This window comes from Balaenoptera musculus, chromosome 6, assembly GCF_009873245.2.
Source record: "Balaenoptera musculus isolate JJ_BM4_2016_0621 chromosome 6, mBalMus1.pri.v3, whole genome shotgun sequence".
Taxonomy (NCBI): Eukaryota; Metazoa; Chordata; class Mammalia; order Artiodactyla; family Balaenopteridae; genus Balaenoptera; species Balaenoptera musculus.
Window position 1 is genome coordinate 71171224 of NC_045790.1, and position 223227 is coordinate 71394450.

A 223227-nucleotide genomic window follows, 5' to 3' on the forward strand; every position below is an offset into this window, starting at 1 on the left:
GGCTATTTACTGTAGCTGAAGCATGGGATACTTAGTGAGGAGGTAGAGGTGTCTAGCTTAAAGAAGACGGGTCACAATTGTAGAGGCCTTATATGCCACAGGAAGGAGTTTGACATTATCCCAGTTGAAGGAATGAGAGGAAACACGAAAATGAACAGTTACAGAGCACACACTGTGTGCCAGACTGTTGCTAGTTACTTAGTGTGAATTCTCTTCATCTTCATGAGAGCCCCAGGATGTAGATATCATTAGCCCACTTTACATATGAAGAAACCAAGAGACTCAGAAAGAAAGAGTGAATTTTCTAAGGCCACACAGCTAGTAACCATCACAACTATAATACAAACCCAGGACTATCTAGATTTAAATATATGCTCTTTCCAAAATACCTCACTGTCACCATATTTTTGAAAAACATAAAAGCATATGACAATCCTAAAATGTAGATTTTCATCCAAATTGCATGCAGGAGTCAGGAGGACCAATATGAAGGTTACTGCAATGATCCAGGCGAGCAACAATGGTACTAAAGATGGTGAGATGTGATCCTGTTCTGAATATATTTTGTAGGTAGAGCTGAGAGGATTTGTGAATAAATTGGATATGGAGTGAAAGAAACAAGAACAATCAAGGATGGCTCCAAAATTGGGGGCCTTAGCAACCAAAAGTTTGCACTGCATTAACTGAGATGGGAGAGATTGTGGGAGAAGTAGATTTGGGGGAACATCAGGTGCTCAGGTATTAAATCAACTGAGATGTCTGCTAGACTTCAAGTCTACCAGCCAATGCCAAGCAAGCACGTGGACATAAGGAACTGATATTCCAGGGAATTTTTGTTTAAATGTGTGTGTGTGTGTGTGTGTGTGTGTTCCTTTTATATAAATGGGATCACACTTCACATACTGTCTTAACAACACAGATTTGCTTATAGATACAAAATGAATGAATGAAGCAATCAATCAGTGTACACTTACAAAGAGAGATGTCTGGATGAAGTTTTAATAATAGGGCTCTCTAAGTGGTAAGATAGTGTGTGGCATGTATTTTGGGTTCTTCACTGCATTTTTTCAATATTTTTACAGTGAGCATTGGATTGTCCTTCCAAATACAGTAACACGATTTTCAAAGGATGTTAGAGGAAATTTATTTTACATATAATAAATCCCAAAAGTGAATATGTCCTCTAACACAGAAAGTATACAATAACTACACCTTAGCACTTGTCTTCTGTTTCACACAAAGAGCTAAAATGAGTATGTACTGACATGAGTTTTAAACATTATGAATAACTCAATTTCACGTCATTTTGACTGGACCAGATGCCCTTTTGTATACTGATGATACTAGTTGAGCTCGAGCCTGTCTGTGGAGTAGGAGTATATGTGTATTTTATATGTAAGCTTATACAAATACGTGTGTCTGCAACCTGTATTAGGACTTGGCAGGTGCCTTCCGCACCAGTGCTATAAGACTCCTTGCAAAAGAACCCTGCCTTTTAATGAGTTTACCATTTAAAAAAAAATGGGACACTGCCTGGTCCCACAGTGTTAAATGAAAATAACATTCAGAGTTGAGTTAATCTGATTGCATAGGATCTATTTTCCCCCTTGCTGCAAATCAGAGCAGTTTTCAGCTAACAAGAATGGGTGCCCTACTTGAATGGGCAGGGGTACTTCTGCTAGTCAGAGCGGCATTTAGCATGGCATTGCCATCATTACATCCCCAGGTTCGAGGCAATGAAACTCCAGGAGCGGCAAAGTCAAATCAGTTCAATTGTCTGATTGTTCATACTCATAAAGTGGGGAAGCTGGCAGGGGTCCGGCATAAAACTTGGAGTTCTGCACTGGAGCTCCTTTAAGGTAATTCATTGCCCTCTGCAGTAGCTTAAATCAGAAGGGCCAGCACAGTCACAGTAAATGCAGTTCCCCACACTGCTTGAGAGCAATATCGCAGATAGCCGGCTGCTATGCCAGATGTCAAAGGTGCACTAAAAGCACTTGTTTTTGATCTACCCCATTCCCGAGAAGTACAATGGATGGGCCTTTAAGCACTGCCATAAAAAAAGATTGTGATTAATGAAGCAGCACAACTTAATAAACCAAGTTGACTCCCGCTTCCTTCTCCTAGGCGTTTTCACTGTCCACAAAGCAGTTCTTTTACTTAGCAGCAGGGACATGTAAAATGTTAATCATCAATCTGTGGGCCATTAAAGAAGTTGCTTTCCCTTTCTCAACTTGAAAACCAAGGGGGAAAGATAATAGGTTTGGTTAACAGAGCCATTCACATAATGGAGATGTGCGGAGGAAAGCTTTGATAAGAGTCAGCGCGGGAGCCTTGAGCACTAATCCATCCTGCTCTCTGGGACCAGGAGTTCAGAGCCTAGCTGAGGCTGGGAGGCTCAGGATGGAGACTGGGGGGAATGTCTTGATCTGGCTGGACCAACAGGAGGTTACTGCACCTGAGTGAGGCCCAAAATAAGATGAGAAGGCATGGAAGCTTTCTGTGCCAGAAGGGCTGGACAAGGGCTGTAGGTATTGCCTGACCTTATCTGGCCTTTTTCCTCACAGAACAGAGGACCACAGCAGCCTTCCCAGGTAGGCAATGGCTGTGTTCCCTCCACCAGGTAAACTCTGGGTCATCCTCCATGACCAATAGAACCGTCCCTTGCCCAGAGAGCAACAGAGTTTTCAGCTAATTCACCAAAACCCAATGAAATACTTTCTTTGCTGGAGTCAAAGGTACATCAGTCAGAGATACACAACTTAAAATTTTACCCATGATTTAGGAATTGCTTTGGCAGGGGCAGGAGTCAGAGACACAGGGATCGGGCACATGGTCCACAAATGTTTGATACAGTCAATCAGTTAATTTTGGCAGGAAAAAGAAAAACTACTGGAAGACGGTATCAGGACATTTTGAAATGTCCACGGTTAGGAAAGGTGATGCTAAAATTAAGAACAGTTCGCTGCATCTCTTTTCACTCCTTTAGGGAAACTCTTGGTCTTGTCTTGCCTTGGTAAAGAAAGCTTAGACTGCAGGCCTGAGGAGATGCCTCCTGCTCCTAGAGACAGTGTGTGCCTGATGACCCCAATGAGAGGAGGGCCGAGAACCCATGGCATTTTGAGAAACTCTATCTGGTCAGCAAAGTGCTATTTCCCTGCTAGAACCTTTACCTTTCAGATTGAGAAACTTCCATCAGCCATATCACAGATAATAATGATATTATTGGTGATATGAAGTGAATTTGGAAGGTATGAGCAATTAGAGCCCTTCCCAAAAAACCCTTAGAGCCAATTCTACTGATTGTAATCACTCACCGAACTCTTAAGTTCCTGTGGGCAGGGTCTACATCATAGTCAGTGTTCTAAGGCCAAGCAGGTTATACTCAGTGGACGATTAATAAATGTCTGCTGAATTAATTAATTAACCCAGAATTCATTACGTTTAAAGCATTTCCTAACTTCCCTAGCCTGCATAATAAAACTCATTTGCTAAAATTACATGAAAGGCTTTTATCAAATTTACCCATTTTTCTCAGCTTTATTTCATGCTACCTCCTACTTTATCCCAATATGTGCCCTAGAAACTAGCTATACAACTATTCACCATTCCCCAAACATCTCTCCCAGCTGCTGTTCCCTCCACCAGGTAAACTCTGTCATTCTCTGTGAAGCCTTCCCTTCCCTCTTGAGAAAGGGAGTCCCTCTTTCACTGGAATTCAAAAGCATTTTGCAAATGCCTCAAGTTTAGCTTCTGGTGCAGTGAGGTTGTTTTACATGTCTGCCTTCTCACGGACCTGTGAGTACTCACCTTCCTAATCATGGCAAACACTAGGCACTTAGTGAGTCTTAGTTAAGTCAATAAATCAATGACTGAACCAGTCAAGTAATGGAGCAGGCACTGGGGATTTACCCCAAAATCACATGTTCTGTCTAGTGCACCTATGCTCTGTCAGCCATGGCTCTAGGGGCCTGAGAAATGAAAAGATCATAAATGTTCACAATAGTACTCTAAAAATGTCCTCAATTTTAAAATTTGATAAAGTGAAATATTTCATGAACATGTTTCAATTTCCCACCCACTGCCCTTCAAGAAATGGTCCAAGATGACCCTTAAAAAGCATTTTCAAGCTTATGACTCCAAGCTTTAAAGTCAGAGCACTGCTTAAGGTCTTCTAGTTTGTGGGAAAAGTATATGATAATTAACTCTCTTCATAAAATTTAGTTAATTTCCCATCTCTTATGTATATCCAAGTTTTCCACCTCCATCTTAGCTCTTGCCACAATGAAAATTTACCGTGATCATGGCCATTCAGTGTAGGAAATTAATTAACATTCTCCACAGGACCCTCATTTGTATAGTATATTAATAGGCTCCTTATGTAAATTTCTACTCTTACCTCACTGCTTATATGCCTGCTAGCTGGTTGTATGCAATTTAGAAATGAGGGCAAGAAATTTTTGATTTCACGTGATGCCGCTTAGAGGGATGGTGAGAAGGGAAATGGATGGAGGTCAAGCAGTGAGAGGAAAGTCACAATGGACATATTTTATAGCTGTCACTAAACTAACAGTACAATAAAGCCAACTCTCATTCCAAGTAGATTTTACTTTTTGTGTCCAATAGATTTTGCCATTATAAGTAAATTATGGGAAAACAAAAGGGAATATATCTGATGATATTGTGAAGATGCCTGGTGCAAGAAGATATGGAGTGTTAGTCAAAAGTGTTCCATGTCGGGGCTTCCCTGGTGGCGCGGTGGTTGAGAGTCTGCCTGCCAATGCAGGGAACACGGGTTCGAGCCCTGGTCTGGGAGGATCCCACATGCCGCGGAGCAACTAGGCCCGTGAGCCACAATTACTGAGCCTGTGCGTCTGGAGCCTGTGCTCCGCAACAAGAGAGGCCGCGATAATGAGAGGCCCGCGCACCGCGATGAGGAGTGGCCCCCACTTGCCGCAGCTAGAGAAAGCTCTCGCACAGAAACGAAGACCCAACACAGCCATAAATAAATAAATAAATTAATTAATTAATTTAAAAAAAAAAGTGTTCCATGTCCTAAATAAGGAGAACTTCGTATTAAACATTTCTGTAGAAAGAAAAAAACCCACTCTCCAAAGCCCTACCAAAGAACACTCCACCTTCCAGAGCCACACTCAGTCAAGTGAAAAATTGGACCAGAATAAATAATCCTTAATTTGACACATTTTGTTAGCTGTCCATCAAACCCCTTTCTCTCTTTTTCTTGGATGCACTGCTACACTGCAGTTCCTAGCCTCTTTTGCAGGTAGGCAGGACTGTGTGATTGAGTTCTAGCTGATGGGATGTGAACAAAAGGATGTGTGCCACTTCTAGGGCTGACCCATATTACCTTCCCTGTGTTCTCTTCCCTTTCATGTCATTTTCCCCTTGGTGCCCGTCTGTTAAAGATGATAGAACCACTTGTCAGCCTGGGTCCCAGAAAGACTGTGTGGAGCAGAGAACTCAACCACTTGCCACAGCCTGTCCTGGAATGTTAAGTGAGAAATAAATGTCTATTGTGTCAAGTCATCACATTTTTGTTCCTATTTACTGATGTTGCCCAGTCTCCCCTAATACAGAACCATTTCAATGCTAGCATTCTAGGATCAATGTCATGAACTATTAGCCTTTTGTTTGAAAAGAGAAGCAGATGGGGGAGGTTATGCATGTGTGGGGGCAGATGGTATAAGGGCAATCTCTGTACCTTTTGTTCAGTTTTGCTGTGAACCTAAAATTGGTCATTTAAAAAAGTCTATTTTTTAAAAAGAGAGAAGCATCTCCAGCTCCACCAATCCTGGGTGGGAAACTGTTTTGGTGATGAAATAAGAATATCTTAAATAATAATGATTAACAACTTCCCAGCATGACTATTGTGTGCCAGACACTGCACTAAGTGTTCCATGTACATTATCTCTAATTCTCAGACTACTCCTGCTTGGTAGACATTAGGTTACAGAGATGAATTTGCTCTACAACATTTAGGTACAAGAAATGGCACATTACCTTATTCTCCTAAATCTAGAGAGAAGTCCGCTCTCTGCAAAAGGATAAAAGAGTTAGTCTCAGTCATATTTCGGGATTCCAAAATGTGCAAGAACAAAAGCAGTTCACTGGGTGCTTGAAAAACAGAGAAGGGCTTCTAACCTTGGCCATCAGGCCCACAGGCCCATGGGATCCATTCACAGGCAGGTGGCTCCATTTGACCCATGACTAGCATGGACATGTATTGTTCCCTGTGACTTCGCAGGCCATAGCTCTTAGTCAGTCCTCATATCCATGAACTGGCCCTTCACAAGCCCTACGCCTCTTACGCAAAACACCATCATCTTCCCTGACTCCAGGAGCGAGTCTCTCTTCTCTTCTCAGGGTAGGCTTCCTCTGCCTCATCAGCTCCAAGTTCCAGCCCCCATCAATTTTCCAGATGTCTTGGTGAGAGGCTGTCATATTGGGACCTGCAACTTATGCAGTAAGCCATTACGGTCCTGAGGCAAGGGCATCCACCTACCTTCTTGGGATGGAGAATAGCAAGAAGAAAGATAAGTCGGTATATTAACAGATCATTGTACCATATTCATATGATAAGCTGGGTTCAGAGAGGTTAATCAAGTTGCCCAAGGTAACAAATTATTCAGTGGCAGAGTTTCAGTTCAAACCTAAGTCCACCTGGTTTCAGGGTTTAGAGAATTTTCTACTATTCCATGAAGCCCCTTCTGGGACAATTCAAGGCATGCCACAGGCCTAAGTGGCCTTTTATGACAATAGGAAATAATCACAAACCATCCTAAATAAAATGAAATATCTGAAAGACTCATTGAAATCCAAGTCTTACAGAGTCTTTTCACTGAAATCTCAACAGTTGCCCAAGCCTGGTATTCAAATAGCTACTTTCTGCTTATACAAACACACACATTATATACACACATACATACAAATAAGCAAAGTGAAATATTAAAATCATTAGTCATTAGTTTGCAATATCATTTTGCAACTAGAATTCTAAAATCAGATATCTAATGAATTATCCTTTGAAAAGCATAGACGAGTAAATCTTATTTGACCCATCTGATGACAGCCTTATAAAGATTTCCTAGTTAAAAACTTATTCACACACAGAAACATCTGAATATTTTTTAAGAAAACAGAGAAGAAGTTTAATACAACAAGAGAACATTATTTGCCTTAACTCAAATCCAGTCATTATTAAGAAAAATGGTGATGACTTAGAAGGCCTGAGTTCTAGTCCCTCCTCGGACAATATAGTTATATTAACTTTGAGTGAAACACAATCTCTTTAAATCTCATTATTTTCATCTATTCTTTTAGTTCTCTCTGTCTTTTTTTTTCTAATTCTACCTTTCTGGAAAAATAGGTACCTCACTTAGGTAAAATTAATGATGTTTCTTGGTTCATATTTGCAGCTAGTGTAGTATAAAAAAATGTAACAGAAATAGGAAGTCAGAGAAAGGAAAATGAAGAGAGAAGAAGAAAGGAAGCAAGGAAGCATGGAAGGAAGCAAAGAAGAGAGGGAGGGAGGGAAGATGGTGAGAAAAACAATTCTCATTATCATCCATATTTCTCAAGGCTGGTCACTTTCAGTTCTTTGGAATCAGTCTGGAATATTGCAGACTTTGGGTATTCCACTCCCACTGGAAGGCCCATACCTCTGGAGAAGATGGGATGAAACAGGATGTCTTAGCCTGACACCATTAAATATGTGATTTATCTAACTCTGTTCTGATTCCACGCACTTCATGCAACCCTTTGATTATAATCCAGCTTCCAAGGCCTCCAGGAACACAGTGTGATGGTCAGACTGATAAAGGTTTTGTAGTTTGCATAGATTCTATTTTTCACTATAAACTGATAAACTGGAATGTCACTAGATGCTATCAAATAGTTAGCTGTTGTATTGACCAACAAATATCTAATTTTTTAGGAAGACATAAAAAGAGGACAGAAATGCAAGTGGAAACAGAAAAATTCATTGGTAGACACAGTGCCAGACTCAAAAGAACCCACTCATCATCTTGCACTTACCTTCTGATGATGTCAAGAGGGAGTGGCTCTACCATGGACTCACACTCTATAAATGGATACTTACTGTGCAGCAAAGATTTCCTTGACAATGACATGTACAGAGAGGACACAAGGTAACATTCCACAAACGCCAGTTTGGATTTTCTCATCCAGTGGCCTAAGTTAGGTCTGACTTCCAAATCTGTGTTTCAAACCATCATAGGGATTCACGCTCTAGTAATTCTAAGTGTGCTGGTTAGTATTGCCTAGCCATCTATGTCATTGATTTGATTGAGCTTTAAATCCTGGCTCCTCCTTGGGTAGCTGGCTTAATTAAGTTGCCTAACGTATAAGCAGCCTTTTCAAATCTTTGTAATGGGCATTTAGCACAATGCCTAAAACATCATGAGTGCTCAACACACATTGCCTGTAATAATAATAATATTAAAAAGTTATCATTATAATCATTATCATTGCTGGGCAATGACAAATCAGTATACTGTAAACTCCTTATTTGTTTTGGAGAGCCTTGAAGACAGAAATGGATCTTATCTCATAGGTCTAACCTTAGGGTCAGGACATAACACATGGTAAAGCTCAATGAGTATTTCTTAAATAGGATATATAAGGAAGTTGTACAAAACTAAGGACTACACTGTACGTCATCACCATACCTCTCTTCCAATCCCCAGAAAGCCCTTTAAGCAGTAGGCAAACATCCCATGTCATGAAGCCCAGCCCATGTTTGTTTTCCTCTGTAACACTCAGGTGATCTCCAGAACACATCACTCTCTACTCTCTCAGTAAAATAATTCACCAGTCCTGCCACCATCCGTGATATTCTCTATCCTCTCCCACAGCAGATACATGCAACCAACGGTCATTCCTCCTCCTCCTCTCCGTTGTTGTTGCCAGCATCTCTGCTCCCCAAGGCCCTTTCTACAAAATTCCAGGGGCAAGTAGGGAATTCCATGGCAACACACTGTAACAGTTTTCTGGGACTGCCATAACAAAGCAGCACAGACTGGATGACTTAAACAAGAGAAATTTCTTTCCTCCAGTTCTGGAAGCTGGGAGTCCAAGATGTCAGTGTGTCTGGTTTCGTCCGAAGCCTCTCTCCTTGGCTTGGAGATGGCTGCATTCTCTCGGTCTTCACATGATCATCACTTTCAGTGTGTCTGTGTCCTAATCTCTTCTTCTTATAAGGATATCAGTAATATTGAATCGGGGCCCACCCTAATGACCTGATTTAAGCTTAATTACCTCTGTAAATACCTTATTTCCAAATACAATCATATTCCGAGGTACTGGGAGTTAGGATTTCAACACGATTCAGCCCATAACACACACCAAGGATTTCTTTTGGTTACCAAAGCATCCTGAAGTTCTGTGACTTCTTACTGGTAACCAATATGATATACAGAAAAAGATTCATTAGAAGCCAAAGTGCAATCACATGACACCCATGATGATCCCCCCAAATCCCTCCAGTGAAAGGCAGTTATTATGTCCACATTTGGACAGTCATTAGCCAAAGGGTTTCTACCCTAACAATTGTAAGGACTTTCTGACTAATATAGCAGGTGGAATTTCTAAAGGTTCAAAATGAAAACAAAAAATAAACAAACGAAAACCACTAAGGGAAGATGAGAATTCTAAAGGAAGTTAGTTACTAAAAGACACTGGCAAGCCATAGGCAGAATTTTCTTATTATTAAACAGCCCTACACTGACAAAATCTAAATCAGCATTAATTAAGTTTTTTTGTAAAACATCAACCTTTACAAATATCAAGATTCTAAACCTGCTCTTTTTTCATTCCTAAAAAGATCACCAAAGATGGTGTCAGATTTGGGCTTTACCTATCCTGGAAGGCTTTCTTCGGGCAGAAGGTGGCAAAAGACATTAGCTGTGTAAACCTAAATCCATCAATAGACAAAATAAGTAGGAGACACTGTAAAATGGTGAACATCCTGATTTTGAACTACTTTAATTAAGTTTCAAAACAAAAAGGGGGCAATGAGCTTTTTCCCCTTGGAAAAAGAGAAACAGCAGAAACCACTTTTGTGTTTATACTGAAACAAGTCCACTGAGCATCCTCTGTAAACATGAAATAATGGTCACATAATATGAAAAATGAAAACCCCTTATTACTTATTGAACTGGATCCCATGCTCACAAGAAGCCTTTTAAATGAGATTCTCAAAGGACCTTATAAATGCTCTCTCATTATTGTTTGCCTTTGTTTGAAAAGGTAAGGCAAGTTACCTCATCTCATTGCAGAGTTAGGGTTTAAGACAAAGGTTAAAAGAATTATATAAAGTTAAACCAAATCGGCCAATGATAGAGACCAAGCGTTGTTATCTCTTGAGGACTGAAAGTTTCTTTTTGAAAAATTAAGCAACTTAACTAATTATTTTTAGGAGAGCATTTCATTATCTGTATACCAAGGTCCAGGAAGAAAAATCACAAAATAATAACTATGCTAAATAAAAAAATCAGTGTGGTTTCCAGAACCCTTTCTATTCTGTGTACCCATCCATGTGGCTGGAGATCTGAAATGCTATTTAAGTCTCATTTTCCTTCAGAAGCTAACCTCTGTGGAATAAAATGCTGCTAAGGGAGAAAAAAATCTTTTCTGTCATTTGACTTTAACTTATGATAAATTAGCTTCAACTAGTTTCTTAGAAAATTGCCCAAGAAATGACTACAGAAAATTAAATACCAAGACTTCAAAGAGGCAAACACACAGCCTTCAAATTCCGACCTCAGAGAATAATCCTCCCTTTCTCATGCTTTGGAGAGATGTGAGTAAAGAAATCGTACTAGGGCATGGTAATGAACCATCTTTCAAATGACTTTTCTATCAATCTTCTTTTCAAAGGGTAATAAAGTGATGATTATTTCTAGGCAGTTTCTGGGAAGTTATCATCTCATTTCAATAGTCACCAGTAAGAAGGATGGTACTCTGGTATTATCGCCACAACGATAAGGGCAAGAACTGGTTGAGAATTCAACAGACAAGGTGTAGGTTGTTAAAAGCTATTTCCTGGAAAATTAAAACAGAGAGAGATCAAAAGAATTGTGTTGGGTCTTAAGGAATTGGTAATCATTCCCTTCTAGATTAAAAATGCAAATCTGATTTATTAACTAGTGAATGAAATCCATTATCATGTGAGGGTTTTATTATTTCTTTCAACAAATAATGTTGAAAGCTTATTATGTGCCACACTTCGTGCTAGATGCCGGTGACTGATGGAGAAAGGTAACAAGCCATGGCAGGAGCATCTGTGTCATGACTTCTAGAACCTGAGTGATCCGTCTCAACTAAAACAGTAACAACAACAATTTTTTTTTTTTCAATTTTTGATTAAATGGTTGGTAGGGAAGTTTTAGTCACCCAGTACTTGTTTTGCAAAGCTACAGAAAATAACAGGGTGAGAAACACCCAAAGCTATATCTGATCTCACTCCCCAGAGTTGTTAGAAGCTTTAAGATGTCATGGGGCAGAAGTCACTCCGGGAATGTACAGCCCCATGGAGGGGAATACCCGTGCACAGGATGCCTTCAGGAAGGACTCCCAGGAACCTGGCTGCTTCTCTGGTCCCCAGATTCAGATTTCCACCTGTGAGATTGGCTAAGGGCTCATACAAGGATTATGCAATCCATTTTTCCTCAGTGGTTCCTAAAACCAGCCCCAGCTATGTCTTTTTATTTGCCCTAATTCTCTTATTCCAGTCTGAACCTACTGCCCACTGGCAGATAGGGTATGGAATACATCTCTGGATTCAACATTTGCCCAGAAGTCAAATTTTTTAGCACTCACCAGAAATCCAAACTTGTAACAACAACCAAAAAAGAAAGAAACATGAGATATAACACTTTCTGAGGGCAAAGAAATGTTATGTTCATTGCACCCTCATCACTTACACACCACAGGGAAGGCACTTAATAAATATCTGTTGAATAAAATTAACCAAATGAATGAATTCATTCATTTGTGGTCATGAATCAAAGTCATGATTGTCACATTGGTATTTGCATGCAAGCTATCCCACAGTGACCTTTGCCCAGAAGCTGGTTCATCTTTTTAAAATGTTATTCTGGTGATTTTTCTTAAAAAGAGAGTGAGGAAATCATAACACAGAAAATTAAAATCAAAATGTGTTTTTTCAAGTTCCATTACAGGTAACAAATATTTGACCAATGAATTAATGCTTTTAGTTTGGCTTGGATAGGCAAATTGCCTCCTTCCATAGTTGAACATGGCTCTGAAGTGAGCACAAATAGATCCCTTATTGATTTGCAGAATAGGATAAAGCAGTTAAGCTCTGAAAAAAGCATTAACATTTTATCCTCATTGCCAATCAAGAAATCAACCAAATTTCCCACCTCCCACCACCCCAAAGACCAAAGTAAAAAGGCTGTAAATCAGCCCTTGCGCATCTCACAAGAGCCAGACGCTATCTTTGGCAAATCAAATCCTTGGCTTTCTGTCCCCCTATCCCTGGGCAACATTTCCCTGAAGTATAACCTGAGAGGGCAGGAGTGTTGATTTAAAAAGCCAGCCAGCTAATGTAAGGGCTAACGATAAAGATAAGTTGAAAATTTCAAATCCAGGAGGTCTGTTGCTGGTAGATTGGAACGCTTTATAATGAGGAAAGGAGATGCAGGAAGAGTGGGGAGAGATTCCCAGCCCTCCAACTCCTCCTTGTGTGAACAGTTTGTGCTTGTTCTGAGGTAGGGTGACCCTGATAAGTGTGAAAGAGGGATGACTGATCCCCCAAACATGCTGTACAGCAGGGGTCCCCAACCCCCGGGGCCACGGACCAGTAGCGGCCTGTCAGGAACCACACTGCACGGGAGGAAGTGAGCAGCGAGTGAGCAAAGCTTCATCTTCCGCTCCCCATCACTGGCATTACTGCCTGAACCATCCCCCCCCCATCATCCCCCACCCCCCGCAACCGGTCCGTAGAAAACCTGTCTTCCATGAAACCGGTCCCTCGTGCCAAAAAGGGTGGGGACCACTGCTGTACAGTGTGGCTTCCAGGGACCCTTTCTTCAGGCCACTGAAACTGATTACATGTGCTCAGGCCATACTTAAAATATACACTCAAGCACTCGTTAAGCCACCAGAACTCTGTATTTCAACCAGGCAATTACCTGTGAAACATGTTTTCATTCAAAAATCCCATCTTTCCTCATAGGACCTGACATAAAGTAATTTAGCTTGTAATATTATATACCCAGCTTTGAAAAAGGGAGTAATACTTTAGAGGTTGGCTTAGTCAACTCGCTAACCAATAGTGTCCCTGAGCGTAAGGGAAGGGAAAACATTTCTTAATAATTTCTAGTTTTATATATCCTTGTTCCCTTAAAAAAAAAAAAAAAAAAAAGGATGCAAGGGCGTTTGTTTTAGATTTCCCTTTTCTCTCTTCCAGAGAAACCTGAAATGCCCGGTTATCATAGGATTCACTGACAATACTCAAACCCACCTAGATTTCACCAGGATGCTAGCTTTTCACTGGTTAGTTTGTACAGGAGCGTGCTCCAGTCTGTGCAAATACACCCTTACTCCATTGTTTTCCTTTCTGTCACTATTCAAAGCCCTATGCTGCTGGAAAGGAGAGGAGGGAGTCAAGTGACTTTTTTATGTACATATATACATACATACAATATGTGGGTGAGGTGATGAATAGTAGTGGAGGTTAGAGTCTGCACACATAGTAAGAAAATAAATTAAATTTATCTGCCTGGTTCTTTTGTGCCCAGCATTCTGCACCAAGGAATGAGGTATGAAGGAGCAGCATTCCTGGCTGAGTCATCTGTCTTCTTGTGCAACCTGAGGATGACGAACACACGCAAAGCACCCTGCACACAGGTCAATATCTAGGAGAACCCATTCATCATACACCAGTGAGGTCCTTGGGGAGGGGAGACATGAGGCTCAGAAGGCATGTCCCAGGAGGCCCTCGGGGTAAGGCCATCCTGGCAGAGGCTCTGACATAACCAGTGTTACATCAGTCAATCTATGTTACCATAGAGTTCATAGAAGGGAGGGCAAGGGCTGTCATCTTCTTACTTCTCCCTTTTTTACAGTCGTGTGAGGTCTTCTGGAGAATTACTACCCTCTTCCTCTGCTGGAGTCTCCTCAGCTGGTTCAGTTTTGATTTCAAGTCCAAAGGCGGAATTTATCCTTCCGGGGGAATAGTCATTTCTTTTTAAATCTGCAAGGAAGACAATTAAGACAGTTATAGAGAATCCTTAAGAACATAACATTCACACAGATAGACTGGACTTCGGGACTTTAGGCCAAGTGCTCAGAGAGGACTCTGCTCCCTTGGGTCACTGCTATGTGAAACTCAAACCCTCAACCATGTCCAAACTACACCCCACCATGCACATGTGTGACTCTAACTCCCCAAGGCCGTGTTCACTGGGGCAGGGGAGGCAAGCTTTGGTCGCTTGACTCAATTCACGGTGCCCTGTAAGACATGACCTGCCCAGAGTTAAGTGAGGCCAAACTGGAAACAGGGCATTTTCACTTGTTGAATGATGACAGAGCCAGAGAGTGCAGCCAAAATGGTGGACTCGGGATGTCAGTGGTCAGTTTTCTGCAACAAAGCTGTACCTCAGGTTTGGCTGCACCTATAAAGACTTCATCCAATTATCAGATCTTATGCTTCCTGAAGCCTCCTTCTTTAATTTCACAGGAAAATTATCAAAAGAAATCATTAATAAAGGTAACCCTTGGGGAGAAACTTACGGAGGAGAGTGACCTTTAAATGTTTGTAAACCGTTGTATGCTGTGTCGATTAAATTTGTTAACCTTAAACATGCATTCCTTGTATTATTTTTTAATGTTAAATGGGGATTCTCTGGACATAAAACTAATACATATTATAGTTTAATAATAACCAACAGTTATTACATTACTTCAACCCTCATGCCAACTTTATGAGATAGGTGCTATTATCCCCAGCTTACAGATGAGAATGAGGGCCAAGGTCACAAAACTAGTAAAAAGCATTTCTGGGATGTGAGCTCAACCTATGAATCCCATGCTCTTATACTATCCTAAACTGCCTCTCTTAAAAAAAAAAAAGAAAAGAAAGGAAAAGAAAAAAAAAGTAAAACATAAACAAAAAGAAAAATCACCCCAATCCTGTTTTCCGAGCTAAACTTTTTAAAATTCAAATTACAAAATGTTCAAGTAAATGAGGATATTTTTTATCTCCATTTAAATGTGTTAACTAAGGTTTTGAAAGGAAGCAAGGATTAGGTCCAGAAATGGAGGAATTATTGAATTACTCAAAAGCCACCACGGTGGGGAAAGAAAGAAAGGAAGAAAGGAAGGGAGGGAGGAAGGAAATCTTAATCATACAGAAGAGCTAACTGGATGGAAGCAGTGAGTTATGCCTCAAGGCCCCCTTTCTCCTGGCTGACCAGACACAGTCCCTGATCAAGAATGAGAAGCTGCCCTGCCCAGGAAACAGTGAATCAGTCCTGGGAAGAGGTCAGCGCCTGAGGATGCTGAGTTCATGGGCTGGACTCCAGCCTGCAGTCACGGGATGGAGATATGTGTCAGCTCCTGCCTCCCACAGGGCCCTTACCTGGGGGCCTGGATGCCACTCAGCCCAGCCCCCTCTCCTTCCTGGGCTCCTTCTGACCAGAGGAGGCCAGTGGGCAGCTTGGCCAATGTGCTATGGACTGATCACTTTGCCCAGTTCTTCTGGGTGGTTTGTGAGAAGGAGTCCTGGGCAGCTCCAAGGTGACATCGAGACCCCCTCCTGTCTGTACTGCTCCAGTCTGATGTTCCCACCACCACCACCCCTGGCTAATAAGCTATTTCCCACAGGAACTGGAATCTGCTCCCCATCCCAGTCTTTTGCTACCTCGTGCCCACAAGAGCAACTCCTACCTCTAACTCCAACAAGATTAGAAATTGCCTTTCTTTGTTGTAAATTTACACCTACTCCATCCCAGGTTACAATGGATGTTGATCTTTTACTGATTTCCAATTCAGGGTTTGATCATTTATGATAAGGCTGGAAGGGCTACTCAGCTTAAAAGATGTGAAATTCCATGCTATGGACAAGTGTGGTGCAACCTTAGAAAAATAGTGAGCAAGCTGAGACAGACATAAAGCATCCCTTCTGAGATAAAAGGAGAAAATGCAGCAGAGCTGGGGCTGCCAATTTGGGGGACACAGACCTCCAGCCGCTTACTTTTATGTTAGAAATATTTTTCTGTGCTGACTCTATTAGTTTCAGAGAAAGTGTGCCATATTATCAAATCAGATTTTTAAAATATACCTTGCGATGTATGTTGAAAGTGGCAGGTTTTTATAGTGAAAAGCACTACTTTAATTGATAGCTGTTGTTTCCCTCCATGCCACACCCTCCCAAGTGTCCAATGAGTAAATAAGAATAGAATAGAAACTCTGTGGGCTCCACTCAAGACCCAAAGGGGAGGGGGCGGAGCGGGGAACAGAGACCTGCCTCGGTCCAATTTTGCCCCAATTAAGTAGGAGGAACTTTTCCCTTGGAGAGACTGTGACAAGTATTGGGCCCAATGTTGTTTTATCACATTTTGGCAGAACCTGAAGTAAATCCCTGTCCTTTTAATCCCTTTAGAGACTTGAAAAATTTGCAGTCAGAAAGTCAGGCCTCGACGGCGAATGAGATAAAAATGTGATTAAGATTTTCTACTCTATCCCAGGTTACAATGGATGTTGTTCAATGAGAGATTTACTTAGAGAAAAATAGAATTGTTTGGGGCATACCCGGGAGTTTGAGCTTCCGGCAGCAGGAGTTGCAACGATGTTTTGCAATGAAGTTTCTAATTGCATCTTCCCCTAAATTGGCTGGTCCAAACACCATTCCTCTTGATCTAGAGGAAATATCAGAATATCAATTAGATCACAGCTCAGAAAAAGGAGCTCAACTAGGATTCTCTGAGATACCGAACAGTATCCCATAGTAACCCAGTAAACTTGAAGGAGCCAACAAAGAACAGAGCACTTTGGGGAAGCAACAATGTTAGGTTTGCAAATTTAAAATTCAAATGCACTTCAATCTTTGTACCCAACTCCAAGACCTACTGTGAAACTCATTTCCACGCTAATCTGATAGAAAAGTGAATTTTCTATGTACCACATTAAAACAAAATACAGTGAGACCCTTTTTAATGCATATGAGGTGAGAGAATGACATTCGTTACCAACTGTTCTACTAGAATACCCGAAAGGTAAGTATGAAGTAAAATAAACTTGCTATTGGAAAACCCCTTCTGAAAAAAATTGATATGCATTGTTTCAAACCCAAATACTTTTCTGAAAATAACCAATGTCCTCAAACACAAAAGCCCGACAAAACCCGACACCCAGTATTCATGGCTCTTTTGATAGCTACTTCTACCCTGCAAACTGCTATAGCTGGGCTCTTTGTGAAAAGACAAGACAACTAGGAGATGATGAGTTTGTGGAAGTAAATCAGTATATCTTAGGCACATCTTTAACACTCTATAATTATAATAGATCCTTAGCAGATTCTAGGATCAACGTTCATCCATTATTTGATCATTCACAACCATTATTCTTCGGCTGACACTCTACACACCAAGGAATAGAGCACACCAGAAACACTTCCAAAGAAACTTTATGAAAGCTAATATTTTATTTTAATGACATGCAGAGTGGGAAACAGCACATTTTAAAATCTGAACTCAATTACCGCTCTTAAATACCATGTCTTAAGAAAAAAGAAAAGCAAACTATCACAAAAGGAAACAATAAATTTCGCTTCTAAGGAATGCGGTTTTTCAAAAGGGATGTGGTGTAAAAATGGACTTTTCCATCTGAGTATTGAAACATTTATCTCAATTTCCACTTCCTTTTGGCAGAATAACAGTAGCTGCTCTGAAGATGTGCCAAGCTCGGAATAAGGGCTGATGTCAGTTTGATCTCAGATTGCCTCTTTGCTCTGAGGCGAGTAGGTGGAGGAAATCTCTTGGGAAGACAACGTGAACAGACACCCAGGATTAACTTTCCTGGTCACTCAATCGCCCTTACAAAATACAGCTCTGGTGGTATTTACCAGGCTGCATAAGCTGCCTCTGTTAACTATTCCTCTTTCAATCCATCTGGTAAGGAACCACTTCTATAAGGTGAAACCAAATATGGCAAAGAAATAGAATCACTCAATATTTAGTACTGGAACTCTATGATGCTGATAAAGTGAAAAATGAAGGCGTTATTTCAGTCATTAAAACTGAAGAATTCCTTTTATAGTCTCTCTGGCATGACCCTGTTGGAATATTTCACTCGTTTGCATTCCACACTGCCATTTCCTTCCCCCCAGTAAAGCATGAAAGTTCCCAACTTAGAAATGTAACACTGATTCTCAGATAAAAGCTGTAAGCAAAATTGTTTCCCTCTATGAGCTTTGTTAAAGTTAAGACAAAAGAATCAAAATGACTATAATATGTATGTATCAGGCGTTCTACCACTCCCTGTGCAGGGGAGAGTGAAGGAGGGTTTTAGGGACATTCATACGCCATGCCTACAGCCTTGCAGTCTCAGATAACAACGTTTGAAAAAATATACAACTGTTTTCCAGATTTTTCACAGCACAGGAAAGCAGGAGGTAGCTTGGTTCTGCCTTCAAGGAAATGCTAATTAGTGCCATGTACACAGAGATTTACTAAAGAACATCTCACCATCATCATCGTCATCATTATCATTTCATACTTGTCAAATGCCCAAAACCATCAAGGCAGTAAGTGGAAAAAAAAGGTGCAGTCCCAAACTACCAATAACACTGAGGCAGCCTCCACTGAAGGCCAGTGACCTGAGGAACCAAGCTAAGTGGCCAGAAAGGATTTGGGGGAGCAGGTCTGATGACTTTGTCTTCATGTGCAAAAGGTTGGGAAAAGTTAAGAGACAAGAGGCATTAGAGACAATATAGGAATTTGCACCCCAAAACAACTTTCCTTTTGGTAGAGGATCATTCCCTTTCATTGACCCCCTTCTCCTCACAGGCTAGTTGCCATCTCCACTGAGCTTCAGTTTTCTCATTTGTGAACTGGGATTGAAGACACTTCCTTCCAAGGTTGTTGTTAAGAATAAAACAACATGTGAAAGCACTTGCTTCTCAAACTTTAATTTACACCAAAACACCTAAAGATCTTATGAAAACTGAGATTCTATTCAGGAAGTCTAGGGAGGGTCTTGAGAGTCTGTGTTTCTAACCATCTCCCAGGTGATGCTGATGCTATTGTCATGGCCCGTGCTTTGTGTAGCAAAAGTTTAACAAATAGACGGCATCCCAAAATGTGAGCCTCATTGAACTGATTAGATGTAATTCACCACATTGTGAGAAAATAATACTTATATCTTCACCATGAAGACCAACTGCACCCAAAATTAGGTGACCCCACAAAACCAGGCAGGCTACAGCGATACCAATCTATCAGCTTCCAAAGTTTATGACATCCTCAAGTCATAAAAAATAAAGTTTGACATAAGACAGAGGCTCCCAACCCTGACTGCCCATTAGAATCACATGGGGAACTTTTGGAAAATACAGACATCAGGGTCCTATACTCTGAGATTCTGACTTGATGCTAATTCTGAGCAGCATTTTTTTTTAAGTTCCCTAGGTAACCCTAATAGAAATTGAGACCCACTGGCCTATAGAATGCAATTAAATACTCAACTGTCAAGAGGAATAATATAATCTTCTTAGAATTCTAAAAGTTGGAAATATTCAGGTCATATTACATATATATACCAAGGTCAAAATTTAATAAATGATAGAGTATACATCAACTTGATCCATTTTATATGCAAAAAAATTTTCACTGCAAAATTATAAAGGAAGTACTTGTAATACAGGTTCCTACTAAAAACCCTTGGGCACACTGGGCTGCTGAAGAAATAATATGTATTTTTAGCCAAAAACACTTCAACTCTGCTAAAGTGAAAAATAACAAAGTCTTTATCTGTACCCTAAGGGTTACAACATGAACTCCATGGTCAAATATCATGGGATTTGGATTCACAGGAGCAACATGGCTCACCTTTATCTTCTCTAGCTCTCTTAGTTCACAGGAGTAGCTAATACACTTTTAGATGTACCTCTTTGCATAGACGCCTACAAATGGTACCATATTTAGATTAAATCGTTCAGTGAAAGAACAGAGCATTAAGGCAGTGAATATTTACAATATGAGTCCAATAGGAGGGAAGTAAAAGTTTCAGATTTCATCATATATGAATTGCCCACTTATATAATTATATATGTGTGTGTGTGTGTGTGTGTGTGTGTGTGTTTTACAACCCAGGGGTCAAGTACAGACACTTAGGACAACTAAGAAATTAGAATTTTGTATGCTAGCAGTTCTCAAAGTGTGGGCACTAGGCCAGCAGAATTAGAATCATCTGGGAACTTGTTACATTATTTGGACCCATCCCAAACCCACTGAATCAGAAACCAGGGTAATCAAATGCTGGGGGTAGGAGGCAGCAATCTGTGTTTTAACAAGCTCTCCTGGTGATTATGATGAAAGCTCGTGTTTGAAAACCACTGTCATCTGCCATGTTGATCCTCCCTTAATCATCACCATCTCTTCCTTTTACTCCACCTTTAACAGAAGAATACCATCTCCTCTACTGCCAAGTCTTCCCAAAAGCCTGCTTATGGGATAAAATGCCCATGGGAATTCAAAGGATAGGCAGATGACTCATCTCTCTATATAATTTACACTTCAGTCCTGAACTAACAATCTGATGGCTCCATATTTAAGCCCCACTGTTTTGTCCTCTCATAGATTTGCTGTTACTGAATACCACACTTCATGCCCTCAGCTTTCGTTTTATAGGCATGTAATGGAAGACAGTGCCCATGATAAGATGCAATGACTCCACTGTGATGACAACAAAGGAAACTGTGCTTCTCCTATGACATTAATTGTTTTCATGTCAAAGCCTATGGAGGCTGAATTTACCCATATTTCTCTTTTGTCTGGGCCACTAGAAAACTCAGAGTCAAATTTGCAACAAAGTTCTGGCCACTGCATTGGTCTTTATACATAGTTTCCATTTTTGTGTACTAACAACTCCAGATTTAATCTTATTTTATTTCCTTATTTTCTTTTTGCCCCTATTTCCTAATCTATGCATTCTTTAAAATCTTATTGTATTTTAAATCTTATTGTATTTTATTGTATTGTATTTGGATATAGATATTTTTGGATATAGATACAGATATAGATAAAAGGGACATCAAAACCTTTCTAGGATCTAGGCAAGATATAGAAATGTTTAAAAATTATTTTTAAGAAACCATGTACAATGTGTTAAATGCAATTTTCTAAATGATAAATTAACTTACTGTTTTTCTTCAGGTTTTATAACAGATGGATCTGTCAAATTTTCTCCAACACCTCCAAAGAAAAAGAAAATTCATTTACCAAATGGGGAATTTCATTTTCTCAGAAATTCAAGAAAATAATAACCAAATTTAAAATTCTTTCTTATACCTACATCCACCCTGTAGTAAATTCAACATCATGTGAATTAACTCTATTAACTATACATCCATCCTGTAGTAAACTCAACATCCTGTGAATTAACTCTACTATTAACTAGACACCCACCCTGTAGTAAACTCAACATCATGTGAATTAACTCTACTAAATTGTCCAGGCAAGTTTGAAAACTTTAGTTGATGCCCTGTCTCCCGCAACCCCCTCTATTATGCTGCAATAAACCTCTAGGCTACAAAAAAGTGTTTTTGTGATGTGTTCACAGTTCCTGATAATAGCATCCATCATTCATTTACCACTTGTACATACTAGACATTCTAATTTTATTTTTTCTAATTTTATTTTTTCTAATTCTTGGCAATCGTGAAAGAAAAGTATTAGCATCCTCACAGCCTCATTTTACCAATGAGTACATTGATGTTCAAAGAGATTAAGCAACTTGTCAGAGGTTGCACAGACCACAAGAGGTCATAACAGGATTGAAGCTAAGCCAAAGCTTGCGTCCTTCCCCCTAGTCCGTGGTCTCCTTAGATGGAGTCCATCAGTGCTCAGCAAGGTGCAGGGTGCTGTGTGGTTCTGCAGGTATCACCTCCGCTCCATCAAAGACACATATCAAATGCCATATGTATATATATATATATATATATATATATATATATATATAGCGTTTATAAACAGAAGAATACAAACACCCCACATGCCTGATCTGGGTGCTGGTTACACACACGTGTTCAGTTGTGGAAATTCTTTGAGATGTACGCTCATGCTGTGTGTAACTTCCTGAATGTATGTGATCCTTCAATAAATTTTACTTCTTAAAAAACGGCACCAAAGCATAAAAGGATAACGTGTCATATAAAACTAACATTTATCAAAACAGGGATCAACACCAAAGTGAATCTGTTATAAAATGCGAGTGGTGGTGAGACTGACTTCCAAAGGCAGCATTTCACAGGTAAGCCAGTCAGACAGGTGAATGCACCATGTGGGCATAAGCCGACAATGTCTGAGATCGTCCTCTAATCAGCACTGGTCCCCTTGCCTTGGAAGAGACCAACCTTGTGGGAAATTTATTTAAAAATCATATAAAATGTATAACATTATTGTATATTTCTATTTGTTTAAAAAAAACACATTTTCTAACCACTACTTTAAAAAAGAAAGATTTTTACTATGTTCTGTATGTTTTACCATATGTTAAACCTTTCACAAGAAAATGTAATCCTTATAGTTTATAGACCATTCCCCTGAGAAACTGACTTCCTTAGGAAAATAACCTGTTTAAGTAGGGGGTTTTCAACCTTTTTTGGTTCATGACCCTTTTGGCAGTCTGATGAAGCTAAGGGACCCCCTTCTCAGAATAATGTTTTTAAATGCATAGTTTGAATACATGAGATTACAAAGTAAACCAATGATACTGAAATACAGTGATCAAAATATTTTTTAAATTGTATTGCAATACACGTGCTTCTTTATTAGTATGTTAAATAACAGGATCAAGCACAAGTCTAATAACACTATAACATCCAACAAGTAACAAATACAACCAGTATTTTGAGATATCTGCCAACACTGCAATGTGCTATGTTAATACCTGTAATTGCTATTGCAAACAGTCACGGGTACTGCTAATACCACTGTGATCTGTCGTCTCCATTATAACTGAAGGAAATGATGAATTTCAGCTATAGGTTAGTGAAATAAAGGTGTAATTTTAGTTTTTTTACTATTATTTTTTAAATAACTGTATTTATTTATTGGCTGCGTTGGGTCTTCGTTGCTGTGCACAGGCTTTCTCTAGTTGCGGCGAGCAGGGCTACTCTTTGTAGTGGTATGCGGGCTTCTCACTGCAGTGGCTTCTCTTTGTTGCAGAGCACAGGCTCTAGGCACGCGGGCTGCAGTAGTTGTGGCACGCGGGCTCAGCAGTTGTGGCTCACGGGCTTAGTTGCTCCGCGGCATGTGGGATCTTCCCGGACCTGGGCTCGAAACCATGTCCCCTGCATTGGCAGGCAGATTCCTAACCACTGCGCCACCAGGGAAGTCCCAAGGTATAATTTTAATTTCTTTTTTCATCAAAGTACACAGATCCTCTGAGTTCTACCCAGAGCCCCTTTCAGAACCCTTGGCTTAGAATCTCTTTGTACACTGATTTTGAATAGGGAAAGGGAAAATAAGTCTGAAACACAGGCTCAAGGGGCAGTATGCAAAATGTGCTTTGCTTTTTAAAGAAAAAGTCATATGAAGAGGCTGCGCTCTTTATGCTTTTCTCATTACAGATATAAAAAGGAACAGCCTAACAAGACCCTAACTATACAGCAAACATGTAGCAAATAAACAGAACAACTATGTTTAACTATGTAGTAAATAAACAACAAACAGACAGCCCATGTACCACCAACAGAGAGACTAAAGGCTACAAATCCTTCACACATTTAAGCTCAGACCTGACTTTATGCCTACAATTCCCAGCAGTGATGAAAGCTTTAGGCTGACGTCTGAGTAAACTGTAAATTTAAGCTGAAATACGCACAATACCTAAAGAATTGTGGAAAAGGAGGTTTTATAGGGGAAAAAAAGTCTATCAAAATCACATCAGCTCCCATTTACTTTCAGTCTTGTAGCCTGTTAAATAGGCAGAAGTCAAAGGATCTGGGTCCCACTCACAGCCCCATCACTCCCTAGTTGTGTGATCTGGACACCTTCTTTAATCTCTCTGAGTCTCAACTGTATCACCTGAAAGTGTGGATAATCACAGGCCTTATCCTATAGGGTTACTGAGAGGATTACATGAACTAGCATATACAAACTGCTTAGCAAAATGTCTGATCCAGAAGAAGCTGAAACATGTCACCTGCTATTTTTATTGTCTTTATTCTATCAAGAGCTCTTGTGAAGTAAAATTCTATTTTCTTACCACTGGTAAAATCATGTTCTGATTATCTCACTTTCCTAAAGTACTATTTCCTAATGAATAGAACCTCCTATAAGACTGAGGGTAAAGAGTTTCTACAAACCTTTATATCCCTAAACTCAATCTGACAGCTCAAAGCTTAACTGCTAAAAACATCTTTTGGGACCCTTGAATGGCAGAAGGGGCATTCCGATGAGTTAAAAAAAGAAAGCAGTTCAGAGAACCAATCATGCTGCACCACCACACCCACTACTACCACCCCAGCCTCTCCCGGCTACACAGGAGTCACCCAATTGGCAAACTTTAACATAGGTGCCCGTCCTACCCACGTACATAGATATTTGGAAAACATGAAAGACAATAAGACATTTTAAGATCTAAAAATTCCAGTGCTATCTCTTTACTGGCATTAACAGAGTAAATGCCCATGTACAGGCAATACATAGCACGCCCTTATGAGAAACTCAGAGACCTACATTCTGATTCCAATCACCTTGGGATGCATCAATAAACTTCTACATCAATGGAAAGAAGTCACCTTCCTTGTAGCAGCAGAATGCACCACGCTGATGCTGATGCTAATGCTGACTTATACTGGAAACTGCTTTGTTGAATAAAAAATTAATATCTCCAAAAGTTCTTTGAAAAAAAATAGTGAGCTTAAAAAAAAAAACATGCCACAGACCACTGTAATTTGAAATACAATTGTTTTTCATTCCTATTGCTGGAAACTAAATATTGGATTTCACATATAATGATGACGATTCAGGCTCTCACGTGTAAGATTTTTCATTGGAAGGAGGCTGGAAGACTACAGTATAATTACAAGTGATCAGAAATTAGTCAAGCCTCTCCCTAGAGTTCAGCTTCCTGGCCTGATGTGGTAGCTCCTGGGTTAATGATTGGCACTCCCTTGGAAGAAAGTAAAGAGAAGAAAAGAAGAAACTGAAAGAATAAACTGCCCTGAGTGTTTCTCATTCCTTCTTTCCCTCAAAGCAATAGGGAGCCACAGCAAGCCGATCAGGGCTTCACTCTACAGAGGCCAAAGCTGGGATCTCCCTCAAGTATCACCAGGACCACACAGCAAGGAGTAGACTACCCACAACTGAAGATTAACTTCCATTTTAACAAGCCACACAGAGACTAACACTAACAACAATAACTAACATTTACTGCGTCAGGAACTTGCTTCATTTCAGCCCCTTAACAACCCTCTGAGTTAAGTGCATAACATTATTTACCATTATTATTACAAATGAGGGAAGTGGGACTCAAGGTGGTTGCCCCCTGGTCATGCAGCTAATTCACGGTGGAGCCAGGAGTCAGCCCCCAGGACTGCAATGACAGGGCCTCTCCTAACTGCAGCTAACTGGTCTTTCAGTCTCCACTCCCTGCCACCCAGACAACGCACATCATCTCTCCAAAGACTAGAAAGACTAATCAATTAAATGTAAAACATAACTGAACTGAGGACTATTACGATATTTTAAGAATACATTATATTACCCCATTTTTCCTTTCCAACCTGGTTTGGATTAAACATATTAATGCACATAAGCCTTTAACCGAGTGACTGACACAAAATAACTATTTAGTAAATGTTAGCTAGTAGCAGTAGTAATATAACTGCTTGTAATTACTATTATAGGATTCACGTTCTTCCATAAATTCAGGGCTAACCAATTGGCAAAACTCTCCGATAAGTATTTCAATTTCTTCATGTTCATTCTATGATGTCCACTCTTCCCTCCTTTGAAGGTCAATGTTTTGACATAGTTTATTTGGAGTGGTCTGTTTCTGCAATTCACATAATTGCCCAGTAAAAAAATAAAGTTAATTCCTTTTTCCCCCAAGACTATCAATGCAGTGCTTGTTCTGTTTAATGTCACTTTGGATTACTAAGAGACATAAAAATCCCCAAATATAAACATCATTAAACAAAAACACACTGAAGAGTCATCATTAATTCCTTAAAGTTTTTCTTTGATTGTTTTTTTGTTTGTTTTTTACTTTGTAAACATCTCCACCCAAAACTCAAAGCACAGACACTCAAGTATAGATGAAAACAATCAACCTTTCCCCAACATGAGCTACAAAAGCAGCCTTGGGCATCAGTGTGCAGGGTTTACATGGATCATACTGTACTTGCTGGTTTAAAAGCTGAATCACCTTGACTGTTTTAACTTTGTTTATATTGCTTCCTAAAATATTGTGTTTGAGGGTTAGAAATATAATTCACACCTTGTGAACAGCATAGATCTGAAAGGACAGAAGGACTTAGGTGTAGTTTGAAAAGTATATATATATATATCCTTGAGCATGTGGCAGAAATTTCAGTCAAAATGGGTTTGCAATCTTAGTGTACATTGCTCATGATGTCCCAGGATTGCCTGTTCATCTCGAATGTCTCCATCCTCCAAGTCTGGCTTTCAGCACAGAATCCCAGGTGTGGAGAGATGGGAAAGTCAGAGAGGACAAGGAAAAGGCCTTATCATTTTAAATGAACCAGAACATGGTAATGTCCTATAGCTATGAAACTTATAGAGAAATAAAAGACAGAACAGTGAAAAGGAAAGAACATGGATGGTCAAACCAGCTCAAGTCTGCATCCTGGCTTCCGCTTAAGCCGCTGTGCAACCTTGGGCAAGTTATTTAAACTTTCTGGGCCTAAAGTCTCCATAATATCTACCTCAAGGTGCTGCTTCTGGGATTAAATGAGATAATTTCTATGAAAGTGCCTGGGCTAAATCCCTTATTTAAAACCAAAGCCCCAGTCAGTGAGCCCAGAGACTAAACTTTGACCTTAATATATATTTTGTTCTGTCCCTGCAAGGAAAGCCTGCTAGAGATACTCTGTTTCGTGCTGCAGGATTATACGTCACATGTGAGATGTTGATAGTAGAAAGATGCATTGATCAAAGGCTTCCATTAAATAAGAGTGCACTGAGTTGCCCTTCACAGACTGAGTTTATACTTTTGTGAACTCTTATATCAAGGTACACAGCAAAGAGAACAAGCTAAACTATAAACTGCTAAAATACTGAGCTCAAAATCACGAAAAATGACCAGAATTTAAACTTTCCTGTGTGTATAAATGCATGCCTAAGTGTTATTGTGAACATAAGTTCAAAGAAAAGCCATAAAACTGGAAAATTGGGTCTAAAACTCATTCCCCATTTAGATTAACATTTTAGATAACTTTAAATTCTGGGCAGCTAATCATCTGCCTATATTTTTCTCTTGATCTAGGTGAGAAGCAGCACAGTAGGTGCTCATGATCATCGCTGTACAATGTCTCTGAAATAAATGGTGCCACCTCCCTTCAAAGCTAGATAGAGCAACTCCATACATTACCCATCCTGGTTCTTGCATGATCTCTCGGGACACCTGTCTGGTTCCTCCCACTTAGAACAGTTCCAGAAACAATAAATAAATTCAGAAAACAGATACCATCTCCTGTTTTTTTTTTAAAAAAAAAAAAGTACACACTGCCAAGGAATGTTTCCACTGAAAGACCTTTAACTATGGCTTTGAGTAAAGAAAGAGCTGGGGTCAAATGTAGGTGACAATGACACTGAGAAAGCAATCCCTGGTCAATGTTTCCTGAACTTTGCCTCATGCTTGTTGTGTCAGATCCTCAGCTATCAATCACCTTGCAAGTCTAAAACCAGCAGCTCTCCCCGAGTATACTCATAGGTCCAGTGAGAGAAAGCCAACATCAGCTCCTCCAAGGTGTTGCTGGGGGCAATTTCATCACCGTTGTTGTTGTTGTACTTCCGGAACTCCCCAGTCATATACTTCTCAATGGTCAACCACTGCTTGGCTGAATGGCAGTAGATTAAGAAAACTTCCAGGAACCTATGGCGAGGGAGGGTGGGAAGAGGCCATTGATTCCCCGAAAGGCAGCAAAGGTGGGGCTTATATTACTGAACAGAGAGCACCAGGGGAGATGACCTAACTCCAGTCCCAGCAGCCTCAATGCACATACATGCCTTTGCCTTTCTACTGAAAGAATGGAATGCAAAGACTGGGAGTTTTCCCCACGTTTACCCACCTCCCTTCTTTCTGAGGAACTCTTTTATAAAGAGTACTGGATTCAACTTTTCTTGTCTTGCTCTATGAAGTTCCTTGTAAATGAGACAATAAAACTTTACTGTAAGTCCTCAGCACCAAGCTATGATCTGTCTTGCTAAATGAATACAAGTGTATGGAAACACTCAAGTGAAAGTAACGAGAGTTCACTCCTTTAAGGTTCCTAATTTCTGTAAGGTAACAGAAGAAACTATGCTTAAAATAGAAGTGTTTTTCTACCACAGTGTTTCTGGACATTAGTAACTACACCCGGGATCTGCCTGCTTTCGTAATTGAGAGGTTAGTCACGGCCTCTGCTTGATCTTCTCTTTTCCACTCACATAAATTCAGCGATTTAAGCCAAAACATACCTAGGATGTCTAATTCTCTTTTTACTGTCTCTGAGAACTATGTAAGGAAGAAACCAAAGTTAAGGTCATGGGGAACTTCCCCATGGGTCTGGTATTTCTCGTGACTAACAGGGGTGAGAAGAAATTGACAGAAATTCCTACACAAGATGAAGGACCAGGGTGCCAATATTTCCTCACCTTGGAGTGTAGGGAATGGTTTGTGGTTTCACTTGGTTGAAGGTATAGATCAGTTTCTGAGCAGCTCTTTGTTGTTGAATTTCCTGCAAAATAGGGAACATTGATAAAAATATTGGTTTACTATCAGATGCCTACTAATTAATGATCACAGAATTACTAGAGGCCTCCCAAGTGTGATTTTCAGCCTTATTCAGCTTCCACCACTCCCCACTCCAAAAGCTAAAGCCAAAAATAACAATATACCACCACCTCCAAAAAAGAATAGGCTATCCTTTGGGTTGAAGATAATGGCCTTCATCTAAAAAAACAGTACTGATGAACCTAGTGGCAGGGCAGGAATAAAGAGGTAGATGTAGAGAACGGACCTACGCACAAAGTGGGGGGAGGGGGAGCTGGGACGAAGTGAGAGAGTAGCATTGACATATATACACTACCAAATGTAAAATAGATAACTAGTGGGAAGCAGCTGCATAGCACAGGGAGATCAGCTTGATGCTTTGTGATGACCTAGAGGGGTGGGATAGGGAGGGTGGGAGGGAGGCTCAAGAGGGAGGGGATATGGGGATATATGTATACATATTGCTGATTCACTTTGTTGTACAGCAAAAACTAACACAACATTGTAAAGCAATTATACTCCAATAAAGATATTAAAAAAATTAAGAAGGCATACTCAGAGAAGTGTCCTCTTTCCCCTATTTTTTCCATCTTAATCTCCTCTTCCCTCTTGCCTTCCACCTCCACACCCCTTTAGACAATCTATTTCACCGCTTTCTGGTTTAACCTTCCTATGTTTCCTTTTGCGAGAGTAAGCAGATACATTTACGTATGTTTTATTATTTCCCTTTCTTTCTAAGTAGGTGTCTAGCTCCAGAAAAATAAAAGAGTTTATTGGGATTTTTACTGGGATTTTTTTAAAATTGAAGTATAGTTGATTTACAACATTGTGTTAGTTTCAGGTGTATAGCAAAGTGATTCAATTATACACATATATATTCTTTTTAATATTCTTTTCCATTACGGCTTATTATAGGATATTGAATATAATTCCCTGTGCTATATAGTAGGACTTTATCTATTTTATACATAGTAGTTTGTATCTGCTAATCTTTATTGGGATAATATTAAATTTATAAATTAACTTTAAGAGAACTTATATTTTGGGCTTCCCTGGTGGCGCAGTGGTTAAGAATCTGCCTGCTAATGCAGGGGACGCGGGTTCGAGCCCTGGTCTGGGAAGATCCCACATGCCGCGGAGCAGCTGGGCCCGTGAGCCACAATTACTGAGCCTGCGCGTCTGAAGCCTGTGCTCCGCAACAAGAGAGGCCGCGATAGTGAGAGGCCCGCGCACCGCGATGAAGAGTGGCCCCCGCTTGCCGCAACTAGAGAAAGCCCTTGCACAGAAACGAAGACCCAACACAGCCAGAATAAATAAATAAATAAATAAATAATAATTTTTTTTAAAAAAAAGAGAGAACTTATATTTTGATGATGTTGGAACATCCTAATCAAGATTAAGGATTGTCTTTCTCTTTGTTCAAATTTAGTTTTATATCTTTCAGGAGTGATTTTTCCTCATATAGATTTTAAATATTTCACATTCCACTTATTTCTAAGCATTTTCAATTCCCTGCTATTGTAAACAGGGTTTTCTTTTCCAAAATATCTTCTACTAGTTATTATTTGCTTATATGAAAGTTATTAATTTTGGTGTGTTAATTTTATTGACCTTGCCACCTTGCTGATTTCTTTTATTGCTTGAGTTGTTTTTATCACTAGTTCTTCAGGTTTTCTAGCATTATTATCATATCATCTGCAAACAGAGTTAGTTTTCATTCTTTTTCTGTTCCAGTTTTTATACTTTTGTTTTCTCTTGTCTAACTGAGTTGGTTAATACCTCCAGTAATGTGTTGAATAGTGGTGGAGATGGTGGGCATTCTCGCTTTGTTCTGACCTTGATGGGTGTGCCTCTGTTTTCATATTAGGTAAAATGTTGGCTTTATAGATGAATGTGTGTGAATATATACATACATATGTATATAAACATACACATATATATGTGTGCATATACATCAATATGTGTGTATGTCTACTCTAATCATATCAGTGGTATTTGACATTTCCTAATCAATGATCTGTGATATCTGAATATTATACATAAAGGAAATATTCACCAAAAAAAAAAAAAAAGATAATGGCCTTTGACCAGGATAGAGCCAGATCCCCTTTCTTCGACCTGTCCATCTGGGCTCTGGGTCTCTGACTTACCCTGAGGCAAAGATGAAGCACAGTACTCTCCTGGAAGATTTTGTGCCATGCCTGCACAACCTCAGGAAGAAAGGACTTCACAATGAAAACGTGCCCCGGCTTGAGGACGTCATCCTCAGACCAGGTACTAATGACTCTCATGGCTTTGCGGAGGCCACCATCCATCTCCTCTTGGGACAACACCTGGATCATTGCAGATCTCCCTCGCTGGGACCAAGAAGACATGCTTTTATCCAGATTCAAAGGGGAACTCTCCTCCAGTCTGTAGACGGTTACTTCTTCTCCTGCGGCAAAGAGAAGTGCAGGGGAGGGGTTCAATGAGATCCATGTCTGTGACATGAACGGTGTCCTAAATATCAACTCAGAATCAGTTCAGTTTCTCAAAGGATCAGAGGGGAATGGGAATTTCATCTGTTCAGAGGCAAGTACAGACATCTGGCCATGTTACAGTCCAGTAAAGAGGGAGGGGGAGAATGAACAAAGCATCAGATGTCACATAAATATTAAGTTGTTCTTCTTATAAATTATAACTAGACAAAAATAAAATCAGAGTAGCAAGGCTATGCTTCTTTTGTTAAAGACAAGTACTTTTTTTTTTAAACATCTTTATTAGAGTATAATTGCTTTACAATGGAGTGTCAGTTTCTGCTTTATAACAAAGTGAATCAGTTATACATATGCTCCCATATCTCTTCCCTCTTGCATCTCCCTCCCTCCCACCCTCCCTATCCCACCCCTCTAGGTGGTCACAGAGCACCGAGCTGATCTTCCTGTGCTATGCGGCTGCTTCCCACTAGCTATCTATCTTACGTTTGCAGTGTATATATGTCCATGCCACTCTCTCACTTTGTCCCAGCTTACCCTTCCCTCTCCCCATATCCTCAAGTCCATTCTCTAGTAGGTCTGCATCTTTATTCCTGTCTTGCCCCTAGGTTCTTCTGACCATTTTCTTTTTTTTTTTTAGATTCCATATATATGTGTTAGCGTACTTTTAAAGAGATAGTTTAACCCTGTGTTTATTATCATCCCCCTTAGGAGCTGTTTTAGACTTTTTTTCCTAATTGCCCCTTCCCTGACATTGTAATACCAAATATATACCGTTTATGTTTATGTACTCTGTGTGTGTGTGTTTGTGTATGGGCTTTACACATAAAAATAAAAAGATGTTTTTGCTCTCTTGGGGGTGATATTACCCCACTGAGAATGCATGTTTTATCCCAGTTAAAGTTAGAACCAAAGTCATACCCCAGAGCCTTTCCCTCCTTCCTTTGTGCCTTTGGACAAGTTACTTAAAGCCTCACTTTCCTCATCAGTAAAATGGAAGTGAAAATAACATTCTCTTCATTGGGTTGTTGTAAAGATTAGATATGTTAACCTGGCTAATGTGAAGTAGACCCTTGGAGACAAACCCAATCCCACTTCAAAGATTTTACACACAAATGTTCTTTAACTGCTCTACAGCTTCCACTTTTAGGCTGTTGAACAGGGAGCCATTCTTATTCAACCTAGACTCCTCCTAATATATTGGGCAATGCTTCCTAACAGAAGTGACATATTCTATACAACTTCTGTCCAGCCTGTATTTAATTTTCTCCTTACAACTCAGCTTCAAATGACTTTTCTTATAAACACTGTACTGGTTTACCAAGAAAAGAATCTATTCGCTCACTCTTGCATTTAATTGCTTACCAAAGAACATGTCTAGGTAATGCTTAGTAACATGTTTTGAAATATGTATTCCTGGTGCCCAGATAAATGCCACTTTAGAGTTCTAATTACCTAGAGGATCTGAAACAGAGCTACCGAGTTGTAAAACCAGCTATGGAGCCAAGTGGAAGGAGAAGGCATTTGTGTTCACGATCAGAAGCCACCTCATCTGTCCCCATGTGAAGGGTTTGAGGAGAAGCAAGATCTAGGACAGTGTGGCGACCCTTGTTATTTTGTCAATTGGCAGGACAGAGAAACGCCGGTAGCCTTGGCTATTGAGAGCTTGTTTTTCCTTACTATTCCAGCCTTTAAAAATTACATTTGCTCTCTGAGTTAAGAGCAATTAGTTTACATGAAACAAAACAAACAAAAACAAAACAAACAAATAAAAAGCGATATACAAAGCGTTTCTCTTTAGATGTCTATTAGCTTCTACTGTATTGACGTTTAATGCTTTCTTCTGTATTTATTACGCATGGTGGGTTGGTTCTTTTCTTTTCTACTTACTTCCAGCCTGAAATCAGTGAATGCCAGGTGCAACGTTATTGCTTTTTCCCCAACTGCTGCTCATTATAGGTCCCATCCCCATAGTATATCAGATTTTGACTCTAGATACCAGCCAGGCAGTTAACAAGACTTTCCATTTTAGGAAATTAATATCACTAAACTGCAACCATGGGCAAAAGAAAATTTGCAGCTAAAATTATGCAAAATGGTTTCTCCTATGATTCACTCAGATGTTATGTCTTTGCCCTGGCACAACCTCAAGAAGGTAGAAATGGCACTCACCAAACAGTTGGATTGGTGTAAATGGTATAGTCTGAGAAAGCCTCATTAAATTGTTCCTTTCAATGGCTGCAAACAAAAGCAGATTTACTAGTTTAAGTATGCATCAGTGGGCTGAATTTACAGAAAACCTCCCCCACATCAATATACTCATATAATGCTAAAATATTTTATTTCAAAGACCCTTTATTTTTTCTTTTATCAAAAATATTATCTATAGGGACTTCCCTGGCAGTCCAGTGGTTAAGACTTCGCTTTCCAATGCAGGGGGTGGAGGTTCAATCCCTGGTGGGTGAACTAAGATCCCACATGCCTCGGGGCCAAAAAACCAAAACATAAAACAGAAGCAATATTGTAACAAATTCAATAAAGACTTTAAAAATGGTCCACATCACAAAAAAAAAATCTTGGGGCTTCCCTGGTGGCGCAGTGGTTGAGAATCTGCCTGCCAGTGCAGGGGACATGGGTTCGAGCCCTGGTCTGGGAAGATCCTACATGCCGCGGAGCAACTAGGCCCGTGAGCCACAATTACTGAGCCTGCGCATCTGGAGCCTGTGTTCTGCAACAAGAGAGGCTGCGACAGTGAGAGGCCCATGCACCACGATGAAGAGTGGCCCCCCCTCGCCGCAACTAGAAAAAGCCCTTGCACAGAAACGAAGACACAACACAGCCAAAAATAAATAAATTAATAAATTAATTTTAAAAAAAATTCTTAAAAAAAAAATTATCTATAATACAGTATTTAAAATAAACTATGCCTTAAACAGGAAGGATATCCCAGTCTTAGGAATAGATTATATGAGATTATATAATATGTTCTGAGGCAGCGCTATTACCTCCACTCTCCTGAATACCAAATACCATACTAATCCATTCAGATGCGGAACTTGCTTTTAAAGAACATTTTAATCTGTGGTCTTTCTGGTTTTTCTTTTCCAGATCAAATCTAATGCACAGCGGACTGTGGGGACATCTACTGTTGATTTTGCAGAGTTCATCTTCTTTTCCCAGAGAGAGCTGAAGACCAGTTTTAATTAGAAGCAAGTGATCTGCATTTTCCTGTTAAGAGCTGTATCTTAACAAATCAGAGTCGATGTGAGTTACAGTGTTCCTCACCAGATACTTTCTTCAGTTGACAGCTGGAGTCAAAATAATGGATTACTGCTGAGCTGCAAGACCCAGTTACAAGAGCCTGGAATGTGGAGTCTGAAATCCACAGAAACACTATTCACTACAGAGGAGAATTCAGGATAAGGTAGCCTATTACTGGACCCTGAGCACATGACCTTGATATAATAATAACAAAAATTATCACACCAATACACTTGTACTCTTGTACTGAGCTTCAGATTATATAAAAAGCTTGCTCATGTATTAAACCAATACTGAGAGCAACGATGCCCAAAAGACCACCCAATGGCACGAGTCCAGTTGGTTGTTACACTGCTTTGCATTTCAAAGTGTTTCCCTCTTTATTCGCAACTAGCCCTTTGGCAGATTTTTCCTCAGGAAGGGCAAGTACAATTATTCCCACTTTGAAAGAAAGACAACTGAATCACTGTGAAGTGATGTTGCTTAAGAGAGTCAAGACCCTTGACATCTTGTTTAATAACATCCCTTAAGGTGTCTTTGTTGAATTTACCCTGTGAGGTTGGCATTCATTCAGTGGTTACCCTCACTGAGGGCCCAGTGAGGGTGCAAAACCCTTCCTCAGAGGACTAGCCTCAGGCCTGTCTCCTCCCCAGTCCAAAACACAAAGATCTCTGGCTTTTGAGCTTGTAAGGAATTTTCAGATCTCAAGGTCATCTTTCCTCTTTACAATTTGGAACTTACCAATACACACATTTCTTTTTTTAATCCAAATTCTCTTAAATCCTAAAAGCTTGTTTTCCCAAGTTAAGAAATCTGAATGTTCTCTCATCAGAGTAAACAACAACTTTCCAAGTTGGAGCCATATCAACACCACAAATTCACCAGCGTTTCTGTTTCCAAATGCAGAATCACAGACATTTAGCTCCATTGACATGTCTATGTACACAGGCATCCTACCTGAATAATGATGGTGAGACTCTTGAGGGCTTTTTAAGGCGGTTGAGATTTCTGAAATTACAGAGAAGATTGGCATTTTAATTACTCGGCTGGAGATAAATGCATGCTTATGAATATATTGCCTTCAAAGTTATTATTGAATGGGTTAATCAGAATGGCTTCTCGGTTTTCGAAAAAGATTGCCTAATATCCTTTAACCACGTTATTGTGCATGGTATCCTGACAGCTTCCAATCATCAATGCAATGTCTCCAAACATATTTATATAGGGAATTGAAGAAAGACAGGTAATAGTAGCCTCAAAGATGTATTTCCTTTGAACCAATTACACCTCTGTGTTGCAGAAGGCACTCGGCTGCCCATCACATTGCACGACATCCCAGAAGCACAGTTCTCTGAGCTCCCTACCAAGATGCAGTACCCACATAAAGACATTATTAATACCAAGTTATTAGCACACTACTTCACTGACTTAAAATAACAACAAAATGATGAAAACACATTAAGAGGAATATAAGAGAAACAAAGAAGGAGGCAGAGAATGTGACAGCAAGGGATTTGTTTGGTTACAGACAGACTGTGTGTTGGGAACACCTCTTGCAAGTTTAACTGGTTCTCTTCTATCTGCTCAAGTCCTAAATTACAAGGCTCAAGAGAAATCCTTTGCAACAATTTTGCCATTTCATAAAATCAAAATTAAAGTCGAGAACTTTAGTCTCATGGTGGGAACTACTTGATACCTTGTAGAGGAAGCAGCATAATGAGCCCAATTTCACAGATGTCTCTGGCTTCTTGTTGCTGGATAAGGAAGGGAAGAAACTCCCTCCCTCTGGGGGTGCTGGGTAAAAGGTAAGATCATCAAAAAAGACTGTTCCTTTCTAAGTTCGATTCAATAATTAAAAAAAAAAAAAAAGTATTTAGCTCCCACTAAGGGTCATGCTAGGCATGAGAGATGTGAATAAGATGTGGCTCCCACCTTAGAGAAAAACAAATATGAAACACATGTAAACTATAATCACAATACAGTTTGCTAAGTAATATAATAGAGTTGTAAATAGAGGCTTAGGGAATCTTCATAGACAAACAATGTGAAATAGAGTACAGGCATCTGAGTCTGACAAAACTGAGTTTCAATCCTGGCTTCACCACTTAAGGAGCTGTGAGATCTTGTTCACATTCATTCAGCATATATCTATTGACCTACGATGTGCCAGGTATTAGTCTATCCTCGAGAGAAAGAGCAGTACTGAAAACAGATAAAGGCTACATTGTAGGAAAGGGAAATAGGAAGTAAATAAGTAAATATATAGTATTATAGTATATTACATATATATTGAGAGAGTTAGGAAGCGTGGGAGACAGGGAGATTACTATTCTATATTATATAGGTTGGTTAGGAAAGACCTCTCTGATAAGGTGAAATGTGAGCAAAGACCTGAAGGCAGAGAGGGGGTAAGTCATATGGATAAATGAAGAGTATTCCAGGCAGAAGTAATGGCAAGTGCAAGCATCCTGAGGCAGGACCATACGTGCTGTGTTAAGGAGGAGAGAGTGGCCAGAGTGGACTGTGCCGAGAGCAAACGAGAGGGGAGAATTGAAGGAGGGGGAGCAGATCAATAGGGCCTTGTAGACGGTGTTTGGACTTTGCTTTTACAGAGTGAGCGGGAACACCATTTGAACAGAAGAGTGACTCAATATGACTTTGAGTTTAAAAGTGTTATTCCAGCTGCTCTCTGGAAATAGAGCGACAGTTTGGAGGCCATCCTGTAATCCAGGGAAGAGGTGAAAAGTGATATGTGGGGGTAGCAAAGTGATCAGCTTCTCAATATATTTTGAAAGACTTACTGATGGGTTGGCTGTGGAGATGTGAGAAAATGGGAGTCAAGTACGATTGCAAGACTTTGGCCTCAGCAACGGGAAGGATAAAGTTATCATTTCCTGAGATGGCAGAGAAGGGAGGTGGAACATCTTGTTCCACATTTGAAGATGCCTTCTAGACACCACGTGGAGAGGGTAATAGGTAGGTGGTCACATTCTTCATGGAAGAAATATTGCATAAAAGGGCTCATTCATGAGCCTGGAAATTTGGACTGGGGCCAGACTCTCAAGAGCACTGAGAAAGAGTAAGGGATTTGCAGCCCATCCTATAGGTAATGGGAAGCCACTGAAGGTTTCACATAAGTGATGAAGGTGCCCAGTCTGTATCAAGGGGTCAGGAAGATGGAAAGGTACAGTTTGTGATGAAATTTGAAAGTAGCTAATGAGAGTGGCTTCACCAGGGAGGTGTCTCACCAAACTAGGCTTGGTCCTACTTAGCCACTTGGGGCATGGAGTCCCACTGAAGACATATAGGAAAGGAGATCCACATACAATCTTATGAATGGTTCTTAAATAGAAATGTGTTAAATGATGACAGTAAGAGTTGTTGAACAGTCTAAATGAGCTCAGTGGCTATACCCTCACTCACAGAGAAAACTAAAATCACAGTCAAAAACAGGTAACAAAAAATTTTAAACCAGACATCACTCCTGATTTATCTGGAGAAAGACATTCAACTTTCTACTTTTCTACCGAACTTGCTACTTTGTATAGTAAACAAAAATCATAAATAGGATTTCAAGAACTATAAAAGTCTGAGATAGCAGGAGAGTAAACCTCACCACTGATAAGATGAAAAAATAAAAATATAAAAACTTACTGTTAACTCCATTTGAACTTCTCAACCTGTTTGAAAAATTAAAGTTTAGATAATGCTTCAAATTTTTCAATGATCAAAGAAAGGAAAAGTGTGTGAAACAGTAATAATATAATCTATAAGTATATATGTATATACATGTGTATATATTAGTTTGAAGGAAGAGTATTAGTTACATTTGACCCCTACCTTTAGAGAAACAGTTTACAGCCCTACAATTGTTTTCATAGAAGAATGAGCACCAGATATACATGTAATTAATTTACTGAGTAGGCCCTAAGCTAACTGAAAAGCAGTTGTTGGTTTTTGTTTTCAATTAGTTATGTGATCACACAACATATATAAGATTTAACTGTGTTTGTGTTGTTCTGGATCAATTAAACTAAAGGCTTCCTGAACTATGCAAAGCAGATGCCTACAAATGAGTCTGTGAATATCTCTGGACAAGCCAACAAATCAGTTTCATTAGCCCATATGGCCCCTAAATGTTCACAGGCTGAAATTAGCTCTCTTTAAATTGTTACATGCCCTGCTCAAGTGCACAAGTGGCCATGGGCAAGTTGGAATAAATACATTCGAAGAATATCTCCAGTATTTAAGGTCCTTGGGGAAGCAAGTACAATTACAATTATTGTTTAATTTCATGCTGCAATAACCCACTACTCTGCATGAGCACAAACTACTGAACCTTTGGGAGAAGAAACTCATGTGCACATTAAGGCTAGAGGCAGGCTTGCACAGAGAGACCTTGAGAGCTCCAGAGAAAAGGCCATCTCAAACAGAGCTGACTGCAAACTGACCGCCATATTCCACCTGCCTGGCATCAACGGGCCCTTTGTAGAGTACAGATGCTTTTGAATTCTGCTCCTGTAACTCTAAGAATGGTTAATTTGATCTCAAGTCTATAAAAAGGTGAGTTCTCTATCTCCTCTCTCTAGCCCTGTCTTCCTTTCTCTCTGTCTCAGTCCTTCTCAAATTGTTACTGTTTTGACAAACACTTAGGATGTTAAGGAGAAACCAAAAAGATCCATCTTATAAACTAAAAGGAAAATTTTGAAAAAAAAAACTAAAAAAATGATTTAGTCTTCATTCTAAGTCTTTTTATTTTCAGTCAAGACAAATTTATTCCTACTTTTTAATGCAAATTTCACTCTTATCTATCAGAAAATATATGATACTCATTATTTCATGTGTGCTTTTTCAACACTAAAAAGACAAATGGTTAGGGACTTCCCTGGTGGTGCAGTGGTTAAGAATTCTCCTGCCAATGCAGGGGACACAGGTTCAAGCCCAGGTCCGGGATGATCCCACATGCCACGGAGCAACTAAGCCAGTGCGCCACAACTACTGAGCCTGCGCGCTAGAGCCCGCAAGCCACAACTACTGAAGCCCGTGCGCCTAGAGCCCGTGCTCCGCAACAAGAGAAGCCACCGCAATGAGAAGCCCATGCACCACAACGAAGAGTAGCCCCTGCTCGCCGCAACTAGAGAAAGCCTGCGTGCAGCAATGAAGACCCAATGCAGCCAAAAATAAAATTAAATTAAAAAAAAAGACAAATGGTTAATTTGCTACAGTAGTACATGTATCATTATATTCTTAAAAGGCACTAAGGTGAGATCGTGTTGCCAGAAACAGGAAAACTAGGAGAATAAATAATTTTCATTCTTGCTAACACAAGAAAAATACTGTCATTGGACACACACTTTTTTTTTTTCTCCTTTTCTGACCCAATTAAACCTTTATTCCCAATCCAGTTAAAAAAATAAAAGCCAAAGATGCTTAAAGACAGACATTTAGAAATACTCACTGAGAGTTCCTATTGACCTTGGTGCTCCCTGAATTCCACAAAGAGTTTTTGCTTAGATCCTGGGCAGAAGGGAAAGGTCATTACATGTTCACCCAACTCTCTCCCACCCCAAGCTTCCAGTAATACATTTGCAGAACACACTCCTTGGAGGGTATAGTTCTTTTTTTCCCTTCCTCTAGGCTCAATATTTCTCTTACTAAACATGCAAGACTCAAGCTAGAAAGATGCATAATGTTAGCACAATATATGAGTAACTCAATGTGGTGACTGACCTTAACAGAAAGAATTACTTTTATGGGGACATCAAAGAGAAAATGTAATACATAACAGTTTTTACAAAAATGAGAGTGAACATATAACATCAGTTAATGACATGAAAGAAGAAAAGAAGGTCAAAGTTGACAGGAAACATTGACCATTACATTATTATATCCTATCATCAGATTATTGTTTCAGTTGATGATTATTTAGAATGTTACCTTGAATATATCTCATTCTATTTCTATACTCCAAGCATTACTCTAGGCATTTTCATTGGTGTTATTTTTGTTATCCACTATCAGTCTCGTAAGGATGGCATTAACCCCATTTTAGATATACAGGTAATGAAGCTCACAGGTTAATTGATGTATATAGCTTTGAAACCTAGGAAGTGACAGAGCCAGGATTTGACAGGGCAGACAGGTCCCTGCCTCCAATTACCTTCAAGTAGTCTTATATTTTACTTTCACAGATTGCATTCCGACAAGAACATCTGAGGTTGTTAGTATATGTTCATATAGTTCCCAAGGTCATAGAGGTAATATTCAAACCAAGACCAAGATTAGATTTTGGGGGCTAGTCTAACTAGATCACACTTCCGTCATGGTGGATGGCAATAAAACAGGCACATATTTGCGAATGGTAAGAAAAACAGACTGCAAAATCAGCGGTAGAGAAACACTGAAAGTCCTTTACCCTGCAATGTCCAAATCCCCTCCAACACACCTGCAAAGATGTTTGCTTAGCCTGTTTAATTAACCACACTAAGTGAGGCACTTACTACTTCAAGAAATAAACCATTCCATCCTTGGAAAGCTCCAACTGCTAAAAATTCCTTCTCAAATCAGGCTGAAATCTGTCTCCCAGTAGAGTCTATATGTTGATGTTAGCTCTACCTCTTAAAAGTGTATTGAAAATATCTTATTTTTCTTCCACATGGCAACTTTTATATATGCGAAAACAGTTTCAAAAATTCCTAAATTCTTTCTATTTCATGATAAAAATACCCAGGATAAATTACTGGGTGGATAAATTGCATAAAGGCGAACAACAAGGAAAGAATAAAGTGTGGGGACAAAGGGTGAGAAACTGAGCTTTTAAAATATCAAATAAAATGTTTTTACCTCTTGAGACTGCCTTACATAATCACTGACTTGTACAGAATGCCGTTCAGTTTCTCTACTTTTCATTTTCTGATATATGTAAGATTCTAGACCTTGTTAAAAGGAAGGAAAAAAATAGAGAATACGTGAAAACATGTTAACACTTGAATCACAGTTCCAAATAAAAGATCTGAACACCGTGCATTCATCTAAATTGGAATATAGGGTTTTCTTCCTTTTTTTAGCAAGTTTTACCAAGATTCCTTTGTCCTTTTTGAGCTTTACTCAAGTGGTTGAAAGCTATATACCCTATTTCTATTCTTCAATAGTTACCTTCACATTTATAACAATTTATACTTCTCTATCAAAGAATTAAGTTATCCATAACCTGCCCTATTAAACACCTTTAGTAATTTTTGCACACTTACCTTCCCCTGCACCCTATCATCCATGCTTTATTTAAAAATACATGAAATTTGAGGTCCAAACTGTTAGGAATTCTTCCTTAACAGCTGCATCAGGCATTACAGTAGGCTACTTAAAAAAGAAAACAAAACAAAAACAAAAGAAAGATAGAAAAGAATGCCAGCCAATAGTTTTAATTTTTATCCTTTTCTTAAAAAAATCTTGACAAGGATCATTACTGTTATTATTTTTTATACCTGGTACTTACAGAGTCACTGGCACATAGCAGGTGCCCAATAATAATGTAATAAATATTTGGTTGGATTAATTCTGAGAATAATACTTATTAAGAGTCCCTGGCTAAGGACATGGAAGCAACCTAAATGTCCATCAGCAGATGAATGGATAAAGAAGATGTGGCACACATATACAATGGAATATTACTCCACCGTAAAAAGGAATGAAACTGACACTAACGCATATATATGGAATCTAAAAAAACGGTACTGATGAACCTAGTGGCAGGGCAGGAATAAAGATGCAGATGTAGAGAACAGACTTGAGGACACAGCAGGGGAAGGGGAAGCTGGGATGAAGTGAGACAGTAGCATTGACATATGTACACTACCAAATGTAAAATGGATGGCTAGTGGGAAGCTGCTGAACAGCACAGGCAGATCAAATGGATACTTTGTGACGACCTAGAGGGGTGGGATAGGGAAGGTGGGAGAGAGGCTCAAGAGGGAGGGGATATGGGGATATATGTATATAGCTGACTCACTTTGTTGTACAGCAGAAACTAACACAACATTGTAAAGCAATTATACTCCAATAAAAATGTGGAAAAAAAAAAAAAGAGTTCCTGGCTAAACGTAGGAAATAACCATTTAATTTTTTTCCTACTGTTTTATGCTGGAAAAAAAAAAAAGTATACAGGAAATGCAAAAAAGCTACTGGAAAAAAAATCAAAAAATTTCATGTATGATACTTTTCGTAACATCATAAAATTATGATAAATATGATTTCAATGATAGCACAGTATTATAATGAAAATTAAACAAACTATGCTTTCCTTTTTTTTTTCTTTTTAATTCTTTCCTTTTCATAGTTGATTTGCTCAGAACTTTACTTTTTGTCTTTAGAAAGATCTACCTGGGCTTCCCTGGTGGAGCAGTGGTTGAGAATCTGCCTGCCAATGCAGGGGACACGGGTTCGAGCCCTGGTCTGGGAAGATCCCACATGCCGCAGAGCAACTAGGCCCATGAGCCACAACTACTGAGCCTGCGCGTCTGGAGCCTGTGCTCCGCAACAAGAGAGGCCACGATAGTGAGAGGCCCGCGCACCGCGATGAAGAGTGGCCCCCGCTTGCCGCAACTAGAGAAAGCCCTCGCACAGAAACGAAGACCCAACACAGCCAAAAATAAATAAACAAATAAATAAAATTAAAAAACAAAACAAAACAAAGATGGCTCATGGCTGGCAAGCTTGCCTTCCACCAGCTTTAAAATCTCAGCTGAGAGAGAATGCCTCTTTAAAAAAAAAAAAAGAAAGATCTACCTGATAGGGCACCTCCCCACCCTCAAAATTTTATTTTTTTTTTAATTCTTTTTTAATTAATTCTTAAGTCAGACAAGTTTTTAAAAAATAAAATTCTCAACCCAGAATGTGGTTCAAGTTGATTAGCCAGGCGCCTGGAGTCAGCCTAACTCCCTAAATCTTCTCTTCCTTTCTGATCATCAGATTTGAATGAGATTCTTTGCCAGAACCCTCCTGCCACTCCCATCTTTCTCAGTTTGAAATTTTTTGGAAAGAACTTAAATAATTTGGGGGATGGGAGGGTGAGAGAGATGAGTGAAGATGGTCAAAAGGTACAAACTCCAGCTATAAAATAAATAAATACCTGGGGAGGTAATGTACAGCATGGTGACTGTAGTTAACAATACTGTATTGTATATTTGAAAGTTGCTAAGACAATAGATCTTAAAAGTTCTCATCACAAGAAAAAATAATTGTAACTATGTGATGGATGTTAACTTATTGTGGCAATCGTTTTCAACACATACATATATCAAACCATTATGTTGTACACCTAAAAATAATACAATATTATATCAACCATATCTTTTATATTTTTTTAAAAAACATAAATAATTTATGCAAAAATGACGCCAAGAGCAACTGCCCCTCCTTCAGTTGTGACAACCAAAAATGTCTTACAATGTCTTCAGACATTGTTGGTTGGGGAGGGGGAATCACCCCTTGGTTGAAAACCAGTGACCATAGAGCAAACGAAGTTTTAAAGAAGCATAGTAACATAGATTTCAATACAATATCTATTTGTACCTTAAGGTTAGTATTTCAAATAATTTTAAATATTTATGACTCCTTAATCACATAGTCCCCTCTGTTTAAAAATTAGTAAAGTTCTCTTATTATCAAATGCAAGAAGTTCAATGTTCAGTTCATTGCTCTTAATTCATAATCTGCCCTCATATATCCAGACTTATTTCACATTCTATGCCTAGCTCAGTCTTCATTCCTAGCTCATTGATCTGTCTTCTATCCTCTACAAACATCATTACGATTAAGCTTAAGAGATATTTGCCAATGGAACAAACACTATATGTAAGCAGTAGTAAATAACCAACTACAACTCAATCCACTGAATTCTGTGTAAAGGTTCATATCAATGTCACTTGAACTTTAAAGAATTTGTAAAATTAGACAACCCCACCCAGAAATCAGACTAAGTGAATACTCTCTGATCCAGATTCAACAGCTCTGAATATGAGACTATCTAAATTTTAATTAATTTTAATTTTTCTTTTCTAAATTCTGACAACTATTCCATTAAGCAAATGGAAATTGCATCCCTTTCATAAAAACTAAAAGCAGAAAAGAGCTATTTTCCTAAGAGAGTGTGGTCATTCTCATCTCCCACTTGAAAGAACAGCAGGGACCGCCACTGGTCTAAAGATCATACCCTGAGGAAACACTACCAGAATTTTTGGGATTCAAGAGTGTAGACTGTTACATACTTATCTGATTAAATTTGGACACCGGAATCCAGTTCTTGCTGCAATTCTGTTCTTCTGAGATCTTATTTTCTCCTGGCTCTGGGTTCAGTTGGTCACTTTGAGAGCAGGTGTTGACTGTTATGACCTGGAGAGAAAAACACTTGTTGGAACACAGTGACATTAGTCTGAATACCTTTTGAATCACATTAATAGAGGTACTATGTTGAAGAGGAGTGGTTGTTAACATTGGCTACACATTAAAATCACCTTGAAGCTTTGAACTTCCATCACTCATGCTGGCAGGACCCAAGCATCCATGTGACTTTTCTATCTGCAGTCATGACTGAGAACCAGGGTGGGGAGCAGTTCTTAAACTTGAGTGTGCATCAGAATCACCCAGGACTGTGTTAAACCACAGATCACTGGGTCCCACCCTCAGGATCTGTGATTCAGTAGGTCTGGGGGGGAGGGAGAATTTGAATGTCTAGTATGTTTCCAGGTGGTGCTAAAGCTGATGGGAGACCACAGTTTGAGAACTACTGGTATAGAGCAAAACAACAAAAACGTAAGGGTTGGATCCAAAAGAACTTGTTAGAATTCTAGCTCTGTCACTTAGAAGCTATATAAACTGGGCAAATGATGTAATGTCTATGAGCTCCATTCCCTTCATCCTTAAAATAATAGATAGCCAATAATAATGGCTGCCTTATGTCCTTCCCAGGGGCAGAGAAGAAATGAGATAAATTGACAAACTACAAGACAACAAACAAATGCAAGTTATTAGTACTTGAGCTCAGTTATAATTTCTAGTTTAACTCTGGCCATTTTAACTATTTCCAAAATAACTCTATTTAAATTCATATTTTATGGGGTCCCAGCAATTCGCGGTATTTTCCCTGAAAGAAGAGTCTTTATCAAAGCTAAGTCTCTCCTCCAAAAGGTGATTTTACGTAATTGATTCAATATTTACCTTTTTGCTTCTGCTTCTCATTCTAAAAAGAGTTGAGGTGCTTTGAAAAATGCATACATGTTATTATATGGAAAAGTATATGTAGAACAGAAATATGAAGCAGGGCACTAAGATCATGAAAAGTGAAGTCCTGCAGAATTGTCAACTCAGATCTAAGGCTTCCTAACAATAAACAAAAAGATTTACTGAATGCAAATGAAAACATAACATATCAGAATTTGTAGGATATAGCTAGAACAATGATTAGAAGGAATTTTATAGCACTAAATGCCTATACTAGAAAAGAAGAAAGTCTCAAATCAACGACCAAGACTTCTACCTTAACAAACTAGCAAAAAAAAAACAAAAACAAAAAAGGAGCTAATTAAACCCAAAGTAAACAGAACAAAGGAAATAATAAGGAGCAGAAATCAATGAAATAGAATTCAAAGAAAAATCAATGAACCAAGAGCTGGTTCTGTGAAAAGATCAATAAAGCAGATAAACCTGTAGCCAGACTAGTCATAAAACAAAAAGAGAAAACGCAAATATAAAATATTATGAAAGAGAGAAGTGATGTCACTACAGATCTCACAGACAATAAAAGGATAATAAGATAATATTATAAAAACTTTATGCCAATAAATTTAAAAACTTAAATGGACAAGTTCCTCAAAAGACACAAAGCACACTCAAGAAGAATCACATAACCTGAATAGCCCTATATCTATTACAGAAATTGAATCTGTAGTTAAAACTTTCCCACAAAGATGGTTTCACTGGTTGATTCTACCAAATAAGTAAGATTTAAATAATATCTATACAAACTCACCCAGAAAAATGAAGAAGAGGAAACACTTCCCAACTCAGTCAATAAGCCCAGCATCACCCTGATACCAAAACCAGACAAAGATATTACAAGAAGAGAGATCTGAAGATAAATATTTCTCAAGAAAAATTGTAATGCAAATTACAAATGTAAATGCAAATGTAAAGAAAAATTGTGATGCAAAAAAATTGTATCAAGATTTTAGCAAAATGAATACAGCATCTAAAAAAGATAATACATCATGACCAGCTGCGGTTCATCCCAGCAAGGCTGATTTAATATTCTAAACATTACTTCTAACATTATAAAATTAATTAATATAATTCATCATATTAACATAATAAAAATGAAAAACCATCTGACCACATAGGTTGACACAGAAAAAGCATTTGACAAATGTCAATATCCATTAATAATAAAAATTCTCAGAAAAGTAAGAATAGAAGGCAAATTCTTCAACCTGATAAAGGACATCCACATAAACACCCTACAGCTAACATCATACTTACTGCTAAAAGACTAAATACTTTCCACCTAAAGAGAAGAAACAAGGAAAGGCTACCTGCTTTCACCACTTCTATTCAGTATTGTACTAGAGGTACTAGCCAATGTAACTGGGCAAGAAAAAGGAATAAAATACATCCAGATTTGAAAGGAAAAAGTAATAGTATTTTCATTTGTAGATAACATGATCATTTATATAGAACATTCTAAAGAAGTAACAAAAAGAAAAACCCTACTCAAACAAATAAGTAAGTTTAGCAAGGTTGTAGGATACAAAATCAATATTTTAAAAATTATACTTGTATATACAACCAACAAATAATCAGAAGTTAATTTTTAATAATTGCATTTATAATAAAATTAAAAATTTAAGTACACAGAGATACATTTTAAAAATCCCTGTTCACTAAAAACTACAAAACATTGCTGAAAGAAATTAAAGACATAAATAAAGAGATACATCATGCTCATGAATCAGAAAGCTCATTATTGCTGAGATGCCAATTCTCCCCAAATTGATTCACAGCAATTCCACTCACCCCAGCAGGCTTCTCTGGAAAAACTGACAATCTGATTCTAAATTTATGTGGAAATGCAAAGAAACTAGAGTAGCCAAAACAACTTTGAAAAAGAAGAAAAAATTTGGAAGACCCACACACATGATTTCAAGACTTATTATAGTTATAGTATTTGAGATAGTGTGATATGATATAGACATAAAGACAGTCATATAGATAAACTGAATAGAATAGAGACTAGAAATAGATCCACCCATATTGTGGATCTATATGGTCATTTAATTTTTGACAAAGATGTCAAGGCAACTCAATAGGACCAAGATAATCTTTTCACCAAAACACCTGGTAGAAAAATTTGATATCTGTATTCAAGGAAGGAAGGAAAGTGGGAAGGAAAAGGGAAGGGAAGAAAGAACCTCAATCTTTCCCTATCACCATGTACAAAAATTAACTCAAAATGGGTGCTAGACCTAAATATAAGGAAAGGAAAAAGTAATAGTATTTTCATTTGTAGATAACATGATCATTTATATAGAAAATTCTAAAGAAGTAAAAAAAAAAAAAAACCCTACTCAAACAAATAAGTAAGTTTAGCAAGTTTGTGGGATACAAAATCAACATTTCAAAAATTATATTTCTATATACCACCAACAAATAATCAGAACTTAACCTAAATATAGACCTAAATATAAAATTCCTAGAAGAAAACGTAAGAGAAACTCTTAGTGATCTTGGGTTTGGCAAAATTTCTTAAATATGATATGAAAAGCATAGACATTAAAGAAAAAAATCAAATATTGGACTTCATCAAAATAAAAGTGTCCTATGTTTCCAAGGACATTTATGAAAAATAAAAGGCAAGGGGGCTTCCCTGGTGGCACAGTTGTTGAGAATCTGCCTGCCAATGCAGGGAACACGGGTTTGAGCCCTGGTCTGGGAAGATTCCACGTGCCGCGGAGCAACTAGGCCCGTGAGCTACAACTACTGAGCCTGCGCGTCTGAAGCCTGTGCTCCGCAATAAGAGAGGCCGCGATAATGAGAGGCCCGTGCACTGCCATGAAGAGTGGCCCCCGCTTACCGCAACTAGAGAAAGCCCTGGCACAGAAACGAAGACCCAACACAGCCAAAAATGAATAAATAAATAAATATTTAAAATAGTGTGGGAAAAAAAAAAAACTTTCCTTTAAAAATAAAAAAAATTTAAAAAAATTTTAGAAATAAAAGGCAAGCCACCAACTGAGAGGAAATATTTGCAAAACATATATCCAACAACAGGCTTATATCTAGAATAAGAAAAAAACAAAAAAAACTCTTACAACCTAAAAGACAAACAACCCAATTTTATTTATTTATTTATGGCTGTGTTGGGTCTTTGTTGCTGCGCACGGGCTTTCTCTAGTTGCGAGCGGGGGCTACTCATCGTTGCAGTGCACAGACTTCTCACTGTGTTGGCTTCTCGTTGCAGAGCACAGGCTCTAGGCACACGGGCTTCAGTAGTTGCAGCACATGGACTCAGTAGTTGCAGCACGTGGGCCCTAGAGCACATGGGCTTCAGTAGTTGCAGCTCATGGGTTCTAGGGCTCGCAGGCTTCAGTAGTTGTGGTGCGCAGGCTCAGTAGTTGTGGCTCGTGGGCTCTAGAGCACAAGTTCAGTAGTTGTAGCGCACGGGCTTAGCTGCTCTGCAGCGTGTAGGATCTTCCCGGACCAGGGATCGCACCCATGTCCCCTGCATTGCCAGGCGGATTCTTAACCACTGCACCACCAGGGAAGTCCCACAACCCAATTTTTTAAATGAACAACAGATTTGAATGGATATGTCACCAAAAAAGATATACAGATGGAAAATAAGCACATGAAAAGATACCTAGCAGCACTAGTCACTATGGAAATGCAAACGAAACCACTGTGAGATACCACTACACACCCACTAATATGCTAAAATTAAAAAGACTGAGCATACTAAGGATTGGCAAGGATGTGGACCACTGGAACTCTCAAACTACTGCTCATAAGCTGGTGGGGATGTATGTTTCTTCTAAAATTAAACAAATACTTAGTATAAGACTCTAGCATTCCACTTCTAAATATTTACCAAAGAGAAATTAAAACGTATGTCCACACAAAGACTTGTACACAAATGTTCATAACAGCTTTGTTTGGAATAGCCAAAAACTGAAAATAACACAAATGTCCTTCAACATATGAGTTGACAAATGAATTGTGGCAAATCCACTCTGCTGACTCTTAAATTTGCATCTTCATTCCTTCCAGGACAATGCTATTTTGTGTACGTGGCACTTTAAAGAAAAACCAAGCTAAGTTAGGATACTACCTCAATTGCCAAAAACATAAAAGATACTTACTGGCACCTGTAGTCCTTGTGTTTTCTTCTTTTTCTTCGACAATTTCCTATCCTTGGTTAGCATTTTTGCTTTGATCCATTTTGACTGTCCTATCTCTGAGGATTTTGAAAGATCTGTAAGGGAAATGATTTACATGAGAAAGTGTAAGATGGTAGGCGGAACCATTTTGTTTCACAGAAAGGACTGACAGAATGGGGAGAATGAGAATGGTAGCAATGCAAGAATTTAATACTGGTTGTAAAAATGTTTACTTCTTACTTTTAATCTTACAGATCTTCAACTTCTCCTCTTTGTGCAATCTCAAACTCTGACTCCTAATGAAGGGCCTGTCTCTACGAAGGGGACTGATCCGAAGGGATGTGTTTTGCTGAAGCCATGGTCCCACCTCTGAGCAATCCCTCTGGGCCAATCTTGTTGAGTTATCAGATAGGGATCTGTCCCGGATCTGCCTCTGACATTGTTCAGTCTGTTTGGAGTCACAGTTACAAGTGGAGGCCAAGCAGGTTTGCCATTGTTTCTCGGTGCTAAACACACCAGTTTCATCACCTTCTGAAAATGCCCAGTTCACATATCCACCTCCAGTTTGCATGCTCTTGACTTGGGAAGGGAGGGAGGTCACTTTAATGGGTGCAGGTGTGCAAATCAATGTGGGTAGCACTTGCTCCCCCTTGTCTTGTCTGGCCGGTAACTGATCAAGTGACTCATACTGCTCCTTGGTTTCCACCTCTGAGCCCTGAGCTGAGACAACCGGGGTCTGCCATGTCAGATGAACAGGGACCTCACTCTGGGTGACATGTTCAGTTGCCAGCACATCTGTGCCTGCTTCCAAAGATGGTCTGGACAGAGGCAAGTTGGTTTCTGCAGAATAAGGAACTTGCTCTAGATGAGAAGGGACCAGGAGAAACTGGCCATACTTTGGGTGTGCTTGCCTGTTCAGGGACACCCCAGAGGCAACTATACTATTTTCTGTTTCTTGCTGTTCCTGGTCATCTCTTACATTTGAAAACTTTCTGTCTGTAATCTCAAGAAAGGGCCCTGTCTGCACTCGTGGGGGATGCCAGCCTCTGGCCAGGCTCCGCAGCAAAGAAGGGGGCATGCTATAACACTGGTATTTCTTCTTTCCAGAGATCTCCAGGCTGCCTAGAACCTCTGCACAGATGACATTGCTCCAGCTGTGGGGAAGTTTTCTGCAAGTAGAATGCTTTCTGTTGGCCAGGAGGGCCTCATCCTCTTGTAAGGTGTCAACAGCAGAAAGGACTTTTAAGGTATCCACTGTCAGGGCAGAGAGGTCCTGCAGGTGTCCCACCTGGCTGTCCAAAGACAATAAGGAGTCCCTTATGAAAGACACCTTTTCATTCATTTCTTTCAGTTGGAAGCACATTTCTGTAACCCTAAGGGAAAAAGGGAGGGAGAAAACCAATAAACACAGTAAGCCAGTGGGAACTTGCCTTACTCTCTTCCTGTCCTGCTTCCATCCTTAGGTGGCTCCTCAGCCTAAGCCGCTTCCCAAAGTTAGGTCTGTCTCCTGCCTTCTTCTCTATCCAACACATACTCTCATCCCAGGTGATCTCACCCACTCCTGTAATTCCCACTATCACCTTAATAAGGAAAATTACAAATTGTATTTCTACCCCTTATTTCTCTCCAATATTTCAGAGCCACATTTCCAGCTTCCTGCTAGTTATCCCTTCAATCATCTCATCAATCAGCCCATTTGTATTCATTAATACATTCGTTAATTTACAAGGCAAACATTTTAATATCTCTTATTGTCAAGCACTGTGCTATTTTGGTAGAGAAAGGAAATCCTGAGGAAGAAACTAGAATGATAGGAACAGAATCAATAATCAAATACATAGTTAGAAAAAAAAAATTACAGATCTTTTAGAATAATATTCCAAGTCTACAGTACAACCAGGCATCCCAACTTTCACACAAAACCCATTTTAAGAGACCTACATTCAGAGAAAGCCCGAGGCAAATTTTTAAATGACTTTGAATACTTTAACCCAAAATTATGATGTCTAGCCATTGATTCATGTAAAAGCAACACAAGGCACCTTCAGCTATGCAAGTACAAAAGTAAATTGCAAGTAGAGTCAAATTAAATGTAACAATTGATTTCTTTTAGAGAATTAGAAAGAACAAAGAAAATATATCTGTATATATCTTTGTAAATACCTCTGTATGGGGATAGGTTTTGTTTTGTGTCCTCCCCACCGCCCCAAAAGGTATGTTGAAGTCCTAACCCCCAGTACTCCTAGAATGTGACTTTATTTGAAAGTAGGGTCTTTACAGAGGTAATCAAGTTAAAATAAGGTCATTAAGGTGCGCCATAAGCCTATACAACTCATATCCTTATAAAAAAAGGGAAATTTGGACATAGAGGGAAGACAGTGTGAAGATACACAGGGAGAAGACCACCTTATGACTGGAGTGATGCATCTACAAGCCAAGGAACACCAAGGAGTGTCAGCAAACACCAGAAACTAGAAGAAGCGAGGAAAGATTTCTTCCCTAGAGCCATCAGAGAAAACATGGACCTGCCAACATCATAATTTCGGACTTCTAGCCTCCAGAACTGTGAGATAACAAATTTCTGTTGTTGTAAGACACCCAGTTTTTGATACTTTATTATGGCAGCCCTAGGAAATTAATACAGTTATCTAAGCTTAACAATCAATAAAATAAATTACAAAATACATATATTGTGGTTACATAAAATGAAACTCATACACATGAAAATAAAACACAAAATTTTAAAACAAAAAATAAACAGGAAATTATTCTAACAAATACAGTGAGGTGTTTGTATCCCTTAAGTAGTCAAAAGTTTTTACAAATTGTTGAGGAAAAAAAATATAAAGGCCCCAAAGGACATGAATAGATAATTCACAAAAGATAATGAAATGTGGTAAAATATCCAATCTCATTAGGTAAGCAGAGAAATTATCAATAAAAATAAGACAACAATGAGTTCGTCTACACTGTAACATTTTTTTAACCTAGCAAATTTTAAAAAAGAGATTTAGTGACTCCAGGTTGGCAGGGATGCAACATTGGAACGTTCAAATAGCCAAGACAAATAAAGAGGCAGGAATTTTACTATGCTAAGGCAGACAGATGAGATAGAATATTATGCAGCCATTAAAAATCATACTTACATTGTTAATAGTCATTTTCTTTGTCTATTTCTGATGACAGGGGTGGGGATGTGGATGTCTGTTGTGTTCTGCATTATATACTTTTAAATTTGGTATAAAAACTTTGTAAGTCAAGAAACAATAAAAATTAAAATATGTTTACAAGGAATATTTAATTATTTGGAGAAATGTTTTTGATGTGTAAGGTGGGTAGGGGGACAAAATGCAAACCTGTATAATTTTAACTAAAAATATATGGAAGACTAAATGGAAAAAGACCAAATTTTTCACAGTGGACTCTAGCTTATGACATTTTTTTTTCTTTCTTTTCTCTCTGTTTCATTCTTTTATTTGGAGGAAGGAGTATACTTTCCAATTTCCCCATAATGAAAATCTTTGATAAACAGGAATAAAGGGAAAAATTGCAAGGGAGGAAGCCAACAGTTTCATGGCTGACATGACCGTATGCAGAAATAACAAATTGCCCCCAGTCTTATTTGAGGGCTGGGAAAAGCAGTAATTATACCATGAAGAGCTTAGCACTCAGCTTTAGCAGGCACTTCCCAAAATAGTGTTAGTCATCCCCTCTCTAGAATATATCTCAAGTCACATGGATTGAGAAATTTTCCACTTCTTCCTGGAAGCTTTGTAGATAGGAGTTAAAGAATAAAGAGGATGGTATAATTTTGATTATCACCTATGTGGGTGGAACCCTCTCTTTCTTGCTTCAACTTCTATAACTCAGTAGAGCTTTAGTAAAGGCTTCTTGACCTTCTGGAACCTATAAAACTAGAATTGGCAAGGATGATGAAGAAAAGAGCACAAAATATATGTATATTCCCTTCCAAATATGCTTAATTAGAGCCTCTTCATCTAGTGCACTGTTTCAACTAATCCAAAAACTGTACAGTCCAAACAGCAGTAATGGAGACTTATTAAGTTCCATTAGCAGCAGTCACATGGAAGGGATACAATAGACACCAGCAACTATTCACAGCGACAGGTAACACTGCTACAATAGAGACTTAGACAAATAACTGGGTCCCTCTCAAATCAGGCCCTCTTGCTTTCATAGGCACTTCTTTTCTAAAGCTCAATGTCCTATGAAATATATTTTAATTATATTCCTCAGCCACCATCTACATTATTTTAATCTAGTCTTTCAGTCATTCTGACATGTAAAAGAAATTCTCGTAATTTTAGTTTCCTCTGTGCAAGGTTTGAGGGTGGTGGGAAAACCAGTATGGTTATTATTTCATTGTGGGTCTCTGGACCAGATATTGTAAAATGAAATTATAACAAGTATGATTATAATCATCATGATAATCATAATATTCACTGAGTGCTCATTATGTGCCAGGCATTTTACATTATTTTATTTAATCCACATGACCACCCTACAAGGTAGGCATTACTACTATCCCTTCATGAAAAGAGGTCACATGGCCAGTCACACGGTCAATGACAGGGTGAGGCTTCAAAGCCAGAGAGTGCGGCTCCATATTCAATGGCATCAACCACTGCACTCCAGCACCTCTCAGCAACTCAGCAGGGATCCAGGCAAAGTTCTATTGGGGTCCTAGAGTCCCGTGAAGGGGTAAATGAATTGCACCCACATTTTCCATGCTGGGAGTTGTTCACAAAGGTTTCTCAGTAAGGTTTCATGGCGAAATGATTACAGGACCGGCTCAAACTATAACTCTACTGAGTCACAATGCCCGTTATGATAAAGTGTTTAAACTTTTTTTAAATGTAGTATTTCCCAAATATGACATACCCAAACATGCTTAATATGGGAAAATACCTAGTTAACATCTTACTCCATAGGACAGAGAGAGGAAAAACACTGGCTTACGTAACTAGGGACAAAAAGTAGCTGGCGTTCCAAATAGAGAAAGTAAGATATGAAACAGCCTTAATATGTTCTCCTTCCACTTTCACAATTCACTTAACTCTATAAAGGTATAGGTGATCTCTTCTTCAGAGGTAGACAAACATGCAAATATCTTCCTAACTTCCTTTCGCTCCCTCTTCAAACTACTGCTCAGTTACCACTGGAAAATATTCTTCCCTCTCTCCCATACTTCATTTACAAGGTCCCCAGAATGACCTCAACAAGGACAACCATGTAAAAAGAGGGCTGGTGAGACAGCTCTATCAAGAAGGAAAATTGATCGACTGTGTTTTGAAGTTAAATTAGGGCTTCATAATCAAATGCTAGAGCCCTTGAAAGCATCTAGAATATTTTTCAGAAGCTACATAACCATCTACCATCTAACCCTTCTCTACTCAAATCCCAAGAAAAAAATTCAAGATAAATGTGATAGCATATGACGATTACTGGTGTTCAGTTTACTATTAGTATTATTATTATTAATTATTATTATTGAATTACTTTTTTTAAATGTCTGGTTCTCAAATTTTTACTCTGTATTCACTTGACTCATGATACTACCTTCTCCTGGTTTTCCTTATACTCTTCTGATCAATTATTTTCAGTCTTCTCCATGAGTTCCTCTTCCTCAGTCCATTATACAGGTGTTGACACCTCGCAGGGTGAGACCCTCAACCCGCTGAGTCGCCTCACTCCACTTGCTTCCTGAGCATAAGCACTTCCTCTGTCATAATTTTATTTTCCTAAAATAGGCAGATGACTCCCAAATTTCCTTGTCCAGTTCAAATTTTGCCCTAGGGCTTCAGATTCACATATGTAAAGCCTTCCAGACATCTCTGGATAACTGCACCACCAGAATCTCGGGCTCAACAAAATCAAACCTCATTGCTTTCCCTCCACACCCTCCCTGCCATGCATTTTGTACTCTTTATCCTTTAGTGCCAACTTTCACATAATTACCCTGCTACAGATATGAGTCATCCTGGACTTCAACCTCTCCCTTATTGCCACAGCCAATCCTTAACTCACCTCTTGAATTGTCCTCTCTAAATATGCCTTTATCCTCTTTGCTATGGCCTAAATGTTTGTGTCCCCACCCAAAATTCACGTTGAAATCCTAACCCTCAACAGTGATGGTATTAGTAGGTGGGGCCTTTGGGAGGTGATTAGGTCATAACAGTGGAGCCCTCACGAATGGGATCAGTGCTCTACTTTTTATAAAAGAGACCCCAACAGAGCTCCTTAGCCCCTTCCACCAGGTAAGGACACAATGAGAAGTTTGTATCCCAAAGAGGGCCTTCACCTGACCATCCTTGCACCCTGATCTCAGTCTTCCAGCCTCCAGAACAGTGAGCAGCAACTTTCTGCTGCTTATAAGCCACTCAGTCTATGGTATTTTGTTACAGCAGATCTAATGGACTAGGATCCCTTCTTTCAATGCTACCACCAATTTGGCTAGCCCTTGGGCGTCATCTGTCTGCTGTATCAATCTCTCGCGTGGTCTCCCTAGTTCCAATTCTGACTCCTCAAATCCATATGGTAACAACCTAGAAGGTAAATCTGTTTGACCACCTAAAATTTTTCCTTAGTTTATAGTGTAAAGTGAAGGGCTCTCCGTGACCTTGTTCCAGTGCATAATATTGGGGGGCGGAGGTGCCTATCTTGACCCATCTTATCTATTTACATCCCTTTTCTTAAGGTTTGGAAGGGAATCTGTATTTTAGAAGAAATTATACTCACAAAATTGGAGTCTGATTTTACATAATAATAGATAACTTTCACTGCTCCCTTACTATCCATTAGCACACTGCCACACAGTTCATCTATATTATCCCATGGAATCCTCACAACAACTCTAAAAGGTAGGTCTATTTTTGTGTCCATTTTACAGAGAAGAAAACAAGGCCCAGAGTAAACTTGCCCAAGTACGCATAGCTAGAAGCAGGACTTCATGCCGGCTCTGTAAACTCCTATCTGGGTACATGTTTCATACAAAGCAGAACCAAGCTGGCCCGCAGGACTCAATGAGCATAGCTACAAAGGAGGCAGAATGTGTGGAAAAGGGAAAGGGAAAGAAGGAAGCTCACAGAGTTTTGGCCTAAAGATATTATTTAAGTAAAACAGAATGTTGTGGGTTCACAAATTGTTACTTGATACTCAGTTTTTTCCTCAATATTAAAATTTGATCTGAAATTCAATCAGCTACCTAAAACGTATTTACATAAATATGGTATTAATTTTAAAAGTTCAGAAATAAGTCATATGCCCAAGGTGACCATTTAGAAAGTTCTTAATGTGATTCAATTTTAAATAAAGCCATATTTAAAGATTCACTATCTATCTATTTGGACATCAGAAAATATATATGCATAATTAGGTATAACATTTTATAGTCAGGTCCGTGTGTTATTTAAAAGTAAGAGAACACATTTAACTTCTGCCAATTTGCTTCCAATTAAGAAAGCAATGCTGCATTTTAAAAAATGCATATAATCACGGGGACTTAGTTAATAATACTGTATTGTACATTTGAACGCTGCTAAGAGAGTAGACCTTGAACACTTCATCACAAGAAAAAAAATTGTATGGTGATGGACGTTAATGAGACTCACTGTGGTGATCATTTCACAGTATACAAATATCGAATCATTATGCTGTATACTTGAAACTAATATAATGTTATATGTCAATTATTTCTAAATTTTTAAAATGCATACAATCACATGCAGTCCATATTTTGATCCAGTGCTGTGTACCCGTGATTAGTGGCACATGTACAGCAGCTCTGACCTACGGGCTTCTACGTTTGTCCACTTTCTCCAACACGCCTCCTCTTTCCTCAAACCTCTGAATGGCCCCCCCAAATCACACACACCCACAGACACCCTCAGCTGATGACTGCCGTGAGATCTGCGTCCCCGCAGCCTGGTTGCATCCTCTGGAGCACTCTCCATATTCTCTCCTGGCCCCCACCGTTAACTGCCCTTCCTGAGGACTTCACCCAGCAAGTCACCTCCTCCCTCCGGCTCCTGCAGTTTCTCCCTTGCTGGTAGATCTTTTCCAGGAACAAATATATTACTTTTATTAGCTCCACATGAAACAAAACAAAAGAACCGCACCATGTCCCCATACCCCTCTTTACCTCCCTTCAGAGTAAAACTTCTTAGAAAATCTGCCTCTAATCACTGTCTCTACTTCTATTCACCCTCCACACGCTTCAGTGAATCTGCCCTCAACTCCACTGCACAAGTGCTAGTCAGGCGCCCCGAGACTGTGACTCCATGATTCCCAGTGCAACCAGCACCCTGCTGCTCCTGGACTCACCTGCATCCACGTTTGCTGCTCCAGCCCACCTCCCTCAAGTCTCTCCTCCTCAGCTGCCTCAGAGCGACCTTCCTGCACCAGGCTCCCAAAACGGTCCAACCCAACCCCCAACTCCAGCAGACCCTTCACCACGATCCATCTCTATTCCCTTATACTACTTTTTTTCCCCTTCATTGCTCTTTTACTGTCTGACATTAAATTACATATATCTTTTTTGTCCTTCACTCCACCCCCATCCCTCCACATGCACGCACTAGAATGTGAATGCTATGAAGGAAGGGCCCCTGCTCTCTTATTCACCATTTATCTCCACTAACTTAGAAGACTGCCTGGAACATAGTAGATGCTCAATAAATGTGCACTGATTGCATGAATATTATACGATACTAGAGAAAATTTTAGAAAATCAAAACCTCTGGGTTTTAAAAGTAGACCTTTCTACTTTTTTCAGACATTCTAGTAGAATCAGGTTTAGGTAGCAGTTTACAGGGTGAAAATACATATATAACTTTTACCTTTCTGACGTCACTCGGATTCGTTCCTCACAACTACAATTCAGACCTTCCATCTTCTCATGGAAGTATTTTTCCACACACTGTTCTTCAAAACTGTGAAGTTTTTTCAGATCCTCCTTACTCAGGTAGAGTTCTATGGAAATAAGTATAGTGCATAAAAAGAATCATTATTCATCCTCCATAGGAAGCTGGTACAGCGTCTGAGTGACTTTTCTTCCATTGGTGTTAAAAATGGATAAAACCATAGCTTGCATAATAGTTTGCTGCCTTGTCACACTGTATTCCTAATATTAATTGGGAAGCACTATGTAGAAATAACTGGAAACACCAGGCTGGGTCTTTCCTTTTTGTCCTATAAACAGATGTGGGAATTTGAAGGTGACTCGTGGAACAGATACTTTATCTTCAATATTTTCTTAAATTAGAATACTTTTACACATAAAAATTCACCATATTTATATGCATATGGAAGTTCCCCCACCAACTGGTTTATCTGTCAAAATGACAATAAGTAACCTACAGGTTAAAATCAAGGTTAGAAGAAGTCAAAGTCTGTTGAAATTAATCCAGTAAGTATAAGAAAGTTTTACCTTGTTGCACTGAGTTTATATATACACTGAGTTTGTATATACTAAGTTCTTCTATTGAAGAAAGAGACATTATGACCAGTCAATGGCCATTCAAGGCTATACTTCTTCCTTGACAATTACAATTAATTCATTAAAAGACACGTCATTTCATGATGTTATAAAACTAATGCAATTCTACATCAAACTTCAGCAATCACATTTGGTCTACCACCTTGACTCTTACTCTGACCTAGCAGAAAAATGCATTATCTTTTGAGCAAGTTTCTAATACTTGTTAAATATAAAAATGATGTTGCAAAAAGGGTAAAACTGGAATATTCTTTTCCTTCAATCATTTCACCTAAATTAGGAAAAAAAAAGAACCATTAAAGTTCTCCAGAATTTATTAGAAATGCAAATGTTCTGTAATTTTCCAATAAAATGAGAGACAAAAATATTCATTTTAAAAGATAACTAAAAGAAAATACTCAGCCATAAAAGGTGTTCACAACTCAAAGGTACAATGTTTTCTGATTTTTATGGCTTGGAAGCATCTTTCAGACACCAAAAAAATCCCCATCTCCACTCAACTCTAAATGTGTGTTTGCACTAAAGAATCTTGTATGAGTAAGGAACTTTAGAATTGTATGATTTGAGCCTTCTGTGGATTCCTAAGAGCAAACACCCCACAGAGCAGTTCCAGTGATAGGTGCAGCTTGCAGTATGTGGCACGTTCTTGTGACTGTCCACCAGGTGGCACTGCTGCCCCATGTGCAAACGTCTTGATCCTCAATACAGAGAATCAAAGGCAATCTCACACAAATTCAAGAATTTCCCAGAGTTCAGGGTGAATGTACCTCTGTCCATCAGAATATTTCCTCGAGTTTTATAACCGAATCATCCTATAAACTCAGATCAAGGTAAGCCCAGGAAAGTGTTGTTTGTTATCATGCTAGAAAATGGGGCCAAATCCTAGTTAATCCCAGGATCTCTCAAGTGGTTCACACTCTCCTGTTAGATTACAGTTGTTCTGGGATGGCACTCCATTAGAAGCCGGGAAATTATAATATAATTATAAGCCTTTAAATTAACTTCAGTTGTGCTTTGACTTCCATATAAAGGCTGAATCTCTTAGGGGAAAGAAATGGAACAGAAAAATAAATCACCAAGTGACTCAAGAGAAGAAAAATACTTCACGGAGCCAACTACAGCAGGAGCAAAAGCATGTCACCCTGTCAACCTTGTGATAACATCTGTCCTCCTAAGGGCCCACCGAAATGTATAAATAGTCCACAATCCCTTATCTGAAACTCCTGGAACCAGTCCATTTCAGAATTAAGAAGTTTTCTAGTTTTGGAAAGGTAATATAGTGCATATGCCATAAATGAAGTAAAATCCCTAGTTGTAGCTAGGGCAATACCCTGAAATCAAACACATCACTTCTGCAGCAAAAATCAATGAATATCCATACTACAAGGGATAAAGAGGATAAATGGCTTACATTAGTCCCGTTAGCCTCTTCTGTCCAAATGAGTCTTTCTCCAACTTATGAAGAAAAAGACTTTCCATTTTCAAATGTATTTTGAATTTAGGGATTGAGATAAAGGATTGTGAATTTATGCTATCCATTTCCTCTATATCTAGGAATTACCTAGAAATGGGCCTAGTACCAGTGGGCCTAGAGGAACTACAAAAGATCTCTGAACCACAAGAAGGAATGTTCTCTCATGACAATTAGTATGACAGTCATATCATGCAGGCAATATATGGATAAGCAAAATGAACTAGGAAAATCTCAAAATATGTCGAGTTAAGCTTTGCCAAAAAAAAAAAAAAAAAAAGACAGAGAATCCACATTTCTGCATCCTGAGTTGAAGTTCTTGAAAATATGAAACATCTATAAAGAATCACCTCCATATTCAGTAGATTAGAGAACCAGAGAGCCATGATTCTGGTGAATAAATTAAGCAAAGTCTGGTTTATCTATTTCCCTTAGTCCACAAGACCTTCTGTATCCTTTCGATTTGGATTCCATCTTCAACAACAGGGAAATAAGTATGGGTCACTCTGACTACTCTCTAGGAGTTATTCTGACGTCTTCCCAGCTAAGCAGAGTAAAAACACGGGGTTTTCCAGGTGACAAAAAGCCTTTACACATTCAAGCAGAGATTCTGTTCCTACCTATTCCTTTCTTTCAAAGTATCAGCTACTTTTAGCGAAAGGTACTACAACCACGTAATGAGATCCATGTATTTACTTAGACCCAGGTGCTCAGCTGATACTCTTTTGTCAGTTAACTCCCAGAGCCTTCCATCCTGTGCCCTGAATTTAATCGACAACGTTCCAGGTGTCTTCACCTTGGATCTCCACTCTTGCACGCTCTTCCTCCTGCCCCACCAATGAAAACTTACTTAATCCAACATCACCCTCTTCTTGGTCATTTGGAGCTTGGTGATGGCAAAGACAGCGAAGGAGGAGACCAATGTGACTCAGCAGGATAAAAGGCGGGGGCAGCCAAGGCTTCTCGTGGTAGGTCATGATGTAGCGATAGCGATTGTATTTCCACAGGTTATTTGAAATGGATTTCAGATCTATGTAAACGTTACTGTAAGTTGTAGTAAGAGAGGGACAGTGTTTTAATATGGAATCCTGAAACATAACCGTTAGATTATTGCTTTATTTTCCAACTTTTATGATTGGTTCGCCTGACATGGATGGTAGTTAGTCAATAAAAATAATATCCATTGCATTTACGATTCTTCTTCAACCAAACAACATACATTAATCACCTTCTACAATAAAATATGCTAATCAGAATAAGCAAAAGGTAGAAATTACAATCAGAGAGAAGAAAATGCCAACATTTTAAATGCAATGAACAGAAACTGTCCTCTGGAAGTAACATTATTCTTGATTCACCATCTCTTCTCACATAAGAAGATCTTTTCAGTCCATAATTCATCATTCATGGTAAACAGCTTTAATGTCCCTCTATATCATCAACCTTATGAAGAGATTCTCCTAATGTCAAATGTGAGAAGTGCTAGAATAATCCTAGTTAAAACATTCAAACGAAAGAATATTAATGAAGAAGAGATGGAAGAAAAATCAATTCATCCTAAAATAAGTCAATAAGCAGAGCTTCGATTCAGCAGCTAGATCAATTATTTACATTAACCTTACAATAAAAGTGACTCCTTATTGGTAGGCCACCTTGGGATTTTTCTCCCTTTAATTATATCAATTATAATATGCAGATAGTGCAGTAAATATGTTGATATTATAGAACTTGTAATAGAAGTTGTGGTGAGTGGTACAAATTCTCAAACAACATATCACCCTTAACTATTTAACTTTAAATCTATAACATGATGTGGGTGGGGAGGACACAATGGAATATCCATCATAATATTTTGCTTAGGCTAATATGTAATTTATTTTCTTTAGAGAAAGATGGCAGAGAAGTACTTGAGAAGGGCAGCCACATTTGGCAAATAAAAATGCAGGTAACCCTAAACTGCAGTAATGATAAAGAGAAGGAACCCAAACTATCCTGGGGAAAGCCAGCTTAGGATAAGAGGAGGAGGGAAGTTCCAGAGTTCATAAAATAGATGAAGGAAACACTGACGACTGACTGAGTTTAACAGTACTTCTCAAAGTGCAGTCACTGAGCCAGCAGCACTGCATCACCTGAGAACAGGTCAGGAACGCAAATTCTTGGGCCCTATCCCGGAACGACCCAATTAGCGATCTGTGTCTCAGTGAGTCCTTCAGTTAATTCTCCTGCACAATCAAGTTTGAGGGCCACCAAAATTACATGTTACTCCCACTCCAAGTGTGATCACAGCCTGCCCACCAGCAGGTGGCGATCTTCACAGTGTATTTCAGGTTCTTTGTAATTACAGAATCTGGAAAGGGGCCTTTGGACAAGTAGTCTGATCTGGGGTTGCTCAGCTTGTGTGGTCCTCAGTGTATTCATCTCAGTGAGAAGATTGGCCTGTGGGAGGATTTGTCAGCCTCCCTTTTGACACCTGTCGTTTTTGAGAAACAAAAATCTCATACCCACTCTTAATCTTATTTGAAATGTCAAAAAAATAGCCACAGTAATTAAACACCAGCAAATGTTACAAGTGCATAAAATGGTGAGGCTAAAGGGAGATGATAGCTATCATATAATCTTGCAACAAGCAAAAAGTATGTTTTCCCCATATATACGCAACAACAGTCCTTTTTTGTGTGTGTTCTGATTTATTTTGCTTGCCTTCAGCCTTTATCTCCTCTACTTTCTTTACTTAACTTCTATGCATTGATTTCCCTTTTCTTATCTATCTCTCTTCAGTGAGATAATTAATGAATAAAATACCTAGTACAGTGCCTGGCATAAAAGAGGCATTCAGAAAATACTAGTTTCTTCCCATCACTTCACTTGATTTCTTTCATCCATTAAACAAATATGTGCCAGGCACTCTTTTCAGTGCCTGGGATAAATTCATGGGCAAAAAAGGCCAAAAAAAAAACCCAAAAACAAAAAAAACAAACTTGTTCTTGTGGAGCTTATATTCCAGTATAAGAGATAAACGGGGGAAAAAACACAATATAGAGATAAATTATAAAATATATTTGTATATATAAGTGGGTAGTATAAAGGAACAAGAGTAAGGGGGACCAGGCATGCCAAGGAGATGGTCAAAGGAAAGAGGGCTGCACTTTTAAATAATATCCTTAGGTTAGGGCTAATTAAAGAGGGGACATTTGAGCAAAGGCTTGAAGGAGGTGAGGGAATGAACCACACTGATATCTGGGGGAAGAGCATTCCAGGCAGAGGAAACAGCAACTGCAAACACCCCTGTGTTGTTTGAAAAACTGTGAGGGGCCAGTGTGGCTGGAGAGGCATGGATTCGGGGAACAGTAGTGTGATGGGTGACTGGAGAAGTAGCAGGGAAGCTAGGTCATTGTAGAAACTTTGACTTTTACCCAGAAGGAAATGGGGAACCTTGAATGGTTTGGATTTGATGAGTGACATCATCTGACATATGTTTTAAAGGTCATTAGGGAATAGAGTGATTAATTAATTAAGTAATTTTAAAAATTTAAGTGTCATTAGGGCTACTGTGTTGAGAACAGAATATAGGGGCCAAAGACAGAAGCAGAGAAATAAATTAGGAGGCTTTGTGGTAGTAGCAGTGGGGTGGTGAGAGGCGGTTGGATTGATGATCTATTTGAAGATGGAGTCAACAGGTATTCCTGACAGTCTAGAGCTAGAAATATGAGACGCATTAAGAATGCCAAGGTTTCTGGTCTGAACAATGGGAAAGACGAAGCTTTGACAGAAACATGTGGTCTTCCTTATAGATTTGGGAAAGACTACAAGCAGAATAAGTGTATGTTGGGAAAGAGGGGAGATCAAGAATTGGGACATTTGAAAGTTCAGAAATCTATTGGGTTGGCCAAAAAGTTCATTCAGGTTTTTCTGCAAGAGATTATGCAAAAACCCGAACGAACTTTTTGGCCAACCCAATATTATACATCTGACTGGTAATGGAACAGGAGAGCTGGATCTACAGGACTGAAGTTCAAGAAAGAGATCTAGGCTGAAGATATAAGTTGGGATTTGTCAGTATATATATACAGGAAACTGAACAAGATCACCAAAGTGTAAACAAAAGGTCTGGGCCCAGGGACATTCCAATGTTAAAAGGTTGAAGAGAATATGATGATCCAGAAAAGAAGACTGAGAAGAAGTGAAAAGTGATATAGAAGAAAACAGAGAATGAGATATACTGAGAGCCAATGAAGGAAAGTTATCAAGGACTCTTTAACCAACTTTCAGCCTCGTCAATTGTTACTCTCCATGATTCCAAATTATTGCTTAATTACAGTGTATGATCTCCTTTCAGTCTACTTTTATTACACTATTTATTGTTTTTTCTCTTCTCATACTCTGCTGCCTTCCTGCCAGTAGTTCCATGCCCATATTTTAAAACCATAGTAATTAAACATGAAACACACACAAAACAAAGGTTACATGTGCATCTTTCAAAATACCTGCACCCATTTTTGATTCATACAAAATAACTGTATTTGATTAAAATAACCTACTTGAAGAAAGCAATCAACAGGTTCACCATGATGATATATTGCACGAAGAGGTAGACAGCTTGCAGGAATGGAGTAAGAAAAGAACCAGGAGGGCAGGACGGCTGGCTTGAACAAACTACAAATAAAGAATTTAAAAGAATGAGAGATAAGGTGAATCATAGTCGTATGACTCTAGACAAATATTTAGCATATTGACTTAGCAGAATACCACAAACTCTTGACATTTTTAAGATTCAGATGGTTGTTTTCCAGGGTTCTTTATTACTCTGAGTATCTACAAAGGTTCACTTGCTGCATGGTGGCGGAATCCTCTACGTACCATCTATCTCTGAAGCATAGACTTCTCCATAGATCATCCAGTATGGCTCAAACACGATATCTCGAGCAAGGCTCCAGGATGGAGGCTCCTTTGGTGAAAGGATGGCCTTGCGTGCCACTCCAAAGCTCAGCAGGACGATGGCCATGATGATCACAATGTAGAACATGTTTGCTGTCTGCAAAAAGGCACGGCACAGCCAGAAGTTTACTACAGATTTGAAATTTAAAACAAATCAAACACCTGCAGCCATCATAATTATACCTGCCAATAGTAAGACTGTCTAGTCATTGCCCAAAATGCCTAGTCCATGAATAGCTGGATTTCCTTTGGCTAAAACATTTTGTTTTCTCTGTACAGTATATGTTTCATGTCAATGTAGTCTATGGAGTAATTTAAGTGTGCTAACTGTAGAGGATCTGTGCTTCTTTTTTTAAGATGTGATGAAATATGAATAGCTTTTGATTAGCTAATATCTAACTTTTCATCAGAGATTAGGAAAAGAAAAAAAAATAGGAATATTCAAATTAGTAAAATGGCTCCTTATTCCCAGGATTATCTTCAGGAGTTAGAGTCTGAGAAATTGATCAGGCCAAGAATCTGCTCCAAGGTACTGAACTCCAAGATACTGAACATCTTGATGAAGTGAAGAATTTTTTTTTTAAAGATGCAAAAGTAACTATAAAATGATGTTTGTTAAATCCAGTGGTTCATTAACTCCCAAACACATAGTCTTTGTATTAAAAGTAAGCCTGATTGTTATAATGCACAATGGAGCACATACAGTACACACATGTACTATACACACATGTATATATAGCACATGTACTGTAATTTTCTAAAGGCTCTTTTAAATAATTCATTTCAATTACTAAATGTACATCAGTTCAACCCACTTGTTCCCTGTGGCAGAGACATACTCTGTGAATAGTCCATGAGCTTCCCTTCCATGAGGCAGGAGCCACCTGACCTATTCCTGGCTAATGGGCTGTGGAGTAACAGTGATTTAAGTCACTTCCCATCCAGAGCAGTTAAAAGCTGTTAGATATTCTCCATCCCTCTTATTCCCTGTCATAGGAAACCTCAGAAGCCACAATGTTGACACAGCTATATCCCAAGATGGAACGATTTGGGATCCCTGAGTCACTGGGTAGAGCGTGGCCTCCATGAGCATACGTCAATCTTTGTATCAGGGAGAAATAAACTTGTGCTAAGTCACTGAGATACAGTGATTACCTCAGCATAACCTACTGAGTTAATGGTATGAATTAATACCAATGTCACCAAGACCAGAGAAAATATTGCTGGTCTAAGAGAAAAGTATAAAATAAGAAAAATCTATCTTTGGAATCCTGGAGGTTCTCCCTTTTCTGTCTTCTTCCTTTGTTTCAACACTACCTTTCCTTCTCAAGAACTTGCCCCTTCCCTGCCAGTGAGTATTCCAGAAGACAAAGCAAAGATGATCTTGAGGTACTGTCCTTCTTAGGTCCTGTGCAAAGCCAGTTGGACAGGGCTAATACAAGTGCACAGTGAGCTCAGATGGCAGACAGAGCCAGGTGGCCCAGATTTGAATCCTGGCTCCCCGACTTATGCCTTTGGGAAATTTACCTGAACTCCATTTCCTTGAACGTACAATGTGGATAATAATAGTACCCATGTCATAAAGTTGTTTTGAAGATTAAATGAGTTAATACATACAAAGTACTTAGAACAATGTGTGGCCCACAGTAATCACTATTTAAGAGTTGGCTGGGGGTGGAGAGATAAAAAGACAAATCACTATTTCAGCAGAAAATATTATTGGCGGTAGCCTCACATAAATCTGGCCCTCAGGAATTACTGTGCTCAGAGACAAATAGGATTCAACCCCCCATCATCTGGCCCTAACCAAAAGGGTAAGCTGAGTATTGTAATCAACTACCCAATATGCTATCCAAGGACATTTGTTAAATAAGAGTTTATGGTTATAAGGAAAGTGGGGATGAAGTGTGTGCTTCTTTAAATAATTTCAAAAGTTAAACCAATGTATGTGAACCATGAAACTACGTAGAACTGTTAAAAGAACACCTGATTATACAGCAGACTGTACTCACCATTTTTGCAATCATGGTCACATAGGGACCAGCATGTTGATTCACAGCAAAGAAGTCCAGGAGCCGTGAGAACCAGAATATGATGTCGATGCAGTATATTAGTCTTCCCACTGTGTAAAAAGGAGGGTCACCCCACCGAAGGCCAAAACCCACCAAAAACAGGCCAATAGCCACAGTTTCCATCAGATTCCAGTACTCGCTAATCCATACCTTCACCTTTTGAGTAAACTTCCCAGGTTCTGAAATATAGACCTAAAAGATGAAAGAAAGAGGGAAACTTAAAGAATGGGTTATAACCCAAGATCAATAGATCTTTAATACATCAACTGTTCTTTCAAGGAGTATTTGGAATCATGCCAAACCTTAGATCATAAGGGGATTTTGGAGACGTAAGTTATCCTTGGGGAATGAATTATTTAAACAATTCTATAAATGTAGTTTAATCTCACTGTTAGTACTGGCCAGCTATTTAAAAACGAACCAGAAATTTTTTTAAAAAAGAAAAGTTTTTCTAGCTTTCGTTAATCCTAAACTAACACAGGGAAACGCCAAGACATTTAAAACTCAATATTGCAATGGAATATAGCTGCAATTCCATTTCATGACGTATAGCCTAGTGCAAAGAAACCAAAGAATCCTGTCATCTGGACCCACTACTGCTATTTAGTGAGTAGTTAGCAAATTACTCAGAATGTGATATTAGAATTCACTATTATAAGAAATTACCCCTGCAACAGAATATCAGACAAACTGAAATGTAAAACAGTAAAAAGCCATTTTCCCTGAAGCATAATAAAAATGGTAGAATTCGGATAACGTTTTTCTGCTGAATTGTTTTCTACATAATATACAAGGTTGGTCATATTAGCTCTAGGACAAAATCATTGTATGTAAATGCACAGAGGTAGAGAGAGATACATATACAATGATATCTAAAACAGCCTAAGTCATACGGTATGTGATTGCAGTTATAATTGGATAGGAATATTCATTCCTTTTCTTTTGTTTTAAGTGACTCATTGCAAACTAAAAATGAAAAGTTTGCTTTGTTTTGTTTCTTGGACTACTTGCCCCAGAGGGATTTTTATCTTAAATGTTCAAAAATGTTTAGTAGGAACTTTCGAAAACTATAAATGAATTCTTTACACATTGCACAACTTTAGCCATTTATGTGGCACTCTGTGACATGAAAGCAATAATATGCAAGTAATGTTAGGCTATAAAAAAACATCAACTTTATAAAAAAAAAAACACTTTTGGGAAATCAAATAGTTGGAGGGTCTAAAATCAATTAGATACCATCACTCTAGAACTGATAAACGCACTAAGATGTCCTCTAAAATAACTGCTTTCAAAGAGCAGCAACCAACAGAAAGTATCTGGCAACAATAAAAGGTTGAGATCAGAAATTTCCCCCCTAATTACCTTTCCTGTAGCATACAAATCAGGATCGTTGCCTGACTCACCCTCATGCTTGACCTCTCCGTTTTCATCACCCAAGCGCAGAACACGTCTAGCAGAGGTATGTAGAAGACAAAGGTAGAAGGGATAACTCACCTCCCTGACTTTCTCAATGGCGTTGGTGAAGATGTAAATGATAACGAGCCACTCTTGCACGGTGGGCTGGGGTTGCATCTCCACCAACACGGTGTAAGTGAACAGCATGAGGAATGCCAAATACACCATCTGTGAGGGGGACATGGATTCCCTGCACATGAGTGAGAGTCATAATGGAGGATGCCAAGCACACACGGACCCAAATGAACAGAACCACACACATGAACTTCACCATGATAGCATGAAAATATAACTGGGACCACCCTCTGATTACTGATGACCTAATTATCAAAGAAGGCATCAGAATCCACAGTTTTCTATTCTAGGAATTTGTGGAAGGAAAGAAGATCACTGTTCTCAAATGCATGGAAGTGGGCATGGTCACATCTTGTTGACTCCTGACCACAGTTTTCAGAACCCTGCACATTCCGGCATGGACACAGTCAGGCCAACAGCAAGCCAAGAGAGAATCACACACCTTCCCCTCCATTTAAACAGAAAACGTGTGTCCCAAGAATGCCAAAGGAGCAGTGTTAGTAGGTACCTATTTTCAAATATAATAAATTGTGATATTTACTATTGCTGGGAGTTTTATTTTATGCTGATTAAAATATTCCGGTTACCACTTATGGACTGGGTTCACGTCTTCTAACACATGACTCACTGGGCCTACGCAGATTACAGAATTTAGCCAGGCAGCTGTTTCACGGTCTTGAGCTTTCCATAAGTGAGGGGTTCTCAAAACAGTCTATGCCACCTAGAGGCTGCTCTGCCCAGAGCATTCAACCTAGACCTGCAGGAAAATGCCTCACTAATGTCACTTGCCAGGCTGGTGGAGTGTGATCTCTGACCCAGGCCGATGCCATTGCGTACAGAGTATGATAACTTGCATAATGCAAGTCTACTAAAGGCATGACAGGAATGCAGAGGGTGAAGCTGGATTTGAGACTTGGAGAAAGAGGTATATCAGTTGAGTCTTGTAGGATGAACACCATTTCCAGATAAGCAGATAAAGGAGGAAACAGTTTTCCATTTGGAAGTGGCAGAACAGAAATAAAAAAGCTTAGAGGCTGGAGGTTAAAGAGCCAGAAAAGTATACATTAGTATAATAGAAGGAGAAAGAAGACAAGATACAAAAGGGAATTTTTACATAAACTGCACATCCATGAGATGCAGATATGTAAAAGATAGAAACGTACTTATAAACATTAAGCATAATCCTTCTAGTGAATTTTAAGCATTTGTGATAAACTGTTAAGTTAAAATGGTTTAAAACTGCTGCATACACTATGATCTCACTTGTGGAAAAATTTGAAAATATTTGGATAGAAAAAAGTTGAAAGCAGATGTTAAGAATTGCTATCTCTGGGTGCTAGAAATATAATAAAATTTGATTCTGTTTTTTTCTTAAAAAAAAAAAAAATTCTGGTTAGTGGAAACGTATTGTCCAATTGTGAGTCTTTGTAGTTAAAGACTGTTGACGTTTTTATCTACAGCACTTAAGCACTCAGCCTGACACATGATAGACATTCAAGAAATGTATGTTTAATTACTGTGCATATTAAACCTAGATTTCCAGTCTATTCAAAGAATTAAGATGCGGTAAACACGTACACACAGATACACAGTGATTAATAGCTTTGTGATCTTATCTAACATTCTTATCTTCTTACAATTCCCAGAAGTAGAATAACTACACACACATTTAAAACTGTGACACATATTACTAAGTTGCCTGCCAGAAAGGCTTTATCAGTTTCCACAATCACCAACAATGCATGAGACAGTGCAGTCTTTTCAATAGCTTCAGAGACAATGCACAGTGCTAGCTAATAAACACGTATTAAAAATCCCAGATCAACAGAGAGAAAAGTGCCTATGTGTGTGTTCCTTCTCACAAGAATCATATTATTTTAACCTGGATCCCTATTTCTCATATCTTTTTGAGCTCTACCCAAGTTTGATAAGTCTTCTTCTAAGCTTAGTTCTACATAGAGAATGGCTGAAATCACTTCTGACTCTACCATTTGATATTATATACAATAGGTGATATTTCAGGCAGGCATAATGGGTATTAGCATTGCCTATGAGTTAAGAAGCTTAGTAGAGAAGCATATAAAAAAGTTAAAGTAAATTCTATTAATTCTATACTTCTCTAGGTCTATGTTTCAAGGGTTAATATATTTGATGACCCCTTAGGAACATAATTTAAATAAATTTATACTATTAAGCAGTCATTTTTTACATTGTTTTCATGGTGGCCAGGCACTAAAACACTGTAGATATTGGTGGTATTGCTTCTGACTCTTCTTTTTTTTCTTTCCAATTCTTAAAAAGATATCCAAAAATGTTTACATTTCTTTTTCATCATAGCATTTATAACAAGACACTGCTTCAATAAAGCACACGTACCAGAACCTAGCAATGTAACAGCCATGACTAAAAATGCCTGTGCTCACTGCTAACACCATCCTTAGCTATTTTTGTAGTTGTTGTTGTTCCATTTGCTTAGCTTTACTACTGTCTCTAAGAGTTCATAAGCTAGAAATTTCTAAGGAAAGAAATAGCTGAATACTCTTTACCCAATGATGTGACTATGGTTAAATTCTCTCGAAGCTACTATCAGAGTCTCTAGGATTTTCTGTATTCACAAAATACAGAAAATACAGTATTTCCATATTCACAAAAATGGTGAAATCTCATCATCTGAATGAAGACTTTATTTTTGAAAACAGATAAAAGTTATTCAGAGCTACATACTTATTGAATAAGTATATGAAATAAGTGAGTGGTTGGGCAGGTAAATATTTTGAAATATAACACATTTAGACAAATATCCTTTTATAATCACTTCAAAATGTTTTAGAAATATACAATCTTGAGCAATTTAACTAACTATAGGTTAGCATTAGAAAAATAAATACTGTTAAATAAATGTGAAAAGCACTCAATACATTTAGTGTACAGTTGTTTTCTCTGTGTCTCTCCCATCCATGATAGATTTAGTATTTGTTTACACAACTTCTAAAATGTTTCTTGTCCTCTACATATTTAGAAGCATTTGCAACTGAAGACAAAAAACAAACACTTGAATTTTTTGGTCTATACTACACATTATTCCTACAAAGAAAAAATCAATTCAACTGCTGATTTTTTGCCCAAGATGGGAAAAGAATCCACCCCCATCACTTAATTCTACAACCATATTGTTCATTCTGTTGTTCCACACAGTTTCGGATTCTGAGTCCCAGCTGTGTTAACTGGAAGCACTCAAAAAACGAAGAATGCTTGTGCCTTCACTCCCAAAGTCGGAGAGATCTGCTCTCACCTTTTCTCACCTCCCTCCAATCTTCTTCCCTACCTCCTTTGTCATTCCTCCCTTTTTTTTTAACTGCACTTTTTACATTTTTATTACAAGTTGGTAAATCAGGCATATCACTATCAACATTATCATTAGCAATTAACCATCCTGAATACTATATATAATTTTTGAAATGAGACCAACCGTATAAAACCAAAACTTGACAATTGGAGCACTGTAGAACTCATAGACTTTCCTGGTCCATGGGAGGCTTTGGGGCACACTCTTTAAATCAAAGTGCTGATTTTCATCTGGTTTCTCATCAGGGCCACTTTCCAAATCATAGTCTTTCTGTAAAATGAGCAAACAATCATTTATTGTCAGAGGCGTAACTAAAATACTGACATTTACAAGTATCTAAAATATTATATATTTCATAAATACATAAATATAATAAAAATATTAGAAATTAACTGGGCACCCACCTGACAAATTACAATCTTAGTCTTGAACGGAAGGAAAACTACATTTATTGTATCAATCTTTGACAGGGTAAGGAGAACAGGGTATTTCTGAAAAGCAAGCTGAGTCTCCCATAAGAAAACCTAGTCAAACTGAGTAGTTCCAAGCATTTAAAAATGGTCCCTCTTCCTGTTCTTTTTAATCTCCTTTATCAGTAATTTTGGAACCTAAGGATATTAATAAAATCCTTGTGAAATCAATAACAGAGAATAGAATTATTTCCATAATACAGGAGGACAAAATGGACACATAATGGTGATACATCTTTCCCCAATTATAGGGAAGTCAGGCACAGTGTTAGTTTGAGGATTCTGGCTTTGATAGCTTCTCCACTCATTTATAACAGAGGTTTTACCTGAAACTCACGGACTCTCTGAGCTTCTGGAGTTCCTTGAACCTCCTGAAATTATATGCAAGTATTTGTGTTGTGCATGCATTTTTCTAGGGAAAGCATCTTCCATCAGTTTCTCAAAAGTTATGGGCCAGCCTAAAGGGGTTAACAGTTGTAGGTGGTGAGAAATGAGTATCTGTGTGACAAGGAAGTGGTTGCATAAATGTGACTACAGAGGTGTCTACATAGAAGAGCTGTTAGAAAGAGAGAAAAAAGAAAGGAAAAGAAAGGAAAAGAAAGGAGAAGAAAGGAAAAAAAAAAAAGCACTTGCAGCCTGGTTGCTTTCGAGAAGAGGGAACTTAGGGATGATGAAAGAAAAGAAAAAGAGATATCACCCTACTTCATAGATTTCTGTGCGGTTTTAATCTTTTAACAGGAAATGTGGGCTTCCCTGGTGGCACAGTGGTTAAGAATCCACCTGCAAATGCAGGGGACACGGGTTCGAGCCCTGGTCTGGGAAGATCCCACATGCCACGGAGTAACTAAGCCCGTGCGGCACAGCTACTGAGCCTGCACTCTGGAGCCCATGAGCCACAACTACTGAGTTGGTGCGCCAGAACTTCTGAAGCCTGTGCGCGTAGAGCCCGTGCTCCACAACAAGAGAAGCCACCGCAATGAGAAGCCCACGCACCGCAACAAAGAGTAGCCCTTGCTCACTGCAACTAGAGAAAGTCTGCGCACAGCAACAAGGACCCAATGCAGCCATAAATAAATAAATAAAGTTAAAAAAAAAGAAAAGAATTTTTTTTGGAATTCAAAACTCCTAAAGACAAGCATGCTAAAGGCACACCAAATGACTACAAGAAATTGAAGCCTTGTTGTGTTGGACTTTTGGAAAATGGTATGAGAGTCAATTGAACAATAGGCTGATAGTTTCAAAGCAACACGTTTTAACCTTGAAACTGAGTAGAAGAATAACTATCCTCGCCTGCGAGAACTTGACCGGAAAAAACTATTTGAAAAAACTAAAAATGAAATCCTCAATGAAGTTATCAGTCTGAGCCACGTTACATCAGAACACTGGGAGGAAATTGTTCAGCAATCTTTGTGGGAAAGAGTATCAACTCATGTGATTGAAAACATCCATCTTCCAGCTACACAGACCATGAATTCAGGGACTTTTAATACTACAGTGGATATCAAGCTTAAACAGTGAATTGATAAACAGCTTCTTAATAAAGCAATTGGTTGCTTGGGAGACCCTACAGGAAGAATTTTCCCACTTCATGACAGAACCAAAAGGAAAAGAGCATGATAACATATTTGATAAATTTAAAGAGGCTGTTAAGGAAGAAACTATTAAACACCAGAAGTGGAATAATTTTGTGGAGGACAGCTTGAGGGTTATTCAACACAATGCTTTAGAATACCAGTCCATGTCTGATAAACAGCAGTGAGATGCAGCTATTTATTTTATGGAAGAGGTTCTTCAGGGTCATCTCAAGGATACTGAAAATGCAACTGAAATATGGAAGGTCCAGATTGGGAAGAGAGGTGGTTACATTGGAAGAATCAGACCCAAGAACAGTGTGTTCACAATGAAACCAAGAATGAACTGGAGAAGATGCTGAAATGTAATGAGGAACACCCAGCTTATCTTGCAAGTGATGAGATAACTACAGTCCAAAAGAACCTTGAATCCCAAGGAGCAGAAGCAGATGGAGCTTGATTAAGGATACTTGGCACCACGTTTATAGAAGACATTTCTTAAAAACAGCTCTAAATCATTGCAACCTTTGTTGAAGAGGCTTTCATTCCTAACAATGGCATTTTGTAGATTCTGAGTAGGAATGCAATGATGTTGTCCTATTTTGTCAAGTACAATGCATGCTTGCTGTCACCACAAATACTTTAATGCAGCAACTTAGAAACCCTGAAGTCAGGCAATTAGAGAAAAATGTCAAAGAGGTATTAGAAGATTTTGCTGAAGATAGCGAGAAGAAAGTTAAATCACTTACTGCTAAACAAGTTCAAATGGCTGAGGACCTCAAGAAAGTTAGAGAAACTCAAGGAAAACTTGACGCATTTATTGAAGCCCTTAATCAAGAAAAATAAATTGTAATAAAATCCTACTCATATTATAATCAGCTCTGCATACATACAAGAAAACTCCAAAGTCTTTGTCCTCCATTTTTTTCTTCTGCTATTCCACCTTTCTGAACATAAAATAATCATAGAATAAAAATTTTAAATAAATAAAAAATAATTTTTAAAAAAGAATAATGGCTTTCATTCTCCTCTTACCAGTGCTTTCATCATATTTATTATCACACTATTACCATGACGACAAAGCACAAAGACACTCTAAAAGAGCATCTATGTCCCTCCTGTCTTTGGCTTTCCCCCAAAATACATAATGCCAATTGTGTTCCTCAACTAATCAAGTACATTATACTTAATCAGCATTATGAAAACTTGTATGTCCCACCAAATGCTGCCTCTACCCCTTATTCTCTGATTAACAAAATTTTAAACACAAAGCAGATAATCCAAACCTGTTGCTTTAGTTAAATTCAAAGATAAAAGAACATTGTTACTATGATTATAATCCATTCATAACAGACCAGATTTGAAACACTTTTTCAATAAATGCTTTAAATTGAATAATGGTGAGGTATCTTGGATAGTCATCTGATTATAGGCTCCATGGTAGCAGGGGCCGCATCTGCCTTAGTTAATGAAATGCCCCCAGAACTTGTCTGGCTCGTGGAAGGTAGCTATTAGATATTCGTTGAATTATTAATTGATGTGGCCATGTCCAAACCACCAGGTGAGCAATTGCTGTAAGAGAACCACTATATTACAGACAAAATTTAATTTTTCAGGGAACTGTGAGGGCTTACTATCTTTTTTGAATGTTAAGAGCACATTTAATTGCCATTCAAGGAAGGAGTTCTTTCCCTAAGAGTCTCCGCTTTAAGAAGAACTGCTTAGTGGAATGCTCCAGCTATCTGCAATGCCTTCAGTTTCAGTGAAAGCTTGTCTTTCTATGAAACCTCTAAGAGTCAAAAGTGAAGTTACATCCACTTCCAAAGCACTACTTGCAACCAAGTGCCAACATATTTACATATTTGTTTGTAGATAGATGATAAACAGTTTCCTTCATTGTTTACTTCAACAAGCTAATTAAACTTAATGTGAACACTGAAGTAGTATAAAGGCAAACATATATATGTGAATGTCTCACATATAAAGATTGTCTTCTATTTCTAATAGGGTTAGGCAAGCACTACATTTCTTCTCTTTCCTTAAAAAAAAAAAAAATTGAAATGGTCTAAACTTAGTAACCATATAATCTAACCAGTACAATCACAATTATGACAACTTGACTAACCCAGCTTTGCAAAGGAGAACTCACACACTCTATTGAGTTTAGAATGTACCTGCCGTCTTGGACTCTGAGAACCCCAAATGGAACTATCAGGCTTAGAAAAGTAAGAAGGGAAGGGAAGGGAAGGGAGGGAGGGAGGGAGGGAGGGAAGGAAGAGGAGAGGAACACACATATACCGAAACAGGCATGATAGCAAAAATATTTAACAACTGATCCGGTTAACTGTTCTGGCATTAACCAATCAGAATAAAGGCTCAACCAATCACAGCAGATGCCAGCCATACAAACTAATTATAATTATTTTTCATTTAACATTTATCAATTACGTTTTTAATATTATGACAAATACCTCATAAGTACAAAAGCACATCAGACAAGATGCTAGCTAAAGATGCCTCACTGAAGTATTAAGTACCAGAAAAGATGTTTACTACATCTCACAGTAAATGACAACTTTATCAGCAGTGATCCAAGTTGAAACATAAAATTCAAAAAATGTATGCAGAGACAGCATACTGGAGACTCTCCAGTGAAGATGGGTTGCAATAGAAGCAGCTCAAGTTGCCCATGAAAGAGTATACATCTGGGAACTCAAGTAAAACTATTCAAACTCATTGGATATAACAAATGAAAAAACTATGGCGTGAAACAGTGAAGATCAATGCACATTTTAAACCAGCATCTTTTTAAATAAAGATTTTTAAGGATATGAGGCATCCCTTATTGCAGCTTTAGAAAAATAGTAAGTCTATTTATTCCACTAGTCACAAAGGAAAATGAAAAGTTAAGCAGCTTTCAAGACATAATGAAGTCTTTGATTTTGGCAGAAATAGGATATTTTGCTTAATAATATACGGGGGTTAATTAGAACTATCATACACGCTATACCTGACCTTACTATAATATGATTAAGATTGTTAAATAATTTGTTAAATAAATAAGCTTTGTGTCTGTGTATGTTTGAGTGCAGTCAATGCCATGAAAACCTAGTTCATTATGATATTGCACTAACCAGACAAACACTTTCTTTGGGAGCGCTGGCATTCTGGTCACCATTATACCACGTAAACTGGGAGTCCTGGGACTGGGGAACATGTGACATCTCTGCTTTGCTTTTAAATTCCAATGTCAAAATGGTGGGTGGGAAAAGAATACTGATGATGATCTTTAAAAGAAAAGAAAACAAAGTAAGTAGTGGGGGTTATACAAGGCACAAGTATGATCCAAATAAAGTTAAGATTTGGGTGTATATAAAATGTCAGATCCATCCCCAATTCAGTGGATATCCTGATTGTATACATACTTTCCGACTCGAGAATTCCAATTCTAGAAGTGTCTCCCTCAGAAATACTCATGAATCCAAGCATGTGTAGATAGGGATGTTCTTTGCATGGCTATTTGTAATAGCAAAAAATTAGTGTCAACCTGAATGTCCATCTATAGAGGGAGAGCTGATGTGGGACAACCTAACAGTGGAATACAGTCAGCCCTTCATATCCATGGGTTTCGCATCCACAGACGCAACCAAGTGTGGATTAAAAAAAAAAAAAAAAATTCCAGACAGTTCCAAAAAGCAAACTTGAATTTCCCATACATTGGCACCTATTTACATAGCATTTATATTGTATTAGATAGTATAAGTAATCTAGACGCAAAAGTTATATGTAAATACTACACCATTTTATATAAGGGATTTGAGCATCCACGGATTTTGGTATCCTGAGGGGTCCTGGAACCAATCTCTTGTGGATATTGAGAGACAACTGTACTATGTAATCATTGAAAAGACAAAAGCAGTTCTGAATATAATGAAAGTTATATTGTTAAGTCCAAAAAGAGCAAGTTATAAAATAATATGCACAGTATAATCCCATTTTATTTAAAAAATTAAAAATTAAAAAATACGATGCATATACATACATGCATTTGAAAGTTTAAAATACATATACCACACTGTTATATGTTATAATACCCAGAGGCACGGCAGTGAGAAGTATTCTTTTTCAATGAGCATATTGCTTGAATAATTCTTTAAAGCCACTAAGTAGTTACTATCATATAAAACACATGAAAATTTATTCATATTATAAAATCAAGAATATAAAAACATAGCAAGTCACCTTCTGTTAGATGCATCTCCCATCATACATATATTTTCTCTGCCAGTAAAACCCAACAAAGATAGAAATCTAGACATCCATGACTTTTTCATTCTATTGCTAACATTCATGAATTTATTTATAGTCTATTCGAAAGAATTTTTATGTTCAACCTGTATTGGCCTTTCAGGGTAAAGAGTTTAGAAGATTTACTAAATATTGTAACAATCATCTTGGTGAACATTATCTCTTTTGAGCTAAAATTAGGCCTAGAATTCTGGGATTCAGTGAATAAAGGTAAGATTAACCCAGACTATATACCACTCATGATTAAAGAAACTAAAGTCATGTCCTTGTCGACTTCATTTTTTTTTATGCTGAAATGACCTTTTGTTGTTTTGTTTTAAAGCTTGATTTCCTGTGAAGGTTCTCTGGACTTTTCCCAGTCTGATAGGATTGGTTTGTTTGTGTGTTTGTTTTCTTTTCGCATGTAGAACCCAAAATACATGCAATCTTCCAGGTCTGGAAACACCATAGTTAGCAGGCACAATGATAATATTACACTAATTAATTCCTAACCCACTTCCTGAAAAGGCTCCACATTCTTTTCCCCTTGACCATTGCAGAACAATTGGCTTGTGAAACAGTATTCAATGAAATCAATATTCCATTTCCAAGGAATAGGTCAGAGTCTACCCTCCAGAAGCACTTAAATGAGTTTTCCCTTCCACATAAAACTCTACAAGGTCTTCCTCCAGTCTTCATCCACATGGAATTAGTCTGACCAGGACATTTTACATTTGCAAAAGTGTTCCCAAAACTCACAAGCCAAGCACTGAGGAATTAGGATCCAGGCATGGAGAGCAATTTGGTCTACCGCAACTCAAAGATTTTAAGTAGCTAATCAGTCTTCTTTGTCAACTCACTATGTTTTGGGGCAAAAACATTTAGTCTTGCTTCAATTAAGTCTCTTTGTTGATATAAAAATAAAGTATATGAGGAGCAGAAAGTTATTAAGTTCTCAGTAACAAGGATTTCTATTCAACTAAAGTACGTACAGGACAGAGCCATGGAGAAAATTATTCCTCAAAATCCCAGCTACCTATACCCCCATCTCACTCTCTGAACATTAAAAAGATTTATTGCCAGCACTTGTGTAGCTAGAGGTGGACCCATTTACATCTCTGCTTCATCATTTCCAAGGCTGAAATCGAAACAGATCAAAGGAGAACTTCTTCTAGAAACAACTGTTGTTTCTCCAATATTTTGTTAAAGAGGAATCTATGTGAAATAATTTCTGGTTGACATTTCTCTTGTTTCCACAATCTCATTAGTGGAATTAAAATGTACAAGCTCTTTTATATATTTTATGTCATATCTTTTATTTGTTTGTGTTTTCTATAGTTTGCCCACCAAAAAAAAGTTTTTAAAAACAGTCATTCTATTTGGGACACATCATACTTTTAAGAGCTCTAGGAAGAATAAAATTAAAATATAAATTATAACCTTGTGTAGCTCTTAATGATCATGCTTCATCTCCTTTTTTTCTGTTTCATAAGCTATGTACTTCTTAAGCATGACCATAACCTAGAGCTTTTTAGGCTTAGGTTTGATGTCAAAAATTAAATGCCTTTAATAATTAACTAAATTACTCTTGATAATTCAAGAAGAAAGATGAGGCTAAACCATAATGGAATAGAAAAATTTGGAGATAGTTAGTGGTGTGAACAAATGTGTTTGAGGGCAGCTTTATAAAATCGCCATTTATTTCCTGAAACATCACATTAGATGAACACAACAACAGAAATTGCTAATTTTATTTAGTTTATCATGAGTTAGTATTTTTAAGCTGAGAAAATTTTCACTAGAAAGTCTCATTTACTTCTGTTATAATTATCAGAGACAATGGTGTTTACTAATAACGAAATCCTGTTTATGTTTGTAGATGCTTTTAACTTCTTCTAACCACCTTCTCATGAGTATGCCTTTGTGATGGACGGAGCTGGCACAATTATGCCCATTTTTAAAAAGAAACTGTGGTAGGGCTTCCCTGGTGGCACAGTGGTTGAGAGTCTGCCTACTAATGCAGGGGACATGGGTTCGAGCCCTGGTCTGGGAGGATCCCACGTGCCGCGGAGCAGCTGGGCCCATGAGTCACAGCTACTGAGCCTGTGCGTCTGGGGCCTGTGCTCCGCAACAGGAGGGGCCGCGATGGTGAGAGGCCCGCGCACCGCGATGAGGAGTGGCCCCCACTAGCCACAACTAGAGAAAGCCCTCGCACAGAAACGAAGACCCAACACAGCCAAAATAAATAAATAAATAATAATTAAAAAAAGAAAAAAAAAAGAAACTGTGGTAGTGGGAGATAAAGTAGTTGTCAGAGGTTCCACTGTGAAGATCTCAGCTCATCTGTGAGAATCAAAGACATTAACTGGTTTTCCTGAAGGTAATCTTCTGGAGCAAGGGAAAAATGAACTCAAGAGTATAGACCTCAAGAGTATAGACTAAACTAACGTTAAACTCTATAAAGCAAGTAAATATACCTTTAACCAAGAGTTTTTCCTCATTTTCAGACGCCCCATCCACATATCTGTCAGTAGCATTTGGGTACAAGTATGTGAAACAAAGGGCCTCAACCCTCCAGAAACAGCCAGTTTTAAACAGGTAGAATTGCTCCAGTTCTTGAGTTCATAGGTCAACAGTTTCATGGCCATTCTTTCATTCTGTTTGAATGCCTTCTCCAACACATCCAGGGCAAGCTGGCCAAACTGTCTGCAATGACACAGTGGTGAGTGGCAAAAATAAATGCAGGTGAAAGCCCCAGAAACATTAAAAAAGATTAGGTATGAGACTCAGAAAAGACCAAGACAAAAGAGGGAACAGTAAAATGCAGAAGCTGTTTTAAAGGGATTGCTGCTCAGGAAATGGATTGTTCTCCCTTTCTTAAAAGAACAGAACTAGAGGGTTTCCACCAGGAGTGCCTGAGCTATCCATGGGGAGAAGCGAATCCACACCACAAAACAAGCTGTGTATGGCTTGGTGTGGGGCTCCCTGATAGTACCTAATAAAGAATTTTTTGACAGAAAAGATTGTTCATAAACCGAACTAGCATTTAAGGAAAAACTGTGGAAACTCCCCCCGCCACTCCTTTTTTTTTTTTTAAAGATTTTAGGGACTTCCCTGGTGGCGCATTGGTTAAGAATCCGCCTGCCAATGCAGGCTGAAACAGGTTTGAGCCCTGGATCGGGAAGATCGCACATGCCGCAGAGCAACTAAGCCCGTGCGTCACAACTACTGAGCCCGCATGCCAACTACTGAAGCCTGCGCGCCTAGAGCCCATGCACCACGACGAAGAGTAGCCCCTGCTCACCGCAACTAGAGAAAGCCCACGCGCAGCAACAAAGACCCAACACAGCCAATAAATAAATAAATAAATAAATTTAAAGATTTTACAAAATACACAGATGACTTAAGTAAGGCACTAGACCTGGAGACACCCCCAGGTGATCTTCTTGGAGGTTGTTTTCTCTAAAAAGTAGACACTGTCATTCTCTGGAATTTTTTAAATCAAAATGATAAATTAGTTTCTATTAACTCCAGCTTGCTTTCTTTCCCTACTACTATGATGCTTTACTACATCAAAAAACCAAAACATTTCTAACTCTTCTATCTTCTACCATCACTCTCTGGTAATTTAATACCTAATATATTTATTTGTTTTCCTGCCTGAGCTGTACTTAAAGAACAAATTTTAATATAACTTAGTATCAAAGAGTTTGAGAGTTAGGAAGGACTTCCAAAATCATTCATTGAACATTTTATAGTTAAGAAACTGAAGTCCCGAAATCTGGTCAAGTGATTTGACAATTAGTAAAGAGCTGGACTAGAACTGGAACCCGAGTCTCCTGACTTGAAGGCCACCTCTCTGCCTTTTAGTCCTTAAAATACCTCAAGACCCTTATCTATGGGAGAGTCCATGAAACACACGGCTATAAGTCCACTCATCTTACAAGTTCTAGGCTGAGGGAGATAAACGTGTCTAACCATTCTAAGAACTGTCGATGTGAATGTTAGGTAAAGGGAGAACTCCTACTTTGAGTAATTTTTCAGCTCTTCTGAGGCATCATCCACCATGTTGCTCTCCTTGGCTTCCCGGGCCATTGCTCGGTAGAGTATACAAGCAATGACTGCCTTGACTGTGGCCTCCTCTCCGTGCTGCCAGAAGAACATGGCCATCTTCTGCCTTTTCATTAGCACAGCCCAAACCAGCAGGTCATTATAAGGATAAATAAAGCCAGTAGAGTCAGGGTCATCTGATATATTTTGTTCTTCTTTTGACTTCTTCCTTGATTTATGAAGGGCTATAGACTTTTCCTGTTAGAATATAAAATAGGAATGGGTGTCCAAATACTCAAATGCATGATGTTCTACCTGACAAAACACATCGGGTATCTTAAAAATATTTTTAAATCACCGAAAAGAGATGGAAATAATAATAGAAATTTATAAATCAGAAACCAAAATTTTGGCCTTTTTTAATCCATTTCTTGTTGCATCTAATAATTCCAGGGTCCCTAGGCTGAGATACCTTAAGTTCACTTAACACAACTTAAAACACTATACCTTTGGAATAGAGCCACTAACTATACAACAATTTTCAATTTCTCAAGGAAATGGGCTAAAATAACATATTAGATAAATGATAACTATTAAAAAAAACCTCTAACCTCACCTTACAAATAGATTCATTATCTTCCTCTTAGAAAAATGGCACTAGTGTTGCCAACATTCATACAGATAGATTGGTTTTAATTTTGCTTTCCTTTATTCTGACTATATTCCCCTAGTGATGGTAGTAGGTAATAATGAAATACTATTCTCTACCTGGTAAACCCACCTTTTACAGCTCATCTCAAAAACCATTCTCTAACCCCCATAGTCTTCTATATCACTTTGTATGTATCTCTCTCTCAATGCTCATCATACTGCACTGTGGTTATTACTTTGGGAGGGAGGGTAGGACCATTTCTCACTCATAATTATATCTTCTCCAACACACCTGCATCTCAAATTAAACCAAGTGTCCAAAATAATGCCTGGCAAATAACAAGATTCAATAATTATTCTTTTTTTTTAACATCTTTATTGGAGTATAATTGCTTTACAATGGTGTGTTAGTTTCTGCTTTATAACAAAGTGAATCAGCTATACATATACATATATCCCCATATCTCCTCCGTCTTGCGTCTCCCTCCCACCCTCCCTATCCCAGCCCTCTAGGTGTTCACAAAGCACCGAGCTGATCTCTGTGTGCTATGCGGTTGCTTCCCACTAGCTATCTATTTTACATTTGGTAGTATATATGAGTCCATGCCACTCTCTCACTTCGTCCCAGCTTATTCTTTCTAATTAAAGGAGATCATAGCAAAAATAGTAATAAGCTTCCTCTATTTCTATAAATGAAGGGAATTTATGTTCATTGATTATGACCAATGGTAATTTTATGAAACATCTTTTCATTCTAAGAACTATAAAAAGCAAACCTCTTTCAGCCAACATAGGAACCATTTATATGGAAACTCTTAAACAAAAGCATTCACCCCCAGAGGAAAGTGGGATTGAGGTAGTAAAGGGAGGGGGGCATAATACTGCTCACACACACACATGCACACACACAGTCATAAATACATTATCATTGTCATACTGTAACATTAGGCCAAAATTATTTTTTAGAAAGCTTCAAAAGGGAAAAAAGAAGATGCAAGAGGACAGTGTCAGAGAAAAGAAAGGAGAAGGTAACAGTCACCTCCAATTAGCCTTGGGGAAAGGAGGAGGAGGGTGCAATGTTGGGCTAATGATTCTATTTTTTAGTACCATCCCATGGACTGCCTTCCTGAGTCAACATCTGGACATGGTAGAGGTAGGAACAAGGAAGGCAGCCTGAGGTGCCAGCCCCGGCAAATCATTTAGTTGCTTGTCCTGGGCGTTTGCTCATCATTGTTAGAGAACACCTGTATTATGCTTTTGACTTGCACCATCTGTTTATAGTACTTGTAAATGATCCCTCTATTTGTATTCCCCATTCTCAAACTTTAAAGGAAGAAAAGATCTCTGTCTTTAAGGACAATTTTCTTTTCAAATCTAAAATAAGTAACTGGTACCTTGACTTTGTAAGGTTGGGCAGTTCTAATGAACTGGTAATGCAGTGTGCTTTCTGCAGATTCATTTCTATTTCCTGAGCGGCATCTTCGGTGAAGAGGGGGCTGGGGAAAGCTTTGAGTAAAAGTGGTCACTTGCTGGAATATGTTATTTTATTTTTAAAATAAAACAAAAAGGGAAAAAGATGATTATAGTGGTAACAATTAACATTTTATTTCTAGACAACAATAAAACCAAATATAATATTGTGTCCTATCCAATGGTTCTGTCTCTGATCCAAGATTAGTAATTAATTACTCCTCCAACAAGAGCCTCTCATGATCCCCTTCTTACTAAGCACACTCTTATTTCCTAACATCTTAGAGAACATGTTCTTTTGCTCCCTATCATATATCTGCATTCCTTTTCTATGTGGAAATTCCATTAGAATCAATCGATGTTCTATACCTGAAACAAGTTCAGAATAGGCAATAAAGATTCACAGTTCTGATAAGAAAAAGTTCCCATTCACAAACAGCTCCAAGGTTAAGCTTCAGTTAGAAAGTTATGGAATTTCTCCAGGTGTTATATCGCTACTGGAATTCCAGTGGCTAGGCCCAATAACAACATAATTAATTGCTTGTCAGCATGAAGCTTTCATCAATGAAAAACAAAAACAAACGAGAGCATTCTTAAAGGGACTGACATAAAATTCCCAACACAAACCGTATCGGGAACTTTGAACTTTATTTTACTTATTTATTAATATTTATTTATTTATTTTATTTGTACTGTATTTTCTTTCTTTCTTTCTTTCTTTCTTTATTTTTAGTTTGTGTTTTACAGATATAAATTAGATGTAGAAGTAATGGGGTCCAACTTTTTAAAGATGCTACTCAACTTATTATCATTATTATTACTGTGATATAGAATTAATAGTATCACTAGTAATAATCATAATGACTATTAATATTAAGTTACTCTATACCCTCTATGTACCAGGAATATGGGTTTTCCTGGGTATTCTAGGTATTATTTTATTTAATCCTTTTGATAAATTTATGAAAGGGGTATTATATTATTATTCCCATTTTAAAGATAAGGAAACTGACACACAGAGAGGTTAAGTTTCTCACTCAAGATTACACAGCTACTAATGAGCAAAAACTAAGATTCAGTCCCAGATCTCTCCGATTCCAAACCATGTATTCGTTAACTGCTACGATCTAATTTACTAGGAAACACAATAAACTCTGTACTCCTTCACTAGAAAATAACTAGAGAAATGGGCAATTTCCTACCCATTTCCAGAAAGGGCATTAGAGGAACCTGCCTAGCATGTTCCCCACTGGGCTGCACCAAGGTCACAGTCAGTCCTATACCTGCCACTGGTAACCTCATAGCAAGGCGTATTTTGTTTACATGAAGGCATTGATACCTCAAGTGTATCCCTATGTCTGTGAAATGCCAATAAAGAACATTTTCTCTTTGAGAATTGGGTTTCTTTCTGTTTTGTTTTCTCATCCCTTAAAGCCAAGTTGGGTTTTCACTTCACCTCATTCTTTAAAAATAAAGGTCAAAAGTAGCTTGATATTCTACACTCTTCATGTGATCTTATCCCAAAGTATCTTTCCAGTGTCATCCCTCACAACCTTCTGGCGCTTGTCCAGTGACAAAGGTCTCCTTGTCACTGCAAAACCATACCCTGGTGTCCACAGCACTGTGCCTCTAACTGTTCCTGCTCTTCTCTCAGCCAAAAATGCCCCAAACTACCTTTTCTAACACTTTCATTATCCCCTAATAAGAACTAGGCTCTTCAGTTTACTGATCGGTACTGGCAATTTTAAGAAACAAGCAACGTTTTCTCTGCTAATCAACTAACCAGCAACTCTAATTTTACGTTCCTAGACTTTCAAAAATATGATGGAAAATAAAATATGTATAATACGTATTTTTACGTGGTACATTCTGCATGCATCTTCCAGTATAACCCCTAGAGACTTGTTCCAAGTTTGTCATCTCCAGGTTATGTACTATTATGAGTTATAGATATAATCCTATTAAGCTTTTCACTTCTGTATTTTCAAAAGAAAAAGAAAGATAAGGAAAGAACCGGTCATCTCTCCCTCTAACCCTTCTCACCACATACTTCTGTGTCAATACGGCACACATTATATCCTGTTTTGTATTGTGGCTAGTTATTCATAAATCTGTTTCCTCTAAAAGTTTCTAAACTCCTGATCTTTATGTCCATCCCAGGCCAGCATGCCAGCACTTAGCACAGTAATTTACATGCAGCAGATAGTCAATAAGTGTCGATAAATAGCATGTCCGTTTTGGAAGCTCTTCTCACCTAAACTTCCCGAGCCATTTTTCTAAAAGTATAACTCCTAGGAATCCTTAATTTTACTAGGGTATTTTTCAATTATGCTACCTTATGTTTTCTGTAGAGGTTGCTGTAGAGGGCTCTGAAATTTTTTCTGGTATAGCTGCTGCGATATGCTCTACCAATAAGGTATTCTATCACCAGTCCAACGTCAATCAGCGTTATTCTGTAGCCTGAGAGAAGGGCATGCTGAAACAAAAACATGTAACACGTAACTGTCAGTTCTTTTTTTCTATCTCTTTTGCCATGTCACTAGAACATAACCAAATCAACTGCAAAGAGGAAGACTCACACTCTTCAGCCCTAGAACAATGCTTAAGACTCACAAATGAAGGAAGAGCCCCTGAGTTATCACTAATAACTAAACCAAGAACAAAAACAACTGATCACTTAATATGGCCAGCTACTGATACAACCTGGTTGTTCAAATGGGAAAAAATACTTAGCCTTAAGATGTTTTTAGTTTCATAGACATGGAATGTCTGCTTTTAAGAGCTCATTTCCTCTCTTTTTCTCTCTCATGCATATACACACTTTAGAATAAAATACATTTAAAGAGAGTACAAAAGATTGTTTTTAGCTGGAAATGACAGAACCACTACAACAAAAGTATAATCACTGGAGGATATGCTGGAGGGTCCAAAAGTAACACTAAGTTAAATCTTAAGCTTCTCTATTGAAATGGCTGTAACACTTGGCACCATGTTGACCAAATCATACACAAAACAAGAATAGGAAAGGAAGTAGAACAAATAGAAATAAGAAACATGAAGCGGCAGAGCAAAATGAGATTTCAAAACACGAGGCTGTGCCAAGACCAACGTCATGGCTGGTAGGGGCCTGAGTAGCAGGTTTCCAAGCACATGGGCCTTAGGCCAAATGAAAACTGCTCTGACCCCTTAAAGGCCACCACAGTGCCTCTTCATAAGTGTTACCTCCGCACTGCCATTCATAGCACACTTTTAAAGGCACAGAGTGCTGAACAAGATCTTTGAAATGAACAGATTGTGAACAATGTTCCCAAAGCTTTGAACAACAAATAAGGTTACAGATATAAATAAATGTAAATAATTTAATTTTTCTCTTTCACATTCATAATTCACTTTTTCCAAGGAACACAAATCATGCTCTCATTTTGCTGCTAGTTAAACACATATCTAACTATTTCACTCCTTTTTCTTCAGTTCACCATGATAGAATCAGAGTTTAAGGAGATAATCTAAGGAACATCATTTTGTTGACCCAACATGAATCAATGCAAAGTAAATTTACATCGGCATGGACACTTCTGCTTACTGCTAATCTGCCAACCAAATGTCTTCCTCCAGTACTTTTACTCCCACCAAGTCAACATAATCAGAAAGCCCACACTCTCTCCATCAAGATATTAGACTTCAGAATTAAGGCAAAAAAAAGTCTGTTAAAGATGGAAAGTTCTGGTAACTAATGGGAGATCAGAGATGATTTTAAGTCTGCCTTAACTCAAAGTTCAATGAGAATACCATGAGCAAAATATTAGCAAAGGCATAGACCAGTGGGATCCATCCTGGTTCCCTAGAACAATGCTTAGACTCACCAAGAAAGTGAGAGTCCCAGAGTTATCACTAATAGACAAAACAAGAACAAAAACAATGGAATCACATACCAGTCCTTCAATAAAGATAACAGAACCAGGAAGTTTCTCTATTTTCAGCAGGTATTATTATCATCATTGGCAATATTGTTGTATCATGTTAAGCTGAAATTCTGCTTGGAAGTTTCTATGTCTCCAATTCATGTTTTATAAGAGAAAATAATTATTAGCTAATGCCACTTACTTGGTGGGTCAAATCTTTTAAAACACAAATATCAAGAAAAAATATGAGTGTGGTTTGGTGATGAAATTGTTCAGAGTCACAGGTAAAGAAGGTAGGTAATTCGCTAGAAAATCCAAGTCTACATTTTACAAAGCAAAATCTGGTAACACTTCACCACAAAGCTAAGACAATACCAGAAGAAATTTGTACACCTTCATCATTAGGTTACCTGTTTTACATCTCGGACAAGATGATGCAAGAGCATATTGGTTGGTCCTTGTTTCTGTAATAAAGAACAAAAGGAAGAATTTTAATTACCTTTTAATTACCATGTGCTAGGGAGAAATAAAAAACCTTTATTTCAGAATTCATAAATAATCCAGAATACTGAAAACTTTCTTCAACATCTTTAGTAATGAAGCTTAAGCCAAATTAATTCTAAGGAAGGTATTTCCCAAGAGAAGATGTGATTAGATTGAAATATTTTTCAGTGCAAGATGTATATATCTAGGAAATAAGGCCTTAATTAACTTTGTGTGGCAAGAGGCAGAAATAAATTTTAACTAATCTGTAACTATCCTTTATTATATATAAATCACACAATTACAAATTTCATCACACAATTATATTCTATCAACAAATATTTATTGAACACTTACTACATTCATTCAAGCTACTGAGGGATTCAATGAAGAATAAAAGTACTTTCTTCATAGAATTTTTACAATCTAATAGAAGAGAGTGGGACTTACACTAAAAATAACCAACAATATGAAGATAGGTATGTTCAAAAGAGTGGCAAATAATCTGTATTATAGGGGCACTATAATATGTGAATTGGAATAATCAAGAAGATAGAACTTGAACAGGGCTCTAAAGAAAGGGTAATATTCAAAGGCAAGGAAGGACATCTCAAGAAGGGTGCTTGGCTTAAGCAAGTGGTGTCTTTACAAGGAGTAAGCCAGTCTCGTTTCAATAAAAGGTTTACATAGGAAAGTTGCAGGAACAAAATTTTAAGTGTCCTTAGGTTGAAATGCTTCTAATTACTCAATAAAAGCAATTTGTTCTTATTCACATCTTTGGCTTTAATTATGGTCTTACTATCCTATTTTCTTAAATTAGTTTATGCTTCTATTCTGTATAATTAATTAAAATGGGAAACACAGAAATGACTATAGGATACAATGGATTTGGTAAGAAAGTCTCTTCTTTGGTTGAAAAGTCTGTCCCTCTATAAGCTATCTTTGTACATGAACGCTGAAGGAGACTTGAACATTCAAGATATAGTTTAAGCTGAGTGTTAAGCTAATTACTAAATAAATCTTAAGGAGGTGACTAATGAAATGTTCCAGTACTCACTGTATTATAGAGCTCTTCCAGTCGGGAGATGGTAAGAAAGCGATGGAGGTTCATACCATATTCTATTAAGAGCTTCACGAAATCCACTCGATCCATCACCAAAGCATCTAACATTGCTTGTTCTAGCGAGCCAGGCTTCAGAGGACAGAAATAAATAAGAGATATACAGAAATCAAGAAAGTAGAAATAACTAAAGAATTACATGTATTTGAACTCAAAACTATACAGACAAAATAATCATAAAATACAATCTTACTAAGAAATGTTCAGGACCTAAGTGAAGAAATAACAAAAGGTAAACTGAAGGCATAAAAGACCTCTTGAATAAATGTGTTCTTGGATGAGAAGATTGACTGTGGTAAAGATCTCAATGCTTCCCAAATTAATGTTTGAATTTAATGCAATTCTAATAAAAATCCAAGGTTTCTTTCCCTTCCTTCTTTTCCTTCTGCTTCTTTTTCTTTTTCTTTTTCTTTTTTGGTAACTTGGCATGTTCCCATTTAAACTATACCCGACTTCTGGGTATAATGGCAAATTAAACACACTCATCTACTTTTACTCCTACCTAAAACCCCACTAAAATTATAGTAAAGGGTTTTTTGTCTTTTTGTGTTTTTTTTTAAAGAAATGAATCCACAAGAACAAGGAGGTCAAGAGTGAAACATTTTAGAAGTTGAAAAGCAGATGGTCAAATGGTAATTGACTTAGCAGTCCCCAAAAAGCCAAAAAATGGAAGTCTGGAAAAAAAGTCAAGAACCAAACAAAATCTATGCCACAGAATTCTGGCAGCATAAATTGCTAACATTGGGACCTTCCCACTCATCTTTCCCTATTGGTTTCCATAACAGTAGGAACAAGGCTTTACCTTCTAAGCAGGAGATTGGAGGATTTCTTTCTGATATTGTGATGAACACAAGAGAAAATATATGAATATGCTAACACTTCAGGTTCCCCAACAAATGGGGGCAGCCAGATCACCCTACTGTGAAGCCCAAATCTACAGGCTCAGAATTTCTAATGAGCTTTCTTTCCTCCACACTTAAACAAAGAGTCCAGGGCAAACAGACCAGAAAACGTCAACTAGGAGGAATCAGACAAAACAGGAAGAAGAAAACTTCAAAAGAACTATCATTAATAGCTTCAAAAAAACAAAAGAAGATATTATATTCAGGATGGTAAGACCTAGGGTCTGTCATACAGAGTGAAGTAAGTCAGAAAGAGAAAAACAAATACCGTATGCTAACGCATATATATGGAATCTAAAAAAAAAACGATGGTACTGATGAACCTAGTTGCAGAGCAGGAATAAAGAGGTAGACATAGAAAATGGACTTGAGGACACAGGGTGGGAGGGCAAAGCTGGGGCGAAGTGAGAGTAGCATCGACATATATACACTAACGAATGTAAAATAGTTGGCTGGTGGGAAGCAGCAGCATAGCACAGGGAGATAGGCACGGTGCTTTGTGACCACCTAGAGGGATGGGATAGGGAGGGTGGGAGGGAGGCTCAAGAGGGAGGGGATATGGGGGCATGTATATGCATATGGCTGGTTCGCTTTGTTGTGCAACAGAAACTAACACAGTATTGAGAAGCAATTATACTCCAATAAAGATCTATCAAAAAAAAAAAAGGTACATGTACACCTTCCCTATGACCCAGCAGTTCACTTGTAGAGAAATAAAAACATATGTCCACAAAAAGAAAATAAATAAATAAACAAATAAAAATTTTTAAAAAAAGACAACATATTTGCTCTCAGGAATTAATAATATGCTATCAGAAACAAAAAGATACATACAAGGTGTGAAAAATTAAACTTGAGGAAATCTACCAAAGAAAAGATATAGAAGATTAAAGGAAAAGATAAGATTAGAGGAGCAGTCCATAGGTCTAACATTTAAATGATAAAATTCCTGAATGAGAGCAGAGAAAACAGGGGAGGAAACTCCCCAGAAAGGAAACACATGATTGCCAAGTTGAAAGCAAGCGCCCAGTGTAATGGATATAAAAACTCATAACGACGCACATCATTGTGAAATCTAAGAACACTGGAACAAGAGAAGATTTTCTTAAACTCCCAGAGAAGAAAGAAACGGTCATAAACAAAGGATCAGAAAACAGAACGATTTTTACTTCTCAACAGTACTGCTGGGTGCCGGAAGCTAAGCATTCAAAATTTTCTAGGAAAATTAGTTCCATCTTGAATTAAAATATATCCAAACATATAAGGCCTCAAAATTTTTATCTCCCATACTCCCTTTCTCAGGAAGTTACTGCAAGATACACATCATCAAATAAAGGAGTAAACCAAGAAAGAGGAAAACAGGGGATACAGGAAACAGGGGTTCTAACAAAGGAGGGAATCTCCAAGATGATGAAGCATGACAGCTCAGCACCAGGAATAGCAGGCAACCAGTCCAGATTGCAGCAGGGAGGGCACAGACAGAAATGTTAAGAGCTCTCTAAAATTAATCAGAAAACAGCAATATGACTTATTATTTAGAAATACGGAGATTTATAAATGTCAGAACAGTCCAAATGTCAAAAGTGCTTGGCTCTACTGATTAGCAGGGCAGGGAACTACTGTCTTTTTGGTAGCTTTTTAGTACCACTTGATGTTTTAAACAATGTGCACAAATTAGTTCAACCCCAAACTAACAGACCTATGGTCTGGTCACAAGTGTAATTTTTTTAAAATGAAATGTTAATGGTGATTAGCATTAGCACTATGAGTAATCTTTCTTCTTCCTGCTTTTCTCTGTTTTCACTCATTCCTATTGTGAGCATGCATTACACTTTAATGCAAAAAAATAAGATAAACTTTAAGTTTTGAATAACAGTATAAAAATCTGCCCATTCAAAAAGTAAATAAAAAATCCTTCCATTTGTCTTTCCCCCAACTTCCTTTGTCAGCTTCAATTAGGCTGCAGAGCCAGAGGAAAAAATGTTTTCAGGGAGGCAAAGGAGATGAGAGAAATGTCTTAGCGATGGTGTGTACCCAGCATCAGAGGTGCTACCTTACCCCCACACCCGTCCCCAAAGCAACCTATCTCTCCTCCAATTCTCTCTTTTGTCCCTCCCTAACAAACCAACACACGACATAGGTCTTCCAAATAACTTCATCTTCATTATACCTTCCAATGTTGTCCATAAATTAGGATATGTTTCTTGGCAATGTCCATCCTGTCCCAAGCCATTGCCAGATTTAATTGTTCTGATGCTGATAAATTTGTGCCTAGGGTAAAAGAAAGGAATCACATATTCTGTTTATGATATCAACATAAAAAGCACAAAGTGCCACAGAATGTGAAAAGAGGGAAGGAGGAACAATTGTAACCTTATTTAGACACTCACCCTTTAGCAGAGCTGTTAGGATTGCTAAATCAAGGTCCTGTGACTCCTCAGAATCAGCATCAAAAATGGTAATCTGTAACAGTTGAAAAACAGAAAGCCATACATTTTGGGGACTAGCAAAGAAATGCTTTCAAAAGTACCCACAAAATTTGCTCTTGAGCTAATGAATTACGCGGAACATTCATCATTAATGTCAAAAATCACACAGAGTTAAAAAAAAATCTTTTTCTTTTTTTTTTTTTACTAATAAGAGAGAAAACTTTTAAGTAGGGTAAAGGCGAATTGTACACATTCAGGGGATAAAAAAAAAACTGAAAAATTCCAAGTATCTTAGAGGAAACATGCATGAAAGAACATTATTACATTAATTTACTATTCACATGCTATAATGGAAAGAAACTCAGTGTCAATTCCTCATGTAAAGAAAACCATTCCTCATTTTGAAAGAATACAAAATGAGATCCTTCTGTTCACCTAGCTTTAGAAACTAAGACTTTTGCTTTTTAATGAGAAATGAATCCTCAAGGATTTGTCATAAAATAAGTGAGGCAATTACAATGCACCCAGTGAGCAAGTACAATGGACAGTGAAGAAAGTCTTCACAACGTCAAAGCCTCCAGTGCATCCTGGCACGTGACTGATTTTTTTAACACAAATAAGGACATTATTTATGATTATAAAAGGTCTTCTCCTGTTAATGAATGTATCTCAATCTTTACAGATGAAAATATATAGTAAAGGGACCTGTTCAACAAAAAAGAGCCAAGATTGGCAAGTTCTAGCCCCAGATATGCCACTAACTTGTCAGTCCTGGGTAAATATCTTAAAACCATTGCATCTCAGGTTCCTCACCCACAAGATGAGAGGAACCCACTAAATAATCTCTAAGGTCTCATAAAGGTAGAATTCTTCTACAATTCAAGCTAACAGCCCCTCTACCTAACAGCCCCCCACCATGTGCATGAATAAAATCAACCCTCAACTGTGCAGGAGTCGAGAACCTTTCCATAACATGCAAACCCTTAGCTGCCTTCTCTAGTTCCCTCTTGATTATTACACCGCTCCCTGGTTACTCTCCTTGATGACAGGAGGAGACAAATATAAGGGTGATGCCTTTAATATATCCTTTTCTTAACCTACTGACTGTTGTGGGGAATATAAAATGTAGTAGATCATGCACACGATTTCAACTCTGAGCACCAGTTTTAGTTCTTTTTTTGTTTGTTTTTAATTAATTTTATTTATTTATTTATTTATGGCTGTGTTGGGTCTTCGTTTCTGTGCGAGGGCCTTCTCCAGTTGCGGCAAGTGGGGGCCACTCTTCATCGCGGTGCACCGGCCTCTCACTATCGCGACCTCTCTTGTTGCGGAGCACAGGCTCCAGACGCGCAGGCTCAGCAATTGTGGTGCACGGGCCTAGTCACTCCGCGGCATGTGGGATCTTCCCAGACCAGGGCTCGAACCCGTGTCCCCTGCATTGGCAGGCAGACTCTCAACCACTGCGCCACGAGGGAAGCCCCCAGTTTTAGTTCTACTCTTTCATAACTGCATGACTCTGGGCAAATCACTTAAATTCTCTAGGCTTCAGCTTCGTTATCTCTGAAACTGAAATAAACAATCACTGCCATATTGAACTCACTCATGGGGCTATTTCACGTGAAAAAATATATTGGAAAGCACACCATTAATTGTAGACATGGTTGTTATTTTCGTTGTTACTAGGTCAACCAAAATCCCAAAGGGTTCTTCACATCTGTTTAGCCATGCTTAGTCTAGACTGAACTTGTTCAATTGGTTTTTTGAGGGAAGGTGCTTTAATATTACCAAAATCTTGTATGATTTGGTCTAGCCTTCAAATTCTGGAAAGATCACTATGATATGACATATCTGCATATTTAATGTAACTGTCGGCTACATATTATCCAAATCACTGATAAAAATTTTGATCAAAGTACCCTAAAACACTAAAATCTTTTCCTGAATCTATGTTATGTTCATAGCCCAAAGTTCGTGGCCTCTACTTTCCATCTGAGAGTTTATTCACATATTTCCATTGTCCAGTGCATCCCCAATGATCTCCTATGGGACATACTGAGGATACTGTGATAGAGTCATCTAAGCCAGCAGACTTGAGTTTATTAAAGACATGGAGCTGTTCCTTTACCCTCTGAAAATATTTACATGTAATTTTCACTAAATTCAATCACTTTTCTGTAATACTGTTATATTGTCTAAGTGCTTTTTCCCAGGTACGGTCAGGAATATGAAGCATGGTTGGAGGGCGGGAGGAAACAAGAAGTCAAGTTTACTCAACTTACAGGTCAAGTTCTGTAGAGCTATATATAATCAAGTAAGAAATGAAAAAAAAAAATTGTGAAAATAAATATTACAATTGTTGAACATTAGCATTTTTTAAGTCAGTTGAGTCATCAACTCATCATACTCACAGAATCCCTGTGCACCATACACTCCATCAGAATTTGAAAAAGGTGCTTGGACTGTTTAAGACTAAAGTTGAAAGTGTTCTGAATCATGCAGATGATCTCCTCCTTCACTTGAGGACGCAGGGTCCTGGGAGAGAGAGAAATGGTCGTGACTTGACACAGTGCAGAGAAGAGGACAAGCCAGAAACATCAGTACAAGTACAACATCCCTGCGTCTGTCCCATGTGATGGAGAAGGTTTCTATGGACAGGACTGCCAAGAGACAAATGAATGGGAAGGAAAGCGAAGCAGCAGCACGAGGAGAAGGCTGAATTGAAAGAGAGAATGGACTGAGCTGCCATGCTCCTGGGAAGAATGCACTTGGGGCAGGGTTCTCGAGCTGATAGATTTCCAAGGGTCTGTGAATCTCCAGAAATTACGGGCAAAATATTCTCAAAGAATCTGACACTGCAAAACGAAAGAGAGAGGTGTAATAGAAGAGGAAGGGGGTACAGGGTGGAAGCAGGGCTGAAAGGGGAGAGAAACTGTAAGAGAAGAGTTGTCAGAGAGAAATTATAAGCAGTGAATGAATATTTATTAAGTAAATGAGTGGGGTCCACATTTCAGTTTGTACGCACTGTATTTACTTACCTGGCAGAAATATCACGCTTTTGAAATTGGAAGAATCACAATGTGTATAGGGATGGATAGAGAAAAACTACCATCTTGTTTAAAAAGGAGAAAGAGTTAAAACTTCAACTAAGTACAACATATGCGACAAAAATGTCAGGATGTTGATTTCCCCAATTTCTGCTATTTTTACTAACGGCAATTGAATTTAAAGGTTATCTGGGGCCACAGTGGTCTCCTCCCTCACTCCCCCTGGAAATGCTTTTTCCCTAAGCTCAGACAGGGCTCAAGGTCCTTGTTAGAGGCCAGCCATTCTTCAGCTAAGCTAATAGCAACTTGCATCACTGGAGGGCATTTTGGTGTTGCTTAATAAGTACAAAAACCACTGAAAAATGAATTCCAGTCTCAACCTCTGTCCTCCAAGATATCCAGAGAATTCCAGTCTCTGTCCTCTAAGGATATCCGGCCTACATGAAAGCAGAAATTAAAGAACTAAAATGGAAGAATAAAGAGCATACTTTCAGAAATGAAGACTCAACAACTCACCCTTCATCTGCAAAGTGTTTGTGAGTGAAGGCCAGGAGGTCGGCAGCCCTGCCTGTGCCTTCACACACCACCACTGGATCTTTGTCTTTCACAGTCTCCCACACTGAGAGGATGACATTGGGACCACCTTCCACCACCAGCCCCACCACAGGCACTCCTTGTCTTGAGCCTATTTCAGATGACAAACAATATCAAATTGTTACAAAGGAACCCCATCAGCAATTCTGGTTACCAGACACAAGTCTTTCAATTACCACATGTATTTGTTGCTTGCACTAGCCATTCTCTCTTCTTTGACTCAGGCTTGCTTAGTTCAAGGCCAAGCCGGAAGCTTGGACTTTAAATAAAAGTAACTCAAATATGGTGAGAGCATCTTCTCCCAGTTAAAAAGTTACCTAAAGGCTTTTGGTAATTAAAAAATAATAATAGGGCTTCCCTGGTGGTGCAGCGGTTGAGAAACCGCCTGCCAATGCAGGGGACACAGGTTCGAGCCCTGGTCTGGGAAGATCCCACATGCCGCGGAGCAACTGGGCCCGTGAGCCACAACTACTGAGCCTGCACGTCTGGAGCCTGTGCTCCACAACAAGAGAGGCCGCGATAGTGAGAGGCCCGCGCACCGCGATGAAGAGTGGCCCCTGCTCGCCGCAACTAGAGAAAGCCCTCGCACAGAAACGAAGACCCAACACAGCCAAAAATAAATAAATAAATTAAAAAATAATAATAATAATAAGTAGTAGTCTTCAAGAAACTAACTTTTTATCGTGGAAATTTTCAAACATATCTAAAAGAAAACAGAATGATATAATGGATCCCAATGTATCCATCACTCATCTCCAAAAATGATCAAACTTTTGCCAGTTCAATCAACTTTGAATAGTGGTTATTTCTAAGAACAAGATGGGATGGGTAAACCTCAAAGACTTTTATATTTCAATTTATTCCATTTTTCACTATTTGGCTTTCTTATCAGACTACATATTACTTTATTAAAGTAAGGAAGACAAAAAAAGGAAAGACCATGGAGTCATTCTTTTTAAAAAGATATTAAGTGAACAAAAGTTACAGAAATGATATGCCCAGTATGGTCCTATTTAAAATCCTATTTAAAATTTTAAAACCATATATATGGGTATATATTTTATATATACATATGCACATATCTATAACATGTTACATAAATAACCAGAAAACTCTGGAAGGATATATATCAAATTATTAATAGTAAAGAAGAGAGGGGAGGATTTGGAGAAATGTTGACTGTTTATTCCATAGATTTCCTACTTGATTTAATTTTTACACCACATGTGTATTGATATATTTAAATCAATTTTTTTTTTTTTTTCCAAGAGAAGGAAAATTGTCAGGCAACACCATGCTCACACCTGAGCGACAGAGGACTTTACTCTGGGCCCCATGTTCTACAGCGCCCTCCTCTGACCATGTCCTTCTCCTCACAGTGAGGAGTCTATAGGGTCAAGGTTCAAGGAAAGCCTGTGCTCCCTCTCCTACTTATTAGATTGCCCAAGACCCCAAAATTCTTGCTTCCAGGGGCTGCTTGAACCTCTGCCCCAGGAATATACTTGTCAAAGTCAGAGGCAGCTTTGGGGAGGAGGAGAGAAGTGGATAGAGCTTGGACATATAGGCTGGGGTGTCCAGGTGACAACGTGTGTGAAGCCTGGACATCGCGAGATTGAGCCAAAGGTGGGAAGAGAAGCAGAGAGTGACCTGTAGGCCAGGGGCCAAGGTGATAGTTCTCTTTCATCTCCACGTTCTGGCTTAGTACTCCCAAAAATCCAGGACTCTGACCTCAAACCTGGCCTTCCTGCTACATGTACAAAAGTAAAAGGATTGAACATTATTCTCTTGTTATTTTTGCTGGTTAGCTTGATTTAAAGCTTTTAAATATTTAAACAAATAGTATGTGGGTTTCCATGTGTAACCTTTGTCCTGACTCCACAAATGTTAAGGGTGGGCCTCTTAGCAGGCAACCAAATATCTCATTCAGTCTATTTAATGGCTTTGACATTATACTTCTTTCCTTTTCCACATATCTCCACTTCCTTATTATTTTCTCCTTATCACTAAACATCAGACGAAAGATACACCAATTGATAGTCATAGGGTTCTTTTAACAACATTGTCCTGTAAAAGCTAAATGAAATGGTGACGATGGTTTATTAAGGCATAAAAGTAATAGAAGAAAATTTAGATGAAAATGTCATTAATTATAGAATTATTGAAACGGATGGAAAAAAAACTTTTTAAAGAGAATCTCATATCCTATATAATGAAATACTATGCAGTCATTAAATATGTGCTCAATTATGCTTACTGATATGGAAATACAACCATGTTTAGTGGAAGAGGAGGGAAGGCTACAAAAGATATTATATGATCCCAGTGTTCATTTTTAAATGTTGCTCTGTGTGTACACAGAAAATTTCTGAAAACATACAGGTGAAAAAGTTAACAATGGTTATTTTTTATAGTAAGATTACAGAAAGCTATCCCTTCCTTCTCTTCTATGTTTTCTTTCTTTATCTGAATGTGAGAGTATGTAACATTTTTATCATCAGAAAAAGAAATCAGTAAGGGTATTCTGCAGGAGAAGGGAAAATAATTCAATTTCTGTTAGATACATCTTTTTTAAAGCAATAACTAATCCTCACAAAAATAAATATAAATATATTTATGATTGTTTTCTACAAAAAGGATCTTACTGATGCTATTAATTAAATTTGTTTTAAAAAAATCGTGAAGTTCTTTGCTGACAAATCTCATGAGAGAGCTGCCTCTACACCTGGCTCCCAGTTTAGGCAGGAATACAACATTACAGCTCCAATGAAAGGCTCTTAGAATAGGCATCCCAGGAAAGGGCTCTCTTCTCCACCAAGACTTGGATTACGAAGACATACAGAGCTGATCCTATGCTTTCCATCCTCAGAGGCTTACAGAACAGGAACTGACATTGGCCACATTTCAAAGGGATTTCTACAGCAACTTTATGAAGTCATCCTTTTTTTTTTTTTTTTTTTGGTAAGTGCTTTCTGTGAACATCAAGGATTTGCCAGGGACTCCAAGAAGCCCAGTTGAAAAGAAATGAAAGAAATCAAGAAAATATTTTTAACCACATCAAAGACAAATACAACTATGGCAGAAAGCCTCCCTAGTGAGCACAGGAGGTGTGAAGATCAGTTTTGATACCTAAGAATTTTGGGTTTGTTGGGGTCTGTTTTCATTTGCCTTTCCTTTCTCCCTTTTATTCTTCCTTTCTTCTTTCCTTCTTTCCTTCCTTCTTTCTTTCTTGTGTGTGTGCATGCATGTGTGTGTATATGTGTGTGTGTGTGTATATGTGTGTGTGTGTGTAAGTGGTTTATTGTTTTTGCTGTTTTCCTGTCAGTTCTCCATAGAATAATAAATATTACCAATCCACTGAAATTGACTCCACATTCTCTCTCCATGGACAGCAAAACCCTCCAAATGAATCCTAAATTTTAAGGACTTTGAAAGTAGAAATGTAGAATGGCATATGGCGATATGCAAGCTCGGGGCTGTTTTCATTCATCAGGGCTGTTTTCATAAATGGAGAATCAGCAGGAAATAAGAAAGACAGAGACTTTGCTCTCCTGGGACACACATCGTAGCGCTGCACAGAATCCCTGAGCACAGGTGGTGAGCCCAGGTCATCAGAGGCAACAGGACATTTCAGGTAACTGACATTTCAGAGCCCTGCAGGGCCCTCGCTTCAGGGATTCTCCTTCAGGGCAATCTCTGACCTGCCCTCCTTCTCCGCTCCTCTGTGGGTCTTCCTCCCCACTAGCCACCCCCACCCTGTAGAGGACCACATACCTGCTCCTCTCTCCCCCTTCCTGACCTAAATGAGCCTCCAAACTTCATTCACACTAAGCTCTAAATGACTGACAACAATTCCCAGAGTCCCTCTCTGTACCCCCACCCCAACCAGCACACGACCCCCTGTACCAAAGGAGAATAAAAGGAAAGAAAGAAACACATTTGTTGAGGACATGTTATGTACCCAATACTATTCTGAGCACACCTAACATATTTTATCCCCTCTAATTCTCACAACAAAAGGTACAGGTAGACAGTTTCTTCTGTCTTGTATTAAGAGAACAATTTTTTTTTTTTTTTTAAGAGAACAATTTGACAGACGCTAATTTCATTGCCCAAGGTCACAAGCAGTAAATAGAGCTTTGATCCATCTGACCTCACTACATCTGCTGCTTCAGGGAATCTGGGCCAAAAACTCAAAGGATGTTCAGCATTTTCAGCCCAAAGTCAGAGGTTGAAGAAGACTGAGCCTCCTGAGAATCTTCCTATTCCCTGGCATCTCCGCTTAAAGGGCAGGAGTAGTCTGTGGAAGATTTAACTCACCAAAAGAGGCAGGGGCCACCTTCTGCTGCCCTGGATGCAGAGTCTCCATTTCTCCAGGCAGCATCCAGCCCTCTTCCTCCCTTTAAGGATTCCCACCTCTCTGCCCAAGGACACTCACTGATTTTGCCCCCCACTCCTCCTCCTTAGGCACTACCAAAGCACCACTGCCAGCATGTCACAACATACCTTCAAAGGTCCTTATTTCTAAAAGTCCTGATTTCAACCCCTTCCCTGACTGAAGCCACGCCACCCACATAGAAATGTCATCTTCCCTGACTATCAAGGCTCATAGCCCTCTCTTCTCAGGCTAGTCTCTTTACGGCTTTTCAGCCATCCACATTCCCAAATCAATTCTTTCTCTACTTTCTCCCTCTATCCATCCAAGCCTAAGGACTCCCAGAGACTCTGCTGAAGTCTCCACTCTGACACCTCCCCTCTGCTGTCCCGCAAGATCCCTTCCTCTCTTCTGACTGTCACCCACAATTTCATATCCTGCTTTCTTCTCACTGAGGGTTCACAGGTGTTAACTTAAGGCAGGGGCCGGCTTGGACCTCTCTACCCTGTACAGATGGCAATGGAGCACCTTGCTCCACAGCAAGGCCCCCGGCCAGGACCTGTTGGTTGAGCCCCTGTGGTACTCACGGCTGTGTATTTTCTGCAGAGAGAGGTACTTTTCCAGGTTCCTCCTGAGCTTCATCTCATTGCCATACTTGCCCACGGTGCCATCATCGGACAGGATGAAGTGGGAGTGCATGCAGTTGAGTGTGGTGAGTTTGCTGAGGGGGTTGCCCAGGGTCTGGTACAGGCACACCGCCTGCGAGACAGTGAGGACAAGAGACGGTCAGAGCTTGAGATCCTTCCCGGGCCGACGGCTCCGAAGGCCTGTCTGTGTCCTACCGAGTTCCTGTCCAGGTCAAAAAGTAGTACCTGCTACCAAGGGCAGTGCTTCTCAAGCTATCTGCAGTGAAGAATCAATTTGAGATTTCTTATGTTTTTATGGACAGATAGGTAGTCCCCTAACGCATGACTAGTATGCGGCTTGTACTACATGAGACTCACAAGATCAACAACACTCGCACACACAGCAAGATAAGCACACTTACCATATGCTTGGATGTCACAGCACCGTCACATGGCTAAAAATGGTTCCATACATTTATTTTCAATTTCTGTACTTACCTTGTCTCAGATCATTAAAAAACAGTTTAAGGATCTGCATTGGTACACAGACTACATCACTATCCAGAAACTATGCCTTTTAATAGATCTATTCCAGAATAATATCTGGACACTGATTTTTTTTTCTAGTATTCCAAATGAAGTGAAAAGTAAATGGAGATGCATTCATTCAATAAAAAATATCCAGATCTTTATTAATATTTGCTGATTCTTCTATAAGCTACTCCAATTCTCATTTGTTTTTAGAGAGGAGAGAACAGTACAGTCATTTGGTACCTGTGGGGGATTAGTTCCAGGACCACTCGCAGATACCACAATCCACGGATGCTCAAGTCCCTTATATAAAATGACTCAGTATAGTCGGCCCTCAGTATCCCCTGGATCCGCGGTCGGTTGAATCCTTAGGATCCACTGTCAGTTGACTCCTCAGATGCAGAATCCACAAATAGGGAAGGCCGACTGTGTTTGGAGTCAAAGAGCCCAAGTTTAAGGCTAGGCTCTTCTGCTTTCTAACTTTAACTCTGGGTAACACCTGCTTCCTTTCTCAGGCTTATTTTCCTCATGTATAAGTGATGATAATGACTCCTATAGCAGAGGGTTGCTGTGAGGCTTTAAAGAAATAATGGGGGCTTCCCTGGTGGCGCAGTGGTTAAGAATCCACCTGCCAATGCAGGGGACACGGGTTTAAGCCCTGGTCTGGGAAGATCCCACATGCTGTGGAGCAACTAAGCCCGTGCACCACAAATATTGAGCCTGTGCTCTAGAGCCCGTGAGCCACAACTACTGAAGCCCGCACACCTAGAGCCCGTGCTCCACAACAAGAGAAGTCACCTCAATGAGAAGCCTGCGCACCACAACAAACAGTAGCCCCCACTCGCCACAACTAGAGAAAGCCTGCGTGCAGCAACGAAGGCCCAACACAGCCAAAAAAAAAAAAGAAAGAAATTAAAAAAAAAAAAAGAAATAATGGATGTAAAAAGCACTACAAACATTACAAACATTAGTATTTAAAAGTACTTTTATAATCCCTAAGCATGACACTGAGGCCAGAAACCAAAAAGAAAATAATTGATAGATGTAACACATTATTTTTTACACATGGAAAGATGTTCATAAATGATACAAATTAAAATCTGGGAAATGCAGCACACATGGCAAACAAAAATGTTAATAGAATGAATTATAATACAAAAGGTCTTTCAAAATATAAAAACTATGCTTAAAAATGCATAAAAACCACATGGAAAGATGTTGAATCTCACTAGTAATCAGAGAAACGTACATAAGAAAAATTAGGTGTTATTTTATACCTATCAGAATGGCAAAGTTTAAAAAAAGCCAGAATACCCGAAGCTGGAAATGGTACAGGGAAATGGGCACCCTCATACCCTGTTGGTAGGAATGTAAATTGTCACCACCTTTCTGGAAGACAATTAGTCACATTTTAAAAGTTACATACCAACTGGTCCAAACATTCTACTTTGAGAATAACTTCTAAGGAAATAGGCGTTTTCAGCTAGTTTCAAAAATATATGTGTCTTATCACAACATTAATATCATTTTCTGTAAAAGTTAAAAATAGAAAACATAAATGGACAATATAGAGGAATGGTTAAATAAATTATAGTACTTTAGTACAATAGAACTTTATCAGGCATGAAAAATAAAAATGCACCCTTGGCTCTCAGAATGTGTTCTCTTAATACTATTTCCCACTAAAAGCAACCAGCCATTTCTCTAGGAGCAAAAATTATATACAATGAGCCAAGAACAGTTTTTTTCATACTAAAACACAAGGAAGCAATGATAAATGACTAGATTTGTGTTAAAAGGACTCAGGAGACAACTTGAAAGGCTCCACTGGCCACAATGGGACAATATGAGCGTGATAAAGAATAATAACTATATTAGAATAATGGATTAAAACATACCAAATATGTTTAACTTCCTGAATCAGAAAAAAAAACAACAACAGACTGTTCACCTTGGGGGGTGGTAGATAACCAACTCAATGCTTTGAAAACTGGCAAATAAAGAAAAAGAATCAAATATTTATTCTACCCTTTCCCATACAACTGTACCACAAGGTAAACCAAGCAATTGAGGAGAAAATGTTTCTCTTTATAGAGTATTTAAGCTAATAAATGAAGAAAGAACACTATAATTAAATATTAGCATTTTTGCAACCCTGTTGAAATAATAAATCTAGGCAATGACATCATAAAAAGAGTGAGGATGTTATGTCACAAGGGAAGGACACATCTCCTCCTAGGGCATAAACCTGTACAAAAAGAACCTGAATCTGATCATACATTTGGATCAAACTACCAATTTACAAGAAAGACAAAAGACAGAGAAATAGGCTAAATGCTACTACAAGAGCTTAAATATGCAAAATCCAAACTGTGGGAAACTCTTTAGGAATGACCCAGTTTCTTCAACAAATAAATTGAAACAAACAAACAGAAAACAAAAAAGGAGACGGAGGGAAAATCCAGAGATCAAAAGCGACTCAAGGAAAAAAACTAAGTGACCGAAGAGACAAATCAACCCATCACAATGTAGGGAAATTTTTTGGATAATGAAATCAAACAACTGAAAAATTGAGACAATCAGAAACTTGAACACAGACTGGATATTTGATGATATTCAGAAATTATTGTTAATTTTTTAGGTACGAATATGGCAATGTGGTTATATTTTTTAATTGTCCATATACTTTAGAAATAACTACTAAAATATTTACCAATGAAATTATTTGATGTCTGGAATTTGCTTCAAAATAATGGAGGGAGGAGATGAATGGATGAGGGACTAAACTAAACAAAATTGGCTCTGAGTTCATAACTGTTGAAACCGGGAGAAGGGTATGAAGGAGATGATTATTCTCATCTCTCTACTCTTTAATGTGTTCGAAATTTTCCAAAATGAAAGTTAAAACAAACCATAAGCATGTCTATATTAACTGACATAGAGAATTATGTTAAATAGTTAAGCTGAAAAACAGATTCACAACAATAGGTTTCTGTTGTTACTTTTTTAACACACAAACTTTTTTTTACTATACATACGTACACATACATAGAAAAAAATTCTAGAATGATACACACCAAAATATTAACAGTGGTTATCTTTCTTCTTCATAACTTTTGTAATACTTGAGATACCTACCAAAAATATACATTAGTCTTATAAACAAACTTAGACAAGTCCGTTCCTTTAGAATCATTCTGGCTACTGTGTTGGGATCAGACCTTAATAAGAGACATGGATGAGAGTAGGGAAGGCTATTACAATCATCCAGGTGACAGAAAATAGTGGCTTAAACCTGCTCAGTAACAGTGGAGGTAATAAAAAGAGGTCAGATTCCGGATAGATATATATATATATTTTTAAATAAATTTATTTATTTTATTTATTTTTATTTTTGGCTGTGTTAGGCCTTCGTTGCTGTGCGTGGGCTTTCTCTAGTTGCGGTGAGCAGTGCTACTGTTCGTTGCGGTGTGCAGGCTTCTCATTGTGGTGGCTTTTCTTTTGCGGAGCATGGGCTCTAGGCGCGTGGGCTTCAGTAGTTGTGGCACACAGGCTCAGTAGTTGTGGCTCGCGGGCTCTAGAGCGCAGGCTCAGTAGTTGTGGCGCACGGGCTTAGTTGCTCCACGGCATGTGTGATCCTCCCGGACCAGGGCTCAAACCCGTGCCCCTTGCATTGGCAGGCGGATTCTTAACCACTGCGCCACCAGCGAAGCCCCCAGATAAATTTTTAAAGTGAAGCTAAGATGATAATTTACTGGTGGATCGGGTTTGAGGCGTGAGACGGAGATCATTCCAGGATAAGTTCAGGGTTTTTGGCTTGAGAACTGCAGGACAAGATTGTCACTTTCTAAGATAGGGTAAGGGAGGCAGTAGGAAGTCAGGAGTTTATTTGGGGTATATTACATTCAAGATGTCTACTAGATATCCGGATATAGTGCTAAGCTGGCAACTGGATACATGTTTATCTCCTTTTGTTGTGAAAGGATTGTCTACTTACATCTCTTCCAATAAGATCTTTCCGGTTCTCAATGACACCCCAAGGAGGGATTCCAACTGTCCAGATTTTTCTCAAGGACTGGGAGGAATGGGCTTTCAGGGCATCCCCAACATGTTTGGACACACCTATGAACAATCAGTTTAGAAGTCAAACTTTAACTCACAAATCACGCAAAACACTGTGACTGCCGGAAAGAGACAAGTAGACAAGCATATGCAAAAGACTGTTATCAGGGAAAGTTGCTGGCACAGTGGAATTAATTTCTGATACTTTGACTTGCTCTACTCCCTCTTGACACCTCCTTCTCCTATCACTAACCTTTCTACCTGAACAATTCTCCTCTTCCTTTGAGAAATTTCTGCTCACAACCTCAGTTCTGCCCCTATTCTTGCCTGGCCAGAACATCCTGTAAACCCACCCCTGACATCATGAATGTTCTTAGTATTTTTTTCTCTAACCTTCTTGACTGTCCCAGTAAAACATCCTGAAGATCCTTGCTTCATTGAGGCAAATTAATTTAACAGCTCTATATTCATAAATATTCCAGAACTAATACATTAATGTTTGCCTTTCTGGGACTAATAATAATAATAATAATAGCCAACACTTACTGAACTCTTAACTACACACCAGGTGCTTTTTTAAGTTTTACATGCATTTACACTTTAAGTAGGAATATTTTTAGTCTATTTTATAGGCAAAAATTGAGGCACAAGGAAGTTAAATAATTTGCCCAAGGTTATAGAGCTGGTAGCTTGTACAGTTTGGATTCCAATCCATGATCTGACTTTTCTTTTTTCAATAGACTTTACTTTTTTTTAAATTTTATTTTATTATTTTTTTATACAGCTGGTTCTTATTAGCTATCTATTTTATACACATCAGTGTATACATGTCAATCCCAATCGCCCAATTCATCACACCACCACCCCCACCCCCGCTGCTTTCCCCCTTTGGTGTCCATACGTTTGTTCTCTACTTCTGTGTCTATTTCTGCCCTGCAAACTGGTTCATCTGTACCATTTTTCTAGGTTCCACATGTATGCGTTAATATACAATATTTGTTTTTCTCTTTCTGACTTACTTCACTCTGTATGACAGTCTCTAGGTCCATCCATGTCTCTACAAATGGCCCAATTTTGAATGGATAAAGAAGATGTGGCACATATATACAATGGAATATTACTCAGCCATAAAAAGGAATGAAAATTAGACTTTACTTTTTAGAGCAGTTTTAGATTCACAGCAAAATTGAGCCAGAGACACAGAGATTTCCCATATACCCTCTTCCCTACACATTTACAACCTCCCCACTGTCAACATCCCCTACCAAAGTGGAACATTTGTTACAAATGATGAACCTACACTGACATATCATAATCATCCAAAGTCCACAGTTTACATTACATTAGAGTTCACTCTTGGTGTTGTACATTCTATGGGTTTGGACAAATGTATAATAACATGTATGCACCATTACAGCATCATACAGAATAGTTTCACTGCCCTAAAAGTCCTCTGTACTCTGTCTATTCATCCCTCATTCCCCCAATCCTTGATAACCACTGATCTTTTTATTATCTCTATAGTTTTGCCTTTTCCAGAATGTCATATAGTTGGAATTATGCAATACATAGCCTTTTGAGATTGGCTTAATCTGCCTTTTAGCAGAAATAGAGTCACAGACATAGAGAACAAACGTATGGTTACCAAGGGGGGAGGTGGTGGGTGGGATGAATTGGGACATTGGGACTGACATACATACACTACTGTGTATAAAATAGATAACTGATGAGAACCTACTGTATAGCACAGGGAACTCTACTCAATGCTCTGTGGCAACCTAGATAGTAAGGAAAGCTAAAAAAGAGTGGATATATGTATACGTATGACTGATTCACTTTGCTATACAGCAAGAAACCAACACAACATTGTAAAGTGACTCTACTCCAATAAAAATTAATTTTAAAAAAAATTGCCTTTTAATCACAAACACTACATTACACCACTTACTCTTTCTATGTACAGTCTGACTCTATGTGTCATTAGCAAAGAAAAAAAAAAAAAAACCAACAAAGCCCTGCATATTGCATGTATCTAATGCATAGCACCTAAATCATTTCCTTCTCTCTGGAATCCTCCCCTCCAGCCATCTTTTGCACTTTTCCCAGTCATTTTCTAAAATTGGGGGCCTGGACCACAGAACACACATCAATACCAATAGAGATTCAGATCCATAGGTTTGGCATGCGTTACCAGCATGTGGGGTGATCGTTTGTCAGCAGCCCACATGTGATCTTAATACATATTATCTGCTAAGACTCTCTGTAAAACCAGATCTGACATTATCATTCCCTATTCATTCTTCTGTTCAAAATCTTTTGAGGGCTCCCTGCTACATAGAGAATAAAACCTCAGCCCAAATAACATGGCACCCAATCTGGCTCCAGTCTCCCTTGCTGTCCCTGTCCTCTGCCACACGGCACATCCGGCTAGCAGCCTTATCACCTCTTTCTACACATGTCTTAATCTCCAGCTGTGTACCTTGCCCTGAACTGCCACCTCTGCCTAGAATGCTCTTTCCCACCCTTCTCTCAAGGCCAACATTAAGTGCTATATCCTTCACCAAGCTTTCTTCTCAGGTTCCCTCAGTTGGAACCGGAATTTGTTGTCCTCTTCCTCTTCCTTTTGCTCCCAAACACTTTCTTTGTATCTCAACTATGACCCATTCAGCATCGATTTTTGGTTAGTTGCTTACTCTCTGTTTGTTACAGTCACCCACCCCATCACTAAACCCGGGGTCCATATCTTACTCGTCTTTCACCCATAGCATCTATCCAAATGCTTGATACACAATAGATTCTTAAAGGCTTCTGGCATTCAATTTAAATAAATGTAAAAAATTCATGCCAAATAATGTTCAACTACAGTTGAGAAGCATCTCAAGCATAGGTTGGAGCTGGTAAGCAAAGCTTCTCAAATTTCAATGTGCCTAAGAATCACCTGGGGATGTCATCAAAATGCAGATTCTGATCCCACCGGTCTGAGAAGCCCGATATCTGCATTCCCAACAAGCTTCTAGGTGATGTTGATGTTGCTGGTCCAGGGACCACTTTTTGAGCAGTCAGGACCTACGGAGCTGAGGCTGAATCAGGTCAGACCCTGATTATTGCTTCAGGAAGCTCCAAGTATACCTCATTTCTCATTTCTTTTGTTCATTTGAACTATTTCAATAGTCTTCACACTATTATATTTGTGTTCTTTAACTGGCCCTAATCTAAAATATTTTTTTCTTAAAAAAGCAATAAGTAAAATAAAGCCTGTAACACAATTCAAAGAAAAAAACCATGCCCAAGTTCACCTTTTTCTGGACTCTACAAAACTTCCCCATCCACCCTCTTGTTTTTACTGGAAATAAAATAAGTACTACACATTGGACTTAGAACTCTGCAACCTTTGCTTTTTTCTAAGAATGTGAAACAGTAATTATCTCAATGAAATGTACCAGAGGAACTACCAGGTTACCCATTAGTGACAAGACGAATCCCTTGGTTTTATTTTTATTTTGTTTTTTCAATCACTTGCTTCCTTCATTCCTTTTTAATCAAAAGAAATTATTCATTACATTAGTACCTGTTGCTCAGTTCTTAGACATATGTATAGGCCCTGGTCTCTACCTCACAATCAGGTAGATTCATCCTAACCTAACCTGTAAGGCAAAACATAAACGTGCTACAAGTGCTACAGGCAATAAACGCTATAGAAATTAAGAAACAAAAGCGAGTTGAGATAGAGAATGCTTCCTGGGTATGTTGGCATCTAATGTAGATCCTAAAGGTCAGGCAGAACTCAATAGGAAACATTGGCTAGGATATCCCAAATCAAAAGAGGGAGAAGTAAAGGGAAGATGGAAAGCCACAGGTGTGATATTGTGACTTATAATAATATATATTTGGTCTGTTATTGACACAGAGCTCCTTAAAACCTTGGAATTTCCTAAGTGGTGAGAGTGACAGAGGTGCCTTCTGTTATGTTAATGAGGCGACTTTTTGACCTACTGATGGGGGCTGGTTGCCAAGGGAACCAACCAACCACATGATTAGAGGGTAGGAACTTCCAGTCTCACCCTCAACCATTGCAGAGGGGAGAGGAACTGGAGATTGAGTTCAGTTGTCAATAGCCAATGACTTAATCAATCGTGCTCAGGTAATGAGGCCTCCATAAAAATAAAAAAAAAAAAACAGGGTTCAGAGAGCTTACAAGCTGGTAAACTTGGGAGGTTTACCAACTTGGGAGGAGGGCATGAAAGCTCCGTGCCCCTTCCCACATGCCTTGCCCTATGCATCTCTTCAATCTACCTGTTCCTGAGTTACATCCTTTTATAATAAATTGGTAATCTAGTGAGTAAACTGGTTTCCTGCATTCTGTGAGCTGCTCTAGCAAATTCATCAAACCCAAGGAGGGGATGGTGGGAACCTCTGATTTATAGCCAGCCAGTCAGAAGCACGGGTAACAACGGACTTGAGGCTGACATCTGAAGTGGGGACAGTCTTGTGGGACTGAGCCCTTAACCTGTGGAATCCGACGCTATTTCCTGGTAGACAGTAATTCAGAATTGAGCTGAATTGTAAGACACTCAGCTGGTGCTGGAGAACTGTGGTGTGTTGGGAAAGAACCCACACATGAGAACTGGTGTCAGAACTGTAACATATCAGTAACAGATTAGTAAGAGAGGAGTTTGTGAAGTCAGTAATCCTCAACCCTGGCTGCACATTAGATACCCTTCAGAAGCTTCACCCTGAAAAACTCTAATTAATCTGGGGTAGAACTTGTGCATCTGTATTTTTGCAAAGCCCCCAGATGATTCTCTAACATGCATACAGTTCATAAACACTGATGCAAAAGAGTAGGGTTAGAGGTTCAGGGGCTACTAAATGAAGTTCTTGAATGTCAGATTTCAAGAAGTATGAAAGAGTCATTGACAGAAACAAGTGAGTGAAATGCCAGTTATGTAGTTAATTATCTCCTCATGCCCCATACACTCAATGCAGTTGTTGCACATGTCACTGATTTCCAATTCCTGAGAACCTGACCATGGTGAGTTTAGCTCACGTCTATGCCCACACACTACCTCACCACAGTCCAAAGCTCATGAAAACCTATTTTCTTTGCCAGACGTTTACCCAAAGTTATATTAAAATAGCATATTTTAAACAATGGTAAAAATACATTCCAGGAAAGGTCTAGGATTCTTCTGGGTTTCTTTTCCAGTCACTACACTTTCAGTCTTTCTCACGCTACCACATCTCCTGGGAGCACTGCAGAGCAGAGGTTAGGTGCTATACTGCCTGATTCACAATTAAAAAGAAGGAATTAAAAAAAGAGAAAAAGACTGAAACAGGGAATGTGCCTTACCGGTATTAATGCCTTCTGTTATTATCCACGCTCCCGTTGTCTCTGCAGCTTTGACCAAACCTTGGCTGAAGATCTCTTTAAGTTTGGAGGGCATCTTGAAGTTTTGGATGCCCCCGTGCACAGAGATCACCAGCTTTGGCAGTTCCATCTTCCACTCTTTCAACATTAAATGTAACAGATGATCCAACTTTGTGTCATAAGAAGTTCTAATATACTGGAAGATATGCATATACACATATACATAAAATAGTGGAAAATACCTGCCACGTCGCAGTAAGCACACAGCAGGGCAACTGAAATGCCAAAACTTGAAAGAAAATGTCTAGGATCTCTTTAAAAGCTCATCTTCATATAATGGAAATATTTACTCTGAAAAGATCCCACACCCCCTTTAAGTTCCTTCTGAGAATTACAAGTCACAATCGGAAGGCTTCCTCTGGTTTTCAGGGTTAGTCCACCAATGTTCTCTAGAAGGTCTGAGGTAAGGCAGAAATACTTCAAACCGGCAAAAATCACTACGCCAGCAAACCCATTTAAAAAAAAGTTTTAGAAATAAGTGAAATGAGGTTTTTTCATAAATGCTATGGCTTTTAATTTACTGGACCATTTCACATATTTGCATAATTTAAATTAAGAACCAGAAGCATGTTCATTTATTTTAAATTTTACATTCTAACCATTTCCTATATGTATCATCTCTCTAAAAACTTCTTTTCCAAAATAAATACTTTTCATAAGAGAGTCAATGTAACCAAAAGAAAAGACGAGGGAAATCAGGCAGCTCCAGAATCATTTTGCATTTTGCCCAAGATTATAGTGTGTGGCTGGGTTTCTTTTCCCAGCCAATGCAGCCACATACAGACTGGTAAAATCATATTGAGATGAGTGTGAGCCAACCAACAGCAAGAGTAAGTCGGATTTATAGGATAAGGACCATAAGAAACCATGAGTTTATAAAACGATAGCAAAAATAACCACAGGTAGAGATCGCCATAGATATGCAAATAGGAATTATCCATTGCAATTACACATTGTCCTCCAGAATGTGATAGTGATTTAAAACAATTGTCTTCATCTTTGAAATTCTTAAAACATAATCTCTTCACTTCATAATTAAAATATTAGAATCTCTGACATGAGGATGGTGCAGCCACCACAGGATGTAGTAGAAAGAATCTAAGGGTAACTAGGATTCAGTCTACAAGTGAGAAAACTGAGTTGCCACGGCTTTATCACATATTCAAAGAGTAGGAAAAATACAAGTTGACCTTTGTGGAAGGGTTCATGTTGCCCCGAATGATGAATAAGGGCAGAGGAGGCAGCTCTGGTTTAGTTCTCCTTCTCTCTCTCTCTCAGTTCTTTCTCCCAGGTAGCCCTCCCTTTCAGTTATAAGTCCTTTTAGTCCTAGAAGATACTTCTCCTTGAGATTTCAGGATAAACACCTTGATCAACTAAATTATCAGCACTAGAGTCTTTTCTTCCAAAGGCCAACTGAAGACGGTGCTAAGGTTTAATGACTCTCTTTCCCCTCCTCCTCCTTTATCGTAGCTCACCTCCAAACCTCTTTGGAAGGAGGTGGGAGGGATAACAACTAGGAAGGGAAATGCAGCAGAGGGGATGAGTAACCAGCTCTCACAAGCTCTCCTGCTGTGCACCCTAAACCTGAAGTGCAATTCCAGGCTGAAATATAAGGGTAGCCTCTTCTGAGAGATCAAATAAAATGCATTCAGGCACAGAGGATGTAACAGGAGCCTAATGCTAGGCATAAAACGTATTAGTGATCAGATCTGTCTAAACATGTTTTCAGTTTTCCTAAATGTACCATATTCCCCCTTGGCCTTCCCACAAGCTATTCCTCACACCTACAGTGTTCTTACCCTTCTGTCTCACCAGACACCAAACACCTCACTCATCTTTCCCATCTCAGCTTAGCCATCCCTACTCTCAGATGGCTTCCTTGACACATGCACACCACCCCAGAAAAACAGGAGGAGTTCCCTTTTCATTCTCTCAAAGAACCCTGTATTCCCCTTTCCTAGCATCCCCACCGTCTGGGGTAATTGTATATTTATTTCCTGTTTCCCTCACTAGACTGTGAGCAATGTTAGTACACAGAACATATTCTCTTTGGGGCATAGCAAAGTATGGGCAACTGATAAAGATCTGTTGAATGGATTAAAAAAATGAGTAAATGAAGATGATTATGAACAAACATAAAAGCAAAAGGAAGAAGACGAACAATTAAGTGAAAAATTACATAAAGAGTTCTATGAGAGTCAGCTTCCAAAAAGGACTGGAGGACAGTTTTCTTGCCAACTAAAACAAACAAACAAAAATCAATGCACAAAGTTAGATGCAAGTGGATTAGTAATCAGAAATGTAGATTACTGTACAATTATATTATGAAACCTTATTATGATTGCACTATTAAGAACAGTTTTTCAAATCCTTTTAACTGATGATGCACTGCAGGACACAACTGATTCTGAGCTTTCCTGAGGTAGGCTCCCCCTGTATTTTCCCCAAGGAAAGCTGCCTCTAATAAAGCAGTGTACAGTTAACAAGCTCAACAGAAAACAGCTGAAAGACAGCTGACCTATCAATACTATGTGAATCACATGTAAAATTACTATATTAGGGACAGGAGAAAAACTGGCCTGTAAAGCCCAGCACTATCATTCAGGGGGTACAGAAATTTCTCCATTTTCTTCCTGAGAAAAGGCTCTCACAAGGGCATAGCAGGCACCAACAGCCACAGGTTAAGTTACTGGGAATTGCTATGGCCGTGATTCAGGTGAAGTCTGTTCTTTGGTAGTAACTTTTGTACATTCCTTAAGAAAAGGGAAGCCGTTTGGCAACTGCCTCATGAGCAATAAGCCATTCTCTTCTGCAGAGGGCACTAACCTGGCTGAAAGAAGTCAATCAAAGAGCTGGCCACACCACACCTGGGAAAGGTATCATGCCCCTCAGACATAAAAGAAAAAGAAGAGTCAGGTCATTTTTGTCAACAGGTGAGTAACATGGATCGCCTTTGCAATAAAACCTGGTCATCTGATCATCTACACTTAGAAATACAATTTGGAGATACATTTGGAGGTTATAGCCTCTGTTAAAAATCAGCAAAATAGGAGACCTTCAAGATGGTGGAGGAGTAAGACGTGGAGATCACCTTCCTCCCCACAAATACATCAGAAATACATCTACATGTGGAACAACTCCTACGGAACACCTACTGAACACTGGCAGAAGGCCTCAGACTTCCCAAAAGGCAAGAAACTCCCCACATACCTGGGTAGGGCAAAAGAAAAAAGAAAAAACAGAGACAAAAGAATAGGGATGGGACCTGCACCAGTGGGAGGGAGCTGTGAAGGAGGGAAGGTTTCCACACACTAGGAAGCCCCTTCGCGGGCGGAGACGGAGGGTGGCGGTGGGGAAGCTTCCGAGCCACGGAGGAGAGCGCAGCCACAGGGGTGCGGAGGGCAAAGCGGAGATATTCCCACACAGAGGATCGGTGCCGAGCAGCACTCACCAGCCCGAGACGCTTGTCTGCTCACCTGCCGGGGTGGGTCGGGGCTGGGAGCTGAGGCTTGGGCTTCGGTCGGATCCCAGGGAGAGGACTGGGGTTGGCTGCGTGATCACAGCCTGAAGGGGCTAGTGCGCCACAGCTAGCTGCGAGGGAGTCCGGGAAAAAGTCTGGAGCTGCTGAAGAGGCAAGAGACTTTTTCTTCCCTCTTTGTTTCCTGGTGCGCGAGGAGAGGGGATTCAGAGCGCCGCTTAAAGAAGCTCCAGAGACAGGCGCGAGCCACGGCTATCAGCGCAGACCCCAGAGACGGGCATGAAACGCTGAGGCTGCTGCTGCAGCCACCAAGAAGCCTCTGTGCAAGCACAGGTCACTATCCACACTTCCCCTCCTGGGAGCCTGTGCAGCCCGCCACTGCCAGGGTCCCGTGATCCAGGGACAACTTCCCCAGGAGAACGCACGGCGCGCCTTAGGCTGGTGCAACCTCACGCCGGCCTCTGCCGCCGCAGGCTCGCCCCGCATTCCGTACCCCTCCCTCCCCCCGGCTTGAGTGAGCCAGAGCCCCCGAATCAGCTGCTACTTTAACCCCGTCCTGTCTGAGCGGGAACAGAGGCGCTCGGGAGACCTACACACAGAAGCAAGGCCAAATCCAAAACTGAGCCCCAGGAGCTGTGCAAACAAAGAAGAGAAAGGGAAATTTCTCCCAGCAGCCTCAGAAGCAGTGGATTAAATCTCCAAAATCAACTTGATGCACCTGCATCTGTGGAATACCTGAATAGACAGCAAATCACCCCAAAATTGGGGCGGTGGACTTTGGGAGCAACTATAGACTTGGGATTTGCTTTCTGCATCTAATTTGTTTTTGGTTTTATGTTTATCTTAGTTTAGTATTTAGCATTTATTATCAATGGTAGATTTGTTTATTGATTTGGCTGCTTGCTTCCTTTTTTTTATATATATATAGATATATTTTTTTTTTCCTTTTTCTCTTTCTGTGAGTGTGTATGTGTATGCTTCTTTGTGTGATTTTGTCTGTATAGCTTTGCTTTTACCATTTGTCCTAGGGTTCTGTCTGTCCATTTTTATTTTTTTTTTTTAGTACAGTTTTTTTTTCTTTTTTTCTTTAGTTTTGGCTGCCTTGGGTGTTCGTTGCTGCATGCAGGCTTTCTCTAGTTGCGGCCAGCGGGGGCTACTCTTTGTTGCGGTGTGCGGACTTCTCATTGCGGTGGCTTCTCTTGTTGTGGAGCATGGGCTCTAGGCGCACAGGCTGCAGTAGTTGTGGCATGCGGGCTCAGTGGTTGTGGCTCATGGGCTCTAGAGCGCAGGCTCAGTAGTTGTGGTGCACAGGCTTAGTTGCTCCGTGGCATGTGGGATCTTCCTGGACCAGGGTTCAAACTCATGTCCCTTGCATTGGCAGGTGGATTCTTAACCACTGCACCACCAGGGAAGCCCTTTAGTATAGTTTTTAGCGCTGGTTACCATGGGTGGATTTGCTTCCAGGTTTGGTTGCTGTCTTCTTTCTTTTGTTCTTTATTTTTTTTATTACTTTTAACTTTTTTCATTTTAAATATATATTTTTTATTTTTTATTTAAAAAACTTTATTCTATTTTTTTTTCTTTATTTCTTTCTTTCTCCCTTTACTTCTGAGCGGTGTGGCTGACAGGGTCTTTGGGCTCAGGCTGGATGTCAGGCCTGGGCCTCTGAGGTGGGAGGGCTGAGTTCAGGACATTGGTCCACCAGAGACCTCCCAGCTCCATGTAATATCAAAAGGAGAAAGCTCTCCCAGAGATCTGCATCTCAACGCTAAGACCCAGCTCCACTCGACAACCAGCAAGCTACAGTGTTGGACACCCTATGTGAAAAAACTAACAAGACAGGAACACAACCCCACCCATTAGCAGAGACGCTGCCTAAAATCATAATAAAGTCGCAGACACCCCAAAAGACACCACTGGATGCAGACTTGCCCACCAGAAAGACAAGACCCAGCCTCATCCACCAGAACACAGGCACCAGTGCCCTCCACCAGGAACCCTACACAACCCACTGATCCAACCTTAGCCACTGGGGGCAGACACCAAAAACAATAGGAACTATGAACCTACAGCCTGTAAAAAGGTGACCCCAAACACAATAAGTTAAGCAAAATGAGAAGACAGAGAAACACACAGCAGACGACAGAGCAAGGTAAAAACCCACCAGACCACACAAATGAAGAGGAAATAGGCAGTCTAACTGAAAAAGAATACAGAGTAATGACAGTAAAGAGGATCCCAAATCTTGGAAATAGAATGGAGAAAATACAAGAAACGTTTAACAAGGACCTAGAAGAACTAGAGAGCAAACAAAAAATGATTAACAACACAGTAAATGAAATTAAAAATTCTCTAGAAGGAATCAACAGCAAAATAACTGAGGTATAAGAACGGATAAGTGACCTGGAAGATAAAATAGTGGAAATAACTACCACAGAGCAGAATAAACAAAAAAGAATGAAAAGAATTGAGGACAGTCTCAGAGACATCTGAGACAACATTAAACTCACCAACATTCAAATTATAGGGGTCCCAGAAGAGAAAAAGAAAGGGACTGAGAAAATATTTGAAGAGATTAGTGTTGAAAACTTCCCTAATATAGAAAAAGAAAGAGTCAATCAAGTCCAGGAAGCACAGAGAGTCCCATACAGGATAAACCCAAGGGGAAACATGCCAAGACACATATTAATCAAACTATCAAAAATTAAATACAAACAAAAACATTAAAAGCAGCACGGGAAAAACAACAAATAACATGGAAGGGAATCCCCATAAGGTTAACAGCTGATCTTTCAGGAGAAACTCTGCAAGCCAGAAGGGAGTGGCAGGACATATTTAAAGTGATGAAAAGGAAAAACCTACAACCAAGATTACTCTACCCAGCAAGGATCTCATTCAGATTTGATGGAGAAATTAAAACCTTTACAGACAAGCAAAAGCTAAGAGAATTCAGCACCACCAAACCAGCTTTACAACAAATGCTAAAGGAATTTCTCTAGGCAGGAAACACAAGAGAAGGAAAAGACCTACAATAACGAACCCAAAACAATTTAGAAAATGGTAACAGGAACATACATAGCGATAACTACCTTAACTGTAAATGGATTAAATGCTCCAACCAAAAGATATAGACTGGATGAATGGATACAAAAACAAGACCCGTATATATGCTGTCTACAAAAGACCCACTTCAGACCTAGGGACACATACAGACTGAAAGTGACAGGATGGAAAAAGATATTCCAGGCAAATGGAAATCAAAAGAAAGCTGGAGTAGCAAATGCTCTCATCAGACAAAATAGACTTTAAAATAAAGACTACTATAAGAGACAAAGAAGGACACTGCATAATGATAAAGGGATCAATCCAAGAAGAAGATATAACAATTGTAAACATTTATACACCCAACATAGGAGCACATTAATACGTAGGTGAATGCTAACGGCCATAAAAGGGGAAATCGACAGTAACACAATCATAGTAGGGGACTTTAACACCCCACTTTCACCAATGGACAGATCATCCAAAATGAAAATAAATAAAGAAACACAAGCTTTAAAAGATACATTAAGGGCTTCCCTGGTGGCGCAGTGGTTGAGAATCTGCCTGCCAATGCAGGGGACACGGGTTCGAGCCCTGGTCTGGGAAGATCCCACATGCTGTGGAGCAACTAGGCCCGTGAGCCGCAATTACTGAGCCTGCGCGTCTGGAGCCTGTGCTCAGCAACAAGAGAGCCCGCGATAGTGAGAGGCCCGCGCACCGCGATGAAGAGTGGCCCCCACTTGCCGCAACTAGAGAAAGCCCTTGCACAGAAACGAAGACCCAACACAGCCATAAATAAATAAATAAATAAATAAATAAATTTTTTTAAAAAAAAAAAAAAAAAAAAAAGATACATTAAACAACATGGACTTAATTGATATTTATAGGAAATTCCATCCAAAAACAACAAAATACACTTTAATCTCAAGTGCTCATGGAACATTCTCCAGGATAGATCATATCTTGGGTCACAAATCAAGCCTTGGTAAATTTAAGAAAATTAAAATCATATAAAGTATCTTTTCTGACCACAACGCTATGAGACTAGATATCAATTACAGGAAAAAATCCATAAGAAATACAAGCACATGGAGGCTAAACAATACACTAGTAAATAACCAAGAGATCACTGAAGAAATCAAAGAGGAAATCAAAAAATACCTAGAAACAAATGACAATGAAAACACGATGACCCAAAACCTATGAGATGCAGCAAAAGCATTTCTAAGAGGGAACTTTATAGCAATACAAGCCTACCTTAAGAAACAAAATATCTCAAATAAACAACCTAACCTTAAACCTAAAGCAATTAGAGAAAGATGAAAAAAAAAAAACAACCCCAAAGTTAGCAGAAGGAAAGGAATCATAAAGATCAGATCAGAAATAAATGAAAAAGAAATGAAGTAAATGATAGCAAAGATCAATAAAACTAAAAGCTGGTTCTTTGAGAAGATAAACAAAATTGATAAACCATTAGCCAGACTCATCGAGAAAAAAAGGGAAAAGACTCAAATCGACAGAATTAGAAATGAAAAAGGAGACGTAACAATGGACACTGCAGAAATACAAAGGATCATGAGAGATTACTACAAGCAACTATATGCCAAAAAAATGGACAAATTCTTAAAAAAGCACAACTTTCCAAGACTGAACCAGGAAGAAATAGAAAATATAAACAGACCAATCACAAGCACTGAAATTGAGAATGTGATTAAAAATCTTCCAACAAACAAAAGACCAGGACCAGATGGCTTCACAGGTGAATTCTATGAAACATTTAGAGAAAAGCTAACACCTATCCTTCTCAAACTCTTCCAAAATATACCAGAGGGAGGAACACAACCATACTCATTCTACAAGGCCACCATCACCCTGATACCAAAACCAGACAAAGATGTCACAAAGACAGAAAACTACAGGCCAATATCACTGATGAACAATGGTGCAAAAATCCTCAACAAAATACTCGCAAACAGAATCCAATAGCACATTAAAAGGATCATACAACATGATCAAGGGGGATTTATCCCAGGAAGGCAAGAATTCTTCAATATATGCAAATCAATCAATGTGATACACCATATTAACAAATTGAAGGAGAAAAAATATATGATCATCTCAATAGATGCAGAAAAAGCTTTCAACAAAATTCAACACCCATTTAAAATAAAAACCCTCCAGAAAGTAGGCACAGAGGGAACTTACCTCAACATAACAGAGGCCATATATGACAAACCCATAGCCAACATTGTTCTCAATGATGAAAAACTGAAACCATTTCCTCTAACATCAGGAATAAGACAAGGTTGTCCACTCCCACCACTATTATTCAACATACTGTTGGAAGTTTTAGCCATTGCAATCAGAGAAGAAAAAAGAAAAGGAATCCAAATCAGAAAAGAGTTTAAAGCTGTCACTGTTTGCAGATGACATGATACTATAATAGAGAATCCTAAAGAAGCTACCAGAAAACCACTAGAGCTAATCAATGAATTTGGTAAGTAGCAGATACAAAGAAATCTCTTGCATTCCTATACACTAATGATGAAAATCTGGAAGAGAAATTAAGGAAACACGCCCATTTACCATTGCAACAAAAAGAATAAAATACCTAGGAATAAACCTACTAAGGAGACAAAGACCTGTATGCAGAAAACTATAAGACACTGTTGAAAGAAATTAAAGATGATACAAACAGGTGGAGAGATATCCCATGTTCTTGGCTTGGAAGAATTAACATTGTGAAAATGACTATACTACCCAAAGCAATCTACAGATTCAGTGCAGTCCCTATCAAACTACCAATGGCATTTTTCACAGAAACAGAACAAAAAATTTCACAATTTGTGTGGAAACACGAAAACCCCGAAAAGCCAAAGCAATCTTGAGAAAGGAAAACGGAACTGGAGGAATTAGGCTCCCAGACTTCAGATTACACTACAAAGCTACAGTAATCAAGACAGTATTGTACTGTCACAAAAACAGAAATACAGATCAATGGAATGGGATACAAAGCCCAGAGATAAACCCACGCACATATGGTCACCTTATTTTTGATAAAGGAGGCAATAATATACAATGGAGAAAAGACACCCTCTTCAATAAGTGGTGCTGGGAAAACTGGACAGCTACATGTAAAATAATGAAATTAGAACACTCCCTAACACCATATACAAAATTAAACTCAAAATGGATTAAAGACCTAAATGTAACACCAGACTCTATAAAACTCTTAGAGGAAAACACTGGCAGAACACTTTGACATAAATCACAGCAAGATCCTTTTGACCCACTTCCTAGAGAAATGCAAATAAAAACAAAAATAAACAAATGACACCTAATGAAAGTTAAAGCTTTTGCACAGGAAAGGAAACCATAAACAAGACGAAAAGACAACCCTCAGTATGGGAGAAAATATTTGCAAATGAAGCAACTGACAAATTAATCTCCAAATATACAAGCAGCCATGCAGCTCAATATCAAAAAAACAACCCAATCCAAAAATGGGTAGAAGACCTAAATAGATATTTCTCCAAAGAAGATACACAGATTGCCAACAAACATATGAAAGGATGCTCAACATCACTAATCATTAGAGAAATGCAAATCAAAACTACAATGAGGTATCACCTCACACCAGTTAGAATGACCATCATCAAAAAATCTACAAACAATAAATCCTGGAGAGGGTGTGGAGAAAAGCGAACCCTCTTGCACTGTTGGTGGGAATGTAAATTGATACAGCCCCTATGGAGAACAGTATGGAGGTTCCTTAAAAAACTAAAAATAGAACTACCATACGTCCCAGTAGTCCCACTACTGGGCATATACCCTGAGAAAACCATAATTCATAAAGAGTCATGTACCACAATGTTCATTGCAGCTCTATTTACAATAGCCAGAACAGGGAAGCAACCTAAGTGTCCATTGACAGATGAATGGATAAAGAAGATGTGACACATATATACAGTGGAATATTACTCTGCCATAAAAAGAAACAAAACTGAATTATTTGTAGTGAGGTGGATGGACCTAGAGTCTGTCATACAGAGTGAAGTAAGTCAGAAAGAGAAAAACAAATACCGTATGCTAACACATATATATAGAATCTAAAAAAAAAAAAAAAAATAGTTCTGAAGAACCTGTGGGCCGGACAGGAATAAAGACGTGGATGTAGAGAATGGACCTGAGGACACAGGGAGGGGGAAGGGTAAGCTGAGACGAAGTGAAAGAGTGGCATGGACATATATACACTACCAAATGTAAAATAGATAGCTAGTGGGAAGCAGCTGCATAGCACAGGGAGATCAGCTCGGTACTTTGTGACCATCTAGAGGGGTGGGATAGGGAGGGTGGGAGGGAGACGCAAGAGGGTAGAGATATGGGGATATGTATATGTATAGTTGATTTACTTTGTTATAAAGCAGAAACTAACACACCATTGTAAAGCAATTACACTCAAATAAAGATATTAAAAACAAAAAACAAAAAACAGCAAAATAATGTAGGTTATTAGCAAACCTTAGAGTGGTGGGTGTGCTCTCCATCTTGGAAGTTAATCGTGCCAAACGTATCTGTAGAGCTTTTCGTTGTGTGCTTTTCAACAGACCATTGTTCATTTTCACTACCGCTGGCAGCTGAGATGGTCCAGGCATAATCTATCCCATAATGGTCTCTAATCAATCGCCCACAGTAACACCTTAAATTTGGGATGAATACCAATTTCAAAGAGAAACACACAATTTCAGAATAGAAAATAGATGTAATTTTTCTACATGTCCTAGGGTAATGTATAGATGACATATATGAACAATTTTTAAAACTTCACACTGAGATTTATATTGATTTCCAACACTGGGTTGTTTCTAAGTTTAAAAACATTCTCACTAGTTCTCTCCCTTGGCTACACATTAGAATCATTTTTGGGATGTTTCAAGAAAACACTAAAAATCTCTTACACACCCATGTTCATAGCAGCGTTTTTCACAACAGCCAAGAGGTAGAAGCAACCCATGTATCATCATAGATGAATGTATGAACAAAATGTATATACAGATTCAATTTGCAAGATAAAAAGTTCTGGAGATCCATAACACAACAATGTGGATATACTTAACGCTACTGAACTGTACTCTTAAAAATGATTAAAATAGTAAAGAAAACAAAAAACAAACACCAAATTGTATATTTTAAATATGTGCAGTATATGTCAATTATACCTCAAAAACTATTTTTAAAAAATAATCTTGTGAACAATCATTGACAGGAAGACACTGGAACTCACCAAAAAAGATACCACACATCCAAAGACAAAGGAGAAGCCACAATGAGATGGTAGGAGGGGCGCAGTCACAATAAAATCAAATCCCGTAACTGCTGGATGGGTGACTCACAAACTGGAGAACACTTATACCACAGAAGTCCACCCACTGGAGTGAAGGTTCAGAGCCCCACATCAGGCTTCCCAAACTTGGGGTCTGGCAACGTAAGAAGGAATTCCTAGAGAATCAGACTTTCAAGGCTAGCAGTATTTGACTGCAGGACTTCGACAGGACTGGGGGAAACAGAGACTCCACTCTTGGAGGGCACACACAAAGTAGTGTGCGCATCAGGACCCAGGGGAAGGAGCAGTGACCCCATAGGAGACAGAACCAGACCTACCTGCTAGTGTTGGAGGGTCTCCTGCAGAGGCGGGGGGTGGTTGTGGCTCACCGTGAGGAGAAGGACACTGGGAGCAGAAGTTCTAGGAAGTACTCCTTGGCGTGAGCCCTCCCAGATTCTGCCATTAGCTCCCCCAAAGAGCCAGGTAGACTCCAGTGTTGGGTCACCTCAGGTCTGTTTGATTGTTTACCAACAGGGAGGGAACTCAGCCCCACCCATGAGCAGACAAGCAGATTAAAGTTTTACTGAACTCTGCCCACCAGAGCAACATCCAGCTCTACCCACCACCAGTCCCTCCCATCAGGAAACTTGCACAAGCCTCTTAGATAGCCTCATCCACCAGAGGGCAGACAGCAGAATGAAGAAGAATTACAGTCCTGCAGCCTGTGGAACAAAAACCGCATTCACATAGAGACAGACAAGATGAAAAGGCAGAGGGCTATGTACCAGATGAAGAAACAAGATAAAACCCCAGAAAAACAACTAAATGAAGTGGAGATAGGCAACCTTCCAGAAAAAGAATTCAGAATAATGATAGTGAACAAGATCCAGGACCTCGGAAAAAGAATGGAGGCAAAGATCGAGAAGATACAAGAAATGTTTAACAAAGACCTAGAAGAATTAAAGAACAAACAAACAGAGATGAACAATACAAAAACTGAAATGAAAAATACACTAGAAGGAATCAATAGCAGAATAACTGAGGCAGAAGAACAGATAAGTGACCTGGAAGACAGAATGGTGGAATTCACTGCCGTGGAACAGAATAAAGATAAAAGAATGAAAAGAAATGAAGACAGCCTAAGAGACCTCTGGAACAACATTAAATACAACAATATTCACATTAGGGGTCCTAGGAGGAGAAGAGAGAGAAAAAGGACCCAAGAAAATATTTGAAGAGATTATCGTCGAAAACTTCCCTAACATGGGAAAGGAAATAGCCAACCAAGTCCAGGAAGCGCAGAGAGTCCCATAAAGGATAAACCCAAGGAGAAACACGCCGAGACACATAGTAATCAAATTGACAAAAATTAAAGATAAAGAAAAATTATTGAAAGCAACAAGGAAAAATGACAAATAACATACAAGGGAACTCCCCAAGGTTACAGCTGATTTCTCAGCAGAAACTCTACAAGCCAGAAGGGAGTGGCATGATATATTTAAAGTGATGAAAGGGAAGAACCTACAACCAAGATTACTCTACCCGTCAAGGATCTCATTCAGATTCAACGGAGAAATCAAAAGCTTTACAGACAAGCAAAAGCTAAGAGAATTCAGCACCACCAAACCAGCTTTACAACAAATGCTAAAGGAACTTCTGTAAGTGGGAAACACAAGAGAAGAAAAGGACCTACAAAAACAAACCCATAACAATTAAGAAAATGGGAATAGGAACATACATATCGATAAGTACCTTAAACGTGAATGGATTAAAAGCTCCAACCAAAAGATACAGGCTCACTGAATGGATATAAAAACAAAACCCATATGTATGCTGTCTACAAGAGACCCACTTCAGACCTAGGGACACATACAGACTGAAAGTGAGGGGATGGAATAAGGTATTCCATGCAAATGGAAATCAAAAGAAAGCTGGAGTAGCAGTACTCATATCAGATAAAATAGACTTTAAAATAAAGAATGTTACAAGAGACAAGGAAGGACACTGCATAATGATCAAGGGATTAATCCAGGAAGAAGATATAACAATTATAAATATATAACAACCACAGGACACCTCAATACATAAGGCAACTGCTAACAGCGCTAAAAGAGGAAATCGACAGTAACACAATAATAGTGGGGGACTTCAACGCCTCACTTACACCAATGGACAGATCATCCAAGCAGAAAATTAATAAGGAAACACAAGCTTTACATGACACAACAGACCAGATAGATTTAATTGATATTTATAGGACATTCCATCCAAAAACAGCAGAATACACTTTCTTTTCAAGTGCACATGGAACATCCTCCAGGATAGATCACATCTTGGGTCACAAATCAAGCCTCAGTAAATTTAATGAAAAGTTAACTCATATAAAGCATCTTTTCTGACCACAACACTATGAGATTAGAAATCAATTCCAGGGAAAAAAACATAAAAAACACTAACACATGGAGGCTAAACAATATGTTACTAAATAACCAAGAGATCACTGAAGAAATCAAAGAGGAAATCAAAAAATACCTAGAGACAAATGACAAAGAAAACACGATGATCCAAAACCTATGGGATGCAGCAAAAGCAGTTCTAAGAGGGAAGTTTATAGCTATACAAGCCTACCTCAAGAAACAAGAAAAATCTCAAATAAACAATCTAACCTTACACCGAAAAAACCTAGAGAAAGAAGAACAAACAAAACCCAAACTTAGTAGAAGGAAGGAAATGATAAAGATCAGAGCAGAAATAAATGAAATAGAAACAAAGAAAACAGTAGCAATGATCAATAAAACTAAAAGCTGGTTCTTTGAGAAGATAAACAAAATTGATAAACCATTAGCCAAACTCATCAAGAAAAAGAGGGAGAGGACTCAAATCAATAAAATTAGAAATGAAAAAGGAAAAGTTACAACAGACACCACAGTAATACAAAGCATCCTAAGAGACTACCACAAGCAACTCTATGCCAATAAAATGGACAACGTGGAAGAAATGGACAAATTCTTAGAAAGGTATAACCTTCCAAGACTGAACCAGGAAGAAATAGAAAATATGAACAGACCAATCACAAGCACTGAAATTGAAACTGTGATTAAAAATCTTCCAACAAACAAAAGTCCAGGACCAGATGGCTTCACAGGTGAATTCTATCACATATTTAGAGAAGAGCTAACACCCATCCTTCTCAAACTCTTCCAAAAAACTGCAGAGGAAGGAACACTCCAAAACGCATTTTATGAACCCACCATCACCCTGATGCCAAAACCAGAAAAAGATACTACAAAAAAAGAAAATTACAGACCAATATCACTGATGAATATAGATGCAATAATCCTCAACAAAATACCAGCAAACAGAATCCAACAACACATTAAAAGGATTATACATCATGATCAAGTGGGATTTATCCCAGGGATGCAAGGATTCTTCAATATACTCAAATCAATCAACGTGATACACTGTATTAACAAATTGAAGAATAAAAACCATATGATCATCTCAATAGATGCAGAAAAAGCTTTTGACAAAATTCAACACCCATTTATGATAAAAGCTCTCCAGAAAGTGGACATAGAGGGAACCTCCCTCAACATAATAAAGGCCATATATGACAAACCCATAGCAAACATCATCCACAGTGGTGGAAAACTGAAACCATTTCCTCTAAGATCAGGAACAAGACAAGGATGTTCACTCTCGCCACTCATATTCAACATAGTTTTGGAAGTCCTAGCCACGGCAAGCAGAGAAGAAAAAGAAATAAAAGGAATACAAATTGGAAAAGAAGAAGAAAAACTGTCACTGTTTGCAGAGGACATGATACTATACATAGAGAATCTTAAAGATGCCACCAGAAAACTAGTAGAGCTAATCAATGAATTTGGTAAAGTTGCAGGATACAAAATTAATGCACAGGAATCTCTTGCATTCCTATACACTAATGATGAAAAATCTGAAAGAGAAATTAATGACACACTCCCATTTACCACTGCAACAAAAAGAATAAAAAACGTAGGAATAAACCTACCTAAGGAGACAAAATACCTGTATGCAGAAAACTATAAGACACTGATGAAAGAAATTAAAGATGATACAAACAGATGGAGAGACATACCATGTTCTTGGATTGGAAGAATCAATACTGTGAAAATGACTATACTACCCAAAGCAATCTACAGATTCAGTGCAATCCTTATCAAATTACCAATGGCATTTTTTACAGAACTAGAACAAAAAATCTTAAAATTTGTATGGAGACACAAAAGACCCCAAATAGCCAATGCAGTCTTGAGGGAAAAAAATGGAGTTGGAGGAATCAGACTCCCTGACTTCAGACTATACTACAAAGCTATAATAATCAAGACAGTATGGTACTAGCACAAAAACAGAAATATAGATCAGTGGAATAGCATAGAAAACCCAGAGATAAACCCATGCACCTATGGTCAACTAATCTATGAGAAAGGAGGCAAGGATATACAATGGAGAAAAGACAGTCTCTTCAATAAGTGGTGCTGGGAAAACTGGACAGCTATATGTAAAAGAATGAAATTAGAACACTCCCTAACACCATACACAAAAATAAACTCAAAATGGATTAGAGACTGAAATGTAAGACTGGACAGTATAAAACTCTTAGAGGAAAACACAGGAAGAACACTCTTTGACATAAATCACAGCAAGATTTTTTTTGATCCACCTCCTAGAGTAATGGAAATAAAAACAAAAATAAACAAATGGGACCTAATGAAACGTAAAAGCTTTTGCAAAGCAAAGGAAACTACAAACAAGATTAAAAGACAACCCTCAGAATGGGAGAAAATATTTGCAAATGAATCAATGGACAAAGGATTAATCTCCAAAATATATAAACAGCTCATGCAGCTCAATATTAAAAAAACAAACAACCCAATCAAAAAATGGGCAGAAAACCTAAATAGACATTCCTCCAAAGAAGACATACAGATGGCCAAGAAGCACATGAAAAGCTGCTCAACATCACTAATTATTAGAGAAATGCAAATCTAAACTATAATGAGGTATCACCTCACACCAGTTAGAATGGGCATCATCAGAAAATCTAGAAACAACAAATGCTGGAGAGGGTGTGGAGAAAAGGGAACCCTCTTGCACTGTTGGTGGGAATGTAAATTGATACAGCCACTATGGAGAACAGTATGGAGGTTCCTTAAAAAACTAAAAATAGAATTACCATATGACCCAGCAATCCCACTACTGGGCAAATACCCAGAGAAAACCATAATTTAAAAAGACACATGCACCCCAATGTTCACTGCAGCTCTTTTTACAATAGCCAGGTCATGGAAGCAACCTGAATGCCAATCGACAGATGAATGGATAAAGAAGATGTGGGGCTCCCCTGGTGGCGCAGTGGTTGAGAATCTGCCTGCCAATGCAGGGGACACGGGTTCGAGCCCTGGTCTGGGAAGATCCCACATGCCGTGGAGTGACTGGGCCCATGAGCCACAGCTACTGAGTCTGCGCATCTGGAGCCCATGCTCCGCAACAAGAGAGGCTGCGATAGTGAGAGGCCCGTGCACCGCGATGAAGAGTGGCCCCCGCTGTCCGCAACTAGAGAAAGCCCTCACACAGAAACGAAGACCCAACACAGCCAAAAATAAATAAATAAATAAATAAAATTTTTAAAAAAATAAAAAAGAAGATGTGGTACATATATACAATGGAATATTACTCAGCCATAAAAAGGAATGAAATTGGGTCATTTGTAGAGACGTGGATGGATCTAGAGTCTGTCATACAGAGTGAAATAAGTCAGAAAGAGAAAAACAAATATCATATATTAACGCATATATGTGAAGCCTAGAGAAATGGTGCAGATGAACCGGTTTGCAGGGCAGAAATAGAGACACAGATGTAGAGAACAAACGTATGGACACCAAGGGGGGAAAGTGGGGGGGGGGTGTGTGGTGGTGGTGGGATGAATTGGGAGATTGGGATTGACATGTATTCACTAATATGTATAAAAGAGATAACTAATAAGAACCTGCTGTATAGGAAATAAATTAAATTTAATTTAAAAAATAATCTTAATACTGAAGGAGATTAAGAAAAATCCTCATGTGAAATGTTAGATGCACATCAAAAGGAAGGATTGTTAATTAATGCAAAATATAGATGCAACTTCAGAGAAATATATAAACATAGAACGGTTTATCTGTCTTACCTGATTAAATTCTGACAAACCTGGCATCCTGCAGTACATCTAAATTAAAGAAATAAAACCACTGTTAGTTTATTAATATATTTGAAAACATATTTAATGCTTATACAGTAAATATCTGTTAATCTTCCATAATCTGGAAATCAGGGTTTACTGAGTACTCATACATCACCTCCCAAATATTCCCATGTCATTTACCATATATAATTACACTGCAGCAACTATGATCTAATTAACAGAATACTGAGTTTGGAACCAAAATACCTGGATTTAAATCTCAATGATTTAACAATTCCTCTAAGCCCCAGTTTTCACATCTGAAAATAATATCTGACCCATACAGTTATTAAAAGGATTAAGGGTGATAATATATGTAAAGTGTCTTATAGTATCTGGTACATTGCAAGATGTATAATAATGGTGGCTATTATTATTACACTATGAAGATAACACAGAATTCTTGAGAATTAAGTAAGAAAACATACGTATACAATTTTAAAACCCTAAAACACTATCAAACTGAGGAACAGTTGGTATGATTACAATAATTATCTTTATTAATATATTTTTTATGATTCAAAAAAGCCTTCTGGATTTGGGAGTTAGCATTATGATCATCAATGATCATATTTTAAGTGTGAATAAGTTTTAACTAGAAGAGAAATCTAGATAAAATAATGGAAGAAAAGGTAGTGTTCATAGAATCAATCATTCTAAATTATTCAGAGATGAATATTCAGGCCTTTCACTTCTTCCTGTCCCCAGACTTTTAGAAATCTTTTTTCTCAGAAGCTTCACTTCAGCAAGTTCCAAATGAGAAAGAAAAAGACGTTGTAATCAAGTCTATCAGATTTGTTTCTTATTAGGAGCTACAAAAAGAATCAGTAAAAGACAAACCTTTATCTTAATTTAAAATAGTGAACTACCACTCTTTTGCTGTGCACCGTAAGGAAGAACACTGCAAGAAAGCCACAGTTTTGAAAATCTTACTAGGATCTAAGAAAAAGGCTGGCATGGAAGGAATAGCCATAGTCATCCATCCATTTTTTACAATTACCAAATAAGAGAGACTGCTTTTTTCCCATAAAAAGTAGTATATCTTTGACCATTCATGGAATTATGATCACTGATACTCTTCTTGAGTCTGTGGGCTAATGACCTATAGTTTACCACTTTTCATGAGGTTCAAGGTGACTGTGAAGATGATTTTCCGTTTACAGAGCAGTGGAAGCCACCTGAGCTCAATGTGCCTTCTACTGCAGCCACTATCATATTACAAAATCCCATAAAAGATGAAGGGAAAAAACAAGGTTACCCTGCCTTTTTATTCTGTAAACATTTTATAAGCAGGTAAAATGAGGATTTCCAATCACGGGGCTTACAAGCCACAGGTAACTCAAAGAGGGTGGGACTAGTAAATATTTAACAAAGGCAAAGAACACTATTTTAGTCATCATTCCCAAAGAACTAGAATTTCAGTGGCCTCACCATGCTACCTTTCGTGAGCATACAGCTGTGATTTCTAAACTTCAAATGAATGTAAGGCCAAATGCTCAGCAGAATCTAAAAATAGAGTGGTCCCCCTAATTAAAATACTGCTCTCCTATTTTCCTTTCCTTTTAATTCTTTTCCCCCAGGGCAATGCTACCCAATCTTAATTTCATGGACCCGATTACCCTGGGGAATTTTCCATAGACCTCTCTTCCTCTATCTTTCACTGGCTGCTGTTTTGAACTTTGTTCTGCAAGTGGAACTTCCAAAGGGTTGTCAAGAACTCAGAATAATCAAACTCAAATCATTCCATTCTGCTGCCCATTATCTGTTCAAGCAAAAAGCCTGCAGGAGGAAAAAATTAACTGTTTGCATAATCTGAGCATGGAGTCCTGAAATATCCCAGTTACTATATTCACAGACACTTGGGGATAAGGAAGTCACACTATTTTGAATATTCAGTACTCAAAAGTTGTAAATTTTTTATCCAAACCCGGTGGAATGGATGTAGCACTAGATATTTCCCTGGTATCTATCCTCCCAGGAAGAGGAACAGGAGCATCAAAGATAAAACAGCAGAGTGAAATCTACCACAATATTAACAGTGGCTCCATCAGGGTAAACAAGTCATATCTCTAAATTTCAGTAAACAGTCCTCCAAGTACTGTTGCTTTAAAAAGAAAAATGTAATTAAAAATTGTACCTGTGAGGGTCTTTTGAGCTGGGTATGATTTTGTTACATTCTCTCTTGTCGAACACTCCTTCAATCCAGGATTTCTGGGACTGAATAGAAAAATGTCATTATTTTCATAGTCTCATTAAATGAGAACACAGTATAACCACAGTAGTCCAGGTAGGCAAGATATACTTAAATATAATAGACCCTAATTAAAATGCCAAGACCAGCCCCAAACCCCTAAGCATTTATTGGCTTCTATTACAGACAACATAGACACAAATAAGCCAATGTGAACACAAAAATATTCACAAAGTTAATTGGTCCACAATTTCATTTTAAGTGAAAGATCCCTAAATGCACAAAACTCTACCAAGGAAGTAAAGATATAGCGGAAGCATTCTCTTAATTCTGCCAAAAGTCACTTTTAAATCTTGTACCATAACCCTACAGAGTGAATATTAAGCTCTCAAACTTCAGAATTCTCACTTATAAAATCCCACTTTGGCTAAGATTTGACAGGAAGCTGGAAAGAGTGTCAGAGGAGAGATGTAACCTCAGCAAGATTCCGTAAAAGAGTTCAATCTAAAACTAATCTGGAGGATATGGAATGGAGAATATCACACGTGTGCCCTCAGAAGGGAACTTGACTGAGAAACTGATTTCCCATAAATACCTGATTCACAGAAGACGAGACTTATTTCCTGACCAATAACCATATGCCAAGAATCTCTCTCCATCCTCAAGGCAATGAATTTACTGCTTAGACACTGGCTGGACGTCCCCCTCTTTGCACTCCCTGCCCCAAACCCTCAACAGACTCGCCTGTAGCTTGCTACAGCATGCATTTCCCAAATTGCAATTCCTCTGCTATTCCTGAATAAACTCAATTTCTGATCATTCAAGCTTGCCTCAGTTTACCTCTTTATTTAGGGTGACAATTTGATACACATTGTATAAGCATGGCTTACCATTGGCTGAATTTCAAAATATCTGAATGCATTCAACAAATATTTTAAAATAGGCCTCCATATGGCATGCTGGGAATTCTATGGCAAATGAGACAAAGTTCTTACTCTGAAGGAACTTAGAATAAAAAGAAGGAAACGGATAACAAATTGATATCATTAAACTTCATGTGTAACATTTACCTATTAAAAATGGCTCCAGGGACTTCCACGGTGGTCCAGTGGGTAAGACTCCACACTCGCAATGCAGGGGGCCCAGGTTCAACCCCTGGTTAGGGAACCAGATCCTGCATGCATACTGCAACTGAGAGTCCGCATGCCACAACTGAGTCTGCATGCCGCAACTAAGACCCGGCGCAGCCATAATTAATTAATTAATTTTTAAAAAACAGCTCCAAAAAGGGTCCCTAATTTAGGAGCCTATGTATACAAATTAAGCAAGCTATGCTCAACCACTCCCTTCTTTTAAAAGGCTAGACAGCTGAGTCTAGTAGAACTATGTGGGCAAATTACTTTCTTCAGGCCTGTTTTCCCATCTATTAAAAAGGAGATAATAATAACAGTAATACCTCATTGGGCTACTGAAAGGAATTAAGGCTTAGATTTCTCCCTGGGACTTACTCGGGCTCAGTAAAGCTTAGTTATTATTATTGGTAATATCAAAGGTAAAAATTAGCTTTTTGGTTGGTAGCATGGGAACTTAACTTTGATGTATTTTTTTCATAGAAAAATACTTCCTGACCTCCAAATCTCCCTCCTAGAGCCTCTCATATTACAAACAAATGACTTTTATGGGTCCATTTTCCCCCACTAGACTCCAGCTCCTACAGGCCCCATGCCAGTCATTTCTGTTGCCCCAGGGCCCAACCCAATGATTGTTGAATGAGCAACAAAATGAACACACTTAAAATAGAACTTCAAGAATCCATGTATACAATTTTCTCTCCAAGGGTGTAAACAGGAAACCTGTGCCATAACAAGAACATGGAAACTTTCCTCCTGCAACTCCCATATCTTATCTCAAAACTACAGGAAAAGAAAAGCAGGCTTAATTTGCAAGTGTTTCAAACAATTCTCAATTTGGAACTTTACTTTTTCCCTCTACCTCATAATGGTAGCCTTTGCAATATACTCTTCAGCACATATGGAAGAGGTCCCCCCGTGTTCAGTTCAACAGAGAACTATTAGGAACCATATGTTTGTTAGCTCTGATTCAATAGCCCAAATCTATTAAGGCCAAATACTCAACATGTGTTTGCCACTTGGAGCAGCACACTGTCGTTGACGGCAGAGAATATGTCATTTCTGCAACTATCATGACAGTCTTGACAGACTGGGTGTTTTTTATATACTGGGGCAGGAGAGTTGTGTTTTTTTTTTTTTTTTTTAAATATTTATTTATTTATTTATTTATTTATTTATGGCTGTGTTGGGTCTTCGTTTCTGTGCGCGGGCTTTGTCTAGTTGCGGCGAGCAGGGGCCACTCTTCATCGCGGTGCGCGGGCCTCTCATTATCGCGGCCTCTTTTGTTGCGGAGCACAGGCTCCAGATGCGCAGGCTCAGTAATTGTGGCTCACGGGCCTAGTTGCTCCGCGGCATGTGGGATCTTCCCAGACCAGGGCTCGAACCCGTGTCGCTGCATTGGCAGGCCAGACTCTCAACCACTGCGCCACCAGGGAAAGCCCAGGAAGAGTTGTGTTTTAACTGTGGTTGCTATTTGGGGAAGGGAAGGCAGCGGATAAAGAAGGGAAATAGTGGTTGGTCTCAGGCTGTGTTGGCCACAAACAGTTTGCCCTTACCCTAAAATATAATCAGAATTTTTACATACAAGCCCAGGACTGGGGAATAGCAAAGAAATGTCCAAAGACTAATCCTCTAATGGTAGCTATACATGAATTAATTCCTGATGTCACCTGAAAGTATTTCTACACTGGGCTTTTTAGGGTTCCAGATAACAGAGTCTTTCTCAGGGGAATCTCTGAGAAGGAATAGTCTTACAGGCATTCTTGATTAAAAAAAAAAAAAAAAAAATCCTTCTAAATGGCATGGATTTTTTTTAACAGGGGGACACTGTGTGATTTGATGGGGGTGGTTGAAGGGCACACAGGTGGAACAAGTACTTTATTTCTTTTTTTAAACTTTTCATACTTAAAAAAAATCTAACATTTAAAAAATACTTTTCCAGGTGAAACTACTTCCTTTTCATAGCCCCCACTCTATCTTATATACATCGCAGCACTCACAATGCTTAATTGCACCTATTCAGTTGTTTTTTTCTTAACATTATTGTAATCTACTTCAAGATAAGCATTAGTTTATTTATCATGGAATCTATAGCATGCAGGGAAGCACCAGGATGGATCAAATAGAGAAAATATTTTCAGACTCCAGACTGACATTTTTTATTTTCTCTATACAGTCCCTCCCTTGGAGCAAGGACCTCTTCAAACTGAGTGCCAGGCAGATGGATTTCCACAGCGCACGATCTGTTGGCTGGGGAAACTCATCAGTGCAAAGCCAGCCTGTATACTTCAAAGACTCAGCTCAGGGTCTCCTACAGGGTTTTGTCCACAATCTGAGGGATACCTTGGGGGACTCACTTGATCCAAGATTAAGAGTCTCAGGCAAAGGGCATCCAAACCTAAAATAACCCAAACCCAAGGATCTGGCTCGCCAACACTGCCACAAGTTGACCTCACTGGTTTTCCAGTAAATAATCTTTCCAGAAGGCAGCATTTAGGAGTACTTCATAAAGAACACAAAATAACCTTACATGTTTCCTTCTCTTTGGGTAGTTAGAGGTAAGCACTATTTGCTGGTAATGATTTCTTTTTTCTTCTTTCTTTTTTTTTCTCTTGTAACATCTTTAATAGAATGTCAACTAAATAACTCACAATTCCCTAAAATGCCACTTCTTCTGTTTAGGTGAGAAATTTATATGAAATGTTCATATACTGCCTTGTTGAGCAAAAGCATTTAGAACTTCAGAATGACTGTTTAGATTATATAAACTCATGAGTACATGAGTAAAACATTTATGAATTCTCCACAGAGCCTAATGGGGAATTAGAAGAACTCAACAGTGACCTACTTAGTAGAGCATATCATGAAAGTTCAAACTAAAATGTCATACCCCATCCCTCAACTCCCCAGATTGGTGGAAGCCCTCTTTATGTTCGTCCAAAATCACAATTTCAAATGGCAATGAGAAGACATCCTTTCCTCTGTTTGTCACACATGCTTCAGCCTTATTCAGTATCCTAGGGAGTTAAACTTGCAAACAAGATGTTTATAATTTCAGATCATGTGAAATCATTTTGATAAGAAGGGAAAAGGAAATGGGAGGTTTCCCTTATGGGTGTTCTTTACAACTGCCCGTGGAAAGTGAAATACAGTGTTTAACTGAATGCTGGGCCTATTTGTTGTATAACCACTCTAATCTATTAAGGTTTCCAAGTTAGATATACTCAATTTCCAATTTCCACTCAGCAAAATATCCACAAATATGTTATCCAAGTACACAGATGGTCTTCATTTATGCTACAAATATCTTGTTAAATTATCCAAAACTTTACTAGGACTACATCCAAGTGAACTACATAGTCTAAAAAACAATTTCTTGGAGTGAAGCTTCACTATTAGTGGAGCTATACTCAAATAACTGACTTTTAGAAAACCCACCATCCTCTGAGACAATAAAGCCTTTATTAGGAATTACAGGTTAAAGGCAATTTCATTTATGTCATCCACAGTAAGGTTTATTTATACAATGAAGACTACTTGTTTCATTTTCTAAGTGTAACACGGCAGAAAGAACAATGCTTCTTGAAATTCCATGCAGACACATACCACATATTTAACTTGGACAAATTCAAAATCTTTGCTAAAAGACTGAGAGAGGGCTTATCATATTGAGTGAAGTCAGTCAGACAAAGACAAATATTATATGATATCACTTATATGGAAAATCTAAAAAAGATACAAATGAATTTTTTTACAAAATACAAATAGACTAACAGGCATAGAAAACAAACTTACGGTTACCAAAGGGGATAGCGGGGGGATGGGGAGAGGTGGGGAGGGATAAATTAGGAGTTTGGGATTAACAGACACACACTACTATATATAAAATAGGTAAATAACAAGGACCTACTATATAGCACAGGGAACTGTACTCAATATCTTGTAATAATCTATAATGGAAAAGAATCTGAAAAAGAATACATGCATATATGTATATGTGTGTGTGTGTGTATATATATATATATATATATATATATATAGCTGAATCACTTTGCTGTACACTTGAAACTAATACAGCATTGTAAACTAACTATACTTCAATTTTTAAAAAGTGGAAAATAAAAAAGAATGAAAGAGGACTAGAAGAAGAAAGGTGAGAAGATATAAAAGGTTGAAGTATGGGCAATATCAATGCCATTCCACATTCAGGAGTATAGTATGCCCAAGAGCAGCAGTTCTCAAACTTTTGGGGTTTAGGACTCCTTCACAGTCATTAAATTTACCAAGGACCTCCACAAAGCTTTCACTTATAGAGTATAGCTACCAATATTTACATATTCAAAATTAGAACTGGGACTTTTTAAAGTATTTACCCATTAGATAATTTTAAAATAATTATGGTAAACCTATTACATGTTAAAATAAATAACATATTTTTCATGAAAAATATTTTTAAAAGGTTTATGAGAAGAGCATTGTATTTTTGTCTGGCTTAAGACAGCTGGATTCTCATATCTGCTTCTGCATTCAATCTGTTACAAAGTGTTTTTGGTTGAAGTATATAAAAAGAATTGGCCTCACATAGACATGGAGTTGGAAAAAGGAAATAGTATTTTAATAGCCTTTTTAGATATTATGGATTTGTCATGTAACCTCAGGAAAACTCCACTGTATGCTCATGATAGAATGAGTAAAACAGGGAAATAATGTACCATTATAAAAATAATTTGGGGGGACTTCCCTGGTGGCACAGTTGTTAAGAATCCACCTGCCAGTGCAGGGGACACAGGTTCGATCCCTGGTCCAGGAAGATCCCACATGCCGCGGAGCAACTAAGCCCGTGAGCCACAGCTATGAGCCTGTGCTCTAGAGCCCGCGAGCCACAACTACTGAGCCCACGTTCCTAGAGGCTGTGCTCCTCAACAAGAGAAGCCACCGCAATGAGAAGCCCTCGCACGGCAACAACGAGTAGTCCCCGCAACTAGAGAAAGCCCACGCACAGCAACGAGGACCCAATGCAGCCAAAAAAACCCAATAATAATAATTTGGGGACTTCCCTGGTGGTCCAGTGGGTAAGTCTCCGCACTCCCAATGCAGGGGGCCTGGGTTTGATCCCTGGTTGGGGAACTAGATCCCGCATGCATGCCGCAACTAAGAGTCCACGTGCTGCAACTGAGTCTGCGTGACGCAACTAAGAAGTCTGCATGCTGCAGCGAAGATCCTGTGTGCCGCAACTAAGACCCAGCACAGCCAAAAATAAATAAATAAATAAATATTTTTTAAAAAGTAATAATTTTGATTTTGAGGACCTTTGAAAGGGTCTCAAAGATCCCAAGGAGTCCCCGGGGATACCACACATGAAAGACCACTGCCCCAAAGTGACCTCACAGGCACTAGGGTTGAGTGTGAGTGAGAGACAGGACCTACTGTTTCCTGGTTGGGCTCAGGTCCCACATGCATGTCTTAAGTCTGCCTATCTCATCTCAGTGATTGCACTGTAGTATTTCAACATCCCCTATTTAATCTGGTGCTCAACTGAAGAAAGTTCCAACATAGAGAAAAAGCAATTAAGAGACCAAATCTTCACGTACTTCTCTTTCTAAGCAATGTAAGGGACTTTGAAGGATAATTTTTGACTGCATTCATTTTTATTTAGCAGCTGACTTTAGTGCCTACCACTCCCTCCTCCCAAAGATGTCATTGAAGCATGATAAGTGTGGTTATCAGCCCTTCAGAACCCATAGGCAGCATATATTCTATCAGTTTACCCATTCTTCCTTTAAAATATTGATATCGGGCTTCCCTGGTGGCGCAGTGGTTGAGAATCTGCCTGCCATGCAGGGGACACGGGTTCGAGCCCTGGTCTGGGAAGATCCCACATGCCGCGGAGCAACTAGGCCCGTGCACCACAACTACTGAGCCTGCGCGTCTGGAGCCTGTGCTCCGCAACAAGAGAGGCCGCGATAGTGAAAGGCCCGCGCACCGTGATGAAGAGTGCCCCCGCTTGCCGCAACTAGAGAAGCCTTCGCATGAACAAAGACCCAACACAGCCAAAAATAAATAAATAAATAAATAAATAATCCTTCCCTCTACTTTAAAAAAAAAAAAAAATTTGATACCGCCAAGAATAATAGCTTCATTCATTCATTCAAAATACTTTGATGGGCATATCATATGATTGTAATAAAAATAAATAAATAAAATTGTGTCCCAAAGACCAACACCAAAAGAGAAGAAACTATGTTTACTAATAGATACCAAGTATGGCACAAGAGCAAGCTGTGGGACTCCTTGGAAGTAGAAATCCCTTCTGTCTGCCAGTATTTGGGGAGTCTTCATGGAGGACACAAAACTTAGGAAAGTCCTTGAAAGATGACAAAGGTTTTGAAAGGTGGTTGATGAAATTCGGTGGTGGTTAGAAATGCAGAGATTTAGGCCTGGGGGAGGATTCAGAGGACAACGATGTTAAGGTATGGCAAAAGCCACAAAGTCACTGGGGAGCAGAGAACAGAGAAGGTAAAAGAGCCAGGAACCTCTGGGAGCATCTAAGCATAGCGTGTAGAAGAGTTCAGGGAATAAAAACAGAGAGTTACTAATCAGGATGGTAACATGATACCTGAAGATAAGAAGGGAGAAAGTTTTTCTCTTTAATAAAAATGTTTGCATTATTACAAAAATAGGTAGTTTCAAAGAAAAACTGAGAAGTGTTTAATATTGAAAACAAAGTAAGGAGGACAATTTTTGTCCATGACAAACAAATAGATTGAGAGAGAGTCAGGAAATAGTTTGTAAAACAGAGAAGAAAGCTAGCGCAAGATATCCTTGGGAGAAAGAAATAAAAACAGCCATTAGATCAACAAAGTAAAGCAAAAGCCAATGTTAACGTAGACTTTCATATATGCCAAGGGCTGGGCTAAATGCTTTACACGCTAGCTAAAGTAATATTCACAACTGTGAGATAAATACAGTGATTATCACCTCTACAGAGGAGGAGCAGTTTCTATCAAATACCAGCACCAGCATTCTTTTACACTATGTTCAATAGGCAAAGTTGAAAGAAAGTTTATCTTATGTTAAGAAAGTTTGAACCTTGTATGTAGATAAAGGAGAGTGAAGATGCAAGAGAGAGTAAAGATGACTTGAGACTTTGGGGGTGGGGAGCAGGGGAAAAAAATGGTATGAATAGCCAAGGAGGAAGGCTCAGCCTTGAAGAAAATGCTTCCTCTTCTGACAGACGCAAGGAGTGGAGTGGCAAACTTTCCCTTCTTGGTAATTTTGCCCCAGACCCTATAATCAATGTTCTATAGAAAGTCATAGACCATTTAGCTCTGATGGCTGCAAATCTCAGCATTCTCCTTTGCTCATCTTAACCAGAGAGAAAGGAAGGCAGGAGATACACGTGCAGTCACAGTGCCCCTTTCTATTACCAGCTCTCTACAGTACAACATCAGTACAGTACAGTATGTATTCTATGAACCACAAAGCATATGAAATGCTCTCTCCGTAGAGGATCCACCAAACTTAAAAGATAGACGGGGAACACCAATAGTATCCCACTGATCACCCTATGGAGAAACTGCCACACAATTTTCCAGGAATGTCCCTCATATACTAACCAAAAAATGTGTGCCCCAGGTTATGAGGGTCTGCAGACAACTAAACAGAGGGAATAGGAATTTACAGTAAAAAATAAGAGTAAATGTAATTGGAGATTAATGGGCAGTCAGGGCAAGGTATAGAGAAAGGAAAGGAAGCGGGGAGCAAGAGCAAGGTAAGTGTGTTTTCTTCTCTAGTCTGTAAGAAATCTCTATCAGCAAACTGGAGAAATACTGTTCTTCCTGGCTAATTCACCCCGGGGGTTGTTAAAATAATTTCCAGCCGTCCAGTTGTGCAGCTGTAAATTTTCATGAGCATTCCTTTAGCTACACTTAGGTACTCCACTTCCATTAAAAAAAATTAATTATAATTACTTTAGGTAAACATTTTACAACTGTGTGCCTAATTGCTACATAGCAAAAAACAAACAAAACAGATTTGCTATAATGTTATAATTGTTAAACTGCCACTCTTAGTTCTTTTACTCTAAGCCTGTACTCTATCATTCATGGAACATGTAAGCCAGGCCCCAGTAACTTTTTCTTAATAGGGAATTTTGCAAATGGTATAAAAGCCACCAGTACAACAGATAAGAAAGAAGAAAATGTTTTCTGCTCATACAAGCACATGGAAGTATTATGACTCTCCAGAACAGATAAACTATCCATTGTTTCCCTAAATATATTAAATCAAGGATCATCTTTGAGGATATCACACACTTGTTTCCACAGGATGCAATTTTGATAAATTCTTTTCCAAGAGTTTTCTACCGGTTATCAACTAAGAATATTCCCTCCCCTAAATCTTGTATATTAATATAAGATTTTAACCTTCATCTTTAGGATTTTTTAACTTAATTTTTTAAAAAATATCTTTGAGATTTCAACTTAATTTAAAAGATAGAAATCGTAAAGATTTTTATCTTAATTTAAGCTGAGAGATTTAGGGTAGGGTACAGATCAGGTTGGTTTTTTTTCTTTGTCTCAAAAAAAAAAAAAAAATCACATCCAGAACAAACAATTCCCCTAAAATTCAAGGAGGAAAAAGATGTTTTAATGGAATGAGGGTAGTCCAGTAAGTTGAGAATCAGAAGTCTGTCAGTGGGGTACCAAGAATTCTGTAACAGTTGTTGGCAGATATGAAATCTCATTTGCTAGGAAAAAATTTCCCAACTTCTGTTTCTGGCTGTTATACTTGATTTTCAAAGTTCCAGTGTTGTTGTTTAGAAACTGACTGTACTTTTGATGCAATTCAGGAAGGAAAAGGGAACATAGCTACTGCACAATGCCTTTCTCTAAGTCATTGAGAAGCCAAACGACACAACAGGTTTTCATTTTCACTGGGTTTTGATTATTAAGACATTTCTTCTGCATTTAATTTCTTCTGCTATTTTAAGATGAGAAGAAATATACTCTATCCATAAGGAAGAGACCATGAAATGACCTAAAAAGGCAATTCTAAAAGAGTGATTAAACAAAAGAAAAGCAGCTTTTTTCTTTAAAGAATGTGTTGCTCAAATGCTCACCTATTTTGTGATTGACTGTATTATAAAGAAGAATGTTCTACCTTAGTCACCTCCAGCTGCAATCTGAGGAAGACTCTCTCCCTTGACCAAACTTGAGTCAGGCTCTTTCTGACTTGAGTCCTCTTTCTAACTAGGACCCAAACTTGGGCTCTGTCCTTGGCCCATTTAGTCCATTTTTATCAAGAATCCTGCTGAGTTAATTTAGCAAAAATCTCCCATGCTTGCTATCTGATCACTCTACTCTGGCCCACCTTCAGCAAGAATCCTGTTGAGTTGGTTTAGCAAGAATCCCCCTAGCCTTGATGTTTCCTCTTGACCCTTTTCCATCCACTGACCCCATCCTGCTCCTTGGCAATAAATCTCCACTTTCCTCGTATTTGGAGTTGAGCCTGATCTCTCTTCCCTCCTGCAAAACCCACATTGCAGTCATTTTTTCTTGACTGGTCTTCCTTGCTATTTTAACAATGTCATGAAAAAATTTTCTTTAACAAAATCCACACGCCACACACAGACACACGAATCATTATCTGTGGGTCAGAGAATAAAACTGACAAAATACTGGGATTCCAATAATTCTCAGAAACTCTCTCCTGGCCTGAACCTTACAGAGCTCTTCCCTTCATTTAAACTGAAATGAAAGACTCTGACATCAAGGAGACCCCACAGAGAAGGGCCTCAGAGGTCCTCCTCTGGGTAAATGGCTCCTATTCCTTCATCTATCACCCTGCTTTTCACACTCAGTATTTGCTGAACCCGAACACCAGCCAGCAAGATGCCCTTTCCATCTGAAATGTCTCCACTGAAAGAGTTGTTTCTCAAAATGTGGTTTCTCTTTCAAAGGCAGTGGCTGTAAGGGACTTCCCTAGCGGTCCAGTGGTTAAGACTCCACACTTCCAATGCAGGAGACGTAGGTTCGATCCCTGGTGAGGGAACTAAGATCCCACAGGCCATGCAGTGTGGCCAAAAAAAAAAAAAAAGGTAGCATCTGTAATGCAGCTCAAGAAACCAAAACACGAGCTGGAGAGGCTTGCCTCTTTATTTCATCCAAGAACAAAGATCCAATCTGTAAAGACTTATGTCAATTCACTGACTCCCTCCTAGTTTGCCTTTCTTAAGGCTGTCTTAGGGAATTCCGTGGCGGTCCAGTGGTTAAGACTCCACGCTCTCACTGCCGAGAGGGCCTGGGTTCAATCCCTGGTTGGGGAACTAAGATCCTACAAGCCGTACGGTGTAGCCAAAAAAAAAAAAAAAAAAAAAAAAAGACTGCCGTAAAGACTCTAGCTAATACTATAAAGCGTTTAAATCTTAAGACTTTGGACCCTCTTTGTTTTAATCCAACAATGTCTACTCACTTGACCTGATCACAGAGCAAAACTGCCTACTTGGAAACTGAGTTTCTCTAGGCCAGATAAGGACAAAGATTGGGGGGTTTGTTTTTTGTTTGTTTGTTTTAAATCACTTTAAAAGCAGACACTAACAGTGGTAACAAAGGTTAGACAGGATTAACTGATCCAGGCTAAGGATCTGTAAAGTACCCTCTGGACTTAAATCCTTCTGGGAGGAAAATTCTCTTTCCTAAGATTACAGATTCATTTTACAAAAAAACTCTTGGCTCTTTAAAAGATCAGTAGAGGAAAACTATTTTTTCCAGAAAGATGAAAGCTGTTTTCACATGCAAAGACCAACCTGCTCCACTATAAGCTAATAACCTGTTCTGTTCTATAAGATAATATAAATAGTGGGTAGCTTAGGCAGTTGGGTTACTGTAACAGAATACCATTGGCTGGGTGGCTTACACCACAAACATTTATTTCTCAACGTTCTAGAGGCTGGAAGTCCAAGATCAGGGTGCCCTCATGGTTGAGCTCTGGTGAGAACCCTCTTCCTGGTTTACAAAGGCCACCTTCCTACTGTATCTCCACATAGCAGAGAGCACTCATCTCTCTTGTGTTTCTTCTTATAAGGACACTAATCCTATTCATGAGGGCTCCTCTCTCAAGACCTAATTACCTCCCAAAGGTTTCACCTCCAAATAGCATCACATTGTAGATTGGAACTTCAACATATGAACCTTGGGGGGGCACAAACATTTAGTCCACAGTAGCAACCTAAGAATTCACTCAGCACTTTCTATGCACCCACCTGCCCAACACAAAGCACATTGTTTATACTAACTCTGCCCAAGAGCATGTGGGAAGTAGGTGCAGTTATTATCCGTTTTACAAATGAGGACTCGGAGTCAGAGAGGTTAGTAATTTTTCCAAGAACACAATAGCTCATAAAAATAACACTAGGATTCAAACATAGGCAGTCAGATTCAAGTTCATGCCCTTAACAACTTCATTTCACCATCATTTACCCCCAGAATTTGCACCTGATTAATCCTTGAAGCTGAATAGCGTTTTAGAGTTTACAAATCACATTCCTGAACATCTGATCCTCATACAAATCCCATGAGGTCCTTAATAGATAATAATGAGTGAGATCAAGCATATGAAGTGCCCAGAAAAATCTCCACTTTATACCACATCCTCTGTGGGTATCCTCAGACCCATAGAGAGATATCAAGAGGGTCAGGAATCCCTAGAAACTGTATAACAACTTTTGTGTGGATATGAAGATGGGCATTTCTCATAAGAAAATCTCAAGAGCTGGATCAAAAATAAGTGCCACACAAAGGGTCTGAATACACTCTTCTCCAAAGAAGGTATACAAATGACCAGTGAACACAGGAAAAGATTCTCAACATCATTAGTCATTAATCATTTAGATGCAAATCTAAACCACAATGAGATACCTCTTCACACCTACTAGGATGGCTATAATCAAAAGTTCAGACAATACAAAGTATTGGCTAGGATGGGGAGAAATTGGAACTCTCATAGATTGCTGGTGGGAATGTAAAATGGTGCAGCTGCTGTGGAAAACTGTCTGGAGGTCCCTCAAAAGGCTAAACATAGAATTACCATATGATCCAGCAAGTCCATTTCTAGGTGTCTACCCAAGAGAAATGAAAACCTATGTCCACACAAAAACCTGTACACAAATGTTCATAGCAGTACAGACAAAGAAGCAAAAACAACAAAAATATCCATCAACTGATGAACGGACAAATAAGATGTGAGGTACCCACACAATGGAATATTATTCAGCAATACAAAGGAATGAAGTACTGATACATGCTATAACACATACCAGTACTTGAAAATGTTATGCTAAGTGAAGGAAATCAGTCACAAAGGCATACATATTGTATGAGTCTATTTACATAAAATGCCCAGAATAGGCAAATCTATAGAGGCAGAAAGTACATCAGTGGTTGCCTAGGGCTAGTGGAGAGGGAGGGATTAGGGATTAAGAGCTAAGGAGTGTGAGGGATGATGAGTAAATTCTAAAATTGACTGTGGTGATGGATGCACAAATCTGTAAAGATAATGAAGTCATGAAATTGTATACTTTAAGCGGGTAAATTATATGATATGTGAATATATCTCAATAAACCCGCTAAAAAAATTTTAAGGGGGGAGTGGCACAGACAGAAAGAAAGAGAGAAAAGCCCAAAAATAAACCCATAAATAATTTGGGTTTAACCATAGTAGAAAACGAAATACAGATATACTTCTGCCCACAGGCAGAAAGCAGGCCACAAATGTGTTTTGTTCAGTCCATAAAAGTGTTTTCAAAAATCTTTGAAGCAACTAGTAAAATGTAAAAACCCAGGGGTTTCACATTCAAGAAAGCATCTATACATCTGCATTTTCCTCAACAAGGAAGTTAAAAAAAATAAAATTTAATTTAAAAATAAATAAATAAATAAATAACCAGAATCTGGCAATACTAGGCTTGCATTCCAACTTTGCAACAATCTGCTAAGGCCAAGGGTGGGCAGCCATTTTTAGACAGACCTTACACTGACCAGTAAGCCTGAGTGCCCAGCAGGTCAGGTTTCCACTCTACTTTGAGTTTTTGAGTCGATTATCTATTGCTTTTATCAGATTGTCAAAGGAATCTCTAACTCAAAGCACATTCAGAGCCCTTAGAAAGAAGTGGCCGGCAAATAGTGGCCATTTGCTTTATAGATAAGGAAACCAACCTAACTTGCCCGAGGCCAGGAGAGTGCGCAATCAGCAGTAAAACTACTTTTTCTGACTCTTGGTTTCTTTCATTACTCTTCTGGCCTCCCTGCTGATATTTCTAGAGAGTCTACAATTACCATATCCTGTTCCTTTTTCGGCAGCAACTGAGGGAAATTAGTGAGAAAGGAAAGAACTTGCTAGACATTCCAAAATGGCATATGATTTTCAGGCTCTATGACCTTCTAATCACAAGCAAATTTTTCCTGGACTTAAATCTCTCTGGTTTGTGTGGGCAACCTGAGCGGTCCTCCTGGCCCATAGCCCAAGGAAGATAAAGAGAATGTTAAACTCTCAGGACAGGGAAAGACTCCCAAGAGTGTGTTTTCTCCAAGGTTACCAGTAGCCCTGCTACAGAAAGCACAAGTTCCTAATAAACAGGAATGGTTCTTCCCCTGGGCCAGGTGGTTTGCTCATGTCAAAAATGACTATTTACAAGAAGCTCCGAGTGCACAATAGGCTAAGTGAGGAGAGAACTTTGGTTGCTCATAGTCATTCACCCCACTGGGCTTTGAGTCTGCCTGGAAAGAAATTCTATATGATGCCCACATATAGTTGGGAGAGGTGGAAGAATAAAGAACAACCCAATTCACCAGGCTGATCTCTCCAATCAAAACTCATAGCATATTTGCAATCCCGGGATATCTGACCCTTATCCGATCTTGGAGTGCTTCAAGATCCAGAGCCAGCAAATGGCAGAGGATCATTGCACATCAGGCCAGGTCTGGAAAGCAAATGCCAGCTGGGAAAATGCAGGAAAACCAGGGCTAGGGAAGGCACCTGTCTGTGCCATGGAGTAAAAGTCGTCTTTTCCAATCAAAACAGACCAAGAGGTTCTTGCAGAGGCACGTGCTTACAAAGCCTGAGAAAGAATGAAACCTCTAAGGCAAACAAAATGACCACTTCTCACTGCTCCCAATTGTGTAACTCTGAAATAGTCTCAAAGTTTATCTGTGCTATAAACAACTTAGGAACCTTTTCCCCAGAGATATGGAAATGCCAACACTCGTGGAAAAAGGAAAAGCAGCATTGGCCTGTCCCCAACAAGGGGACATGCTAAAGGTTCTGGTGCCAAGTCCATCAGAAGAGTTTCCAGGGCAGTGTATTGTTACCCACTCCCCAAGCCCTGGAAAAACCATGATTTCAGGCAAAAGCTGAACCCAGCTGAAAGCAGGTTCAATCATGAATTCAAAGTATAGGACATAGCCCACTGTGGAATTTGTGTCAAAATTTTCTTATTTTTTTAAAATTGTGGTAAAATACACATCATGTACAATTTACTATCTTAGCCATTTTATAGTGTGCATTTTAGTATTACTAACTATATTTATATTTTTGTGCACTCAATCTCCAGAACTTTTTCATCTTGCAAAAATGGAACTTTATACCCATTAAACAACTTCTCATTTCCATGTCTGCTCAGGCTCTAGCAACCAACATTCTACTTTTTCTTTCTGTGCATTGAACTACTTTAGACACCTCATATAAATAGAACCATTCAATATTTGTCTTTTCATGACCAGCCATTTCACTTTGCATAATGTCCTCAAGGTTTATCCATGATGTTGCATGTAACAGGATTTCCTTCCTTTTTAAGGCTGAATAATATTCCATTGTATGTATATATCACATTTGTTTATTCATAAAATCTATTTCTATATCTCAGGGATATGATTCTGTTGCTCTGGTGGTACACAAGTTATGGAGTTCAATTTGTAATGGTCACGATTTTATACAGAGGAAGAGACAGACAGACAGACAGACTTGATTGAATGATGTTTGTACTCCAGGAGAGGAAAAACAAGCTAACTAAAGCTGCCGCTAAGCTCAATTCCATCATCTAGAACCATCTCACTATCTCTCTTTACCTCAAAAATAAAAGTTTTGTTAACTATATATTCCCAGGTCCTGGGAACAGGACTTAGCATACAGTTGACACTCAGTAAATATTTGTTGGCTGAGTGAATCTAGAAGAGTGATTGCTCAGAAAATGCCATATGCTTGATCTTGATTGATCCAGCTCATCTGAACATATGAGCCAAGAAAGGATCAATATGTATTGACATGGAAAGATGTTCAAGAACTATTTTTAAAGGAATCAGGTTGCATATCAATAAACAGTATAATTCCCTTTATGTAAAAGCAAATGCACAAATCAAAACAATAAATACATACGTATATAATAATATACCTAAATAATATGCTACAAACCCAACGGTTTGAGTACCTCTGGATTGAAGGGCAATGAGGACAAAGGATAGAAAGGGAACTTTCTGTTTGAATTTCTATTTGTAGTGTTTTAATTATTTACCAAAAGAACTTATTTTTGTATTGTCAGTGGAACTTTTTTAAGGAAAAAAAGTCTGGAAGGATAATATGTCATAAGAATACATTGATTCATTCTCATGACATATAGCACAGGTAACTCTGCTCAATGTTATGTGGCAGCCTGAATGGGAGCGGAGTTTGGGGGAGAATGGATACATGCATATGTATGGCTAAGTCGCTTTGCTGTGCACCTGAAACTATCACAACATTGTTAATCGGCTATACTCCAATATAAAATTTAAAAAAATTTTTTTAAAAGAATATGTTGATTCAGTTTACCTTACATGTACCCTTTCTCAGAGACCTACTGGAGAATGTGCTCCACCAAAACAATGGGAAATAATCAAGAAAGAAGAAGACATGGGATACAAGAAACAGGATCCAGCATAAGAGAGAGGCAAAGGGAATCTCCAAAATGATGGTAAAAAGAGAAGTAACAGCTGTGTATCCAACATCAAGGGCTACCATTCAGGACAGGCAAAGCAGGTCAAAGAGCAATATTCAACAAGATAAAATTGACTGAAATAGCTGTTGCACTGGAAGATCTTGAGAGAAGATTTAGACAACTGGCAAAGAACCTGTGGTTAAATTAGTGAAAACTCCATAGAAAATTCTGCAAACACACACAGAAAGACAGCTCTAGGGGAAAACAATAGTAAGGAAGGGAAAGTAATCATGTAGTACATAATCCGGTTCTTAATAGTGGATAGGAAGGCATAGTAATGTTGACTGAACTAAATATTGACCTAAATAAAAATTATGAGTTAGCTACATTCTGAAGATAGATGGAAGGAACAGGAAGGATGCATGTGAGTGGCAGGTGAAGGAACTCAAAAGAAAGCTAAATACTCATATTCCACGCTGGAAAGTCAGTACATGATGACTAAACCTGAAAAATCAAGAGTGAGCAATATAAGCATTATTTAGAGACACAGGGAAGTACCAGCCAGCTAAAAGAGATGAACATGACTGCTCTTTCTGAAAAGAAGAAAATGATAGAGGTTCTGCTGTTTTTAGTAATGAACCTTATGGAGTTATTTGTCTCTGAGCTATGTGTATATACAAGTTCAGTCAAACTAAGAAGTAAAAAAGAAAAATCACAACTGAGACCCACATCACAATACCTTACCTAACCATGTTTTGTTTTTTTGTTTTTTTGGTTTTTTTAAACAGGAAAATAGTTGCTGTGTAGATTTCTGATGTGACACAAAGAAATAACAGTTACAGGTAGGATGGCCACTTTCGGTTCCAATACTGGATGATTCTACCAGAAGTGTGAAGGGAATCATTCTGAAAATGGTTGGGCTTTCCAGCCTATACGGAAAACCCATGATAAAAAACCCAGGGCGAAAGAAAAAGAGGCAAGACATATTTCAGGTCCAATATTTACCAAATGCTTGAGTTTTGTCACAGAAGTCCTGCCAAAAAAACTTAGCTATGATAGAGAATTGTACATGGGCAAGATAAGACCAAAATTTGTGGCAAATCGCCAATGTTCTGCCTGGGTCTTTCCCTCTCCTCTGGGGTACAATCAACTCAACATGTTATTCACACCCTTGTCTATTAAAGCAAGTTTAATACTTTCAGAGGGTACTAATCCCCAATTTTGGCCCCCAAAAGTAGGTTCCTGCTGGGTTCCATCTCAAATGATTTTCAACCCCCTGACCCCGTGGTGGTGGTGGTGAGGGATACCTAAGAAACAGCCAGATTCTCACCAAACCCAGGTGTCAGTCAGGCCAGAGTATCTAATGCTTTATCAGTTATGGAAGAATCCAAAGCAAATGAAAAATCAAACACCAAAATTTGTACACAGGGAAAAAGAAACTGAAGAACTCAGTTCCCACATTGGCAGTTAATAATGAACCACCCTCTCCCTAGGAACAAATGCTCAAAATCCTGTGTATGATATCCATATTCTTAGTGTTTTAAAGCACTTGCCTGGGTTCCAATCCTAACTCTGTTCTTCTCCCTCAGCTTCATTTTCCTTTCCTGTTAACCGGTGGGGTGGGATTGGGTGGGTGGTGATACTCAGATCTCATTGGATTATTGCCTGGATGAAATAATAACAACCAAACTTTTGCAATCTGCTAAATACGTTACGCATTATTCTAAGTGCATTGCATATATAGCATCTCATTTAATGTTCAAATTATAACTATTATCCCATTTTCCAGATGAGGAAGCCAAAGCACAGAGGTTCAGTAACTTGCTCAAGATGGTAGCTAGTGGTGGAGCAAGGAGGCTAATTCAGGTGATCTGGCTCCAAAGAAAGTACCAACAACCAGACCATGACGAAAGGCAAGAAATAAAATGTGCACCATAAATGGTACTTATTCACACACCATGTATGCCAGTCCAAAAAATAGGTTAAGTGACAGGCAGTTTGAGGTTTGGCAGCCTTACAAGAGACCAAGGCATGACCAGGGCCTCCACTCCTCTCCCTAACTCCCCAAGCTCCCCAGAACTTCCCATCGCGCTTGGGACTTAAGGCTTCGTGGCAGCGAGTCCTGGTGGCTGGAGGTAGAGGGTGGAGCGGAGGCGGGGGAGGCGGGGGAAGGTGGTTGGGACGCCGGCCGTTTACCTTGACCTGCACTCTCATCGCTCCGGGAGTCCGGGGCGCGGCGCGCGGGGACGCGCAGAGGCGCCCAGAGCGGCCTGGGCACTTCTCCCGCCGCCACCGAGAGCCGCGCCGACGTCCCGTCCCCTAGATCTCCGCCGCCCAGATGTGGCCCTCCGCTCCGGACCGAGCCTTCTCTCCTACCCGCAGCCGACTCACGCCACGTCCGGTCTCTTCCGCCACCGACCCGGAGCGGAACCACAGAGCTGCCTCCTCTCCCGGGACGTGTCCCCACCGCCCTAAGCAGAATCCCCCGCCCCGTTAGGTTTCCGCTCGGATACCACCTCCGCGCTGGCCCCATTCCAGCTCCGGCAACCGGGCTGTGGGGCGTGCCCTTAAGTAAGTGTCCTACGGTAGCCGAACCCTCAGATATGTTAATCAGACCCGTGTGGAGACCACAGGACTTGAGCGCAGGTATTTCGTAAATCCCAGCTATGCCAGATCCTAGTTAGATATCTTGTGGCTGGCCTCACTTAAAGCACCCAGGGCCCTGGGCTCAGATCTGGTAAACCGCCTAGGACGCTTTGCCCCGCCGGCTGGCAGCCCACCATACCTGTAAGCGCTCCTCCGCAGAGCGAGCTGTCATCCTGGACTTGCAGGCCCGCCGCCAAAGCCTTGTCTGAGCTTCTGACTTGTGGAGTCAGATCTGGGCTCCACCTCCGCACGCTGCCTTTTACAGCCCTACAGATTTGTCACAATACCTTTTGGCCTCAGTTACCTCTCGTGTAGAAAGGAGGTGATTCCGACCTTACCTGGATCAAAGAGTAGAGGAAGGGTCAAATGGGATTTTCATCATCATCACAGACGTATTTAATTGTACTGTTATTGTTGAGTCAGTGTGGTGCGGGGAGGACACAGGAGGTTTAACCTAACAACCAGCAGTTTACTACCTGGGAGTTACTGGGTGTTAGGTGACCCCTCTGGGCCTGGGTTTATCTACACAGTGGGAAGGATAGCGAATAAATCCCCTTTCCTCAGAGGCTATACTGAAATCCATAAAATACGATCAAAAGCTTTGTGATTTCTGTTATTTTCGGTGGGCTGCTCTGGTTAGTCGGTCTTGATTAAGGCTGTGGTCAGTTACTATGGGTGAATCCCAGTATGTTGGCAGAGGTGATGCTCACTTATTACAAGTGTTGTAATTAACAATGCTAGCCATTCATCCCTAACTGACTTCAAATTAGGACCACCTATCCTTTTAGTCCATTCTGGACTTCTGCCCAGTGAGCTCACATTTGCTGACACTTTTTTCAGCCTGATTTCTTAATGTGGTTTTAATTTTTCTTTGTTAGAAAACTTGAACATCTCATATATGTATTAACATTTTGTCGTTGTTTGTTTTTCTATTAATGCATTTAATCTCATTCTCCTTGACCCAGCTCCCTCAAAATGTTAATGATCTGTGAGCAGTTAACAGATTCAGAAGCCCCCCTAAGGCAAGTAAGCACCTCTTGATTGGTGTTTCTCCATACATCTCCCCTGTTAGGTCTGTCACAGCACTAGAGACTGGGAGCTCTCAGAAATCTGCAGACCCACCAAGAAGACTAGACGTTTGGAACTCAAGATTCTTAAGAGTGTTGGTGCACTGTAATTACCAACTTCCAGTTTAAACTCTTTGGTAAATTTACATGTTAGGATGGTCATGTATTCTTTTCAGATCAAGCTTCAAGGCAGAGAGTCTAAAATATCAGGACAATTCCAGGGCTTAAGGTATCTGGTGTGCTAGTTTGCAAGCTGCCTTTGGTTCCCAGGCTGTATCAGAAACACCTGAGGCATTTGTTAAAAGTGCAGATTCCCTAGCCCCCACCCACCCCACCTAGACCATCTGTATCAGAATTTCTGGGGTGGGGCCCAGGAATCTGTATCTTTCACAGGCACCTCACACAACTTGAAAGCTTGCGTAAAAAAATCTCCTCGCCACAAATATACCTTTGCCAAGCGGCTAGCAATGAAATTTAAATTTTAGGGTGTTCATTAGTGGTCTAGGGTGGTTTAATTCAAGCCAACAAATATTTCCTGAACACAGACTGTTTGTCAGGCATCCTGCTGGGTGCTGGGAAAACAAAGATGAATACGACATTGTCCAGTCTGCAAGGAGTTTGAGTTTATAGAGGGAGGAGGGACAATCAAAAGTGAAACCGTACCTGGGGCACCATTGGTAACACTCATCAACATAAACAGATTTTCTCACTTGTTTGCCCTCCCTGATCCCTTTCTCCCTCTTCCCATTCTTTTCTCCTATGTTTTCTTCTTTATCAGATCTTCGTTTTTACCCTGAACATTGTGAATGTTTTATTCCTGATCTAACATAGTTTTAAGACACTACTCTAACTTTTAAAGTCAACCTAATGATTTCAAAATGGAGGGAAACAGCTGATTTTTCAGCAGAGAAAAATGGGTATGAGAACATTTTTTTTTATATGTGAAGATCTTTTTTGTTTGTTTTTGTTTTTGTTTTTTGCTGTGTCGCATGGCTTGCAGGGTCTTAGTTCCCCAACCAGGGATTGAACCCATGCCCTCACAGTGAAAGCACATAGTCTTAACCACTGGACCAGCAGGTAATTCCCTATACATGAACATCTTGATGAGTCCCAGTTATTGGAGACTACTAAAGAATAGTTTCTAATATATGCACTCTTCTCCTAAAGAAAACTGTTAGAAGCTTGGATTTGGTTTTGGTTCATTTTCATTTATTTGGATAGGGCTGAGGGTTGTTGGGGGATTTGCACAGTAATACTTCCCAGCCTCTCTGGACAGCCCAGGGGGAGAAAAATGAGAAATAAATAACTCTATTTCTGGGACTTCCCTGGTGGTGCAGTGGTTAAGAATCCACCTGCCAATGCAGGGGACATGGGTTCAAGCCCTGGTCCGGAAAGATCCCATATGCCGCAGAGCAACTAAGCCTGTGTGCCACAACTACTGAGCCTGCACTCTAGAGCCTGCGTGCTACAGCTACTGAAGCCCCCGCACCTAGAGCCCGTGCTCCACAACAAGAGAAGCCACTGCAATGAGAATCCCATGCACCACAACAAAGAGTAGCCCCCACTCACCGCAATTAGAGAAAGCCCACTCGCAGCAACGAAAACCCAATGCAGCCAAAAATAAATAAAATTTAAAAAAAAAAGAAGTTACTAACTGCATAAAAAAAAAAAGCAGAAACAACTCTATTTCTTTGCACCAAGAAGAAAGAGTAGGGCTTCCCTGGTGGCACAGTGGTTGAGAATCTGCCTGCCAATGCAGGGGACACGGGTTCGAGCCCTGGTCTGGGAAGATCCCACATGCCGCAGAGCAACTAGGCCCATGAGCCACAACTACTGAGCCTGCGCGTCTGGAGCCGCAACAAGAGAGGCCGCGATAGTGAGAGGCCCGCGCACCGCAATGAAGAGTGGCCCCCGCTGTCCGCAACTAGAGAAAGCCCTCACACAGAAACGAAGACCCCACACAGCTAAAAATAATAAATAAATAAATTTATTAAAAAAAAAAAAAAAAAGAAGAAGAAAGAGTACCATGGGAAACTCTTGCCCAATGCATCATGGTATATTATTATCTCGTGTTCAGGGTTTTCACTGTAGGTGGCCACCACCACTTTCAGAAGCATAAAGGAAACAAAATAAATGCAGTGGCATTCTAAAGTGGGTAATGGAAACGATGATAAACCTAGAGGGCATTCCACAAGTGGGGGAAGTTTAAAGTTATGGGTTATTAATTTAAGATAAAGGTATACTGCCAGTAAGGAGGGATGAAATCCAGCCCTCCAATCCATTCCTGTGTGACTGTTTCTGTTTTCAGACCTTCCCATTCAAACCCAAGGTACTGAGTTTGAATTCCATCCATTCATTATCCTAAACTGCTACAAATCAAATTTCCTTTTGAAAGGTAGCAATATATTTTCTTATGCCTACTGAATAAATGTTTTTCTAATTCAGTGCTTCTATGGGAGTATGCTCCCAATTTGCTATGAAAATGGATCATTTATCCTATCACATAAGCAAAGATTAAAATATTCCTGGTTGGCAAGGGGAGAAATAGGAACCCTCAAATACTTTTGGTAAGAGTTTAAAATGATATCCTTTTTGAAGGCATTTTAGCCATCTGGATTCAAGGCATAACCTTTCCCATCACAATTCCAGTCCTAGGACTTCATACTTCAGAGATACACTAAGATATGTGTATAAGGATATACATAGTAGCAACCTTTGTAATGAAGGAAGATTGCCAATAATCCAAAGAGCCATTAGCAGGTGCTTAAATAAATAAACTGGTGTGTGCATACCATAAAACACCATGCAGCTTTTAAAAGAATGAGTTAGATCTAAATGTACAGATATGGAAAAGGAAAATAGCAACTAGTAAAAGTAAGTATGATTCTATTTTTTAAAATTTATATGTGTAAGTTGGATTATTCACAGGAAAGTTCTAGAAGAATATATGCCAAACTGTTAACAAGAGAAGACATACTTATACTAAAAAACTATTCGTTGCTTATCTGAAATTCAAATTTAACTGGGAGTCTTATCACACAAGATTGTTACACAAGCCTACGCTGGTGGCTTCAGGTAGCTATGGGTGCTGTTTGAAAGTGTGTATTACGAACATTGACACCGATCCTAGCCTCCTTTAGAACTGTGTCTTCACATGCAACTTTGAATGATTCTTAAAGAGAGGAAAGGAGGAAGATGAAGACTGACTATAACAAAAATGCCAGGCACGCTGATAGATGGCATCGTCTGAAGCTTCCTGAAAACAAACACAGCTGATACTATAACTGATTTACTGACCCTCTCATCCCAGCAGCATACCTCTTTGCAAGGTGATTTTGCAATAACCTCCCATGTCTCTTCTTCACACCATTAATCTGAGCTGGACTTCTGGCCAGTAAAATGTGGCCAAAGTGACATGGTTCAAGTTCCTGAGCCTAGGCCTCCAGTGGCCCTGCAGCTTCAGCCTTCACCCTATTGTAACACTGCCCTGAGAACACCATCCTGGAAGAAAGACCACTTGGAGAGACCAGCCAACCCTCAGAATCATGAGAAATAATGAACTGATGGTATTTTAAGCCACTAAATTTGGTGGTTACATGTTGTGCCACAATAGATAACTCAGTTTCTTTCCTCATTGTTTTCCTCATTTTTTTCTGCACAAAATCTCTGTGAGGTTTCACTGAGGGTCAGAAATCTTCATTGTGAATATCACCAGTCTCACAGCTACATGTAAAAGAATGAAATTAGAACACTCCCTAACACCATACACAAAAAAAAACTCAAAATGGATTAAAGACCTAAATGTAAGCCCAGACACTATAAAACTCTTAGAGGAAAACTAGGCAGAACACTCTATGACATACATCACAGCAAGATCCTTTTTGACCCACCTCCTAGAGAAATAGAAATAAAAACAAAAATAAACAAATGGGACCTAATGAAACTTAAAAGCTTTTGCACAGCAAAGGAAAACATAAACAAGACCAAAAGACAACCCTCAGGATGGGAGAAAATTTTTTCAAATGAAGCAACTGACAAAGGATTAATCTCCAAAATTTACAAGGAGCTCATGCAGCTCAAGATCAAAAAAACAAACAACTCAAACCAAAAATGGGCAGAAGACCTACATAGACATTTCTCCAGAGAATATATACAGATTGCCAACAAACACATGAAAGGATGCTCAACATCACTAATCATTAGAGAAATGCAAATCAAAACTACAATGAGTTATCACCTCACACCAGGCAGAATGGCCATCATCAAAAAATCTGCAAACAACAAATGCTGGAGAGGGTGTTGAGAAAAGGGAACCCTCTTGCACTGTTGATGGGAATGTAAACTGATAAGCCACTATGGAGAACAGTATGGAGGTTCCTTAAAAAACTAAAAACAGAACTACCATATGACCCAGCAATCCCACTACTGGGCATATACCCTGAGAAAACCATAATTCAAAAAGAGTCATGTACCACAATGTTCACTGCAGCTCTTTTTACAATAGCCAGGACATGGAAGCAACCTAAGTGTCCATCAACAGATGAATGGATAAAGAAGATGTGGCACATATATACAATGGAATATTACTCAGCCATTAAAAGAAACAAAATTGAATTATTTGTAGTGAGGTGGATGAACCTAGAGTCTGTCATACAGAGTGAAGTAAGTCAGAAAGAGAAAAACAAATACTGTATGCTAACACGTATATATGGAATCTAAAAAAAAAATGGTTCTGAAGAAGCTGTGGGCAGGACAGCAAAGACACAGACGTAGAGAGTGGACTTGAGGACACGGGGAGGGGTAAGGGTAAGCTGAGATGAAGTAAGAGAGTGGCATGGACATATATACACTACCACATGTAAAATAGATAGCTAGTGGGAAGCAATTACATAGCACAGGGAGATCAGCACGGTGCTTTGTGACCACCTAGAGGGGTGGGATAGGGAGGATGGGAGGGAGACGCAAGAGGGAGGAGATATGGGGATATATGTATATGTATAGCTGATTCACTTTGTTATAAAGCAGAAACTAACACACCATTGTAAAGCAATTATACTCGAATAAAGATGTTAAGAATATATATATATCACCAGTCTCACAGCTAATTAGGTGTGAAGCCAACAAAAATTTGAAAACAGATGTGTTTGGCTGTAAAAGTCCATTGTTTTCTGTACTCACACCTTGAACATAACGAGCATTCATTAAAAATTTAGTTGGATGACTGTCTGAATCAGAACTTGTTTTTTTGTTTTTGTTTTTGTTTTTGTTTTATTAATTAATTATTTATTTGGCTGTGCCGGGTCTTAGTTGTGGCACGCTGGATCTTTGTTGCCTCGTGCCAGCTCTTTTAGTTGCAGCATGTGAACTCTTAGTTGCGGCATGCAGGATCTAGTTCCCTGACAAGGGATCAAACCCAGGCTTTGGGAGCCTGGAGTCTTAACCACTGGACCACCAGGAAAGTCCCAGAACTTGGTTTTTATTACTTGTATATATCAGAATTAAGAATATATTTATTGGGACTTCCCTGGTGGCGCAGTGGTTGAGACTCTGTGCTCCCAATGCAGGGGGACTGGGTTCAATCCCTGGTGAAGGAACTAGATCCCACATGCATGCCACAACTAAGAGTTCGCATGCCACAACTAAGGAGCCTGTGTGCCACAACTAAAGGAGCCCGCCTGCCGCAACTAAGACCCAGAGCAAGCAAAAAAAAAAAAGAATATATTTATTCAACAAGACATGTCTAATAGTAAGAAATTTTTAACCCTTAGTCCTTTTCTCTTGATTAAATTACTTGAAAGGAAACAGTATTCGACCTATTATGTTCTCCCTAAAATGTGAACCACAATTGTTCATCCTTGGAACAAGTACTCTAGTAGCTTAGGAATTGTGTTTGTCCATTTCAGGTGAGAAACTGAGAGACAGAAAAAATAAATGACTTAACCAGAAGGAACCAACTAATTGAACCCTCCATACCTGACTCATTTATCTAATACTGTCTTTTTATTTTTCTTAACTTTTTATTTTAAAATTTTTATTATTATTATTATTATTTTGGCCACACGGAGCGGCATGTGGAACTTCCCCCACCAGGGATCAAACCCATGACCCTGCAGTGGAAGCATGGAGCCTTAACCACTGGACCACCGGGGAAGTCCAACTTTTTATTTTTAAATGAATATAGTACAGCCTCACAGAAAGTTGCAAAACTCATTTATAGAGTCCCTTGAACTAAAATGAGAGTCTTTTTAAGTAGTTTATTTTATTTATTTATTTATTTATTTAAATTTATTTATTTTTTGGCTGTGTTGGGTCTTCGTTGCTGCACACAGGCTTTCTCTTGTTGCAGCGAGTGAGGGCTACTCTTCGTTGCAGTGTGCGGGCTTCTCATTGCAGTGGCTTCTCTTGCTGTGGAGCACAGGCTCTAGGCACGCAGGCTTTCAGTAGTTGTGGTGCACGGGCTTTGTTGCTCTGTGGCATGTGGGATCTTCCCGCACCAGGGCTCGAACCTGTGTCCCCTGCATTGGCAGGCAGATTCTTAACCACTGCGCCACCAGGGAAGTCCCTTTTTAAGTATTTTAAATTATATATTTCCTCCTGAAATATTCTTTACATTTTCAGTGTGAGCCATGAATAAAGGAGGAAAGAAATATTACTAATTAGTAATAAATGGGCACTCACTGTAGACTAGGCAATTTGATATATGCCTTATTTTTATTTAATACATTATTAACCACCATTTTATACAATCTGAGTTTCTGAAAAGCCAAAACTTGTCCAGAGTCAGAGGTTGAATAAGTGGCAGAGCTGCAATTCCAAAGACAGTTTGTCTGACTCCAGGGCCCATGGTGTTTCCATCCTGTCAGAGTTCCTATCCAAAATAATTTCAACTTTCATTTACTAGTGAGGTTTGTTTGTTTGTTTGTTTATTTGTTTATTTATTTATGGCTGTGTTTGGTCTTCGTTTCTGTGCGAGGGCTTTCTCTAGTTGTGGCAAGTGGGGGCCACGCTTCATCACGGTGCGCGGGCCTCTCATTATCGCGGCCTCTCTTGTTGCGGAGCACAGGCTCCAGACGCGCAGGCTCAGTAATTGTGGCTCACGGGCCTAGCCGCTCCACAGCATGTGGGATCTTCCCAGACCAGGGCTCGAACCCGCGTCCCCTGCATTGGCAGGCAGATTCTCAACCACTGCGCCACCAGGGAAGCCCCTACTAGTGAGGTTTTATTTTGTGATTATTTAATTTTTTTTTTTAATGTTACTTTGGTAAAAGTATTTATAAACCCTGGGCAAAGTGTTATTTTTTTCCAACTCTCAGTGCAGTAGCATGTCTGCATAGCAAAAACAATCTGCACACTTCCATTACTGCTGAGATCTTTCTATTACATCTTTCTCTAAACAAACTGCATGTGATTTACTTGATGATAAAGATGCCCAGACAGACAAAACAAAATTTTTTTAAAGAAAAAATATTTTAATTAAAAAAAAAAGATGCCCAAGCATTTCTGTAACATCCTTGAAGGTATAATAATTCAAACTTCTTTAAGACAAGGTCATTATCAGACTTCCCTGGTGGCACAGTGGTTAAGAATCCACCTGCCAATGCAGGGGACAAGGGTTCGAGCCCTGGGCCAGGAAGATCCCACACGCTGCAGAGCAACTTAGCCCATGTGCCACAACTACCGAGCCTGCACTCTAGAGCCACAACTACTGAGTCCACGTGCCGGAACTACTGAAGCCCGCGCACCTAGAGCCCATGCTCCGCAACAAGTGAAGCCACCGCAACGAGAATCCCGCATACCACAACGAAGAGTAGCCCCCGCTCGCTGCAACTAGAGAAAACCTGCGTGCAGCAATGAAGACCCAATTCAACCAAAGATAAAATAAATAAATAAATATTAAAAAATATATATTAAAAAAATCTTTTTAAAAAAAAGACAAGGTCAATATGCTTAGATATTAAATTCAGAATTGCTACGATCCAACCACGAAATTTATTTAGTCATTTTAGGCTCTGATAAAATGGAGACTATCTTACTGACCTTAGAACAAAGTGCTGTCATAAAAGGCCTCATAACCCTATGACACAGAAAGATCACATCTCCTGCCCAAAAAAACCCTAATATGATGAAAATTTACATAATAAGATATTTATATCAAAATTATATAACATAATACATTAGGGATTTGTTAAAGTCTATTATTTGAGAAGTAATTAAGTAAGCTATCAGATGGGCAATTATATAACTGTTAAAAAATGTTAACAATGAAGAGTCTGCAAAGCCAAAAAGGGAGCTAGAACATTGTATGTACTGTATGAGTACAACTATGTCAAAGACCATATAGAAAAAAATTAGGAAGAAATGACTCCTTTTCATTTTTCTAAGTATTCTGTAATGAGACCTTATATTAAAAATAATTTTTTAAATTAATTTAAAATTAAAATCCTATATATCTTGGAATGACTTACAGGATTAGTGTGTCTGAAATTCCAATATTACCCTTTTACTGATCATTTATTCTTCCTGACTTAATAAAACATGCATTTCACTCACTTCGCAGGCCCTTTGAGCCCACAAGTTAAGGACCAAGGCTATTTTTATTTTCTTTTAATGTTTTATGATTTGTGTATTACACTGACTAACCTGGTGCTGCTTTTTTGTTTTTTTTTAAAAGCCTGGTGCTTCCTAACCACATAGTCTAGGATAATTTTGTTTTAGCTACAGCTGTTTAACTGAACACACAACAGTGATATGCCAATTTCTTCTTTGCCAAGAAAATGTGTGTACCACTATTTTATCTATACTTATGAAGATCACGATAAATGAAGAAAGCGTAACATAAGAATAAGAACAATCCTATGTGAATTTCAGCATGGAATCTACGTGTCATCATAATGTATGAAGTTTCTCATTGACCTTTCACGGTAATGACACAAGAACACAGATTGCATTTTGCAAGCAGGTAAAGGCCTAATGTTCCTACATCTAAGCCACTAACATGTAAGCCAAACAAAATGTATATTCCTCTCCCTAACTTTTTGTCTGCCTGCTATTCAATATTTTGAAAGTATAAGTGATCAGTTTTATATGCAATTTCACGAACATGCCCAAAGGCAAAAAACCTTTGTCACTATAGCCACTTTGAACTAACTCAAGATCATTCCTCCACAGAGCTCAGAATTCATCATATTTATTATTCTGTGAATCATAAAATCCCTGTGGAGATGGGGAAAGGAAAAAATAGCTTTAATTTCATAAGTAAAGTCAGATCTCATAGTAGAGAATTATCAACTAATGTGGTAAAAATTGACCAGTCTATTTGTGGCACCTCCCAGACATGGCATCCCATAGCTCCACATGCTCTAGTCAACTGTCACTTGAACATCCTCTGCCACGAGTGTCCAGTCTTTATTGCCCAATGGAAGGAGGAATTGTAGAACACTAATAATCCCCCAAACTAAAAGTTTCTATTTCTCTAATCATCCTCCATTCTGTTTATTCTCCCCACCCATCTTACCTTATTAAAGCCTATAATAGAATTGCCTCCTGATCATGATGTATACTAAGAAGACAGTGCCCACTAGCCATCCAGATGTAACATCTCTTCTATTGTGGTGCTCTTGTCAAGTTTCTACCATCTTTCCTGTTATTAGTTAAATCATGCCCCCCACCAAACAAAGATACATTAGTGTACTAATCCCCAGTACTTCAGAATGTGACCTTATCTGGAGATATGGTCTTTATGGAGGCAATCAAGATAAATGAGGTCATTAGGATGGACTCTAAGCCAATATGACTAGTGTCCTTATAAAAAGGGGAAATTTGGACATAGAGACATGCATAGAGGGGAGATGATGTGAAGATACAGGAAAAAGACAACCTTCTTCAGCCACGGAGAGAGGTCTGGAACAGATCTTTCCCTCACAGTCTTCAGAAAGAACTGACCCTGCTGACACCTTGATTTTGGACTTCTAACTTCCAAAACTGCAAGACAATATAATTTCCATTGTTTAAGCCATCCTTTTGTGGCAGCCCTCGCAAACTAATACACTTCCCTACCATTTATATTCATGGAAGTTCTCCTAAATCCATTTTTTTAACGAAGGGCATCATGACTCCCTGTTGGCCTAAAATAGACTAAGATTGTGCCTCTTGCATAAACATAAATATTAGTAGCACCTCTTTTATTCTCAAAAGTGCCCAGGTTTATATAGTCATCCTACCTCTCATGCCACCCACAATCCTTCCTACACCCCACTTCCATTCAGCCAGGAGGTTCTTCACAATCACTTTAGTATCTCTGATTATTACAGACCTCCTTTGGTACGATGACAAAAGGGATATTCACTTAAAAGCTTTCATCAATTTTTGTTTTGTTTTGACTAGATTGTACACCCTGTAAAGATAGGAACTGCTTCTTTCTCACTTTTGCTTCACTTAGCATTGACATGGTCCAGCATGCAAGAAGTGTTTATACAACAAAATTAAATTGAAGTAGGAACTTTATTATCTTTACTAAAATAAAATATCATATTTGTTCCAAATTAACCTCTCTTAAAGTTATCAAGAAATAGATGCAAATTGCTAAGTATCTCTATTTTATGGGACTGAGGAATTCTCATTTTTTTAAAAGCATGAAGAATAAGCAAGTTGAAGCATTTTAGCTTTTTATGGCATTAGTATGCTTAGGCCAGCATGATTGTATCTACAGGGAGAAACCAAATATATTGCACATGTATTAGTATCATGTTCCCATAAATATTCTACGAAGTTGTAATAGCATAATGGAAATCAAAAACTACAAAAGCAGATGATTACTGGAAGTAATGCAATCATCACTGAGATAAGGAGAGATGAGAAGACAAATACTTTCATGTGGGCTTGTAGACCATATTTAAAGGGCATGGCATAAGTATTTATAAGTATCTATAGACTTAAAGTCCCATCTAGGACAGCATAGAGAGGACCTAAGAAGCCTAAACACTGCTGTTTGACGCTCTGGGCAGAAATGGAAAATGATCTGTGAACATGCCTTAACATGCATGCTTTTCAGTATAACTTCTTCCAGAATGGTGATGTAAACCCAGGGCTTAAAGGACTTATGGCTCAGTAGCAATCAGGCTCCTTTCTTGACTCTGGCAGGACCCTGCCCAAAGGTGTCAATGGTAGCTTTGTATTTCATTGCAGGAACCAAGGAAAGGATAGCATCTGTGCATTCCCAGAGTAAACCTCTCCCCTGTAAAGTTCTGAATTGTGTACATGCCTGTGCCCACTCAGAAGGTTCCTACCTTTCCAGGTACCTGTTACTGTACTTGGAAACCACCTTGCTTCTACCTTGTGGAGCACATTGCTCCATATTCTACCCCCTCTCCTGCCAACCATATTGGGAACTGCTTCAAAAACCTGCATGCACCTCTTTCATTCCAGAGCACTCTAATTTTTGTGGTTATAAAAGCAATGCATCCCAGTTGTAGAGAATTTGGAAAATTCAGAAAGATACAAAAGAAACAGAGAGGGTGAGGATGAGGGAGAGGGAGAGAGAGAGAAAGAGAGAAAATATGAAGAATGAATCACTGGTAATTCCACCTCTCAGAGACAATCACTGTATTATTCTGGTGTATTTCCTTTAAGGAGCTCTCTTTTCAGTATTTCTCTGCCTAGTTCTCCTAACAGCTCCCTTGTCTGCACTTCCTCTGTCATCTCTTACAGAACTGATAGTTAAGTGGGTGAATACTTGAATTAGGAAAGATTTTATTTTGTGTAATTAAAAGTATAAAAAAGGGACTTTTCCTTTAATATTACCCATTGTATGCAGTGGGAGTTTGTAGCAATAGAACTCCTATTAAGATAGGAGCCCATCTGACATAGCAGAGAATCCTCCTCCCTAACTCTCAGAAACCCAACCACTACCACCATGTACAGCAATGATCAGTATTGTTCTGTAAAGAGATTAGTTACATTTTGAGTTACGTGGCCCAGAGATGGGCCAGGGAACCCATAATCTATGTACCTCTGTTTCCATGAGAAAATCTGTTCTGGGTTCCAACTACTTATTTACAAACTAGCTCACAGAAAACAAATGGTTTCTAGGAGGGAGACTGCCTATGTTTGGATCACTGGAATAAGAGAACAGGAGTGACAGATGAATGGATAAAGAAGATGTGGTACATATACACAATGGAATACTACTCAGCCATAAAAAGAGCGAAATAATCCCATTTGCAGCAACATGGATGTAACCAGGGATTATCATACTAAGTGAGGTAAGTCAGAAAGAGAAAGACAAACCATATGATATCACTTATATGTAGACTCTAAAATATAACACAAATGAACCTATCTATGAAACAGAAACAGAATCACAGACATAGAGAACAGACTGGTGGTTGCCAGTGGGGAGAGGGTTGGTGGAGGGATGGAGTGGGAGGTTGGGGGTAGCAGACTTAAGCTTTTATATACAGAATGCATAAACAACACGGTCCTACAGCATAGCACATAGAACAATATTCAATATCCTATGTTAAACCATAATGGAAAAGAATATTTTTTAAAAAGAGCATGTATATATATATGTATAACTGAATCATTTTGTTGTTCAGCAGTAATTAACACAACATTGTAAATCAACTATACTTCAATTAAAAAAGAGAGAGAGAGAGAACAGGAGTAAGTGCTTGGGTAACATTTGTGAAGAGGAGGTAACAAGCCAACCTCCAGTGAGGAAAAGCAGTGTGGTTAATTTGCATAGGGGATGCCTAAGAGTTGGAAGAACAAGAAAGAGGGCAGTTCTTCAAAGTAACTGTCCTGTGAGGCTTTGTTTATCTCTAGTTTTTTTCTCATTCCTCTTGTCTATTGAACTCATTTATCAAAACTCAGCTCCATGGAAGTGTGTGCATGTAAAACTGGTGAAATCTGGAAAAGAGCTGTAGGTTGTTTCAATGTTGGTATGCCAGTGTGGGTATTGTACTCAAGTTATATAAGACGTTACTATCGGGGGAACCTGGGGGAATGGTACATGGGACCTTTTTGTACTATTTTTGCTACTTCCTGTGCATCTATATTTCAAAAGAAAAAACTTAGCTCCAGAGCTTGTTGCAGCACAGAATCTTGCCTGACAACTGGATTCACATTACCTTCCAACTGCTTTGGCTTATTGTCCCTTCACGTAATTTTCATACTTTCTAACTATCTGTGCCACACCACTTAGCATACGTGTATATTTACGTTGTACTGCATATGTTTATATATGTTTACATACATTGAGATAAACACACAAGATATAATATATATAATACATCTTGTTCACTAGCTGGTTCATATGTATATATACTGTGAATCCCCACAAGACTGTAAGCTCTTTCTTTGTACTTCCTTCCTTGATACCCCCAGGGCACCCCACTGCTAACTGTATGGTAGATACTCAATAAATACTACTTAAACCACTGAAAAAGCAAGAAATAAAGGAAAAAAAATAGTTAAAACACTTGACCAAGTTTTTTTTTTTTTTAAACAATATAGTTTGGTGCCCAGGAAACATTTACTAGTCCAAGATTAGAGTTTAAAGGCTGTAGAAGCCTGTACCTCTGTCTCCTTTAATCTTGGTTATCATCATAAACAGGCAGTTATCAGCTGAGAAGCACAAAGGTTAGTCACAAGTGCGTTGTTTTAACACTTGCCATAAAATCTCTGTGAGTTCATTGAAGGAAATGCTGAAGAAGCACTTTGCTAACTCCAGAATCCACCCTTCCTAGGTAATCTTGTCTGAATCAAAGGGTGAACAGGTTTGTTTAAGCTGAAAGGTTGGGTGAAAAAAACAAACAGGTAAATTTTAAACTTTATGAAAAATGTTTACCTTCAAAATCAATATGAACGGTATCTCCACATTGAGAAATTAGAAACATATCTGCTGACTTAATAGAGAATATTCTTAGAAAAGTTACCTTCTGATTTAAACTGCTATTTACAGGCTAAAATATATGGGTTGTCGCCTAGAAATAGGAAATGACTTTATACAGTTGACCATTGAACAATATGGGTTTGAACAGTGGGGGTTCACTTATACACAGATATTTTTCAATAAATACAATAGAATTTTTAAAAATATTTTTGACAATTTGAAAAAATGTGCAGATGAAATGCGTGGCCTAAAATATTGAAAAAATTAAGAAAAAGGCATGTCATGAATGAGTAAAAATTATGTAGATACCAATCTATTCCTACAAAGGCATAAGGTGAGTGATATTTAATACAAAATTAATAATGTGTTAGTTTTCTTACTGTTTTATAAGCTTTCAAAGAATTACGTTACTATACAGGATGCCTCTCTCTCCTGTACTTGGAGAAACTGCATATCAGCCTGTTACCACAGGTAAGTGTTTTTTTAAAAAATGTAATAATGTTTCCAATACTGTATTATAAATAAGACTGTAATACTACATGCCACAAAAATTTTATAATGATTTATTCATTAGTGTATAGGCTACTCTACCATGAAGCAATCTTATTGATTACACAAAGCTACCATTAAAGCAAACACATTGCTGCTTCTTTGTTATCAAAGCATGAATCGTTTTATCTGTTAAAAAATATGAATTTCTTTTTCACATTATCTTTTCATTTTCGATGTCTAGTGTTAGTAACATGTATAACATCTACAGTGTTTTGTATTACATACAATATTAATGTAGGTACTGACAAGTAACTCACCTTGTAAACAGAGGACATAAACTTAAGTATAGTACTGTAAATGTATTTTCTCCTCCTATGATTTTCTTAATAACATTTTTTAATCTAGCTTATTTTATTGTAAGAAAACATTATATAAGACTTATACAAAATATGTCTTAACCGAGTGTTAATGTTATTGGTAAGGCTTCCAGTTAGGTTTTTGAGGACTCAAAAGTTATATGTGATTTTCGACTGTGAGGGGAATCAGCACACCTAACCCCCATGTTGTTTAAGGGCACTATGTGATAGTAGATATATTATCCACAAAATAAAATATTTAGTGAAATAAACAAAGATCAGAATATGTGCATGGTATTCTTTTTTTTTAAGTTTATTTTGTATTTTAATAACTTTTTATAATTATCAAAGTAAAAGCCACACAATTTTGGATATTTAGAAAATATGGCAATGTAAAGAGAAAAAATCGTTTTTAATTGAAGTATAATTGATTTACAACATTGTGTTAGTTTCAGGTGTACAGCAAAGTGATTCAGTTATTTTTTTTTCAGATTATATTCCACTATAGGTAGGATATTGAATATAATTCCCTGTTGTGCATGGTATTCTAATTCTACCACTTATACTTTTAAATGAGAGGAAATTTTATACACATTTATATTTATTTATACATACATATATATATATACATACACACATACATACGTGTATGTGTGTGATTTTATGTGCATGAGATCTCTCTGGATAGATACACAAGAAGCAGGTGACAACGGCTACTCCTAGGGAAGAAAATTACTAGGAGATGAGTTGGGAAGATTGATTTTTCACTATATAAAATTTTCCACTGTTTTGAGTATTTTACCACATGGATGTATTATCTTTAGAGATGTTGTTTTTATCTTTTTATTGTAAAATAAAACACAGGTAAAGAAAAACCACATGAAACAAATTCATGTCTCAGTAAATTATTAAAAGATAAACACTTTCATTTACCTTGACACCAGGTCAAGAAATAAAACTTTGCCAGCCACCCAGAAGCCTCTCCATGTGCCCCATCTCTATCACAGACTGTCCCCACCCTTTCCAAAGTAACTACTATCTTGGCTTTTAGAGTAATCATTTACTTCCACTATCCTGCTTTGGTAACTTCCCTTGCACTTTTTTATAATTTTATCAATCAAGTGTGCATCCCTAGCTGCTATAGTTAGTCTTGCCCGTTTTTGTTTTTTTTTTAATTGGTCTTTTATGTCTCTTGTAAGGTGTAGTTTTCTAAATTTTTTCTGCTGTGAACTCATGGACTTAAGCGTATCTAATGGGTTTCAGATTGTGGGAGCCAGAGTCCAGGATGGCCCCCAGTGATCCCTGCCTTCTGGTATTCACACCTTTATATGGTCCCCTCCCACATTGGACAAGGGTCGGTCTGTGTAACCAATAAATTACAGGCATACCTCAGAGATATTGCAGGTCGGGTTCCAGACCACCACAATAATGAGAATATTGCAATGAAGTGAGTCACAGGAGCTTTTTGGTTTCCCAGTACCTATAAGTTATATTTACACTATACTGCAGTCTATTAAGTGTGCAATGGCATTGTCTAAAAAAATGTACATATCTTACTTTTAAAATACTTTATTGCTAAAAATTTCTAACCATTATCTAAGGCTTTAGCGAACCCTAATCTTTTGCTGGTGGAGGGTCTTGCCTCAATGTTGATGACTGCTGACTAATCAGGGTGTTGGTTGCTGAAGATTGGGGTAGCTTTGGTCAACCCAACCCATTTCTTAAAATAAGACAACAATGAATGTTGCTGTGTTGATTGACTCTTCCTTTCATGAACAATTTCTCTGTAGCATGCATTGATCTTTGATAGCATTTTACCATGGTAGAACTTCTTTCAAAATTGAAGTCAGTCCTCTCAAACCCTGTTGCTGTTTTATCAACTAAGTTTATGTAATATTCTAAATCCTTTGTTGTCATTTCAACAATCTTCACAGCACCTTCACCAGGAGTAGATTCCATCTCAAGAAACCAATTTCTTTGCTCATCCATAAGATGCAACTCATTCTTTAAAGTTTTATCATGAGATTGCAGCAATTCAGTCACATCTTCAGGCTCCACTTCTAATTCTAGGTCTCTTGCTATTTCCACCACACCTACAGTTACTTCCTCCAATGAAGTCCTGAACCCCTCAAAATCACCTGTGAGGGTCAGAATAACTTCTTCCAAATTCCTGTTAATGTTGATATTTTGACCTCTTCCCATGAATCACAAATGTTCTTAATGGCATCTAGAATGGTGAATCTTTTCCAGAGGTTTTCAATTTACTTTGCCCTCCATCAGAGGAATCACTATCTATGGGAGCTATAGCCTCATGAAGTATATTTCTTCAATAATAAGACTTGAAAGTCAAAATGACTCCTTGATCCATGGGCTGCAGTATGAATGTTGTGTTAACAGGCATGAAAACAACATTAATCTCATTGTACATCTCCATCAGAGCTCTTTGGTGACCAGGTACATTGTCAATGGGCAGTAACATTTTGAAAGGAATCTTTCCTTTCTGAGCAATAGGTCTCCACAGTGGCTTTAAAATATTCAACTTAAAGTCACCAGCTACATAAGCCCCAAACAAGAGAGTCACCCTGTCCTTTGAAGACTTGAAGCCAGGCACTGATTTCTCCTCTCTAGTTTTAAAAGTCCTAGATGGCATCTTCTTCCAATATAAGTCTGTTTTGTCTACACTGAAAATCTCTTGTTTAGTGTAGCTACCTTCATTAATTATCTTAACTAAATCTTCTGGATAACTTGCTGCAGCTTCTGCATCACCTTGCTGCTTCATCTTGTACTTTTATGTTATGGAGGTGGCTTCTTTCCTTAAACCTCATGAAGCAGCCTCTGCTAGCTTCAGACTTTTCTTCTGCATTTTCCTCATCTCTCTCAGCCTTCCTAGAATTGAAGAGAGTTAGGGCCTTGCTTTGAATTAAGGGAATTTTGTGGCTGGTTTGCTCTTCTAACCTGATCACTCAAACTTTCTCCATATCAGTAATAAGGCTGTTTCACTTTCTTAACATTTGTGTGTTCACTGGAGTAGCACTTTTAATTTCCTTTAAGAACTTTTCCTTTGCATTCACAACTTGGTTAACTGTTTAGCGCAAGAGGCCTAGTTTTCTGCCTATGTCTTTTGACATACCTTCTTCACTAAGCTTAATCATTTCTGGCTTTGGATTTAAAGTGAGAGAGAGCATTGAGTAGAGTTCCCTGTGCTATACAGGAGATTCTCATTAGTTATCTATTTTATACATAGTATCAAAAGTGTAAATATGTCAATCCCAATCTCCCAATTCATCCCACCTCCCCTTACCCTCTTGGTAGCCATATGTTAAAAATTTTTTAAATAGGCCAGTGAGAGGAGAGACCTTCAAGATGGCAAAAGAGTAAGACGTGAAGATCACCTTCCTCCCCACAAATACGTCAGAAATACATCTACATGTGGAACAGCTCCTACAGAACACCTACTGAACGCTGGCAGAAGACCTCAGACCTCCCAAAAGGCAAGAAACTCCCCACATACCTGGGTAGGGCAAAAGAAAAAAGAACAAACAGAGACAAAAGAATAGTGACAGGACCTGCACCTCTGGGAGGGAGCTGTGAAGTTTCCACACACTAGGAAGCCCCTTCACTGGAGGAGACAGGGGGTGGCATGGGGGAAGCTTCGGAGCCACGGAGGAAAGCGCAGCAACTGGGGTGCTGAGGGCAAAGCAGAGAGATTCCCGCACAAAGGATCAGTGCCGACCAGCACTGAGAGACAGCCCAAGAGGCTTGTCTGCTCACCAGCTGGGGCGAGTGGGGGCTGGGAGCTGAGGCTCAGGCTTCGGGGGTCAGACCCCAGGGAGAGGACTGGGGTTGGCTGCGTGAACACAGTCTGAAGGGGGCTAGTGCGCCACAGCTAGCCGGGAGGGAGTCTGGGGAAAACTCTGGACCTGCCTAAGAGGCAAAACACCATTGTTTCAGAGTGCACGAGGAGATGGGGGATCAGAGCACAGCCTAAAGGAGCTCCAGAGACAGGCGCGAGCCACGGTTATCAGCGCAGATACCAGAGATGGGTATGAGATGCTAAGGCTGCTGCTGCAGCCACCAAGAAGCCTGTGAGCAAGCACAGGTCACTGTCCACACTGCCCCTCCCGGGAGCCTGTGTGGCCCGCCACTGCCAGGGTCCCGTGATCCAGGGACAACTTGCCCAGGAGAACACACGGCACGCCTCAGGCTGTTGCAACGTCACACCGGACTCTGCCACGGCAGGCTCGCCCCACATTCCATACCCCTCCCTCCCCCCAGCCTGAGTGAGCCAGAGCCCCCTAATCAGCTGCTCCTTTAACCCCGTCCTGTCTGGGCAAAGAACAGACGCCCTCAGGCGACCAACACGCAGAGGCGGGGCCAGATCCAAAGCTGAACCCCAGGAGCTGTGCAAACAAAGAAGAGAAAGAGAAATTTCTCCCAGCAACCGCAGGAGCAGTGGATTAAATCTCCACAATCAACCTGATGTACCCTGCATCTCTGAAATACCTAAATAGACAATGAATCATCCCAAAATTGAGGCAGTGCACGTTGGGAGCAACTGTAGACTTCGGGTTAGCTTTCTGCATCTAATTCGTTTCCGGTTTTATGTTTATCTTAGTTTAGTATTTGGAGTTTATTATCATTAGTAGATTTATTGATTTGGTTGCTCTCTTTTTTTTATATAGATATAGATATAGATATATATTTTTCTTTTTCTCTTTCTGTGAGTGTGTATGTGTATGCTTCTTTGTGTGTTTTTGTCTGTATAGCTTTGCTTTTACCATTTGTCCTAGGGTTCTGTCTGTCCATTTTTTTTTTTTTTTTTTTTTAGTATACTTTTTAGCACTTGCTATCATTGGTGGATTTGTTTTTTGGTTTGGTTGCTCTCTTCTTTCGTTCTTTCTTTCTTTTTATTTTTCTTTTTATTAATTTTTTATTTTATATTTTTAATAATTTATTTGTATTTTTTAATTTTAATAACTTTATTTTACTTTATTTTTTTCTTTCCTTCTTTCTTTTTTTCCTCCCTTTTCTTCTGAGCCGTGTGGCTGACAGGGTCTTGGTGCTCCAGCTGGGCATCAGGCCTGTGCCTCTAACATGGGAGAGCCGAGGTCAGGACATTTGTCCACCAGAGACCTCCCACCTCCATGTAATATCAAACGGTGAAAGCTCTCCCAGTGATCTCCATCTCAATGCTAAGCCCCAGCTCCACTCAACGACCAGCAAGCTATAGTGCTGGACACCCTATGCCAAACAACTAGCAAGACAGGAACACAACCCCACCCATTAGCAGAGACACTGACTAAAAGCATAATAAGGTCACAGACACCCCAAAACACACCACTGGACGTGGTCTTGCCCACCAGAAACACAAGATTCAGCCTCATCCACCAGAACACAGGCACCAGTCCCCTCCACCAGGAAGCCTACACAAACCACTGACCCAACCTTAGCCACTGGGGGCAGACACCAAAAACAATGGGAACTACGAACCTACAGCCTGCAAAAAGGTGACCCCAAACACAGTAAGTTAAGCAAAATGAGAAGACAGAGAAAAACACAGCAGATGAAGGAGCAAGGTAACAACCCACCAAACCAAACAAATGAAGAGGAAATAGGCAGTCTACTGGAAAAAGAATTCAGAGTAATGATAGTAAACAGGATCCAAAATCTTGGAAACAGAATGGAGAAAATACAAGAAAAGTTTAAGAAGGACCTAGAAGAACCAAAGAGCAAACAAACAATGATTAACAACACAATAAATGAAATTAAAAATTCTCTAGAAGGAGTCAATAGCAGAATAACTGAGGCAGAAGAACGGATAAGTGACCTGGAAGATAAAATACTGGAAATAACTACTGCAGAGCAGAATAAAGAAAAAAGAATGAAAAGAACTGAGGACATTCTCAGAGATCTCAGGGACAACATTAAATGCACCAAGATTCAAATTATAGGAGTCCCAGAAGAGGAAGAGAAAAAGAAAGGGACTGAGAAAATATTTGAAGAGATTAGTGTTGAAAACTTCCCTAATATGGGAAAGGAAATAGTTAATCAAGTCCAGGAAGTGCAGAGAGTCCCATGCAGGATAAATCCAAGGAGAAACACGCCAAGACACATATTCATCAAACTATCAAAAATTAAATACAAAGAAAAAATATTAAAAGCAGCAAGGGAAAAACAACAAATAACATACAAAGGAATCCCCATACGGTTAACAGCTGATCTTTCAGCAGAAAACTCTGCAAGCCAGAAGGGAGTGGCAGGACATATTTAAAGTGATGAAAGGGAAAAACCTACAACCAAGATTACTCTACCCAGCAAGGATCTCATTCACATTCGATGGAGAAATTTAAACATTTACAGATAAGCAAGAGCTAAGAGAATTCAGCACCACCAAACCAGCTTTACAACAAATGCTAAAGGAACTTCTCTAGGCACGAAACACAAGAGAAAGAAAAGACCTACAATAACAAACCCAAAACAATTAAGAAAATGGTAATAGGAACATACATAGCAATAACTACCTTAAATGTAAATGGATTAAATGCTCCAACCAAAAGACACAGACTGGCTGAATGGATACAAAAACAAGACCCATATAGATGCTGTCTACAAGAGACCCACTTCAGACCTAGGGACACATACAGACTGAAAGTGAGGGGATGGAAAAAGATATTCCATGCAAATGGAAATCAAAAGAAAGCTGGAGTAGCAATTCTCATACCAGACAAAACAGACTTTAAAATAAAGACTACTACAAGAGACAAAGAAGGACACTACATGATGATCAAGGGGTCAATCAAAGAAGAAGATATAACAATTGTAGATATTTATGCACCCAACATAGGAGCACCTCAATACACAGGCAAATTCTAACAGCCATAAAAGGGGAAATCGACAGTAACACAAAATCATAGTAGGGGACTTTAACACCCCACTTTCACCAATGGACAGATCATCCAAAATGAAAATAAATAAGGAAACACAAGCTTTAAATGATACATTAAAAAACATGGACTTAATTAATATTTATAGGACATTCCATCCAAAAACAACACAATACACTTTCTTCTCAAGTGTTCATGGACGATTCTCCAGGATAGATCATATCTTGGGTCACAAATCAAGCCTTGGTAAATTTAAGAAAATTAAAATCATATCAAGTATCTTTTCCAACCACAATGCTATGAGACTAGATATCAATTACAGGAAAAAATCTGTAAAAAATACAAACACATGGAGGCTAAACAATACACTAGTAAATAACCAAGAGATCACTGAAGAAATCAAAGAGGAAATCAAAAACTACCTAGAAACAAATGACAATGAAAACACAACAACCCAAAACCTATGGGATGCAGCAAAAGCAGTTCTAAGAGGGAAGTTTGTAGCAATACAAGCCTACCTCAAGAAACAAGAAACATCTCAAATAAACAACCTAACCTTACACCTAAAGAAATTAGAGAAAGAAGAACAAAAAAACCCCAAAGTTAGCAGAAGGAAAGGAATCATAAAGATCAGATCAGAAATAAATGAAAAAGAAAGGAAGGAAATGATAGCAAAGATCAATAAAACTAAAAGCTGGTTCTTTGAGAAGATAAACAAAATTGATAAACCATTAGCCAGACTCATCAAGAAAAAGAGGAAGAGGACTCAAATCAATAGAATTAGAAACGAAAAAGGAGAAGTAACAACGGACACTGCAGATATACAAAGGATCATGAGAGATTACTACGAGCAACTATATGCCAATACAATGGACAACCTGGAAGAAATGGACAATTCTTAGAGAAGCACTACCTTCCAAGACTGAACCAGGAAGAAACTGAAAATATAAACAGACTAATCACAAGCACTGAAATTGAGACTGTGATTAAAAATCTTCCAACAAACAAAAGCACAGGACCAGATGGCTTCACAGGCGACTTTTTTCACACATTTAGAGAAGAGCTAATACCTATCCTTCTCAAACTCTTCCAAAATATATCAGAGGGAAGAACACTCCCAAACTCATTCTACGAGGCCACCATCACCCTGATACCAAAACCAGACAAAGATGTCACAAAGACAGAAAACTACAGGCCAATATCACTGATGAACATAGATGCAAAAATCCTCAACAAAATCCTAGCACACAGAATCCAACAACACATTAAAAGGATCATACACCATGATCAAGTGGGGTTTAGCCCATGAATGCAAGGATTCTTCAACATACACAAATCAATCAATGTGATAAACCATATTAACAAATTGAAGGAGAAAAACCATATGATCATCTCAATAGATGCAGAAAAAGCTTTCGACAAAATTCAACACCCATTTAAAATAAAAACCCTCCATAAAGTAGGCATAGAAGGAACTTACCTCAACATAATAAAGGCCATATATGACAAACCCACAGCCAACATCGTTCTCAATGGTGAAAAACTGAAACCATTTCCACTAAGATCAGGAACAAGACAAGGTTGTCCAATCTCACCACTATTATTCAAGATAGTTTTGGAAGTTTTAGCCACAGCAATCAGAGAAGACAAAGAAATAAAAGGAATCCAAATCGGAAAAGAAGAAGTAAAGCTGTCACTGTTTGCAGATGACATGATACTGTACATAGAGAATCCCAAAGACTCTACCAGAAAACTACTAGAGCTAATCAATGAATTTGGTAAAGTAGCAGGATACAAAATTAATGCACAGAAATCTCTTGCATTCCTGTACACTAATGATGAAACATCTGAAAGAGAAATTAAAGAAACACTCCCATTTACCATTGCAACAAAAAGAATAAAATACCTAGGAATAAACCGACCTAAGGAGACACAAGACCTGTATGCAGAAAACTATAAGACACAGATGCAAGAAATTAAAGGTGATACAAACAGATGGAGAGATATACCATGTTCTTGGACTGGAAGAATCAACATTGTGAAAATGACTCTACTACCCAAAGCAATCTACAGATTCAATGCAATCCCTATCAAACTACCAATGGCATTTTTCACAGAACTAGAACAAAAAATTTCACAATTTGTATGGAAAAACAAAAGACCCCGAATAGCCAATGCAGTCTTGAAGGAAAGAAACGGAGCTGGAGGAATCAGACTCCCTAAGTTCAGACTACACTACAAAGCTACAGTAATCAAGACAGTATGGTACTGGCACAAAAAGAGAAATATAGATCAGTAGAACAGGATAGAAAGCCCAGAGATAAACCCATGCACATATGGTCACCTTATTTTTGATAAAGGAGGCAAGAATATACAATGGAGAAAAGACAGCCTCTTCAATAATTGCTGCTGGGAAAACTGGACAGCTACATGTAAAAGAATGAAATTAGAACACTTCCTAACACCATACACAAAAATGAACTCAAAATGGATTTAAGACCTAAATAACCAGACACTATAATACTCTTAGAGGAAAACACAGGCAGAACACTCTATGACATACATCACAGCAAGATCCTTTTTGACCCACCTCCTAGAGAAATGGAAATAAAAACAAAAGGGGCCTAATGAAACTTAAAAGCTTTTGCACAGCAAAGGAAAACATAAACAAGGTGAAAAGACAACCCTCAGAATGGGAGAAAATATTTACAAATGAAGCAACTGACAAAGGATTCATCTCCAAAATTTACAAGCAGCCCATGCAGCTCAATATCACAAAAGCAAACAACACAATCCTAAAATGGGCAGAAGACTTAAATAGACATTTCTCCAAAGAAGATATACAGATTGCCAACAAACACATTAAAGAGTGCTCAACATCATTAATCATTAGAGAAATGCAAGTCAAAACTACAATGAGATACCATCTCACACCGGTCAGAATGGCCATCATCAAAAAATCTACAAACAATAAATCCTGGAGAGGGTATGGAGAAAAGGGAACCCTCTTGCACTGTTGGTGGGAATGTAAATTGATACAGCCACTATGGAGAAGAGTATGGAGGTTCCTTAAAAAACTAAAAATAGAACTACCATACAACCCAGCAATCCCACTAGTGGGCATATACCCAGAGAAAACCATAATTCAAAAAGAGTCATGTACCACAATGTTCATTGCAGCTCTATTTACAATAGTCAGGACATGGAAGCAACTAAGTGTCCATTGACAGATGAATGGATAAAGAAGATGTGACACATATATAAAATGGAATATTACTCAGCCATAAAAAGAAACGAAATTGAGTTATTTGTAGTGAGGTGGATGGACCTAGAGTCTGTCATACAGAGTGAAGTAAGTCAGAATGAGAAAAACAAATACCGTATGCTAACACATATATATGGAATCTAAAAAAAAAAAAAAAAAAAAAATGGTTCTGAAGAACCTGGGGGCAGGACATGTATAAAGACACAGATGTCGACAATGGACTTGAGGACACCGGGAGGGGGAAGGGTAAGCTGGGATGAAGTGAGAGAGTGGCATGGACATATATACACTACCAAATGTAAAATAGATAGCTAGTGGGAAGCAGCCGCATAGCACAGGGAGGTCAGCTCGGTGCTTTGTGTCCACCTAGAGGGGTGGGATAGGGAGGGTGGGAGGGAGATGCAAGAGGGAGGAGATATGGAGATGTATGTGTATGTATAGCTTATTCACTCTGTTATAAAGCAGAAACTAACACACCATTGTAAAGCAATTATACTCCAATAAAGATGTTAAAAAAAAAAAAAAAAAGGCCAGTGAATGCTAATGAGGGAAATGCAATATGAGTGAAGACCCCATCAACAGAGGAGGTTGCAGAGAGAACGGCAGTAGCCTGGGTGCTGAAGTGACCTCAGACTTAGGGGACCACACACTGGCTGCCCTACTTGTTTCATGATGTCCCCCACCTCAGGCCCCTGGTCTAATGGCTATTCCTGTTCCTATTCCATGTTTATTTGATTCACTTTTTTTGTATGTCCCAGTAGTGGGTGAACCTAGCCCTTTTCTCACTTTTGATTTCTTTTGGTTTGGGCTTTGATCTCTTTTTTGACAAATCCAATGGGCACACTCTCGTTCTGCTTCTCTTCCTCAACCAACATGGCAATGAACCCCCTCCTGGACCATACTCTATAAAATCCTGCATATTCCATTACAATCTACCCCCTTTCTTTATATGATTTATCCCTGTCGACCTTATGTCATACAAGCATTTGCTTCATTGCTCTTTGCTTTCTTCATTATAATGTATTATCCAAACGAGCAGGGACCTCATCTGCTTCGTCCACTTCTATGTTTTCACAAAGGTGTGCATTTAAGCAGAAACAAATTTTAGAAAATGGCAATTCATTAAATAAAAAGAATGGTACTGAAAATAAAACTCTGTTCAATATAGTAGATTCAAATAATTGTATTAAAAATTAATAAATATGTAATACTAACATCTCAAAGAAAATATATAAAATAATAATAAATTAATCACACCAAAAAAAATTTTTTTTTAAATAAAGCGAGAGAGATATGTGACCCCTACTTTCACTTGAACACTTCGATGCCACTGTAGGGCCATTATTGGCCTAATTTCAGTATTGTCGTATCTCGGAATAGGAAGGCCCAAGGAGAGGGAAAGAGAAGGGGGAACAGCCAGTTGGTGGAACAGTCAGAACACACACATTTATCGATTACGTTCGAAGTCTTATATGGGCGGAGTTCATGGTGCCCCAAAACAATTATAATAGTAACATCAAAGATCACTGATTGCAGATCACCATAACAAATATAATGACAATGAAAAAGTTTGAAATAGTGCAAGAATTACCAAAGTTTTAACAGAGCCACACAGTGAGCAAATGCTGTTGGAAAAATTGTGCCAACAGACTTGCTCAAGGCAGGGTTGTCACAAACCTTCAATTTGTAAAAATAAAAGCATTATCTGCGAAGTACAATAAAGCAAAGCACAATAAAACAAGGTAAGCCTGTACAGCAGAAGTAATGGTGTGTCACTTCTGAGATTAGGTTACAAAAGTCTGCAGCTTTTATTTTTGGTGATCACTCACTGGACTGCTCTGTCTCCCTACACTCACTCTGGGGGAAGCCATGTTGTAAGTAGCCCTGTAAGAGCCATGTGAATGAGTTTCAAAGTGGATCTTCCACGCCCAGATTCAAATAAACATATTCCCATTGAACATCCTGACTGCAATCTCTTTAAGGACCCTGAGACAGAATCACCAGTTAAGCTGATCTTGGAGTCCTGACTCTCTGAAACTGCGCAATATGATAAACATGTCTGGCTTTAAGCAAAGCTTTGGGGCAACTTTTTACACAGCAATACATAACTGATTTACAATCCACTGCAATTCTTATTGTTACTGAAAGTCAATTTGTCCCATCTTCCCAGTGGAGGCCTCTTCGAATTGCCTTCTGAGTTATTTGAGATAATCCTAGTAGTCTTTAATAGTTCTCTTTCTCTCTAATATGTGAAGATTTTCCAGGGTTTTCTTATACATTGCTTGCTCTAACTTCCTGGTGGTCCAGTGGTTAAGATCCCACACTTCCAGTGCAGGGGGCACGGGTTTGACCCATGGTTGGGGAACTAAGATGCAACATGCCCCGGGGCACAGCCAAAAAAAGAAAAAGAAAAAGTATGGGTTAAAAAAAAAAATTAGCCATTTCTCCAAGAAGCCCTGGTTTATTTTATTCAGAATGGTCTTGAGAAAGACCACAGTCTGGGTGCCACGGGTGCTTGGTTGGTCATTATTTCTAGATCTTTTCAGTAATGAGATAAAATATTTATCTTGTGAGTTCATACTTAAATTTCCAATTCATATTCAGGATTAAAGATTTTTATTTAACTTCTTTTATATTAAATCTGATTCTTTTCAACTACATGAAGAATCTTAGTCCTCAAAGACAGAGCCAACAAAATTAAATATCCATTAATTAGTCATTTGCTTTATTCCACATAAGCACACAACAGTCTCAGAAAACAACTCCAATACTATAACCAATCATTATGATTTCTGAAAACCATTTGAAAAACTTCTGCATATGCTACCTTACTTTTCTCCTTTTTAAATACTTGTACCATGTCTACATTCTATGATCAGGTAATCATTTTTAATGATTAAACCTTTTTAATACTCACATAATGTTAGTTCTAGAACTAACCATACAGTATATTTGATGCCTACCACCAGTACAATGATATGATAGGGTCTTTCATATCATTTTGGTTGGTAAGTTGTTCTTTAGTAGATTACTCAGGGAAAGCTCAGGAAACTAATATTCTCTAAATCCTTGCATGTTGCTAACAGTTTATGCCCTTCATACTTGATGGTCAATTTTGTTGGATATAAAAGCCTCAGTTCACATTTTCTTTCACTGAATATCTAAAATGTGTTACTTAAGTTCCTTCAGAATAGATTATTGTGGTCAAAATGTCTGATGATAATATGATTTTCTTTCTCTTATACATCACATGCTATTTTTTTTTCCTAGATGACAAAATTTTTTCTTTATTTTTTTAATTTTTAAAAAATATTTATTTATTTATTTATCTTTGGCTGCATTGGGTCTTCGTTTCCGCATGTGGGCTTTCTGTAGTCACGGCGATCGGGGGCTACTCTTCCTTGTGGTGCATGGGCTTCTCATTGTGGTGGCTTCTCTTGTTGCAGAGCATAGGCTCTAGGCACACGGGCTTCAGTAGTTGTGGCATGCGGGCTCAATAGTTGTGGCTTGTGGGCTCTAGAGTGCAGGCTCAGTAGTTGTGGCGCATGGGCTTAGTTGCTCCATGGCATGTGGGATCTTCCTGGACCAGGGCTTGAACCCGTGTCCCCTGCATTGGCAGGCGGATTCTTAACCACTGTGCCACCAGGGAAGCCCCTGTTCTTTGAACTTCAGCAATTTTACCAGAATATGACTTGGTCATAGTTATTCTAAGTCAGTGTTCTCAGATATTCAATGTACTCTTTCAATACTTATTTCAAATATTTTTATTTCAGGAAATCTTAGAAAAATTATACCTTTTACTATTTGCTCTGTTCTCTTAAGTTTTCTTCTTCAGGGACTCCTATGACCCACATGTTGAAACATCTTTGCCTATCTTCAATACTTATGGGATTTTCTCAAATACTTTTCCCCCTTTTTCTTCTCCTTTTTCTATTTTTTAAAAATTCCCATTATTATTCCATTTTTATTAAGGCATTATTTGCTGTGTTTATTTACTCTTCTGCCTCTTCTAGTTTAGTCATTAAAATTTTTTTTGTTTTTTTTCTAATTCTTTCTTGAGTTCTGTCACCTGATTTCTGAATTTTTCTATTTCTGTTTCATATTGCTCATTCATGTCTTTTATCATTTCCCTATTGTCTATTAATTTGTTTTGAGATAGTTATAGTTTTTAAATCATTACATTATTTTTAATCATGTTTACATGATTACATTATTTTAATCATGTTTTTCTGATTAAATGCTTTCATTTTCTATAAGGATATTATTCTGATCCTTATTCTCTTTTTTTGCATATAGTAATTTTGTGTGAGACTTGAATACTTGAATACTTTTCTGTTACTCATTTTATGTAAAATTAAGTCTCCTGAGATTTTAGAAGGAGAGGAAGTTCAGGATAGTTGGGGTTTTTTGGGTTTTTTTTGTTTTTGTTTTTGTCTTCACAGAGCTCCCTCTTTTATAGGTTTCCACGTAGTGTGCAGAAATGTGGTGTCTCACTTTCTGAGGTTTCCTGGCTCTACTCCAACTCCCACTTGTATCTGGACCTTCTCTTTCCTCTTCCTCTGTTTTCCCCTCTTGCTCAATTTTGTTTTCACTCCCAGCAGGTTTTCCCCTGTTTGAGCTCTTCTGGGAAGAAACCCTAGAGGGTCCATTTCAAGAGTTGATAGGGGTGGACTCACTAGTCCTTTATGCTTTATCACAAGGCCACCTGCCCTCATTCACTGGTAGTAGTGTCCGAGTAGTGACACTGAGTAGCGTCAGCTGATGTTCTCAAAGTGCCCACCGCACTTTTCAGTGATTACCTGTTGGTTTCTTTGAGTTTCTCCTGTTCTCAGTCCATCTGCCACCCCATTGCTTCTGTCTGCTATCTCCCACATAGATGATAAAAACATACACAATCTGGTTGTTGATGATTTCTCTCTACCTGGTTGTACTTGGGGGTTCCTAGAGTTGTCACTTAGTTTGGTATTTATTCTTCTCGGTGTTCTCTGAGCTTCTGGATCTGTGGTTTGGTGTTTATCATTAATTTTGGGAAATTTCTAGTCATTATTTCTTCAAATATTTCTGTGCTCCTCCCTTTCTTCTCCTTCTGGTATTCCCACTGCATGTATGTTACACATTTTCTAATTGTCCCACAGAATTGAATATCTGTTCTGTCTTTTTCATTCTCTTTTTCTCTTTGCATTTCAGTTTTAGAAGTTTCTATCAACATTTCTTCAAAGAAGAGTTGTTGGGTTTCAGTTTGTTCAGCTTTTTTCTTGTTGTGGCATTGGGAGAGAAAACTTCTAATCTCCTTACATGCTGGACTAGAAACTGAAGTCTATTTAGTTCTGTTGTAAATTTTGTTCATGGGTTTTTTGTTTTGCCATATATTTTATATGTGAGGGTTTAGGAGGGGCAAAAAAATATACAGACACTGCTATCCTCTCAAAATCAGAAATAATGTTTAATAATAATAAAGTAAGAGGCATTTGGCACAAAGTAATTCAATGTTACAACTTGAGCTAAGTTTCTTGGTTTAAAAATGATTTAATAAACATTTAATTATAAATTAACAAGCAGGGACTTCCCCGGTGGTCCAGTGGTAAAGAAGCCACCTTCCAATGCAGGCGATGCGGGTTCAATCCCTGGTCAGAGAACTAAGATCCCACATGCCATGGGGCAACTAAGCCCACATGCCAAACTACTGAGCTTGTGCGCCTCAACTAGAGAGCCCGCGTGCCACAAACTACAGAGCCCACGCTCTCTGGAGCCTGTACCACAACTAGAGAGAAGCCTGCGCCCCGCAACGAAGAGCCCTCGTGCCACAACTAAGACCTGATGCAGACGAAAATAAATAAATAAAAATAAATTTTAAAAATAACTACTATATTTTAAAAATTCTGAAAAAGTTTAAAAAAATAAATTAACAAGCAGAAGACAAGAATTCCCTTAGTAAAAAACAGAAAATATATTTACAATCAGGCAATTTATAGAAGAAAGTGAAATAAACATGAAGATTTTGAAACTCATTAGTAAACAATCGAACACCTATTAGAACAACAATGAAATATCAATTTTAACCCTGTTAGTCTAGCAAAAATTAGAAAACTGGGTAATACTAAGTGCTGATAGGGTTGTAGTTTATAGAAACCCTGACACAGAGCCTGGAAATGTTTTGTTTTGTTTTTTTATTTTATTTATTTATTTTTGGCTGTGTTGGGTCTTTGTTGCTGCACACGGGCTTTCTCTAGCTGCGGCGAGCAGGGGCTACTCTTTGTTGCAGTGTGTGGGCTTCCCATTGCAGTGGCTTCTCTTGTTGCAGACCACGGGCTCTAGGCACGTGGGCTTCAGTACTTGTGGCATGCGGGCTCAGTAGTTGTGGCTCATGGGCTTAGTTGCTCCCTGGCATGTGGGATCTTAGTTCCCTGACCAGGGCTCAAACCCGTGTCCCTTGCATTGGCAGGTGGATTCTTAACCACTGCGCCACCTGGGAAGTCCCCTGGAAAGGTTCTTACAGGCAGACTTTTTTTTTAAGTGAAAGAGACTTTATGGGGGGGCGGGTGGGGGAGAGGGAATGTGTGCATAAACTAATGCCACCATTCCGCAGTGAAATCTGGTACTTCTTAGTCAAATTAAATAGATGCATATCCTGTGATCCAGCAATGCCATTCCAGGAGATACATCCCAAATAAACTCTCAGACTAGATGTATGAAGAAATAATATGAGATTGTGCTATTGGTTTCCATCACTGGAGATGTAACTAGGTGAAATGTGATGAATTCACATCATGACGTCTTATGTAGCAATTAGAAACAACAGATCTATAGCAATATGCAGAGATCTTTAAAACCTTAACGCTTAGTGAAAAAGGTAAGAACCCAAATTGAGATCCATAACGCATTACAGCATATATGTTTTAAACACATGCTAACAAACAAAAAAAAATACACATTTTACAAAAACTGATACAAAAAGAGAACACACATTAACCGAATTAGAATGGCTGCTGTGACAGTAATGACAATAGGAAAGGAGATAAAGAGGAACACAATAAATAGATTTTTTTTAAAAAAAAGAGCAAGATCTTATCAATGATGATAAATTTCCTTAAACTAAGAAGTATATCAACTCATTTCTCCACATCTGAATTTCCATAATGTTTTAAAGTAAACTTAAATATTGTCTCTCAAAACCTGTACCTCTTGAGAATACCTCAAATCACAAAGTACTATTTATTTTCCTTGTCCTATTAGCATCTCCTCTAATTATTTTCCATTCTTTGACTTCCTTTTTTAGCAGCATTTCTAACCTCATAACTTTTTATTCATCTGACTCATTCATTTATTTACTCAATAAGTATTTAAGTGTCTACTCAAATATTAAGTGTACATGAAGTATTGTTGGGCACTAAGAGGATATTAAGGAAATGTCTTATGATCCTTTTTTCTGGAACTTTTATTCTAATGGTGGATGTAGAGCATTAACCCATGAATCAGCAGTACTGATTTAGTGTCTAAAAATGAGAGGTGAATGCTAACATGTGATGGGATCCAGAGAAGAGATCAGTGAGGATTGGAGTAGATGGGAAAAATCTGTCGAAAGTGTCAAGGTGCAGGACTTCCCCTGGCACTCCAGTGGTTAAGACTCCAAGCTTCCACTGCAGGGGGCATGGATTCGATCCCTGGTCAGGGAACTAAGATCCTGCATGCCATGCGAGGTGCAGCAAAAAAGAAAAAAAGAAAGAGTCTAGGTGGATTGGATCTTTTTTTTTTTTTTTTTTGGCTGTGTTGGGTCTTCATTGCTGAGCACGGACTTTCTCTAGTTCTCCATTGTGGTGCGCGGGCTTCTCATTGCGGTGGCTTCTCTTGTTGCGGAGCACAGGCTCTAGGCACCCAGGCTTCAGTAGTTGTGGCACGCGGGCTCAGTAGTTGTGGCTCACAGGCTGTGGAGCGCAGGCTCAGTAGTTGTGGTACATGGGCTTAGTTTTTCCGCGGCATGTGGGATCTTCCCGGACCAGGGCTTGAACCCATGTCCCCTTGCATTCGCAGGCAGATCCTTAACCACTGCACCACCAAGGAAGTCCTGTGCACTGGGTCTTATATAATGAGTGAGAGAGAGAGAGAGAGAGACAGAGACAGAGACAGAGAGAGAGAAAGAGAGAAGAGCATTCCAAGCAGGGATATGTCTTTTTACAAGGCACAAAGTTAAGACTGAATAAAGCATAATCAGAAAGCATAAAACTAGAGGGTAGGAACTGAGGTAAGGAATTAAGGGCAGTAAGATTAAACCAGGGGCTTCCCTGGTGGCTCAGTGGTTAAGAATCTGCCTACCAATGCAAGGGACACGGGTTCGAGCCCTGGCCCGGGAAGATCCCACATGCTGTGGAGCAACTAAGCCCGTGTGCCACAACTACTGAGCCCGCAAGCCACAACTACGGAGCCCACGTGCCACAACTACTGAAGCCTGCACACCTAGAGCCCGTGCTCTGCAACAAGAGAAGCCACAACAATGAGAAGCCCACGCACCACAACAAAGAGTAGCCCCAGCTCGCCGCAACTAGAGAAAGCCTGCGCACAGCACCGAAGACCCAACACAGCCGAAAATAAATAAATAAATAAATAAATAAATAAATTTATAAAAAAGAAAAAAAAAGATTAAGCCAGCAGAGAGCAAATTACAGAGGACTTGAAGGTCTAACCTAGTAATCTTGATTTTATACTGTAGGTAGCAGGAAGCTTCTGGAGGTTTTTTGATTTGGAAACTGAATAGATTTTTCTGTGTTATATTATCACACGAAATCTTTCACCAAATGCTGCTCGGGATCATAGTTCTCTTTCTGTCCAGTCCCACAATGATAGACCTTGTCCAAGATCGGTCCAGTGAACTACTACAACCCCTTCATTGTTCCCCTCCCTCCCCGACTTGCTGCCTTTTTTCCTTCACTTCTTCCACTTCTTCAGCTTCATAACTTGACCTCATTCCATCAGAGTTTGGGTTAGGTGTGTTTCCCTGGCATCCTATGCTTGCCTCTACCACATTAATCGATCATTAGTTTATTCATCAAATATTTAGTGACCCCCTACTGCTTTCTAGGCTGAACCCACAGTGATGAGCAAAAACAGAACCAAACCCTGCCCTCATGTAGCCTAGAAGCAGAGAGAGAAGCTATCATATTTTGGAATCCTATTTTTCACTGTAGAATGTACTGCACTGCATTTCAACTGAGCTCAGAGTGTCCCACACTTTGTAGATGCTCAATAAATGTTTACTGAATGAATGAATGCGAAGATGCTTGGAGAATCCTACTCATACAGCCACAAGCATTATCATCAGTCTTGGATTGATAATGGCAATCTCATCCCTTCTCAGAACTGCTTATCACATAAAAACGTAAACCCTAGGTCAAAGGTCGGCAAACTTTTTCTGTAAAGTGCTAGCTAGTAAATATTTTAGGCTTTATAAGCCATATAGCATCTGTTACAACTACTCAGCTCTGCCATGGTTGTGCAAAAGCAGCCATAGGCAATATGTAAACAAATGAATGTGGCTGGTTCCAATAAAATATTATTTATAAAAACAGGTGGTGGTCTAGACTTGGCACACAGGCCCTTGTTTGCCACCCTGTGCTGTAGGTCAGGGGTCCCCAACCCCGGGGCTGTGCACTGGTACGGGACCACGGCCTGTTAGGAGCGGGGCCGCACAGCAGGAGGTGAGTGGCAGGCGAGCGAGCAAGCAAGTGAAGCTTCATCTGCCACTCCCCATCGCTCCCCATCGCTCGCATTGCTGCCTGAACCATCCCCCCCCCCACCCCCATCTGTGGAAAAATTGTCTTCCATGAATCCGGTCCCTGGTGTCAAAAAGGCTGGGGACTGCTGCTGTAGATGATGCCACTTCTGTCAATTTTTCAGGACCGCCTTCATGCCTAGTCCTTACTCTGTTCTTTAGTCAGGTAAATTGACTTGCTACACCCAACAGCTGAGTTCCCCCTTAAACTCATGTCTGACACCTGTAATTGTGGTAATGAGAAAAGAGTATATAACTTGGAGCTCAAAAGACCCGCTTTATTTATTGATTGACCTTTTGCCAAGTTACTTTAGCATTATTGAACCTTTATTTCCTCACGGTAAATGGAGTTTGGGTTTTTTTTTTAATCCTGACTATGAAGATCAAGTGTGAAATGTATACTGAGAACTGAAGACGATGCTTACACAGAGTAGACAGTTCACAAATATGCCCCCCCCCACATCTTTGCCCAGTTATGTTCTTTTCCTCTTTTAAATCAAGTCATCAGATATTTATGGAGGATCTACTATATCCAAGGTACAGTTTCAGGTACCTTTAAAACTATTCTAAATCCTCCCTGATATCTCTCTTGACCACTGGGTCTCCAAATTGCATATAACACAATACACCTGGGAGCCTAAAAGTACTGATGTTTGAGTCCCAACACTAGGTATTCTGATACAAGTGTTATAAAGAGTGGCCTGAGCATCAGAATTACCCACAGAGAATTTCAGTATAGAGCAACTTTGAGAGTCACTGCTCCAGATAGGACTCTGGGTTCAATCAATTCAGAAGCTCTCTTCTTCCATCTTTCCAACTGCCTTCTCTTTAACAGTTAGTACCTGTATGCACATCCTTATAGAGTTAGAGTTGATTGAGTTCTCCCAGCGATTACTTACTCATATGTGGATATATTTATGTTAAGGAGAGAGGAAAAAAGAGAATGAAGTAATTCTCTTACCTTGCATTTCACATTTATTGTTTAATTAACAGGCATCCATTCCCCTTTCTTGTAGCAACAACCTTGATTTTTATTTGGGGATCCTCCTCTCCCCACTCTCAGTTCGCTTGGCCTACTTGAGGCTTTATTCCTGGCCCCTAGAAGCTCATGAAACCAGTACACTAACATCCTGGTTTCAGTTACTGTTGGTTCACCCTAAGCAACTGTCATGGTTTAGTTTTCTAGGATTGCTGAAAGACACTCACTTTTTTTCTGCTGCATTGGAATCTGAAAGAATATGGTTCTTGGAGATTCTGGCAGCTATATTATAACCTCAAAGAGAAAGCCTGTCTGAGAACAGAATAAGAGAAAGAGAGACAAACAGACAAAGAGAGAGGTATCACTTTGTGCCACAGTGTCTAGCTATTTCTCAAGCCAGGTGCACCATTAAACTGCTATATGAGCCAATAAATCCCCTTTGCTTCCGCTTCTGCTTCTGCCAATTTTAGTCAGGTATTCTATCACTGGCAACCAAAAGAATCCCAAACTGATACAGTCTCCTCTCATCTCCCTCAGAACCCCATTTACCAGCCATACACACAGAGATTACATGCCAGAGTCAATCACCAATCATTCGTTCAATAAATGTACTGAGTGCCTATTGTATACGATGCTCAGACTAGGAGGAGGGATTATAGTAGTATGCCATCATTAAGAACTGCACAAAAGTTTGTGGAAACTTAGTTAGTCCTACTAACTCACTATTTTTTTTTTAAACTTGCTTTTTTAAAAAAATAACTTAGAAATATTATTTGGACTGCCTTCATGTTAATAAATATAGATTCACCTCATTCTTTTTTACAGGTTATGTAGTATGCCATTGTCTTTAACCACTGTTCTGTTCATTAACATTTAGTTCTTTCCAGGTTTTCACAATGATGAGCAATGTTATTGTAAAAAGCAGGTGGCATTTTCTATAATTTTTCAAACACTCAGAAGAAAAGTATTAATTACAGTTCTCCAAAATGGAAAGGTTTGGTTCATAGTGGGAAAGAGGTGAATTAAATTCCTTCCAGATAAAAACCCTTTTCTATTTCCTTTTTAATTCATCATTGACATATTGAGTACTGAATAAAGTTTTACACAAGTGACTAGAAGATATCTTCTAAAATCCATTAATGTAAGTGCAGACTTAAAAATAAATAATCAGTAGCTAATTCCACAAAGTCTTCTATGTGCCCAGGACTATTTCAGGCCTCAAAAAAGAGAAATTCTGTATTTTTCTTGAAATAAAAGGTCACCACAATTGAACTGGGCAAGAACAGAGTCAGTACTCTTCTAATGAAAGCACTTCTATTATACCCAAATATAATTTTCCTTTTCCAGAAAGACAATAATTGAAATATCATTATAGGTTTAATTCATAAAACTGTTATGACTACTTCAAATAGATTTCAAGAAACAAGAAAAAAATCATCTTGCTAAATAAAAACACACAGCTAATATATTTCTATTAGAATTATTTGCCATTTGAAGTCTGCCTCCAGATGTTCCATCCAGTTCCTACCTTGGCTATTTCCAAAAATCAAAATTATTTATGTCTTTTTGTTCACAAAAAATTGTTTCCAGTCTATTTACTGAACAGCCCAACATTCCATTAATGCAGAAAGACATTTCAATAACAGTTCAATTAATTAAATAAACTATATAATTAATAGAAATGATTTTTTTAGGAGGAAAATGAAACAATTTTGTTTGGCATGTATGCCTAATTGTGTTTTAAATTCTTGGTTTTGGCCTGTGATCGCTTAAAAACAACCTCCAAACACATCTAAATGGTTAACTATAAATGCAAGATTATGCCTTTTGCATTTCATGGTGTATAAAATCTAGCATAAGAGAAAATAAACCCAAGGGCAACAAAGAGGTCCAGTCACTTACCCTCTTCATAACCACAGGCAGGGTAAACTTCACTCAGCCTTCAGCCATTGAATTTTATCCTGAGGTTCCCATCTACCACACAATCAGATAAACCCCAATTTGTGGGAGCAACTAATGGAAATTGTGATGTAAAAAGAATTGCCAAACAAATTTCCATGTGCTTAACCTGAAAGGGAGAAACTGCAAAGTGAACTGAGTAAAAAGTTTTTTAGCTGCTTTTAAACCCAAGGGGCTGATTTCACTTTTAGTGAACTTCTGACTAGGATTGCCTGGTCGGGAAATGATTAACACTCCTGTTGTCGTCATCTGCTTGAGCTCTCCAGCTGCAGGAAATTGGCTGAGGGAACCTTATCAATCCTGGGCATGTGTGCTGTGAATACACTGTCCTCCTGAGCTGGCATTTAGTTATTTTAAATAAAAATGTACTTAGAACCTCTACCAACTTCGTTAGTGGTTAAACTATTATTATAAAACATTTTATTTTCATTTTTCATTTCCTTACCACCCCCTTAAAGGAAAGATCATCACTTAGATCCTTTTTCTTTAAATTCCAAAGTTTTATAAGTAACATTAGCAATACCTCTGTGTTCTCTCAGCCTTGTTTCTCTTCCCAGCCATGCTTGTGTCTAAAGCTTCAGTGTCCTTTTGAACTGCCAGTTTTCAACTCATCTGGAAACAGGGCCATGAAAAAAATAAGGAGTTAACAGGTGTACATAATTTGGAGGCACTAGATAGCCTGTGCTCGGCTGCGATAGTGAGACCCCCACGCACTGCGATGGAGTGGCCCCCGCTTGCCACAACTAGAGAAAGCCCTCGCACAGAAACGAAGATCCAACACAGCGGGGGTCTGGGCAAGATGGCGGAAGAGTAAGATGCGGAGATCACCTTCCTCCACACAGATACATCAGAAATACATCTACACGTGGAACTGCTCCTATAGAACACCCACTGAATGCTAGCAGAAGACGTCAGACCTCCCAGAAGGCAAGAAACTCCCCACGTACCTGGGTAGGGCAAAAGAAAAAAGAAATAACAGGGACAAAAGAATAGGGACAGGACCTGCACCAGGGGGAGGGAGCTGTGAAGGAGGAAAGGTTTCCACATACTAGGAAGCCCCTTCGCGGGCGGAGACTGCGGGTGGCAGAGGGGGGAAGCTTCCAGCCACGGAGGAGAGCGCAGCCACAGGGGTGCGGAGGGCAAAGCGGAGAGATTCCCGCACAGAGGATCAGTGCCGAGCAGCACTCACCAGCCCAAGAAGCTTGTCTGCTCACCCGCTGGGGTGGGCGGGGGCTGGGAGCTGAGGCTCGGGCTTCGGTTGGATCGCAGGGAGAGGACTGGGGTTGGCGGCGTGAACACAGCCTGAAGGGGATAGCGCACCACAGCTAGCCGGGAGGGAGTCCGGGAAAAGGTCTGGAGCTGCCGAACAGGCAAGAGACTTTTTCTTGCCTCTTTTGTTTCCTGGTGCGCGAGGAGAGGGGATTCAGAGCGCCGCCTAAACGAGCTCCAGAGACGGGCAGGAGACGCTAAGGCTGCTGCTGACGCCACCAAGAAGCCTGTGTGCGAGCACAGGTCACTCTCCACACCACCCCTCCCGGGAGCCTGTGCAGCCCGCCACTGCCAGGCTCCTGTGATCCAGGGACAACTTCTCCGGGAGAACGCAGAGCGCGCCTCAGGCTGCTACAACATCACACCGGCCTCTGCCGCCGCAGGCTTGCCCCGCATCCGTACCCCTCCCTCCCCCCGGCCTGAGTGAGCCAGAGCCCCCGAAGCAGCTGCTCCTTTAACCCCGTCCTGTGTGAGTGAAGAACAGATGCCCTCAGGCAAGTAACACGCACAGGCGGGTCCAAATCCAAAGCTGAACCCCGGGAGCTGTACGAACAAAGAGGAGAAAGGGAAATCTCTCCCAGCAGCCTCAGAAGCAGCGAATTAAAGCTCCACAAACAACTTGATGTACCTGCATCTGTTGAATACCTGAATAGACAACGAATCATCCCAAATTGAGGAGGTGGACTTTGGCAGCAGGCTATACTATTTTTTCCCCTTTTCCTCTTTTTGTGAGTGTATATGTGTATGCTTCTGTGTGAGATTCTGTGTGTATAGCTTTGCTTTCACCATTTGTCCTAGGGTTCGGTCCTTCCATTTTGTTTGTTTGTTTTTACTTAAAAATTTTTTTTTCTTAATAAATTTTTTAATAATTTTTTTCTTATTTTAAAAAATTAAACAATTTTTTTCTTAATTTTTTCTTAATAATTTTTTTATTTTTTTATTTTAAAAAATTAAAAAATATTTTTCTTAAAATATTTTTTTCTTAATATTTTTCTTCTTATTTTTTATTTTAAAAAATTAAGAAATTTATTTTAAAAAATTAAAATTTTTTTTTCTTAATAAATTTTTCTTAATAATTTTTTTCTTATTTTTTATTATAATAGATTTATTTTATTTTATCTTTATTTTATTTTATTTTATACTCTTTCTTTCTTTCTATTTTTTCTCCCTTTTATTCTGAGCCGTGTGGATGGAAGGCTCTTGGTGCTCCACCCAGGCATCAGGGCTGTACCTCTGAGGTGGGAGAGCCAACTTCAGGACACTGGTCCACAGGAGACCTCCCAGCTCCACGTAATACCAAATGGTGAAAATCTCTAAGAGATCTCCATCTCAACACCAAGACCCAGCTTCACTCAACGACCAGCAAGCTACAGTGCTGGACACCCTATGCCAAACAACTAGCAAGACAGGAACACAGCCCCATCCATTAGCAGAGAGGCTGCCTAAAATCATAATAAGGCCCCAGACACCCCAAAACACACCACCAGACGTGGACGTGCCCACCAGAAAGACAAGATCCAGCCTCATCCACCAGAACACAGGCACTAGTCCCCTCCACCAGGAAGCCTACACAACCCACTGAACCAACCTTAGCCACTGGGGACAGATACCAAAAACAACAGGAACTACGAACCTGCAGCCTGTGAAAAGGAGACCCCAAACACAGTAAGATAAGCAAAATGAGACGACAGAAAAACACACAGCAGATGAAGGAGCAGAGTCAAAACACACCAGACCTAACAAATGAAGAGGAAATAGGCAGTCTACCTGAAAAAGAATTCAGAATAATGATAGTAAAGATGATCCAAAATCTTGGAAATTAAATAGACAAAAATGCAAGAAACATTTAACAAAGATATAGAATTAAAGAGGAACCAAGCAACAATGAAAAACACAATAAATGAAATTAAAAATACTCTAGAAGGGATCAATAGCAGAATAACTGAGGCAGAAGAATGGGTAACTGACCTGGAAGATAAAATAGTGGAAATAACTACTGCAGAGAAGAATAAAGAAAAAAGAATGAAAAGAACTGAGGACAGTCTCAGAGACCTCTGGGACAACATTAAATGCACCAACATTCGAATTATAGGGGCCCCAGAAGAAGAATAGAAAAAGAAAGGGACTGAGAAAATATTTGAAGAGATTATAGTTGTAAACTTCCCTAATATGGGAAAGGAAATAGTTAATCAAGTCCTGGAAGCACAGAGAGTCCCATACAGGATAAATCCAAGGGGAAACACGCCAAGACACATATTAATCAAACTATCAAAAATTAAATATAAAGAAAACATATTAAAAGCAGCAAGGGAAAAACAACAAATAACACACAAGGGAATCCCCATAAGGTTAACAGCTGATCTTTCAGCAGAAACTCTGCAAGCCAGAAGGGAGTGGCAGGATATACTTAAAGTGATGAAGGAGAAAAACCTACAACCAAGATTACTCTACCCAGCAAGGATCTCATTCAGATTTGATGGAGAAATTAAAACCTTTACAGACAAGCAAAAGCTGAGAGAGTTCAGCACCACCAAACCAGCTTTACAACAAATGCTAAAGGAACTTCTCTAGGCAAGAAACACAAGAGAAGGAAAACACCTACAATAACAAACCCAAAACATTTAAGAAAATGGGAATAGGAACATACATATTGGTAACTACCTTAAATGTAAATGGATTAAATACTCCCACCAAAAGACACAGACTGGCTGAATGGATACAAAAGCAAGACCCATATAGATGCTGTCTACAAGAGACCCACTTCAGACCCAGGGACACATACAGACTGAAAGTGAGGGGATGGAAAAAGATATCCCATGCAAATGGAAGTCAAAAGAAAGCTGGAGTAGCAATTCTCATATCAGACAAAATAGACTTTAAAATAAAGACTACTACAAGAGACAAAGAAGGAAAGTATATAATGATCAAGGGATCGATCCAAGAAGAAGGTATAACAATTGTAAATATTTATGCACCCAACATAGGAGCACCTCAATACATAAGCCAAATACTAACAGCCATAAAAGGGGAAATCGACAGTAACACAATCATAGTAGGGGACTTTAACACCCCACTTTCACCAATGGACAGATCATCCAAAATGAAAATAAATAAGGAAACACAAGCTTTAAATGATACATTAAACAAGATGGACTTAATTGATATTTATAGGACATTCCACCCCAAAACAACAGAATACACATTTTTCTCAAGTGCTCAAAGAACATTCTCCAGGATAGATCATATCTTGAGTCACAAATCAAGCCTTGGTAAATTTAAGAAAATTGAAATCGTATCAAGTATCTTTTCCGACCACAACGCTATGAGGCTAGATATCAATTACAGGAAAAGATCTGTAAAAAATACAAACACATGGAGGCTACACAATACATTACTTAATAACGAAGTGATCACTGAAGAAATCAAAGGGGAAATCAAAAAATACCTAGAAACAAATGACAATGGAGACACGACGACCCAAAACCTATGGGATGCAGCAAAAGCAGTTCTAAGAGGGAAGTTTATAGCAATACAAGCCTACCTCAAGAAACAGGAAACATCTCGAATAAACAACCTAACCTTGCACCTAAAGCACTTAGAGAAAGAAGAACAAAAAAACCCCAAAGATAGCAGAAGGAAAGAAATCATAAAGATTAGGTCAGAAATAAATGAAAAAGAAGTGAAGGAAACAATAGCAAAAATCAATAAAACTAAAAGCTGGTTCTTTGAGAAGATAAACAAAATTGATAAACCATTAGCCAGACTCATCAAGAACAAATGGGAGAAGACTCAAATCAATAGAATTAGAAATGAAAAAGGAGAAGTAACAACTGACACTGCAGAAATACAAACGATCATGAGAGATTACTACAAGCAACTCTATGCCAATAAAATGGACAACCTGGAAAAAATGGACAAATTCTTATATATGCACAACCTGCCGAGACTGAACCAGGAAGAAATAGAAAATATGAACAGACCTATCACAAGCACTGAAATTGAAACTGTGATTAAAAATCTTCCAACAAACAAAAGCACAGGACCAGATGGCTTCACAGGCGAATTCGTTCAAACATTTAGAGAAGAGCTAACACCTATCCTTCTCAAACTCTTCCAAAATATTGCAGAGGGAGGAACACTCCCCAACTCATTCTACAAGGCCACCATCACCCTGATACCAAAACCAGACAAAGATGTCACAAAGAAAGAAAACTACAGGCCAATATCACTGATGAACAAAGGTGCAAAAATCCTCAACAAAATACTAGCAACCAGAATCCAACAGCACATTAAAAGGATCAAACACCATGATGAAGTGGGGTTTACTCCAGGAATGCAAGGATTCTTCAATATACGCAAATCAATCAACGTGATACACCATATTAACAAATTGAAGAAGAAAAACCATATGATCATCTCAATAGATGCAGAAAAAGCTTTTGACAAAATTCAACACCCATTTATGATAAAAGCCCTGCAGAAAGTAGGCATAGAGGGAACATTCCTCAACATAATAAAGGCCATATATGACAAACCCACAGCCAACATTGTCCTCAATGGTGAAAAACTGAAACCATTTCCACTAAGATCAGGAACAAGACAAGGTTGCCCACTCTAACCACTATTATTCAACATAGTTTTGGAAGTGTTAGCCACAGCAATCAGAGAAGAAAAAGAAATAAAAGGAATCCAAATCGGAAAAGAAGAAGTAAAGCTGTCACTGTTTGCAGATGACATGATACTATACATAGAGAATCCTAAAGATGTTACCAGAAAACTACTAGAGCTAATCAATGAATTTGGTAAAGTAGCAGGATACAAAATTAATGCACAGAAATCTCTTGCATTCCTATACACTAATGACGAAAAATCTGAAAGTGAAATTAAGAAAACACTCCCGTTTACCATTGCAACAAAAAGAATAAAATATCTAGGAATAAACCTACCTAAGGAGACAAAAGACCTGTATGCAGAAAATTATAAGACACTGATGAAAGAAATTAAAGATGATACAAATAGATGGAGAGATATACCATGTTCTTGGATTGGAAGAATCAACATTGTGAAAATGACTATACTACCCAAAGCAATCTACAGATTCAATGCAATCCCTATCAAACTACCACTGGCATTTTTCACAGAACTAGAACAAAAAATTTCACAATTTGTATGGAAACACAAAAGATCCCGAATAGCCAAAGCAATCTTGAGAACGAAAAATGGAGCTGGAGGAATCAGGCTCCCTGACTTCAGACTATACTACAAAGCTACAGTAATCAAGACAGTTTGGTACTGGCACAAAAACAGAAACATAGATCAATGGAACAGGATAGAAAGCCCAGAGATAAACCCACAAACATATGGCCACCTTATCTTTGATAAAGGAGGCAAGCATATACAGCGGAGAAAAGACAACCTCTTCAATAAGTGCTGATGGGAAAACTGGACAGGTACATGTAAAAGTATGAAATTAGAACACTCCCTAACACCATACACAAAAATAAACTCAAAATGGATTAAAGACCTAAATGTAAGGCCAGACACTATCAAACTCTTAGAGGAAACCATAGGCAGAACACTCTATGACATAAATCACAGCAAGATCCTTTCTGACCCAGCTCCTAGAGAAATGGAAATAAAAACAAAAATAAACAAATGGGACCTAATGAAACTTAAAAGCTTTTGCACAGCAAAGGAAACCATAAACAAGACCAAAAGACAACCCTCAGAATGGGAGAAAATATTTGCAAAGGAAGCAACTGACAGAGGATTAATCTCCAAGATTTACAAGCAGCTCATGCAGCTCAATAACAAAAAAACGAACAACCCAATCCAAAAATGGGCAGAAGACCTAAACAGACATTTCTCCAAAGAAGATATACAGATTGCCAACAAACACATGAAAGAATGCTCAACATCATTAATCATTAGAGAAATGCAAATCAAAACTACAATGAGATATCATCTCAAACCGGTCAGAATGGCCATCATCAAAAAATCTAGAAACAATAAATGCTGGAGAGGGTGTGGAGAAAAGGGAACCCTCTTGCACTGTTGGTGGGAATGTAAATTGATAACAGCCACTATGGAGAGCAGTATGGAGGTTCCTTAAAAAACTAAAAATAGAACTACCATACGACCCAGCAATCCCACTACTGGGCATATACCTTGAGAAAACCATAATTCAAAAACAGTCATGTACCAAAATGTTCATTGCAGCTCTATTTACAATAGCCAGGACATGGAAGCAACCTAAGTGTCCATCATCGGATGAATGGATAAAGAAGATGTGGCACATATATACAATGGAATATTACTCAGCCATAAAAAGAAACGAAATGGAGTTATCTGTAGTGAGGTGGATGGAGTTAGAGTCTGTCATACAGAGTGAAGTAAAGTCAGAAAGAGAAAAGCAAATACAGTATGCTAACACATATACATGGAATCTAAGGAAAAAGAAAAAACAAAAGGTCATGAAGAACCTAGTGGCAAGACGGGAATAAAGACACAGACCTACTAGAGAATGCACTTAAGGATATGGAGCGGGGGAAGGGTAAGATGAATAGAAATAGAAACCCAAATAGAAACCCCTCTCCCCATCCTTGGTTTGAGAGATGCTACACTCTCTTCCCCTGTCTCTGACTGCCCTTCTTCTGCCTCCTACCCTTTCTATAGTTTTAAAGAGGCAGTGGTCCTAGGTATGTGGCCAGAGTCTTCTTTCTGTCTTCTCCCTCAATATCTCAATTACTCTTTTTGCTTCAATAGGCACCTCCAGGCAAATGACTCTGAAATCTAATACTTCAGCCCCAAGTCTTCTCCAGCCTGAGATTTCCTGACTACCTGCTGAACATTTGCAGCCACCGCCAAGTTCAGTTCAACAATACTAAACTGGCCTTGCACTCATTCTCAGAATTCCCATTCTTACTTCTCTATTTCTAGCAATGGTCCATTATTGTCTCTCTTACCAAGGTCTGAAACTTCAGTGCCATGTTTTATCTAACTCTCTCTCTGTCTCAGGGTCCTTTCCCACTCACTAGTATATCTAATCATTGCCTAAGTTTTATGGGGGTTTTTTCCCTTCATTAAAAAAACTCTTGGGGGAGGGACTTCCCTGGTGGTCCAGGGGGTAAGACTCCATGCTCCCAATGCAGGGGACCCAGGTTTGATCCCTGGTCGGGGAACTAAGATCCCACATGCATGCCACCACTAAGAAGCCCACAGGCCACAACTAAGAGAAGTCCGCATGCTGCAACTAAAAGATCCTACATGCCGCAAGGAAGATCCCGCGTGCCACAACTAAGACCCGGTGCAGCCAAAATAAACAAATAAAAATAAATGATATAAATAAAATAAATATTAAAAAAAAAAACTCTTGGGGGAATTCCCTGGCTGTCCAGTGGTTAGGGCTCCGTGCTTCCACTGCAGGGGGCATGGGTTCGATCCTTGGTCAGGGAACTAAGATCCCCCATGCTGTGTATGGCGCAGCCAACAAAACAAAACAAAAAACTCTTGGGAGGGAGAGGGAAAAACTGAAGTTGCTGGAGACAAGAAAAAAGTCAAAGGAGGAGATGAGAAGGAGGGGATCGAGGATTTGGAGGGAAGTATTAGTCTTAAACAAGAAGGGCAATGCTTAAGATCGGAGAACATAGATAAACAAAGACAAGTATAGGTATGAATAAGTGTATGGGGGTATGTGGGAAAAGAATGAGTACTGAAGGACAACATACATTGTAGCCTAGGAAGAGAATGGTTATGAAGAATTAAGGACATGGGAATTTCAAGATGAAATAATTAATAGCATATCTTGGCACAAAGATGCCAAGGAACATGAAGAATGATAGAGTATCACTAGATTTGCAAAACCATCCATTGGTGTCATACAGGAGTGTATTTTTAGGAGAATGGTGATGATAGAAGCCTGATTATAAGGGTGAAAAAAGAAAAGAGATATAAAGACAAATAAAGGGATATAGATAACAGGAAAACAAAACAAAACTCTGGAATTCCCTGGCAGTCCAGTGGTTAGGACTTGGCGCTTTCACTGCCGTGGCCCAGGTTCAATCCCTGGTCAGGGAACTAAAATCTAAGATCTCGCAAGCTGCTCAGCCAAAGACAAAAACAAAAAACTCTTGCCTCCATTCCTTCTTTTTTTTAATTATTTTTCACTCCTACTGTCATTAGCCTACTTCAGCCATTCAGCCCCAAACTTCTGGGTAATTGGGGTTATTGTAATTTCCTCCTGGTTGGTATCCTTCTCTCTTCTCTATCTCTTTGCTACCAAATAAAATTTCCACAGAGCATCACTTCAATAGTATCCTTCCCCTGATCAATAAGCTTCAACAACAGTATTTCATAGTTTAGATGAGGGTTCCTCAAACTTCAGTGTGCACATGAATCACCTGGGGCTCTTCCTAAAATGCAGATTGAGATTCAACTGGTCTGGAGTGAGGCCTGAGACTCTGCATTTCTAGGTCCCACGTGATGTGGCTGCTCCTGGTCCATGGACCACATGTTGAAGGTTTATGACCTTGGTCATGTCCAAGTTACATTCTCCTCATCTATCACATGGGGAGACTAATAGCTAATAACAGGCCACCCTGCCCTCACCCTTGTCCCATTCAGTCTATTCTCAATAAAGCAGAACAATTTTGTTATATGTAAGTCTGATCATGTCACTTCTCTGATCAAGATTCCAATGCCTTCCTTCTCAGGCAAAAAGAAAGTCCTCACAATGGCCTGCAAGGCCTACATGATCTCACCCACCCTTTGCCCACCTGACTGCATCTCCCTGCACTCTCCTTCTTGCTCACTCTATTCCAGCCACACTGCTTTCCTTGTTTTTAGAACACAACAAGCTCCTTCCTCTAGGCTTTTGTTCTCATCTTTTCTTCTGCCTAGAATGTTTTCCTCCAGACAGTTGGACAGCTTGATCCTTCACTTCCTTTAACCTTGGACTCAAAGGTCATTCTCTCACTGATATCTTCCTCAGCCCACTATCTAAAACTGCAAACATCTCTCCTTCATCACCATTTCCTCACATCCCCTTCCTTGCTCTATTTTTCTAAGGAACATTTATCCATATCTAGTATACCAAATATTTTCCTTGTATAATGTAAGCTCCAGAAAGGTGTAGATTCTTGTCTGCTTCATTTAACTATTCATAGATTTCTGTTTCTTTTAGTTGATTCCCCAACACCTAGAAAACTGCCTGGAACATAATAGGTATATTAATAAATATTTGTTAATTGAATGAGGAATGAATGTATGAATGATAGTATCCACTTCTAGGATTATTATGAGGATAAATAAGATAACACACATAAAGCATTTAACACAGTACTTGACCAATTTCATAGAAACAGAATAAAATGGTTGCCAGGTACTGGGGGGGAGAGGAAAATGGGTGATATAGGTTAAATGGGCACACGTTTTCAGCTCTAAGAAGTATGAGGATCTAATTTACAGCATAGTGACTATAGTTATTAATATGATATTATGCATCTAAAACTTGCTGAGGGTAGATCTTAAGTATTCTCACCACACACACAAAAGAGTTACCTATGTTAACTATGTGAGGTGTTATAATTAACTATATGTTAACTACCTTGATAATCATTCTATGTATGTATACCAAATCATCATGTTGTACACTTTAAATATTTACAATTATACTTGTCAATTATTCCTCAGTAAAGTTTAAAAAATACAGTGCTTGAAATATAGATACCAAATCATCATGTTGTACACTTTAAATATATACAATTATACTTATATATATGTATAATATATATATATGTATACCAAATCATCATGTTGTACACTTTAAATATATACAATTATACTTGTCAATTATTCCTCAGTAAAGTTTAAAAAATACAGTGCTTGAAATATAGAACCATAATTCTTCGATTCTAACTCAATTGTCCATCAACAATAAAATGGAAAAATAAATTGTGGTAAATTCATACAGTGGAATTCTTTGAAGCCATGAAAATAAACAGCTACATGTAATAGTATGGATAAAGCTAAGTAACATAATGTTGAGTGAAAGAAGCCAACAAATAAGGAAATAACATATATTTGTGTGTGTGTTTGTTTAACGATGGGCAAAACCTAATCTGGAGTGGAAGAATTTTTTTTTTTTTCTGCTGGGCCGCGCGGCTTGCAGGATTCTCACTTCCTCAACCAGGGACTGAACCCAGGCCATGGCAGTGAAAGCCTGGAATCCTAACCACTAGGCCACCAGGGTACTCCCTGGAGTGATAGAATTTAAAATATTAGTTACCTTTGATGGTGGGACAAGAATGACCGAAGATGCATAAAGTAGGCATCTGAGGTGCTGATTATGTTTTATATCTTGATCTGTGTGGTGCTTACACAGCTGTATTTACTGTGTAAGAATTCAGTGAGTTCCACACTTATGTGTGCACTCTCTGTATGTTACATTTCAATAAAAACACTTCCTTTAAAAAAGAGAAAATAGTCTTTAGACTAGGAAACACAAAGCAAAATTAAGGTAAGAGAAATTAATCAGAATTTCATGTAATAAATGTCTAGACCATCAGTCTTCTCTTTACTTGCCAATTAGAGCACACTCAGTCAGCATTTTCCTTCCAGACAGGAGGTTAGAAGATTCTTCCCTGGGAACTCTGACTAGTTGGAAGAAAAGACCTATAAGTATTAATATTAGGAGTTCCTCAAAATAAGGCATAGCCGGACCACTGTCTAATGAAGGTGCCAGTTGACAGGCTTCACACATGCACAGAGCACGTAATAAGCTTTTTACTATCCAAATCTTAAATATGAACACATAGCTAAGGGCTACTGGATATTTAAAAAAATATTTAATAGGAGTAAAAGGAGAAAAAATTTTCAAATAAGAAATCATTCCTACACTTATCAAGTTAGGATCATATTACATCCATGAACAAGAATAGGATTGTTATTTTGAAGGGAATAGTGTGAGAACAAGCAAAAGCTCTTAAAAATTAAAAGTATGGTAGGAGAAATTTAAAAAACTCTACAGAATGGTTGGAAGATAAAATTGAAAAAAATCTTCCAGGAAGTAGGACAAAAAGACAATGATATAAAAAATAGGATGGAAAAGCTAATTAATAGACCAGTTTGAGAAGTCCAAGATAGAGAGAAGAGAAAATCCGGAGTCAAGGATATTATCAAAGAATAGATTTTTTAAAAATTACCTAGAATACAAGAACCTAAATTTCCAGACAGAATGAGCACCTAACACAAAGAATGAAATGAGAGTCAAACTGCTGTGAAATTCGACAACAGTGGCAACGAATAAAAACTCCTACAAGCTTTCAACAGAAAAATGTCATACAAAAACTGATGAATCAGGACTTCCCTGGTGGTGCAGTGGTTAAGAATCCGCCTGCCAATGCAGGGGACACGGGTTCCCAAATGCCATGGAGCAACTAAGCCCGTGCGCCACAGCTACTGCCTAGAGCCCTAGCACTGCAACTACTGAAGCCCGTGTGCTCTAGGGCCCGTGTGCTGCAACTACTGAGCCTGCGTGCTGCAGCTACTGAAGCCCGAGTGCCCAGAGCCCATGCTCTGCAACAAGAGAAGCCACCGCAGTGAGAAGCCCACACACCTCTATGAAGAGTAGCCCCCGCTGGCTGCAACTATGACCCAACGCAGCCAAAAAAAGAAAAAAAAAAAAATGATGAATCAGAAGAACATTGGGGGAATTCCCTGGCAGTCCAGTGGCTAGGACTCAGAACTTTCACTGCCGTGGCCCAGGTTCAATCCTTGGTCTGGGAACTAAGATCCCGCAAGCTGTGCTGTGTGGCCAAAAAAAAAAAGAAAGAAAAGAAGAAGAAGTTGGGAAGTCTAACTCCAATGCTGGTGCAACTGTCCAAGGATCTTAGAGAACCATAACCCTTCAATATTTCTGCTGTGCAACGTTTAGTATGTGATTTCTGACTTCATTGTTACAAGATGGCTGCTGCCCAACCACATAAAAGACATATGACTATGTTAATTAATTAACAAAGGATAAAATTTAAGAGCAATCCCTAATAAAATATCTATTTGAGTTTTCTAGGTATGATATTTTTAAAATCTACATAGAGATCATTTTCTCTTTTCTTCTCCATGTTTGGCTGATTATTTTAGTTTCTGAACCATTAGCTAGAATCTCCAGAAAATTTTTTAAATAAAATAGTGATAATGGACATTATTTGCTGTTCTTAATTTTTCCAGAAATTGATTCAGTAATTCACTGTTTTTATTTCATTTTCTTACTGTATTTGTAGGACTGCCAAAACAATGTTGAATAATGAGGATAGTAGTGTACCTTTTTATATTGTCTTGATTTTACTAAAAAAATGCTTCAGCATTTTATTACTCAGCATGATATTTATCACTTTTAAGGAGTTTTCTTTTATTTGTGTTTTATTTAGAATAATGCCTAAAAGGTTCTGAGAGGGAAAAAGTGAGACTTAAGAATATTATAGCCAGTCAAGCTTTGTTGAAATGTAAAGGCAATGGGCAGACAATGTCCACCATGCAAGAGCTGAAGGACTATAGAAATTGAGCACTCTTCTTGAAAAAATTCCTTAATTATAAATTCAAGACTTTCAAAAATGAAAAATTTTATACCAGCCAAGATGTAATACAAATATAAGAATAAGGCATAGGCACTCTTGAATAAGCAAAGCAACACATATAAAAATAAACTTTAAAGAAAAACTATACAGCAATGAAATCAGCCAACCAGGAGATAACTTTTTTTAATCCTCTAAAATGAATGGGGTATGGTAAAAAATATGTTAACAAGCATCTATGGCAATTATGTGTAGAACTAAAAGTAAATAATCATGGAATTATGATTACAGAGGGAAAATAAATGTTTTTAAGCTGACAAAGTAAAAATAATGTAAGTAACAAAAGTTAGAAGAAGGGAAATAGAAAAAAATATGAGAATATTAATTTCCTTGTCTTTTAGTAAAGAAAATCAATCAATGTGATCTAAAATTGAGGGAATTCCCTGGGGGTCCAGTGGTTGGGACTCTGTTCTTCCACTACAGGGGGCCCGAGTTCCATCCCTGGTTGGGAAACTAGGATCACGCAAGTGGCGTGGCGAGGCCAAAAATAATTAAATAAGTAAGTAAATAAGTAAATAAATAAAATTGAAACATGTAGGTCATGTAGAATTCTTCATGATCTTTCCTTTTTAACTTTTGATAATTTTTTTTTTTAATTTATTTATTTATTTAATTTATTTATTTTTGGCTGCGTTGGGTCTTCCTTGCTGCGTGTGTGCTTTCTCCAGTTGCGGTGAGCGGGGGCTACTCTTCGTTGCGGTGCGTGGGCTTCTCATTGCGGTGGCTTCTCTTGTTGCGGAGCACGGGCTCTAGGCGCGCGGGCTTCAGTAGTTGGGGCATGAGGACTCAGTAGTTGTGGCTTTTGGGCTCTAGAGCGCAGGCTCAGTAGTTGTGGCACACAGGCTTCATTGCTCCGCGGCATGTGGGAACTTCCCGGACCAGGGCTTGAACCCTTGTCCCCTGCATTGGCAGGCGGATTCTTAACCACTGTGCCAGCAGGGAAGCCCTGATAATTTTTTATTTGCTAAAATATTTAGCGGTGAAGAAACATTTACCTGATGTTTAGCAATTTCTTCTGTTTTACTTCAATTTCTTCTATTAAATTCAAGTAAAACTGCATGTAATACTTTTCATGGTGCCATTTTATAAACCTACTTCTGTCTACCTTTCCTCTACCCACCAATGTATTTCCATTCATCAATTCCTCTGTCCATCAAGAGGTGCTAGATATGATGCTCACTTAGTGTTGTCAAACATTACTTCTAAGTGATAGTGGTAGCATTTTACATTCTTCTTTGCATTTACCTGCATTGCTTAAATTCCTATGGGCATACTTCATTTTAATAAAGTCAAAGCCATTAAATTTTAAAATACTTGGGAATTTCAAGCACACAGCAAGGTCACAAAAGAAGAGTGTGTTAACAGATGTAGAGAACAAATGTATGGATACCAAGGGGGGAAAGTGGGGAGATGAATTGGGAGATTGGAATTGACATATATACACTACTATGTATAAAATAGATTACTAATGTGCTACTGTATAGTACAGGGAACTCTACTCAATGCTCTGTGGTGACCTAAATGAGAAGGAAATCCAAAAAAGAGGGGATATATGTATACATATAGCTGATTCACTTTGCTGTATGGCAGAAACTAACACAGCATTGTAAAGCAACTATACTCCAATAAAAATTAATTTAAAAAAAAGAAGAGTGTGTTAAAACAACTCAAGAGTTTTCTAAAAACAATGTGAATTTGAAAAAAATTAAATGTATATTCAGCCATGTCCCTGAATTTCTTTGATTAAATAAAGCAATAATGGTGAATTCAAATATATATATATAAGAAAAATCAAGCTAAAACCATGATTGTCTCTGGAAACAGGATTTTAATTTTTTCTGTATCTTCATGCCTTCATGAATTTCCAAAATGGGCACATATTACTTATATAGTCAGAAAAAGAATATATGTGTTTTAAATATAGATTTATCATTTATAGATGATATATTTAGCTATGTACAGTTAGAGAGTCATGTACTGGGTTAACATCTTTGCCTGCAAGACTTTACAGCTGCTTGTTTAACAATGAAACACAGTGATCAAATGATGCCTGTAAAGCTTAGAGTTAGAATTCTATTAGACATTATTGAATACACCCACACTTTTGCACCTGCAGTTTTACAAGCTCAAGTTAGAAAACCTATCATATTAGAAAACTAAAAATATTTTCAAATTTTAATAAGCATTATAAAATTATATAATAACGCCCTTTGTAATTCTAACCACCACCTTTCATCTAAAGGTCAAGCCAGTATATTTTAAAGAGTTGATTAAAAATATTGTGCTACTTATATGAAAAGCAATACTATTTTTAAAAGTCCAGGTGTTCAAAAGACCCATTAAGCCTTAGAAATACCCAAATAAAATATTCAGGAGTAATAATGATTACAGCATCACTCTATCTTGGACTAAAAAAACAAAACCAAAACAAAATAGACACACAAAAACCAGAATTAGCTTATTGTAAGAAAAAAAAACAACATTTATATCTATTCAATCTATTCTAGTAGATTAGAGGGGGATATCTATTTCTATCTTTTTGTACATTATCATTTTAATATATTGTTAGATTTATTTGTGAATATTTTCTAGAGGATTTTTGTGTTTAGCTTCATGAGGGGTACTGATCTATCGATTTTTTTTTTTTTGTAATTATTTGTCTGGATTTGGTAGCAGGGTAATGCTGGCCTCATAAAATGAATTGGAAAGTGTTCTCTCCTCTTTTATTTTTCTGAAAGAGATTATATTATTTCTTCCTTAACTGTCTGGTAGATTCCCCAGTGAAACCATGTTAAGTCTGGAGTTTTAAAGAATTAACTAGGAGTTTAATTTTTTTAATAGATATAGGACTATTCAGGTTACCTATTTTCTCTTGACTGAGCCTCGATAGATTATGCCTTTGAATAACTTGGTCCATTTCATCAAATTTGTGAAACTTACAGGAATAAAGTTGTTCATAATATCTGAGACTACGATGACACAAGTAAATTATGTGTTTTGATACATACAGGTCACAGAGGCTCTGCTAATTTCTTTTAATCGTTTTTCTCCTTGTTTTTCAGACTGGAGAATCTCTATTGATTTATCTTCAAGTTCACTGATTCTTTCCTCTGTCATCTCTATTCTGCTCCTTAGCACATTTACTGAATCTTCTATTTCAGATATCTTATTTTTCTCTTCTAAAATGTACATTTCTTTCTTTTCTTACCATTTATATTTCTCTTCTGAGAAATTCTATATTTTCATTAAGTTCATTTTCTTTATGGAACATAGTTTTAATAACTGCTTTAAAAGCACTGAAAATTTGGAGGAAGGGATCAAGATGGCAGAGTAGGAGAAGGTGGACCTCACCTCCCCCCAGGAACACATCAAATATATATCTATATGTGTAACAGTTATCACTGAAAACTAACTTCAAATTGGCAGCAGAACTCCTGTACAACCAAGACTGTAAGAAAGATACACATATAATCAGGTACTAGGGGAAGAAAAGTGTGATTGGTTTGAGACCTGTGTCCCTGGGAGGGGACTCAAAGAAAAAGGAAAATTACATGGGCAGATACCCTCCCTGATGAGTGAGTGGTTTAAGCCAGATTTGGGGCCCCAATTCTGGGGTTCTATGTGAAGGAGACAGCTGCCTGGACTAGTTTGAGGACCACTGAGACAAACAGAAAGGCTGTGGGAAGACTGGACTCTGATTGTGAGGAGCATGTGTGCACTGGCTTGCTCATGAGGCAGAGCACAGAGAGGTCTGCTCTAGTGGCTGCCGGGTTTCCCATTACCACATCATTGTGTGCCCCAGCCCAAGCTGAGCGAACACTCCAGCCTCATTCACTCCATGCCACGGCACAGCACTAGATCTGGGGTGCCCACAACTGGGGAAAGTACTCAACTATGGGACACAGAGGTGACCTGGGCCCAGGGTGGAGCCTGAGTAGGGTGGCGGCAGCCACTGTTGGTGCTTACTCAAGCAGTACCTCAGAAGACAGATCTCTGATGGTGGCTGCTCCACCACAGCTGACCTCCTGATACATGCTGAGAGTCCATGGGCCCTGCCAGCCATGTGGAGTCAGTCTACAATGGTGCAGTGATCAGCTGTGAGGGACAAAGGGGACTTGCACCCAAGGCTGCATCTGAGCAGAGCCACAGATGCCTGCACAGGCAGTACATCAGACCTCAGTTTGCACATGGGCCACACTTGCACTCCCCTCTGAGGCAAGGGCCCCAGTGTGGGAAGGGGTAAAAATCACACTTAAAAGCAACAGAGTCAGCTTGGGCCCAACCCTCAAGGCTTCAGCAACTTGGGATCAGACCCTACTCCCAACAGGGTGATGACAGCCACCGAGCAGAAAGGAAGTCCTGCCTCACAGCTGGCACCAGCTCTAGCCCCTCCATCTCTAGCCCCACAACCTACCAAGGTGATAGCTGCCAAGAAACCCTGAGGACAGACATGACTTGCATCCATGTCAAACCCAGCTCTTCCACCAAAGGCACTTGACAAATATAGTCTGCACAGGGATGCTCCCACATAAGAGCATTCCTTCAAGACCATAATAGGTAACTACTTCACCTAAGTTCTTAGAGGCAGAGAAAGTTAAGCAAAATGAAAAGTCAGAGGAACTACTCTCAATTGGAAGAACAAGAGAAAACACCTCTTGTTTTCTCATAAATAATGAAACAGAAATAAATAATTTACCAGATAAAGAATTCAAAACATTAGTAATAAAGATGTTAACTGAATTAGGGGAAAAATCAATGCAAAAAGTGACTATTTTAACAAAGTACTAGAAAATGTAAAAAAGACCCAATCAGAAATGAATAATTAAATAGCTGAAACACATTAGACTAAGTGAAACACAGCAGACTAAGTGATATAGAAGAACACATAAGTGATCTAGAAGATACAATAATGGAAATCACCCAATCACAACAGAAAAAAGAAAAACAAATTTTAAAAATGAAAGCAATTAAAGATATCTCTGAGATAACATTAAGTATATCAACATTCATATTATAGGGGTCCTAGAAGAAGAAGAGAGAGAAAAAGGGATCAAAAATTTATTTGAAGAAACTATGGCTGAAAACTTCCCAAACCTGAAGAAGGAAACAGATATCCAGGTCCAGGAAGCACAGAGGATCTCAAATATTAACCCAAACAATCCACACCAAGATATATCATAATTAAAATGGCAAAAATTAAAGATAAAGAGAATTCTAAAGGCTGCAGGAGAAAAACAAAGAGTCATATACAAGGGAATCCCCATAAGGATATCAGTTGATTTCTCTGCAGAAACTTCACAGGCCAGAAGGAATGGCATGATATATGCAAACTGCTCAATGGTAAAACCCTGCAACCTAGGATACTCTACCCAGGAAGATTATCATTTAGAATAGAAGGAGAGATAAAGAACTTCTCTGACAACCAAAAACTAAAAGAGTTCATCAGTACTAACCCTACTCCAAAGTAAATGCTGAAGGGTCTTCTCTAAGGGGAAAAGAAGAAGAATCTATAGAATAGGGAAAATCCCACCAGGAAAGGCAAATATATAGTAAGGTCTGAGGATCAACTACTTAATTAAGCCAGTATGTAGATTAAAAGTCAAAAAATTTAAAAAGCAACTACAACTCCAATTAAAGGATAATTAACAATTAAAGGATAAGCATGAAGATGTAAAATATGACATCAAAAACACAAAATGTAAGAGAGGGGGGTAAAAAATGTAGATCTTTTAGAATGTGTTTGAACTTAAATGACTACCAGTTTAAAACAAGTAGACATAATTATAGGTCAACATATATGAACCACATGGTAAATCACAAATCAAAAACCTACAGTAGAAAAAGAAAACTAAAAAGAAAGGAACACAGCACTCTACTGAAGAAAATCACCACCAACAAAGGAGGAAACAAAAAGAAAAATGAACAGAGAAGAACTACAAAAACAACCAGAAAACAAGTAATAAAATGGCAATAAATACATATCTATCAATAATAGCTTTAAATGTCAATGGACTAAATGCTTGAATCAAAAGACATGGGGAGGCTGACTGGATTTTTAAAAAGACTCTTCAATATGCTGCCTACAAGAGAATCACTTTGAGGCTAAAGACACACATAGACTGAAAGTAAGAGGACAGAAAAACATATTTCATGCAAATTGAAATGAGAAGAAAGTGGGGGTAGCAATAATTATATCAAACAAAAGAAATTTTAAAACAAAGTCTAAACCAAAGACAAAGAAGGGCATAATATAATGATCAATACAAAAAGAGGATATTACACTCATTAACACATATGAACCCAATAAAGGAGCGCTTAAATATATAAAGCAAACACTAACAGACAGAAAAGGAAAACTGACAACTATACAATAATATTAGGGGATTTTAACACTCCACTTACATCAATGGACAGATTAGCCAAATAGAAAACAGTGGTCTTAAATGACACAATAGACAAGTTGGACTTAATCTACAGCTACAGAACATTACATCCAAAAACAGCAGAATACACATTGTTTTCAAGTGCACATGGAATGTTCTCCAGGAGAAATCAAATGGCAGACAAAAAAGTCTCAACAAATTTAAGAGGACAGAAATTATATCAAACATTTTTTCTGAACCCAACAGTATGAAACTAGAAATTAGTTACATTAAAAGACATGGGAAAAGAACAAACACATGGAAACTAAACAACATGCTACTAAAAATCCAATGCTTAATGAAGAAATCAAAGAGGACATCAGAAAATACCTCCAGACAAATGAAAATGGAAACACAACACTCCAAAATGTATGTGATACACCAAAAGCAGTTCTAAGAGGGAAGTTTATAGTGATGCAGGCCTTCTCCAAGAAACAAGAAAAATCTCAAATAAAAAACATAACCTACCATCGAAAGAAATGAGAAAAGGAAGAAAAAGCAAAGCCCAAAGTCAGCAGAAGCTAGGAAATAATAAAGATCAGAGAAGTAAATAAAATAGAGATCCAAAAAAAACAATAGAAAATATCAATGAAGCCAAGAGCTGGTCTTTGAAAAGATAAACAAAACTGATAAACCTTTAGCCAGGCTCACCAAGAAGAAAAGAGAGAGGAACAAATAAACAAAATAAGAAATGAAAGAGGAGAAATTACAACCAATACCACAGAGATACAAAAAATCATAAGAGGATACTACCATCAGTTATATGCCAACAAATTAGACAGCCTAGAAGAAATGGATATATTTCTAGAAACATACAACCTGCCAAGACTAAATCAAGAAGAAACAAACAATTTGAACTGCTTGATCACTAGTAGTGAAATTGAGCTTGTAATTAAAAAACTTCCAGCAAACAATAGTCCAGGGTTGAACAGCTTCACAGAGGAATTCTACCAAATATAAAAAGAAGAACTAATACATATCCTTCTCAAACTATACCAAAAAAAAAAAAAATTGAAGAGGACAGAACACTCTCAAATTCATTCTATGAGGCCACCATTACCCTGATACCACAACCAGACAATGACACTACAAAAAAGGAAAATCACAGGCTAATATTTTGATGAATATAAACAAAAAATACTCAACAAAATATCAGCAAACCAAATCCAACAAAAAGGATCACACACCATGACCAAATGGGATTTATTCCAGGGATGCAAGGATGGTTCAATATCTGCAAATCAATCAATGTGATACACCACATTAACAAAAGAAAAGATAAAAACCACATGATCATCTCACTAGACACAAAAGAAGCATTTGACAAAATTCAACATCCTCTCATGATAAAAACTCTCATCAAAGTGGATACAGAGGGAATATATCTCAACATAATAAAGACCATTTATGAAAAACCTCAGCTAACATTATACTCAATGGTGAAAAGCTGAAATCCTTTCCTCTAAAATTGGGAACAAGACAGCAACATCCACTCTCCCCACACTTTTATTTAACATAGTATTGGAAGTCCTAGCCACAGCAATCAGACAAGAAAAAGAAATGAAAGGCAACCAAATTGGAAGGGAAGAAGAAAAACTGTTTTCATCCCAATATTATTAGAACTAATACATGAGTTCAGCAAAGTTGCAGGATACAAGATTAATATACAGAAATATGTTGCTTTTCTTTTTTTTTTTAAGTTAATTCATTTATTTGTTTTTGGTGCGTTGGGTCCTTGTTGCTATGCGCGGGCCCTCTCTACTCTTCATTGCTGTGCGTGCACCTCTCACCGCGGTGGCCTCTCCCGTCGCGGAGCATGGGCTCTAGGCACGCATGGGCTCAGTAGTCGTGGCCTGTGGGCTCCAGAGTGCAGGCCCAGCAGCCAGGGCACACGGGCTCAGCCGCTCCGCAGCATGCGGGATCCTCCCAGACCAGGGATCGAACCTGCGTCCCCCACACTGGCAGGCGGACCCTCACCACTGCCCCACCAGGGAAGTCCCTATGTTGTTTTCTACACACTAATAACTATGAACTATCAAATGAACTATCAGAAAGAGACAGCAGAAAAAATTCTATTTAAAATTGTTTATCAAAAGAATAAAATAACTAGGAATGAACTTAACCAAGGAGATGAAAAACCTATACTCTGAAAACTATAAGACACTGATGGAGAAAACTGAAGATGATACAAACAAATGGAAATGTATGCCATGTTCATGGACTGGAAGAATTAATATTGTTAAAATGTCCATACTACTCAAAGCTATCTACAGACATTTTTCATAGAACTAGAACAGATAATCCTATAGATAATTATGGATAATCCATATGGAACCACAAAAGTTGCCAAAGCAACCTTGAGAAAAAAGAACAAATCTGGAGGTATCATACTCCCAGAGTTCAGACTATACTACAAAGCAACAGTAATCAAAACAGTATGGCCTGGCACAAAAACTGACACATAAAGCAATGGAAGAGAATAGAGAGCCCAGAAATAAACCCATGCACTTATGGTCAATTAATCTATGACAAGGGGGCAAGAACATACAATGGATAGAAGACAATCTCTTCAATAAGTGGTGCTGGAAAAACTGGAGAGCTACATATAAAAGAATGAGATTCGAATATTTCCTCACACTATATACAAAAATAAACTCAAAATGGACTAAAGAGCTAAATATAAGACCTGAAACCATAAAACTCCTAGATGAGAACACTCTTTGACATAAATCATAGCAATATTTTTTAGACCTGTCTCCTAAGACAAAAGAAACAAAAAAATGGAACCTAATTAAACTTAAAAGTTTTTGCACAGCAAAGGAAACCATTAACAAAATGAAAAGACAGCCTACTAAAAATGGAGCTGGGGGAATCAGGCTCCCTGATTTCAGACTATATTACAAAGCTACAGTAATCAAGACAGTTTGGTACTGGCACAAAAACAGAAATATAGATCAATGGAACAGGATAGAAAGCCCAGAGATAAACCCACGCACATATGGTCACCTTATCTTTGATAAAGGAGGCAAGCATATACAGTGGAGAAAAGACAGCCTCTTCAATAAGTGGTGCTGGGAAAATTGGACAGATACATGTAAAAGTATGAAATTAGAACACTCCCTGACACCATGCACAAAAATAAACTCAAAATGGATTAAAGACCTAAGTGTAAGACCAGACACTATCAAACTCTTAGAGGAAAACATAGGCAGAACACTCTATGACATACATCACAGCAAGCTTCTTTTTGACCCAGCTCCCAGAGAAATGGAAATAAGAACACAAATAAACAAATGGGACCTAATGAAACTTAAAAGCTTTTGCACAGCAAAGGAAACCATAAACAAGACGAAAGACAACCATCAGAATGGGAGAAAATATTTGCAAATGAAGCAACTGACAAAGGATTAATCTCCAAGATTTACAAGCAGCTCATGCAGCTCAATAACAAAAAAATGAACAACCCAATCCAAAAATGGGCAGAAGACCTAAATAGACATTTCTCCAAAGAAGATATACAGATGGCCTACAGACACATGAAAGAATGCTCAACATCATTAATCATTAGAGAAATGCAAATCAAAACTACAATGAGATATCATCTCACACCGGTCAGAATGGCCATCATCAAAAATCTACAAACAATAAATGCTGGAGAGGGTGTGGAGGAAAGGGAACTCTCTTGCACTGTTGGTGGGAATGTAAATTGATACAGCCACTATGGAGAACAGTATGGAGGTTCCTTAAAAAACTACAAATAGAACTACCATACGATCCAGCAATCCCACTACTGGCATATACCCTGAGAAAACCATAGTTCAAAAAGAGTCATGTACCAAAATGTTCATTGCAGCTCTATTTACAATAGCCAGGACATGGAAGCAACCTAAATGTCCATCGACAGATGAATGGATAAAGAAGATGTGGCACATATATACAATGGAATATTACTCAGCCATAAAAAGAAATGAAATGGAGGTATTTGTAATGAGGTGGATGGAGTTAGAGTCTGTCATACAGAGGGAAGTAAGTCAGAAAGAGAAAAACAAATACAGTATGCTAACACATATATACGGAATCTAAGGGAAAAAAAAAAAAGCCATGAAGAACCTAGTGGCAAGACGGGAATAAAGACACAGACCTACTAGAGAATGGACTTGAGGATATGGGGAGGGGGTGGGGTGAGATGTGACAGGGTGAGAGAGTGTCATGGACATATATACACTACCAAATGTAAAATAGATAGCTAGTGGGAAGCAGCCGCATAGCACAGGGAGATCAGCTCGGTGCTTTGTGACCACCTAGAGGGGTGGGATGGGGAGGGTGGGAGGGAGGGAGATGCAAGAGGGAAGAGATATGGGAACATATTGTATATGTATTACTGATTAACTTTGTTATAAAGCAGAAGCTAACACACTATTGTAAGGCAATTATACTTCAATAAAGATGTTTAAAAAAAAAAAAAAAAAAAAAAAAAGACAGCCTACTGACTGGGAGAAAATAATTGCAAATGATATGACCAGCAAGCAGTTAATATCCAAAATATATAAACAGATCACCAACTCAATATTAAAAAAACAAACAAACAAACAACCAATCAAAGAATGGGCAGAAGACCTGAATAGACATTTTCCCAAAGAAGACATACAGATGGCCAACAGGCACATGAAAATATGCTGAACATTGGTAATCATCAGGAAAATGCAAATCAAATTCTCAATGAGATTTCACCTCACACGTGTCAGAATGGCTATCATCAAAAAGTCTACAAATAATAAATATTGGAGAGGATGTGGAGAAAAGTGAACACTTATCCACTGTTGATGGTAATGTAAATTAGTGCAGGCACTATGGAAAACAATATAGAGGTTCCTCAAAAAATTAAAAGTAGAACTACCATATGATCCAGCAACTGCACTCCTGGGAATATATACAGAAAAAACAACACTAATTCAAAAATATACATGCACCCCAGTGTTCATACCAGCACTATTTACAATAGCCAAGACATGGAAGCAACCTAAGTATCCATCAACAGACAAATGGATAAAGAAGATGTAGTATATATATGCAGTGGAATATTACTGAGGTATAAAAAAAGAATGAAATTTTGCTATTTGGAGCAATGTGGATGGACCTAGAGAATATTTTGCATAGTGAAATAAGTCAGACAGAGAAAGAGGAAGACTTTATATTATCACTTATATGTGGAATCTAAAAAATAATACAAACGAATATATATATCAAAACAGAAACAGACTCACAGATATTGAAAACAAACTAGTGGTTACCAGAGGGGAAAGGGAAGGGGGGAGGGGAAAATTAGGGGTATGGGATTAAAAGATGCAAACTACTGTGTATAAAATAGATAAGCAACAAGGCTATATTGTATAACATAGGGAATTATAGCCATTATCTTTTAATAACTTTTAATGGAGTATAATCTGTTAAAATACTGAATCATTATGCTGTACACCTGAAACTAATATTGACTGTAAATCAACTATATTTCAATACAAAAATAACTTTCATAATTCTAACATCTGTCTCATCTTGGAATTGGCATCTGCTGATTACCTTTCCCTTGTAAATTGATCACATTTTCTTGATTGTTTGCATATTAAGTATTTTGGATTGTGTCCTGAATATTATGTTGTGAGATTCTGGGACTTTTTAAAATCCTCTAGAGGATGTTGATTTTTTTTTAAAAGCAGGCACTCCGCCCAGTTAGGTTCAGACCATAAATTCTGTCTCTTCTGTAGGTACGGCTCTCAGGTCAGTTCAGTTTTCAAAGTCCTGGCTGTGCTGCTATGTGCCGGTCCCATGCATGCATCACTCAGACATCAGTGAAGAAACTGGGCAGAAGTTCATACTGTTGTTTAGTTCTCAAAGCCTTTGCTATATAGCTTTCAGTCTGTGCCATGCATGTGTACCTTAGGGATGAGCCCAGGATTAGTGCCAGTTTATATACAGAATTATGGGATCACTTACCCAGCTCTCTCATCTCCAGAATTCTCTCTCCTGCTCAAAGCAGCTCCCTTTCCTGGTCTTCTACCCAAAAAGTGAAGCTTCTCTCAGAATTTGAGCTGCCCATGCTGCCACTGCAGTTCTGCTGGGTGTTCACTCTTGGTTCAAAGCTGGGGAAGAGTAAGAAATAAAACCAGAAAACTTAATGCTGTATGAGTTGCTTTGCCAAATTTGACTTCTGTTTCCAATCCAGTAATGCTTTCATTTAGTTTTCAGAGACCACAGGTATGTTTTAGCTAGAGTTTTTAGTTGTAATTAGTGGGAAAGAGAGAGTGTACTGAGTTTACTCCGCCTTGATCAACTCTTAAAGTCCTAATTTTTTTATTTTTAAGCATTTTTCTATATCATTAAAAATTCTTAACACTATTTTATGATTTCATTATCTTCTATTACACATATTTAAATTACCCATCCATTCTCTTTAAAGCTATTTTTTATTTCTAATATTTTGCTATTACAAATAACACTACAAATAATAAGTGTGCATCTAATTTTCTGATTATTTCTTTAGGATAATTTTTAGACATAGAATTACCAGTTCAAATTATAATAAGGCTCTGAAAGCATATTATCAAATTGCTTTACAGAAAGGTGTTACTAAAACTAAAGCATTATCTGCAACTTTTGCCAATTTATATAGAAAAATATTATAGTATCTTGTTTTAAATTTAGGACCACAATTGATTAGAAATGTTTATTTTTTATACTCACGTATATTTTTTCTTTTATAAACTATTTTTTGTAGTTTAATGCATGTCCATTACTCATTTATTAGAATCATAGTTTTATAATAAATTTGTATGAATTATATATATAAATAAAGAAGAAATTACATGTCTACCTGCCCACTAGTGCAAAAATAAAAACAACAGATCAGAAATTAATGAGATTTTTACTTACAGGGGCAAGTGACAAAGTAGGAAAAATAGGGGAGTGAGAGTGGGGTAAAATATTTATGGGGAATGACTTCTCTGATGATACATTTTTGTATAGTTCTGACTTGTAGAACTATGTGAATGTTTTACAAACTTATAAAATTAAAAGAACATAGGTGGAAAGTCAAAACAAAATAGAAACAACTGAATCCAACTATATTACAAATAACATAACCACTTTGAAGAGAGGGATGGGAAAACAGAATCAAATGAAATAACTTTGGGAAACAATATTTTAATTGCATATCCAAAGACTAAAGACAAAAAGAAAAGTGTATACAAATATTTTGCTCTAATTAGCCGCCTACTTATTACAGAAGTATGGGTTAGCAGTTTACAAACTATGTTATATGTATTTGAGGACTGAGTAAATAAATATACTGTGGATGAAAAGCCTCATTTTCTCACAGTTGGAGAAAGGAGTTACAAATAAGGAAAGATGGGAAGATAAAATGAACCCTGTCATGTTTATCAGTATGAATTCAAGTGTTTTTAAATATTTTTAAATGTTTTAAAAATCCACTTAAAAATATGTATAGGAATTCCCTGGCGGTCCAGTGGTTAGGACTCCATGGTTGCACTGCAGGGGGCATGGGTTTGATCCCTGGTGGGGAACTCAGATCCCACAAGCCGTGCAGCCAAAAATAAAAATAAATAATTAAAATATGTATATACGGATATAGACAAAACATACAGATACATATAGAAACACATTAGTTGTATACACAAAATATATTTTATTGTTCTGTCAGCTGAGAGGACCTAAAAGGAATGATACCCAATACCAATGAGCAGATCTTGCACTGAGCTCATTTCTAAATACCATTCTCTAATAAAGGAATCAGGGCTTTTTGGAGAAATAATTTCAGGACTAGGGTAGAGAAATTACAAGAGAAACATCTGTGCCAAACATCTTGTGTGAGAAGCTAAGGAAGTGTTAAAAAGTGATGGGGTCTGTATTAGCTGTCTATTGCTGCATAATAAATTGCCACAAATTAAGCAGCCTGGAAAAACAGAACAAAATGTATCAATTTATTAACTCACTTCTAAATGTCAGAAGTCCAGCTTGACATGTAACATTCTCTGTTGAGAGTATCATTAAGCTGAAATCAAGGTGTCAGCCAGGCTATGTTCCTTCTGAAGGTTCTGGGGAAGAATCCACTTCCAAGTTCATTCAGGTTGTTGGCTGAGTTGATCCTTGAGGTTGTAGGACTGGGGTCCCATTTTCTCTCTGGGTTGTCACCAGGACTTAGGCTCTCGGCCTCTGGTGGTTGCTCTCAGGCTCTTGTCACATGGGCTCCCTCCACCTTCAAAGCCAGATGAAAATTACTCTCAGATTGAATCCCTCCTCCACTCTGTATCTCTCTGACTTCTCTAGCCTCTCCACCCATATTTAAAGGGCTTGTATGATTAGATCAGGCCCACCAACTCATCTCCCTATCTTAAGGTCAACTTGTTTGAGACCTTAATTATATCTGCAAAGGTATTCAAGTAGTACCTAAATTAGTGTTTGATCAAATAACTGGATGTTAACAACAGGGTCTGGGAATCTTGGGGCCCATCTCTGCCTATCACAGGGTCATATCATTAGAATACAAGATACAGCAATCAACAAATATAAGGTGTTATGGTATTACTGTTTAGGTCTGTGGACTCCAGATAATTCAACAGCTGAAATTCTTTAAAACTGATCTTCCTAGAGTGTTTTCCTCAATCAACTTCAGGTATTGAGAGATCACTAATAGTTATCTGTCTATCTATCCATCTACCTATCTGAAAGATAGTGAATACATGCATTTCAAGTACTGTAAAAGAAGAGAGATATGTATTTAGTGCCCACTATGGTTTCCCCACAGCCACCATATCATTTCACCCCAACTCTGCTCCTCTGAGGGAAGTATTAGTGTCCCCATTTTCTGAGGAGGATACCAAGGCTCAAACTGTTTAGTGAGTAACAGAGTTGCCACAGCTGGCACTGATTTCCATCCAGAGACCTTGTAAATGCAAAAGTGCACTGCCAATATTAACCAGTATTCACACAATAAATAATAAAATACATTTAAAAAGGGGAAGGTACAAGAGCCAACTTGAAGGGACTCCCAATGGCTAAACCTAGGATTTGTGCAACAAAATAATGATAGTAACAGATTATAACTCATAGAATAAAATATATACTCATTAGTCTATACTGATATAAACAACTTAATATAGAAATGAGGACGAAAGGAAAGCTCTTCCTTTACAGTAGAATTCCAATAAATAAATATACTAGGGATGATGGAAATAGAAAATTACCATTTGACAGATACCAGAGAAATAAGTATTTCAGGCGAGAATCATCAAGATTCTAAAATTTGTGGGCAGAATGAGAAATTTATATAGTTTCGAAGTATCTTTCCAAAAGATAATTATTAATTACAAAGGAGGAAATTGTAACTTTACAAGAGAGAAACCTGGCAGACACCCCCTTGACCAAGTAATCAGTTACAATCACCAATAAAGAGACAAACTGACATCCCATGCCTCCTGGTATGATGCACTAAGGTTACATCACTTCTATGGAGTTCTTATCAAAAATGCATAATTATGGGAAGTAACAAACAGAAATTGAGTGCCATCTGATAAAATAACTAACCAGAATACTCGTCAAAAAGTATCAAGATCGTGAAAGGCAAAGAAATTCTGAGGAATTGTTTAAAGAGGACTAAGGAGGTACAACTAAATATATGACACGGATTGAATCTTGAGGCAGAAAAGGGATGTTAATAAGACAGAAAAGGGATGTTAATAAGACAATGGTGAAATCTGAACCTTCCTTTTAGGTTTTTGACATATATTCTTTAAAAGAGTTGTCTGAAGTCACTCTTCCATGTCCTCATCAAAGTATAATAGAATTATACTGATGCTAATTTCCTCATGTTCATAATCATACTGTGATAATGTAAGATATTACAATAGGGAATCTGGGTGAAGGGCATACAAGTTAAAAAAAAAAAAAAAAAGAAAAAGCAAAACCTACTTTTTAATTTCCGTCTCAATTTATCCACAATGCAATTTTACCAAGTTACCTGAGGGTTCCTAAATTAACAACTTTTTTTTAAAGGACAAAATTATTTCAAATCTCTCTCTGTATATATATGTATATATACACACACACACACCCTGCATGTGTATATTATACATATTTAACATATATGTGTAAATGTTTACATTGTACTTATATATACACCTACATAAAAATATTAAATCTTTTAACATATTAACAGCAAGTGTTTTCCCTGAATCTTTACCTTATTTTTTTTCTTTTATTTGTTTATTTATTTATTTTTGGCTGCGTTGGGTCTTTGTTGCTGTGCGCAGGCTTTCTCTAGTTGCGGCGAGCAGGGGCTACTCTTCATTGCAGTGTGCAGGGTTCTCATTGCGGTGGCTTCTCTTGTTGCAGAGCTCAGGCTCTAGGCCGTGGGCTTCAGTAGCTGCAGCACATGGGCTCAGTAGTTATGACTCGCAAGCTCTAGAGTGCAGGCTCAGTAGTTAAGGCACACAGGCTTAGCTGCTCTGTGGCATGTGGGATCTTCCCGGACCAGGGATCGAACCCGTGTCCCCTGCATTGGCAGGCAAATTCTTAACCACTGTGCCACCAGAGAAGTCCTACCTTATGGTTTTGATGTTTTTTGACATATGCTTGAAAAAGTCATCCAAGCTACTCGTTGGATCTCCTTCACTCAGACACTGCAGTGTGGTGTCCGATGAAACTTCTTGTCAAAGTAACCACCTCCTATCGTTCATCCGGTGGACATGTCTTAGTCCTTACGTTACTATACAATAAATATAATAAAGTTAGCACATTTCCAATGTTTTACTACTGGATCTCTGTAACAAAACTCTTGTATTTGCATCTTTAGGAAATGGTCTAAAATTGCTGGCATGACCCTCCCATCAACAAATAGGAACACCCATTCATTCGTTCATGCAATATTTATTGACTGACC

The 223227-nt window shown here is 38.7% G+C and overlaps 1 protein-coding gene and 1 pseudogene across 1 annotated transcript; one reads left to right on the forward strand and one right to left on the reverse strand.

Annotated features, from left to right (window-relative positions):
* Nucleotides 1-13010: 13010 nt before the first annotated feature.
* TRPM6 (transient receptor potential cation channel subfamily M member 6) lies at nt 13011-220715 on the reverse strand. Its single transcript, XM_036855993.1, has 42 exons — nt 220283-220715; nt 218268-218413; nt 192480-192568; nt 153437-153635; nt 133501-133580; nt 131310-131348; nt 124297-124474; nt 113178-113391; nt 107763-107887; nt 103196-103367; nt 98159-98327; nt 97007-97130; nt 94560-94632; nt 94340-94440; nt 91205-91339; nt 90075-90128; nt 88098-88238; nt 85687-85821; nt 83619-83899; nt 82069-82297; nt 78439-78591; nt 73387-73533; nt 69882-70010; nt 68325-68576; nt 66235-66409; nt 65916-66030; nt 62228-62421; nt 59248-59380; nt 50630-51762; nt 50372-50484; nt 45230-45353; nt 41808-41899; nt 40423-40481; nt 38619-38644; nt 35922-35972; nt 33876-33941; nt 31380-31663; nt 29112-29194; nt 28145-28350; nt 21428-21479; nt 16819-16925; nt 13011-14260 (listed from the first exon to the last, which is right to left on the reverse strand). The coding sequence occupies exons 4-42, from the start codon at nt 153467-153469 to the stop codon at nt 14127-14129; spliced, it is 6111 nt and encodes a 2036-aa protein (XP_036711888.1). The 5' UTR covers nt 153470-153635; nt 192480-192568; nt 218268-218413; nt 220283-220715; the 3' UTR covers nt 13011-14126.
* LOC118897120 lies at nt 74823-76150 on the forward strand (annotated as a pseudogene).
* Nucleotides 220716-223227: the final 2512 nt, after the last annotated feature.

What these genes read in the sequence shown, in the direction of transcription:
- TRPM6 (XM_036855993.1), bottom strand. Translation starts at nt 153,469, where the DNA reads ATGACAGCTCGCTCTGCGGAGGAGCGCTTACAG. An exon ending in GTTTGTCAGAATTTAATCAG is followed by an intron (nt 124,475 to 131,309) that starts GTAAGACAGATA and finishes CCCAAATTTAAG; the next exon opens with GTGTTACTGTGGGCGATTGA. An exon ending in TGGAAGAGCTCTATAATACA is followed by an intron (nt 90,129 to 91,204) that starts GTGAGTACTGGA and finishes TCTTTATTACAG; the next exon opens with AAACAAGGACCAACCAATAT.